Consider the following 288,358-nt stretch of genomic DNA (forward strand, 5'->3'; position numbering starts at 1 on the left):
AACTCAAGGTACTGCTTACAATTTAACGTATTAAAGAAAAAACTGTTTAACCGGATTGAAGTTATGTATTATTATAAATCAGCGCGCGAGGTGCGTACCGTTTCACAATTTGACGATTTCACTTCGATAGATTATAATCTACCGAATAATAATACGTTAAATAGTAAGCAGTACGTTGAGTTCACAATTTTTCGACAGTTTACAATCTCGCGAGATAGATTACAATCTAACGGTTTTTACAATTTTACGTTGACATATATAATATGTGAGAGAGTATGTGTGAATTTTACTAAATTTTTTTTTGTACATCATTACTATAGGAAGCTACTGTTTTATTAAAAACGTCAATATGAGAAAATCAATGATTGTATAAGGAATTTAAAAGGATTTTAGGGTCACTCGGTATATGACCGAGGCTATTTAGTATTTGTTTTTAAATAAGAGGTATAAATGTCTGCAAGAAACTTTTTTTAGACCGCCCATTTACATCTTCATTTATTTATCTTATTTTTCTACTGTTTTGTGGTATTGTGATGTAAAAGTGTTATTATTATTAAAAATTACAGACAACCATCAACGTTAAATCGAAAATTTATCGATATAAGAGAGCCGACAGCGACCTCACAGGAATGAGTCTAGTCTCTCCGTTCTCTTTCTTTATAACCCAATACTCCCTGCCATTGATGAACTTCTTCTTCGATTCTCCTTTGGTTTTTCCGAACAAACACTCGTATGGCGGCGGACGGCTGTCATCAAATATAGCTGGTTCAATCTTTATTTCTCTCTGTTGACAGAACCTTGGACGTATGGCGTCACTTTTGGGGAGAATGAAGCGTTTTAGGGATATCTATAAATACGCAAATATTTATAATTAAGCGTTATTAGTTTCCACCATGCTGCAGAGTCATAGATAACAGTAATCACGTATAAATTGTTAATTATTGCGTTTACTGGAATTATTAGTTAAGATCGCGCATTAGGCTAGCAAAATTCACTATTTCACCCGCTGCAGTGACTAGTAAAACAAACGTATGCCTGAAGTGAGATGAGATAACCGATACAGTGTGTCGCTGAACAAAAAAAAAAATAATCGTCGAATGCATTTTTGTAAATAACAGCTTTAGTGCAATCAGGACATATTCCAAAACTTGCTCAATTTAGGTTCATAAAACGGTAAACTTACTTCTGCAAGGAAGACAGCAACAGCAGCAGCTAATCCCGTCATCAAGATGTAATAAGTCATCAGGAGATCTGTGTTTCTCAACTGCCTGTCTTTTGATTTTAAGTCCAGAGGACAAATCTTAGTATCGGGTAAGTAACGCTGAGAGAGGTGCGAAAGAATTCCCGAATATTTTACGCGCTTTATACTGAAAATTGATTTATAGGACTATATTGGTGAGCAACTTCGTCTTCATAATGGTGAGTTCATAGGAATAATAATAAAACACACCCACACTATGAAACCCTTGTGTTGTGGATGACAATAATTATTCCGTGGTACATAGTGCATGTTTAAATTTTTTTTTATAAAAAGTAATGTTAGATTTACACCTAATGAAACAAAAGTCTTGTGCCTTAAGTATGCCTGAGTACTAATACTTACACCGGATTAAACAGCGATTTCAATTTCGACTTATGTTGGTATGCAAACGCTCTCTTTTTGGTCATGAACACACCAGGTGCAACTACGTACGTGCATCTTTCAGCTTCAGGTACGCCCAGCCTGGTTTTTTGTAAATAGTCGTGGTACATAATGTATTCTAGTGCAGCGCTTGGATGGACTAACACCGCTCCTTCGGATACGTAAGTAAGCAACGAGGAAGTATCTCTGACTGACAGAAAACTACCTTGTCCGGTCGCAACTGTTTTTAGTAGGAAATGTATATCTTCATCCGGCTGAAAGAATAGAAATATTAGGAATCAATGTAAGGTTTTTCTTATATCTTTACAAGTTTTATTAATTCTACAATCAAAACCATAATTAATTTTCAACTTGTTTTATACAACTCTTACAGGGGAGGGGACAGGTAAAGGTAGTTCCCCTCACCGCACGAAACAGCACCGCCGATTTTCTGTGAGAATGTGGTATTTCCCCGGTCGTGCCTGCCCATTTGGGTGAGGCCCGATGGCAACAGCATCGCACCCCTCCTACTCTAAAGTCAATGGAATGTATTTAAAAACAAAATAATACAACTTATTTGTAATAAAAACGGAAACAAGGCTAATACTATTCTTACGTTTTTGATAGCATATTCCACAGGGCCACCTTCTGGAGCAACCCATCGATAGTTTTTCGTATACAAATCCTGAACTGTTTCTATGTCCAAAGTAAATTTCGATAAGGTCAAAAAAGCGGTCAAATTCGCTGTATAGAATGCTGATAATAAAATTATAAACAGCCACCATGTCGCAAATAAAACGCGGGTTGTGTCTGTAATAAATGTTTCATTATGTAAAATATGTATGCTTCAATATTCTACTCTCAACACTTACGATATGAGTTCGATCACGGCTGCTCTTTACGAATTTGGCTTTCCTTGTGCTTAACAATTGCTCAATGAAGGTAAACGTCGCAAGGAAACAAACACAGTATTTACAATTTCCTTAACACTTATGAACATCAAAAAAGAAATACATATGAGTGAGTTCCATGTTCCAATACCAAGTCGGTTAATTTATTCGGTCTCTCCTTAACGAACCTTCTGTCTTAAATTATTACTTAATGAACTATCCTAACAACTTCTTATTCGTCTTCTTACCTTCGTTTTAAATAAATACATTGACTTGGCCATTTGCTTCTTGTAGAAGTTTTGATGATCGGTCAGTCAGTGAGTGAGTGACAAAATTATTTGACTGGTTATAATTCCTAAACTCCTGATTCAAATTGAATTAAAATGGAAATATACCGTGTTTATACAATCCTTGCTTGGTAAAAATTGAGGCTTCTAATTTTATCCACACCTTGGCGTACTGCAATGCCACCAGGTATAACCTAAGGTTTATTCAACATCTAAAATCTCTAATTCACTTTTATGATGTATGACCAGAAAGGTTTCTATAATATTAATTATTGCTTTCAAAGAATAGCAAGACACTCACTTGCAGAAGGAGTCAACGAGGTACCCTGCTTAATAAAAGCTCCATACACGAACCAAAAGCTCGGAGACAGGCGTATATAATCCTCTTCTTCTGGCATTAACTTACTACGAAGCTTTGTTAGCAGTGTCAAGCACGGTCCATATATCATAACTGCTGCCAGGATTAATAACCTAAAGAAAACTATGTACATTGATTTCTATAGATAATTAAGTATTGAAAAAATAAAGCGATGAAGCCTCTGCGTCTGTGTATTTTATTTTTCTTCTAGAACAGTTATTATTACGGTTTCATCATGGCCTTATCTTTTGTAACAAACCTAACCAAAACCTTAGGGATTCTATTAAATGACTTAATAGAAGGTAAAAGAATTATCTTTTGTTTTGGTTAATAATTACAATATTATAAAACTTCCCTAGACTTTAATGGAATGATGTACCGACTCAAAGAATCTTGCTCTTCTTCTTCAACCGACTTGAAGAACATCGTGTGTATTACTTAAAAATCTAAATCTATAGATTCTGCATTAAATCTGTTGTGTAATTTAAAACCTTGAAAGGAGAGGTTAATCATGTAAATTATTATCTTCTCTTACCAAACAGTTTCGTTAAAAGGTGCAAGAAGTCCAGAACCAACCGCCGACTCCTTTGGGCGTTTTAGCATCATCATCCACTTACACTCATCAATTACCGTTGAGAATGATACAAATTGATCTGAGTTTTTCATAATAGGAATAAATGCCGCTGCCAGATCAATACGCTGTGAACATCGTTTTTATTTTAAAAATGTTAACCCTGCTGTTAGCTTTACCAACAGGCCTACTCTGTATAATGTAACCCACTCAATGATTAACAATCCCTAAAAGCTGAAATTCATTCCGTATTAGTGTGTTCTGTTTAAAAATTGGCTTGAAATGAGGTAAATCGCTCTAGATGTTAGAAATAAGCTTTTTACTCGTACTCCACGACCTCACCGCGAGTGTCACTACAAATGAGAAGATTAGGATGCAATGTGGTCGGTCGGTTGGATATAGGAAAGCCGGGTGAAAATCGGGTGTGGCGTCAAGCGCTTCTCTCGAAGCATTTAGCTCCCCGAGAAATTATACGAATGGAAGTCCAGTTTTCTGGTCGATAGGAGCATCAAGGTCGTCATCGACGGAGCATGTTCCAATCTTAACCCCGTGAACGCTTGGTTCCAACAATTCAGTGTCCTATCCCCGACCCTGTCTCTTCTGCATATCAATGATAGCAACATAGCAATATTAATTGCCATGTGAAAAACACCAATGGGGGTTGTGTTAGACGTGCAGGTATTTCTCGAGCAGCTGTCGGTCAGTATCGCAATAAACTTATGTCTATAGTCGAAACTCTGTCACGAGTAGTCTCGGACTAGAGTCGACTAAATCCAATTTAAGCTCAAGAAGTGTCTTCTTTGGGTTAAAGTTTGCGCATATAAAAAGGAACCTTTTTCACTACTCCTTTCCTTTGTTCCTCTCCTTAAAGTCTCAGCCAGCATCGGAATACTGGACGTTGACATATTGAATGACGTTCAGATTTGCGGTCATTTGAAAGGGAAGGCTACATTTGCCTTGGTGTGCTTAGCAAAGCGAGACGTCTTCCTTGTCAAAGAGACACTCCGACCCACCGCTTAGGTGTTCTGTTCCCTTGTTTTCTGTTCTTGTACCTTTCGACGGGAGCACTTGACCATTTTCAACGATGAGCGGTTCGAACCGTCGTCCACCAACCCCTTTCCTAAGGAGTTGATCCCTTGACTTTGCATCTTCTACCGCATTTACCAGGAAGTGTTCAGAGAAGTTTGGATTAATACCTGCGGCTAAGTTTCATCATTGGACGTCAAGGCACAATACGAAATACCACCCATATCACCTCGACATCCGACGCTCCGCAACTGAGCGTATCTTAAGGCAGTTTTTGCCGCGCACCACCACTACGTTCAACCAGCTGCCCACTGAAGTATTTCCGAGCCAATTTGAGGTTCGTTCAAGAAAGAGCGTACCAATTCTTAAAAAGCCGGAACTTGTGAGTCTTCTGACAATGTGAGTGTCCATGGGCGGTGGCATCACTCAACTTCAGGTGAGATACCGTGTTGCCGTACGTTATAAAGTTGTTTTATTCTATTAAAGACTTTGGATTGAAGAAGCCAAATAATGGATTCCAGTGATCTGTCATCGCTTTACAATATTTTCCGTCATTCAATAAAAGAGTGTACCAATTCATAAAAAGCCAGCAACGCACTTGCGAGCCTTCTAGCATTGTGAGTGTCCATAGGCGGCGGCATCACTCAACATCAGATGAGCTACCGTTTTGCTGTACCTATTATAAAATCCCATAGTTTTTCTATTTAAAGACTTACTTTGGATTGAAGAAGCCCAATGAGGGATTCCACTGGTCTGTCATCGCTAAACAACATGTTATTTTCCGGAACGACAACTTCGTAAGTGAAATTGAATTTCTTCTGTAATATATGTACCAAGTCGAATGCTACTCCCCTGCCTATATAATATGTGCCATTTTCAGTCTTTTCTACCCAATTGTCAGGGTGATACTAGAAAAAATACCATTAAATATAGTAATTTGTTTCTACATAGATACTATTTTTTTTCTCGGGAGACTTTTTTAAAACATCGCTGTACTTTCTCAGTAGCTCTTCATAGCGATGCCGACCTTTTTGTATTCTATTTCGATACAATTCTTTCAATATCCGTAGCCCTAATGTTGCAAGTTGTAATGTTGCCTTGGCTAGGTACTATTGCGCGGTACAACATCTCAACATTGAAGTCGGGGTCGTAATAGTCGGTATTGAGAGTACCAGACGTGAGCATGTTTCAATACTTGAAATATTATTTTGCTTGATATTTAAATTGATTGTTGAAAAAAAAATCAGCTTTCAGCTTTTATTAAATGGGCGTCCAGCAAATTACAGTTTTAAATAATAATAACGAATAATATTTGTTCTTTCTATTTTCGATGAGAAATATACCGATAAATCAGATACCTACATTGTACGTTCCAATCCTCAGATGCATGCCATTTACAAAATTTTCCAACTGGTGGCGTACTGGTTTAACATCTGGATCACAAAAAATTCATTTGTTATAGATAAAGAAATAAAAAAAATGCTTATCAAACTATATCCAAGATTTTGTAATTCTGAAAAACCAATGTGAAAAGACAAAGGATATATGAACACACATGAAAATAATGTTTTAACTCAAATGTTATATTGTTAAAATGAGAATTAAATTTTGTAATTGTAAGGTATATGTATTAAATTTTCCGAAAACTGCGAAAGAGAAAACAAAGCTCCTTCGGCAATAACAATTAAAGATGTACTTATGCATTTTAATTGAAAAATAAATATTCTATTAATTAAGAATCGTAATTGTTTTTATGTTCCACTATCTATCATCACTTCTCTTGGATTCATAAGGCTGATTACAATATAATATGATTTTCGCTTTATTTATTTTTTTATTTTTTTTTATATAATAAACGAGGGGGCAAACGAGCTTGCAGGACGACCAAAAAGGGCAGTCTACGCAGCCCATAGACACCCATTTTTAGTGGATGCGTTGCCGGCCTTTGAGGGAAAATTGTTTTTAAAAAAATCACTTAAACTTAGTTCAGTAAATCCACCATTCCTTTCTTTAATTAGATGTTATTTCCAAATAATTGTTAATCTAATATATAAAATTCTCGTGTCGCAGTGTTTGTAGTTAAACTCCTCCGAAACGGCTTGACCGAGTCTCATGAAATTTTGTGTGCATATTGGGTATGTCTGAGAATCGGACAACATCTATTTTTCATCCCCCTAAATGTTAAGGGTAGTCCCCCAATTTTTTTTTTTTATTTTTTAGATTTTTTTTTAATTTTTTTATGATACAGCATTAAAAAATACATACAACCCCTAATTTTCACCCCTCTGCGATCAACCCCTATTTTTTATTATATATGATATACATGGCAAAACGACGTTTGCCGGATCAGCTAGTAATATATATAATAAATTAGTATCGCAATTCAGCAAATAAATTTGCCAACGCTGGCACAAATTGTCACAAATTTTCTTAATTTTTAATTATTATTATGTAGGTTAAGAAGATTTTAAATACTGTATATTTGTGTGATTGAAATAAATATTATATGTAATAAAAATATTACCGTGCAATGGATTATCATTTATACTTCCGCAAAATGTCGCGTTGCACACAGTAGACAAGATAAGTTCTAATCCCGCCATTGCATGTCGTGTACTGATTACTGTAGGGATCCGTACCGGATAATCATAGGGTGTATCTTTTGTTAGTTTAAAATGATAAAAGAAAACCACTGTAATTATTATTTGTTTGCATACGATTGATGTATACCTATGCCCTATATGTGAGGCAATAAGCATGTGTCACAAAAAGGGCCTGATTAACCCTTAAGCTAATTAGGCTGCAGCATCTAGGGGGCGCGGGCGCGCTGAAATCGTATCTTCGCTAGTATATATTTTTTTAATAGAACGGGGGGCAAACGGGCAGGAGGCTCACCTGATGTTAAGTGATACCGCCGCCCATGGACACTCTCAATGCCAGAGGGCTCGCAAGTGCGTTGCCGGCCTTTTAAGAATTGGTACGCTTTTTTCTTGAAGGACCCTAAGTGGATCCCCTGCATATTTCAACTAGACCGAGACAAAACAGATGGAAAATTTTAGTATCCAAATTAGATGAAGAATCGATGGTACTTAAAAATCTGTCAAAAACTCGAAGAAAATTAAAGTAAAGAGACCAAAATATGTTGTGCGTTTGGAACCCCGTGCTCGTAAAGTGTAAAATCGTTAGTACACTGCTACAAGCAAGTTCTGTTGATTTAGCTGACGTTGTTACTCTTTATGAGACATTGCTTATCTTAATACGTTGCGTGACGAAAAAGAGTTTAACAATTTTGAATCAGAGACAATCAAGATATGCGAAGTGACCACATACAAAAAATATGTAAGAAAAAAGAAACAAAAATTTCATTTTTTGAAGTTAAAACGGGGTACATTGAGTTAGAAGGGAGGCGATCTTTTATCGTTTATAATTATTATGCAGCTATTGATTGCCTTAAAGTGCACTTAAAAAACCGGAAAATTATTTATAATACAGTATAACACAACGTTTGGTTTCTTATTAGACCAGTGCAGATAGCCTTTAAAATAAATAAAAAGTGAAAAAAATTACAGTAGGATGAAACCCATTAGAAAAGCAGGGGAATATGATCAAAATGATAGGAAAAATAAATTACGGTCGATCTGAGGTCGGGAAGGGGTAGGGGGGGAGTTTTAAGGGTAAAAAACGGTTTATCTCGATTTCCGGCAAAACTACAAGTCCTATCGAAGAAAGTTAAATGGCAAAGTTGGAGGTAATAAAAAGATCTAAAACTTTTGTATTCACACATTTTTACATCTTTTATCTTCATTTTTACCCTTAAAACTCCCCCCCCCCTGCCCCTTCCCGACCTCAGATCGACCGTAATTTATTTTTCCTTTCATTTTGATCATATTCCCGTGCTTTTCTAATGGGTTTCATCCTACTGGAATTTTTTTAGGTTTCAAAAATTATCGGCACTGGTCTATATGGTAATTGTATGAACTAGACGATGTGAATTTATTAGAAGCAAATCAAAGAAGTTAAAACAACTATATTCCGCTCATTTAGGAGAAACCTTTGCAGAAGAATGCGTCCATTTGGCAGAGTTTTTAAAATCTGACACCGAGGCCGAGCATTATATTTCTGCCAAAACCCCAAAGGGTTTGTTGCAGTTGATAAAAGTTTTAATATTTCATGCATGTTCCCGAATCGGAGATAATATTTTTTTGGACAAAGAGTGTTACCAACTGCAGCGGCGAAAGCTCTTTTTCAGCACTTAAAAGAATAAAAAGTTACTTGCGCTCCACGACCCGCCAGCAAAAACTTGCAGCGCTCTCGCTAAAGTACATAGAAAGTGATTTTTAAAAACTATCAAATTTGGAAAAATTGCGGTAACATTTGCTAACGCTGAAAGAAGAAAAAGGCCTTTTGTATAATAATTAGAAAGAAAGAAACTAAGTCAATAAAAGTAATGCCGCCAAATACGACGTGTATTTCATTTTCTACTTGGTAGCCTATCATCATTTTGGTCGTATAATGCGTGAGGTGATTTGCCTTTGTGGACGGTCAGCTAAAAATGGTTACAAGTCGTGCAACTTAAAGGACAGCTTTCGTTTCGCTTGCAGATCGATCTGTACTTTTATAGATAGTATGAACCATGTTAAAATTTTCACACTAGTAAACAAAGTCAAAACTAATATACCTACTACTTTTTAGACCGACCGTAACACACCAGTCACCTGGCGGGGCGAATCCTGATTAATAGCCTAGAGTGGTCAGAACTCTTGATCAGTCTCTGGTCACACAAGACATAACTATCGTAATGAATTCGTATACAGCAATAAGAGTAACAACTTAAAAGTATAGAATTTTCTTCCAATTTGTTCATAATATATGAAAATTAAACGCGCTTCCATAGTTCCTAATACGCCTACAGAGCGCTTAGGTTTTATGTAACAGTATTCTTACAAATTAAAAATTCAGTACAATAAACCTCATCATTCATTTATACTATAATATTTAATGTTACCGGATCAAGTCACGTACATATTTAATTAAAATCATTGTAAAATAAATGCTGTTTCTACGCGGTAAATTAATAGACTAGTTTAAAGGTGATACATATAAATATTTATTTGCTAGACATGTTGTTAAAATGAAACAGGAATAGTATTTTATATTTTTATTTAGATTGTTCCAAGCATTGTTCACACCAAATATAGTGTGCATTTCTAGGTTAAGTAATCTTAAATAATTTGTGACAATATAAAATATAATCATGTGTTATTTTATAAAATTAATGAATCGTTGATACGATTTTTTTAGACAACAATAATAATTTGGAGAACAGACCTTTCGTATTAAGAAAAAATTATAAACATAGATTATAAACTTTCCTTGCGACCAGGCTAAGGTTTTTCGACCGTACTGTCGATTAACTGTAGCATAACTAAGTAATGTTACACATATTTGTTTCGTTTAAAATGACACCATCATTAATTAATCGAATATTTAAAATGTAAAATAAATATATAGCCGTTTTATATTGTCACAAATTCGAATATTAACAAAAATTGTTTTTTATACTTAAAACATGTGATCGTCTTTATTATAAGAAAATTATTACAACTTCATTAACAAAGATTCGTAAACAAACAATTTTTTAGATATGTTCAATATTTTGTGGTCTTGAACGCCTTATCATTAAAATCAAATGTTATGATAGTGAAGTATTTTATAGGTAAATACCAGAATAAGGCTTTCAAGTTTTATACTTTATTTATACAATTATGCATAATATTTTATAGGTGTGTAGACTCGGCTTGGGCTCGGTCTGTCAAATCGTTTGGTCAAATGTACTATGTATGTTTGAGACAAATGTGAAAATTTTCACAGTTAATAAAAATATATGAATCAAACAATATTTTATTTTATCCTTTGCGATATTATTCTTTTTTCAATTTTTTCATAAATTGCAATTACATAGTTTAATAGCGTCAAGTACTAAATCTTGGAATAATCATTATAAATCTTTGAGGATATTTTTGCCTAAGGAGTAAAATATATACCCAGACTTATATTTTCCAACAAAGACCTGAAATATCCAGACTCTTTGACTCGTTTATCGTAAGGTAAGGGAGGAAACTAACTCTAGCAAAAACATGAAGAACATGTCTCAATATCAAGGTGTGTCTGGCTAAAACATACGCCAACAACTTACATAAAAAATCTAAATCTTCAGAATAAAATGCCACAAACGGCCTACCCTAATAAAATGTGATATAAATATTGGTGTGTCTATGCGTGCGTATAGTGTGTGTGATGAGAGAGTGTGTGACCATTTACTTATTTTGTACATCATTTCTGCCTTTAATTTATTAAAAACGTCAAGATGAGAAAATCGATGATTGTAGAAGGAATTTAAAAGAACTTTTAGAGTCACTCGATAATCAATATATGCTATTTTTTTAAAATAAGAGGTCTGCAAGAAACTGCTTTAAGTCCATTTACATCTTTTATCTTCATTTATTTAATCTTATTTCTCTCCTGTTTTGTGTTATTATGATATAAATAAAGTGTTATTATTCTTAAAAATTACATACTAGCATCGAAAAGCAACGTTAATTCGCAAATTTATCGATATAAGAGAGCTGATGGTGACCTCACAGGAATCAGTCTAGTCTCTCCGTTCTCTTTCTTTATAACCCAATACTCTCTGCCATTGATAAACTTCTTTTTCGATTGTCCTTTTGTTTTTCCGAACAAAGACTCGTATGGCGGCGGACGGTTGTCATCAAATATAGCTGGTTCAATCTTATTTGGTCTCTTTCGGCGGAACCTTGGATGTATGACGTCACTTTTGGGATGAATGTATCGTTTTAGGGATATCTAGAAATACGAAAATATTTTTAAGTAAGCGTTATTAGTTTCCACCATGGCTACAGAGTCATAGATAACAGTAATCACGTATACATTGTTTATTGCATTTGAGCTGGAGGCCCCTACGATTGCCTGGGATTATTAGTTAAGAGCGCGCATTAAGCGGGCCATAGACGGACCGCATGTTGCAGTCAAGACCGACTGCTGTAGAGCTGTCGCGTTAAAGTCGTACACGACTTCAACACTCTCCATTGTAAATGCGGTAGAAGATGCAGAGTGACCCCACATCTCTACGCAACGCCAAAGGATCAAGCCGCTCGGAGAGGTATTAAATTATTATAATATACCATGTTGAATTGCGCAGTGTAAATTTGGCTTCAGTGCATTCAGGACACATTTTAAGACTCGCTCAATTTAGGTTCATAGAACAGTAAACTTACTTCTGCAAGGAAGACAGCAAGAGCAGCAGCTAATCCCGTCATCATGATGTAATATGTCATCAGGAGATCCGTGTTACTCAACTGCCTGTCTTTTGATTGTAAATCCAGAGGGCAGATCTTAGTATCGGGTAAGTTACGCATAGAGAGGTGCGAAAGAATTCCCGAATGTATTACGCTCTTTATACTGAAAAATTGATTTATTGGATATTTTGGTGAGCAACTTCGTCTTACTAGACAACATTGATCTAACTGTATTCCCCTGCACTAGGGAATCCCAGTGTTATGGGTGATTACAATTATTCCGTGGTACTTAGTGCATGTTTATTTGTTTTTTTTTTAAGAAAAACTATTTACGTCTAATAAACGAAAGTCGACCGTCGAAGTTAGACCTTAAGCATACTGTAATATAAGTACGTGAAAGGGTGTGTTACTCTGGATTTTAATTGTCTCTGTCTAGAATTGGCAAAATAGGGGGGGAGGGGGTAATCTACACAAATATTAAGGATCTTAAGAAGTATAGTATAAGAAATATTAAGAAGAATCTGCACAAATGTTTGAGTTTACCAGGCTCCAAAACTACTAACAAGATTTAATGTGACAAGCAACACACACGAAAAGAAAAAATACATCGATTCATTGTGATTGTGATTCGATTTCAATGTGTGAGTGGCAATTGAAAGTAAAACAGTTTTTCTTTCCTTTAACTAAGAATTCTATGCGGCAGGCATAGCACAATGTCTACCAAATACGATGGAAATTAATTATACTTACACCGGATTAAACAGCGATTTCAATTTCGACTTATGTTGGTATGCAAACGCTCTCCTTTTGGTCATGAACACACCAGGTGCAACTACGTACGTGCATCTTTCAGCTTCGGGTACGCCCATCCTGGTTTTTTGTAAATAGTCGTTGTACATAAGGTATTGTAAAGTAACGCTTGGTTGGACTAACACCGCTCCTTCGGATACATAAGTAAGGAACGAGGACGTATCTCTGACTGACAGAAATCTACCTCGTCCAGTCGTAACAGTTTTTAGTAGGAAATTTATTACTTCATCCGGCTGAAAGAATATAAATATTAGAAATAATTGTGAAGTTTTTCTTATATCTCTTCGCCGGTTCTCTATAATTTTCAGTGATACCGCATCCGCATTTATTAATTCTTCTATCAAAACCATAGTTAAATACCTACTGCTACTGGGTCCCTCCCACGCCTTTATAATCGGCTGGTGACTCCGTCGGATCACGCGGTATATGAACCTAATATAGAAATACGACTCGCTCTATATATACCTATTGACAGTACTGGCACTGTTCTTAGCAAACCCATTTAAGCTGATAATGGTACTTCTACAAACAATTATTATAATTACTTCTGGGCTCTTTAGTCCTGTGGTGGTGATACATATTATTTCTTATAAATTTAAGAAGTCATTAAGAGATTTATCCATTCATAAAATTGATCTCAGAAATATGTACAGCACATGCCCAACTTCCAAACTTCGTTAAAGTAAAAAACACACGTATTCAAACACATATTATATGGAAATAATAAATAGTAATAAAAATAATTTCACATCTCTACCTATTGCTTTTTATGAGATAGGCGGCAAACGAGCAGGCCACATTCACAGGCACCTTTCAGGGATTGGTACGCTCTTTTCTTGAAGACCCCTTAGTCAAATATCTCGAACAGCAGCTGGTTTTAAAAAGAGGTAGTGCACGGCAGAATGTGCCTTTAAAAGCACTGTGTTGCGGAAGGCAAGGCATCGAGATGGAAAGGATGGAATTTCGTATTCTGCGTCCGATAAGTCCGATGATGGAATTCAGCCGCAGGTCCCAACAATTCTTCAAAGCACTTCCATGATAAATACGGTAGAAGTTGCTGAGGATCGTGGTAGGCATCCAGATGAAAGGTTAGCAGTCGGTCCAACAGTGAAGGTTTATGACCGTCGACATCTGGGAATTCGTGATAGAGGGCACAATTTGTTTCAGGTTAGGGCAGGGCATGGTCGAAGGTGAAATGATCTTTCCGCATAATCGGTGTGATGGGCGTTAAAATCGCTGCAGTGAGAATATTTTGGAGCAGGGAGTCTGCTTGTTTTTGTATGTGCTCTTCGAGCCGGGTAATTTCAGTATAACCAATATGGGAGCTATACAAACGTAGTATAGCGGATGGTCGTCGCAGTATACGCGCAACCAAAGTTGATTCTTGCCTTCAAGCATCGCGAGATGATAAGAGCAAATATCCTCCCGGACGTATACACACACTCCAGGCCGAGGTACAAACAACGTTTTAATTTGTTTCCAGAGTAGGAGAGGAAGGAGGAGTGACGGATATAAGAGAGGAAAGTTGTTTTACAAACATTTTGCAAAACAAAAAAAATGCGATTAAAAAGAGTGGCGGAGAGTTTATTGCCAGTTCTTCTCTCCCGTTCTACGCCCTTGATTTGAGAACTGGCAGTAAATGTAAGAAGCATTAATATGTATTTCTTTACTGACAAGTCATAAGTGTATTATGTTACCTATATGATTAAATGATTTTTTACTTTTACTTTTTTTTAATAGGAAGGAGCACGCACGAAACGCGAGTACAGATACGAGTACGAATAAGGATAAACCTATTGTGTTAATACTTCACGCCGGTTTTCTGTGAGACAGTGGTATTTCCCCGGTCGAATCTGTCTTTTCAGCTGATCCCGAAGGCAACACTATCCCCCTCTAAAGTAAAACTACATATTTGTAATAACAGTAGAAATAATACTATTATACTTACGTTTTTGACAGCATTTTCTACAGCGCCACCTTCCGGAGCCACCCATCGATAGTTTTTCTTATATAAATCCTGAACTGTTTCTATGTCCAAAGTGAATTTCGATAAAGTCAAAAAAGCGGTCAAATTCGCAGTATAGAATGCTGATAATAAAATTATAAACAGCCACCATGTCGCAAATAAAACGCGGGTTGTGTCTGTAATAAATGTTTCATTATGTAAAATATGCTTCAACATTCTACTCTCAATACCTACTTAACTCATAAAGTTCAAATCTCAGATTTATTCTAACTTTATAAAAAAAGCGCGTTTTCAGTGTTCTTTACTGTGATTTTAAAAAGACGTTCTAATTGGTCAGTTCAATAATTCGTTCGGGATGTTAATTCGTTCCATGGAATGCATTTTAAAGACAACCTACTAATATAATATTTAGGACAATATTGTAATCAACACTATAATAACCATATAACCTTGTGATTTTTTGTTTATTAAATAAAGCATTATTATTACTACAAATAATATTAAAATAATAATATAAATATGCAAATAATAATCATGTTTTTTCTCCTTGGAAATACATGGATCTGGAGTAGTTGTAAACTCCATATTTTAGCTGTAATAACAAAAAAAACATAAATTCACTTTTATACAGTATTTACAATTTCCTTAACCTACATAGTAATAATACAAATAATTAAAAATGAATAAATAGAAAATTAAAACGTATTTTAAAAGTTTGGTCGTTATTGGAATTTCTTCCACGCTTGAACTCAACACAAACGCCCAACTGTAGAATATTGGTAACGTGAACCTGTTAATTTGCTCTGAATTAACGCCCGAACTATAATTTATAAATTTTAATAAAAGTGAATAGATAGATAGATAGTACCGGTGACCGAAGAGCTGGTGCTTTTCTCGCTCATCGAATAAGTATCGCAATACATCGAGGAAATGCTGCCAGTCTTAAAGGTAAACGTACACTGTCCAGGGATCAAACTTTCTCAAATTTGTTTTAATGTTATTTTTCTTTAATATTTTTTATTATTACTTTGTAGGTTAAGAAAATTGTAAATACTGTATATTTGATTGTTATGTTTAGATTTTATCTATAAATAAAAATATAATATGAATAATATTTCGTAACACACTTTCGAGAAACACGATTTTGTATTCTCGCACGATCCAATACTATGAAATTATTTTATAGATAATATCGCTGTAATGATTACGGTGTAAACATAATGGATGCAATGATAAATGATCGAGAACATATAACCTTGTTTTATACTTAGATTTTCACTGTTAAGGGCTACACTACATATTTAATGTAAAAATATTATATCCTATTAAAAACATAACTTGTAAAAAAACAAGTCTCGGTTTAAGTTTTTTGTATGGAGTGTTTAAATTAAACTCTGTTTACAGCTGGGTAACAACTGACTTAAACGGTTTAAAATATGAGCTTATAACTAACACAAAATTAGGGCTTGTGACGCTATAACTAACTTGGCTTAAGAGTTCATAAATCTAAATGACACTAACTATATGTTACCGGACTTTATCGGAAACAAATGTTAAAGTACAATTTATAAGTGTGGCAAAAACTAAAGGTACTATGTACGATGGTTGTTTACATTTGGTTTACGCTTCTAATTATTACCTAAACTATTTATATGTAACTTCACTAAAGTTAGGTTACATAACTCTCGCAACGCAGTTCTTCTATCGTAAAAAGGTGTGAGATCCATGTACTTAATACCAAGTCGGTTAATTTATTCAGTCTCTACTTAAGGAACGTTCTGTCTTAAATTATTACTTAATTAGCTGCCCTAATAACTTCTTATTCGTCTTCTTACTGCCATATCAATATTACAATACTTTTATGATTCTAAATAAATACATTGACTTGGCCATTTGCTTCAATGTCTGCTAGAAGTGCCTTAGAGTTTTGATGATCGGTCAGTCAGTGAGTGAGTGACAAAATTAAGATATTTGACGGGTGGGATTCTTAAACGACTGGTTCAAATTTAATGAAAGATGAAATCTACCGTGCTTATAAAATTGCTTGGTAAACGTTGAGGGTACTTATTTTATCCACAACAAAATTATAGGGGAACAAAAATAGCCTGAGCTGCGTAGATAAAAGGATTTTTTTGCTCCTTTGTCGCTTTTTGCTCGACTAAGCGGGCGCACTGCCGTGCCCTCATGTATGACCTAAGGTTTTATTCAAGATCTAAAAATCAAAAAGGAATCTCACTCAATTCATCTTTATAATAAAACCGAAAACGAAGAAAAGTTAGTAATGTCTTTCTTACCATGCCCTAGGCACGAATGTGATGATAAATTACATGTATCACCTGAAATGTTTCTATAATATTTATTATTGCTTGCTATTGAAATATCCAACTGTCCGTGGTTTATAAAAACATCGGAGATTCATGAGCACCTCAAAATCAGGACTGTCAAAGAGGAGATCAAGACCTGGAGTATGAAATACAGTAAAAGGCTAGAAATGCATCGTAATAAGCTTGCCTCGCAACTAACCATACCGGACCTAATAAATAGGCTTAAAAGGCGACAAATACTAAGTCTTGATAGACACGGTTGAAAGAGAGGAGCAGTCTCGATGGAGATTTTGCTCTGAACGTCTAACAGCTCTCAACACATCTGCTCATAGTCTAGCTGACTGATTGCAACATAAAGACTTATATAAAAAAATAAAAAAATAAATTATTATAGTTAAAGAATAGCAAAACACTTACTTGCAGAAGGAGACAACGAGGTACCCTGCTTAATAAAAGATCCATACACAAACCAAAAGCTCGGAGATAGGCGTATATAATCCTCTTCTTCTGGCATTAACTTACTACGAAGCTTCGTTAGCAGTGTCAAGCACGGTCCATATATCATAACTGCTGCCAGGGTTAATAACCTAAAGAAAACTATGTACATCGATTGCTATAGATAATTAAGTATTAAAAAAATAAACCGAGGAAGCCTCTGCATCTGTACATTTTATTGAAATTTTTTTCTTTTTCTAGAACAGTTATACGGTTTCATCATGGCCTTATCTTTCGGAAGCTACTTAACTAAAACCAGTACTTGATATAAAATTATTTATAAAGAATCACGTGTACAAAGTAAAACTAATATAAATAATTATAATGTTATAGCACTTCTCTACTCTTTAATCGCTTGATGTACCTACTCAAAAGATCAAGCTTACGACGGGAAGCGAAGAACACCGTGGATATTAGTTAGAAATCTTTTAAATTCTATATTAAATTTGTTGAGTAATTTAAAAGCTTGAAATGAGATTATTAATATTATGTAATGATTTACTTCTCTTACCAAACATTTTCGTCAAAGGGTGCAAGAAGTCCAGAACCAGCCGCCGACTCCTTTGGGCGTCTTAGCATCATCATCCAGTTAGACTCATCAATTATCGTTGAGAATGTTACAAATTGATCCGAGTTCTTCATAATTGGAATAAATGCCGCTGCCATATCAATACGCTGTGGACATCAGTTTTGTTTAAAAATGTTAACCCTGCTGTTGGCTTCTTTACCAGCAGGCCTACTCTGTATAAATAACCCAATCACTCAATCATTAACAATTCCTAAAATTTGAATTTCATTTCTGTTTCTTCAAAATCTGTGTTCCATTTAAAATTAGTTTGAAATTAAGTAAATCACTCTTGATTTTAGAAATCAGCCAGCAGGTTGTTTTATTTTTGTTGGTCCGGGGCACGGGACCGTTCACACGTCCTCCACAACCTCTTGTGTGTCACTACAAGTCAGAAGATTGGGATGCGATGCGGTCGGTCAGTTGGATATAGGGAAAGCCTTCAATCGGGTTTGGCATAAAGAGCTTCTCTCGAAGCTTTTAGCTCCCGAGAAATTATACGAATGGATCTCCAGCTTTCTGATCGATCGGAGCATCAAGGTCCTGTCATCAATGGACACGTCTCTGTCCTATCTCCGACCCTGTTTCTTCTGCATATAAATAATATGTTGCAACACAGGATTATTAATTGCTATGTGGACGATATCCGAATAAAATTATGTTTATAGTCGAAACTCTGTTACGTGGAGTCTCCGAAAGGTCGACTAAATCTAGAACAATTTAACCCTAAGAAGAGTCTTCTTTAAAGTTTGCGCCTCAGTCAGCATCAGAATACTGGGCGTTGACATATCGAATGACATTCATTTTGCGGTCATTTAGAAGGGAAGGCTACATTAGCCTCCAAAATCTTCGTGTGCTCATTAAAGCGACACGTCTTCTTCGTCGTCTTCAAAAAGACTTCACTCCGGGCCACCACTTAGGAGTTCTGTTCCCTTGTCGTCTATTCTTGTACCTTGGGGCGGGAGCTCCCCAGTACCAGCTTCTTCCACTTGACCATATTCAACGATGAGCGGGTCGAATCGTCGACGACCAACCCCTTTCCAAACGAATTGATCCCTTGACTTTGCATCTTCGACCGCATTTACCACGGAGAGTATTCAGAGGAGTTTGGATTAATACCTGGGGCTAAGTTTCATCATTGGACGTCAAGGCACAATACGAAATTTCACCCATATCACCGACGTCCGACGTTCCACAACTGAGCGTTTCTTAAGGCAGTTTTTGCCGCACACCACCGCTATGAAGTATTTCCGAGCCAATTTCACTTTCATTCAAGAAAAAAGCGTACCAATTCTTAAAAAGCCGGAACTTGTGAGTCTTCTGACAATGTGAGTGTCATGGGCGGTGGCATCACTCAACTTCAGGTGAGATACCGTGTTGCCATAAAATCGTTTTTTTCTATTAAAGACTTTGGATTGAAGAAGCCAAATAATGGATTCCAGTGGTCTGTCATCGCTTTACAATATTTTCCGTCATTTAATAAAAGAGTGTACCAATTCATAAAAAGCCAGCAACGCACTTGCAAGCCTTCTAACATTGTGAGTGTCCATAGACGGCGGCATCACTCAACATCAGATGAGCTACCGTTTTGCTGTACCTATTATAAAATCCCATAGTTATTCTATTTAAAGACTTACATTTGAGGCAAGTAGCCCAATGAGGGATTCCAGTGGTCTGTCATCGCTGTACAACATGTTCCTTTCCGGAACGACAACTTCGTAAGTGAAATTGAATTTCTTCTGTAATATATGTACCAAGTCGAATGCTGCTCCCCTGCCTATGTATGTGCCATTTTCAGTCCTTTCCGCCCAACTCTCAGGATAATACTAGGAAAAATACCATGAAATATAGTAATTTGTTTCTACATAGATACTATTGTTTTTCTCGGGTGACTTTTTTAAAACTCACAGCCCTGCGATTCTGTAACTCACTTTTCGAACTCACACAACGATGATTTGGCATTCTAATAAACAATAAACTACAAGCTCCCACCTTTTCAGAATGCCAAATCATAAAATGACTGCTTCACGACTGATTTGAGAGCGACCGCCGATGCGAAAACCGCTGTGTGAGTTCGAAAAATGAGTTACAGAATCGCAGGGCTGTACTCGCTCGCTTTGCCAGTGCGGTCTGGCGATAGCGATGCCGATGTTTTTGTGTTCTATTTCGATACAATTCTCTTAATATCCGTAGCGCTTATTTGCAAGTTGTAATGTTGCCTTGGGTAGGTACTATTAGTATAAGTAGGCGCGCTACTAAATCTCAACATTCAAGTCGGGGACGTAATTGTCGCTATTGATAGTTACAGAGTACTAGACGTGAGCACTGAGCATGCAGCTACAAATACTTAACATATTATTTTCTTGATATTTAAGTTGATTGATGACGAAAATAATTTTAGATTAAATTAAAATTGGTAAAAAGGCTTACGAGTAAACACCACAACACAACAAGAGTTTATGCCTATAGGTTATTTTTTGGATTTAAACCAGTTCAAGTTCCATCAAAATAGTTTTATTTTTTTTATGTCATTTGACTAGAATTTTCTATCTTTAGTAGTATTCCACCCTGTTTAATATTTATTAATTAATATAAAAACGAATATTATATCACTATCTGCGAAGGCAATTGAAACGTTATGTAAATAAGTTTACAGATTCGCGTCTCTTTTTCGCGATAGTATAACTTTTTCTACAGCTGTGATACTTTTTGACATTCAACACCTTTTGTCTTCTGTAACCATGACCACGCACGCTGTAAAGCACGCGAAACGTCGGGAAAAATTTAAAATTATGTAAAATAATTATAAGTTTATAATAATATATAGCTTCAATCCTTTAAAAAAAGTGTTTGCTTTAAATGTGTAAAAGTTATGTTAACAAAAGACAATACAACGAATAATATGTTTTTCTTTCTTTTCTTTCTTATTTCGACTAGAAATATACATCTAGATATAAATCAGATACCTACATTGATCGTTCCAATCCTCAGATGCTTGCCATTTACAAAATTTTCCAACTGGTGGCGTACTGGTTTAACATCTGGATCACAAAAATTTCACTTGTTATAGATAAAGAAATAAAAAAAATGCTTATCAAACTTTATCCAAGAATTTGTAATTCTGACAAACCAATATGAAAAGACAAAGGATATATGAAAGCTTTAACACACATGAAAATAATGTTTTTAACTCAAATGTTATATTGTTAAAATCAGAATTAAATTTTGGAATTGTAAGGTATCTGTATTAAATTTTCCGAAAACAGCAAAACAGAAAACAAAGACGGAGCGTCGCAAATAGCAATTAAAGATATATGTATTTTAATTGAACAATAAATCTTCTATTAAGAATCGTTATTGTTTTTATATTATACTATCTTTCATCACTACTTCTCTTGATAAGGTTGATTACAATATATGATTTTGGCTTTACTTACAAAATTATAAAAAAAAAAAAATCAATCTTAGTTCAGTAAAGTTTCTTTCTTTAATTAGACGTTATATTCAAATAATTGTAAATAATGTATAATAAATTAATATAAGTGGAAAAATGTTGCCAGCGTTAAAGGTACACTGCCACAGGGACCAAACTTCTTAATTTTCTATTTATTAATTACTATTATGTAGGTTAAGAATATTGTAAATACTGTATATTTGTGTGTTTGAAATAAATATATATAATAAAAATATTACCGTGCAATGGATTATCATCTATAGTTGCGCAAAATGTCGCGTTGCACACAGTAGAAAAGATAAGTTCTAATCCGGCCATTGCATGTCGTGTACTGATTACCGTAACACAAATATCAAGCGGTGACACAGGGTGGCGTAATGGAGGGTGGACATATAAATATGAAAGCTTTAATGGTAGGCCAATCTCAATAATCGAAAGTATAGTTAATTATGAAACATTTTTATCAAAGTTCTAGAGAATATTTAAGTACGATAGCAAAGCTGTTTGGATTAGGTGAACGTATTCCATAACCAAAGATCAGTGATGGCCTAGTGGCTTCAACGTGCGACCCTCTTCCCTGAGGTCATAGGTTCGAGCCCTGGCTGTGCAGCAATGTACTTTCTTTCTATGTGCACATTTCACATTCGCTCAAACGGGAAACGAAAACATCGTGAAGCTTGACCCAAAGATGGTCTACTTGCCTATTAGAATGACTAATGATCATGAAACAGATACATAAATCTGAGGCCCAGATCTAAACAGGTTGTAGCGCCACTGATTTATTTTTATTGTTATGCAATAGCGAAGAGTTGAAATAACCCTAAATCCATAAGCTGAAAAATATAGAATATCTAGTCCAATTATGAACAGATAAGACACTTAAAAAAAGAACTTCAAAGAGAGTACGTTGTAATTAGCTTTTGTCTATCTTTTGTTAGTTTTAAATGATAAAAGAAAACAACTGTAATTATTATTTGTTTGCATACGCTTGATGTAGACCGACATACCGTATAAGGGAGGCAATAAGCAGTAATGGTTTACGTAAATAACATGATATTTAAGTACAGGGTTACGGATCATTCAGATATTATTAATTGATTCCACGTAAAAGTAAAAATACTATAAATTTACTGTACATACCTACTACAGAATCAGAATATTTTTATACCTTGAATTAATTTTGTCTAAAGCACAAGAGTAATAACAATCCAGTGGCGTTACAACCCTATACCTATGGGTTTTGGGCAGATTTTTTGTTTAAGCTATTGCATAGCTTCAATCGCGGGCCTCGAGCGTGGAGACCGAATCCAGAAATTCCGTAACGAAAAAAACCTTGCGCGTTAGAGCGGGACAGAACGCATACTGCGTATTCACATCTCTCTGACGAGATCGGTGTAGCCGGTGCGCGTTAGAGTAAGACAGACTATATAGGCGAGTTAGTCTAAGTCTGGTAGAGTGGTAGATTGAATTAATTTATCAAAGAAAAAACTTGAATTAATATAAAAAAAAATAATAATAATGCATAAATAAATAATTATAATTGCATAAGTTGAAAAAAAAATGCAATAGCTTTACCGCGGCAGTCCCCGAGTGCCACACGTTTTTTTTTATAGAACAGGGGACAAACAGCGAGGAGGCTCAACTGATGTTAAATGATACCGCCGCCCATGGATACTCTCAATGACAGAGGGTTCACGAGTGCGTTGCGGGCCTTATAAGAATTGGTACGCTCTTTTCTTAAAGGTTCCACATAGCGCTGGTGCGCGGCAAAAACTGCCTTCAAAAATGCTCAGTTGTGGAACGACGGACGTCGAGGTGATACGGGTGGAATTTCGTATTGCATCTTCTTCAATAATTTTGATTTCATAAAGAATTAAGTAATCAGCCTTCTGTATTTGCCACATGTCATTAACGTAGTAGCAAGTGCTAATAGCGCCCATTGGAAGAAAATTATCGAATTTGTGTGCAGTGTACAGTAGTCAATAGTCATTCAAACATTGTTTGCATACGCTTGATGTAGACCGACATACCGTATACCGTATAAGGGAGGAGAATTCCTCATGGATAAGAATTCCACAGTTAATAATATATTGTGATCAATAAATATTATAATTATTTCACGAAATATGAATTACGCAATCGCTCAACCCATTAGCATACGTAACTTATAAATATCGATCTTATTACAATGGAAATTGTTTTTTTTTTTCAATTAAGAATGGCTCAGTTATTTGTGCATCTATCTCATTACTCATTTTACAAACATTAATCCAGTGGCGCTACAATTGTATTTTTTTATTTCATAGATTAGTAGGTGATCAACCTTCTGACAAATATCATTTTGAATTTGAAAAATACCGGTTTCTTCACAATGTTTTTCCTTCACCTACGACTGAGATGAGAGTCGTACGCTGGAGGCCAACACTGCTATAAACAATTTTTCAGGCATGTATGTAACCGAAATACCAGAAACACGTCTTAATGATTTTGAAAAATAAATTTTGGGTATGATTCCCGTATGTCAAACCCGTAGCAACAAAGCGCAAAGCCTTTACTCAGATTATGGCCTTACAGAAATACGTAATATTGCCCTATGTTTTTCTATCTTGTGTACACGCGAGTTTTGATTGTGCTCATTGAATGACAACGGTGTTCTAACCTACGACCTTTGGTTTGGAGGCGCATGCTTTAACCACTACGTTAAAACTGCTCTGATAAGTAATTTGTTAAAATATTATTCTACCTTCAACTACTAATTTGTATCTTTCAGTGATAATATGGTTCAATAGCTATAGCCTATGTATTGCTATTTCTGAATAATGAGACACCTCATTATGAAGAAATAACATTAGGAAAATGATTGCATTAACCTACTTATAAATAAGATTTTACGCAGTTTGATAATATCCTAACCATCAACGAAAATTTATTTTATTGTAGTCTTTTTTTTTTCCTTAGGTAGAAAAATTGTTTGATAGTTACCATTTTCGATATTTTTAGTAATAGGTAATTTTTTTGTCCTCATTAACATAGCGTTAGAATCAACACTAATTTATGCAGGTTTAAAAAAAATTATACGTTGAATGGATGAATGTCGTCATTCGGTTTTTATAGTTGTTTAAAAAGCAGATAATTATAAAGTAAAATACAATGACATCAAATCTAACCCAATCACAACTTGGCTTTTTTCGGTTAAATAACAGTTATTTTTTACTAGTTGAAAGTATTTGTAATGCATATTTGAAATTACCTCAAACCGAATGTACAACAAAAAGTTAAGGGGTTTTTAATTCTTGGTTCTACGGGGAACGTTCTGTAGGAGATGGCATCACTGATCTAACCGCTGACACCGATGAATGTGACATTGACATTTGACATGATGTATACCAATAACCAATTCCCAAAGTTAAACACTAAACAATAGAGGTGTAAAAGTAACGAAAAAAAGCGTACCCGTATGTATTCGTTACTATAACAATTAGTACTCGTTACTATAGTATCGTTACTCGTTACTTCTCTTAAAAAATTCGGATTTACTATTTTGACACTTTTAACCGTGAGCACTTTTAAATGTTAATGTTATATATCAATAACATCGCAATCTATTGCATATGCATCAATTATAATGAAAAAGCAACAAATAGGTATCGAAAATTATTTATTGATAATAATACTTGAATAGCATTCTAACGATAAATCAACATAAAAATATTTTTGCTTAGAATAAAATTAAACATCTGTAAAAAATAAAACTTGGACGACGACGAATTTTCAAATTATACCTACTTCACATAATAAACAAACATCGCTCTTTGTAATGTACGTTTTTAAATTCACCGAATATGCTCGCGCATGCGTAAAACATACGATCAGCAAATGTTTCTATACACACATCAATAGTACTTGCGTAAACTGAAACATGTAGATACTCATACTACGAAAGATGCGAGTAACGAAATGTATTTGTGAGTAACGTTTCGTTACTCGGTACTAGATGGCGTACTCGTTACTCAGTAACGAATACATACGGTTTGCTACAGCTCTACTAAACAAGCGCAAAAAATAAACATACAATTACAACCTACAAATAAAGAAAAAAATACCTAAAATACTCTTTATTATTTATGGGAAAGCTATACTTGTATATTGATCTATAATTGTACTGAATGTTGACAAAATGAAAGAAACCCAAATATCAAACTCTGAAAAAACCTTTCTACAAAAAATTATAGCTGGTGGACACGTGAGTTTATTTTTATAAAAAATGAATTATCAAACATGTATTTATTATTTAATTGATTTGATCACCATGAAACTTAACACTTTTTCAGCGTTTAGATGGGCGAATTTATAGTGAAACTAGAAATCTTCAAATCGCGTTCGGCTCAGATTATGGAAGTTGTATGGTTTCACTAGGAGAAACGAAGTAAGTCCTGTTTTTATGTATATACTATATTTAGTATTTTATAAATCAACCTTTTTGTTACAAGTGCTGACTTTTTATGATTTATAGAGTCTTGGCGCAGGTATCATGTGAAGTGGTTCAACCAAAACAAATTAGGCCAAATGAAGGTATCATATTCATAAACGTGGACATCAGTCCTATGGCTGCACCACAGTTTGAGGCAAACAGACAAACAGATCACACAGTAAATCTCAACAGATTATTAGAAAAGTGTTACAAGGATTCAAAATGTATAGATCTTGAATCTCTATGTATTGTAGTTGAAGAAAAGGTATGTTATACATAATACATTAATTAATTTAAGTATTACAAAAATTATGTAATCACATGTGTATTTAAAAAAATCTATTTAAGGTGTGGTCACTAAGAGTCGATGTTAAAATTTTAAACCATGAAGGAAACTTAATTGAATGTGCCAGTATAGCTACACTAGCTGCATTAGCTCATTTTAAAAGGCCTGATGTAACACGAGTGGGGGACAAAGTTATAATACATTCTATTGCTGAAAAGGATCCTATTCCAACAGTTTTGTACCACTATCCTGTGTGTTTGACTTATGCCATTTTTGGAAGCGAGTTAGTACATTCATGTTATTTAAGTGATACACACTATGACTTTTATATAATAGTAATTCTTATGAGATTTAACTATACATACTTTTTTATATAACAATTTCAGTATTCTTTTATCTGATCCAAGCTACATAGAAGAAGCAGTATGTATGTGTACATTTGAGGAAGGAAGTGCAGGTGGGGGCTTGCTTGTTGTTGGTATGAATCAATATAAGGAGCCCTGTTTATTAGATTTGACAGGAGCTGCCATACACAATGTTAATATAGTACATAAAGCCATACTAAGTGCATCGGAGAAAGGAAAATCTGTTGTTGATGTGTTGAAGAAGGCTATAATCAGTGATGATACATTAAGGTAGAATATTTTATAAGACAACTTCCAACCCACTATGATAGTTCTAACTCGAAGAATTTCATAGTGTTATTAGCTATGTTAAATTAAAATGAGTCCAACAAAAATTATCAGTTAAATAAAAGTAAATACTTGTCTAAGAAACAACTGAATTGATATTAATTTTATATTTAAAAACATTCAACAACCAATGGCTCAAAACACCTGATTTGGGGGGCACATAATAAGGTTGGGATACACTGGTCTAACTTCAACCATTAAAGTCTTGACTTAATTATCTATCAACAATAGATACTTTATTTGAAGGCATATCTACTTTTGGCTCAGTTTAGGGCCAATGCAGATGATAAACACTGCAACTATTTATAATTGCACCTTATTGTAATTTTCTGTTTGTTATTATTGTCAACAATAAAATATTGTTTACAATGTTTAGAGTGGTCCAACCATTTGGCTGAATTTAACTAAGGGAACTTCTAGAAAGGGTGATCTGAATAGATGAAAATGTGTGTTACTGTAGCATAAACTTTTATAAGATTGCTGTGAGTTACACTTTATCCGTTATAAAGCCCAATGAGTATAGGATTCACTAACCACTTCCAGTTGTTACTTATTCCATATTTCGTACTTCTTTTCTTCCCGTTTCCATCTAATTTTAACTCCAACCCCATCAGATTGTTTTGGGTTTCTGCTAGAAGTGGAATAAGATAAAAAGTACTTTCTACAACTATGATATTTAATAAAATAAACTTTTATTTTAACCCTTTTCATATGAGTGAAAATGTACCCTTAGTACTAGAGAAAAATTTAGATGAACAATCATGATAAAATGGAAACAGTGGGACACGGGAAACCAAGCAACAGACGCAATATGGAAATTTACAATTTTTTTTACGATTTCAGTAAAAATAATGAATAAATACACACAATAAATTATAATATTTCTTCTCATATTTTTAATTTAATTCAATGTCATCCAGGTGTTATCAATAATTTAAAAAAACAAATATCCATTCAAAATTCCTTAGGCATTTATAATTATTACAAATACTAACCCAATTTAAATGAGACCCATAATATACATTTACTAAAATTAATAAAAATTGTTCCCAGACTAAAGAGAGTCAAGATTAATTATGCAGATATTATAACAACTGAACACAAGCAATCACTAATCAAAAAGGAGCTAAGCATTTGCCTTAAGAATTATAATGCTAATGATATCAACCCAGAGAGTGATGTGGAAATGGATGATGATGTTCAAATAGTTGAACCTAGCAAATATGATGGTAAATATTTATTTACGCATTGTAATTATAAGCAGTTATTGGTTATCATCAAATAGGCATTCAAAAATTAATACAAATGCCTGCTTAACAATAATGCATCTTCTGTTTAATATTTCATTAAGTATATATACTTTTATACCTGACTAATTTAATAGTAATCTAATACAATCAAACCAGGATTATATCCTGCCATGATATATGGACTTTTAGATGACTACAATTTTGTAAAACCTCCTAGTTGTGGTACAAAATTTTGGTATCTATTTTATTTTAATTTACCAACAATCAAAAGGTTGTAATTATTAATATAAATATTATTTTATTTACACAAATGAGAATGATAAAACATACTAATAAAACTAATTATTTAAACAGACAGCCTATTGAACTTCTATAATTAAAATTTTTCAACTTTTTTCTTTCTAATATAATCTATATATTTCTTGAAAATTACATTTATACCAAATATTTTTTTACAGTTGTCCCAACATTACCCAAGACAGCTGAACTCAAAGTTAAGGCAGAAAAATCAGCATGGATTGAGATATCGTCAGAAGAGGATGATTAAATCAAAATAATTTATACAATTATATGTTATTAAATCTCTTTAACAATACTTACATTAATATTAGCATTGCATTTCCCTTTTTCAATTAACAATCATTGCATTTTAATATAGTGTAGAAAATCTTTTCTACGCTGAATAAATATTATGAGACCACATGAATGAGTACATTTGATAAACAAAACAAGTCATTATGCTTCACTTCAAAGACACTTAAAATTATTAAGTTCATAAGAATTATTATGTACAATTTTATAGAAATAATTAAATGAAGATTGGAAATTAAGGAAGAGAAATTATCTAATCTAATCCTAAATTAAGTCTAAAAGTTCATAAATAATCACTTGAATTTACACAGAGTCAGAATTCATTCCATTTTTGTGATCTAATTTATTACCATTAGTTTTCACCATATAAATGAAATATGTTATAATCTCCTTTTCATTGACTGGTAGAGACTTGAAGTGCTTTTGTATTACCTGTGAACAATGATTTCTATTTAAATCAATAGTATAGTAACCATGACATGGGTTACAATTCAGAGCCAATTTAGGTGCAAACCAACTTCTACTTGCATGTAACATGGTCGTTTGTTTCGACATGTGGGTATAACTTAAGTTATTCAACAACTTACAAAAGTAAAAACACTATTTAAATGCAATTCATAAACTAAATTATCTTATAATGTGTTAAACATTAATTGAGTATTGAAGAATAAACTTAAAAATATGAATGCATGTGTATTGTGCAAACTGGCTCAAAGAGCTAATGTAATTCTAATGAATTTTTATTAAGAAATTAATAGGAACTTGGGAAAAGACAAAGGCTTCAATTATTAGATTCAGTCACAGGCTACTAAAACACCTACATCAAAGTGCTAATTATTGTTGTACTTACATCAGCTAATTGAGACTTATTAAGTCCTGGCCTTGTGGGCACCTTGTAATGCTTCTTGTACCTCCTTAATGTATTCACTTGTAATTGAAACCAGTCTACCTCAGGAGAATCTATTTCTGCCTCATTATCGTCATCCTCCGAGTCTTTGTTCCTTCTCTGCTTGGTGCGAGCACACTGAATCATTGTTTTATGGTAATCACAGATGTATGTGTGCCTAGCCTATAAACATATTGCATAATTAGGACCTCTTAATTATAGTAATTATGAATGAAAATGTAAAATATTTAAATGTAGTTCTAACCTGATGATCAATATTTAGTTTAAGCCTCTTTAGGGCCACAGTCTTTTGTATTCGCTTGCTGTATGACGCGTTGCCAGCAAGTCGCCTACATCGGTCACTGTCATCCACAAGGCAACATATTTGATCAGAATTACCTCTGGAATCTTCTTCTCCTGTACTAAACCCGTTGTTCATTTGATATTCCCGTTGAATCATATATAACAGGTAAATTAACTAACTCTCTGAATTCAACTTCCTTCACAACGCTTTGTTAAACAGTTTACGTATTCAGAAAGATTTTCGATTGAGGTTATGAGATGCAATAACAAAAACCATTTTCGATTAATAACGCGACAAATAACATAATTCGATCTCGAAGAAAGTCAATAAGGACCAACTACTTTAAGAAAGCTTAACCATAAGTTTTTCACTGCACTTTTACCAATTTGGGATGCCCATGGCTCTGTTTTAAATTAAAAATTAAGTCAATTTTTTTACACTTTACATATAGTTTTGAAGTAATATCTTGCATAAACCATTACTATAGCTCATATTTACATAAACAATCACTTTTATTTCAATCTATAACACAAAATGGATGTTTTACCCGACGATCACATTTATTGAAGTATAGTGTATACGTCTAGTCGCTATTACAAACGCAACAGCAATAGCATTTTTTCTTTTTAGCTCACAATCGCAAACACAGTACACACACATTAAAAACAGGATAAACTTCGGAATTTAGGCTGTAACTCGTCGATAAACCGTGTAAATTCGAATGTGTTGTTCTAAACTTCTTTGTGAAATAATCCCCACAAATGTTTCTTCTCGTGTTTGTGTGAGTGCATTTCTATTCCTATGCATCAATACGTACTTATAGTTAAGTATAAACAAAAAATAAAGCCGAAGCTCTCTCTATGATTGGTTGCAAAATGGCGGGATTTTCAATTTACACCAATCAGTTAGTTTTACTAATGACATCGACTATTCATGTTTTCGTTACGATGTACGGCACAAAGTTCCCTACGTAATAAGCGCTGAAATCGTGTGATCGTTTTAAATAATAAATATAAAATTGCAGTCGGTAAGTTAAATAATATTTCAATTTGATATGTGTATTTTTTAATTCAATTAAGGCTTCATGAAATAGTATTTGTACCTTTATCTGTGACTTATGCGATTAGGAGATATAATTTTTGTGAAGATATTTTTAGTTTTACATTCTAATTTTGTAAGCAAATGGCTGCCGAATGCTGCGACGAAGTAGTATTTAGACTTTACAGTTTGCACTATACTTTATATACGTATGTACGTACATAAACGCAAAGATACTACCACCTTAAACCTAGAATAAAACCAATTTTTTAAATAAATGGTAGTTATTTTATTTATATAATTTATCAACCTCAATATACTTTCTTATTGTGAAAAGTTTACTATTATTTACCTCCCTACTTAAAATAATGCCGTAGGTCCGTTTGTTAATGTTTCTTATTTACATTACTTAAAAACACATAATAGATGTTGTGAATCACGTCAACACGTCGTTTTATAAAATAAACATTTGTAAATTGTAATAAGAAACTAAAGTTTTGTAATTTCCGCGACTGCTTCTCAATAAATATGCATATTGATACATTTTTATTGACACCAACTGAGTTCATGAAGCACATTTTTTTATATTTGAAAATCTGTTGTCTCTTATATATTTTTTTAAATATTATTATGTTACTAGTTATTACTACTTTTAAATTACAAACATGGACATTCATTTCGATTTATACAAACTTTTTTAGCAGTACAAAGTTAGCTAAAAAGTATAATAAGGTTAATTTCAATTCAATATTATTGAATCACTGATATACATCTATAAATATCCAATGGGTTGCAATTGTTTTTGTGAATACATTTCAAATGTAATTTATTCTTAAACACTTTAATCACACATGTATAAAAATAAAACAGGTAAAAGTATATTAAAAAATGTAAACAAAGAATCTCTTGAATTCGAGGGCCGGGATGTACTAGGCTATAGGTACCTAATCGTCTTATTGACCGGTTGCTGGACGGGCTCGTTATCTCTTTGGGTATAGGCTGTCCTTTTCTTTGCCGTATCGAATATTTTTGTGACGGCCGCTGCGCGTTGAGGGCGCCACTATATTCTAGTCGTAGCGTCTTGTTACGCGACGTTGCCAACTGTATTGACTTTAGTACGGAGACAAAACGTTACGTGCTCTAAGTGATCAAGGTACATAAAGCCGGCTTTTCGTCGTTATAAACATTGCGAATATCGTGTTATATCAAACTTTAAACTTGTGTGATAATTGGAAAACATGTACCTGGTCAAATTATTGTGAGTCTTTGTTATAAAATTATCGGAACAGTAGAATAAAACCAGTGGTTTCCAGTAATCAAGTGAGCTTTATGTTCAGTGTTAGTGTTATTGTACAAGTATAAGTGTCAATATGGATTGAGAGTTATTCAAAGAAAATAATCGTAAATTTCGAGGATAAAGAAACTGGTTAGCTAAAAGCGGGGATCTTGATATGGGGGATCGGGGAGCGACGGGGGGCGCTTGGGGTGCGCGCGACGATGCCTCGTGGTGGTCAGGAGGCGCAGGTGAAATACAGCACCAACAACAGATTAATGAAGACATAGCAAGAAGTACTGCAGCTGCAACTCAGCAATTATACACATACAAAATGACTGGAGGCTTTTCAAACACTAGCGGAGACAACTCCACCCCTAATTTTGATTATCGATTAATAAATAATTCAAATACACGAGATGAATCGCCACAACAAACATGGTGGTACGCTTCAGGATCAGTTGAAAATCAACAGACCTCATCACCTACGGTAATAATTAGAAGTATCTTTGTATTGATATACCAACACCATTGAAAATAGACATTATTTTATAATACAAAGTATTATTAAATGTAACATTAAGAAATGTTGACTACATTTTTAACTTAAAATAAAAAATTGTCTTAAACACCACGTGTATGCTAGCGATGTACGATTTCTTAATAATATGTGTAATATCACTTTCAATAACTACTTTCAAGGTTAAGGTATTTATAAAGTTCGGAGACTTGATGAGATCAATGACCCTCCTACATAAGTTGAAATAATAGCATTGAAGAAACAATCGCCCTAATTTACTATAATAACTATTCTTAACTAACAAATACATAATGATGTATGACGTCAAATATCTATTAATATTAATTAGAAGAAATATCACATCACATAATCAATAAAAGAGCATCCTATTAAGATTTATAAGCTCAAACAATAGTTAGGGATACAATACGCTGTAGTATTTACGTTTATAATACTGGTTAATTTATTCTGTGCCTCATAAGTATATAAACAGGTTTTAACTTCTACGATAGAGAATTTTATGATTCAGTTAAAATCTTAGGTAAAAGGTAATAAATTCATTTTACTCTATAAATTAAGGTGAAACGTAATTTTTAGGAGTACTATTTTTTTGCCGTACCATTAACAAGTTCCAAATATTTTATTATTTTAGTACTAAATTAATTGGAGGTTAAAAATGAATTGAACATTCCATGAAATAGAATTTTTTTTAAAAATAATTTATAAAGACTAAAATTGGGATTTTCAAAAAGAAAAGGTAAGATTCATGGCGGCGGATTTCCGTGTCTGTTTCATTGGTCACTTGTGTGTGTTTTATTTCAAATTGAGCCACCATGGTTAAAACATTCCATTAAACCAAGAAGTTGAAGACATCCTTTGCATTGCGACCTTGAAATGCTCGGAATCGGCATTTGATAAATTAAATTAATGCGTATATATTAAAGTGAAAGTAGTTTTGAGGGTCGTGTCCTTGACTCGTAATGAACTTATAAGTAATAGGATAGGGCAACACTCGATGGCGAGTACTTGCTATTCTTTGTTAACTATTACATATATTGAAATCTTTACAGTTAATTTTTATATGACAAAAAAATTACTAATTCTATTTAAATGCCCTATGTGGGATGAGTTTTATACATCGCTCAATTATTATAACGAGAATTTATTACTGTCGCCTAATTTCTACTTATTATTTTAATAATTTTAAAGCGATGAGACCGATTGGGTGTGGCCGATTACGTAGGCGGGCTCTGGTTTTTCCGATTATCTTGGTTACATAGTAATAAATGTATATAATAGTCAAAAATGAAACAGTAATTTGACTTGAAACTTACATATGTATTTAACAAAATTATTTAAGTTTTGAGTCCAAAAAATGTATAGTCTAAACACTTATTTAAATTTTTTTGATGTTCTGTAAAATCCTTGTAAATTGTGAGTTTTGACAATGACAATTGAAGTAGACCACTTGAAGTCAAAGGAATAATTACAACAAAAAATGGATCTCTATTATTTAGTGGTAATTTATATACACTATATAAATTGCTTTGAAATAAATGTTTAGTATTAATTATAGTTTTAGAAGCATCTTGGACTTAGATTTATTTATATTGTTTCAGTCTCAAAATCAGTCAACTTCTGATTCTGAACAAAGTAATCAACAAGCAAATGGTATTCCACAAAGCCATCAAGTATTACAACAACAACAACAACAGCAGCAGCAAGCTCAAAAAGATCAGCAAAGTCAAATTCAACAGCAACAAAATCAGTTACAACAACAATTAGAACAACACCAGAACTTACAGCAAGCTATTCAGCAGGCTCAAAATTTACAACAATCATTACATCAGAACCAGCAACAGACATTGCAACAAATGTTGCAACAACAACAATTGCAACAGCTCCAACAACAGCAGCAGCAGCAACAACAACAGCAACAACCACAACAGCAGATAAAAATTGAACAAGCCAACAATCAACAGAACATAATACAAGTGACACAAGCTCAAGCTCAGGCTCTGGTTGCACAAGCTGCATTGCAACAGCAAGTAGTCCAAACATTGCATCAACAGCAGCAAAGCTTACAAGAACATTTACAGGCCGTCCAACAACAACAAATTCAAGCTGCTTTGCAAAGGCAGTCGGCGACTTTGCAGGTAATTTTATAACTATATATGTGAATTCAGAGAACTCAATTCATATAAACACTTTTTATACCATATTATATAATTTTTCATATTAACATATTTCTCTTAATAGTTTGGGGTAAGCTAAGATATTAGGTCTATATGCTGCTATGCAGTAAGGTCTAATATTATTGTTACTTTTACTTTTGCCAGATGATAATATGTTGATTTCATTAATATTAAAAATTCCAACTCTTTACTTTCTCATCTACACAAAAATGATGTCAATATTATATAATTTTAGTAATTGCCAAGCTAAAACTAGTATTAACTAGTGTTGTATGTATACAAGTAGTTTTCTTCAGCTTGGTACTTGATACACATAAGAATTTTTAAGAATCTTAAAATGTTGAATAAATCTCTTTGTATTACAGGAATTGCAGCAACAAGCCCAACAGCAGGCATTGATCTCACAAAATACACCTAAAACCAGAATGCCAAGGTCAAAACCTCCAAACAAGCCAAGGGGAAGGATGACAGCATATGCTTTCTTTGTACAGTCATGCCGTGAGGAACACAAGAAAAAGTATCCTGATGAAAATGTTGTATTTGCCGCATTCTCAAAGAAATGTGCTGAAAGGTGGAGTGTAAGTACTTTTGAAACATAGTGAAGTTCTCTACAGAAAGGAGGCTTGTTCGTTCAATATTGCGCTTGTATTTTAAAGGTTTTGTTATATAATAACTCCTTCGTTTGAATTAACTATATACCAAACGACTACTATTATTACATATATTACATTACATTAAAATGTTTTGCACCAATGTATATATATAATTCAACAAAAGTATATGTTATGAAATGTCATCACAGGCCAAGACATCATAGCGTTAGAAACTTAATAATAATAGAAGTTAGTGGATATACTAAATTTAAGCTTGAACATTGATACCTAGGATGAAATATATTTTTACTTAAAAAACCCAGAGGTTTACAATTCAACATCGGCTTGGAGAGTATGTTCTATATTACAAAGCTGTTGTTCATTTGTTTATTATACTATACAGCATCAAAGAATATATGTGTAGCGACACTTACATTCCGAGGCTACAATTACTGCACCTTGTAACATGCTAAGAAAATAATTTGAACCGCTAAGGATATATACAACTTATCAACCTCAACCCCTAGGGCCTTCGGGCTGATGGGTGCTTAGATAGGCGAAAATTTCTCCCTTAAGATCGAAGGAAGAACCTTCCTTCCTCCACATACCTTTAGTAGTATCTTTAATAAAAGATTTGTATGTATTTATTACCAAGTACTTTAACATGCTCGGGTGCAATACATACTATAAACTAAAACTAACTTACAGACTACCTTAATAAATAATTAAGAGGTGTTAAGCCTACCAACACATTCTATATCAGAATCACAAATAAATCTATAGTAAAATAAGATCAAATCACAATATAGAACAGAAATGTATGAAGCATATGTTTACATGCAAAAAAATCAAAACAAAATTGAGTCACGTGAAAATTCTTCTATTGCCATGAATTATATAATTTGTAGCATGTTTAAAGTTGTTCTCAAAATAATATAAATATTGTGTATATGAAATATTATTATGATCGTAAGAAAATTGTATTACTTTATATTATTCTAGCAACAACAGTGACTGATGATTTTCTTTGTAATTTAAGTAGCAGGGTATGAATTCTGGTAAAACCGATGTCCTAAAGATCAGATCACAGGTCTAGATGAATACTTGTAGACTAACCTTATTCATGAACACACTATAAGTGTCTGAAACTCAAAATTATTTTATTCATATAGGTAAACAAGTACACTTATGAACTTCAACAGAAAAGATGTTGAATTGATACTAAATTTACATTTACTACAGTTATTATAGTTTGCAAGTCAAGGGCGGGAAGGAACTCTCCGCCACTGTTTTTAATCGCCAAGTTTTGAGGCATACAAATTGTTTGAACTGGAGCAAATCAATCCCAAGAATTAGGATCATTTAAATAATCATCGAATATATAAAAAGCTTTATTAATAAGCGAACGTTCCCTAATCATGTTTTGAAAACACTTTTAAGCTTTTTCAATTTCAGTTTGTATGATTTACAGACAATGTCAGAGAAAGAGAAGATGAGGTTCCACGAAATGGCGGACCAAGACAAGAAGAGGTACGACTTAGAGATGAAGGACTACGTACCGCCGAAGTTTACGAAAGTGCGCGGGCGCAAGCGGCAGCAACCGAAGGATCCAAACGCACCGAAGCGATCGCTGTGAGTTATGGTCACGAATCTTGTGAATTTAGATTTAATTTAAAGAGATTTTTATTATGAAAAATTTTAAATGTTATGTAGATATTATTACGTCAAGTACCTAAAATAATTAATATGTCAGACACAGGGAATTTTAGTGTGTGCAATTATTAATTTTTATTATGTGTAATAAGAATGTTCTTTTCTTACAATTTCCGTACTAAAACTTGGCGATTAAAAGGGTTGCCGGAGAGTCCTTCTTCGCCAGATCTTCATGACCTCTCTACGCCCTTGACTTGCGAACTGGTAGTAAATGTAAATTTGGAATCAATTTAACATCTTTTCTGTTGACGGTCGTAAGTAAGTGTACTTAGTTACCTATATGAATAACGTTATTTTGAGTTTGAGTTTGAATAGGTTTCATATAGGATAACTCAAGTATGGCGCGTTTTTAGTATTGAAGCAATCATTACATCAAAATTTAATATAACGTAACGAACACTCGGGCAGAATACGCTACGCACATAGTGAACAAAAGTCGGTGTTAAAACAATAAATGAAACTTGCAGATCTGCGTTCTTCTGGTTCTGCAACGATGAAAGATCGAAGGTCAAGGCCAAAAATCCAGAATACACGATGGGTGACATCGCAAAGGAGCTGGGCCGTCGGTGGGCGGCAGCCGACTCCGATACTAAGACGAAGTATGAATCGTTAAGCGAGACGGACAAGGCCAGATATGATAGGGTGAGTTGGTGGAATAGAAAATTGTGTTTGTATAATATTATGATAGATATGTCGGAGAAATATCGTCCATCTATTGACATTGACATCGTTATTAGTGGGTTAAGTGCTCAAAAAACACGAATAATTATCATACAATTCGGTCCAAATTCTCAACACGTTTCACTGTTTACTCATTCAGAAATGTCTAGCGTTCCTTGTATGCACTCTCAAAAGTCAAGATGGCACCTCGACCTCACTTGAGACATTGGCTCTACTCTTATTGGTCGTAACAATATACGTACTTTTATTCGATAAGTAATGATTCCAAACTATGAAATAATGAAATAAAAACAAATCAAATGAAATTATTATTCGTAATCTCAATGATTAACCAAAACAACATTAAAAATCAGCGGTCATAACATTACCTGACATATAAATTATAATTATATTAAAAGCTAATTAAATATTTAATAGTTAGACTATTTTGTAGATATTATGTCTTCAATAAAACTTTCCGCAGAGTCCGCGATTGTTACTAGTAATTTTTCTTGATTTGGTTATGCACTTTACCCTCAGTATTTCTTTTATGACGTCACAACGTCTAATAAATCGATGAACGCCGGCTGAACGCACGAAAAAAGCATGACGCATTGTCCCGTTACGCTCATTGTACGCTTGCGCCGCATCTATCTCTCTTCCACTTCAGTATGCAATCAGTTCATCAATGTTTTGTTATGACGTTTTCACGTTAATAAACCGACTTTACAGACAACCATTTTTTTTTGTTATTTTATCCTTACTAGCGTTGCCTGGAAGAGCAAATAATTTATGTTACTTATTTTGAAGTTTAAAAAAAATAAAAATTACTACAAAGCACAGTGCTTTTCAAATGTTATATTTTATTATTTTGTTAAAATATATGGTTAAAAGACTTTTTATAATAACGAGTTATCTTTTCACTTGACGGTGTTTAATACGATTCTTTGTCCGTTAAGTTTTAATTCAATTTATAACGTCTCAATACTTTTCAGGAAATGACAGCATACAAAAAGGGTTCACTGGTATTGGGGATTCAGCCGCAGCAGATTATGGTCGAACCGGACGACGAAGAGGTCGAGTACAATGGTGATGATGAGTACAAGTGAATTCAATAAAAGTTAAAAATTCAATTAAATTAAGCGATGAGCCTAATGGCGTTTTGAGTTGAAATTGCAGAAGATAAAAATTGCGCAGATTATTCTACAGTGTAAACGTGTGTTCACATAACAACATCTCTATAACTTCAAATAGGGTTTGACAAAATCAATAAAAAAATTGGACTGTTTGCGTTTGAAAAGATCCAGAACTTAGGAAACTATATTAAGATTATAGCAGGCTTAAACGTCCAAATCTGTGAGAAAATGGAATTTTCTTTTTATGTGCGCAACCTTTTTTTGTCCCCATATTTGTAACATACATAATTTTTAATATTAAAAAATTGAATTGTTCACATAAGAAACTTAAATGATAGGTTTTAGGAAGAAATTACTAACGAAACACAGCAAGTGAATTTTCAAAACATGATTAATTTAATAAATTTTCGACCCTTTTAACAATAAATTTGATACAAAAAAGATAGAGATCCTAGAACTGAGAAAGGAAACAAGGAACAAATTACTTTGTAACCGTCCGTTTGAAAATATCTAAAAAAAAATCTTGATACTCCTGCGCAGCGGTTTTGTTATTAAATATGACAGACAAGTCGAGCGGATTTCTTATGAATTATTGCAATATTTTAGCGACGTCTTTTCGATTGACGTTTTTTTAAAGTTTTGCGGTAGAAGGTCGTTGACTTGGAGTGCTTAGTGTTGCTAGTTCTTGTCGGTGTTGGTAAATTGAAAAATTAGAATAATTAATTTTTTTAAATTAAAATTTGGCGTTTCCAGTTTACACTGTATAGTAAAATAAATTGACGCGTTTTGTTGAGAAAGTAATGGTTGACTTTAAATTATTTCAGATAATTGCTATGTTTGCTAAAAATTTGACTTGAAATTACACAGAACATTCTATTAATTCTGCAATACAGAAGAGGCAGCTATCTTAACTAGTATTGAGTGGCTTTTTGTATTTGTTTTTTTTAATACTTCCTAAAACTGTTCAAACCTGTATTTAACGAAAAAATTACCCTTCAAATTTTTCTTAGTTCTTATTAAATCCAAACAATAGTGAGATCAATTAATTAGGGGTTTGAAAAGTAGAAAAAAAAGTAATTTGAAAATTGGCAAGACTATGATTAATCGATAAAGAACTAAATCTAATTGCACTATTTTAGCTGAAATACTCCTCCATCTCTTTCCGTCAAATTGTCTACTCGCTGCGATGATAAGAGAGACAAAATTAAAACGGTGCAATTAGGTTGTTTATTATAATAATTCTTATCTAATGTAATACCGTAAGAATTTTTATAGGTATTTTCAGAAGTCTGCTGACATTTGAATTTGTTATTTGTCTTTGGTGTTTGATTTGACGTTCAAGTAACAGAATCTCAACTAAATGAAATACAATTTTTTTTTTGAATTAATGCAAAATGTTGAATTTATGAGAGGGTTCACATGTTTATGAACCAGAATTTGTCGACTTTTTTGAGTTTTTCTTGACTCATCTGCCATTAATGTTGTGAATACGTTTAATCGAAGTGGTCTTATTATATAGTCTGTGGGGCAAGATAACGCGAATATTTTTTTAAGCTATTGCATAGCTTCTATCGCGGGCCTTGAGCGTGGAGACCGAATCCAGAAATTTCGTAACGAAATTAACCTTACACACGATGACGTAACGTGACGTCTCACATCGGGTGCAGCCGGTACACGTTAGAGTGAGACAGACTATATAGGCGTGTTAGTCTGAGTCTGGTAGAGTGGTAGATTATGGAATTAATATAAAAGAAAAAACTTGAATTAATATCAGTGAATAAAAATACTGCAGAAATAAATAATTATAATTGCATAAGTTGATAAAAAATGCTATGCAATAGCTTTATCTCGGCAGTCCCCGAGTGCCACACATTTTTTTTTATTTTTACTTTGTTTGTCACGTGTTCTATTTGATTGGTTAAAGTGAAAGGTTTTTTGTTAGGAACTTGCGACATTGAAACACAAAAAGCAGCATCCTTAGTTCATTCCGCGATTAACTGACATACAGATGGGTCACAATTTTTGGCGCTCACATGTCTACTGAAATGTGCAGGTAATTGCGCCGTCTGTCAGTTGTCAATACTTGACAGATGACATTTGACACTTAATATTAATGTCTGTTCTAGTGTTAACGTTTCTTGTTGTGTTCGCCGCGCCAAGTCATGTTTCCCATCTTTATTAAGTTAAACAACACCTGTTGTAACTCCTAGGATCAATAATTGATAACCATTTCTTAATGTTCAACATTTTTACGTCTAAAAATACGTCCGTGATCGTGTCGTTCAAATAGTATTCATATTTCGTTGATCTATTTCTTTGTATATAATTTATGTATAAAATTTGGTTTAAAGTATTAAAGATTGTTTAAATAGCACCTTAAACAACTGTGATATATACGAAAATTACACTTAAGGTTTTGTTTTCGCATTATATTGCCTTGAGACGGAACTATAGCAATAGCTAGTTTTAGATTCGAATAGAGGATTCGAAGTCATTTAATTAAGCTACTGTTAAGCGACGAAATTTATTTTATTAAAACTGTACATAGTGTTTAGTTAAATTATTGGTTTAAGTAGAAATGTTAACCGGCGAACGTTAATTCGAAATATAATTTGAATTTCGAATTAATGGTTTGAGTACCATTTTTCGTGTAGACAAATACTAGGTATATTTTTGCATACAAAAGCCTAGCGGCTTCACATACTTAGTACTTAAATGTGTACATACATTGTCCTAATGTTTTGTTGATCGATTATACGAAGTAAATGAATAATTGTTTTATTTTTATATCCCTTAATTAAATTGTATAAAGGTTTATTACATTTTAACTAGTGATTGTTGTTATAACTGCATGAAATAGGCCACATCGTAAGTCTATATGTTTTAGAAAACTCCAGAGGGGTGATAAAGTATTAACTATTAAGACAATGTTTCTTTTCGTTAGATTCTAAATAATCAACACGTACAAACACGAAACCGTCCGTCGCTCCTTTTCACCAATCAATTTAGCCAAACAAAATTAATCTCACTTGATACATACATGCAGGGGGCAAACGGACAGGAGGCTCGCCTGATGTTGTGATACCGCCGCCCATAGACACTCACATTGCCAGAGGGCTAGTGAAGCGATTTATTATATTTCATCATATCTACTTCACTGATAAAATCTTGACCCACCACACGTTCATCGAATATGTACTTTTATAGAATTCAGCATGTGTGAGTGTGAGCATATTATGTTATTCGCCTACAATTTAACTGGATAGCGGGTCGCGCCTGTCTTAGTATTATTGACGTTGTCCTTACAAATCGCTGTTAAAGTTACCCGTGTCCAGACAAAAATACCTACACGGACGTAGCGGAGTGACGAGTACTTAACAGCAGTTAGATTCAAATTTATTTCACTTAATATGATTTAAAAGATTTTTTTTATGTAAGTGCGATGCCGGGCTTTTAAGAATTGGTACGCTCTTTTCTAGAAAGACCCTAGGGCATAATAATAATTATTATTTATTTATCTGTTCAGATAAAATAATCCATCATTATGTTAGTGTAAACTTACGGACTAGCGTTAGTATATTATTATTAAAAAGCTAAACATAAAAACCCATGAAACATTCTATGCATACACTCGACGATCTGAACCGACAAGTGTACGCACAATAATATAATACATCGGTGGGCAGCTGGTTTAGCCGCAGAAACCTTAAAAAATGGTCTGTTGTCGAAAATTATTGTTTGTGAATGTTACATCGTTTATATTGAATTAATTTGTATCGTTTTCTACATCTTGAAAAGGTATTACCTTTTTAATTAAAAAGGTAAAAATCACAAGCTTCTCGTTCTTATAGCCAGATATACCTAGATGTACAGAAACACATAATAATTTGAAACATTTATTCGTTAAAAATAAATGTTTTGACCAAAAATAGTTATAATATTTGGGATCCTTGTGAGCTCCGACCAGAAATGTATCAAGACATTGTAAAAATCATTATTATTTTTATAATCGCAACACAAAGCACATCGTTTGAAATAAGTGTTTTTAAAGATTCGAGCCAGATAATGTTTAGACTAAAACGCTTTTTTAAACTTTTTGATACTCTGTAAAATCCTTGTAAATTATGGATTTTGACAATGACAAATGAAGTAGACAACTGACCACCCGAAGTCAATAGTCAAAACAATAGTCGATATAATCAGAACAAAATAATAAATATGGATCTTTATTATTTAGTGTTAATTTATAAGTTTTATACATTGTTTCAGTCTCAAAATCAGTCAACTTCTGATTCTGACCAAAGTCACCAACAAGCAAATGATATTCAACAAAACTATCACATATTACAAAAACAGCAGCAGCAAGCTCAAATAGATCAGCAAAATCAAATTCAACAGCAACAAAATCAGTTACAACGACAATTAGAAAAACGCCAGCAATTAAAGCAAGCTATTCAGCAAGCTCAAAAATTACAACATTCATTACATAAGGACCAGCAACAGATATTGCAACAAATATTGCAACAAAACCAACAACAACAACAGCAGCAGCATATAAAAAATAAACAAATCAGCGATAGCAAAACATAATACACAAGCTCAGGTTGCTATTATTATATATTATATAATTTTTCTTTTTAAAAGTTATGTAACTAAAGATTTTTTATATTACATCTTTATACTTCTATGCAGTAAGGTCTAATATTATTGTAACTTTTAGTTTAGCTAGATGTTATGTTAAAGTTAAAGTCCAAGTCTTTACTGCTCATTAGCCGCGTACTGACTGAGCGAGCAGCCTCGCGAAGCAGCCTCGGACGTTTGCTTCGCAACGTTTGCCGCGCGAGGCAGCCTCGGTCTGTAAGTTTTCTAATCCGAGGCTGCCTCGCGCGGCAAGTCCGAGCCATCGTGAGCATCGACGCTCAGTTTAACTTGAAGTCGAATAGAGACCGCGCGTGCCCGTATAGTTTGCCCGAGACCACCATGAGGCCGCACATTCGGAAAGCTGTCGCTACCACTGCCTTTTTAATAATTCTAAGGCTTGCAAAAAAAAGAAAACAGAAAACTAAACGTTTTTGGATTAAACTCTTATACAAAAATAGATTACAGGCTGGGAACAGATTATTTGAAGAGTTGTGCTTCGATGACGAAGAAAAAAATTTCACTCGAATGAGTAAAATCGAATTTGACAATGTGTATTCTCTCATAAACGCCAAAATAAGCAAGAAGGACACAAATTTTCGAGAAGCAATATCCGCTAGGGAAAGATTATTAGTGACGTTGAGATTTTTGGCCACAGGAGATTCTTGTACCAGTCTACAGTATCTATTTCGTATATCAAAACAAAGGATATCGGTTATAGTTCCTGAAGTCTGTGATGCTATAATTGAGGTGTTAAAGGATTATGTTAAGGTAAAATAAAATTACATATTTTTATTATTTTTTTATTAATCTGATTAGAAAATTGGACAAATAATATAAGAAAATTAAACAAACAAATATTTAATGATGAGGAGCTGGAGAAGGAGGAGGGGGAGGCATCGAAATTGGTGAGATAGGAGGCATTGGTGAGGCAGCAGGCATCGGTGAAGTAGAAGGCATCGATGAGGCAGGAGGCATCGGTGAAGTAGGAGGCATCGGTGAAGTAGGAGGCATCGGTGAGGTAGAAGGCATTGGTGAGGCAGCAGGCATCGAATATGTAGATGGCGTCGATGAGGAAGAGGGATGAGACATATATCTTAAATTATCGTGTTCACCATATGATTGAGTATAATAACTATAACCACTGTATGCTCCCATGTCTGCATCAAAGATAATTTTATTTATTGCATTTTTTACGTATGCTAATGTAATTTTATCATACTTTCTCAACTCATTTCCTATATATTGGCCATACACATTATAGGGATCATTTTTTTCTGATATATTATCGCTTGCACACTGTTGTAAGAGTGTTAATGCTTCAGATATGGCGTTATCAGTAAGATCATCACTTTCGTTCATTTTGGATCTCTTTTTAGGTCTAGTTGACTTTTGTTTAGGTCCTTCCGTTGTCGTCGAGTTTGAAGTTTCATTTTTTGTCATCAATGCTATCTATTCAAGCCATACCACGGCGAGGATCAACAAATATAAAAGAAATACGTTCACATTTAGGGAGACATTTCATAACAAACGGAGCAATTTCTTGGCAGAATAATTATCAGTAAATAATAGGTACTCACTTTTTCACCTAAAGTATCTTGTGTATTTCCTGGGTGATTTCTATCTCCTAGAAAACTGAAGGCTTCATAGGCATACCAATTCGAAACATATATTTCACCACGACCTGCAGTATAAAATAAAAAAAAATAATATTAGAAATAATATAAAAACCGATGTAACTTTGAATATAATAAAATGAATGTTGTTAACCCTAATCATAAACATTAAATAATAAATACCTGATCCTGTGATTCGGCTTTTTTTTTCTCTCGACTTTTCCCTCCTGTAAGACCCTAGTAAAGAGTCCATTTTTTTCTTTAATTCAGCTATTGGAAGGTTCATTTCCTGGCTTATTTTTCTCCATGCATCTTCCCTTAGTCCTCTATTTGTGTAATCAGGACATTGCGCATCCCAAAGTCGTCTATATTCACCATATAGTCGTATTAATTTAAGACACTGTTCTTTATCCATGACGCACAACTAACACGCAACGAATAAGCGAGGCAAAACACTACCGTCTTGAGTGAGCGCGGCAAACGTACTGAGGCGCCTTTGAACATCGACAAAAACCGACAACGTTCGGCTCGGGCCGCGGCACGCTCGGGCGAGGCAGCGCGTGCGTTTGCCTCGGGCGAGGCACGTCTTGACCGACCGAGGATTTGCCTCGCGAGGCAGCCTCGCGAGGCTGCTCGCTCAGTCAGTACGCGGCTATTTAGGTACGCAGACTTATCTACACAAAAATGGTGTCAATATTAGGATAATTTAATGTATTGCTAAGCTATAACTATTATTAACTAGTGTTGTGTGATTGTATACATTTGGTTCCTATCAACTTTGTCATTGTGATACACATAACAATTTTAAATATAAAAAAAACCCAAAATGATGAATAAATCTCTTTGTATTACAGGAATTGCACTAACAAGAGCAAAAACAGGTGTTGATCTCACAAAATTCACCTAAGACCAGGATGCAAGTTCAAAACTACCAAACAATCCAAGGGGAAGAATGACAGCATATGCTTTCTTTGTAGAAATGAAGAACTACGTACTGCCGAAATTCACGGAAGTGCGCGGGCTCAAGCGATAACAACACAAGCGATCGCTGTGAGTTATGGTCACGAATCTTGTGAATTTAGAGTTAATTGAAAGAGATTTTTTATAAAATATTTTTATTAATGTTCTTCTCGTCCGTTCTACGCCCTTGATTGGAGAGTAAATGCAAAATTAGAAGCATTTAATATGTATTTCTTTATTGATGTTCATAAGTATCGTAATTATATGAGGTAAATGAATAATGGTTTTATTTTTACAACCCTTAACAAAATTATATAAAGGTTTATTAAATTTTAACTAGTGATTGTTGATATAATAGTTATCAGCTAAACTGATTTTCTAAGTCAAGGCTCAACAAAATGGTCCAGACAAAGAAACACTAAATGGTGAGCACTCAAAACTACATTTGTTCGATATAGGTATATATGTTTTGGAAAACAGAGTGATAATGTATAAAGACAATGTTTAATTTCGTTACATTGTGAATAATAATAAAGAATAGAGACAGAACAGAGTGTCTCTCTTCCTAAAATATGGCGAGGGGGCCGATGGCTGGCCATGCGTCATACTCGTGAACGGGTGCTACTTGTCGTGACTGGTCGTTCTTGAATTCGTGTATGCGATGATGTTAATTATTTTGGCTATGCGTTTGCGTGTTGATCCCTTGTAAGTGCGTGCTCCTTTTTCGCCATGCCTCCTGCTGATAGAGGACAAGTCTTTGTTTTTAATTTATGTTATTATTATTCATTACTTAAGATGTCATGTGGAACATAGTGTAATGGTTGCAACTTGCAGCTCCTTACAAACGTTGTGTAAAAAAAAACATGGCGATTAAAAAGAGAGGCGGAGAGTTTATTGCCAGTTCCGTTCTACGCAATTGATATGAGAACTGGCACTATTAATGTAAAGTTAGAAGCATTTTATATACATTTCTTTTTTTGACGATCATAAGTGTACAATGTCTTACCTATATGATTAAATGATTTTTTAATTTTGAATAACATTAACAGTACAAACCGACCGTCGTGTCTTTCCGTTTCACCAATCAATTCAGCCAAACAAAATTAAACTCAGTCGCCACATATAGATAAATATAGGAAAATTGCATTCAAACTTTGCACAGTTCAGTGGGAATCTTGTGATACTCTGTAATTGGTATTGATTTTTTATATGTTACTTTGCTATGGCTTTAACAGGAAGAGTTCTTTAATAATAAAGCAATTTATTATATTTCATCATATCCACTTCTCAGATATGATTTAATAGGTTTTTCACGTAGCATGGGGCAAACGGACAGGAGGTTCATCTAATAATGCTCATAGATACTTTGCTAGAATGCTCGAAAGTGCTTTGCCGGGCATTTAAGAATTTGTACGTTCTTTTCTTAAAAAACGACCAGTTGTTGAAAATTATTGTTTGTGAATGTCACATCGTTTATATTGATTTAATTTGTATCGTTTTTAAAACATTGAAAAGGTAGTATCTTAAAAAGGTCAAAATCACTTTCTTATACACACACATACACGATGCACAGGAAAAGAAACACATAATAATTTGAAACATCATTTATTTTATAAAAATAAATGTTTTGACGACAAATAGTTATAATATTCGGGGTCCTTATGAGTTCTACTCCCGTCGGAGTTCCGACCGGAAATGTTTCAAGACATTGTAAAAAATTCAGTTTTTACAAAATTACTTTGTATCTTAAAACATTAACAACATTACATTTTCACATCTACATATTCTAATAACGGTCGATCACCTCATTTTAACATTGGCGTTTTATGAAAATAATACTATAAATATATTACATTAAGAAAGCCATTTTATACATGAATGTTATATTTTTAAAAATAAAAAACATATTTCAAATTAAATAATTAGATGTGGATTTTATTTGTTCCAATAATGTGCAATTTTATTTGATACATATTTTTTAAGGTTTCATAACATTAACGTATAAAATGGACGACTAGGCCGGTGAAATTTTAAATTTTGAAATCACTTTAGGCTTTCCACATGATTACGGACTAGGTATATCACATTAATCTCCAGAAATTAAATTTATAATGGTGATCATACACAATCTACATTATTATAATAGATTCTATTTTAAAATAAACTCTATGGACTGTAATCCACGTAATTAAGAAAATTGCCACAGAACATATAATAGAAACGATATTGTCAACGTATGAACTTATACTATGGAAATAAGGATTAAATGTCATAAAACTAATAAGTGTCAGTCACTTTGTATCTAAACGATATAAAAATATGCGAAAATAAATTTTAAAGTACTTATACATAAAGGAACAATTTTTGGAATAAATATTTTTATAGTCGCAACACAAAGGACATCGTTTGAAATAAATATTTTTGCACAAATATAAAAAAAAATATAATTTAATATGGATGCCCTTTTGAAAAATGTCAAATAAAGTGACTAGATACTTTACAGATTACAGTTATACCGTATACACAATGGCTAACGAAGAAAGCTCATTCGATATCTACGTACAAAATCTAAATGCAATAAATATCACGAAATGCAAAATACTAATCATCTCATAGTTTAATCATTATAAAATGGGGCAATTGTTTCCAAGTATATATGTTCTAAAAACAATCATATTTTCAAGTTAAGTTTTATGTAGCAAAGCATTAAACGCGCTATTCTGGTAGTAATTACTGTGAGTTTTTTTTAATTTCGAAACGGATTGTTAACTTTTTGGTGTTTATCAGTAGGTACCCTTAGTGCAAAGTAATATTGGTTTTTGGCAGCTTGACATTTTGACAATTTGTAGTCTGCTATTCGATTGACATATTCTAGCATTTTAGTTTCAAATAAGCCCACGAAGCGCTGTTCTAGTTACACACAAATACGATATATAGCTATATATGGATATATAGCTTCCATTTTACTGAAGGGTTACCGAATCTGTTTCATTTCAGGTTTCTATTACAATATTTTTATTATGGCCTTCAAATTACTTAAAGCAAACGACAAAAATGCAAAGCTCATAAAAGAATCATACCCTGGTAGCAAATTGTTGATCGCCGTATCGCTATGAAGGGTCAGTTTCGTGCGGATCCGGGGGCTGTTGGGGGATATAATTCCATCTCGCCTTGACCTCTGTGGGGGGATTTGTGGGGGAATTCGCAGGATTTGTTGGGGTGACCGCCGCTCGTCTCGCCCTCACGACCGCTAGATGGCGCTGAATGTAGTGTTCGTGGGGCGCGAGGGAGGCGGCGCGGGTGAGACATTCCTCGGCGATAGCGAGCTTTCCTCTTTCAACCGCGACGACGCAGAGATTGTGTAAGGCTTGCACGTTGTCCGGCTCAAGTTCGAGAATGCGGCGGTAGCACTGTTGCAAGTCCAGATATTTTATTAAATAAAATAAAATTAAATATGTTTATTATGGAATATAAGATACAGGTATCACTTATTCCACGTCATTAAAAATCGGTAGGCATCCCTACTCATCGGCACAGAATACAGAGGGTGTAGGCCGAGAGAAAAAGCCGGCGTAAAAAACTTTTGGTACTCTTTTAAAAATCTTATTCTCTTTATATGTACACAGAGTGAGTTCATATGACATTATCTTATGTATTTAATTAATATTTTATTGTTAATATCGACATTATCGTATTGGCGTAGTATATATTTTCGTGCATGATTAAATAATTATTCGACTGTCTTTTGATAATTCAGTTTGGTAAAAAAATTTGTTGTTCAAACAATTATGCTATTAAACAATATCTATTTTGTAATTTACCTTTTTATCTGAAATATAATTGAATGATTCTAAAATGTTCAGAGTACCTACATATTAAATAATAAAAAATTGAAAAATATTTAAGAAAGTATAACATATATTTTTTCATTTTTATTCATTGTTACCCTTATGAGTCGCATTATCCTTAAGAATAAAACCCTATAATAATAAAAAATATTATTGGATACTTACACTTTCCGCTGCATCAAGATCTTTAACAGAATTAATATAAATATCTCCCAAAAGAACGAGCGCCTTCACATGATCTGGGTGATGCCTGACGAGTTGCTTCAGAAACGGCGCGGCTTCTAAAGGCCGACGCCGATCGGCGAGCAACAAGGCGAGGTTAAAGAGCGCGGATCGGAAGTCGGGTTTTAGGTGAACAGCTGCGCGGAACCAGCGTTCGGCGCATTCTGCGTCACCTTCGTCCATACAGACCATGCCTAGGTTGAAATGCACGCGCTCGTTTGTAGCTGAAAGAATCATTGGTGTATCAATATTTATTTAAGTTATACTTCTTTAAGCGCGTTATGAAAAATTGATGAGAGTGAAATTTTACGATGCGCGCGCACCGTGACACAAAATTAACAGAATGAAGTTGCATACTAACGAATTCTTTTTAAACCAGCCGGGCGCCAAGCGTGCGCGAGCGAGATGGGAATAAGACAATCTACAAGTAAAAAGAAATAGAATATGCGTTAAGTTAGCAGCTATGCCAAGAATTTTGAATGACCATAATGACCTTTGTAGTACCTTTTAAAGAAATAAAGGAGTTTTAATTATTTTTTCAAAGAAATTTAGCAAATCTTTTTCACAAAGACCTATTGTTACTTAGTTTAAAGGTTATGAAACATACCTAGTTATTAAATTGAATTAATAATATAATAAAATAATAAATAATAATAAGTATTATTATTAATATTAATTAATAATTGAATAATATACTAAATATTAAATATTAAAAAAAATTAAGAAAGCCAAAGAAGTATAACTTCTTACGCGCGTACATAAGTACACGCACCCTTTTTTTATATAATTAATCATATAATGTAGGTAAACATACTGAAATATGAAAGATATACTCACAATCTTTGTCAAGTAACTTCAGCAAACGTGATCTCGCGAGATGTCTCAAATCGGCGGCGCCAAGTTCTTGAAGCAAGATGGCGGAGTTCAATAACGCTTGTTCGTGTTCCGGCTCCAGTTCCAAGGCCTTGTCGAGGTAGGCCAAGGCTTGGGAAGCTTTGCCTTGTTCTAGGAGGACTACGCCTAACTGGAATTTGTATGAATATATTACTTCTAGGGAAGTTCGTATTATCTAAGTATTTTTGTACTATTACTTTATATTATTCCTCGGCCGGATTCGAACTGCGCCGCTACCCAGTAATTCACAATTACTGTGATACCGATTTTAAAGTTGATTTTTTGTACGAGTTTGCGTCATCCGAAATTACATAGTACTGATGCTATAAATGGTCGCGCCGATAGGTAATCATTATAGATAAAATGTCTATGACAATTATTAATAATATGAAATATATTTTTTTAAGCTCTTCATTTTTTTTAACACATTTTTTTATAGAACAGAGGGCAAACGGGCAAGATGCTCATCTGATGTTATAAGTGATACCTCTCATGGACAATCTCAATGTCAGAAGGAAGTAGAAGGAATTGGTACGCTCAATTCTTGTAGTTCCCTAAGTTGAATTGCTTCGGAAATAATTCAGTGATACCAAGGTGATATGGGAAACACATACATATTTTCCACACACGCAATTAAATTATATTTTCTAAGCAAAATATAAGTATTTCAATGCATTATGTTATATTTTATGGGAATTCAATACTTACATTATAATAAATATCCGGATTCCCGCTATCATACAACAGAGCCCTTTCGTAAACTTCCTGTGCTTCCTTAGTCCTGTTCAGCTTAATCAGTATATCCCCTCTATTTATGTACGCTTGGGTGTAATCGGCTCTCATGCTAATCGCTTGCCTATACAACATATCCGCTTCTTCCAATCGAGTGGCGTTCTTTGATATCAAATTCGCCAGATTCAGGAAGACATTTAGATGATTGGGAGCAATTCTTGCTTGGTACGATTCCCCTGGTTTCGCTTTCGGTAGGAGAGATTTTGCCTGTACGTAAGCATCTTCAGCATCTTGGTACCTTCCGAGGTGGTTGAATGTTCTGCCGACGTTGATGTGGGCTCCGACGTCATCTGGCTGGACGTTGACGGCTGTTTTGAAGAACTCTAACGCTTCCCCATATCTCCCTTCAGCCTCTAAGGCGTGGCCTACGTTGTTGTAAAGCTTTGCGTTGTTACGGTTAACCTGAAAGAGGTCTTCGTAAATAAATTGGTAAGGGGTTGTAAAGTCATCGGTGTTGGGAATTAATTCTTGAATTCCGCAAATAATATCTAACTCAAAATAAATTTATTCATATAGATAACTAAGTACACTTATGAACGTCAACAGAAGTTAAATTGATTCTAAATTTACATTTACTACCAGTTCGCAAGTCAAGGGCGTAGAGCGGGCAAGAACTGGCAAGAAACTCTCCGCCACTCTTTTTAATTGCCATGTTTTGGGTCAAATTGTTTGAACTGGAGCAAATCAATCCCAAGAATTAGGATTTTTTTAAGTAATCGTTAAATTTATAAAAAGCTTTACTGATTAATTTACGTTTAATCAATAAGTGTAAGTATGTTTTGATTTACTTCTAAATTATCTATTTTAACAGATTTAAAGTATAAAAGGCGTTCCACTGTATATATACATATATAAAGGACTTATTCTGTACATATAGCAGTAAGATTAGTAGAAGCAATGGCAATTTGCTATATAAAATGGAAGGTATGAAATTTTAGAAAAAAAATTTGACTTCAATATTAATACATTTTGGAGTCGGTCGTAATTTTTGAACACACCTTCTATTTTTTGAAGGACGTCATGGCAGAGCTACGGAAATTATTTATAACCATGCTTATTCATACCTTAAGGCCAGATGCAAAAATGGTGTATTCAGTCTTCCAATCCCAATTCCGTACGTATGTTTTGGCACTGAAGGCAAGTAAGAGAAATATAAGCGTAGAAGCAGCCAGCATAGCTCTCTTCTTGGCTAGAAGTCTCCATCCGTGCGCGATGATAAGACACCAGCCCATGGAAGGCATATAAAGTACTCGCTCTGCCACCACAAATCCTACTGGGAAGAACAGGTTTGAGGCCGGCAGGAATGGAAGGACCAGTAATGCTAGACCCTGAAAGTAATAATAGACACGATAAAACATTACGTAATACTTATAGGATGAGCGTGAAAGTCATTATTTCTTTAAGAACTATAAAAAGTGATTGGTTTGAAAAAACTATAATACTTAGTGGTAAATAATAATTGATGTATTTAAGCTTTGTTTGAATAAAGATTTATAAATAAATTTATGCGGAGAACAAAGAAATTGGCGCGTACATTATTAAGATGGCAAGTCAAAACGTAAGAAAAAATTTAATTAATTGTGGCAATGGTCGCGTCCGTGGACAATTATTATGAAACACGGAATAGTGAAATCATTATTACATTCAGTTGTCATGTGTATTAATTACTTAAAGCCAAAATTTTGTGACCCAAACTCATATATCTACTAGTACTTTTAATAGAACTTTATTATTATTATTATTATTATGTATATAAACACACTAGCAGCTTAATAAGATGATGCGCGCGTATGTTGAGATTTAAAGGACTTCAAAGATTACGCACATGAGAAGTTCTTTAGGGAATTTGTGTTATGTTGAGTGGTCTTAAGTTTTAAAGAACTACCCCTCAAATGTGTATTTTCACTTAAAATAAAGAGCTTCTCAATTCCTGGAACATTATAGTGGCCAGTGAGGATTTTATAGGTTTTAATAAGATTTCCTCTTAATTTCCTACTTCCTAAATCAGTAAAGTCAAGTGCTTTCAAACGCTCATTATAAGATGTCTTCCTGAGTGACCTGATCATTATGTTTATCTATATGATTAATTTTTTACAAAACATATATTTTTTATAAATATTATAAAGACAAATGTATGCTTTTTAAAACTATAACGTACCATAGATAAAGCCGATGAGCGCGTGCGCAAAGCGTGTATCCCTCCCGCAACTAGTGACGTGCCAAGTGCTAGTGTAGCGATGTTTCTCGGATCCCGCCACGACTTGAGAAGAGTCACTGTACCCATAGTCCAATCGCAGCAGAGTGCTTCAGGTAAGGTCAGTAGCCATGCATTTAACGCTGGTAGATATGCAAATGTCAGATGCCTGGAATGTATAAAGATTTCCTCATTAAATGTTGATGTTTTATAAAAAATAGTGAAGTGTTTGTTTAAAAGTTTTTTTTTTTTCACTTAGGGATGATTAAAAAATTACTTTTTTTACAATTCATTATATAGGTGTCCCAAAAAAGAGTGTCAAGCGGCAGTTCATAGGTAGAGCGCCCTTAGAAAAACCCAAATAACTCGCATATATGTTCTACGATTTTTTGTAGTTTAAGAGTTGTAATTTTTTTCTGTTATTCAGGTAATTTTTGGGTGTAACGTTGAAAATAACGGAGATAAACAATTGTTTCTCTTTTTATTACTTAGCTTAAACACTAGCCTATTTGACATAACACCTACAAATGCAAATATTTTATTCGAAAAAATATTTTTCAGAATATTATTAGAATAGAAAACTAAAATTTAAGGCATTTAAAAATATTAGGAGATATTTTAATTTAAAGGTATTTTAGTTTATAAGCTTTTCATTTCGGAACATTTCATATAGCCTTTTTTAGCTATCTCTCTTGTAACATACCTAAAATATTTTTCAATAGATGAAACCAAAAAAAATCATATTTCGAGTAGGTACATTTAAGCAATCGTGGTTAGCGAGGCATAGTTTAATATTGTTCTTGATCATAGAAAGAGTAAAGGTAATGTTTAGTCTCTAAATTTGATTAAGATACTAGAGTAGTGTTTTTTTATAGAACAGCGGGCAAACGGGCAGGAGGCTCACCTAATACCGCCGCCCATGGACACTCAATGCCAGAGGGCTCACGAGTGCGTTGCCGGCCTTTTAAGAATTGGAACGCTCTCAGTGCTTCCAACAGGGGGGAAATTTGACTGTTATGAAAATCTATTAAATTATTTGACATGTGAATTACTTACTGTGTATCATTAACAATTGACTAGTGATTTGTTTCTAAAACCATTTCTATCATTAGTGTAATTAATTTTTTTGATCTTTTTTGAAGCTATACTAGAGTATCACTATCAATAAACTACCACAAACAATAGAGCCAGAAAATTGAATAAACCACATCATGTCTACAAAGGAATTTATTTTACAGCTTTTCCATATTAATTTAATTTAATTATCGGGCACATAAAAGAATACTCGAAGCTCGGTTTAAATATTTTCCTTTATACGAGGAACGAAATGTCCCAAATATGTATTTCAACGCAGCGATTTTGAAGGTATGTTTGATATAGAGACTTTAATTATACACAGTGAAATTTTTTTAATGGTAGGGAACTATTGTTTTATGTACGATAGCGTATCTTTGAAAATTATGATATATTTTGGATGACTAATGAATGTTCGTAAAGCACTAATATTATTAATGATTACTTACTAACTAATTTATATATCATAACACTATCTCGTCTTGTGTCAAACGTCAAATGGAATTAACTTTTGGAACTAAGTTTAAGTGCGATTGACATTTTAGGATTCGAGTCTTGAAGAGGAAATAAAACACTAAAATTACTAATTAAATTCGTATTTTGTTAATCTACTGTTTGTCTAATTAAGCATAACTAAATATTATTACACATATATTACAAAATATATAGCTTAGAACAGAAGTTCTAGTTTGTAACTTTTAATGCAAAATTAATAAAAAATATTTTTTTAATTTAAAATGTAAACAAATAGTTTGAAAAAGATGTTTACCTAGCTGGTGGAAGAGCAGCACCAGCAGGGTTGTCAAATCTGGTAAAGACAGGTAGTTGAGCACCCATCACGTGAAGCCTGGCTGCTAGCAGTGCGAGTGTCGCAAAGCATACAGTTGTGATTCTTCTAGCAGCTTCGCCGCATGCGCAGCCCCAGCCACCTTTTCCCCAGACCTCCAGCCAATTTTGGCCAGTAGTCGATCGGCGCTGAGAGATTAGCATAGTATATATTATATTGCATAGTAGTAAACTATTGAAGGGAAACGGCAGGAGAACACTAGTCATCGCGACCACCATGCTTTTTTGGTGGTAATGCCATTAAATTGTAGCTTATGTGAAACGTTGATACTTTCAACTCAGCGCCATCTATTAGAATTGTCACTGTCGATAATAAACAAATAATTTACAATAAAATAATAATGCGGGTATAAATTAAGATGTAAGCCATCCTATATTTTAAGTTAGATCAAACTGCACACGGTGTGCAAATTTGATTGATATCAGTTCAGTAGTTTAAGAGTCCATAGCGGACAAACAACGTGACACGTAATTTATATATATTAAGATAAGATATAGCATGGTAAATATCATGGTATATTTACTGAATGAAATAACTTAATATAGATTTATTTTAAGCTATTTCTGTCTCTAATATCATATCGAAGAAAGATAGTTTGGATTGAATAGGCTCCAAATCTGACGGAGCTATTTGAAAAATTCTTTCACCATTAGAATCCTACATTAGCTAAAGCTGGCTATAAAAGGATATTGAATATTTTTTAGGCGTATAATGGTAATGTAACTTGAGGTGTGAAATAATGCCAATAAAATACCTATAACGCATACTGTTATAATATAATGTAATGACACTGTATTATTTTTTGTTAAGTCATATCCCATCGAAACATGAGACTAGAGGAAAAATACTCAGGCTACTTTATCATCAGCCGCGAACACATTTGTTGACTTAAACGTAATAATAATGTAAATATTTTGTGTATCTTATTTCCAATTGATATAAGATATTTTTGTTTTTTTAAACAGCCAATAAGCCAGTTCTAACAGTACAGTCGTTTTATAGAAGATATGCTTTACTGTTGGAGTGTTAGCCTAGTTGGCTTAAGCGTGACTGTGACTCTCATCCCTGAGGTCGTAGGTTCGATCCCCGGCACCAATTGACTTTCTTTCTATGTGCGCATTTAACATTTAACATTCGCTCAAACGGTGCCGTCGATAGTCGACAGTGTACGTCAGGCACAGGAGACTGATCCTGCCTGACCTTGCCTATTAGATTGACAAATGATCATAAAACAGATACAAAAATCTGAGGCCCACACCTAAAAAATTATGCCTTACTGTTATATAACACAACGTCCCAACGTTCGTCAATAATACAGAATGCAATGACGATGAACTGAAGATTCATAACATACCTTCTGTGCTACAAAGAGCTCGTAAACAACACAAACAGCTGTGACAGTGATGCCCTGCTCTTTGCACAGCATTGCCACTCCCACGCACGCCGTACACGCAGCCACATACCGCCAGTCTGTAATTACAATAGATATAGTATAGAGTAGTAATAAAATATTTAATTGTTATGCTAATACAATATTTTTGAAGTGAAACTTCTTTATCGGGGTTGGAAAAAAATTTAGTGTAACATTTTTTCGTTACGCGTCACATATTTCCGTTAGGAGCCATCTTTTTGAAGTGAAACTTCTTTATCGACGTATGGGAGAAATTTTGTAGCAAATCGTCACATTTTTCGGTTACGCGCCATGTTGCTTTTTGAAGTCAAACTTTTTTATCGGAGTTGGAAAAAAATTTACCGTAACATTTTTCGGTTACGCGCCATCTTTTTCATGTCCCTACGACGGTTGATCCGAAGAGATTCGAAGCCATTATAAACAAAAATATATAATAACGATAAAAATAATCGTAATGATTCTATTACAATTAATGAAATTCTGTAATAATCTTACTAAGATTAAGTAATAAGGTAAAATGAAATAATTGTATTTGTTGATAATATAGTTTCTATGATAATAAAATCCTTTTGTTAAACTTTATCTAATTTAACTTTATTTAACCAATTTCTGTAAAGTTGCATATAGTAGATCATTTTTGAAAAATAAGGTCATAAAGAGGTTTCACTTCTTACGTGTGTACACTAAATAGTACACGCACACATTTTTTGAAAAGAAACTTCTTTATCGGGGTTGGAAAAAAATTTAGTGTAACATTTTTCGGTTACGCGTCACATGTTTCGGTTACGCGTCACATTTGACCGTTACGCGCGTCTTTTTCTCGTCCCTACCACGGTTGATTCGAAGAGATTCTAAACCATTAATAACAAAAATTTATAATAACTATAACAATGATACTAAAAATTATATTACAATTTATGAAATTCTGTAATAATCTTAGTGGTAATAAGGTAAAATGAAATAATTGTATTATTTGTATTCAAGTCTGTGATATTAAAAGCCTTTTGTTAAACTTTATCTAATTTAACTTTATTTAACCAATTTCTGTAAAGTTAGGTGCATAATGCATATAGATAATTTTTCGAAAAATAAGGTCATAAAGAAGTTTCACTTCTAACGTGTGTACACTAGTCCACCCCCCCTTTTTTTTTTATTGTAACTCGAACTCCAAATAACTTTATTCATGTAGGTAACCAAGTACACTGTTGGACGTAAACAGAAAAGATGCTAAATTGATTCTAAATTTACATTTTCTACCAGTAAGTAACTCTCCGCCACTCTTTTTAATCGCCAAGTTTTGAGTCATACAAATATTTGAACTGGAGCAAAACAATATCAATGATTAGGATCATTTAAATAATCGTCAAATTTATAAAAAGCTTTATTGATTAATTACGTTTAACGAGAGTTTTGAATTTTATAAGTTAGTTAGTTAGCATAGTTATAATATGTATGACCTATACGTGAACATAATGTTCACTAAGTAAAATTGAATTGAAATACGCTTACATATCACGATACCGTGTAACGCGCTCATAATGTTGTTCCGGCCGGTAATATACAACTTCACTCATAAATTATTATTCTATTTGTTTTAAAATATGTATAAATCATATTCATGCATTTGTCTGAATGGGAATTTGTTAGTCTATAAAATTTAAATTTGGCGCCTTCAGCAATTATAGAATACATCACTTGTTGTCTATGTCATATCTGATATCTATGATTTGCTCTGTGTATAAGTTTACTTCCTTTTTCGCCATTGTCTGGTTAACAATAAAATATAATTAAGACAGTGATTAATAAAATACTCGTTTCATTTAACAGAATTTATTAATCAACAGATCATTTAAAATCTTTATTATAGGTATCTAGATGTTACTGCTGATAATGGTTGTTATTTAAGACTATAAAAAATAATTGACCCGAATCAACAACAATCTCTCGAGGAAACTTTGCGCCAGTATTCATACTGCAACATACATACATTCAACAAAAAGTTCAAAATAAAAAACATATTCTTTTTATACAGCAAACAAAAACACAGCCTTAAATACGATATTTAAATATTAACTACACTTTAAAACTGTGCTAAATTTGTACGTTTTTATAAGGTATTCATTTGTTTTCATGCTCCCCTGAGAACATAAGCTAAGTGGCAAATTGAGTCAGAATAATAAAGGACCTAGGACGGCCCAGATTCAAATGAATAGAGAAAAATATAGTCATTAAAACATTTGGAACAATGAAACTTAAAACAATGAAATTTTTATGAAAAGTAGCAATTTTGCCGTTACGAAAACAATAAGAAAAGTGAGAGAAACTTCCTGTTTAAAATAGGCTTTGGAGTTTGACTCGAGGTCAATAGATGTTTAGTTTTTTGTGACAAGGTCAGCCCACAAATTTCACAATTGACGAATTGACCCGAATATCTTATGAAACTGCCAGATCAATTATCAATTAATCAATTATTTTTACTTTTATAATACACCGCCGAAAGAGCTATAACCCTTATAAGTTTTTATTCCTCAAATAATACCTATTAATTGATTTTTTTTATCTGTATTTTTTATTATTTAATATATATTAATTGTAATTTAAACTTAAAATCTAAAATTAAAAATAATCTAAAAAAAAATTATTCAATTTGAAAATGACAAATAATTTATTTTAACTCTTCACCCAATCAATCACTACTGACGAAACATGAACACAGTTTTTCTCCGAAACTAAATCAAAGCTTGGTAGGAAAAATAGTGGCCGACATCATGGACTTTTTATCACCGAAACTCAATAATAAAAACAATTAAACGGGACAAAATAGTCGCGATATCATTTACAATTTTCGTTCACTATATAAAAGTACAATACAAAAAGTACACTCGAAATTATTTTCCCTACACCAATTTAAACTGTATTTGAACCGAAATTAGATATATAATTGTCTAGTTTGCAAATAATTCCGGTGCAAAGTTCTCAGAGATAGGGCTTATCGCCCACTTAACCGCAGGCTATATTGGAGAACACGACCCAAACGACACAATAAGGAGTTGCCTGTACTTTACGGTAAACGTACCGCTGGGCACATATTGTACGCTTTATAACGCATACAATACTGTTTATTCGGAAAGCTCTTACGTAATTGTTGTATAGGTGATTTAATATTATTATTTATTCAAGCAGTGTTGGCCTACAGTATTATCCATTACAACAAGCGAAAATCTGAAGGTAGTTCGTATACCAAGTCCAGCAAAAAAGGCGACAAGGCCGTACATACGCCTCCATAACTTTATTGTGCATAAAATTAGAAGCAGATTTTTTCCCAAGTAGGGATTGTATAAACACGATATACTTCACATTGAACCAGTAGTTTGAAAATTATAACTAGTCAAATTTCTTAATGTTGACAACATTAAGAAACTCACAACACTTCCTAGTCTCCGTCAGTGGACTGACCAATCATCAAACGCAAAGGCACTTCTAGTAGACATAGAAGCTTCAAAATTAGAATACAAATACTGTTTAGTGTATAAATCAAGTGTGTTATCCTTGTATGTATGTACTCTTTAATTGCTGTATTCATATCATGTGTTGGTATCATCACCGATTATTTTATTTGTATATTTAGTGTAGTTGTGTTTTCTACTCTTACTTAATAAGTAAGAACTTTTTTAACTATCTGCGAAGTAATTTAAGGAAACTTATATAATTAATTGACAAGTTTCCTTATGGAAATTTAATTAGTGCCTTGAGGGTGCCACTGTTTATGAGTATCATTAATACTCGCTCGTACGGTGAAGGAAAACATCATGAGGAATCCGTCTCAAATCCAAAAATCAATGACATGTATCAAGTAGAAGGCTGCTCCATACTTGTCTATGAAATAAAAATTATCAAAGAAACGGAAGCAATCTGAGGCCAAGTTCCAAAAAAGGTAGCGTTACACGTATTATTATTATTCCTACTAATAATGAAGCTGTTGAACTAATATGACGGCGCATTCCCAGCGCCATGTTAAGAAATACTGCAAATATTGGAACGAGATTTGACAGTTGTCAAGTCTGGCGGAGCGTCGTATTGATGGTCAGCGCGGCCATGTTGAATCGTTTGGGAGTTTTTCGAACGTCAACGGCGAGCGCACCACGTCTGCGACGAATCGCTTTTGTTCTAAATAATCTGGTGTCTTTTTGTTACAAAACTAATTGAAAGTACTTGTTTAAGAGATTTCCTAATTAATAGTAAATAGATTTTGAGTTTGGTGACCAACATTAAAATTATTAAGATATGGCTGATTCTAATAATGAAGGGCATCCGCCCATATCAGAAGTGGGATCCCATGCGCTACTGACCGTGCAAAAACAACCACCTGACTAAAATAGCGCCTTGAAGTTGTTAAGTAATATGGAAATTTTACTTACTCGGATGTTAGCGACAACGCAACCACCGGTGGCAACTGCTAACGCCCAGTATATTTCAGTGAAATTTGTAGAGTTTAATCCGGTAGACGCAGACGCGGATATAGAAGGTTGGTCTTAATTACAGAGCTTAAAGTACTGACTAAACATTTAGAGGGCGTAGATTTCTCTAGCTCTTAGCAGTGTACTGAAAGGGCGCGCAGCTTTCTTGAGCAAGTTAAATTTGTATGAGCAGACATGGGAGAATGTAAAACAAAGTTTAATGGCTAGATTTTGTAAACCAAAATTATTTCAAGACTTCTTTGATGAAATATTGCGTTTTCAAATTGGAACAAAAGAAACTGCAGCAGAGTGGCCTGCGCTTATGGAATATGATCGAAACTATACCTAAAACCCGAATGTCAAGATTTTATAACTGGATACGTCATATCGGTCTTATGTCAGAAGGATGATTTGATATGCCGTGAGCTAAACGCATATACTGTCACTATTAAACCTCAGTTGTTTAGAATCTTAAGAGGCATTTCCCTAAAGCGAAGATCGGGTGTTACTGAAATCCAAGAGCCTGATTTCAAGCGACCTAGAATTGTGGACGCAAGATTTCCTGGTAAATATCATTTTTGTGGAATCCTCGGACACCGGCAAGCGTCTTCGAGAAGATTCTTCTTGGATGACTAAGCAGCAAGATCCGTCAACTGCAACACGTGCCCCCGAGAAAACTTCTACCGTAACCTGTTATATATGCGGTCAAGTTGGACACATAGCAACAATTTGTAAAGAAAAGGAAAAAGGTGGTGGATCTACTGCAAGGTAATAGGTCAATATCTGCGAACAGTGGCTGTCGAGGGGCACCTTGAGGATGTCATCTGGTGAGTCAGTCTCCTTTCTTTTTGTTTGATAGCGGATCGTCTTGCTCGTTGATAAAAGAGAGCTATTAAACTAAGTTCCCAAGTACTGTGCGCAATGATCTTGTGTATCTTGCGGGCATTGGTGGTGATGAAATAAAATCTACGTCACAGATTTCGAGTGAGGTTAATTTTGAAAATTTTTTTAAAACTCTTGACATTTCATGTAGTACCAGACTCATGTCTTACGGACCCTGTTATAAAAGGTAGGGACATTTTAGAAAACGGTGTGAGCGTCAAAATTAATAATGATAATTTGAAGTTAATGTTTGTTAGGCCATTGTTACCCAGCCATACTTTACTCGGATAGATACGGATTTGGCAGCTGATGATAGAGATGCCCTTATTAGACTATTGGACAAATATGCTAGCAGTTTCGTATAGTGTTCCCCGTAAACGCGTGAACACAGGAGAGTTAGAAATTGATTGATAGGGGTCTACCCCATAAAAGTGTTCAACGACGCCCATATCCGTAATACTATTATACAGATGCTTACCTCCGAACCAGTTCTGATGATCTTTAACCCGGACTTACCCGTTGAATTGCATTGCGACGCTAGCTCGGAGGGATATGGGGCGATCTTAATACAGAAAAAGAAAGACCTGCCCCATGTTGTAGAATACTTTAGCCGACGAACCTCTGAAGTAGAGTCCCGCTACCACTCATACGAACTGGAAATGCTGGCAGTCGTACGAGCGGTAGAACACTTCCGGCACTATTTATACGGCCGACGTTTCAAGGTTTTCACGGACTGTAACTCATTAAAAGCATCGAAATCTAAAACTGACCTAACCCCACGTGTTCATCGCTGGTGGGCATTTTTACAAGCCTACGATTTCGATATCATATATCGCGAAGGTCGTGGCATGGAACACGCGGATTACCTTTCTAGAAATCCCCTGCCGGACCCCAATAGCTTAATTTCCGAGTCACAAGTCTCTTCAAAACCTACAATTCAGATAGTAAATTTTGTAGAATTACATCAGGGTTGGCTTTCTGTAGAACAGAAACGTGATGCAGAGGTCCAAGACTTGATCAACAAGCACAATAATAACGATTTTCCTGAAACGGTTGGTCAGACATATGACGTTAGGAATGGCATTCTTTATAGGAAGGTTGTAAGAAACAAGATTATATCATGGCTGCCAGTCGTCCCTCGCTCCCTAATATGGACTTTGATTAATCACGTTCATAACGAGTTACAACATCTGGGTGGTGACAAAACACTGGACAAACTGTACGAACAGTACTGGTTCCCTCAGATGTCCAAGTGCGTTAGAAAATTTATTGAGTCTTGCATTGTCTGCAAGGCATCAAAAGGTCCCTCAGGTGCTCAGCCTGTGCAGCTACATTCTATTCCAAAAGCTCCGGTACCGTGGCACACGATTCATATAGACTTCATCGGCAAACTAAGTGGAAAAAGTGACCGTAAGGAATATTGTTCAGTAATTATTGATGCGTTCACTAAATACGTATTATTAGAGCACACCTCATCATTAGACGCAGCTAGTGCGGTTCAAGCCGTTAAAAGTGCCGTTTGCCTTTTTGGAGCACCTAAGCGCATAATAGCTGATCAGGGCAGGTGTTACATTAGCCAGGATTTCAAGAACTTTTGTTCAGAACATAACATTAAGCTGCATTTTATAGCAACTGCCTCCAGCAAGGCAAACGGGCAAGTCGAGCGTGTGATGCGCACTTTGAAAAGTTTGCTAACGATTATCGAAAACGATCCCAATAAAGCGTGGCGTGACGAGTTAGGTAATGTGCAATTAGCGCTTAATAGTACTAGGTCTACAGTCACCAAATTTACGCCAACTGAACTCATGTTCGGTATCCGTTCTCAATCTCTAGGTATGTCGAGAATTAGGTGTTCAAGTCCAGATTCAGAACAAGAATAGCGAATTGACGTAGAGTCAGCTAGGCAAGATGCGTCAAAAGTTGTGAACGCAACCAAACCAAGTTAGATAGGAAGTTTAGGGGTCCTTATGTAATAATCGCAGTATTAGATAATGACCGTTACGAGTTAAAAAACATAACCGGTTCACATCGTACTTTCAAATACGCGCACGAGAACTTGCGTCCAGTACCTCGGGGTCATGACGGGTTAGTTGAAATATCTACTAGTTTGATGACTGAAGAAGAGGCCATGACGGCGCCGAACGATGTTGAACTCGATAATAGTCACCTCGACAGACCGAATGTTTGTGATATATATTGACTGCAGGCTCCGATACACTGTCCGCAGGATCAGACACGCTTACAGCGGAGTCTGATACCCTAAGTAACATTTCAGATCGCGAAATCTTTGAGCATGAGGTCCGAATTCACGCAGAGCAAGACAGTCCGTAACTTATAGGTATGTGTAATCTGTAAGCGCTGAAGTTTACTTAACTATGTTGGCACGATTAGTGAGATGAGTCATTGTTAACGTGGTGTGTGTGTGTGTGTGTGAAGGTGGTCGAAAGGATAATGTCGTCCGGGCCATGCAGCTGATAGCGGCTGGTCGTAGGGACACATTCATCCGGTCCAACCTTAAGTGTTCGTTGGTCGAAAGGATAATGTCGTCCGGGCCACGCAGCTGATAGCGGCTGGTCGAAGGGACACATTCATCCGGTCCAACCGTAAGTGTTCATTGGTCGAAAGGATAATGTCGTCCGGGCCACGCAGCTGATAGCGGCTGGTCGAAGGGACACATTCATCCGGTCCAATCTTAAGTGTTCATTGGTCGAAGGGACAGTGTCGTCCGGTCCATGCACGTGTGGCTGGTCGAAAGGACACACCCGTCCGGTCCAATCTTAAGTGTTAATTGGTCGAAGGGACAGTGTCGTCCGGTCCATGCACGAGTGGCTGGTCGAAAGGACACACTCGTCCGGTCCAAATTGATACTGTGAGTATGTTTGTTAGATAAAGAGTGTAATGTTTGTTAAGTGATTAGAAAAAGGTGCCGTCCGGTCCATGAGTGGTCGAAAGGACACACGCTTTTTTTATTCTGATAGTCATAGTTGTATGACAGTAGCATTACGTCTAGTAGTCATAGCTTGTCAGGTTGGGCGAGCGGGTAGATTTACTGACACCTGTCCGATTGATTGTGTCACTGTTACAGGACTGCAATCTGATGCGCCCGAGGACGGTCGAAAGTTAGTCCGGCCGTGACGGCGCATTCCCAGCGCCATGTTAAGAAATACTGCAAATATTGGAACGAGATTTGACAGTTGTCAAGTCTGGCGGAGCGTCGTATCGATGGTCAGCGCGGCCATGTTGAATCGTCTGCGACGAATCGCTTTTGTTCTAAATAATCTGGTGTCTTTTTGTTACAAAACTAATTGAAAGTACTTGTTTAAGAGATTTCCTAATTAATAGTAAATAGATTTTGAGTTTGGTGACCAACATTAAAATTATTAAGATATGGCTGATTCTAATAATGAAGGGCATCCGCCCATAAATATTTAAATCCCCCGCCTTTCCATAGTTGTTCATTCTATTACGTGTATACTTTGTGGTGTTTTTTTTCCTAAAATAAATTCTCTACCATTCTGTGGTATAACGAGTATTATAAATACATAATGTAATATATCGTATTATAATTATTTCAACTCCTATATTGAATAATAAAGTCATGAGAAGCTTTGAGCGGAAAAAACTTATGACAGAGTAAAATAACTGGTATCTTTATATTCATAGAAGCTTAAAATAAAAGGAAAACTCTAGTGCAAGAGTAAAAAAAACGTGTCGAGTACGTCGTTTTTTGAAAAAGTGGACATCGCATAATAGCCTCCTCATTAAGAGACGGTTGGAGTGGAGATCCTCAAACATTTTATAATGATACTAATATGTGCATTTTCTTACTTTGCTTAAGTTTATACATGTGGTATTCAATGTACTACTTTAAAAAAAAAAAAAAACTATAAATGATTATTTGCGTAAAACATTATAATTAATATTAATTTTATAACGTAATCGTATATTTCAATAATGTAAAATTAAAATACTTTAAATACCAATATGCACGAGACATTATGTGGTAGAATATCCGAACTTTCGATTGTATCGCCATTACATTTCTGTACCAAATTATTGCAAATATTATTATTATTATTATTATATTAAAATATACAATAATTAACATTAATAACTATATAATGTTAATCTAAGCTACCAAATAAGAAAACACTAAAGAGAGAGAGAGTAAGAGAAGCTTTTCCATGCTGTATTTCGATTTTATACGCCGAGGGATTGGATATCACTTTAATTAATTATTAAAATTGCATGAATCGTTAAATCACAGCAATTGATAAATAAACAAACAAATGAATTATTTATTTGCAAAGAAAGTGGTACATTTACAGATACCCGCACAAGCCATAAAAAATTGGCATGCAAACGTCATATTAATTTTCATAATGTTATATAATAAGAACATTAATATAATGTTATAATAATAAGTTGAGTTATTTATAATTGTTATCAAACTTATGGTGTTAATATAATAAGGGCGAGTGAACGCTATGTTCCACGTGTTTTCATTAATCTGGTTTGATTAATTATTTACTGAAATAATTGTATATCAAGTTAATAATGGCATAAATAATTGGTCAGTAATGTATAGCAAATATATAGAGACGAGACAGCGCTGAGTGATTCCCGTGTAAGTATATATAATAGGGAGTAATAAATCACGTTAAGTTTTGACTCCTGGGTATATTTCAGTATGGATAACATTCTGAAACTAAAAACTTATATCCACTAAGTTGGATTAGTTGTTTAATGTCCACTATATTCCTTGTATATTAAAATCTCTTTGAATGTATTACATTATAAGTTACTACTGAATTAGTAAAAAAAGGAAAACTTTCTTAAGTTTAGTATCATTAGCAAGATTATATTATTACTTTAAATTCTTGAGAATTTTTATGGCGTAGAAGTACCTCCGTTGAAAGTGTTTTCGGTAATATATATTTTAAATTAATAAAAGTGTAGTCGATATAATTATCTCCATAGTTTAATGGCGCCATGAATATATAATTTATTATTTAAATTATTCTAGAAATTTAGCGTCACATGTATTTTTAATTCAAATTTAATTGAAAGTTCAACGTACGATTCTCATCCCCGAAGAACCCCGGCTGTGTACCAGTGAACTTTCTGTCCGCTCGAAAGGAAATGAAAACATCGTGAGAGAACCGGCATACCACTCAAATATTCGAATTTAGAATAAACAACGTTAGAAATTGGAGGCCCAAACCGAATCTTCTAGCGCCAGTGGTTTTTTAAATAATTTTAATACATTATTGTAACTTGTTAAATACATATATAAACACAAACATAAATGTTTTCATAATAATATAAAAACTCGCCATAATATAAAAAAAGGATGGAAAACATTTCCTGCAGTAGCTATTCTTTTGTTGGAAAATAAAAATTGCATTTTAATATATTTTAAATTTGGAATGTTATATTAATCAATCGGTCGTATATGATATTTATTTAACGTATTGCGATACACACATTCAATTTATGAACATTAAATAAACCGTTTGGGGTTTTGCTAATGGGTTACCTAAACTATGTGTAGTATTAACGAATTTGAATGCAATATTTTTGTGGGTGACAGTCTAGTGAGACCTGAGGTCGTTAACCCCAGCTGTGCAGAAATGTTTTCTTTCTATAAATGCAATTACTTGCTCGTTCGGAGAAAATAAGTGGCCCGATTGTTTTTGAAATCGAACGCCTTCATACTTAGCCATAAAAATGCCGGAACATAATATTATTTAGTAGCAATCTTTTTATAGTAAAAAGCTTTTTAGTTCAATAAAAAAAAAATGAAAATTAAGGGTTGTATGTATTTTTGTATGCTGTATCATAAAAAAATAAAAACAAAAATTTTGTCTAAAAAAAGATATTTAGGGGTTTTACCCTTAACATTTAGGAGCACGAAAAATAAATGTTGTCCGATTCGCAGACCTAAATGATGCACACAAAATTTCACGAAAATAAGTTGATCCATTTCGGAGGAGTTTAATTACAAACACCTTGACCCGAGAATTATACATATTAGATGTATAATTCTCGTGTCAGGATGTCATGAATTGGATTAAACCAACTACTTACCAGTGCAACGTCTCCTACTAGCTGCCCTCGCGTAACACAACAGTGCCCCAAGAAAGAAGACAGACGACAGCATCTCAGCTCTACCGACTACACCCGTCACCTGAAAATATTAAGATCAATGATTACAGTGCTTTTTTGAAGACGATACAAGTAAAAAATGGCGCTTTTCTTTCATATTTCCTTAAACAAGGTTTATTTATAAAGTTTCAAATAGTTTTAACTAACAAAGTAACAATATATATATTCATTTAGGTATCTTATTGTACTTAATAATAAAGCCCGTTTTATTTCCAATCATCACAAAAACAAATTATATTATACAGCTTAGATTATTTTGTTTCTTTTGCTTGTTATCCTATATCCTATCCTAGCTTCCTTCAGTACCATCGATCGGAACCCCTTCACGGGTAAAGGCCTCCCCCAGCTTTTTCCAACTGACTGTCTATGGCTCTCTTTCTCCATTCGTTTCCTGCTACCGCTTCTATTTCTTCTATCGACCTTTTTTTGGGCGACCTCTTCTCCTTCTTCCTCTTGGTACTTTCCATACAGTTGTCTTTAAGGTCCACCTATTATCTGTGTATCTTGATATATGCCCCTTATTTTACTTATGAACGTCTAATACCTACAAATAAACATTTACTGCCTGTTCCCGAATCAAGGAACGTAGTTTGGACGAAATACTGGCAAGAAACTTTGGGCCACTGTTTTAAATCGACAACTATTTGAATTTATAAGATTATTGTAAGCAGCTGCAACGATTACACTTAGCTCTAAATGGAATAAGATTATATTTAAAACAAAAGTGTAGCCTCTATTCGTATGCATGGCGAAGTAGGTGCACGCACCTACCTTATAGTGAGAACAATTTTTTTCTATATGTCGCAGCCAAATATTTTAATTAGCCGTTCAATTAACAGCCTAGCCTTATTACAAAACGGCGCCGTTTAAGTAGCGGCCTGAAATATGTTCAGCCAGTTGATAAAACAGCTAGGCAAATGAATGTTGACTATTAATTTAAATTTAATTCCACTTTCTGCCATTCTTAAACTCGAAACGAAACTCTTCAAATTCTCTGGCGTCGGCAAACAACAAATTTGATAGTGTTTTCTAAAGTTTCATGAAAAACAACAAGTACAATGGAAGAGTGTAGTGACAATAATAATGTGAATTTGACTCAAGCAATTTAATTTTAAAAGAAATATTTTTTATGTCATATGTGTCATCTTTATTTCTGCCAAATAATGACTCTATCGTACGAATGGTCTAAGCATTAGCCAGCCAGTTTATTAAATGTTGTAACAAACGCTATGGCTCAATATATTTCAGGCCGCTTCTTAAACGGCTTCTTTTAGTTAAAAGGTTAAGCTGTTAATTGAACAGCTGATTAAGCTAGTTGGCTGCGACATATACATTAATTATTTTTCTCATAATGAAAAATGTCTTATAGATGTTTTCCACTCCAGCACATTGTAGAGCTTTATTACACAGCTTTTATACTTTGCTTATTATTTTAAACAAGAAAAATATTTTTAAACTCTTTAACGTAAATAGGATTAAAATATATTTTGTTTATAAACAGTACAACAGAGTGTTTTAAATGTAGCTAAATATATGTTTAATCGGACTAGTGAAAACAGAATAACATCGATATATGATGAATATTTAATGTAGAGCTTTTTGATCAACTAACCACGAATATAGCAGGTTTGCGGTTTTGTTGAAGTACTATATATAAATTTGTGATTGAGTATCGTGTGCTTGTTTGCTTAGAATTAGCCATTTAAGTAACAGTTCATTAATAATAAGTGACTTTTCTCACAAATCAAGCGTGTGCGTTTTCGATTGTGAGTGAATGCGTTTTCTTGACTGCGCTACGACTTAGGAGTAACGCAAAATTTTCAATATTTCAAACTTTTTCAACATTTGCGATAGAATAGAGAACAATAATGAAATGAAGGCATTGGTCGTAGACATTATATCAATCAAGAGTTAATAATAGACCAGTGCAGATAGCCTTTAAAATAAATAAAAAGTGAAAAAAATAATAGTAGGATGAAACCTATTGGAAAGGGAGGATAATATTATAAAAATTAAAGGAAAAATAATTTACGGGCGATCTGAGGTCGGGAAGGGAAGGGGGGGAGGTTTAAGGGTAAAAAACGGTTTATCTCGATTTCCGGCAAAACTAAAAGTCCTATCGAAGAAAGTTAAATGGCAAAGTTGTAGGTAATAAAAAGATCTAAAACTTTTGTATTCACACATTTTTCACATAACCTCAAAATTTATGTGAAAAATTCAAAAAACCAAGTTTTTGGTTTTTTATTTTTTACAAAAATTTATTTTTTCAAACGAAATTTGGTAAAAACTTACCTTTCTATGTCCCAAACACGCTGTAATTTATTTGACTAAAAATATTTATTTTTTCACCTTATTTTGAATTAATTAAAAAAAAACACCCTAATTTTCAATCGAAAATTCACCCGTCAAAATATCAGCTTTTTTCAAAAAGTTGGTGTGCTTTCAGTTCGTTTAAATCTCTACTTTCCTATGGTAAAAATATATATATATATATATTACCATAGTAAATCTTCTAAGAAACTGCAAAAAATCGTATGCAGTAACGCCCAGACCCGTCATCCCCTTTTGGCGAACGCTTCTTTGCATGTAGGGGTTCTTTATAATACAATTCCCAATCTATGGATACTGAGATAGTCAAACTTTCCAGATACAAACTCACATAAAAATTACGCTTGCTGAATGTGATTCCGAACCTACAGAGGCTTTACTACGTATCTAGGCATGACGCTGATGTATCAGAAACTAACTCAGACACAGCGCACGCTTATAACAACTCTTAGATACACTCTCAAATATATGCGCACACACACACATACTTGATGGCTTTGTAGACATATTCGCACCGAATGACGTTACGCTTTACATCAATAAAGCGTAACGTCATTTGTGTGTAAAGCTACTATCATTTTAAAATCTATTGTTGTAAAATGGTATAAAATTGCGACGTTAATTAAGACTTTCAATAACACAAAGAAATTGTGTTCAGTCAAAGGCTTGTTAATAAAAAGCAAAGTGCAATGTTCCTTGTTAGAAATTATCGAGAGAAAATATTGAAAGCGCAGTCTGGGAAAATGGAGGTGACCGCTTAATAGCGAAAAGCTCCGGTCCCTCTGTTAGCGACGTGGACAAAATAAAAGCAAAAATTTAAACTTATACAAAATATGCATAATAGAGCTTAGTGTTTGAGTATGTTAATTTAATTTAAGACTATTTTTTCTTTAATACATTTTTTCATTCATTTATTTATACGTTCTAAAATGTGATTGTGTATGCCTAAAAAATACAAGAAAATATGACACAAATTTAACACACATACATTTCATTAGAACATAAGCAAAAGCTTTCAATATCACATATATATTATGGTTAACATTAATGATCTATGACTTAAGAAAGAAAAAAACTTTACTACACATAGTAAAAAAGAAAGTATAGTAAAAAGAGAAAGTGCACTAGCCCCCACTAAGATTCCCTGTGTAGTGGGCAGCTAGTCTCTTTCATTTGACATATTATTTATTTTAGGTAATTGACTTCATACATTGTACATAACACTTAAAATTTAATAATTAAACTATTGTTGCACAAGAAGAATACTATCAGATTCAGCAAGGGACAGGTTAAGAAGCTGCTTGTTAGTGAACATATAATATATGTACCTATATATAATCGATAGTGAAAATTTCGCTTTTAAGAAAGTGGTTAAATATGCTATATCTACTAAATTCTCAGCTCTTATGTATATCTAAAATTTAAATTATTAATTGATTAAATCACCAAATTGTATTACACTGATTTTTATTTATTAACATTTGTGTGAGAACAAAACATAAAATATTTGTGACTACGTAAATACTATGTTTCTGAATACGGGTTTATACGCCCCTTGCTTTCATTACGCCTAGTCGCATTCTTGCTTATATTACGCCTAGGCTTTGTAACGTGCAATTCATAAGTTAGATTTCAATAAGTATAACTATACATTTATTGGCACGATAAAGCCTAAACATTTATTCTCTCAAAGTGTAGCGCCGTCTAAAGCCAGCGTGAAATAGCAAACATAGTTAGTGCCCGAAGTGCTGTCAGGTCGCCCGAGGCTGTCCCACGACTTCATTACAAACAGTTTTACTTGGAAACAAGTTACACATCACTAAGGAGTTTAACACTAACGTCAACGTTAGATAGGTTTTCTTTTATTAGCTTAGAGTTTATTGGAAATTGATCGAATTTCTATGTTCACTGTTTGTGTTTCTTCATAGCTATATGATTGTTATATGATTAACTATATGATTGTCCTGAAGGCATTTTTTTGTTTCAAGGATCAAAGACAACTAAGTAAGAATGTTATAGAGCTACAAATGATACTTTATTTTGTCTTTGTTATCTGTTATTACTAGCCCATTAGAAATAAGAAATTACAAATCTGCTACTGAAGCCAAAAAAGCCAGCCTACAAACCCTTGACAATAGACTGGCGACACCCTTGACATTTGGTAATAAGAGGGTATTGTTTAGTACGAGAACGATAATTTTATTTAAGACTATTTTTTCTTTCAAGATCATATATGTTATGGTTAACAAAAACTCTATTGAACTCTACGAATAATATACGAATAATTTATTCATGTAGGTAACACAATGTACACTTATAAACGTCAATAAAGAAATACATATTCAAAGCTTCTAGTATTACATTTACTGCCAGTTTTTAAATCAAGTGCGAAGAACGGACGAGAACTGGCAATAAAATCTCCGCAACTCTATTAATCGCCAAGATTTTTGTTTTACAAAATATTTGTAAGGAGCAACCATTACACTATGTTCCACATGAAATCTTAAAGTAATTAGTAATAAAAAACCTAAGTTTTTTCCTCTATCAGCAGTAGGCATGGTAAAATAGGAGCACGCACTTACATTCTCGTTGGAACAACACGCAAATTCATAGTCGAAATAATTAACAACACGAACAATATACGAATTCAAGTCCGACCAGTCACCAAAAGTAGCACCCATTCACGAGTATGACGCATGGTCAGCTATCGGCCCAACCGCCATATTTTAGGGAGACAACCCGACGCATGACTATGACTTAAGAAAGAAAAAAACTATGTTACATCCTGCATTAAAAGAGAAAACGACATTATTAGTGTCGTGGGCAGTTAGTCTCTTCCATTTGACATTAATTATTTTAGGTACTTCACTTAATAAATGTTACATAACACTTACAATTTTATTACATTGAATTAGAAATATGAAATCACCAATCTCCTTCTAGAGTTAAATCCAGCCTTCAATAGCCTTACGTCAATGTGAAAATAAGACAGTTTAGTCTTTTTCGCTTTATTCCATTATTTCTTATACAATAAGGCGAATAGTAATAGTATCCTAATCTATCCAACGTGTATTGATGAAGCCAGCTAAAAGCGAAGAATCGCTGACGCCCTCGGATTAAGCTTATCTAATTATGTCACCTGAGGATCATAGATTTAATAGAATAGATCAATTTATAATTACTATTTATCCAGATTAATCCGTATTTACCTACATATTTGTTGAGCGTGGCCTATTTTACAGTTTATTAAGTACATACCGTTTGACAAGGGCGTGATTCCTTTAGAGAATTGAAGAAACATTTTTGTTATTAATTTGTCAAAATAATTAAAAAATAATAAAAAGAAAATTAAAAAGTTTGGTCCTTGTGGCAGTGTACCTTTAACACTGGCAGTATTTTCTTGCTGTATTGCGATACTTATTCGTTGAGCGAGGCAGGAGGCTCATCTGATGTAAAGTGATACCGCCGCCCATGGACGCTCACACTGCCAAAAGGCTCGTAAGTGCGTTGCAGGCCTTTCAAGAATTGGTACGCACTTTTCTTGAAGGACCCTAAGTCGAATTGGTTCGGAAATACTTCAGTGGGCAGCTAGTTCCATGGTAGTGGTGGGCGGCAAAAACTGCCTTAAAAAACGCTCAGTTGTGGAACGGCGGACGTCGAGGTGTGACGGATGGTATATTGTATATTGCCTTGACGTCCGATATCACCAATTCCGTATAATAGAATGGTATTATACTTCTAATTACTACAGTAGGGATCGCCACCCCTAATCGAAGGAGTTCCGTCATAAATGGTCCAATTAATTAGAAATGTGGGTATCAATAGCCACAAGTCACAGGACAGAGAGTTTATATATAAACTAATTACTTATAGAGATTAGAAATAACATAGCATATGCATAGAGGTTTAATTGTCCGTTGAGTGAACTGACTAAAGGTCTGCTTGCTGCTGTATGTACTCGTATTGCTTTGTATGTGATATAAATGCAAATAGTATTGGAGTATTGGTTGCTTATTTTATTAAGAATATATAATCCTTTATGTTCTACTGTTTTAACGTTATCTCTAAGGTGAATGAATTATGACACAGAGCTACTTTAATTATATTTTTTTTTTTGGTTGAGTAATTTAGGTACTTTTTAATTAATAGAACACAAAAAAGGGTGCGTGTACTTATGTACGCGCGTAAGAAGTTATACTTCTTTGGCATTATTAAAAATAGTTTTTGATGGCATGCAAATAATTAATTAGAATTAAATAATCAAAGAATGGAAAAGGAGTCATTATAGTCGAAAAAGTTCAGTTTACATTTCATTGTGTTAATTTTGTGTCACGGTGCGCGCGCATCGTAAAATTTCACTCTCATCAATTTTTCATAACGCGCCTAAAGAAGTATAACTTGAAAAATAATAACTGACCTTAAAATATAACAACTAAAATATATTATTAAAAAGACTCCCTTTAGGCAAGGTTCCGAACATACTGGCAGCGTTCCCGTAGTTCGTACTTGCGACGAGCCCTTTAGTTTTCCATATTCAAAAAATTTTAATATGACATTCTGGTTCCGAGAATATTCAATAGGTCGACATCGCTTATATTATTTATAGGTAACAGACGTGACAATTAGTTTCAAAAACTCATAAATAAGTCCAGCGTCGCAACCCCATTTTCGTAATTTTATGTAAGTTATAAGCTCTTTTTTAAAGGATTAAAGACTCTTGACACATAGATTCAAACAGTGTTTTATTTATTTGGTCAGCCCTCCAACAATCGCCACCGAACTTAACTCGTGTCGGCACGAGAATTTTATACACATATGTGTTAAAAATGAAATGTTGTCAATTAAAAAGTAAACATTTGCAATCCAGTTATACCCGGCTATCACTCAGTTTAAACAGCCATCGGCTGTGACAAACGACAAAATGTAAATGTCAGACAAAATTGGAAGTGAGTTAAATAGACCCTGAGGGTCGCATGTGGTTTTAAATTTTGGTTAGTTTACATAACCATGTCAATTGGTTTGTTTAATGGTAATAGTTAAAAATGAATAAATAGAAAATTAAAACAAATTTAAAAAGTGGCTGTGTATCTTAAATGTTGCCAACATTTCCTTTTGCGATTGTTATTCGTTTAGGAAAGCACCAGCTCTGGGGTCAACGGTACTATCTAACTCCACTAAAATCTTTAATTAGCGCCTGTGCACTTGAACCCCACGGCCCAAGAGTATCTTTTACCTTTTACTAGAAACTACGGTGGCGTTTCTTCCCAGTTCTTCTCGTCCAACCCTAGATTTGAGAAAAAGCGGGAAACGATGTATTTTTGAAGTTCATAAGTACATTGTATTTCCTATATGAATTATTACATACTGAGTGCGGCTTTGCTTGCTCATATTGCAGAGGTGGCATTTACAAAAACCTTATATTTATTGAATACATTTCTTTATTTAAGATGTTATACGCAAATTTATGATATAATAGGCGTTTCAACTACAGAAACTGTTTTTTTTTAAGTTAAGCATTGTGAATTCTAATGCATTAAAATTATAATATAATATTGTTTATAAGAATTAGGTTATGTTAATGAGACTTTGCTTGCTTAAATGTCTAAGCTTTTCAACGTATTAAAAAAAATTACAAGGAGACCAGAGGAGGCAATGGTCCCAGGTGTTTTGAAACATTAGTAAACAATCTTAGCAACTTACAGCTTCAGTGTGTATTGGGTGCACAGCGAACAAGATGGCCGCCACGAAACTTGCGAATTCTGGCAGAAACATTGCGCATACTCTGAAACAAAGGGGATTTTCATTAGAACTAGGTCATTGCTCTAATTATAGTTTGCTGAAGCCTTGTATTTAATTAGGCGTATTAAAACAAAAACATAGAAATTAAAAAATATGTGCACTAAATTCATATTTATAAAAAGATTTTTAACGTCTTTATATAAGTATGAAATATTAGGGGTTCGGTTATAATACATAATTTTGAAAGAAATAATTTACATAAACCAAAATCAACAAATTTATAATGCGGAGTTACATACAATATTCAAACACTATATATATGTATTTAAATTTAATTTAGACTAATAAATAGAATATTGTATTGATTATTAATACCCGAGGACAGAAGCCACTCAAACTTCACTGAACAACCCGTTGAATTGTTAAACTAGGTTGTCTTAATAAAAAAATTATATATTAAGTATAATTTTAGCTTAAACTTATTATTAATTTTTTATGTAGCACACCTTACACGGATTCTCTCTTATATTGGTGTCTGGAAATATAATTGTCGTAATTAGTATACAAATTATTTCGTTATAGTAAGTTAAAGGTACTAAATAAATTTTACTAAAGGATAATAGAACGTGTGACAAACTAGCTTACTGCCTTACCGGGTCTTTTAAGAATCAGTGTCTTTTTCTGAAGACGAATTATTAAATTTTAAGTTCCATAGTTCGCATTGTTCCCTTTAAATATTCAATCGGCCTATTTGAATGCACTGCATAGAGAAGGAGCGGTTAGGTCAAAGTCATTTTAGATCGTTAAGCCGACGTCCGGTGCCTCTAATCTTACTACCTAAGCACCTTACACGAATGCAATATGCATGTCTTTGTCTATTTTATGTACGGCACCTGTTACTGTTCGATGAAATAGAATTGGCATACAATATTCATGGTGTCAAGGCGTACGATATTTATAAGGAATCGATTTATATGAGCGAAGGGTTACTATGTTGTTGACTTATAATTTTTCACATGTGAGGCCTATACAGACATTTTATATTCTAGAATGTTATTTGCCCCGGTAGGGAAGAAGCTTGGACTTTGAAGGAGGCAACCATTAAGAAACTTGACGCCTTTGAAATGTGGTGTTACCGAAGAATGCTGAGGATAAGCTGGGTCCATAGAGTCACGAACGATGAAGTTCTACGGCGCGTCAAACGATCCCGAGAACTCACGTTGAACATTAAAAAGAAGAAGATAAGTTACTTAGGACATGTGTTTCGACACGAACGGTACCGACTTCTTCAAGTAATCATGATGGGCAAGGTCGAGGGGAAAAGACGCGCTGGCAGAAGGAGGAAGTCGTGGCTCCGCAATATTAGAGAATGGACGGGTGTGGCCAGCGTAGAACAGCTGATGCGCTTGGCGAAAAATAAGAAGGAGTATGACGAGCTGACCGCCAACCTCCAGTAGTGGAGAGGCACTACAAGAAGAAGAAGGGAAGAAGAAGGAAGATTAATTTTTACCCCATAAAATGTGAATCGAATTAATGAGCTACTCAATTCAGACGTGCGTACTTGAAAAGTTTTCTCACCTTGAGTAACAGAGAGGAAGTCTGTGAAGAATGTAATGGTAACTTGTTCAAATCGTCTTCCATACTATATATTTAAAATGTGTGTGACAAATGATAAGATTTTCCTTCCCTCTTTAACAAATAAATACGGTATGTTTAGAACAACGAATTAACCTCAAAATCGTATATAAACATTGACTAAAAGCCTCGTGTGTTATTATAACAAAGCGTTTGAAAGGCAATTTGAAAGTTTTGTGGTTTTCGTCAATGTTCACGATACCCGAGTGCTTTCATTTCAAATAAATACTTTTAATGTATTTATTAGTTCTTGGTTTGACCCAGTTCATAACTTGTTATCATGTAAAAAGAGATTAAAAGTAATTGGGAACTTTCTATTTACATAAATTGTTAGTTTATGAGAAATTGTACATGGTTATACATTTATAACTATCCAAGAGCTCGTATGGTATGAAAGACAATTTAATATGTACATACGGAATTAGTTTTTGAAGTGAAACTTTTTTAGGCGCATGAGGGTAAAATTTTTACGGATGAACCGCAATAATAATAATATTAGAGAGAGAGAGCGATTGTGACCGATTGAGAGAGATTGAGAAGAAGTTACCGTATAGAAATTCTATTTTTAAAATTAAAATTTCGCAACGAGAATTTATGAAATATTAGTATTTTATATTTTATGACAAATAATTTATTGAAATCTCAAATGACGAATTGTTAATTAAAACGTGTTTTTATTATCGAAATTAAATTTATAATTCATTTGATTTAAAACGTTTACATTGATTTTCTTAACCGTACTAGCGTGACTTAAATGCGCAAATAATAATGTCCATTGGGGTACAGCCGGGGAACAAACCTTCGACCTTGATGCAAGGAACGAAGAACGTATCAAATAGCAACTTCTTGTGTCTTTATCCTTATGTGTATCATTTTTGTTTAGCTTATAAGCTCACCCAAAACATGCCACTTTAAATTAAAAAAAAAAAAACTACGACCTTAGGAATGGGAGTACCCACTACTAATATAAAGACAAAACAGATAACAAAAGCAGAAAATTCGTGGTAAATATATCACAAAGTATTGATTGGAATTCTGGGAAGGTGTGATACATACTTACCTTAATAACAATACAAAAAATAGTACAAAAAACTATTGCTTTACAAGCGGAAACGACAGACTGACTTGTATACAAAATTTCATACTTAAAAAACAGCTAATTGTAAATAAACTGAACTATTCTCGAATTCATTTAAACGCTCATCAAAATCGGTCCACCCATTTATTGCATTACTGCTTTGCCCGGAAAGATTGTCATGGTCCTGGCATTGTTATAATAATATCGGCACGATAAACTTCAAAACTTCTAATGGTCAAATTTTCAATTATGCTTAACCTTGATGTTGGTTATTTCGACTTTGTGTTTGCGTGTTGTTCCCACGAGAATGTAAGTGCGTGCTCCTAATTCACCATGCCTCGTGCTGATAGAGGACAAATCTTTGTTTTTAATTTATGTTATTATTATTAATAACTTAAAATGTCACATGGGACATGGTGTAATGGTTGCAGAGTGGCGGAGAGTTTATTGCCAGTTCTTCTCTCCCCTTCTACGCCCTTGATTTGAGAACTGGCAGTAAATGTAAAATTAGAAGCATTAATATGTATTTCTTTGCTGACAAGTCATAAGTGTATATTATGTTACTTATGTGATTAAATGATTTTTTTACTTTACTTTTACATACGTTTAGCTGTCAGTTACGTCTTGTTATACCATTTTTAACAACAGAACAGGATCCTTTGTCCGTCTCCTAGTTATAAGCTACCTCCCTACCAATTTTCAGCTAAATCGGTTCATCTGTTCTTGAGTTATAAATAGTGTAACTAACACGACTTTCTTGTATTTATATAAGATTCCAAATTCTAGATACAAAACTGTCCTTCTTCCCATGAGAGCTCCTGAATAGTATAAACATAACTGTATAAACATGTACAATTTTTCCATAAACTAACAATTTCTGTAAATGGAAATGGTTCCCAACTTTTAATCTTTAAATGTATAAGCTCAAGATTATAATTTGAATTTCGAATGCTTTACATGTCCTAGATAAGCAAAATCAGATCTAAAGTTCGATGTGACAATAAACGTGCAACTTTGTTGACACCTCAGCGCAGGTCCAACACTATCTAATTGAGTCCGTGCACCAACTTCGGTCGGAATTAAGGTTCTCGTTAGTGACTTTTTGTGTTACTGCCAGAATCTCTATCGGAGTTTGCGAAACATTTATACGTCCTCGTAGTTTTCGAGCTTGTATGTAATGAGTTCCTCGATTGGATGCGATACTGGTGTGGGTTTAGTGAAACTTTTGAATGCTCATTGTTTTTATTTGATGGAGTTTGGGTGTTATTAAGGGAAGTTTTTTCGTTTTTATACTGATGGAGGGATTCTCATTTAATTTGTGTTTGTTCGTAGTAAAGTAGTCTGGTCTTCACCAGGGATTCCAATTGGACAAATTTTTAAAAGGCCGGCAACGCACTCGCGAGTAAAAATACAAACTTTTACTACAAAAAAAAACTCTAAATACATCTAGAGTGTCCATGGGCGGCGGACTTACTTAACTATCAGGTGAGCCTCCTGCCCGTTTGCCCCTTGTTCTATAAAAGAAAATACATCCGAATATTTTAGATCTATTTATATTTTACAATGTGAAAAGTTTCACGTTTCAGTGTTTCTATATTCCCAGAAACTTGCATGAAATATTTTATTTGCGAAGTTTCCACTCATACTTTAATATTTTTCGTTTTCACGTGTAACGAAGTATGCTTGCCATCTTTCTCTTTGAACCTGTCTCCAGAATCTTCGTTGCCATGCCAACCATATATCGTGATTAATGAGGAGTGAAACGGTGCGCAACCTCTCTCTTTGGTGCCACTAAAATGAAAGAATACTCGAGTACACTTACAACATACGTCTCATGTTTTTCGTAAGATATTCTGCCTCAATATTAATATGATTATATTCAAATTAATTCTATTTTGGGAGTAGGCGCTTTGTTGTTGCTGTGATTAATTTATTCTCGTATTCGTCCTCTCTTTTACCGTGTTTTATATATGTTTTGAAGTCGTTAATTTAATCACTGCGCTGTCAATTTACAAATATGATAATTATAAGCTTTTTTTTATTATTTAAAACTGAAGTCTGTTTCACAAAGCATTCATAAGAAACAAAGAATTATATTATAATTTATATGAACATTAATGAGTAATTAACATGAAATCATTTACTTACCATTATATCGGGATCTTTCAAATTTAAACAACTGGAGTAGTTTTACGTAGCAATGATTCGATGCTGCTACGAGGTTTTTGTCTACGAAACGTAGGCTATCGTCTCAAAAGCTTCGTAGCAGCATAATCTATTCTCTTCGTAGCAAGTATGGGCTTATTTTGCTCTTCAGACTACCAAAGTACTCTCTATACTATAATATGCTTTGCAATATAATACTAACTTCGCCTAAGTAGATTTCGTGTGCTTGGCAAGATTTGTGGCCTCTTATTTACATTAACCTTTTTGACACTATGGTTGGATTTAAAATCGTACAGTCGTTTTTGAGTTTATGGTATTTATACAGACAGATATACACGGCCTGGAGACATATAATATATATGTTAACGTAAAATTGTAAACACCGTTAGATTGTAATCTATCTCGCGAGATTATAAACTGTCGAAAGATTGTGAACCTCAGCTTACTGCTTACAATTTAACGTATTATTATTCGGTAGATTGTACTACACTAACTTAGTTATCATTCAAACTTCTTTGGTCAATTACAGATTAATTTTACTTTCCAACAATTTCATATAACTACCGAATAATAATACGTTAAATTGTAAGCAGTAAGCCGAGGTTCACAATCTTTCGACAGTTTATAATCTCGCGAGATAGATTACAATCTAACGGTGTTTACAATTTTACGGTGACATATATAAGGATTGGTTAGGCAGGTCTTTCAGGAGCTATATATAAACTAATATATGTACCAATCAGGTTATGATTACCGTGTTTATATGTTAACTAACAGTGCAATTATTCCGTTCTACGTAATAGATTATATATCGCAAGCGATCTATTTGACCACAACTAATCAATCACGTCGATGCGCCCCCTATGTCAATCCTAGCGGATATGTTAATAATGCGACATAGTACTATTGAAATATATATTTTTTAATTATTGTACTTCAAAACGTACTATATAATATATTATTATAGATTATAGATAGTATTATAGATAGATTAGTATGTTCTTAGGATTATGATTTTGATAAATGTTGTAATTTCACCTTTACCCTACGGTTTAATCTTAAAAATGTGAATTGCTTAGTGATATTCGTAGAGTCGACTCCCGACTTTTTTTTTAATTTTTAGGTATGAGGTTGAACACCCTTCTGTGACTGACACATGTCGGTGATTTTTGAGTCTAAGGCAGTGTTTCCTAACTTTTTTTGTGCCATGTCCCACCTAAGCCTTTCTCAAATTCTTATATCCCCTAAACTCATGCATAATTTTTAATATTCATTGATAGTTGTCATAAAGATATTAAGAGAAAATTGTTAACAAAACACAGTAAGTAAATTTTGAAAACATAATAAATAATTTTAATAAATTTTCGAATAGTCCCTGTGGCGCGTGGGTACCACGTTGGGAAACACTAGTCTTAGACAATTTTTCTCTTAATGACTTCATATGAGCGAGTGTTAATTAATTAATTTGCGTGAATAGAAATAAATTAAGGCCAAATCAAGCTCCCTGCTACTTAGATTATTGACAAAAAAATTTTTACGTCGTCATTTTTTTCGCTTCATAGCAGTCATAACATTTGGAATAACGATAATCTTTCGTTTAGTTTCTTTATGAAATCATAATACATTTCACTATTGCTCAATTATTCTTTACACATTCCATTATTTTATTCCGAAAATGATTAACAGAAAGCTTTTATTTAGGTAATACAACTTGCGTAACATAATTAATTATTGTATGTAGCGGGACAAAGGGTCGGAATTAAGGGCATTTATGACGTCTGCGGCGTGTTTCAAGCAATGAAAAACTAATTCAACGTAGTTAAAACTCCCTAGATGGCCGTCAAGCCAGAGGAAAATAGCCCTTATTTCAATTCCGTAAATATTAAATTTACGTGTCAGCTTTTGTCAGGGTTGCTAACACTCTCGTTACATATGTTTATTCAATGTCAGTTGTCAGGTGAAATCCCGATTTCATATCAAAATAATCACTAATAAGAGTATGTTAGTGTGAGTATAATATGACTTTTATATCCAAGTTTTTTTATATGCCCTAACTTATTAAATATTAATTTTAAAAAAATCGTCACACACATCTTATGTCAACATTTACCTTAGGCCTTTTTTAATTATACAATAATTCAGCTATTTGTAAGCATTAAAAGCCAGACACACGCTATCAATCGGCGTTCATGCGTCGGGTTGTCTCTCTCCCTAAAATATGGCGAGGGGGACGATGGCTGGCCATGCGTCATACTCGTGAACGGGTGCTACTTGTGGTGACTGGTCGTACTTAAATTCGTGTATGCGGTGATGTTAGTTATTTTTACTATGTATATTTTGTGTATTGTTCCCACGAGAATGTAAGTGCGTGCTCCTATTTCACCATGCCTCCTGCTGATAGAGGACAAATCTTTGTTTTTAATTAATTTTATTATTATTTATTACTTAAGATGTCATGTGGAACATGGTGTAATGGTTGCAGCTTCTTACAAACGTGTAAAACAAAAAAACTTGGCGATTAAAAAGAGTGGCGGAGAGTTTATTGCCAGTTCTTCTCTTCCGTTCTACGCCCTTGATTTGAGAACTGGCAGTAAATGTATAATAAGAAGAATTTAATGTATATTTCTTTTTTGACGTCCATAAGTGTACATAGTGTTACCTATATGAATAAATGAGTTTTGAATTTTGACTTTTTTGAGAATTCTCAGATTCTAATTTGCTGTTTTCCTTCAATTAATGGCGAGTATAAATATTTGTACACAAAACCTCTGAGTTAAAGTTGAGGCCGAGCTAATTGACTCAACAGGGGAAATTTAAAAAAAAATTTGTATTCGCTTGTGACAACCCTACGGTTTAACTGTAACTGCAACGCGCGGTTTCACAGATTTTTTTTCGGTTCATTAAGTCTCGAATGATCCACCGCTCCTCTTGTTTTGGGTAACAAATTTCCTTATTTGCGCAATCCGAGGGACGGATTTATTTTAAAAAGATAATTTTTGTATAATTTACATTTTTAAGATGCTCTTTTCGTTACTGAACGGAAATGAAAAATCCTTTCAAGTGTAATAATTTTTGAGTGTTGTTAAAAAGGTTTGGAGTTGCCTTTTTTAACAGATTTAGAGAAAATATCAATGTCAAGTAATGATGAATTAGCTTGTAAATTTTCACATCGAATAGATGTTACAAGTTTGATATATTCAAACTCGTGATTCACAGCAGGTAGACTAGTTTCATTGATATTTTTAAGGCAAAAGTATTAGGAAATCGGTGTCTATAATACAACAATGATTGTTCTGCCAAGTATGGTCCATTACGTGAGGCTCAGAGGGGAGAGGAGGGGAGAGGTTACACCACCTGATCGCCACCTCCCCCCTTTAGTAAGATATAAGGGGGGAGGTGTCTATTTAATTTCGCCAAACGCACGAATTAAATGTTGCACAAAGTCTTGCTAATCCGTGGTCCGAACATAAATACAAGTCATTTTGGGGGGGGGGGGGTGTTATTTTAGCCTTAAACGTCACCACCAAGGAGGAGGGGGGGTTAAAAATGCTAAATTACATCAAGTGATTAATGGACGCCACTAAGCTGGGTTCACTCTGAAGAAGGCAAGGCCACTCAATTTAAGTGGTCAAGTCGAATCGTGAGTGAGTTTGACTGAGACTGTTGAATAATCACAATTAATCGAAATGGGTCGTCTTTTGTTTTACATAATTACCTGGCACTTTGGCATTGGTATCTTACTAGAACAATGTACTAAAAGTCTTCTATACGTAACTACGGCTCGCCTATCTGCTTCTTTGAATGGTCCAGTAAATAGGCTATCTCGCTCTAACAACTTGATTACTAACATCGATGAAAATATTGATGTGTTTTACAACGTAACCGTAACCTTGTTTATCATGCTCTTAAGGAGGTTTAAGTTTTTAATTTTTAGTTTTTATTTTGTGTTTGTTTGTTTTAGTTTTTCCTTTGATATATTACTTATGTTCTAATCTAGATGTGTATGTGTGTTAAATTTGTGATGTAATATTTTCTTGTATTATTTTAGGCATACACATTGTTTTAGTACGTATAAATAAATAAATAAATGGCTAAATGGCATGTGTCTCCGGTGATAGAAATTTTTATGTGCGCTTAAAACGAAAAGCTTGCAGTTATGAGGAAAGTTCTACAGGAGGGTGACCACCTATTGTTTATAAACAAAATAAAAATCAAAGAAATATGTAAATCTTATACTTTACCCAAACAACGAAGCGAGACTTTTAAATGTGAAAAAATTCATCACATACAACTCGTATTCTATAAAGTTAGTGAAACGAAAGAAAATAAATTTAAAACTCTTAAGAATGGAGGATAAATGGAGCAGATTAGATTCATATTATATTTTCAATAGGCAAACGGGATCACGAATTTAAAAGAAGCTTAGGAGTTTATGAAGCACTCGTCGTCACATCGATTGTTTGAGAAAAGGTTTTATTTGGACGAGTATCATATATATGCGAAAACGTATCAATAAACCATAATATACATACACTTCATCCGCGTAAAATACAAGTAATGCACTCAACTATGCTAAACTATTTTAATGAAGATCTTAAAATTCTAATAACTTTAATACTTAGCCAGATTTTAATGGATCAAAGTTTTTTGTTGCGTAAAACTAATACCATTTTGAGTAGTTTTAAGGAGCAGGTAGAGAAAAACTTTAAATTCTTTAATTAATCTCTTTAAGAATCCCTCCCCCGTATGCGATAAGATGGTTTTTGGTTCCATGTGGTTCGTATGAACATGCATTATCTGCTAATTCGCCAATGGGTTTTGGCTAACTACAATTTATGAAGATTTAAACATTTTCCACCCTACTAAAGGAAGGAAATATTTTAAGAGGCGGAAATACTGACTTTTTTAAAATATTAAGTTGTAGTTTGTTTAATGTCTATTTTTAAAAATCTATTAATGTACTAATGTTTCACTTAATTGACTTATGTTTTGTTTCGTATATTTTATTTAAGTATGTAATCTGTTTTGGCTTTGTATATTGTCTAAGTTTCTTTTTTAATATAGCTGTAAGATTACTTATAAAAAAAAAAAAAAACGTTTTTAGCCTCTTTTGTTTTCTGATCTTTCACACTCCTTTGGATATTTCGTACAAATATTCATACACAAGGGACTATGTACATGATATAGTTTATATATCAGCAAATATATATAAGTCTGAAATAGATAACAAATTCAACACGATACGGAAACTAACATCGCAGTAATAATGTTTACTTCGTATAAACCGTTAAAATACGAAACGGTTAACCGTTGACCGCACAATTTTGCATATCTAACTAGAAAAGGTTTTCCTTTGTTTACATTTCCTACAATTTCTTTTGTATTGTTAGAAATAGTCGAGCAAAATCTGTTTCGACCAACGTGACCGAAGGAAGATAGTTAATGACAAAGAGCAGATAGTCAACTATTTTTAACCGACTTAAAAGAAGTATTATAGCAGATGATTTTACTTTAGTAGTAGTCTGACTTCCGTAGTTTTTAAATATAGTTAGATCGATAGGTAGGAAAATAGTTTTATAATTTGCTTTTGAACCATGATAAGCAGGGTCGGTAAAATATGTTTTTTATACATGTTGGTAAACAAGACACCTTAATCCAGATGGGACGCGAGTGCGTTGCCGGCCTTTTAAAGTTTTTTTTAGCGCGTGACTGTGTGACGCTGTTGGTCGTTCTAATATCCCGGCTGTGTATCAATGATCTATGTATATGCGCAATTAGTCAGGATCTCCTACCGTGGAGGTAATACCGTGGAATAATAACATATAAATTAATATATAATAACATTGCGAAAAATATGTAATTTTAGGCAATTTAAATGTAAGCTAAAAGGCAAAAAGGCATTAAATTATAAAACCGAAAAGCCAATCGAGTGATCTTTAAAAGGATTAAAGAGGAAAATTGGATGTTGAGCATAAACTCGGGATAAATTCGTGGTGGACATAGCAAGTGGTAATTAGCAGTAACTAAGGGGATCGGACGGTCGCCTGATTAAAACTGGCTTAACTAGAGCACTTTGGCTCTAGAAACAAATAGAAGTAGTACGCGGTAATTATACCTAAAACTTTTGTAATACTGAATCTATTAATTAACAGTTTTAATTGCTCATTAGCAGATATAGGAATGAAAAGGGTTTGAGTTCAAAGAATTTTCTTAAGAAATCATAAATCAGTTTTGTGTGGTATCTTCGACTAGGATGTTGGTTTAATTCATAAAAGACATTGGTTTTTGTGCACGTTTTGCATAATATTAAAGTAGTATAAAGGTAGATGGTACCAGTGCTCCAGAGCTGGTGCTTTCCTCGCTCAACGAATAATGTCCCGAGAATTAAAACAAGAAGCGACAGATCCACAATAGAGAAATGACTGCTGCCTCTGGTTGGTCTCTTGACGTGAGTTCTGATCACTGAGCCAGTATCGCTAAGCGAGAATTATCTTTGATAGCTCTTGTCGGTCAGTGACGAACTAGTGGAGCGAGTCCTCGCCGGCAGTATGAACAGACAGCGATCAACTATTTATATATGCATCTCTTTTGTTTACACGGATTGTATATATATTGTACGTTTCTTGAGCGAGAAAATAGCCGATGTTAGTCGATTCCTCGTCGATGATGGGACAAGTATCGCAATACAGCGAGCAAATGCTGCACGCATAGAAACTTTTTAAAATTGTACTATAAAATTGTATTCTTTAATATCTATTAATCAACTTTTAATTATTATTATTATTGTGTGATAAAGAAGTGAATTAAATATTTATTTAATTTGCAATATAAATGTAGTGTAATAATTATTTTTAATTTCATTATAATAGGTGATTAGCTATCTGTCTAATACATGCTGTATATTTTTGGTCCAACTTTTCATAAAACACGATCCAAATGGGGAGGTACCATCTTGCCGGAAGGTCCGCGAAGGTTTGTGCAAAAAAAAATTGGGTCTGGCCTTTATTACTTAAGGGTATTAAAAAGCTCTACCTAATCTCAGACTTACCGAATACACACAATTTTTTATCGAAATTGGTCAAGCTTAATCTTACCACATGAGAATTATATATATGTTAACGTAAAATTGTAAACACCGTTAGATTGTAATCTATCTCGCGAGATTATAAACTATCGAAAGATTGTGAACCTCACCGTACTGCTTACAATTTAACGTATTATTATTCGGTAGATTGTACTACACTAACTTAGTTATCATTCAAACTTCTTTGGTCAATTACAGATTAATTTTACTTTCCAACAATTTCATATAACTACCGAATAATAGTACGTTAATTTGTAAGCAGTTCGTTGAGGTTCACAATCTTTCGACAGTTTACAATCTCGACAATTTTACGGTGACATATATAAATACATTTTTACACTGGACATTGAAATAGTGTTGCCCTATATTAAACACAAACCTATTAACTATTCGAAGTTCCAAGTGGGTTCAATAACGCCATTGATTTATTGACTCCTAACAATTAAAAGTTCCCGAAATCAATCTATAATTAAGGGTTAACGACGCAGCTGTGATTGGACTTTAATATTAATTAATTTTAACTTACGCAAATATGAGAGGCATCTATCGAGCAACTTGGACGGTTGCTGAAATTTCCATTAAATAGTTATTAATTTTCCGATTTCAAGGGTTCATGCTGAAATATAGATTTTGATTCAATTACTTTCAATATTCAGGTCCTTCTTGTGTTATAACGATTTATGGTTCAATTGTTTATTTAAAATCTTTTTAAGACGTTTTAGTAACAATGTTTTAACTAGCTGATCCGGCAAACGTTATTTTGCCATGTATATTATTTCTAGGAAAATTTCTTTAGTTCAATAAAAATAAACTAATTCATATTACTATCTACTATAATAAAAAATAGGGGTTGATCGTAGAAGGTTGAACTTTTAGGGTTGATGATGATATTGTTAGAATATGTATTTTACGCAACCAATTTTTAATCCAAATTATGTCACGAGAGGTCCTTTAATTATTTATATATTTTTGCACCAAATGAACGTATCGTACTTGTTTTAATCTCAGCATAAATTGTATTAATGAAATATTCCTTTTATTACAACATACACGTACATTATAACAGATATTATTAAAGACTTCGAGCCACCTGAGATATAGAAGCGAACAGAATATATTTGAATATTTACCTGTAGTATAGTAGAGATACGAGTGCGTGCAAAAGCAGGTTGACGAGATGGTAGCCAGCTGGCTGCAGACCATGGATAGCGTAGTTCCATCTGAATGTCAACACCGTCAGGGGACGGTACGACTTGTGTGATTGTTCCTGGAAAGAAAACGGGAATTTTAGTCATACATTTGGTAAAAGTATAACAAGTGTTTTTAAGGATACGAAATATAGGTATACTGTTTATTTATTATATATATAACTAAATATATAGTCAAGTACATAGTTTCCTTTGGTAAGTAAATATGTGCTTAAGAAACAACAGTAAGTTTGTTAGTACTCCTCGGTGCCTTATTTTAATTGGTTTTTGTACTAATTAAACAAAAGGTACCGTACCGTAACAAATAAATCAAACAGTCAACAATTTTAAGAAAATTATTTAGTCTTAACTTAGTTGAGAATCTCCTTGATAAGTATCTTAGAACCGTAACAATATTATGCAAACCATAGATCGATAGACTCCTATTCATCGTTCTAAAAATAATACAAAACGCATGCAACAGAAGGCAGACGGGCAGGACGCTCACCTGATGTTACGTGATACCGCCGCCCATGGACATACACATTGCCAGATGACTCGCAAGTGCGTTACCGGCCTTTTAAGTATAAAGGACCTAAGTCGAATTGGTTCGGAAATACATCAGTGGGCAGCTGGTTCCACATAGTGGTGGTACGCGGTACTGCCTTAAGAAACGCTCAGTTCTGGAACGACGGACCTCAAGGTGATACGGATGGTATTTTGTATTCTGCCTTGACGTCCGATGATGATTATATTATACCCACAACAAAGGAATGTCTCAAGTGTGGGGCGTCCGCGCAAAATATGATGTTTTTTATTCATACAAACTCTATAGAAAAATTCTAAACAAAAGTTGATACTATATCAATGCTTATTCGAACTGCACGTAGCAAAGTATGAAAGGATAAATCAACTTTACGTACGTACAAAAATGTCGGTGCCACATAAACTTGATTCATAGGGTACAAAATTAGCTAGAGTTATGTAGCTTCTTTAAATGAAATTCCATGTCGGGTAATAGCTGGGGTCATTTGTCATTTAAAAATATAACTTTTGAAACGAAGGGTTTATATAGACACATTTTGTGACGGGTCCTGTGTTTTTTGGATATTTAACAAAAGAGGTCCAGAAATTTTAGAAAATTACTGTGAATGGCAGAGTGGAGGGCACTAGATCTCGAGCCTTATTCCATGCTCGCTATCAAGTAAAGGTTTCTTGCAGGTCATAACCATACCCAGCACTGAGGCATACTTAAGATAGGAGGTAGTTGAGGAAATTGTGCAGCGACCTTCAGAAATGATTGATTGAAATGAAGAAGTGTTGCCTGCTTGAGCAGTGTTATCCTAGTGGCTTTAGCGTGCGACTCTAATCTCTGAGGTCGTAGTTTCGATCGCTGGCTGTGCCCCAATGGAATTTCTGTCTATGTGTGCATCTAACACTCGCTTATACGGTGAAGGAAAACATCGTAATGAAACCGACATGTCACAAACAGAAGGCTGATATAGGCTATCGATATATTGCTTATGAAATAAAAATCATCATATATTATTATTATTATATAATTATTCATAAAGATAACACAATGTACATGATTCTAAACTTACATTTACTGTCTGTTCTCAAATCAAGAACCTGAAAGGATAAACTTGCCAGAAAATCTCTGCAAGAATCTGCAACCTGCCAACAACAGCATACTGCTATAGAGCCAAGTTATAACATTATGATGCATTAGTTTTACTTGTTTTTATGTACTTTGTTCATACATTATAATTATAAACAAAGGTTCATTTAACATTCCATTTATCTGTATTCATTGAAAACAGTTTTGATAAAATAATTTAATGTTTTATTTTGGTTTAATTATGTACATCGATGCATACCGCATCTAAACTGAATAATATCACACAGAAATCCCCTGTCCCTGGACAGAGTATGCTGAACTACGCGTTGATAGACTAGAATACACGCCGAATTGTTCCCTCTTGTTTTTTGAAACCGTCAATTTATTTCGTATTTTGTTTGAACCTGAAAACACATTTCTGTAACATTCAAAACTTTTCACTTAAAAACAATACAAGAATTTACAAACTAGTAGAACGCGTGGAGTTATATAAGCGACCTGTTTAAAGTAAGTTTCATGTTATATATTATTTTAATCATTATATATACTTATTTTTTATTATGTTTATTCACGCCTATTCCTATTGTATATCATATAAAGTACTGTTGTGCGAAGATAAAACGCGATTAATTATCACAAATAGCTTTTTGTCAGCCTTGCATATAATTTTAAATAGTGTAGGCAACGCACTTTCCTATGCTGTAATTTTGAATTATTTTTAACGTTTTCTACTTCTAAGTAATCTAAAACATTAATTCAGCAGTGGAAATGACACTAATTCAAACCGATGGCGGAGTGTATGCTTGAGCAATGCTCATCCGTTGGGAGAAAATAAGTAGGTTGGAATATTACGCTAAAATAATTTGGTATTACAAAATTATTTGGAGCGGTTTTTAGTCTAATTATTTAATTAAATATTTAAAAAAAAATACAAGTTAAATACAATATTAAAATAAATAATACAGAGAAGATCACCGTTACGAACTTTTTATAAGACGGAGATAGGTTTATAGATTAAAAAAAGTCATAGGAACGGTAGTCACCAGTAACTGACAGTTAACAATATGAATATTGTCTAACGAAAGGAAGGCCGCGACAGGGTCCGATTGTTGACAAAGCAGTAAACGAGAAACTGAACAATGAACTAGTAAGCACGACCTGAATATTACGAAAAAGGGGACTTGCAGATAAATTATTAAAAATGGTGAAACTACCATTAAGAAACGCAACAACCAGTGCCTACGAATTTGTGATAAATAAGTGTCGTGATGTCTCGTGTTCTCGTTCCCAGACCGATCCCCAAATTTACAGAGTCGAACAGCAGTAGGAACGAGTTTCACATGGTTCCTTTAATATTGATAGTCTTTAAGTTTCAAAGGTTTAAAGTGCTTATAATAATGACTATGATATCACTATAAATATCGGACTACTCAAGTCGTTGATATATAGATCTAGAAATATTGGCAAATCAAATAAACCACAATTGACTTTGATGTTGTTGAATTATAAGCTCTGACAATGGCAGTTAATTGCTCCGACATATATAATAGATGATATAGTATGTATGTATTTTTATTATCCATCTAAATCTTTATAAAGGGTAGAAGAAACTAATTAACATAACGTTTATAACGTAAGATATAGTTTGAAAATTAATAAAACACAGTTTTAAAGCAGTAAAACAGTTTTCCATTAAGAGATTTCTGTATCTGTTTGGTTGATAAAGCGAATGCACGAATGTTAAACATTAAATAGAAAAATAGTTCGGGGTTAGAACCCACGATTCCAGGGTCAGAATCGTGCTTGGGTAGAATGCCTAGCGAACCCTGAGGGCCCATCTTACGGCGTGTGAAGGGCTGAGGTGTTTTTAGTGGGTGGGGTCTCGCTACCCCTCTGAATAGCAGAGGGATTTGAGTGTAGACCCAGCCCCACAGTCCCCGCGTCAAGCTCGACATCCTTGATGGAGGCCTGCGTAAGCGCATTTCCACCTCATAAAAAAAAAGGTTTAAATCGTTAGTCTTACTTAGTCTTACACCCCTCATCTATTTTTTTCAATAAAGCAGGAGTACATGTACCGAGATAGCTTTAAATCAAATACTATTTAATTCTTACTATATTTAAGGATAAATTGGAATTATATTTTTTGAAAGAGATGTAGATTATTTTCTACGGAATATTATAAATTCTTAGAAGTAGAAAATGACTTAACATATTTAAAAGTAATCCCTCAAACTGGGTGTCTTTAACTGTTCTAAGTTTAAATAAGTTATTTCTTAGTGGGTTAGTTTTGAACATAACTTCAAAATCTTGTTAAAAGTTTTGTGTTTTAAACGTTGTAACTATTGACCAAACTTTCGGAAGTCGGTTTAGGAGTTTTCGTAATGTTTTAACATTGCCATAATTTAACATAGCTGAATAGTTACGAAGTAAAAATTACGAATCTACAAATTGATATATTGGAAAACTATTTTTTTTGATGTTGTCAGTTAATTTTTATCGTTATTATTAACGTTATTTGTTACTTAATTGCTAAATATTTATAAATTGCTTAACTAAAGTGGCTTTATCTAATATATAAAATTCTCGTGTCGCGGTGTTTGTGGTTAAACTCCTCCGAAACGGCGTGACCGATTCTCATGAAATTTTGTGTGCATTTTGGGTAGGTCTGACAATCGGACTACATCTATTTTTCATCCCCCTAAATGTTAAGGGTAGTCCACCCCTAAATATATTTTTTTTGTTTTTATTTTTTTATGATACAGCATTAAAAAATACATACAACCCCTAACTTTCACTCCTCTACGATCAACCCCTATTTTTTATTTGCCGTTTGCCCGGTCAGCTAGTTATTATTATAATATTTAGTAGTAGTACTTTGTAAATAGTTCCATAATATTAAAAAATTACAAAACAATTGGGTGTTAATTCTGTTATTATACACTAAGTCTACGTAAGTAATTGTTATTTCCATTACTTCGGCAGTATGGACTTCTTTTGGGTAAAGGACTCCTCCTAAACTTTCCATTTGGATCTTTGCCTCCTACATCCAATGCTCTCCAGAACCTTTGACAATAACGCCCATCGATTTTGTGGTCTTCATAACATAAACTTAACTTCTGAAGCAAATGGCGCAATCTATGCTTATTACCTGACTTGACTGATATCGACGTTGTCTATTTCTAATGATTGTAAAGACCAATACAAAAATCAGTAACGCTACAACCTCTTTTGGTCTGGGCCTCAGATTTCTGAATCTGTTTCATGATCATTTTTCAATCTAATAGGCAAGTAGATCAGCCTCCTGTGCCTGACACACGGCGTCGACTTTTTTGGGTCTAAGACGTGTCGGTTTTCTCACGATGTTTTCCTTCACCGTTCGAGCTAATGTTAAATGCGCACATAGACTGAAAGTCCATAGGTTTACAGCCGGGGATCGAACCTACGACCTCAGGGATGAGAGTCGCACGCTGAAGCCACTAGGCCAACACTGCTTTCAGACCAATACAAGGCTATTCAATGTTGCCAATTGTAAACATTATTTTTGCGAGTTACATAGTAATGATACAAGCGGTCAAAATATCCAGTCTAAAAGTCAGCAACGCACTTACGAGCCTTCGGGCAATGTGAGTGTCCATGGGCGGCGTTATTACTTCACATCAGATGAGCCTCCTGCCTGTTTTTCCTACATAAAAAAAACCTAAAAATACACAGCGTCAAAAGTCAGTTATATTGGCAATGCAACACACAAGTCTAAAGTAATCATTTAAGATGTATTTAACGTTGTAAAGTCAAAAGCTTTAGATTTAGAAGGTAAATGGAGCTTTCTAAATCTCTTTCGCATGTCGGCGTTCACGTCAGTCTGCCTAAAGTGCACTGTTTGCCTGGCAGTGTTTATTGCTGAAGTTATATTTCATGCTCATCTCATGTAGAATCTAATTTTGGCAACATTCAGGCTCCGTGTTAAAAGTGACAGCTTACTGTGAGATACTGTTGGATGTTTTAATGCAACTTTTTAAACTTTAATTCTACTGTTTTCATCAGTATCAGGATAAAAGTTGAACTAATGACTGTTTATATTTAATCAGAGGAGCTTTGTGCGGGCTTTAGCTTGTACCTCTTATTCCTGAGGACGTAGGTTCAAACCCCGGGTCTGCACCAACTAACTTTCTGTCCACGAAAACTCGATGGCGTGTGTCACGCTGATAACTTATTTACCAATTAGAACAATCAAGTGATCACGAAACAGATACACAAATTGAGGCCCAGACCTAAAGGTTTGTAGCGCCACTTGTTAGTATTTAACTTTGTTAAATATTATGACTTTCATAAAAATAGATATAATAGATAAATTCTTTAATTGGTAAAAACCATACCGTATACTGATCGTGCTGAGAATCGATCAATGATTGTAGGGATAGCCAAAATAATCTTATTTTATGCATTTTATTACAATTTATATTCAAAAATAACTCCAAGATACGCTCTTCAATATATTGTCCATTCAAATATTATATTCTGGAAATCAACAAAATAAAATGGAACCAGCTGCCCACTGAAGTTATTCCGAACCAATTCGGTCCTTCAAGAAAAGAGCATACCGATTCTTAAAAAGCCGGCAACGCACTCGCGAGTCCTCTGGCATTGAGAGTGACCATGGGCAATAGTATCATTTAACATCAGTGTCCTGCCCGTTTGTCCCGTTCTATAAAAACAAATATTATAACTTGTCATTTAAATCGATATATGTATAATGTCTGTTAAACAGTACTCATACTTCTATTTCGTAAAAAAAATATTTAAAAAAAGAACAGATTTATTACACTGTTTTAAAGTATGCTCTATGCTTGAAGAGCTTTGTGATGTTGAAGTTTCGAAGCTAAACCAGTGTGAACTCGATAGCGTCTGCATATAATATTTTTAACTTACACCTCTCGCTTGAAGAAATTGAATTTCGATCAGTGAGAAAAGCGAACTCGGTAAGGGAAAGTATTACGTTGTGACAATTTTTTTTATTGACCAAGTTCAACATGGTTCGGAAAGAGGAGAGCAGAATAACATGAGAAGCCTAAGAATAGATCAGCCTTCTGTTTGACAAACGTCTTCTTTTTGTAAGGTCCTTGGTGAACCTTACGTATCAATATAATTAATGGAGGGACAAGTAGAAACCTGAGGCGGAAGTCTCAACTTTTGGATGAACCACGCGCACATTCCAACTTGGTTAGCAAAGCACCACTCACGCGAGCAATACATATAATAAATAGAATTTCTGTTAAGGTAGACCTATTTGTTTGTACACTGGCTGAGTTCACAAGAGTTGCTTCCTATATTATTAGTTATAAGATTTAGGTATATAATTTTTTTTTAATGTTTTTTATCTAGGTTAATTGGTGTGGGTATAATTATTGTGTCGTTCTATCGAATTAGTAATTACTGTAAAGATAGAATAATGATATGGAATAAAAAAAATAAAAAAAACAAAAATAAGCAATTTAATCTCAATTTAACGAACAACATAAAAATGTACCTATAACAATTCTAAATATCCTTTGCAAATTGATACATTAATTTATATTATTAATTATTATCTATTAGAAGTTTTTATGAATATCCATTACTGTGCATTGTTTTATTATTGTACATTGTGTCTGACCGTGATCATCAAACCTCAATGGAGCTTGAGTGAGGTTTCTAATGTTTAGATATGTGAAGTGACGTATTCTTGACATCTTACGTCATGTGCCAAACTTGCCTATTATATTGTGAACAAACGATAAAACAAATGAGCGACAGCAAACGTTAAGATTATAGTCTAAAGTTAAATTCGTTCAATTCCTTGAAAATACTGTTAAGGTATGTTTGAGTTGACTGTGATTGATCAACAACATCTCTTATCCAATTAGAGACACGCCAAACCAACCGCCTTTTTGTTTGACCAATCACAAACAAACGACACGCGCTAATGTGACGCCATACTTAATTATTGTTGTAAAAGAAGGCTTTTTTACTAATTCGATTTTAAATGTGATTCTAGCTTTTTAGTAAATTATAAAAGAATATATGAACTTTCTTAAATGACCTACATTTTATTATTTATGAAAGGACTTGCCACTCTTGTGAGTTAGGGTAAAAATAAACAGATTCCTCCAAAATACCTTGTTTAATACATCGCTTGGGCGGTATTTATAGGTTGCTTGGAACTCAAAATAAACCCTAACAAGCACGATTTTCAATGTAACATGATGAAATTATCTACAATTGGCCTATAACAACTTGTCTCCTTTGATACTAAATCCTACGCTTTACGATTTCAGAAAACACGTGATTTATGTAGACCCTAGATATAATCGTGGTGTCATAAAGTTTTATAAAATAATTTATTTGTCACACGCTTTATCTACGTTGAGATAACTGAGGGTTTAATATATTATTTATGGGTGAAAAATTTAACCTTTTAAAGCGACGATAAATTGCGAAGAATTTTCAACTTGATAGAGTTTTATTTCTGAGCTTAAAATTTAATGTACGGGAAAAGTGGTTTGTCATATTTCACATACTCTTCACTGCTCACACAGTATTAGATCACGCACTGTATTAACATTGTATTAATGGGAAAACACATAGTTATAGGTTCTTGTATTTAAAAAATATTTGAATTAAATAAAATTCTTCATTAACGGATATTAATCAAATTTAAAAAATCCCAGAGGCACTAGTCATGACCTAAGATTTCTGTCTTTGTTACGTGATTATTTACTTTTATAGTATACAGAATTCCGGTACACGCCGTCGACTTTTTGGTTCTAAGGCATGCCAAATTCCTCAATGTTTTGCCTTCGAAACTAGAATCTTCTAGCGCTTTCTGTCCTGTCACCTCCCGCCATTTACTGGCCTTCAGCTGCAGCAGGTTGTCTCCTACGATCCAGCAGTACTCAGATAGACCTCCTTCACCGTCCGATATTAGCTCATGCGCTCAAGGTGCTCCAGCTAACGTGATCCATGGGCCGTATCGTCTATAATGTTGGGTTGGACTACCAACTCTTCTATTTCAACATTTATACGGACTATCCATGACCGTCCTCCATCCTTGTCAGCCCCAGGATTTTACGCAGTATTTTGCGTTTCGCCATCAGTAACTTATGCTCCTCAGTCACATTTAGCGTTCGAGCCTCACAGCCATACATTAAGATTTGTGCTACGTATTGCTTTACGCTGTCGCCAGTAAATTAATTTCCATATCATTGCGAAGTACGTTTGTGATCGACCTCACGTCTATGCATCCAATAATGAAAGCCAGTCCAATGGATCGCAATTATTTTCACGACAATTCTAATTCAGTGTATAAAAAATTCAAAACACATTTAGTTTTTGTTTGATACCGAATTTTACAAAAACACACAAAACCATATCCCCGATATTGCAACTGCATTTAGCACTAAAATACTTGAAATTGCAATTCATTCCTGTTTCGATAACTGCCGAATAAAAGGAAAATGTCATGAATAAAATTTTAGTCACACAGATTTAACGTTTACTACAATTAACGAAGTTGGGTTTGAAAGCCAATTTTCGAAAACATCATTCGTTGTATCCATTAAGACAAAAAATGTTTAGCGATACTAATGCCAATGTACTGAAATGGAATGGAATCTCGATGTTGGGCTGAAAGGCTTTGACTGCTAAGCTAGGGCGGTTTTGCCGAGCGTAGCTTGGCCGGAATAGCCCATTCCGCGACTAGAGCAAGGGCGTCTCCTGCGAGGCTCGGACCTCGGATTGGGCCGGCGCGAGGTGGTCAATCGCCTAAAGTTAATACATCGGTATATGGTGCACAATATTGGTGTGAGCGAAGTAAGAAGTAAAGGACCCCGCCTTATTCAATAATATATTTAAATAGAAGCATGCAACGTGCATACATCGTGAGGCCAAAATGTACGGCATGGTTGAGCTCAAAAGCCTGATCGTCTATAGAGAAAACGCAGACGTTCAGTTAATAATCACTTCTTAAATGCTTGTCATTAAAGAAATATTGTAACTGTTGTATTATAGGACATTGTACAAAAAAGCTGTAAAACAAAAAATAAACTTTATTTATGATAAAATTTATAGCAGCAAATTCATTAAGAAGTCCCTTTTAAACATAAGGAAAATATTTAGAGTCAAACATTTAAAGTCTCTAAATGCGCGTAATAAATTAGTTTTTCTCAGGTAAAGATGTTTTATTAAACATATATAAATATACTTAAAACATTCATAACAAAGTTGCTTAATTTATTTAGTTTAAATGTTTTGGGAACACATAATATGAATATCACGTGGTGAAGTCACCATATATGGTAAAGTTTCTCTGTATTCCAACTGTATAATTTTTTTTCCAAGATCGAATTCAGACATTTTCACGAAAGTGAACTGAGCCACAGCTTTTAACAAATTTTCGGAGCTTTCATATAAAATGGGTTGACGTAAGTCCGTGCAATATCAAAGCAAAATAAAATATGCGAGCTTTTCAACTCGGGCGTGACCAATAGAATTTCGTGAGCTTTGTTCTTAAAATGTGGCTACAATCAATATTGCTTGTAATGGAACCCCTTGTTTGTTATTCAGTCTCGTGTTTAAATAATTATTAAAAACTCAACAAACTCAAAATATCTTTATTCATGTAGTTAAACAAGTACACTTAAGAACGTCAAAAAAGAAGTTAAATTAGTTGTAAATTTACATTGACTACCAGCTTTCGCAAGTCAAGGGCGTGGAGTGGGCAAGAAGAACTGGCAAGACACTTTCCACTCTTTTTAATCGCTTTTGGGTCATACAAATTGTTTCGATAAGCACTTGATTTAGATCAGTGCCAGTGCTAGTATAGAAAAAGAAAGAAGAAATGCCTCCAGAGGGTAGAGTACAACATTATGATGTTTTATAAATGGTTATAAGCCTGTATAGGTTTTAATATAACAGTGATAGCCCCTGAGAATAGTGATGACGTTAGAGGTGTTCGGTAGGTGTCCCAACATTCGATTGGTCACGTAGCATTGTGACAATTTTGTGATATTCCCAGCATCGGGGATTCTACGAAAATTGGGTCGTTTTATTGATAACCAAGTAAATTGGATCCTTTTTCATAATAGCTAAAATTTCTGATAATACCAAAGTTAAACTTTTGCACGTCACAACAAGGGGGTGGTTTTTTATTTGTGGTTCGATGTTAATGATGGACTAAACAAAAAAAGCTAGTTCGATTTTCAAATACAAAACAATTATAAGAACAGACTTTTTCACAAGATATCATACATATGTAAAGTCATTTTGGGATACAGTTTGTAGGTAGGTATAACGCCGCATTACAGATTTTTTTTTTGTTTGCTAAAATTTAGTGATAATAGATTATAGGTGTTTTGTTTATTTACAGGTACGTATAATAGTACTGTAATATCTCCAAGGTGTTATTAGATAAAGTAAGTCGTATTTCTTTTGAATTATTATTTTAAAACTTTTAAAACTTAATACGGGATTTCCGATCAGTAATGATTTGTGAAGACAAATAATATAAACGTAACATCCTCTTTATATAAAGTTAATTAAAAATAAGCAATGCAGAAATTGCCTAACATTTTTAATTAATTACGGCTTATAACCGTTACATATTATACAATTATTCTCATAAAAAAGTACAATTAAAAACAGTACACACATTATACACAAACATAATTATAAAACCGTTTTTAAAAGAATTCAGCAAACACGCTGCCAATCATATTAAAATGGTTTTTTCAAATAACATTAAAAATCTGTTCAGAGAGGCTTTTTGCGGAAAGAAAAATAATTCCTACTTCTTATGGACTTTGATGGATGATCTAAATGAATTCAATTTAGGTTTTTGTGAAATCACAAATGCATTATCGTCGTCTTATTCTCTACTTAAAGGCATTTTTAAATTAATGAGATTATGGAGATTGTGATTATATGTAATTTATTAAAGATTTGGTAATGGCATTGATGGCAGGAACGAATTAGTGATATTTCTTTATAAGTGACCGTTCAAGTATTACTTAAGCAGATTTAACGCAATTTATCCCCCCCCCCCCCCTACTCTTCCACTCCCCCAATAGTACATAAACGTATTAAATTTTTGTAGGATTCCTAGAAAATGCATTTAGTTTTTAAGCATAGACAACCATGAGCGTTTTTTAAGGCAGTTTGTGCCGCACACCACCACTTTGTGGAACCAGCTGCCCACTGAAGTATTTCCGAACCAATTCGACTTAGGGTCCATCAAGAAAAGAGCGTACCAATTCTTAAAAGGCCGGCAACGCACTCGCGAGCACTCTGGCATTGAGAGTGTTCATGGGCGGCGGTATCACTTAACATCAGGTGAGCTCCTGCCCGTTTGCCCCTTGTTCTATAAAAACAAAAATTCCCGACATGTTTTGGGACGAAAGGTAAGGGTACCACGTACTGGATTACAGCTGGAGTTGAAACGTACTACACGGTTTGAATCTTTAAAGCTATTCGCGGTAACAACATATACGTAAGGGACCCTTACTACCGTATATGTTGTCATAAAAACAGTACATGTCATAAAAGTGCCGTTATGGTATGAGGTATATATGAGGCGCTTAGGGTAATTCAAGTTTGTATTGGATTTCACGTACGGAAGTAATACTGAGAGCTAAGTCTCTCGTACCTAATCCAGAAATTTAATTACATGCAAACAATAGTACATGCTTTTTTAGTATAGTAGTTATTCTAAGAGTACATTGTCTTCACATATAATTATTTAACAAATGTAAAAAAATATTGTAAACCTATTTTAAAAGAGTAAGTGTGGAGTTTCTTGCCCATTCTTCTCCACACGAAACTACCTTTTGGAAGGGGCAACTAGAATCTTCTTTGTATTTTGTTTGACGTTCAAAAGTGCCACTTTAGGAGGTCTAATTGAAATAAATGTTTTGACTTTGAATAGATTCCGTAAATAAAATAAATAAAAAAGTCCACAGAATATAAACGTTTTGGTAAAGGATTTTGCGTCATACGTCACAGCTTAACCGAGAGTTCTCAAAATGAATATTCAGATTGAAACCTTTAACAGTGGCTATTAATTTTAGTTTATTCCGTCACCGCTCCAGGCACGTAGGTGATTGATCGTGGCCTGCTGTTTAGTGATTGACGCTTTTGTTCTGGCTTTTAAAACGTAATCTGTAACTAAACGGTAGTGTATAGGTTGATATGCGATTAATTGGTTTCAATTATTTTGTATGAAAATTTGGGAACGGTGAAATTTTATATACAAAATACGCTGACATCGATTTTTACGCTTAATGGAACATTTTTATGGTTCACAGATTAAAACTATCTCCTAACTCCTAATAAAAATCCATCAATAACAATTTTAAATGGTTTTTATTATGACATAAACAAAGGTTTTTGTGCAACTACGAATTACAATACACCGACAATCAAATAAATATGTATGTATTTGAAACTTATACAAAATCGAAAGAAAAGAATTCAAAAGTCGGCAGATAAAAGCGGTATTCCATGAATATCTTGCAAATATAAAATTAGTATTAAAATATGCTTATTTCATTCCACGTCTGCAAGCTTAGCTAATTGAAACAGGTTATTAGGACCCGACCATGCCTTATTCCCGCCATAATTCATTTGCATATAAATGAAATGTTGCCCAATTTCTTTGCCAGCTAAGTTTCATAGTGGAATTGGCCGGAAGCAATACTAAGCTTATAACATGCTTTATTTATTTAATAAACTTCACCACATCCTATATCTATCTTTATATATATAATTCTTCTGTGAGTGTGTATGTCACTGAACTTCTCTCAAACGACTGGACCGATTTTGATGAAATTTTTTGTGTGTGTTCAAGGGGATCTGGGAATGGTTTAGATTCACAAATCAGCCCGCCAGATGGCGCTGCAGTCGGTACTTTCATACTTTGCTTTACTAATTGCTTGAAATATCATGCAGGACAACGTCTGTCGGGTCTACTAGTATTTTATAAATATTAAATTCTAGTGTACCATACTCCTCGGAAACGGCTTGACCGATTTTTATTTAATATTATATGCATATTCAGAAGGTCTGAGAATCGGCTACTATAAAATAAAAAAATAAAATTAGGGGTTAATAATATTTTTTTATTATTAACCCCTAATTTTCACCCCTCTAGGATCAACGCCTACTTTATATTATTGTAGATGGTTATTTTTATTGAACTAAAAAAATGTTTCCTAGAAGTAATATACATGGCAAAACAACGTTTGTTGGGTCAGCTAGTTTTACATAAGAAAGAGTCTAATACTTACAGTCTCTAATAAGGGAACACAGTTCTTGTGCTTAATTTTTTTTCAGTTGCCACTGTTTAGCACTTAGAACTAACGAGCTAAACAATTCACTAATTCAAATGGTTTTGTCCTTCTCAGTCTTATCACAAGGGCCGTGGTGTCAATAAGTTGAATAGCTTCAACATTCACGTGTTGATGGAGCCTTTGTAGGTTCCAGCTTTTTGATTATTCAGACAACGTTCTCGACATTGAGGTATCATTAGGTTTACATAAAATAATTAATATGAGTCTGATTAACCGTCAAATTGAGTAAGAAATTTAGCTGTGTTGCTTTTTTATTCGATAATGCATATAAAATTGTTGACCCATTCAGTTCACATACATGTATAATGTTAGAATAAACTCATAAAGACTCATTTTCACATAATTTGAGGGTGGACATTAACCAGACAATAATGTTAGCGAAGTGAGATCGCCGCTCGTAAAACCATTAGCGCTCCGATAGTGACCGCGCCCAACGATTTATATCAAAGAAAAATATGTTGCAGGAGTAAATTGTTTTTGGCGTCCTACTTCGCCTATCAACCTAAACTTTGTTTCCTGGCCATTAGGGCGCAGCTATTTCAATATTAACAGAACAGTGAAATCTATCCTTCAAAAAGCATATTTCTAGGAAACATATTGTTTTCAAAAGTGCTAATTGTAATGACAATTAGAAATAAAAATGTGTTTATTGATTTGACAACAATTAATTATAATGTGTAATAAACCAAGACTTCGAAGATAAATAAGTTGTACATAAAGATATCGTAACTTTACAGATAATCTAAATATACAGTATGTACCATATTGACCAAATGGCGCATGGAGTGCAATGGATTTGATCAGTTTTTAATTGCAAGTAGTCAGTGCAGAAAGAGAACCAGCAAGTTGGTTATAATTCTTATATTTTACGCGTTAGTTCATTTATATGCAAATATAAACTTTTATTTTACACGCTTTATATTAGCTTCACCTGTATGTATGTATGTATGTAACCGACTCCTTCGGACTCGATTTTGACCCACTTTTAACGGACAGATTTAATTCAAACTTTGCGCACCTGTCAAAGATCGATGACAATGCAATAATCCGAAAAAAAAATGAAAAAAATTTAACTAAAAAATAAATAATAGTTTAAAAAAACTAAAAAACACGCTTTTAAAGCACATCAAACTAAAGAGTGAAAAATAATTCCTAATTTAGGCTGAAAATGGTAATGAACAAAAAATACTGGTATTATTGTGAAAAAGCGTGGGGCGCTCTGTGCCATATTTTTCGTCTATCGAGCAACCCACGCTTTTTTAAAACTATTATTTATTTTAAGTATTAATGTTTATATAATGACGTAGTATTGTCAACATAACAAAAAAGGTATTATAGCAGTACCTCGTCTTCCATGTTCTCCGCACTATGCGATGATGAAAATCTCGCCTTCAATTTTTTTTATAGTATGGGGTCAACGGGCTGGAGGCTCGTCCAATGTTAAATGATACCGCCGCCGCTCATAGACACTCTCAATTCCAAAGAGCTCGCGAGTGGGTTGCCGGCTTTTAAGGAATTAGTACGCTCTTTTTTTGACCCTAATTGGTTCGGATATACCTTATAGTTCGGAAATACCCTCAGTTGTTGAAAAATAGATAGCAGTTATGTTAAGATCTCATCCATATTTAAAATACTGAATAAATTTAAACAAAATAAATTTATTTTGTTTTCAAGTTGAATTCTCAATTTCTAATCCAAATGGGGCTCGCCTAGGGCAAAGTACCCTGATACAGGCGTGTCTCGCAAGTTCTGGGTACTTCTAAACGCCCCAAGCCAATTCAGAGTTTTGCACAACTTCGCAATCGCTACATAGAATGGTAATTTACTGCGTGGATTTACTTTATGTAACGATATTTATTCGATTGATTTCTAGTATAAAGTAAATGTCGCCAGCCACTGTTTTTTTAAATGTTTTTTTTAACTAATTATAGTGAATACATTCTAACATTATAAATGCTTCCTACTACAAGTATATAAATATGTCTAAAAGAAAATACAATTCTAAATATTGTACCAAAACATCCATTTTTATTATATATCTTTATAATAAAAATGGCACTAAAATATTTAAGGTCTGGGCCAAAAATAAATGTACTAACATATACAATTTTACTAAATATAACTTATTACGAGTATAAAACAATTCCAAATCCTGTAACAGTATAAAAAAAATTGTGAAAAGGCTCGTAATATTTTAGCAAAAGCGACAAGAATATCCGTAGCAATAAGCTGTTATATCTGCGGGGCGGACGTTAGACCGCGTAAGGAATTTCCCGTAAAAATATGTGGAAAATATTCCAAAAAGTAATTCCCAAGTCCGGTGGATTTGTTTCTGCAAAATCACTTAATAATGCGGGCGGGAACCGGGAAGTAGGTAAGGGTCGGGTCGGGATGTCCTTTCACGACTTAATTCAGAAAAACCGTGAGATTGCCGGATCTTTATGTACTGTTTGCGAATCCGACCGTCAATGTTTCAACCCTTCTAGTGTCTATAATATAAAATGTTATTCCGGGACCGAGCGGAAGTGACGTATTAGCGACGGCGTTTCTTTTGATCCCTTGGACCGTTTCTTATGTCCTGTATGGAGATGGAACATTATATAGCGCAGCGTCGGATTCAAAGGTCGAAGGGTGTTCGTCGTTGTTTATTAAGTAATCTTGTTATTCGTCAATGCGGCACGTTGCTATAAGGAGCTTGCATATATCATTATTCCGAAACGGAAAGCTCTGTCACCAATTCAAAAGATTTTTGAAGCTGTTAATACTAATACTTGTTTTAGGCAAAAATATTTCAACCAGAAAGAATAATTTTATTTGAATTCATACTCAGGATGAATGCTTAGTTATTGCGTCAAAGTTCTTTATAATGTTTATTGCTATAAATTTTGCATTAATTTCGAACGCTACCTTTTTAGGTCTGGGCCTCAGATTTCTGTATCTGTTTCATGATCATTTGTCAATCTAATAGGCAAGTAGGTTAACTTCCTGTGCCTACACGCCGTCGACTTTTTGGGTCTAAGGCTAGCCCGTTTCTCACGATGTTTTCCTTCACCGTTCGAGCGAATGTTAAATGCGCACATCGAATGAAAGTCCATTGGTACACAGCAGGAAATGGAACCTACGACCTCAGAGATAAAAGTCAAACGCTTAAGCCACTAGGCTAACACGGCTACTTTAATTATAATAACTTAACTAACACTATTGTTAAAAATGGTTGTCCCAAATCTAATTTAATAAACCTGCCATAAAAGTGAGTGAAAATAGAAATTGCACTGAGCAAAATGGAAACTGTCAAATGTGATTTTAGTTAAAAATGTGTCTATAAATTGTACCGAAATCCCGTAACAAGACTGTAACAAATATATTTATGTCGTGGATAATGACAGAGAAATATAGCGGGTTGACCGGTCAGCTATGTTACGGAACGTACAGAATTGATCGAGCTCAACCCTTTAGTTATATTTAGGGTACGTGGAACAATAGCATTTAAAATTGCATATAAAACCATATTTAAACTCTACAAAAGTTATGAATCGCCTAACAACAACGGTTTTAATTAAAGAAATAAAAATGTGTTTATTAATATAAACCATTAAATATAATGTGTAGGATTAAACCATTTTAAGAAAAAAAAATACCTGTGTCAGGGTTCCCAGGTCTTCAATAACAAACTAAATAGTGAATCGGATAACAATTATTTTTTCAACTACAATTTTTAAGTGTTTACAACACGCGTGAGTGCATGAGTGAGTGTAAGGGTGCATGTGAGTTAATGAGTTAGTTAGTGTAATTTGTAACTACCTACATGTTAGGTCTCAGTAGCATCTCCAACTATAGGAAAGGTGTGTTTCATAAGTCAGTTTTTTCTATTTTGGACGGTGAGAGGGTAGATATTCAGCAGCTTGTTCTAAACAATTTAATAATGTTTTTAAGCTATTGCATAGATTTTATCGCGGGCTTTGAGCGCGGCGACCGAATCAAGAAATTCCGTAACGAAATAAACCTAACAAAAGATGACTAAATATAGGTGCGGCCAATACGCGTTACAGCGGGACAGAACGCATACTGCGTCTCACATCGGTTTAGCGTGATCGGATAGGCGTGTTAATCTGAGTCTGGTAGAGCGGTAGATTGAATTAATATAAAAAAAAAAAAAATACTGCAAAAAATAAATAAATAATTATAATGCATAAATTTATATAAAATGCTATGCAATAGCTTTACCGCGGCAGTCCCCGAGTGCCACACGTATTTTTTTGTCGCTACACGTCTTGAGTTATTTTAGTTTTTTGGGTTCTATATAATAAATACATGGTTGATTTAATACATTATGTACTTAGTCAATAGGACATGGAGTAGGGATAATTGTGTCTATTTTTACTTTTGTTATTATTTTATGTGAGCCAAAAGTTATATAAAATGTGTAAAAAGTATGAATTACAAAGTGGTATAACTTTCAACAAACGCAAACAGAATTGGCAACAAAAAGAGCCAGTAAAAATGTGCAAATACCTTTCAAATTGTTCGAATTACAACAGCAGGAAAAATCCATTTTCTAAGTCGCAAAACTGAAACTCGCTGACAAAACCGTCGTAGCGCTCCGCCCGCCATGATTACAAAGTTTGGAATGCCCAAAGATTTTTTAATGAATATTAATTCCCCAGTAAAACAAACTTTACTCTCAGCCACGAATCGGTAATTGCTTCGTTTTTCGTTTAACTTGAATTTCTGAATCTTCGAAAAGGCTTTCATTGTGTCAAGTGAATAGTATATCACTGCCCTAAACCTCTTATAACTTTTATCGGGAAATTCCATTTTCCCGATCTTGAATCTTAAATGATTCCAAGATAATATTCAATTGCAGCAAGATAACTTGAGTGGTATACTCGAATGAAAATACTACACATGACATATGCCAACAAAATTATTCAGCGGGAATATAACACAACAACTATGTGGATTTTGGCCTTAGATTGTATTTATTTGATATTTTTCCTTTATAGCATAGTAGGTGATTCTCCCCTCCCTCACCCTGACACACGTAGGTACATTTTGGGCCTTATGCCAGTTTCCGCAGGATGTTTTCTTTCATTATAAAAGCAAATATTAATTAGACAGACAAACCTGTCTTAAGACTTCGTCGTTATTTTCGTTGTTTAATATTTTCCCCTATAATATACATCCGGCGATTCCCTACTATGAAGGTGGTTTTTCTCTCTCTTCAGTCGGTAACTCATGTAGCGCCGTGGTCAGTAAGAAAACATATGGAGCGGAAAATCTGTTTCCAACGGTTTTTGTCAAGCGCCTCTCTTATGACAGTGTATAGTTGTGAGGAAGAGTCTTTCACTTGATCCGTTCATCTGGTTGGTGAACGGCCACGTGATCTTTTGCTTTTTGTATTACCAAACATGGTCAGTTTCTCCAAGTTTTCATCGTCTCTGCGCATTGTATGGCCGAAATAAGATACAGGTCGCTGTCGGCATATGGTAGAAAGGCGAGTCCGCATGCGGAGTTGAAAATAGTAAAAACATTATTTGTATTTCTTAAATATTAATTCATAAGAATCTTATCTCATCCCGACGCTGCATTTTGTAAACTTCTGCGTCTAGTCTTCGAGTTAATCCCAAAACTTTGATAGCGAACATTGTCCACTTTAAAATGAGAAAATTCTCAAGCTTTAAAATTACCACCTCATCCGAACGCTTTAACTTTTGCATATCAACGATGTCTTCACAGGGAACATTCAACTTGATTAAAAACAAGTTTATATTATAAATTATTAAGTTAGGTGAATTTTAAAAAAAAAACGACACCCTTAAGTATGATATGGTAATCATTTTGTTTTTTATTACAGCTATTGATGCTGTATTTGTACGATATTTAGACAATGTTTCTACAAGAATATTTGTATCATATTTTAGCTATCATAAGCCTCTTGTAACTCACATGTCTACTGAACTCCAACCAATGGTCGTGTCCATTTCTTTAATTATGTTGAACTATTTTTTTTGTGATATTCAAATATACTTTATTTAATGCGGTATAATAAAATTTTAATGTATTTAATACTTTTTCTATTATTAGTGTCGTTTTTTCTATAAACGTAGAATAAAATTTTTAAAAAGATTTTTATCTTATTACGCCAAAGAAGTATAACTTATGTACACGCGTTAGAAGTACGAAAGCTTCCACTACGTTTATATGTAATGCTCTATGCTTTTTGTTCTAAGACTGGATTCTCTTTTTCCAAAGTCCCAGGTCCATTGATTACTTTCCTTTATATGTAAGATGGTGCATAAGCGTTCCTGTACCTGATATAAATCATCGTTTTATAGGTCTAATGTGTTGTGTTATTCAAGAGAATAGCCACGGCTCAAACCCAAGACCTCCTGATAGTAAGTCAAGAACAGGGGGCAAGAGACCAGGAGGCTCATCTGATCTGCCATGATATCCATGGAAACTGCCAGAAGGAAGTTTTAAAAATTGGTACAATCTTTTTTGAAGAACCCTAAGTCGAATTGGTTCAGAAATACATAGTGCCGAAAAACTGCCTTAAAAAACACTTACTTGTGGAACGAGGGACTTCGAGGTGATACGGATAAAATTAATTAACATTTCAATTTATAATTTCATTTTTTTTCTAAAACAATTGAGGATATATGGAACTGAGTAGATCGATGATATATTTCATATCCAAGAAACTATCTCGTCGCATTGCGGGTAAAACGGCGCGGGTTTTTAATTGCGTGTTATTCAAGATAATAGGAGCGGCTATGACGCGGCGACATATTGAGAGAGACCATCAATCGAAGTATAAAAGAGAAAACATAAGTTAAGCCAACGCTGAAAATACATCGTAAACTTGCGGTTTTAGTGCATAAATATTAGTGGTAGGTACCTTAAATACCTTGCGGTAAAAAACCGCAGGGTACCCTTTAAGACTAAGTTTGCCTACACATTTTAAAGTTACATGTTTCGGTGAGTGCTTTTGCATGCTTTTCCCCATTCGAGTTCGCTACATCATTATTAACGTCATCATAATTAATGTATGGGATATCTGTATTTAATTGGAAGATACATTCGACCCTTAATTAGAATTTTGTGTTTTATGTTCGGAAAATGTTGTGTAGAAGTTAATATTATAAAAAGCTTTGTCTGTTTAAACTAATTAAAAACATAGAAAATATGTGGCTCTTAGTTCACCCAAATATTTATATCGTAAGCACCAAGCTTTCGACTAACCAATTTATTCTACTTGGCTAAGATGTTAATGCTATGTAAAGAAACCTAACGATAATTTATTTTACTAAATTGTTTGACGCGCTGCAACAAGTCCGTCAGTCAGTGTTGGCAGAGACGAGAAAGACATGCATGCATAGTATAAAAATAATATTTAAAATTAAAACCGATAAAAGCATATTATGTAAAAGTTATTTGAGACTTTAATACTCTTGGATATCAAGTAGTCAAGATATCTCAAATGACGTTCGACTTGCTGTGCATAGTGGGATGCTTACGTACTGTAGTGAATGTTGGGTGTGGCAGAGAAAAATATGAAACAAGAATAAATGCTGTTGCTGAGTATTAAGCAGTATGTGTGAGTAGTGTGGTATTAAAGAGGACGTAATGACAAGGATGCAAAAGGGAATGCGTAGGTTGTTTGACCATGGAGAAATGAAGAATGAGAAGGGGCTTCTGAGTCGGATATTACAAGGCAACTGAGGCGAGGTCAGGTCGTATACACCAGGACAAATCGAGGACGAACTAAAGAAACGACCAGTCAAAAGTACCCATAACCAACGAGTATGCGTGGTGAATGTCATGAAAGTGTATGAAACGAGAGAGGTAGTCAGGACAGCAGAAAGTGGAGATACCTGGTCACTACCTACACCTTTGGAGAAAGGCGCGAGTGTATAGATAGATTTTTTTTTTGTTATAAAACAAGCAGGGCAGGAGGCTCACCTGATGTTAAGTGATACCGCCATCCATGGACACTCTTAATGCCAGAGGGCTCGCGAGTGCGTTGCCGGACTTTTAAGAAATGGTGCGCTGTTTTTTTGAAGGACCCTAAGTTTAATTGGCTGGGAAATACTTCAGTGGTCATACTGGTTCCTCATAGTGGTGGTGCGCGGTAGAAACTACCTTAAAAAACGCTCAGTTGTGGAACGACGGACATCGAGGAGATACGATGCGATGATCAAACTCAGCTGAAGCTCAGATTAATAAATCCGAGCAACTCATTAATAATTTGTTAATAAAGTGCTTTATTTGATTTAATGTAAGAAAAAAGAATTTTTGATAAGTTCGGGTCCGCAGTAAAAGCAATCCTATAAAATATAAATAGTCAATTATAAATGTATTGTGTTGTTTTTTAGTGTCAAATCATTAAGTCGCCTCTTCATTGTTCTTTGTTGTATGAATTTTAAATTCAATCTCTGAGCCTTAACAAAGAGGAGAATAAATTAATAATTTCGTTTATTAACGCGTACACTTTGAAAATATAGTTAACTTATTGAATCGCTTGAATTTTTTTGAACCTTACAAGCGTGTTAAACTGAATAATATTTTATAGAACAATGTTGGATGTGCTCAAACGTGACTCTCAATTCTGAAGCCGTTCGTTCGGATTACGGCTGTGCCCCAATAGAATTTTCTTTTCGCAATTAACACTTGTTCAGTGAAGGCATACGTGTAATGGCAGGTTATAAACAACAACATGTGTCAGGCACAGACTGATCACCTGCTTCTATAAGAATATTATCAAAGAATCTATAACCAGGATATTATTGTTATAATTAATAACTTTTTGTGTGCATAATTGAGCTGTTATTTAGGCAAATACAAAATTATAATTGCACTTCGTTATTATTTTCATCAAATTTTGTTTCGTATGGCAACATGGAATCAGCCATAAACTAATCAAAATTGTTCCCTTTGGAGTAGAGTCTTGGGCCGTGGGGTTCAAGTGCATAGGCGTTAATTACAGAATTTAGGTTGGCGCCTGGTAGATAGGACCTACCGGTGACCCCAGAGCTGGTGTTTTCCTCGCTCAACGTATAAGTATCGCAATACAGCGAGGAAATGCTGCCAGCGTGAAAGGTAGACTGCCATTGGAACCAAACTTTTTAAATTTGTTTTCATTTTCTTTTTATTATTTTTTATTATTACCATGTAAGTTAAGAAAATTGTAAATAATTTATATTTGATTGATTTTTTGTATGATTAACGAAATAACATAATGTATATAACATTATGTTCTTTCGGTAAAATATACTACTTGAATCAATATTTATTTATTTTACTATGTATCGAATTTTTTTTAACAGTTACTTTCGTTTACTGCAAAATATGTCCAACTGTGATTCGCGACAAGAAACATTTTTGCAATTCAAAGTAGTTTCGTATTGTTTTAGTTCCCAAAGCTTTCATTTCGGAATCTGATCGCAAAACACGTTATGCTAAATAGCTTCTAGCGAATTTTTGTTGTTTATAGAATTTTTAATCTGTACATAAAAAATAAACCCGAAACGGTTTTATATGAAAAACTTGCGCAGCGATTATTGATATATTTATCAAAACAAAGCTGTAAACAGCGAGTGATTCTCAAAAGTCCATAATATTTTTTTTTTGTAGAACAGAGGGCAAACGGGCAGGAGGCTCACCTGATGTTAAGTGATACCGCCGCCCGTGGACACTCTCAATGCCAAAGGGCTCGCGAGTATGTTGCCGGCCTTTTAAGAATTGGTACGCTCTTTTCTTGAAGGACCCTAAGTCGAATTGGTTCGGAAATACTTCAGTGGGCAGCTGGTTCCACATAGTGGTGGTGCGCGGCAAAAACGGTCTAGAAAAACGCTCAGTTATGGAACGGCGGACGTCGAGGTGATACGGGTGGAATTTCGTATTCTGCCTCGACGTCCGATGATGAAACTCAACTATAGCTCTCATAAGCTGTTAATTATTATTACCCCTCCACTATGTAGAGCCAGTCGAAGTATTTCCGAACCAAATCGACTTACAATCATTTTCAGACACAGTTCAGTAATTTTTGGGATATTTACGCATTTCCAGAGAACGTATATACACCTGTATAATTAATTGTTTTCTCCAAATCACTATTATAATTATTACGTACAATTTTTAATGAAGTACATTAATTAATTATTGTATACCGTTATTTCTTTCCTATTAAATAAAATTTACTGCGTTATATATTAATTTATTACGAAAGCCAATTTAAAGAGCGATAAAGGGATAATAACATTAATTTAAAAAATGTTCGGTATTTGAATGTAGCAAACGAAACGTGGAGCGGGCTATTTCTGAGTTCGCGTGGAAATTTGAAAAATATCAACGGGTCAGAAATGGGATTTCGACGTTCTGTCGCGTTTGAAAATCGAATAAAAATAGACTCGCTAATAAAAGTTGTAGCGGACAATTGCGGTTTCCCCAAAAATATTTTATGGGTAACCTGTAACTACAAAATGATAAGTATGGAATAAAATGGTGATAGTCAATAAAAATAGTAATCGTGCTTTGTTTCACGTTCTTCACATCAACACCAACTATGCAACTAAGTTTTGTGTCATGCAGTCCTGACATACTTACTTATTTTAGCCTTGACTTTTTTAAGCTATCGTGGAATATTCTTAAAAGGAATATTACGAATATCCATAGCGCTTAATCACCTACATACATCTCTTGAGAACACTCTCAGGTACATACCCTCACTTTGACACCTTCACACAACACAGCCGAATTATGTAGTTAATTCCTAAATCCTTCACCGTTCGTGCAAATGTTAACATCGTGAGGAAACCGACATGACTTAGACCCAAAAAGTCGACAGCGTGTGTCAGGCACTGGAGGCTGATCACCAACTTGCCTATTAGATTTAAAAAATGATTATGAAACAGATTCAGAAATCTGAGGCCAACACCTAAAGAGGTTGTAGCGCCACTGATTTATTTATTTATTTTAATTGCATGTTTAATGCATCCCATATATATTATTTATCTGTCCTGTGGTGGACTGTCGGTTAGGCATGATGAAGCCTGAATCTAAGCAATAGTTACAATCTTAGGCCCAAGGGTTGTAGGAACATTATTTATTTTACATTATATTGATATAGTAGCAACCCACGTCATATTGGAAAAGATAGTCTTACGAAAATAAATGATTTATAGCCTGGATTCAATGATCCTTGTTATTTCGACTCCCACAGTTCTCTATTTAGGTGTCTACTTTTGAATGTCATAATAATTTGTCTTTATTCACGCGCGTAAATAATAAAATAATTTATTATACAATTATGTTAATGACACTGGAAGGAACTAGCGTTTTAGATACAGGCTAGGCCTAGTTTAAACGCTAGTGCTCACAGAATTATTTTATGTACGAGGTTAACCAAAATGAATAGTGAGACCATAACGATTCGTTGACTATTGTATGTTTATATTCTTTAGAATGTAAGTACAAAACGTAATTGTTTTTCCGTGAAATAAAGTGAATTTTTTATACAAAAATGTTTGTATTTTAACTATCTGTTTACTACTAGACTTTATGTAAATTAAGTGTTTGATTATTTTCCTTATATATGTATTTTTATATTAAGTAGTTTAGTATTTTATTGTTAATTATCATATTATTTATGTCGTTGCCTGCAAGAAACTGGTTTTAGCAGTAAGACTGCCTATCCTTTGTCTTCATTTATTAACTCTTTTTTTTCTGCTGTTTTATGTTCTTGAGATGTAAATAAAGTGTTCCTATTAATATTATCTGAATGTCATAACAATATTGAGGCAAAATACATAAATTTCGTGAGAAATTAATATTTTTAATGAATTTTAATGTAAAATAATATTTTTGTTCCAGCGTAAAGTCGTGGAGACTAGCAAAATATCGCTTTTACTTGGTAATTTTCAGACCGTTGAAATTTTTCTTCCGTCCGTGATTACGCTGTCTTTGAGAAATCGTTTTAGTTCAAATGTAATTAGCTAGAGTTAACTCTGGTGCCAGTTGCCACATTAATTTTTCTCGTAAACGAGTATTAAAAATCAGAATTTTGCAGGACTTTTTATTTAATTGAAAAACTTTTTTCGGATCGTTTAAGGATTTATATATAGGACTAAAATTGGGCTAGCTGATGGCGACGTGTATCTCGTTCGTATATAATATTAAATTTCTCATGTAAATAAAAAATAATTTTTGTAATGAGTAATAAAGTTCTTTAAACATTATTTATTTTGTGACACATTAACAGTAGTAATGGTATACTACTAAGAAAATTGCAATAATAACACAAAAACGCACGCAAACGAATATTCAACTTTTTTAAAGAAATGTTAGGTTCTTAGTTAAAATTTAAATGAAGAAAAAAAAAACGCAGAGTTTAGAATATAAAACAAAAAACTAAACTAATTGTGATTGGACGTCTCTCGACACCCGACGCGATCCGTCGATTTGTCCATAGTCTAAACTTGCCATCGTCTCTGCCTCACGTCTTTTACGTTTTGATAAAAATAAGCCTAATAAAATAATAATTTTTAAGCCTTGTCGGTAAACAGAAATTATTAAATTAAGATCCTATTACTATATTATTACTGGTCCTATTACTACTAGGATATATTACTTTTTTATTCCTCTTCCCTAACACGGAAAAGAACATGAATTTCCTCCCTTTGGACTTAGGCCTTGTTCGCTTGCACGAACCGCCAACTCGAGACGATTTTGGCCAACTTAGGTTATCTTATAGATTGTTAAAAAAGCGTGATGAACTGGTTGCTCCTTCCCTTTACCTTCTTCCTTCCTTCTTTATACTAAGGGCTCAAACACTTTTTCGTGCACGGCTCGTGTTCACACTAGAAATCAGTCAGGCGCCGAGTGCAAACGGTTAGGTACAGTCTTGGAATTAATTTGAAATTTCACATCGCAGGCTACTTTTATTACTGTATTTTACGTTTATTTTCTCTACTCTATAAGATCTTCCGCGGCAAAAGGAAATGTATGTGTAGTTTATATATAAATCCTAATTCCCTTATAGCATCGTCAAGACATTTCAGGCAAATTGTATTTACTGAGATTTCGAATTCAATCAAATAAGCCTGGATTGAATTGCGTATAAATGTATATCAAGTATGTATGTCTTTGCGGAGAATTAAGTAAAGATGTACATATTTTTATTTAGCCTCATCGTCTTGTTTATTAGTCAATGATTTAAAAACCAAAAATTCTGCAAAAATAACGTAAATATGTGCTAAGCTGATGATGGTTGGATGTTTTTAGAAGTTACGTCATATACGCGAACATTATACACTATTCTAAACTTACAAACCCAAAACTGAGGTTGATCAACTAAATTTCTCCCATATCTCCAAGAAGGGTTATTGATATTATTTTTGTACTAATCTTTTTAATGTATTTAATTTTTTTGTATTTTGTTCCCTGTGGAGGAGACTCTTGGGCCATGGGGTTCAAGTACACAGGGGCTTATTATAGATTTAAGTTGGCGCCTAATAGATAGTACCGGTGACCCCAGAGCTGGCCCTTTCCTGGTTCAACGAATAAATATCGCAGTACAGCGAGGAAATGCTGCCAGCGTTAACGGTACACTGCCACAGAGACCAAACTTATTAAATTTGTTTTGATTCAATTTTTAATATTTTTTAATATTACTTGCTTTACTGAAAATTGTTAATACTGTATACTTGATTGTAAATAAATGTTAATTTCTAACGACATAAAAATATTGTTTGGCAATCGAATCTCTCTGTAAGTGTATGTCGATTAGAGAATTATCACTAAATAAATTCAAAGCCCTCGTTAAACGAAAATTAATCAACAAAGCTTTTTATAAATTTGAGGACTACTTAAATGATCCTAATCCTTGGGATTGAATTGGTCCAGTTCAAACAATTTGTATGACAATACTTGGCGATTAAAAAGAGTGGCGGAAAGTTTCTTGCCAGTTCTTCTTACCCGCTCTACGCCCTTGACTTGCGAACTGGTAGTAAATGTAAATTTACGATTAATTTAACTTGACGATTCAAAAGTGTACTTGTTTACCCACTTGAATAAAGATATTTTGAGTTTGAGTTTGAGTTTGAAATATCATGTATATATAGCAAAAGTTTCAGCGTACAAATCTTAAATGAAATAAAATCGAGCGTTGCAAATGCGATTTGTTTGACATTTTATTGATTACGAAACCGAAAATCCATGTTAAATATGTAAATTCAGTTAAATTACATCGTTCCGGCTAGTCGGCTTTACTCTGGGGGCCACGTAAATACGTTACGAACAGTAATGAGATGACAGCAGTATTAACCTTAGGGATTAGCTGTTTTAGCGTATTTAATATGACTAGACATAGTCGTAAATGCGTAGAGTTATTTATAATCCACAACTATATATAAAGACAATATGTAAAAAGCCGTTGAGATGTGGACATCGTACAACAGCAGATTCTATCAAATGGACAGAGATTACAAATTATTAGGTTCTTAAGCGAAGACGCATAGTAGAACTTGTCGGTACCTTCAACCAAAGGGGAGTCTCCTACGAGTATCTTGGCCACATCCCCCATAACGAGGATTATCAACTTTTGCAGGCCATCATGAAAAATAGCTGGTAAACAACCCTAGTAGGCGCAAAATATCATGGCTACGGAACATGCAAGAATGGAGGTGGTTCTAGTCAAGTCAAGTGTACATTGGCAATAAACAAAAAGAGATTTCGGTTTAACAGTTACGTCCTTGGTTTTGCGCTTAAATTTCTGTATCTCTTTCGTGATAGTTTAGTCAAGTCAAGTGTACATTAGCAATAAACAAAAAGAGATTTCGGTTTCACAGTTGCGTCCTTGGTTTTGCGCTTAGATTTTTGTATCTCTTTCGTGATAGTTTTAATAGAAATATAGCCTTCTCTGTCCCATATATGTAAGGATTTTTGGGTCTGAGAACACTTTCCTCGCGACGATTCACAGTACAAGCGAGTTTTGATCGCGCCAGTCCATTGGTGTCCGTCACTTGAAGGCTTTGACAGCACGCAGATTCCTGTATATTTAAGAATAATGATGTTCATAATGCAGGTGATTTTGCACTATGGATATTCTTAATACTTCTTTTAAGCATATTTCGCGATAGCTTAAACAAGTCAAGGCTTAAATATTATTATTATTAATTATGTTGGATTGTCTGGAAGAAACTGCCGCCCATTTACATCCTTTGTCTTAATTGTGTCGCACACCTATATATCCGTTTTGAGCTAAAAAAAGCCTTAAATAAGGTCCAAACATATATTTAAGAGTCAAAATTTGGTATTCCAATACCTTTAGAATAGCTGTTTGAAGTGATTCTTTGATTGAAAGAAAATAATTGATTGGAATTGACATAAGGGCAAATATAATATTATATCTATGTTATTTGTAATTGTTACATTTAAACTAATGTACGTTGACCCAACCGCAAGCTATCGACTTACCGTCAAGTTGACCAACTTTCCCGAGATTTATTACATTAGTAGCCATTACTATGTTTAGGGGATATTTAACCTAATATAATCTACAAACCACAGATCACAGTGAGCCAACCCTATTTTAAGTATATTGTTAAAACTTATTGCAAGAATCCTCGAAAATGCATTTCGTTTTCAAGCGTAGACAACGTGTGGGTAATATGTGTAAAAAAGAAAATAATTACTGTTGACGTAATCACCAAATAAGAAAATCGAAGACCCCCCCCCCATCACCCCTATAGTGCGCCTTGTGGCTAAAGTAATATTCTTTATTATTTTTCGTGCCTTAAACAATGTCATACTATCACAATTTTTACAATTCTAGGTTTATACAATTTGTAACGAAATTATTTTAAGTAATTGTTGCTTAACTAATGGTTAGGTTGACCCAACCGCACGCTATCGACTTGCCGTCGATTCAACTTTCCAAAGATTTATTGCATTTAGGGCCATTACCCACTAATTATGTTGAGGGGTTTTTATTCGAACACTCCTTGTGATTTTATTGGGGCGTGGAAGGGTACGTAATTGTTTCGATGGATTGTACAATTAATGAAACTAACACGGGGTTGGAAACATTCTAGTAGATAAAAATTGCGATATAATTGGTCTTTAAAGAACCTTAATATACTTTATTAGTTATCATAACAATCAAATATACGATATTTAAAAATTTTAACTTAAATAAGTAATAATAAAAAAAAAAGTTTGGATTGATTATTTAAATACTAATTGGTTTAATAGTTTTTTTGACTGGTCAGCAAAAACCAATCACGATTCAAAGATGTTTTTGTTCAATTCAAAGATTGTTTGGTTAGCTGAAACAGTATCGTATTGAACAAAAGCTATTGAAATCGCAGGACACCGATACATATAAATGGAAACACGACTGTCAACTTATACTATTAGGTGGGCTGATAAATTAAAAAAAAGCGTTAATTTTATGTTTACGATACGTGTAATATATTTTAAAACTTTCTTTATACCTGTGAACGAGCGTCTCAGAAATCATTTCTATTCATTCACCTGGACTTTTGTAAAAATATTGTACATAGTCTTATTTTAATATTTGCAACTAATATTTTTATTTTGAATATCTTATTTACTAATAAATTGATTAAACTATGTACACATTTAAATTTTCTCTCTAAGTGAATGTACCAGTAATTATTTGAGAAATAAAGTTTCATTGAACGGAACATACACTGTAGATAAATTATATTATATATGATGAAGTGTACTTCCATAAATAAATAAAAGCTAATTATACACAGAAAAGAGCGTATCAATTCTTAAAAGGCCGGCAACGCACTCGAGAACCCTCTGGTATTGACAGTGCCATAGGCGGTAACACTTTACATCATGTGAGCCTCGTTGCCCCCTGTTCTATTAAAAATAAAACATACACATTTACATTACTTTCAGATATGTGCTGATTAATTATAAAGACTAATAATTACGCTATTCATTTGTGTTTAACACGACACCATAGATACTAAACCACGAAGGTTTTACACGTAACGAAACTTTTCTTACCCATTTATCTGAAGAAATAATTATAACTTGTAACTACTGTGACAGTCTCTTGAATGGCGCTTGTCTTATGCCAACCCTGTAATGATGTTTTCAAAAATAGCCCCAAATATATGTTTAAATTACGAAATAAGGTGTAGAATCGCTTGCATTAAAACTTGAAGGGGCCATCCAAACTTATTTGCCAAGCACAGGCTAAGATTAATAATGAAGCTATAAACTCCCACTGTAATTAAGTTAAATGGTTAAAACTCAAGCATTTCCAGTTATTTTTTATATTTCCCTCCTGTGTTATGAATGCTAATGTCTTGACTTACAAATGAGATTCCTGTTATTTGAAACGTGAAGATTACCTGTAACAAGAAACAAGAATATGAATTTATTATATACAAGATATCTGATACAAAAACGCGAGACAGATCTTTCAAATTCCTATGATTTGTTTAGGTCCTTATATTCTATATATAACGTTGTGGCTCTATTTTGATATAATATGTTGATTCTATACAGAGAATTGTCTGGTCGTTAGGTATTATTTTAGTTAGGAATTGCTAATTTGGGATTAATTACACTTTAGTGAGTTCTTTGCTTTGATTATCATAGTATAAAGGACATGCGTGTTTTATAAACCAATAGTTTAATTTATTAAGTTGGTGATTATATTTGACAATACTACTAAGTTACTGTGTCGGCCTAGTGGCTTCAGCGTGCGACCTCATCCCTGAGGTCGTAGGTTCGATCCCCGCCTGTATACTCATGCACTTTCTGTCTATGTGCGTATTTAAAATTTGCTGAAACGGTAAAGGAAAACCTCGTGAGGAAACCGACTTGCCTTAGACCCAAAAAGTCGATGGCGTGCACAGGAGGCTGATCACCTACTTGCCTATTAGATTAACAAATGATTATGAAACAGATACAGAAATCTGAGGCCCTGACCATAAGAGGTTGATGATTTATTTTTCGTCGTAGCAGTACATTTTATTTTACGACATAAATATTCTACAATAACAAAAAACTACACCAACGGTGACAATCCTAAAAGCAACAATCCAATGTAAAAATAAACTCTCGATTTTATGTAAACGATGTTTCGCAACTGTCAGCGGTTAAGCAATAACTTAGTTGGGAGTATTATGAGGCGGGTGTCGGATACTCGGGTGAGCCGACCCTACAGATTTATGCTTCACTAACGTGCCCAAAAATAATTGGATCGCGACCGAAAAATAAATTGGCGTGCCCCTCGCCCGGCTCAACTAGAAATGCCCTAACGATTTGTTATTGAGAATTGTAAAATTACCATAAACCCGTGATCTATTGTGATGTCAAAGATAACGAGATAAACATGCTTCGTTGTAGTATGTACCATTTTTACACGCTTTATATTAGCTTCACCTGTAATATTCTTCATGTGTAACCGACTCCTTCGGACTCGATTTTGACCCACTTTAAACGGACAGATTTAATTCAAACTTTGTACACTTATAAAGAATCAGCGACAATATAATAATTTCATAGGTTTATCTCGAAAAAACAATGAATTTTTTTAAAGTCCACAAAGCAATACGGTTAAATTGAGACAACACGTATTGCTGCTAGGACTAAAAAGTGGAAAATAAATATAGTTTAAAAAAACTAAAAAACACGCTTTTAAAGCACATCAAACTAAAAAGTGAAAAATAATTCCTAATTTAGGCTGAAAATGGTAATGGTCACTTTTTAGTTTGATGTACTTTAAAAGCGTGTTTTTTAGTTTTTTTAAACTATATTTATTAACGAAGTAGTTTTTGATAGTTTACGTTAGTTAATGATTCAATAGTACAAATCATATTACCTTTTCGTCGGCCCTGTAATATGAGTAATATTTGCAAACGAATGTTCAATTTTTCTATAACATTTAACAGCCCTTTGTTTTATAAAAATCTACAGCTCAGTTCTTTGAAAGTATTAATTCATTATTGCGTTATCTCTATATATACATAGCGCATCCTTTCTTAGGTTGTATTGATGCTAAAAATGTATGAAATTCAATTTGGATTTCAAACCTGCCAAACTACCTGCGACTTGGCATTTATAATTTAGATAGAGAGAAGATTGAAACGGACAAACCCATTTGAATTAGTGAATTTGAGTTAGTGGCAAGTCAAAAATAGAACAGAAGAACATAATGTCTTAATAGAGACTGAAAGTAATTTTATTGGACACTTTCTTATGTTAAATATCCTTATCAGCAAATTAGGTTAGACTTAAAATACTTATTAGCTTAAGTTAGACGTAATGGTCCATGTAGTGAAGAGACTGTGTAATAAAAAAGTATACACACACGTAAAAGCAAGGCATAAAATAATAAACTTAATGACTGAATCTTTTAGATGAATCTGTGTCGACTCACGAAGGATCATTCACTCAAAAGGTATTAAATAAACATACAAAGTTATCTGTCAAATAGATGATATCAAAGGACATTTTGATGTGTTGTCCCAATTCTTTATCAACGTGATCAGTTTTATTTTATTAATTTTTGCTCTCAAACATCAATGAGTTACAAGGAGGACAAATAGATACTTATACAAATATATTATACTCGTAGATAGTATACATGTGAAAATAAAATGAGAACTTAAGAAGGTGCAGCGCTAACCATGCAACTTCCTCACAATCGCGCAGCCCGCAATATCGGAGCACACAACTCACGAAGGGACTTTTGCTATTGAAAGGCATAGTTCCACCAAGCGTCCTCGAATATTGGGTTTAAGATAGCTTTTATTTAGAATAAATCTAGCAATGATACTGCTATGTTTTGTTAAAATAATCCATACACAGTTGACTTAGTACAAACAAATATAACTTTAGGCAATGAAGTATAAATAAATAAATAAACTTTCAAGATAGATATAGATACCCGCGCGAAAGGCCGCTGTAAAATGCGAATAAAGTAGCGGATCATAGTGATAGTAAACAAAACTTGATACACATGTGAGTGTAACTGTATTACGGGGTAAGCTTTCAAGGTAAAAAGCACTCGTCTTATCAGGTAAATAAATAAGCGGCAACGAAATTTGTTGTTACAAGTACAGTAATTGAAATGGTACTTAGAGATCCAATTGGCTTAGTTAACCTTATTTATCCGCCGTTTCATTAGATAAGGCAGCGCAAAGGCAACTTTCAGAGATTATGTAATAGGAGAATACGTAGTCATTTGTTTTATTAGAATGGTAACATTCAATAATATCATTGACATCTTACATATATTGTAGTTTAGTTTTAAATTTATACAGCAACAATGTCAATTATATGTAGAAATAGCGACTAGTCCAACACGACTTTTTTTCTACATTTTGGAAATAAATATAACCCGTTACTCAGCGATAAATTTAAAGGGTTTCCTTCAAATAGAATTGATATCGGTTTAGTAGTTTTAGAGTTATTTAGTTAAAAATATTTCCTGTTTGTGATATTAGAATGAACACTCTTAGTGTTAGTTTTAATTAAAAAGAGTACGTTTTGTAAAATACTGTGTTGCATGACCTAGTTCGACATATAAAGTTCCTATTTAAAAATGTAATTCTTACATTGCGGGCATCCACCCCATACAAGTTTATTCAACCAAGTGAAAACACAATTAAAACGTTGTTCCCCTCACATCGGGGAATAACTAAGAGCAATTCTGTGTTGACCTTAATAAACTTGATATTATATCTAATTTATATTACAATAAAGTCTAATTTGCATTGATATGTAATAAAATTTAAGGGACATCGAAAAATAGATGCCAAAGCCATTACTATGGAAATTTTGATTAACGTCATTTTGTAGTGATTTAGTTACATTATTCAATATTGCATTTAATCGCTATTATCGGATTAGATGGTGTTAACATATTAATTAAATGAAGGCCAACGAAAATTAGTCTAAATGTCGGTATACAAGTTTTTAATTTATTTATCGAGTTGTAACAACCGTGGTACCGTTTCAATGTCATTTAAGAACTTATTTGTCTTCCTTGAAACGTAACGAGTTTTACGAGTACGAATTGTTCATTGATTTTCCGAGCCGGTAAAAATATATTTCACGAAATATTTAGAATGTTTTATAAGTAGGACCAACAGTTAAAGACTGTGTTAATTCGGTTCCCGAAGTAAATTAAACCAATTATTACATCATAATTGATAAGCTTAATTATAGAGACACTGCAATATGGAAATAATGTCTAAATGAAAACACTAAGCTAATGATCGTTAACATTAAGGTCTCGAAATTTTTAGAACGCCCTTGGGATGATTTGAAAGAAAATGTGCTTTAACAGCGACATCTGGCGACACAAAAGTAATTTACGATGTTAATAACATTGCATATTACTTAGGGTAGGTATAACTGTTGATGAAACTTGTATATATTAATCTTGGACTACAATTAAACAGGACACACACGACACTATATTAATTAAGCCCGTTTTATTTCCGATCATGACAAAAACAAATTATAACATACACCTTAGATTATTTTAAATTTTTATACATTTGTTTTTTGCTTGTTATCCTATATCCTAGCTTCCTTTAGTACCGTCTATCGGAACCCCTTCACGGTTAAAGGCCTCCACCAGCTTTTTCCAACTCACTCTGTCTATGGCTCTCTTTCCCCATTCGTTTCCTGCTACCGCATATATTTCTTCTATCCACCTTTTTTTTGGGCGACCTCTTCTTCTTCTTCTTCTTGGTTCTTTCCATATAGTTGTCTTTAAAGTCCACTTATTATCTGTGTATATATAGCAAGATAGCACGACACTATAAAGGAATAATTTATTATGAAAATTATATTTTTCTTGATAGACTATATTTGGTACATACCAAAAATAGGTGTGTAAATGTCAATTTGATAATACAGCATAATCTTAAAAGTTTTATTTCTATAAATGTTAGATTATTACAATATTCTTAACACATTGTAATAATGTGTGAAATTGTTGCTGCACTTCAAAGATTGTTGCATTTATCTATCCACATCACAATAATTATAATTAGAGTGTGTTTTAATAAGATATTGCAATTCGAAGACTAAATTATTGTAACACTCATAAACAAGATCAAAGTACCAACCACTGTATTATTTAAAGTCTACTTCGACGCTTTTGATTTCAAAATCCGTTTTTTTAAGGCTATGAATATTTCAGTTTTTTATGATGGTTATGTTTTATAAATAGGAATCACAATGCTTTTAGGCTTAATAATTCGTAAAGAGTAAAATAAAGAAATCAGTGGCGCTACAACCTTTTTAGGTCTGGGTTTCACATGTCTATATCTGGCAAGGCAAGCCGATTTCTTCATGGTGTTTTACTTCACCGTTAGAGCGAATGTTAAATGCGCACATAGAAAAAGGGGTCCATTTTTATTTGATTATTTAATTCGTAAAAAGTGATACATTTACTGTACGTCGAATCTTATTAGGATAAACACCTGTAAAACATAATTCGCGTTTTGAAAAGTTTCATCATCGGACGTCGAGGCAGATACGAAATTCCACAAGTATCACCTCGACGTCCATCGTTCCACAGCTAAGTTATTGACGTGATAACGTCTTATAATTCGATGGAGCCGGGTGCACGCACGAAAAAACATGACACATGCGGCGTTACCTCGCTCTGAGGCGTTCCATTTAAGGCTTGAAGTGCAAGCGAGAGCGCGATACGAGCGACAAAGAGGCACAATCGGCTTCCGTAACTTGATCAATTCAATTGTGACTTACATTTACCTCCTTCTCTATATCCATACAAAATATCTATCAAACAAATAAAATTAAAATTTCCATCTTCAGTATTTTTCCATTCATTTCATCAGTATTTTCTTATGACGTTGTCACGTTCAACTATCGTCAATAAACCGACTTTACAGACAACCGATTTTTTAAGACAGTTTTGCCACGCACGAAATGTTTTCGAACCAATTTGACTTAGAGTCAAGAAAAGTCCGCCAGTTGCTCTCCTTTTTATTTAATTATGTCAATTGTACTATATTAATGTATATGCAACGAAGTGTTAATAAATAAATAAATAAAAGAGCGTCACGTCAGCGGCAATGTAGTCACGAGCTCTCTGGCATTGAGTGACCATGGGCGGCACTATTACTTAACTGTTCTATAAAAAATTGTAATTTCACTAAATACAAAATGTATGTAAAGGGACTTCTATTAATAATATATTTTAGTTATTACATATATTATATATACAATTACAATTCAAAAGTCTAATGTCAAATGTATTTTCACTCAAGTATTGTTCCGCCAAAAAAAAACTAAATCAGTGCTTTTGCGTTAACTCCACGGTCGTTACTAAGCCGGAGCAACATTAATAATACTGAATAAATAGCCGCACAATACCTCCAAATACAATGTCGTACATATGAAGTATAAGCTTATTATCGTTAATCAACTGAAATCAAAGCAAATTGCACACACGGTATGTACGTATCAATACATTTAGTCCGCAAACATTTCAACCAAGAGCACACACCATATTAGCATTGCTATGCGTCTACATCCAATACAATCCAATTTGGCTAAAAGCAAGCCTGCATGCCGACTGTAAATTGTAAATTCATATTTATGGAGATATGACATGGCCATTCAATTCCATATAAACGTCTAATTCGGTTTGACTAAGTGAATAACAGTGCATATTTGAAGATGTACAGTGCGCTGTATTTTGTTATTTTAGTATCTCTGGGTTTAAGTTGATTTATGCAAACAGTTAGAGCTCCATACGCGGGTATTATCTTTTGAAGTTATACTTCTTTAGGCGCGTTATGAAAAATTGATGAGAGTGAAATTTTACGATGCGCGCGCACCGTGACACAAAATTAACAGAATGAAGTTGCCCACGGAAGATGCTACGGCATTGGACATAATTTAAAAACAATATTCGAATAATAATAGAATTTATGTTACACTTAATGTAAGAGACTAATAATAAATATTTATTTATGTTTTATTTAAAATGTTTCCGATTTTTTTTCAGTTTGATTAGCGTTTGTAACTTCCGAAACAGAATTTGGAATTTAAACCAAATTTTCTCTGGAGAATTCACTAATTCTAAGTATTTATGTCAACTGTGGACCTGTTTTTGAGGTTTGGAAACTGGTGACACCAGTACAGTAGAACCGCGAGTTTTCCTACCATGATTCGTTCTAAATCAGCAACTTGAAGACTTTTAACGTAACCTTTAATTATTTGGTAACTCTCATATTTTGGAATTAAAGCCTGTTTGTACTTACTGCCTTACATAATTTAGTTGGAAAGAGCAAAATTACGTTTCGCCTTTCGTGCATCCGAATATCGAGCTTTGACCCCGGGGGTCATAATTAATTCAATGCGGGAAATAGAGCAGACCAGATGCCATATTCAATTTTATTCTTTTCCTCATTTGATGTTAAGTCGATTTGACAGCAATGGTATATTATACTTTTGACAAACAATTTTGTTCTTTTGTTCTTTTAACGGAGTTTACAAAAATGTGAAACTATACGATTTAACTTAAACAAAAACCTTCTTACAAATTTCTTGTGTAAACACAATAATAATAATAATAATAATATGATTGGACAATCCACACCAATTGACCTAGTCCCATGCTAAGCTGGTGAAGCTTGTGTTATGGGTACTAGGCAACATACATATTATAGATTGATAGACATATAAATACATATTTAAACACCCAAGACCTAAGCACAACACAAAATGCTCATCACATCGATGTCTTGTCTCAGCCGGGGATCGAACCCGGGACCCATGGATTCGCAGTCAGGGGTACTAACCACTAGACCAATGAGCCGTCATTGCTCACAGATGTTTATATATCTGTCCTAAAGAGTATATTTTTACATTATTGCTGATCACGTAATACGAATAAATAAGCTTCTATAACATCAAGTTTAAACTGTATTTCTAAAGAAACAAATAATAATTTACTAGGAAATGTATAAAGTTGTATGTTCCAAATATTCATCAATGTAAAAGACAAGACTTTTAAATAGAATGGTTATTATAAACTACGGAAAACACTAACATGTCATAACATTATCAGGTCAATATATTCTTGAAGCCTTGTTGTATGTACAAAAAAGTATAAACGATTTTAAAACAAATGGTGGCTTTCACCAGTAATAATCGAAACAGAACCAACTTAAGCATACGACCAACCAGGCTCCAGAAGATAAACCACTCCTTATATGGAAATTGTATTCGTTTATACAACAAACTCCCAAGCGAAATTAAAGAATTAATGATTAACAATTGAAGTCAATTATCACTGAATAAATTCAAAGCTCTCGTTAAACGTAAATAAATCAATAAAGCTTTTTATAAATTTGACGAATATTTAAATAATCCTAATCCTTGGTATTGATTTGCTCCAGTTCAAACAATTTGTATGACTCGAGTTATTTTAAGTTAGAAATTAATTTAACATATTTTCTGTTGCCGTTCATAAGTGTACTAGTTTACCTCTATGAATAAAATTTTTTTGAGTTGGAGTTTAACGCTGCTAACTGTCGAAATCAATGAAGTCCCACGGTAAAAATCAGCATTTTTAACAGCCTATTATGGTCATTTATATTCATTGTTCAAAAATTAAACGTATTTACCCAGGATGCTTACTTGGTCCGTTACTTTATAATACGTTCGAAAATGATCTGATTTCCTATGGTCAAACGAAATAAGCCAGTTTCCGTTCCAGGGATTTTGTAGTAGCGTTAAAATTAAGTCCGACATATATGTGACATAGTGACAAGGGTCCGGCATTGTGTTGCTTCGTGTTAAATATATATTACATACAATTATGTAGACGGAACGAAGGCCTTCAAATATTAACATTGTTAAAGTTACGTCAATGTTTTCAGGAATAACTAAAATAATAATAGAAGCATTATTCGGTGTTGTAAAACTCAAATCGTACTCTTTGGGGTATGGGAAAGATATATATCGACAAGTAGATTAGTTTTCCAATAAATTAGCCTAGAAATTTTATTGTTGATTGAACCCTGTACTTTCAAATTAAATAAATGAACCTTACGTTTGATCGTTGAGCCAAGATAGAGTTTTACAGCCAAGACAAGTTTCTCAAGTAGGTAAACTAGAAAAACTATGTAGTTATTTTTGTTATTTTTTGTACATTAAATTTATCTTTGACATAATTAGCTAGATCATAAAATAAATTTTATTACATTTAATAGAAAACAATTGAACGAAATAAAAACGATGAATTTATTTCTTGAAATGAAACATAGAGGTTGTGAACAGTCTAGACGATATGTCTAGCTTACACCCATTTTTAACACATTATTGCATTTGACGTAACTGTAATAATAATAAATTAAAATACGTACTTACATATTATTAATATATGTATGTACGTGTATTAAAACAATTGTACTATTCACAATTTTATTGATTTATCTAATATTCAATGGCAATTGCAATGAATTAATGTCGCCTACATCTAGGAGTTGTTAATGGCGTATTTCGCGTTTGTTTTATTTTGGGACAGGAGGCAAACAAGCAGGCGGGTCACTTTGAATAAAGTGATAACCGCTGCCAATGGACATATCTGACGCCAGGGGCTAGCGAATGTGTTGCCGACCTTTCAGTCAATAGTGGCCAAGTGAAAGACCACCCACCTTGAAGGCTTATAAGTCGTTTTGGTTTGGAAATACTTCTACTGGCAGCTGGTTCGACAACTCGTGCTTTTTGGTGGCAAATAGAAGTACCAAATAGATTTTAGATACCGTAGCATTAATCTCTTAGTACTCTCTTTCTGTATATTGGGTAGATATAGTGTAATTAAAAAAAAATATGCATCTTACAATATTTGTATGTTTTTTAAATAATTACTATTCAATACATAAATGTTTGCATATAAATAGAGTCATAACGCTAGAAAGTGCTAATGATTGCTGATAAATGATGACATTAAGTTAAAAAAACCTGCATGAGCAGTTTCAGATTAAATTTGAAATAAACATTTCACCAGGTTAAAACGTACATAGGTACTCTGTCGTCGCTATATTTAAACTGTGTTGAGATACTAAAACAACATTACTCAACTTTATTTTATATTACTTGATTAAATATGACGTTATTTTTAGCTGTCAGTACGGAATTTTCACTTCAACGATCACTAAGAACGCCATACTTTCAAGTCAATGTTAGCCTAAGACTTACTAAAAAGCCTTTGAACAGCTGCTCTCAAAATTAAAATAAATAACGTATTTCAGCAGCCGGCTCTCAGTATTTTCTTTAATAAATATTACTAAGAAAATATTTTGGTAACTTTAAAGCTAAATGGACGGCCTCATTTAAGTATAAGGAATTTTATCACAGCCAAAGTGTTCTGTACTTTTAGCTGGGAATTTCATCAGGTGGCTAGCCATATTATGAAGTAATTAATTCTAGTCAAGTATATTACGAGCCTAAATAAAACTTATTGATTTAATAGAACATAAAGCAAGCACGTATTATCTTTTGTTCCTGTGACTTGTACCTGATGGAGATCAAAGACACTCTATTGTTTGAAGACCGAATACTCCAGTCGGGGCAGACCGATTTTTGGGCTTGATTATGATAATTTTCGCTACTCAAATTGCGCGAAGCGATTATATGATAAGATTTGAGCTGCTCTCAAAATTAAACTAAATAACGTATTACAGCAGCCGGCTCTCAGTATTTTCTTTAATAAATATTACTAAGAAAATATTTTGGTAACTTTAAAGCTAAATGGACGGCCTCATTTCAGTATAAGGAATTTTATCACAGCCAAAGAGTTTTGTACTTTTAGCTGGGAATTTCATCAGATGGCTAGCCATATTATGAAGTAATTAATTCTAGTCAAGTATATTACGAGCCTAAATAAAACTTATTGATTTAATAGAACATAAAGCAAGCCCGTATTATCTTTTGTTCCTGTGACGTGTACCTGATTGAAATCCAAGAGTCTATTGTGTAAAGACCGAATACTCCAATCGGGGCACACAGATTTTTTGGCTCGATTATGACAATATTCGCAACTAATTTCGCGAAGCGATTATATGCTAAGCCAATTCAACGAACATTTGTTTAAATAATTAAAAAAATGTTTTAAAAATTATTTTTAACTAGCTGGCCTGGCGAACATCGTACCGCCTAACAGTCGATTCTTTTTTTTTAAATATTTATTCTGCTATTCGGGACACCGGTCTAGCTAGTAAGATAAAAAAGAAAGTTGATAAGACAACAAATACATTATGTCAAAAAATAAAAATTTACCTTCCCGGAACCCCTCCACTGACACTTGAACTTTATGATATGGTATTAAAGTTCAAATTGACTTTTAAGTATTATTACGAATCTTTTGTATGGGAATATAGAAAAGTGTTGTTTTTAGACTTTTTCACTCAATTTTTTTTATTTTTCTCTACGTAAGAACCATCCTTGTACTTCAAGGAATATTATAAAAAAAAATCAGACAAATCGGTCAAGCCGTTTTCATGTTATGTCGTCACAACGGAAAACGGGTTTCATTTTTATGTATATAGATGGCAAAAGGTAATACTTATACCGGCTCCTCCAATCTCAGTTTTGGGTTGCAATAAAATTAAAAAGACGAAACCCTAATTAATCGTGAATGTAATTAAATGTTTTACGCAAAACCGGTGAGGGTTTTGCAACTGACAACATTAATTAAGAATCTGCTAAAGGCTATAAAGGTTTTAGAAATGACAGTTTTTAGATTTTAGCCTAATTAGAATGAATGAGACCTCTTGCAGTCGAAACTAGCAAATTAGATTTTTAACCTTATAACCTTAAGAGACTTTAATTCTATAATATTCCATTAAGACAAATATTAAAGAGATAGATTTGCGTTTTTGTAACGACTAACAAAAAATTCTTCTATCGTTAAGATTCAACATTATTCTTCAGTAATATAGGTCTCTATCTATCTATTAATGTTTAAATATAAAAAAATCGTATTTTATTTTAACGGTTTTATTGTATTGTGTTTAAAATAAAGAATAAACTGACGTAGACAATGTACTAAAAGCTTAAAAAAAATAGGTACCTGTCATCACACTAACAATAGGACATTGATGAGATAAAAAAGTCGTTGGGTGCGTAAAATTTCTATCAACTGATATAATAAATGCTACGCAGGTTATGCCTATGCAATCCGCCATTTTGTAGCGTCAGCCATCTTGGATACCGAATATATTGAATTATATTGTCATCAGAACTAAAGTTTACCAAATTCAGATAAATCCGTCAACAGTAACCAAACATGCCTTAATACAACCGTATAAAAATTTCCAGCCGTTCGAAGCAGGGACAGGCCGCTAGTACTGTATACGTATAGAGGAGATAGAATAGTGAGGTTTTTATCTCATTTTAAGCCTATCTCAACCGGGCATGTATTCGACATCGACCACTGGATTTTTCTGTGTGCAATTTTATACACTTACTAATGTGTGGGTAATGTGTGTAAAAAAAGTAAATAATTACTGTTGACGTAATCACCTAATAAGAAAAATCAAAGACCCCCTCGCCCCTATAGTGCTTACGTAATAGCAATAAGGGCAGGTTTGGCCTAGTGGCCTGAGCTTGCGACTCTCCTCCCTGAGGTCGTAACTTCCCCCAGGTGTGCGTATAATTTTCTGTCTACAAGCGTATGTAACAGTACCGTGTACTCGTTTGCGAACACAAACATCATGACGAAACCGACATGCCTTAGACCCGAAAAGACGGCATCTTTCAGGCTCAGAAAAGCCCTGACGCTAAGGGTTGTAACGCTATTTTTCTATAAAGGTTTTTCCTTTTTTCCCGTTTTAGCTATAGTAACAAAACTTAAACCAGATTAAGACCGATTCACAGAGATAACAAGGCGCGGCGATGTTCGATATTTGAATTTTAATATAGGCTACGATTTCTCAAAGAATACCTAATTATGCCGGAGGTATGACTTTCAATTCTCAGATCTTACGATTTTAAGGAGCGTAGCGGTTTCGCAATCTTCATTTTGGCATACATCCAAAGTCTTACTAATGGGGTCACAAGCAAAGCTGAACGAATGACTTATAAGGCATCTTATTTCTGAACAAGGTGAAGCAAAATGTAGAATAATGTCTTTGATAATTATCAGTGTAGTGTAAGAAGGTTACGTTTGTATATAGTGTTTATTGAAGTGAACATTTCTTTAGCGGCGTTGCACACTTTTTTTGGAATGGGTAAAACATGTTAAACTCGCGTCAGGACAAATTCGTAAGACGGATGTTTTTTTAAAGGATAATGAACCTTCGTGCTATATAGTTACGGATTTAATTCATGTCTCTTTTCTCAAATACATTGATGCATGTGGAATTGGACCAAAAGTCAATACATCAAGGTTTAATTTTGCGAAACGTCTAAACCTTTATTATTAACGATTTGGTTTTTTTTCTAGTAGGGTTTACGTCTGCAAGTAAATATATAACTTGATAACAGTATATTGGCTTGTAAAGTTATCTAAAATGGTAGATAGTACCGGTGACCGCAGCTGGTGCTTTCCTCGTTTAATGAATAAGAATCAAAACGAGGAAATGCTGCCAGCATTACTACACTGTACCAAACTTTTTAAATTTAATTTATTTTTCTTTTTATAAATTTTAATATATTATTATTACTACGTAAGTATAACAAATATATGTTTATTTTTTAATATTGAAATAGTAAAAAGATATACGATTATAAAATAGAATCTATTCGTTCACCCTAAACTTATTAAAAAAATCGAAATTGGTCTCACGAAAGTACTCTTTCTATTTTTATGAATCTATATTAAGATTCCAAATTCAAAAAATGAAATGCAAAGTACTTACAACAGAACTTGAAAAATCTGACCAAATAGTGAAGTTACGACGTACGAATTCATCTTACGTGTGCACTCGAAAAGTTCTTTGTTGAAGCTGAAGATGTGAAAGTTTTGGTATTATTCCGGCGAATTCAAACGAGGCTCTGCTCTGTATAATGCGGCTTTGTTATTCCCAACGTCCAGATGACGGCCAACCGCTACAAAGGCTTTCGATAGACCGCATTCGATAATTACCATCGCTGAAATACGTCAACGTTGATCTGAGATGTATTTAATTAAATCAACATATTATTTGGTGTATGCCAAATGCAAATATTTATATTCTATCGCCGAATGATTGGAATCAAATCATTCTCGAATGAGGGACTCGTAGGCACTTTGTTGTAATATAATGCAGTTATTATACTACTCTTGTTTGGTTTGAATTTCTGGGGAATATTGTTTTGAATTGGACAATATATTATTTCTATCACACTGGCTGAGTACACAAGAGCTGCTTGTTATGTTTTTAGTTATAATATCTAGGTATATATATAGTGTAGGTTATATTATGTATTTCTATTGTATTAGAAGTAACTGTTAAGACAGAATATATGGAAAAAAATAAACACATTATTTTGTTTGTTTGACTTAATGTTACTTATATGACAAGTTTTGCTAATAGCACATCATTTTAATCATTTGAAATGCTTATAGAGAACACACGCGGAAAGCATAGTTTAAGTAGCTATCCTATCACTATTCTTTATTTTTATAGTATGTTAATAAAATACTATTGAGTTCAAAATTAGATTATAAAGACACGTAAAATAGACTCCGTGAATACTATATATTTTCATTTTTAATTACTACAGTTACTAAACTCTAGACTATTCACAAACTTTGTCTCATTTCAAGAAATAATTTAATCTATTAAATATATTAAAAGTTCTTTTATGTTCTAGCTAATGATGTCAAAGATAAATATAATGTACAGAAAAGAACAAAATCAGAGTAACAACATACTTTTATTAATATCTTCAAATAGTTCTACCAAATCGAACCTATAGTGTATGGTCAACTACCCAGCCATTGAGTTAACTCTTGTTCTAAATTCTATCAGAATAGAACACACAAAACAAAAAAAAAATGTCTTTATATGGCGCTACATAATAAAATATTTTAATTGATATTACTTCACTTTATTATTCCTTGTCTAGAATTTACAATAATAATCTAGTAAGGTGGGTGAAGTGGAAGAAAGTTTTAGATAAAATCTCGCGACATGCTAGTGGATTATTACGTGTACTTATAATTTTATGTGCCCGGAAAGCTTCTATCGCTTTAGGTAAATTAAGTAGCAAAGCTTTGCGGTCGTGCTTAATTTTTATTGCATTTTTACATGGAAGAAATCTTGCACGATATAACACATAACTACAGATTAAGTTCACAGGTAAATAAGTTAATTTGACGTGTAATCTATAATAATATTATAAAGTTTGTTTTATTTAATATAATTACGCTGTGACCGAGTTTTAGAGTAACCGCAGGGTGAAGCCAGTTATTTAATGTTGATTTAGTTAAATATTAGATAATTCTACGTGTTAATGAACGTAAATTGCAAATGTTTTCATTATAACTAACTAACATTTAAGAAAAGTTTAAAGAGAGCATTGGATTATTTTTCAAAGATTATGTTTGGTAAATGTTTTCGATAAATTGAAATAAACTTACAATTAGTTTATTTCCGTTACCATACTCGTACAAACTGATGATTATCAATACATAATCTTGTCTTAAAATTACGGTAGTAAGCTTACATAAATCGTATTCAAATCGCTTTCCATCCAAAGAAATGTAAATCGAAATCCTGTCACATACAATCTTTTTAGCTGTCGAGAGGCCGCCAAAAATAATTTTACAAGTTTTCATTTTCCGGACAAAAGAGATGGATGAATGTGTCATCCCTCAAAATTACTTTTGTTACGAAATTGCTTCTTTTTATGCTTAAAGCTCGTGAATATATATTTAAATAGCAATGAACGTTAGTAAAGATTTACTGGCAGCTTGAAATACATGTTCTAGGCTAGACCATCCATCCCAGAATAGACCTTTGAGGATTTACGATGTGAAAAGATACACTTGAACGTTTCTTGTATTCTATATTTATTCAAGATTTACTAGTTATATGTCTTAAGAAATAACTAATGGACCATAAAGATACGACTACAAATTTTGTATTTTTATGTATCGGCAAATTGTAGTTGAAACTCTGGAGTGTGAATTGATTTTAGCTTGTTTTTATTTTCAAATACTGTAATTGCTATTATTTGATTGAAGGGATTTTAAGTGTTTCCAGCAATACTACTAATCTACGGATCGTATTTATAGTTCCTGATGAAGTTTATTGTCGAGATTTACTTAAAAAAACGATATGAACGTACTTAACCAAAATTTAAACACTTATAAAATTTATTATTAGGGTTGTCTGCAAAGTATCGCTTATAAGGCCGCCCGTTGCACAATCTTTTTAAGTTTGTTATTTAATTCTTGTGCAATAAATTGTAAAAAAAATAATGATTACTTATTATTGTATAATTTTTTAATTTTGGTTATTTAAGTTGCGTGAGAAGTTGACACCGGAACTTATAAAATATAAATGATTAGGGTTGTCTGGAGGAGATCGCTTATAAAGTGGCCCGTTGCACCATGTCTTTTTAAGTTTATTAACGTGTAACTAACTAGTTATTGCTATTTTATTGGGAGTCGCCAAACTTAACCTGAACGTTGAACTAAAAATATCAAAATTTAATTTCACAATCGAAGCTCGTTTCTTTGGTCATTCGTGGCCGATGCCTTTTATGTGCCTCAACTTGAAGTCTATATTGTGCAGCATTTGTACGAAATGAGCGCATCTGCACTGTCTGAACTATTTCAAGATATAAAATGAAATTGTTGCGGTGGATCGTGCAATATTGTGTTCTATTTTTCTGTTCATGTCACGGCTACAGCCTACGGGCTTCAATAAAAGAGCCTGAAGGAAATAGTATATAGAATCCAATAGCAATAACGTTCATAGAACATGTATAGTTTTATTATGAAGTCGTGGAAGCTATAGATTTTTTTTTAATCATAGACATATATATATATATATAACATTTATTACTAACAAAACACACACACAATAATCAGTCAATCAATAACAATAGGCAGAGAAAAAAATAAAAAAGAATGAGAAATAATATTTTTCTTTCTTTTAAAGAAGAAGGTACGTTCTAAGTGTGTAATGCGTGTGTGCTGTGGCACAGCAGCTAGTTTGCGCCTCAGTCGCAAAAAAGAAATAGAATGTAAACATTCTAAGTAGAAAAAAAGAATATTAGTAAAAGTTAGTAGTATAAGTAATGAAGTCTTGTATAAAAGTGTATATACGTAGATAATAAAAAAAGGAATAATTGTTAAGAAATAGTTAAATAAATATTTTTGGGTGAATAAAACACTAGATTTTGTAAGATTTTTGTTGAACAACATTTATTTTTTATAACATAATCAAAGTGGCGTTTGTGTTTTGGATGAGCTTATAAGCTAAACAATAATGTCACACAGAACGATAAAGACGCAAGGAAATGGCTATTTGATACTTTTTTCTTTGCATCTTTGTAGCTTGTTACATGGACAAAAGTTCTTAATTTTAAATTGTTACAATACAAGTTTTTAAAATCATAAGGTGGGAACTGACCAAAGTTACGAGGTGTAATGTAGCATTCGCATCGAGCGTGTTTACGCATCGAACATGTTACGCTGTGTTCTCAGGCGTATGAGGTGGTTTGTTATTGATTGCAATATTAAAAACCAAATGATTACTGGACAGTATAAAAACTTTGTACGCAGATCTCGATTTTGAAGAACTGTTGAATTTGGACCAAAAGTACTTAAAAAAGACACAATTTATAGAAAATCATAATCATGATCACTCGCGACGTGCGACGCGTAATTACTGAACCGCGTAACAGTCAAAGGATTCGCCAAAAAACCGACAGCCGGGTGGAGCACTCAAAGCGAGCAACGAGCGGCTCGTTGCTCGCTGGTTTCCCCGTAACACGACGTACTGTCTGCACGAATGCTCGCTGTGTAACATTAAGGTGGGAACTGACCAACGTTACGAGGTGTAATGTAACATGTAATGTAATGTTACATAGCGAACATTCGTGCAGTCAGTACGTCGTGTTACGGGGAAACACGACGTAACACGACGTACTGACTGCACGAATGCTCGCTGTGTAACATTACATTACATGTTACATTACACCTCGTAACGTTGGTCAGTTCCCACCTTTACATTACATGTTACATTACACTTCGTAACGTTGGTCAGTTCCCACCTTTACAAATTATATAAAGCCAGTGATGACATTAATTTAACAAATGTTAGATGTCTATATAACAGCTGTTCTCTATCTAAGATGTCTAGATTTCGTGATGATTTGTTTTTCGTAATAGGCAACGAGGTTAATTTAGGACATGACGCTATTCTCACGACGTGTTCTTTCGCACATTGACACAGACAGAAAGTAAATTGGTGTACTGGTGCAAGGATACAAGCTGGAGTACGAACCTTCCACTACGACAAAGGTCGCACGCTCCTCCTCAATCTCTTTTGTAATCCTAATACCCCCCAAACAAAGGAAGTAGGAAGTAGGGCAGAGTGCTAAAACACAGCCTATATAGGTAGTCTATATTAAATTATTGAAAAGCGACTTGGTGTATTACTTTTGGAAAAAATGTACCGTACAATAAATGATTGTTTGCGAGACACTGTTGTTGACATCGAACACACATCACATAAGAATTGACTTTGACTAACAATGTAAAATGTCAAATTCCTTAATAATAAGGTCTTAAGGAATGCGCGTCATTGTGTGTGGCAAAATATGCGAACTTACGATTGTACCTTACACATTTTTGTAACATATTCTTGCAATAAATAAATTATTATAAAATAATTGTTAATTAACTGCCTATCAACATATCGAATTCACAAGCTTTTATTATATAATACATAATTGCCCAGCCAGACGTGAACGCCCACGTTCATCGTACTGGACGGAAACAGTACAATTAAACACCTACAGAAAAATGTATTACGTAGGAAACAAAAATAAAAGAAAATACAGGCATACAATTGTTACTTGAAGATGTCGGCTTTATTAACAGAATGATTATAGACCTAAGTGAAAATTATTAGGTACTTCTAAGATTAGAATCTTTAGGTTACATTATTTAAGTATTTGTACGAGTCATTAAATTAAAATAAACCTACAAAAGCGATTGATAATAATAGTCTTCCGTCAGATTGAGTCAACCCGATCCTATACAGGCTGTATGTGGTAATCATTCTAAAATGTATGTAGGTACCCAATCAAAAGGATATTTAAGATAATTATAGAACAAATACATAGTCAACATAAAATGTTGAACGTATGTAACGTTGAACATTTTAGGCAACCCTTGCCGTTTTAGACAAAGGTCTCGTCAAAATCCGTCCAACCTATTAGCTATGCACGTTTTTGATGAGTTCATAGTTTTTAATAATCTACTCTGAGGTAATTACTGTTGTGATATACTTCCTATTATGACGGAATTCTGAGACGTACGGGAAATTTCTTATTTATGACCTATATGTGTAAAAAAAATAGTAAAGTCTTAGGATTTCTATCAAAAATGCTTTAAAAGGCAACCCTTGTTTTATAGACAAAGGTATCCTTAAAATCTCTCCATCATATTAGCTATGTATATTTTTAAAGAGCTGGTTTAGTTCTGAGCAGTGTTGTCTTAGTGGTTTCCGCGTGCGACTCATCCCTGAGGTCATAAGTTCGATCCCCGTCTGTGGACCAATAGACTTACTTTCTCTTGCGAATTTAACAATAGCTCGAATTAAAACACCGTGAGGAAATCGGCTTGCCTTAGACCCAAAAAGATAACGGCGTGTGTCACACAGGAAGAGGCTGAACAGTGAACACGTATTTGGTTGACTGACAAATCATTAAACTTTTAGTGTTTAGTTTTTTTAATAAGCTACTCTGATTTAATAATGTAAATCTGTTGGAAAATGCTAAAAAAATTTAATAAAAAAAAACCTTAATAATTTTAAAGGCAACCCTTGCCGTCTTAGACGAAGGTCTCAAAAGCTATGCACGTTTTTGATGATCTAGTTTATTTTTTTAATAAGCTACTCTGATGTAATTACTGTTGTAAAACGTTTCCTTCTATGACGGAATTTCAACACGTACGGGAAATTTCGGCGAACACATTAAGGCGTCGTCACTCTCGCTTAATGTAGATAAAACATTAATATGTATGAGCTCAGCTTGTTTGCGGTTAGGGCTTAGATTTTGAGACACGATGAATAAAGAACAAAGTGCTAGTTAAGCATTGCGTGACGTAACGATGCTATCGAACATCCGATCCTTCAGCTTGTTATCACAGAACTTGCTTCAAGCCAGGAAATACATGGTTCTGCCGAGGTAATTGTTGGTGCATATTTTATAGTGATAATGGTGTATTGACCACAGCTTATCGGGACGTCAAGAGGTACAGGGCCGTGGTTTTAATATTAATGGAAATCAGGTACGGGCTTTATTGCTTATTTGATGTATTTTAAACCGCATTTTATAATGCTTTTAAATATACGTCGCAGTGGGGGATAAAATTGACGTAACGACTCATTATGATTTTTAGGTGGTTACGAGTGGGATATACATGAAACCGGAGATGATGAGGTCAGGTCGCTTGGGCCTTGGACATACATGGATATATGTAGTATTCAGAATGAACTAGAGAAAGGACAGGTCAAAAGTACCCAAAAGAGACGAGCGTGCATGGTGAGTGCCATGGAAGTGTATAAAGCGAGAGAGAGAGGTATGTCAGGTATGTACTGCAGCATGTAGAGATTTTTATTTATTTTTTATTTTATTTATTTATGAAAACACTCTTGACCTAATAGGCGACCCTAAATTGACAAAAGTGAATAAAATTTATGGACGAAACAAAAAATAAAAACCAAAAAAAGGCGTGATAAAGGCGTGAGTGTATATATTTTTTTAATGGTCAAAGAGCGCATAATTGCCCTCCTCCCTCCAAAATACGAAGGACAACCAAAAAATAGAAATACTGCTTATAATATATAGAAATAATAAGTGCTTAACATCGCGCACTAGATATATTTAATACTAGTAGAACAGAGCTCCATTTTTCGATTTTCAATAAAACATGTTTTCTTTGGAACTCACTCCACAGAGATACAGATAAGGATGTTCTACAACAGTAATGAAAAAAAAAGAGTCTTATAGTAATAGTGTCCGAGTGGATATTTAAAAATCGAACGCTTTAAATTTTATTCGCTATCGAGATTCAATTTGTGCGTTCCCATTTTTAACTGGTCGTTAGTAGGCCCTTCGCAGGGAATAGGACACCAAATGAGGCCTTACGTCCATTTTGACGGTAAATTGAATACGAATAGCGAAGAATCTCGTTTAAAACCCTCGGCAAATAGCAAATTGTAAATAGGTAGGGACGTGGAAAACGTTCCGACCTTTTGCCTCTTCAGAAAATTAAACTTAGCGACTAGTTTTATTTTACATTTCTTAGTAGTCGTCATGACCTATTTCCAAGTGTTTATTTAATGTGAAGTCAAAAAGAGGTAAATTTAGTGGTTTTTAGATGCATTCCGCATACTGTACGTCATGTAATTTATAATTGTTGGGTCAACATTTCACATATATATAATTGAAATGACGACTCATTGGTCTAGTGGTTAGTACCCCTGACTTCGAATCCATGGGTCCCGGGTTCGATCCCCGGCCGAGACGAACATCGATGTGATGAGAATTTGGTGTTGCTTAGGTCTTGGGTGTTTAAATATGTATTTATATGTCTATCTATCTATAATATGTATGTATATCCGTTGCCTAGTACCCATAACACAAGCTTCACCAGCTTAGCATGGGACTAGGTCAATTGGTGTGAATTGTCTTTAAAAAAAAAAAAAGAAATATGGGGTACAGAATGCAAAAACAATTCTAACATACAAACACTACAAAATAAATTAATAAAAGCACTATTTCGATACAATTTTTTAACACAGACTCATAAAATCTACCAAGAAACCAATATTATGACGATTAAACAACTTGTTTATAGCACCTGTAACTTAATTTAAAAAAAAAATTATAACACTCTCTATAGTAGCTTATCATTAAAAAAAAATGAAACACACCACTATATAATACCGATACCGCGTACAAATTATTTAAAGAAGTCTATTAAGTATGAGGGTGTGCAATTATTTAATCAATTACCGTCTAAAATTCGTAATATTAGCGCGTTTAACCAATTCAAAAGGGCATTAAAGATACATATCAGAATGAGCGTAGTAGACTAAAATTGGGACGGCTGATGGCAACGTGTATTTCGTTCGTATATTAAGTTTCTCGTGTAAATAAAATACATTCCCTTTTGTAATGAGAAATAAAGTTCTTTAAACATTAGATCCGCAGTAGGGCAAACATTGAGGACGGACGTTTGGATCCCAACATTACTTTCTATATGCGCAATTGACCCTGGTTGATACAGCGAAGAAAAACAAAAGAAACTCGCACTTTACGCCTAAAATCGAGGACGTGTCAAGCATCAATTGTGAAAAAATCTTAGTTAAGGATGCTTGATGGTACATTCGCAATGACGACCTCCATTCTTAATGTAAAGGATGTCGCCACAATAATCAAAAAGATACAATATCAATTACAATACATGTACATACAATTCACCAACACGTGAATGTCGAGGCTATTCAACTTTTTGACACCACGGGCCTAGTGAGAAGATTGAAAAAGACAAAATCATTGGAATTAGTGAATTAGTGTGAGTGTATGTGGCTAAAGTGCTAAACAGTGGTAAGAGGAAAAAAAATACACTAGAACAGAGTATCTTCCCAAAAAGTGATTTGAGAATCGGGACTTGAAGTGTATTGGACACTTTCTTATGTCAAATATCGTATTTAGTAAATTAGTTTAGTTTTAAATTACTTATTAGTCTTTTTTTAGACTGATCTCTTTCTGCAGAGACAGTACAAAAAATATGAAGAAATTTGAGAATTTTAAAGATATGAGATGTTCCGTTTTACGTTTGCAACAGACGAATCTACTTTAAAATTTATTGGATTCCTACGTATGCTGAAGTTGACTTCAATTTAATTTTCGTTTTTCACGGACCGGAAATTCCTAACCAGTTTTAAACATTTTCCAATACTCATTCGATTGCGAGCTATTTTTAGTATACGTTTGGTTAATTACGATTGAACATAGCTAATTATCGTGAAATTGCGTTGAAATAAATGAATGGCTTGCTAATCCGATTTATGTACTAATATAATTAATAATTATAGGATAAAATACATGAAATTGTCATCAATATTGAGCACTTTTTAAAATAGTATATTGATAATATGATTAGCATTTTTTTATGTAACAGGAGGCAAACGGGCCTGATATTAAGTGGACATGGACATGCCCATTGCCGGAAGGCTCGCAAGTGCGTTGCCGGCCTTTTTGTACAAGTTGGTACGCTCTTTTCTTGATGGACCCTAAGAATTGGTTCGGAAATACCAGTGGGCAGGTGGTTCCACATAGTGGTGGCGCGGTAAAAACTGTCGAGGTGATCCGGATAGTATTTTGTATTCTGTCTTGACGTCCGATGATGAAATTCAGCTGCAGGTATATAGTATATATTATTATTATAAATAACAAGGTATATAATTTTATTTGATATTATACATAACACGCCTCACGCATAACGCCTATTAATGAAAAGGCCTTTGTCTGCCCTACACAAAATATATTTCTTCACCAGAAGAAAGTCCCTTTGTGTCTTAAAATAGACATTAGTATTTTATTTGTGCTGAAAATACCCGAAGATGTTTTATAGAACAGAGATTGTATGTTATTATTAGCAGGATTGTTTAAATAATATTTACACTTCCCGTGAGTTACACGTGTATAAAATATACAATATTTTTATTGTAACGTAATTAAATGCATGTAATAGAGAAATATACTCCTCGTAGTAATTATACTTATATTTCGTCAATTTTATAAACGTCGGATAAATTTAAAATTATGTCAAATAGTTGTAAATTTATAATAATAATACATAACTTTAATCCGGTAAAAAGCGTTTTTCTTTAAATATACTTATATTTTTATTTCAACTTTTTTAATAACTCTTCACTATTCTCTTTTACAAAGACTCTTTTGTCACATTTAAATTGGTCGCACTGGAAACTGTTATACATCACACGGCTAAATAAACTACACTGTAATAGTTCGAAAAACATATTTTTTCGCAAAATTCTTTGAAATTAATTCGACGCCTATTATTTATGATTTAGGTAAAATTATTGTAAATTTTATATATAAAATCCAGCTAGACAATTGCCTAACAAAACAGGCGAATATCGTGCATTGTAATACAAATCTTAATTAATTATTAAATAAAAAACACGACACGATAATTCAATAATAAAATAACTACGCTAACTCCAAAAAAATGCGCATAGGCATCTTCTGGACAGGCGAGCACATAGGCCGCATCTCACTGATTGTGGGCAACCGTCTATCTAGTACTGTATAGAAAAACAAAGATATATAGGTATATGAAGTAATAATGAATAACTCCTTCCAAACGGGTATAGAAAAGTTGGAATACCTAATTTAAATTGTAGAGATTACAAAAACATGCTAAAAATATATAAAAGTACTTGACATCATTTTATTCATGATCTAATTCTTTTATTATCCGTTTAGTCGAATACAAATCTTTAATTAATAGTTTCATCAAAGAATCCAATTGAAGCTAAACAATATCATTAGTATTTTTTCAATTGAATTTTTTATTAGACAACTAATTAGTTGAAATTATTGTATAATTGGGTTGTAACTATCCGATCTTTGATTAATAAAAATATTATTAGTGTACGAAAATATAAATATCAGGTCTGCGACAGATCTAAGAGTGACTCAAAAATTTTATTGACACCAGACACTATAACATATCATTGAAACTACAACGAGTTTTAATGCGGTTTTCACGGGTAGACAGAGATTTAATTACCATATTATATACACAACTATGTTACAAACACCTATTTGATTTTAATGATCTTACCTTCCAACTGGAATTATTTATCAATTATTAAAAGCTTATAATTACAGTATATTTTTTTTTAAAGACAATTCACACCAATTGACAGAGTCCCATGCTAAGCTGGTGAAGCTTGTGTTATGGGTACTAGGCAACGGATATACATACATATTATAGATAGATAGACATATAAATACATATTTAAACACCCAAGACCTAAGCACAACACCAAATGCTCATCACATCGATGTTCGTCTCAGCCGGGGATCGAACCCGGGACCCATGGATTCGCAGTAAGGGGTAATAACCACTAGACCAATGAGTCGTCTATGTATATGTTACGGTCTCTGTGTAAGCTCTCTTTTCTAAAATATATTGACAATTTTGGTAAACATAAATGTTACAAAAAATAAAAATACCTTAATAAAATATATAAAATAAATTTAAAATACTAAGTAGTCATTTTTTTCTTATTGTTTAGAAAGAAATACCAGCAAAACAGCGGATTAGGTATGAGAATTGATCAGCTCACTACTACAATATATATTCGTATATCAAAAGCTAAGTCGCTTCTTTTAAAAAGTCCGTGGGGCCATTAATAAAGCCATTTATTAATTGCTATTTTATTTTTACGAACGGTTTGTAAACGGTTGTGCAGTTGTACTAACGAATCAAAATATATTCGATGCCTTTACACATAAACTTTTCGCTGAAATAGTTTCAGTCTAATGGGGCATGGGTCAGACCACGAAATAAATAAGGCTGGAAAGGTTTGGTCGAGTTATGTGGATATCAGGAACAATTTTATATTACACAATGTATCTCACGGCATGCTTTTGGAATACTTTTGAAGTATGTAACGTTTTCCCTTTCATTGTTATCTATCACTCTTAGGCAGACTCACCGTTTAAGGCCACCTCTATGTGAAACCAGCTACCTACTGAAGTATATCCGAACCAATTCGACTTAGGGTCGATTCGACCAAACAAGAGTAAATCTTAATCTTAGAATAAATCGTCAGTTAATCGAGAGTAAATCAATTTTACGTTTTACCAACTACAAATTCTAAGAATAGTGGGCTTATTCGGGAATTGCTACTGTACCGCCGTTTCGCACGGAATAACAGCTATTCCTAGAATAATTTAATGGCGTCAGTCAGTCCAATCAGCTGATTTCTGTCATTTCACAAATATGTATTCTGTGTTTTAATTTCAAGTCAACGCAACGCACTAAATTAATAGTCTAGCATTGTATAATGAAACGTTTAAACAATTTATTATTTATTTATTTGTTTTTAGATTTTTTATTTTCTATAATATTAGAATGAAATTCAACTGGGCTCAACAGAAGTTCCTTTTTAGACGAAAGCCTCAAACAAACAATAAATAAAAACTTTTTGCTGTCGTTTGACACCTGTTAAAAGCTACTTTTTCACACTATAATACGGCAAAATCGAGTTGACATGATGTATGCTCTTACACTGTCCCGTTGTAGAACAACATTTATTTGCCGAGTTTTATTTTCGTTCACCATTCTCTTGCTATTCGCGTATTGTTATTCCTAGCACAATTATACTATCGATTACGTGGACAAACGACTAAGGATTTACTCGAGATTAAAATCATGGAATAGATTATTCTTGGTATAGTTACTCGTGTATAAATTGAAGTTTGGTCGAATCGACCCTTAGGGTAGTTGAAGAAAAGAGCGTACCGATTCTTAAAAGAACGGTACTTGTAAGCCCTCTGGCAATGTGAGTGTCTATGGGCGACGCTTTCACTTAACATCAGGTGCCATCTGACCAATTGCCGTGTTATATTTAAAAAAAAGACGAGAGATTTTGTATGGAAAATATTAATAAGAAAACAGCGTACCCATTCTTAGGCAACGCACTTGTGCGCCTTCTGGTAATGTGAGAGTCCATGGGCGGGCAGTATCACTTAATATCAGATGAGTCTCCTACCCGTTTGGCTCATGTTATGCTATATTATTCATATTTAAGTGACCGAACAATACTTGCTTCCCAGGGAATCGAACCCAAAACGTCCGGTTAAACGTTACAACTAAGCTTCGAAGGTGTATATTTTTAAAATTTTTAGTAATTTTTGATATGTTGGATTTTAAGACAAAAGCTTTAAATATACAAATATTATTGTGACTGTGAACTTTAGCGCAATAAATTGTCGATATCCGATGGCATGTCATGTTAAATTAGTTTTGGACTCGGGGGCTTTAGACATGATCTATGTGAATTGTATCAAAAACGCTACATTATTTTATATAAAAATACTGCTGGAATTAATGAATGTATATTTTAGTAATAGGGAAGTTTAGTAATCTGAAGAGATTGCTTTTCTGTTTAGTTTGAATATTCGAATTAAAAAATTCCTTTTGGTGATTATGAGGACATAGCATAGGACAATCATAGAGCCTGGACAAAATCAAATTGGTTGCTGATTTTTTGCTTTAACATATTTTTGTTATTATTATTATTATTATTTTTTAATTTATAATGCTACAAATGTAATTTTTTTTTTTTTTGTATCTCACACACTGTTTTGTTGTGTTTTTTTAATATTTTTATTACTCTTTAATGTTAATATTCTACGGTTTCGATATTTGTAAATATGTGAGGAACATGTATACTAACTTTTTTAGTATAGTAGTTTATTCTAAGAATACATTGTCTTCACATATAAATTATTTAACAAATGTAACAAAATATTGTAAACCTATTTTAAAAGAGTAAGTGTGGAGTTTCTTTCCCATTCTTCTCCACACGAAACTACCTTTTAGAAGGGACAACTAGAATCTTCTTTATATTTTCTTTTTTGACGTTCAAAAGTGCCATTTAAATGGTCTAATTGAAATAAATGATTTGACTTTTGACTTTTGAGATATATTTGGGTTTAGATTCGTTAAATAAATTTTATTTATGCTTACCAAAATTGTCATATATTTTAGAAAAGATAGCTATAACGTATACAGTACATATAGTATTATGTATGATGAGGTAACTTAATAAATAAATAATTCCAGTTGGAAGGTATGATCATTAAAATCAAATAGGTGTCATGTAACATAGTTGTGTATTCCTGTCCTGTCGTATCAATGGTGACAAAGGCAGAACTTGCATATTGCGAACTAAGTTGAGCTCGCTTACACCTAAAATTAACACCTTTACCTCCGCTATAAGTTTTAATTAAAATGAAACTTACCAAACGACGTTAACGAAGACCATCAAAGTACTCACTATGAAGGGATATTGGTCATTATTTTGTGTAATATTTGAGTAAAATGTACGTAAATAACGAAACTGATGATACTAAAAACAGTAAGTATATACTTGTAGTTGTAGGTTCGATTCCTGATTTTCCAATCAATGGCCTTTATATGTGCGCATTTAACATTCGCTCGAACGGTGAAGGATAACATCGTAAGGAAACTGGCTTCCCTTAGACAAAAAAAGTCAACGGCGTGTGTATCACAGGAGGCTGTTTACCTACCTGCATATTAGATTGATAAATGATCATGAAACAGGTCTAATCTGAGGCCCAGACCTAAAAAGGTTGTAGCGCCACTGTTTTTTTATATATACTTGGTGCTATTGAAGTTAGCTATAATAGTAATATAGAAAGATTTTTGAAATTAAGTAGCGACACATACAATTTGCGCTTACAAATCACTTCGATGACGTCATATCCTGAAAGGCACAAACGAAGCTATAACCGGTAAGCATATATTTATTTATCGACATCTCGACATTAGTTAGAGCCTTCGGGTCGGACAGTCTGTGATGAGACTGGTCGAGGATCGTCCCTATAGGTTGGAGAAGTACAACTTTCCTCCAATGTTAAAACAAAACGCAACTACCAAAAGTCAATCAACTATAATTAAGTGATTGGTTTATTGTCCTAAATCCACTAGGTGGGGCAGAGAACGTCTATAGTACTCCGTCATAGCAACATGATATTGAGACTATATATAATATATATCGGTCGAAGGTTTACTAATAACTATGGGCACAGTTAACTCGCTGGTTTTGGAAAATATCGTGAGAAACGTGCCTTAGACCCAAAAAGTCGACGGTGTGTATCAGGCACAGAACCTACTTGTCTATTAAGAGAAATAAAAGATCACGAAACAGATACAGAAACCTGAGGCCCAGAGACCTTTTGATATCCGAGATTTTTTTAGATCCAATTTGACTTAGGGTCCTAAGAAAAGAGCGTACCAATTCTTAAAAAGAAGGCAACGCGAGGCAATGTGAGTGTCTATGGGCGGAATCACTTAACATCAGGTGAGCCTCCTGCCCGTTTGCCTCCTGTTATATCAAAAAAAGATGGAAATGCGCATCACGAACTTTGCAGATAGTTCCAAAAATTACACGATTTAAATATGACAGTACTTTTATATGCAAATATAAAAGAGCATTTTATTTTGCGTTTTAGTTAGCATAAAACTGATGTCGACTCATTTCACAGTATTACGTAAGTTTGCGACAATAACCTGCTCTTATTACAGGATAAGTATTATCTGGAGAACAATGGTAGCGGGGAATGTTGAAATGCAAAACAATCGCGTGCCAACTCCCCTTTTTCGGATGCTATCAGACGTTTCAAGTGTCGTGGCGTGTCGTTGACGCTTTTGTGGTTTGACCATTGCACACGGTGAAGTACACGTATGTATGAAAATGCAGTGAGAATTCCCTTTGCGAATCTCAAGTTATTTTCATACGAATCTTGGTTATATCGTTAGCGGAAAGATAAATATGATCTAAGAATTTGGAGCTTCTTCCATGTCATTATATATTGTATGTTTCTCTCTTTCGAATTCTTCGCGATTTTAACGGATTCAACAGTACTTTTTCGGAGCTGGATATTCGGTAGTGGGCTGATTGGTTTTAAAGAAGGCATTTTTAAGCCTATCTCGAACCTAATCTGCTGTTTTGCTGGTCTTTTTTTCTTCTGCTTAACAAAAATTTCTGGTATTTTTATTATATTTTTTGTTTTAAAGTAAAACATACAATACAATTTAAATATGTATTTTAATTGTATTTAAAAAAAAAAATTGTAACATTTATGTTTGCCTAAATTGAGTAACATATACCGTACATTTAGTACTAATGTATGATGTGGTGAACTTTATTAAGTAAATAAATATATTAAAGTGACGAGAAAACATGAAAATATATCTTTTTTGTATCCAAGCAATTATGTTAAACGGAGAATTAAGAATATCCATAGCGCAGGTATAGATGGGCATAGATGATATATGATAAATCCTGCATCATGAGCATACCCCACATACACACCTTCATGTACATACCCACACCACCAAACATCACAGACAAATTAGGTATTACTTAATAAAATGTATTCAATATTTTTTGTTGTTTTTTTCCTTTTATAAATGATATGTATTCCTATCTATATCTTTAGTATGATTGTTTTTTATTATGTATCATTTATTTTAACTGTAGGATTTCGAAATAAACAAATTGTGGCTGCTTTAGCAGATCATGGTTCAATTCAGGTGATATTTGTGTGAAAGCTGTGTGAATATTTGTTTAAATTCAAACAGATAGTAATCACACAAGTATTGTAGGAATAAATTATCAGATTTAAGAAAATAAGTTCTGATTAAAATATTACAGATAAAATAAGAAAGATATTTTAGCGTTGTTTAAAATGGAATTAGGTCGATAGCTTTTAGTTGCAGTTACTTGAAGGTTTCTGTTCAACGTCTGAAAGTCGAGAATTTAAAACTATGCAAAGTTATCTGGAGTTTTTCTTACATCGCGTTGCAGAGAATGTTTAATAAAATATTGATATTACGTGTTTTAAATGCGATTATAAAAAAGGCTTTTAGCATAATTTATGCGTTGACCATAAATGACACTAATATATCCATGAACAACCCAATTTGTTAATCCGAATAAAAATAAAGGAACGTTACTTAAAAGGCAGGCAAAGCAGTCGCGAATCTTATCACATTGTATATGTCCATTAGCAACTGCTACTAATACTTTAGTCGTAGAGACTCAGACCTCCTATATAATAATAATCCATTGGCCCTATATTGGCAGCCCGATAGCTGCAGATTGCATTCTTTTGTTGCATTTGCATTGTTCTTTTAAAACAGATATATTTTTTGGGTTTACATACATGCCGGTTTCCTCACGATGTTTGCCTTCACCGTAGGAGCAATTTATTTATTTATTTATTAACAGCTCAATGGCCAAACTTAGACTAAAAACAATAAAATACAATTAAGATTTACAAAATTTACAGTACAGAGTAGCATTACCCTCTTATCCCCTCCAGGTACACTCTGAAACCACAGTATACCACTCCCATAAGCTTCCCAAACAGGTCGCTCTCCGGTGAAGAGTCGAGAAACCCATTAAGCAGTGAGAGTAACCGGGGAATGGGCGCTTGTTGTCGCTGGACAGTGCGAGCCGAACGCACAGCGAAAAGGTTATGTTTCCGGCAGCGGCAATATTTGTCCGGAACGTATAGCCTCATGATCTCTCCCAGCAAGTATGCGCTTTCCGTTTCATTCTTAATTACACTCAAACCAAACCTGACCACCGAGAAATCCCTACGAAGCTCTAATGAATTATACCCTAACACCCCCATCAAGAACTTAGTAGGGTAGAGGTAAGGAAAGAAATTGTACCTTCTTTTATACAGATTTCTCAGGAACTTCTTTTGAACTCGTTCAATCATATCCCCATAATACCTTTCATAAGGGGACCATATGATGCAATGCGCAAAGACAAATCCAATGGTGCTCAGCCGTTCACGCGCACGACCTGTCTTCATACTAGAGCTATGAAAATAAAATAAAAATGTGGCCAAAACCTTTAGCCAAACACGTCAATATGTTATGATATAAAATCCCAAACATAACAGATACATCACGTACATCACATTCAGACGATTCACAAATAGTTCCTGCAGAATTCTACGAATAAAATTTCTAACCTAACTCCATTGTGTAATATCTACGTGCAACCGACCGGATTTCTCGTACTATAGCTGGTGCGATAAAAATAAACTGCGACTGGTTGGTTTATTCGTGCACGCTTTATGCACGTTTGTAGCGACCGTATTTTAAAGCTATTTAGCCCGGCTCTTTAAATGCAATCACACCTGAGTATGTGAAACAAAAGACGAATACAATGTCTGATGGTGAACATGCGAACAAACTTACGCAGAACAAACAGAGTTGCGTACCTGGGCCACGTGTTGCTACCAACTCCTTCAATGAATCATAATGGGTAAACTCCTTGTTGGTAGAAGGAAAAATTATAGCCTCATAAGGGTAGGGAGTGGATGGAGCGACTGAGGAAAAGTTGCTGTATTTGGCACAGGACAAGCCACGCTTTACGAGACTGACGACCTCCATGGAGTGGCACCAAAAGAATATGCGTGCTTTCTATTTGGTAGCATCTCCGATTAACATCAGAGCCCGTACTCAGTAACTTCTAATAGCTTCCGGCGTTTATGTCTGCAAGTCCGGAGTACCTTGGGATCGCATAGAATTATAACTTTTGATCGGGATCTATCGGTACCGTTATGAAGGAACATGGTAAGGGCCCAGGTGGCGACATCTAGACATAAACAAAAGACACGGACTTACTACACTATTTTTATAACAATTGAAACGCGCTATCTTTCGTTTTTAATTAATCAAATGGTTCTATATTGAACGCCATTTTAACTTAATATTTCTGTCCCCAAGTGTTTTGAATATAATAGAACCAATATGTCACTTATGGTAAGCAAAAAATTATATAAAATATTGTGATGGACCCCTTTTTAAATTATCAGAAATACTTTCCAACAAATGAATATCAAATATCATGTTTTTCCACACGTAGGTAAATAAATGGCAATGCAAATTAGTAGTCTATAATAGAGGATTATGTGGTAAGCCTGTGAATACATTATACAAATTTGGTATCGACTTCAAACTATCAAGTCTCATAGGAGGTGTTAAGTTTAATACAAAAGATAATTCCTTTGAACAGAGGTAACACCCAACGGTCATATCCACTTTCGGACTTAATTTGTGCTATTTGAATAAAATTATGTTTATTGTAACGCAAGTAATAGTTGGGTCTTTATCCCCAAAAGATATGAAGATTACAATAATCTCTCGTCGCTAGGAATGATCCTATTTATAACGTACGTCCTACAATTAATGCTTTCGACTAATTTACGTATAAGAAAGAAATAACTTTTATAGTATTCAATTTAGCAATTTCATTGAAACAAATGATAATAGTCTACTACTTAAAGATAGACTATTGTTTGTATTTAATGCTGCGAACTTCGTTTCTAAATTTTTTTTTACTTAGCCTTTCTTTTTCAATAGCTACCTACATACCAAAAGATGGAACATTTTGCGATCCCATATAGACGCTTTTCCGGAATAAGAATTATATATAATCATAACATTATAATAATTTAATCAATGACACGAAGAAAAAAAATAATAATAAAAAAATATCTTTCAAATTTTTCTCTCCATTAAAACCTTCCAAGAATAAAAGCCGTCTTCAAGTTTTGCGCTTAGCAAAATATTTTAATTGTTTATCACAAGAACTACAGATTCTGGATTGAAAAATAATACAGTTATGATAATAAAGTAAACGAGTTATACTTTAGTTTTTAATTAAGAGTAGAGTTATTAATTTACAACAAAGGAGTTTAAATAAAAGTTAATCTACGATCATGATAGGCAGACAATACCTTAGATAGAATTCTTTATTCTTAGCAAAATTTCGATAACCATCTATCAAGCTTGCGAATTATCTCAAAGTTACGAAGATTCGCATAATATTACTCGGCAGAAAAGTTACGGTCAATTTGCGAGCTCGACGTTTTTATACCTCCAAGTTAAATGGATGGGAACTAGTTCGTAACGAGATTTTCTTGAGGTATCAATGTCTACGAATTCAACACTTAAGGATACCAATCCAATAAGGTTTTAACGTTTACGTTCCATTACTAAGTGTTTCCTAAGACACTTATTGTCGTGCACCACCACTATACGGAACTGCGTGTATTGTCAATCAATACGAGATGCTATCAAGGAGAGAGGTTGCCGTCCAAAACAATATTACCGTATTTAATAAATTTAAAAGGACATAAAAGACACATTCATGGTAGGATTTATTCGTTGCAATGTGTATTTAAAAACACTGGCCGAAAATAATACATGCAAAAATAAACCTACGCTATCGAACGAGGAAGACAAATAAAATGATGGGAAGATGATATAAGTTAAACAGCTGGCCTTATAAGCTCTTAGAGGCCTATGTCCAAGGACAAGCTGTAAAATAGAAATTAACCGGCTCATATATATAATAATTGTTTATAGAACTTCATTTTTTCTGTACTAAGATAAGTGTTTTACAGTAATAAAGGCTATTATTATTACTATCGAAGTATTAAACAAACCATATAGTTTTTATTTGAGAATCAATATTATTGATACTGTATTGAGTGTCGGCGAAGATTGTTGGAAAGACTTCCCGCTTTGATTCAAGTAATTTCCTCAGTGAAACAGCATTACCGTACCTCTGTTTACCGTATTTTATTTACTTTAGATCTGTGTGCAGTGTTTCGTCTAAGAGTGCTTTTGTAAAATATCGTTGTTCTGCTTTCTATTTATGTTCCACGTTAGCTGATTTTTGATAAAAAAATCTATATCTAATATATAAAATTCTCGTGTCGCGGTGTTTGTGGTTAAACTCCTCCGAAACGGCTCGACTGATTCTCATGAAATTTTGTGTGCATATTGGGTATGTTGGAGAATCGGACAACATCTATTTTTCATCCCCCTAAATATTAAGGGTAGTCCACCCCTAAATTTTTTTTATAAAATTTAGATACAAAATTTATTATTTATTTTTTTATGATACAGCATTAAAAAATACATATAACGCCTAATTTTCACCCCTCTATGATCAACCCCTATTTTTTATTATAAATGATATACATGGCAAAACGACGTTTGCCGGATCAGCTAGTATATATTATATTAAAGAAATAATTATATTTCTAGTGTAAATAAAGTTAAATTAGTACTCATTACGGAAAATATTAACACGTATAGTTTCCAAACACATGAAAACAAATTGATAACGATTGAAGGATTAACACTATTAATATCGATATTAAAATAACGCGATGTTAATAGGATTAATTTATATGATGAATTTTTCTCAATACTTTATATCAAATAATGAGCCGATATTATTATGTTTTATAGTATAATTAGGTATCTAGTGTAAAGATTCAATAAACTCAGTGGTTCATAAAGAGTTACCGGGTAATTATAATTCACGGATATTTAAGAAGATTTAAAAACAGTTCTTAGTACTTCAGGCATAAAACTTCGTGATTGATTTGCACTAACCTATAGTTTTATAATTAAAATATACTTACAATTAAAGAGAATTTATTTAAAGATGCATTTGAGAATATAATAATTTTAAACATCTTTTATAGCATATTTGAAGATTGTTCTTAATCAAGCACTTCTTAAAACATCGTATAAGATCCAGACTCTAAACCTGTATCCCAACCTTTTTTGTGCCATGCTCCACCTTAACCTTTCTAGAATTCATATGTAACATACATAATGATTTATATTAAAAATTTATTGTTCACTTAGGAGATTTAAATGGTATGTTTTAGGAAGACATCACTAGGAAATTATTAACGAAACACAGTAGGTAAAGTTTCAAAACATATAATGAAAAACTGAAATTCAAATCAAATAATTTTAATAAATTTTCAAATTTCCCCTTAATAAACAAGGGGCATGGGAACAACTGGTCTAAACTAACGTGAAGTATAATTCCTCCAATCCAATAGGACTGTATTCTGCGGTAAGATTAAGGGTATTACATTAATCTAAATAAAATGAATACAGTCTTAATAAAAACGGTCCGTTAAACAATCGATGAAGTAAGTATATTTTTCAAGAGACAAAACTGATCAATACAGTAAATGATAACGAGAAATTGTTATTTTTTTACAATACAATTACAAAATCGCAAAGTACGTTGCTAGGCGCTAAACTCGATGGCGGTTGTAGTATTTTTTATTTATTATTTGAACTCTGAGAAGGTATTTAAGGTGAGAAAAACTGGAAATATATTTAAAAAAATAGTGTTTTTTAGTACTTAGGTTTTTAGGTTCCGGAAATGCGAACAGTTTCTATGTATGCTACTAAAAAGTGTAAATATGTTGGTATGTTAGATACTAAAATCCATAACGCGAAACGAAGTTCGAGTGGGCAGCTAGGGTAAAAACTAGTTCAATAGCAATCAATAGTCAAATATATAATAAGCGGTTAGACAATTAATGTGCGTGTTGGCCGCAATTTTCCACACTTTTGGTTCTTAATAGATGGCTTCCCTTGACATAAGCCATTTATATTGAATAATGTATGATTACTTTCTATAAAATGACATAGGTTATCGATACACCTATATGGATACGATGAAACTTTTTTATTACTACTAATCGTTCGTTCATTTCAGCCTATTGACGTCCACTGCTGGACAGGTCTTCTCCCGTAAACTTCCAGTACGACCCATTCCCCGCGCTTGGCATCCAAAACATGGTACACAAGCTCCGCGTTGCTTAAGTAGCTATGGAGACAACTATAATCGGTGTTTTTCTGCCCGATTGAATTAGAAATCCGTAGAACTGCTTTAATGGCAATGGGGCAAGAAGTCCTGGAATGGAGGCCGAGAACCAGTCGGCGAAGCGCACCCCACTAAGTGGACAGATGACCTAGTGAGGGTGGAGGGAAAGCGTTAAATGCAAAGCACGGGAATTACTAATCAATATTCTATAAATAAAGCGATGTGTGTAGATATTAGATATAAAACAAATGAATAAAACAAAATTCGCCTATTTGAAAGCAATATGGCTTTCTTTGCCTCACTAGTGTGGCTTTGACATCCAATATTCTATGTACCCTGAACAATACGTTCTACATTTGGTTATAAGTTACGTATTTTCTCTGTATCACCTCGACGTCCGTCGTTCCACAGCGCGTTCCACAGCGCTGAGCGTGTTCAGGCAGCGCACCACTATGTTGAACCAGCTGCCCACTGAAGTATTTCCGAACCAATTCGATTTAGGGTCCTTCAAGAAAGGAGCGTACCAATTCTTAAGGCACTTGCGAGCCCTTTGACAATGTGTGTCTTTGGGATCACTTAACATTATGTACCAGTTACCGTTTGTCCACAGTTATATAAAAAACGGGAGATTTTGTATGGAAAATATGAGTTCCATGGTAAATCGTTCAAGATTGTGTTAAGACATTAGAGATAACGTTTCAGAAAATGTTTAAACTACACAGACATAAATTGTGAAGCTAAAAGAATTAGAAATCTCGCTACCTTTAAAGATACGTATGAATTTATGAATGGATTTTATTAGAACTTTCAATATATGAACGCAATTTGCGGACATAACTTAGAGACAATTTTCTTTTAGTAAATGTCGATTTTGAATTCAAGTCTTGGCTTAGAGAGAATTGAATTCAGTCTTATTAGATTTGATTCTTTATTGGTCTGACTTGCCTAGGTTTTATGTGGGACATTTGCTTAGTAACATTTCTGGGAAGTTAGTAGGGCGTAATTAAGATTGTTTCATTACTTTCAATACTTGTGGGTAGAAATAGCGTTTTATTGTAAAGCTTTAGTATTAACCGCCAAGCAGATGGTGGCTATGTGGTGGGTATGTCAAATGATAATTTTATTATTATATCTACAATGTCTAAAGATCGCACTTATGAGGCAAAAGGCAAACATATTTCTTTGTTTGTTTCAGTGACCATTTTTGTATATATATATACAATATTATAAAATAAAGGCCGGCAACGCACTTGCGATCCCTCTGGCAATGTGAGTGTCTATGGGCGGAGGTATGTCTTAACATTAGGTGAGCTTGCTCCTGGTTTGCCCTCGTTATAATTTTTAGTTTTTATTTTGTGTTTGTTTGTTTTATTTTTTCCTTTGATAGATTACTTGTGTTCTAATATATTGATATGTATGCATACACATTGTTTTAGAATGTCTAAATAAATAAATAAAGTTACATAAAAAATTACAAGTCAAGTCAACAATACAAATCAAAATTGTTTCGGATATCAAACGCAACGACCTTAAACACTTGAAAACTAAAACCTGAGGTAATAAAAGGCAATACCTAAAATCTCCTCGTATTTGTTCGCCATTACAAAAACAAAACCTTTCATTCAATCAACTAGAAACCTCATACATAACCTACAATTATCTTAACAAGCATTTCTCTAAGTAACGTTTGCCCTTAAGAATAAAGGGCACGAATACTAAACCGTAATGAAGGTATGGGCCTTTCTAAGGAGCCTAATGGTGACGATGATGGCTGTATAAAATCTAATAGAAGCCTTCGTATATTTAGGTCGGGTTCGCATGAATTAGTGACGTGTAGGGGTCGAATCATAACACCCTGTGCCTTTAAATAGACCCGTATTTATCTCGCATATTCCAAGGGTCGTCTTGTCATACATATCTGAGGTATTCAGCGAATTATTATTAAACGTCAGAGATTCGAGGAGATTCCGAAACTTCTATTCATAGACATAGTGAAATGTATTTATTTGAAAAGGTTTGATAGCGGGTATTACATAAATGTTAGATCTTGAAACAAAGAAAAAGAACTAATAGAACACCTCGCCTCCACGGTTTTGTGTTCAATAACTGTGACCATAAAATTACGATAATACTATCACATTAAATAAAAATAAATAAATAAAAAAATCATTTAACCACATAGGTAACATAATGTACATTGTACACTTATGACTTGTCAGTAAAGAAATACATATTAATGCTTCTAATTTTACATTTACTGCCAGTTCTCAAATCAAGGGCGTAGAACGGGAGAGAAGAACTGGCAATAAACTCTCCGCCACTTTTTTTTATCGCCATTTTTTTGTTTTACAAAATGTTTGTAAGGAGGCTGCAACCATTACACCATGTCCCATGTGACATTTTAAGTAATTAATAATAATAACATAAATTAAAAACAAAGATTTGTCCTCTATCAGCAGGAGGCATGGTGAAATAGGAGCACGCACTTACATTCTCGTGGGAACAACACGCAAACACATAGTCGAAATAACCAACATCACCGCATACACGAATTCAAGGACCAGTCACCACAAGCAGCACCCGTTCACGAGTATGACGCATGGCCAGCCATCGGCGCCCTCGCCATATTTTAGGGAGAGAGACAAAAAAGATAAGTGATTGTGCTGAAACTACATATATTATTAATAGTGATAGATTTCTTAATGAGCTACGGAAGACGACAAACGTCTATCAAAAGTCGTAAGGTGAGTCGAAATTAATAAAAAAAAAATTTATATTAGTGGGGCATAAGGTACTCCAGTGTGTCATATAAGCCGTGTGTGGTTTTGGGACTTACAAACTTTATTGTATAAATTGAATATTTAAAAAAAATTAACGTCTAATTGTAAAAAAATGCTTTTAATATGATTACTGGCCTGCGATTAGTCGCGGATTTATCCCCACAAGAATCTCACGGCCCATAAGTGATGGTATAATCATTGTCAATGAATGTATGAAAGAGTTTTCTGTTCCTCTATAAAACATACATTCTCTATGTATGTTGTATAGAGGAACAGAAAAGGTACAATAAACAGAAAAAAGACATAGTATTGTCTTTGATTGACATAACCTTTACACATTTAAAGAAAAAACTTTTGAATCGGATTAAAGTTATGTATTTTTATAAATTTACAACTATTTGACATAATTTTAAATTTATCCGACGTTTCGCGTGCTTTACAGCGTGCGTGGTCACGGTGACTGAAGACACAAGGTGTTGGATGTCAAAAAGTATCACAGCTGTAGAGAAAGTTGCATTATCTGTATTTATTTCCCCGGAGTTGGTATCGACTAAAATATGGAGGGTTTTGGCAAAAATGGCTCACGGTGTCCTCTATTTTCGCGGATTGTTTTTCTTTTTGAGATTTTAATTTGGATATTATAGATGATAGAAAAAAGACATTTATAAGGATAGACCAGATTAAGGAAACAGCAGGTACATGGCAGGATTAGGAGGCTAATTTTTAATTTAATTAATAATCAAAATTAAGGGAATTAATAGATGGTAAAAATATAAATGTATTTAAATGTAAAGTATCTGAAATAAAAGGCTACTATTATTTACTATAGAGTCTAGAAGGAACTAGAAACACATTGATGTTGATCGGTAGTTAATAGTTTTATGTCTAAACTAAAAGCTTCTTGTTTCAAACTGAAGGTGTTTAATAATATTCAAGTTTCAAACTCTTAAGTATTTAAAAGCGACAACAATAACTAAGTGGAATTCTCAAAATGTAGGAAATGCTCAGTTCGGAGGAAAACTAGCGTCAAGAGTGGAATTAAATTAAAATGTTTAGAAAAACGACCTAAGGGGCGGTTCCTTGTTGGCAGCTTCTGTTAGTCGAGTTTAATGAGAGAGCACCAAGGCTGTATTGTCCCGGCGCGGCCACTGCCTCAACTTAATTACGTCAGCAAGTGTACAATTCTTTATATTACACAAAAGCTAAAGTTGTTGGATATTGTGTAACTTTGTGAAATGGCCTAGAATATTCACTTGGGGCTTGGGAATTTTTCTATTACCACAATTAACACTGCTTCATACGGTGAGGTCAAAACAACCTACAAGCCTATATTGTCAAAAATTATTTAGATTTTGACATACAAAGTTAAGGACCTATCTGGTCGCCAAACTCCTAAAAAGTACATTGTTTCTTTCCATTTTTCATCGTCGTTTCTTGAAGCAGAGGAGAAGTAAAAAATATATGGTGGAGTTGAGTAGTTTACGTAACCATTTTGAAAGATCGATACACGATTTTAACAACTTCGCTCGATAGAAAAAAAATCCAAACATAGCCAATTTTTAACACTTTGAATTCATTTTATGACGAAAATGTATACAGAACATGAATTTGAATTTTTTTTCAGAATAAAAATTGATAAAATTACATCAATTTAATGTTTTACATAACTAATTGTTATTACGGGCCGACGCGCCTCAGTGCTCCAGCTCTCCACTGCGCACCGCAGTCCACCCCGAGACATTGAGGCAGCAGTGCTGAGACAGGGCCTTAAGATAGATAAATATTTTTTGAATGTTGCCCTTAGGAAGGAATTCGTATAACAGTGTTCAATATCTATTGAGTACATATTAAAATTGTCATACATCTAAATAGTTATGAAATGAGTCTACTATTTTAATCAATAAAATTATGATCTCGATATAAGGTAATCAATCAGATCAAAATAGAGCCTATTTGTTAAACAAAAACCACAGTAATGATACTGTTATTATGATAACGATCCCGTAATCCCGCATTCAAATAAAGCAATTTGCGTTTCATCATTAAAATACGAGGTCATTCACCGCAGCCTCTAACCACAGACGCTAAATGCAATAGATCCGCTTTAATACCTGTGGAGCAGGATTTCTATACATAGATTTCATTTAAAATAAAGTTTTATTGAACGAATTTTTAGTTATGTTATTAAAGTTATAAGTGTTAAAGTTATAAGTGTCCTAACCTTTGCGCGATCACATGTAAATTTGTGTCTGTGCTATAATCGCGGAGTTTACCGCAATTAAATTTATTCAAATTTTAAATCAGTCTAGACGTTTCGGTTTCGATAAGATTGTAAAATGTTGTTGTAGTAGGGTAGGTTGTATTAATGACGAATTAAATCTTTAAATACAACGTTTAAACGGTTTGTTTGTCTTAAGTAACGCTTTACTAAATTAATAATTATGTAATAACTTGCTATGTCAGTTCAACTACGTCATTTTGCAGTGTGATTTTATAGTCGATGTTTTTCAATATGAACCTTTGTATAAAAATAAACTTTTCATCTAAAAAATATTGAAACTGTTTAATATATTCATTGTTCATTCATGTTAAACTTCGACTAAAGGATGCGAAATGTTATACAAAGTCGTGGCAATAAATTTACAATGTCGGTAAAAAGTTATCCATGGATGCTTTTTGTTGCCAAGACGGCCAGACATGGTTTTGTGAAGCATAGATAATATACTCTGTGGTATAGAATCTTGGCATTGGCAAGTATAAAATGTTAATCTATAAATGTTCCTAGTGATTAAGAACTGGTTTAATCTTTATTAGGATAAAAATAGTTGTATTATTTTATTTAAGCACCCGTTACTATTATGTGTTTATTATAAATTATAATCTATCAATAAGTATCTTAAACACGTTACGTTTTGCTATAGATCTATAGAACATGGAAAGAATTTCGCTATTATAATATTAAACAAAATATACAATGTCTATGTTTAACTAAACAAAAACTTAAACCTAAACCTAACTAAAATAAAACTTAAACGCTTAAAACACATAGATAAACGTTGTTATATTAAATAAAATGGTTTATTTTAATGTAAACAACAAGATAAAGGTAACAATTTGAATTTAGAATTCTCTGAAAGTTAAAGAGCAGTGTGTCAATAGCACTTCTACTAATTGTCTAGTTACATTCATCATAGTGACAAGTTATGCAAACAGTATGTTGTGTTTATCCAAACTCGCGAACTAATTACACCCTCCGTCTAACACGTCAGGGAATAATGAACTTATCCGAGATACGATAACAAGTAACAAATCTTAGTACAAACAATTTAATGAATTTATGAAAGGCACTTGGTTCATTATACGGCACCAATTTAATTATCTATGCGGACTTGAAAGTTTAATATTTTCTTTAATTAATTCATTTATAATATTACATCTTATAAGAGCAGTGTTGGCTTAGTGGCTTCAGCGTGCGGCTCTCAACCCTGAGGTCGTAGGTTCAACCCCCGGCTGTATACTAATGGACTATATAAACGGTGAAAGATAACATCGTGAAGAAACCGGCTTGCCTTAGACCCAGAAAGTCGACGGCGTGTGTCAGGCACAGGAGGCACCTACTTGCCTATAAGATTGACAAATGATTATGAAACATACAGAAATTTGAGGCCCAGACCTAAAAAGGCTGTAGCGCCATTGTTTTTTATATTACAACATATACGTATATAGTTGTTAGCCGTATTGGTAAAGTTTCTGTGTCGTGCGATTACGACTGTTCAAAAATTAATTGGTCCCACCAAATATAATATAGCCATTAGTGTATACCGTTTCTGTATAAGAACAGTCTGGTTCTATCGAAGAAATAACTGCTTCGTGTTAAAGGAATCTTAAAAAGATCAATGAAGATGTGCTTGATGATAAATTATTATTAATCGTAATCAAATCTTTACCCAAATTAGGTAATTGGTTTTTAATAAACATACATACATATATATATAAACAGTGTTTACGGCCTTTGGAAGTTAAAGCCGAAAGGACAATTTTTTGGTTCGAAATCCTGCAAACGGAACACGAGGACATCAATCAAGTAAAACAAAGGGGACGTGACCGACATATGGCTATATATTCGTTTCTTTCGAGATTCGCCATATTTGATAAGAATATTTATCGAAATGATCATTTAATACCTTTCAGATAAAAACAGTAATGCATTATGTATCGAAGTGTCAAAGTCAAAGGACTGGGAGGGAATTTTGGTAATAGAGTCCAGAAAGGTTACAAATGTTTGGTTTCGTCGATATAATGTGTTAAATCAATAGAGGCAACGGAATTTCTGTCAAAATTAATTCAACCACAATTTGCGTCTGTTATCTATACAGCATTTCGTCAGAATAAATATTGCTAGCCGGAAAGTACAGATTTATTGAAAATCAATTTTTTATAGGCATTTATATACATATAAATAAATTAGGTGACTATTTACTTGACTTGTTTTTATACAATATAAAAGTTTTAGTAACTTTTTTGTAGGTATTTTAAGCTCTACAACTCTATGTCTCATCGTTATAAGACAGCGTTCGTAAGAAACGTTTCGACCGCTTTTGCAAATCCGACTACCACGAAAGGCTTTTAAGTTATCGCGTAATATAGCATATGACACGCAATAACGTGGCTTTCTATTGGTATTTATCGTTAGATCCATATATTACCCCCTACAATCTCGAATACTTTACTTCAATAATATAAACAATAGATACATATAATAAATAGAGTTTCAATCGGGGTAGACCTAGCTGCTTGCTATATTATTAGTTATAAGATCTAGCATTAAAAAAAATGTGTGTGTACTTATGTACACGCGTTAGAGGTTATCCTTGTTTGGCGTAACAAGATAAAAATCTTTTCAAAAATTTCTACGTTTGTAGAAAAAATTTACTCTCATAATTTTTACCTAACGGGCAAAAGTATAACTTCAAAAAAACTAAAATGTTGATTATAGCTAACTTCAGGGTGTCAATTTTTTGTAGGATAATATCATTGTGTCGTTCTATCGCATTATTAGTAACTGTTAAGATAGAATAATGATGTGGAAATAAATAAATATTATTATAGCCAAGACACGGAGTGGACGAATCGTCACATAAACTCGGAAATACACTCAGAAATAGGGACAGAGGTTATGTTCTCGGTTTCTGAAATTTAGCAAGTATCTTGTCGCATACTGTCCTCGCTGTAGCCATTAATCATGTTGGCAAAAAAGCGATGAGTGATGGGGCGGTTGAGTTATTAAACAAGAAATATGGAATTCAGTTCAAACATCTTTTTATACATTAATATAATTCACAAAAACTCTCAAAGAAATAATATAGAAACCATAATTACTTAATGTCGCTTTTAATATTTTTAAGTATAACATTAGAAAGATTAAATTGCGTTTATTTATATACTCTAACGAGTACGACTGGTATGTGGTTTCGCGGAAGAATAGTTTTTTATTTTTTATTTTTATTTAATAGGGGGGCAAACGAGATTGCGGGACACCAAAAAGGGCAGTCTTCGCAGCTCATAGACACCTATTTTTTGTGGGTGCGTTGCCGGCCTTTAATTATTTTTAATGTTTATTTTTATTACCAAAAATCTATAATTTAATTATGACGTCATAGTTGTTACTGTGATGCCGTGTATCATATATCATATACGCGATAAACTCAAACACTAGTTTTTTTTTGTGTACTTGGAAACGATTTATAAGAACCGAAGAAAGTCTGATAAAATTCTTTAATTAAAGTAATTTGTCTCTTTCTCACAAATTGTGTTTACACTATGATGGAAAGAGACTGATGAGGACTAGGTTAAAATGGTGCAATTGGACTAAGGCATTAATTTGATGTGTTAAGTCTGTATTTATTTTAATTCAATATGATTACTAAGTGTATTATGATAATATGATACTAGACTGAAAATATCGTTAAGCGAAACCCATATTGGAAATTACTTTTATCATTTTCCCAAATCTTTAGTTGACATATTTACAATAGATTATTGAGAAGGGTAACTCAAACATTAAGATTTGAAACATCGAAATTGGCTTTTTATTCAGCATTTACATAGAAAGCAAAGATGGAAATGGGCAGATCGTGAAGGCTGGGTATTTTGTTTATTAAATTGATAATTTCAGAGTAAAAAAGTTGCATAGTGAATAATAATTGCCAATAACATTTTGAAAGCGGTGGAAAAAAACTAGTTGTTAAGAAATAGAAACATATGGACGATTTACGCGCAAGAGGGGAGACAAGGTGTGCTACCACCGTCCGTCTTGGCCTTCCTGTATGTTTCCCTTATTATACATATTATTTTTATGTTACAGGAGGCAGACGAGCAGGAGGCTCATCTGAAGTTAAGTGATACCGCCGCCCATGGACACTCGCACTGCCAGAAGGCTCGCAAACGCGCTGCCGGACTTTTTAGAATTGGTACTTACTCTCTTTTCTTTAAGGACCCTACATCGAAATTCGGAAATACTTCAGTGGGCAGCTGGTTCCACATAGTGATGGTGTGCGGCAGAAATTGCCTTAAGAAACGCTCAATTGTGGAACGACGGACGTCAACGTGATCCTGATAGTATTTTGTATTCTGCCTTGATGTCCGATGACGAAACTTTGTTTAACAGTAAATATTTGAAATAATCTATCGAAAAACTAAACTTACTTGAATTACCTAGTAACATTGTCTAAAGTATCTATTATTATACATGTACCCTCTCAAAATGCGTGGTCAAATTACTGATCGAGGATCATTTATCGATGACTTTTACTTTCCAAGAACATATAAACATACATAGGAAAAGCACAGTTGCTTGGAAGCCTGAGTAGATAAACATTTGAATAAATATTCAATTCCTGTATTCAATAGCAAACTGATAACCTCCTTTTTCTGAAATCGGTTCAATATCACGACTGTACGTTTTTTTTTTATTGTATTCACAGCTAACTTCATTCGTGTTTTGATATACACCATAGAGATTTGTACTGGGTTTGATTTTCGACGGAAACAATATTTACCTTTACATTGATAATACCTGAAGTACTTTAATAGCCGTAGAGGACTACTTACAGGAAGTAATCGCGAAAAAGGTTTAACATATATTTATTATTAAATCCTCTATATAGGGTCTGAAATCGGGAGCAATTTCCCTGAAAGCTTCGAACCATCATTTATTTTCAATCGCATAAATGAGAACAATTTATTGGAACTGTTCGTGAAAATGCACTCGAGTTAACTATACTTTTATCTTTTTATATTGAAGTCATTTTAATGTGATGCAAAAAATGTTACAGTACTAGCATACCCGACAGACGTAGTCCTGTATGAGTACAGTACGTCTTGTATAGAAATATTATTTATTTATTTCGTAATCCTACAATTAACAAAAATCTTAAGATATATAAATTACGCGTCACATGGTTTATCCGCTATAGACTCCTAAACTACCGAACCGATTTTAATCAAAATTGCACACCGTGTGCAGTTTGATCTAACTTAAAAGACAGGCTAGATTACATCTCAATTTATAGCCGCAATATTATTTCATTGGAAATTATTTGTTTATTATTTGATAGTCACAATTCTAATAGATGGCGCCTGTGGTGAAAGTACTAACGTTTCACATATGCTACAATTTAATGGCATAACCATCAAAAAAGCATGGTGGTCTCCATGACTGGTGTTCTCCTGCCGTTTCCCTTGAATAGTTTACTACTATGTAATATATAACAAAAACCTTAGCCACAGCAACGCTTAGGCGGTCTGCTAGTTATATATAAAAACAAACAATTATACTGAAAAAATAGCCAAAAATAGAATACATAATATTTACCTACAAAAAGGTTCAATAAGTACAAAAGGGAACAAACAATAAAAATTATTCAATACATTTAACTAAGTGATACCTAATTTGTCTGTGTTGTGTGAGGTTGTAAAAGTGAGGGTAAGTACGTGAAGGTATGTATGTGGGGTATGCTCATGATGCAGATGATCTTTGAAACAATATCTCATTGTATATCTAAACAAATCTCAAATCCACTTTAACGTGTTTAGGAGGTTTAATTACAAACACGCATATCTATATAATCAAAAGAACTTAGAGAGCTTTTTTTAAATAAACACGTTATACAAATTCGTTCGATTTAACAGAAACGAGCAATTAAGTATGTGGTCAAATTAATATTTTAAGGGTAATCTGGGTCGCGAAGCCAGGAAATTATGTAGGGACGTCAAAGCTAAAACCTCGGTTAGGTAAATATTTGCATGCCACAAACGGCTCGGGTTTAGACAAAGAGGATGTTGTTCTCACAAGAAACAAAAGACAAAACGTCGCAAATGGAAACGCCGAGATGGAAGGGCTCGTACTCTCTTCTGTGCACTTCATATATTGGCTGTGTCAAAAACATTCTTGGCTAGATGGTAAGAGCATAGATAATAAATATAAAGCTGAGTTGCGCATAGGTTTATACAATGTATGTGGCCAAAATACCTATTTTTAGTTCACGCCATATTAATAACGGAATTTTAAACACATTGGGTTTAGATTATTGTTCCGGATATGATTGTACCTCACGGGTTAAATAGAAAATCCACTTGATTTTTTATGAGGAATTTAATAACACGCACAGAAGATATATAAGTGTACAACACAAATATGTATCGGTACATATGTTTGCGAGCCCTAATATAGAACAACCGTGTTTTTGTTTGTTTCAATCATTAATTGCGAATAATATATTCTTTTGCGAAGGCACAAGGCAGGCTTCATATATCATACGATATATGAAGAATTTTAACGGCAAAGAATTAGTATATTAAAATAATAATAACTTCGAAAAAATACAAATTTTATAAATCTATGTGATAAAGTTCAACGAAGGCTTAAAATTATTGAAATCAAAACAATTGAGGACAAATTTTACACATTCTTACATCGTTTCGGAGTACAATTTGAGAATTCCGAAACGTTGAATACCGGATTTTAACAGCTTATATACCAAATTAATTAAAAGGATCCATTTCGTTCATACTGATATTAATTTGTTATTATGAAAATAATTTAAAGCACCTTTGAAATCTGGCCCATTTCTGACATTTTTGATTTTATATCTGACATCTTGTCTTATTAATGTCCAATGACATTTATAATAAAGTTGATATTTTATCTAAAAGCTAGTAAAAGAGAAGCAAAGACACTACTTAGAGATAAACTACTATACGCATATTTACAACTGATTAAGCTATTATGTCTAAATCGTATATTAAAACCAAACATAACAATCAAATATTAAAAAATTAATACAGAGAAAATTAAAACAAATTAAGACAGAATTACCTCGCTGTATTGCGGTACTAACTACCAGACGCCAACTTAAATCTATAATTTACTATTTAAATTTCAGTATAATTTTTGTACGACAATTATTTTTGCGTCTGTTTTATAGATAGGTACTTTGTCACTAAATCGAAAAGGTGTGAGGTTGAATCGGTAAATGTTATATGTTCTCTTCTTTGTCACTCTCAGTGAGACATACTCCACACAGCAAATACTCTTCAGCACTTTTAAAACACATTCAAATGACAATAATTATTCTTTAAGCTTTCCAAAAGTACATACCATCACAGCTTTAAACGCTTGGCCAAGCCACGGTCTTAATAATAATATAATGTCAAGTTACTTAAAGTAATATTAAATTCTCAAGTTCCAACACACTCTTACCGTTAAACTCGGATAGTTTTTGTGTAACCAGTAAGTTAAGCGCGGTCTTTGTTCCCGGGAATAAATTTACATCTTAACAAACGCGATGGAGCTTTTTGTTGTAAGCTTCTAATACGTCCTTAATATGAAATGGGTGTTTTTAATGATATATAAATGTCGCTTAATTGAAGCTTAAAGCTCTCTTTGAATAGGAAAAGCAATATATTATTAGATATAGTCAATCGACTATTATTTCATGGTGGTATTTGAACGCGATTCTTTTGTAGAGAAAACGACACACACAATAAAAAAATCAATGTAAATTGAACACACAAGTCTTCAAGCGTCTTCACCAGGTTTAAATAATCATAAGTTTTATTAAAAATATTTTAGCAACCCGTATTTCGATTGACCGATTAATGGATTGCGAAAAACTTTCTAAATAAATGCATCTTAATCCTATATGAACCCTGTATGTTTTTAAAATAAAGCTAGCTTATATAAGTACCAACTAGTTTTGTTACGAAAGCTATTTCGTTCTAAATTGCCTCCTCCAAAGCAAATTTTAAGTTTCAAACCATTCGGGTCACATCCTAAAGTACCTTACATACTCGTCAACAATCCCATTATTCAAAAGAGCTTCACCAATTCTTTTATTATTCGATTTCCATATATTGAAAAGTGCACGTTCGCTGCAGTTTTATTACATCAACATTCATTCCAAGTTATAAGAGTCGATAGTTTTATTTTGTGATTTACTTTCATTTAATTCCGCCGCTCACTTTTTATTAATAAAAAAAATCAGTGGCGCTACCTCTTTAGGTCTGGGCCTCAGATTTCAATCTAATAGGCAAGTAGGTGATCAGCCTTCTGGGCATGACACACGCCGTCGACTGTCGGGTCTGAGGCAGGCCGGTTTTCTCACTATGTTTTCCTTCACTGTTCGAGCGAATGTTAAATGCGCACATAGAAAGAAAGTCCATTGGTGCACAGCCGGGGTTCGAAACTACGACCTCAGGGTTGAGAGTCGCAGGGTGAAGCCACTAGGCCAACACTGCTGTTTCATTAATAGCTCCTAATAAATTAAGAACAGATTACTATGTAAGTCCCAAAAGCAACATTTTAAACATAGATTGAAATTTCCACATATGTGAACAATGAACTAATTAATAACAATACATTACTGTACCTCCAAATAATATTCTGTATTGTTTATAAAGGTAACATAACAAAGATAATATTTGCATAGTAAACAAGGTGAAAGGACCACTTAAGAGGGTCTCAGCATCGTATCTTAGGAGATAATTATGATAATACTGTTTTCTATAAAAATTTCATAGCTTGTAATTATTTGTAAATATTCTTGTTTTAGTATAATAATATGGAAACGATACAAAATCGCCTATTGATTAGAATGGACATTCGATTATCGATAATTTAACTAAGAAAGTTTTAGCAAAGACTTTCTTACTTAAATTTCTGTGGCTTGTTTCTGTCAATTGTGATGACAGATAATGTTATTTAGAGTGATTAAAACCCATGTATAATATAGAAACGATACAAAATCGCCTCATTATTAGATAGAACATTCGATTTTCGAATATTTAAGAAAAATTTTTTAGCAAAGACTTTTTTACTTAACTTGCTATGGGTGGTATTATCTGTGACAATTTCTGCCAATTGTGATTACAGATAATGTTATTTAGAGTGATTAAAACCTATGTATAATATAGAAACGATACAAAATCGCCTCATTATTAGATAGAACATTCGATTTTCGAATATTTAAGAAAATTTTTTTAGCAAAGACTTTTTTACTTAACTTGCTATGGGTGGTATTATCTGTGACAATTTCTGCCAATTGTGATTACAGATAATGTTATTTAGAGTGATTCAAACCTATTTTCAATATAAAAACTCAACTCTTTATTAGACTGTACATTCGATTTTCGAAAAATCTATCTTCTATACGTTAAGAAAAGTATTACGTTATAACATCTGGGGTATCATCATAAAAGATATCTTCGTTTTAACCCTCGAAGATAATCAATTGTCTTGCCGACAAGCGAAACGGTCATTGAAATAGATGTGATAATAGAAGCGACCCTTAACCCATTTCTAAGAAGACAATTGCTTCGAAAACGTTATGCTTGAATGGCTTGGTACCGAGGGACATTTATACATTGAATATATCTAGATATTGTAGAAAAATGGTAAGGAAAGAGGTCATTAACCTTTGGCTACTATTGGAATATCATTGATGAATTAAGTTCAAGTAAATAAATATTTTTATGTTAATTGAGAGCTGAGTTATAAAAATATTTCATTGTATACGAAATTTCCGTGAGCAGAGTTGCCCTAGTGACTTGCCCTCATCCTTGAGGTCGTAGGTTTGATACCTGGCTGTATATTAATGTACTTCTTATTGTGTTTTTTATTATATTATTTTTATAACTCTTTAATGTAAAGTACATTGTCTTCACATATAATTTGTCAACAAAATATTGTAAACCTATTTTAAAAGAGTAAGTGTGGAGTTTCTTGCCCATTCTTCTCCACACGAAACTACCTTTTGGAAGGGGCAACTAGAATCTTCTTTATATTTTATTTGATGTTCAAAGGTACCATTTTAGGTAGTCTAATTGAAATAAATGATTTGACTTGACTTTCTTTCTGATATAACTGACAAGAGGTTTATCACCTACTGGCCGATTAGATTAACAAATGATCATGAAACAGAAATCAAAGGCCCAGACCTGAAAAGGTTGTTGTGTCACCGATTTATGTATTTATACGCAATTTACGCAAGTTCTTAATAATTTATCTTCAGTGGTATCTAGATCGCAGAATTTAGAATTTCGATATAAATATAACAAAGAAATGGAGGACTAGAGGCAAAAAGCAGGTCACTTTGAATAAAGTAATAACCGCCTCATGGACAATACTGGGAGCTAGCGGGAGTGTGACAAATTTAAGGGAATAAAAAACTGTTTCTATATAATATCTAAAATACGAGTCGTACTTGCTGTGACTAGTCAAATAGTTAAGTTTTTTTTTTTATAGAACAGGGGGCAAACGGGCAGGATTCTCACCTGATGTTAAGTGATACCGCCGCCCATGGGCACTCTCAATGCCAGAGGGCTCGCGAGTGCGTTGCCGGCCTTTTAAAAATTGGTGCGCTCTATTCTTGAAGGACCCTAAGTCGAATTGGTTCGGAAATAATTCAGTGGGCAGCTGGTTCCACAAAGTGGTGGTGCGCGGCAAAAACATTAAAATCAAGAGGTAGTCGATAAATATTTATACAATTTCGAATCGATATGAATATAATATCAAAAGACGAAGCGATAATCAAAGTGAGTCCGAACAATTTCATCTAAACCCCTGAGAATTTTCTATGAAAAGTTTCGACTATGGTATTAATTGATTGCAATCTTGTAAAAAGTCCATCAGCCATCTAAGGCTTTGAGGTCGAAAGAAATTCCTCTCATAAATATTCATGTCAATTTGAAGCCCAAAAGTCACCGTTGAGTCTATTTCCGATAAAGTGTCGGCGTCTACGTCGACCCTTAATGGTGATTTTATCTCACCTGGGGCTTTATTCTTGTGCATAGATATTTAAATCACAACTAAGTGGGTCACTCTGTGTAAATGTCATACATTATTGTTAGAACAGCTAACGGGCTAACGGGCAGGGGGCTCGCGAGTGCGATGCCGGCCTTTTTAGAATCGGTACGCTCTTTTCTTGACCCTAAGTCGAATTGGTTTGGAAATACTTCAGTGGGCAGCTGGTTCCACATAGGTGCGCGGTAACAACTACCTTAAAAAACGCTTAGTTGTGGAACGACGGACGTCGAGTAACGAGTTGATACGGGCGGAATTTCGTATTCTGCCTCGACGTCCGATGATGAAACTCAGCTGCTGGTATAAGTCCGAACAACTCTTCTGAAAACTTTCCGTTTCTCCATCTCCATTTTTTTTTTTTTATGATTGGACAATTCACACCAATTGACCTAGACCCATGTTAAGCTGGTGAAGCTTGTGTTATGGGTACTAGGCAACGGATATACATACATATTGTAGATAGATAGACATATAAATACATATTTAAACACCCAAGATCTAAGCACAACACCAAATGCTCATCACATCGATGTTTGTCTCAGCCGGGGATCGAACCCGGGACCCATGGATTCGCAGTCAGGGGTACTAACCACTAGACCAATAAGCCGTCAATTATACACAAGTTTTTTACAATATTTGTTTTTATATACAGCCCGTTCTGTTTATACTTTTAACGTCCAAATTCTAAGTTCAAGCATTCGTAAACCATACGAGTCGTAACTTTTCTATAGCGCAAAAGTAAAATACTTTAAATGCTAACGAAATTATGTTATAGTAACAGTGAAGTATAGAAACCCTTCCGTTATACTATGTTAATAAAATAATTAACAATCGCAATACATGTACATATATATTATCATACATTAAATTACCTCAGATAGCAAGCTCTCTAAAGTTTTAATACAGAAGTCCCAAATATTAATTGAGGTGTTACATTTAAGCAAAAGTTCTCAACTTCCCCATTACTCCTTCGTATAGCACAATGTATGAATCCGTCTTCAAACTTGCTACAATTTTGATATGAGTTTGCAAGAGTATCTTCCGTATTAAATAATAAAGTACCTGTGCCGCTATTGTGTAACTTGCAAAAGCAATCCTGATAGCTTTTTGACGCCTTTCGTTTTGGTTCTATCAAAATTCGTAGCGCGGATGGTAACCTTGTACGCTTTAATTAAAAAGCTCTTTTTTCTCGTCTTATAGTAGCGCTTATAGGTGTTATCTGTGTCATCTTATATCCGCATACTTTCCGAAAAAGGTGAACAAATGTCATAAAATAAAAGATGTAATTAAATTATATATAAATATATTTTAAGTAATTTATAATTTAGTTTGTTATGGAGAAGCTAGGAACCCTGACACAGGTATATTTTTTATTTAAAAGGGTTCCCAAGTCTTACACATTGTAATGCATATGTACTTAACATAAATAAACACATTTTTTTTATTTATTTACACTTTTATATTTCCTCTAATTATAGCGATAGTGGACTACGCCTATGTCCTAGTATTTCTGTCTAACTGTGAGTTGGTTAAAGTATTGCGTAACCGCGTGTTTTAAACACACTTAGGGTGAGTGATTGAGCGTACATGACAAAAACCTAATGGATTTTAATAGACAGTCATAGTTCTCGCTAAGTTGACTCTAAAACATAGGGCACCCTTAGAAACGAGGGTTTCAGTATAGCAGTTTATGTTTAGATACAAAATATATGGGACGTTAATTTTGTACACACGCCATATTTCGTATAATAAAAAACATTTGAACTTAGGTCTTTTAAATTAAGAACGAATAATGATTAAAGTATCCTTTTAACAATTGAATACTCAATTATGTATCAATTATAACAACATTTATGCTTTGCTTATTAAAAAGTAAAGTCCGTTTCATTCTCCAATTTCAAAAGCTAATGAATCAATTATATTAATTAAAGTCATTTATGAGGCGTCGTGAACGAGAGGTGTTTTATGACTTTGATTAAATGGATAGCTTTTACTCTGAATCATATTTCTCTTAATTGTAATTGTTTTTGTTATATTTGTATTGCTATTCTATGTAAAACAGGATACTTCACGAAACTTATATTATAATTTTACTATTGATCCTGTATTATTTTTCGTTAGTATGGCATCTGTTTTTTAGAGTTTTGTTCTAAAGACACGTTTTCCACGACAGCTTTAAAAGCAAGTGTTAATGGAGCACAGCCGGGTATTAAACGCACGATCTCTGGGTTGAGAATCGCATGTCACTGGGCGATACTTTTCTCTTCACCTCTTCACAGGCAATTTAAATAATTAAGAAGGAAATAAGCGTCTTTGCAACAGATGAATAATGATACTATGAATCAAAATTTTGGTATTGTAAACTAGAAATAGCACTGAAATTCAAAAGCACCAAACAATCTCGGAGTTGACTTTAAAACCACTTAGAACAAATAGGTACATTTCAATTCAAAGTTATTTAGAAGAATGTATTGAAATACGTTCAAAGTATTTTAATATTCAGAAAATCAAGTCTAGAAGCCAGCAAATTACCGTCGCCGGTCGTGTTGACCTGATTCCACGACCCCGCTCTAAGCCAAAGGTAATCACGAGTACTTCGTATATAATCCGCCCACAGATTACGATGGGATAAATATTCTGGAATATTCTGGAAATCTCCAGCAATCGATTTGTTTTAATAAGATAAGTATGATCGTTATACTATTCGAAAATGTCACTCACAAAAGGTCTTAAACATCTAAGCAAAAGCTACAACAGTCGAAGTTGACGTCTTGTTATTAGAAATCTTGAATTAAGATTTTAGATGAAGCCCCTTGTCGTAAAATAATTTGTATATAATTGTAGTTGTTTTAAAAAACCTTTAATATTCTTGTACTGTTTGAATTCCAACTTCAGTGCTAATATTTTCCACCACAATATATATAATTCTAGATAAAATCTGAATCTTGAATAAATAAACAAAACCCAAAAACTATAAATAATAATATAATTTTTATTTTTCATGTATCCTTTAGAAGTTTAGTTTGTTTTTTGTTCCTGATTAGTTTTTTTTGCACTTTCTTATCTAATTTAATACATTTTTTTACTTTTCTCACAGTGGTTGCCTGCAAGAGATCGCTCGAAAGCGATAAGGCCGCCAGTTGCCCTCCTTTACATTTAAGTATGTTAAATTTTTATATTGTAATGCAACGAAGTGTCAATAAATAAATAAATAATAATAATATGATACGATTTGTTTTTCACGCGATATATGTTCGTGTTAATAAATTTACAGTATTGCAATGCAAATCATCGAGACAATGGTAGTCGATTAATGCTGACATCAACAATTACAACACATAGCAAAATACGGGATAATTATAGAGCAGTATATTCCGGAAGCTATGTTATACGTCAGTATAACAATATGTTCCATGGGAAACTATATTGTTTAAACAATAAGTCAACGGGACTTTAGGCACGTCTAGAAAGGCACTGATCTAAGCACTGGGGAATGATAATTTCTCTTTTTACGCGCGTAGGTGAACTTATTAAGTACCGCAAAGTATGCTATAGAAAGACCTGTACCATATCATGGCACCTATATCGCTGAGTCTTCCATACAACGTGATATAGTGAGTGTAGTATGTAAGCACCCAATTTATTTATTTATTTATACATTCTAAAACAATGTGTTTGCCTAAAAAATACTAGAAATTATGACATCACTAATTTAACACACACATCCACATTAATTACATTAGAACATAAACAATCTATCAAAGGAAAAAAAACTTTTTCGCTGGTTATCTGAGTAGCAGAGAACCTGAAATGTGACGAGCCATTCCTCCCTTGAGAGCGGATTTATTATTTATTAGAGCTTTATTAATGAATCCATACAAAAATTGGTTACTAAACATTTTCTATGGGTAAAAGTCTCGTCCATATTTTTACATTTCTCTTTCTCTGATTTTTCTCAACACGTTAATATATAATTGTCTTGTTTTGATGATTTTTAGTTGAAAGTGAATAATTTTAATTATTGTGACGTGATGCGCCTTTTTTATTTTTGTCGTGTTCTTCATGGAGGGTCCAATACATATGAAAAACGAAGAACGGTGGTCGCGTTCCCTATGGGGACCAGACGGATTCGGGAGTATTTTATTTTCAGTTGCTAGATTCTCATGGTCCTGACGTTGAATTTTCTCTGAAGCAAATTATATTAAAGATTTTTTTATTTACTTGGGAGTTATGTCTTCCTTATGTTGCTGTTTATTTTCAAATGACAATTTGGATTATAAGGATAGGGATGCGCAAATGAAATACCACAATAAGATTACTACTATATAATTGTTTATGGGCAATTCAATTTAACTTCCTTAATCATTCGAATTCAGTCAGCGTCAATAGAATCGAACTATAGACGCTAAATCTATAGACAGCCGCTCTGAGGTGCGTCAAGTCTAGATTCGATTGTCCCCGTTAAGTGATTACAGTAGGTATGTAACAAAGCCGTGTTAATCGCCTGTGCCCATTACTGCAAATCCGTACCGACTGAACAATGAGCTGGTCTGCCACACAATTCCGATAGGCTTCACTTTGTGATGTTTGACTTTGAACGTGTATTCTGTTTTGTGAACGCGAGTTATAGATAAGAGGTCTCGGAATTCATGATTAAATTACCAATGCAATTGCGTATCAAACCCTTTTGGAGGCTGATGTATTTCCTAATCAACTCCTTCGGGTCCTTCAAGAAACGAGCGTACCAATTCTTAATAAGCCGGCAACGCACTGGCGATCCTTCTGGCATTGTGTCTATAGGCGGCGGTATCATCTAACACCAACAAGCACCTGCCCGTTTGCTCCCCTGTTCTATAAAATAAAATTGATAGTGGTGGAAAAAAAACTAGACAAAGTTGTCAAGAAGTGGAAAAATATGGACGCTTTATGCGCAATGAGGGATGACAAGGGGTGCTATCATCGTCTTTCCTGTATGTTGCCTTTATTATATATATGACTTTGTTTCACAGTAAGTCAATGTGTAATCTATGGGCGGTAACATTGAACATCAGCTGAGCCTCCGTTATATGAAATAAAAATAAATAAAGAGCCTCTAGTCTATCTATTGGAGCAACATATTTTTATGGATCTCTCCTTACATTTCAAAGATCAATTTTCTATAGAAACCTCAGTATCTTCATGTTTTACTTCATCGTAAAAACGTATTAATTACGCTCATAAAAAGATTATATCATATTGTAGGGTTTAGAAAACATTTGCAAGTAGAAGAATGGAGTCGAGAATTTCACGAAAATCATAGACCACAAAAACACCACTTACACTAGAACATAATACTTTTTGAGAATAAATAAAAAACGATGGCGAATCGTCTTCCGTAGACGGCGTAGCGCTACTGCAAATGCTACGCTTTCCTAGTACACTTTTTCTACGTGAAATATGGCAGCGATATTGCTACGAGCAAAATGTTTGTAGCACGAGGGTTTTTACTGGAAAGAATATGTTTCCTATATTTTATAGGAATAATAACATTAAGAAAGCAGTTTTGACCAAAGCTTGAGCGCCTCTCAACCCTGGAATCGTGCGTTTAAATGGCTTTAATGGATTATTTATTTATCACCTACGGTGAAGGAAAACATGGTGAGGAAACCGGCATGCTTTAGACCCAAAAGTCGACATGTGTCAGGCAAAAAAGGGTTATCTACTTGTCTATAAAGGAAAAAAACACGAAACGACTACAGAAATCTGAGGCCCAGACCTAGAACGTTGTAGCGCCATTGATTTTTTTTGACTATCACTAAGTGATCTAATAAGTGACTTAACAACCTCATAAGGGGTCGTTGAAGTATTACGTAAGCAGATTTACTGCAATGTATCCCCCCCCCCCATCTTGTCAGCAAAAATAAGTAAAGCTCTCAAAAATAATAGTAGATAAACGTATTAATTTTCTGTAGTAATCCTCGAATATTCATTTCGTTTTCAAGCATAGACAATGTGTGGGTAAAATAAGGAATACCAAAGATCTCCCCCCATATAGTGCTTACGTACTACTCGAACGGCCTCTTACGCGTTTACTACATATGTATTAATTGAAGCGTAAAATAATTTTATTTAGCAAATTCGAAACGTAAAATTAATTACGACGTTAAGTTTTCAGCAAAAACAAACGCAGTGGAAAGGAATAGGCAACGCCTCGGGCTCTTCGCTCAGATATGAAAATTTGAAGAATGTATACAAACGCTTTGAAATGTTTGTGAATTTATAAAAGCATTTAGAAATTTTCACTTTGAAATTTTATGTGTAACATACCAAATTAATAAGCATGAATGATTAACCTCCAAATTATTTCTTAATATATTAAGTAATGTTTTGAATTTTGAATGAAATTTTAAGATTTTACTAACTAAAATTTTCTTTCAATATTTATGAAGATGTCAAGTAATTAGCATTAGTTAAGTATTTGAAAAGGATTTTAAATTTAAGCAAAATGTATACATTGAAATGCTTAGAGATAAATTTATTTAAAAATTAATTAAAAAGCAAGCAACAATTTTTTTTACTATTTATTTAAATAAGTCCGCCTAATATTAAAGCGCCCTCAGTTATTGACAATCAGCATTTACCTAGCTTAAAGCTTTTTGTTGAAGAACAAAAGTGATACCACTCATGCCATGCCACACTCAACGTGTTACCAATCTTAACCAAAACTATGATTTTTAAGATAAAAAAAATATATGGATTAATTACATATGCAAAAATCCAGTCTTGTGTTGATTTATTATGAATTCACATTTAATTGAATTAATCTTTCAACAGGAATCATTTAAGTAATTCTTCGTATGTCACAAGTTTTATATATAAATGAATGGCTAATTTCTATGATGTCCTAATTATTCACCAACATATATATAATAACAATTAATTAAGCTGTTGTATATCAAATATAATACAAAAGGCACACAACCATTCATTAACCGATGATCAATATATTTGTATAATTAAATTTGGTTTGTATTTGATGTAATTACTGCAACTGGACAATATTTGTTTAACTCATTAAGTAAATTATTTAATATTGGACCATTGTTAAAATCATATGTATATTATAAATATTAACAAGCTCTTAAACGTTGCTACCCTGCAAATATTTAATTTAACCGGTAAAACATATTTCTATCCAGAAATTTCCTCAATCAGTTCATCCCTAATCAACCCTTTAAATTATAAAATCAAGTGTAAAAATTTAATATTGCTGTAAGTTAGGATTTGCGTTGATAAAGCGTTATCGTTATAGAGTTACAGACCACACTTTGTTTTGTGTAGTAAAACAAAGAAAGAAATTATGTTAATTTATTTAAACAGCTCACAAAAAATATTAACTTCGTATCATTCTCGAACAGGCATCAGAATGGCAGAGGGAGATTTATCTTACCTTTGTTGATTTCGAAAAAGCTTTCGATACGCTGAGATGGAGCAGCATATGGTCGCGACTCTCTAACATTGGTGTCCCGCCAAAGATAATTAACCTAATAAAGGCCAGCTATCGGAACTATTCTTGTAGAGTGACTCACGACGGCCTCGTTTCAGACGATATTCAAGTGCATGCGGGCGTCCGTCAAGGCTGCTTACTCTCGCCACTACTTTTCCTGGTTGTTCTCGACGGGATTATGCATCGCACACATCAGAACAAGCGCCGCGGAATAGAGTGGGGATTAACCAACATCTTGGAAGATTTGGATTATGCCGATGACCTATGTCTGTTAAGTCACACGCACCGCGACATGCAATCTAAGTTGGACGACCTGGAACGCGAGGCGGGAATTGCGGGACCCAAAATCAACACCCGGAAAACGAAAGAAATGCGTGTTGGAGTTGAGAACCGCACCCCATTGCGGATGGGTGTAGAGGACGTAGAAAGCGTTCAAAAGTTTGTTTACCTCGGAAGCGTCGTGTCTGAAACTGGAGGTACAGAAGAGGACATCACTTCACGCATTGCCAAGGCCCGAGCAACCTTTGCACAACTTCGGCCTGTATGGCAGTCACGGATGTTGACGCGTCGAATCAAGTTTAAAATATTCGGATCCAACGTCAAGTCTGTGCTGCTCTATGGGTGTGAAACGTGGAAGGTCACCAAAGACATCTCGCACCGACTCCAAGTCTTCGTCAACCGCTGTCTTCGCCGTATTCTGGGCATCTACTGGCCTGAAAAAATCTCTAACGAGCAACTTTGGGAGCGCTGCCGAGAAACCCCGATCAGCCAGCAGATCAAACGACGCAAGTGGAATTGGATAGGCCATACACTCCGAAGGGATCCCAATCATATTCCCAAGCAGGCGCTTGATTGGAACCCGCAAGGAAAGCGGAAACGTGGCCGTCCCAAGCAAACCTGGCGCCGTACAGTCGCAGACGAGGCAAAGAGAGCCGGAAAGACTTGGAGTGAGGTAAAATACGAGGCTCAAGACAGAACGCGATGGAGACTCACTGTGGACGCCCTCTGCCCCAACTAGGGGTTATAGGACATTAAGTCAAAGTCAAGACAAATACCTGCGGGTGAACTCCAGTCGAACGTCGCGGCAGAAGCAACATTTCATCCACTTATTCTCGACGCCTGGCGCTCCACAACACGTGTTCTTGTTAAGGCAATTTCTGCCTGACCAACGTTCTACGCTTTTGATTTATAATTTTAAATTTAGAATAATCTATATATATAAAAATGACGTTTTCCGTTGTCACGACATAACATGAAAACGGCTTGACCGATTTGTCTGATTTTTGTTTATAATATACCTTGAAGTACGAGGAATGGTTCTTACGGAGAAAAATTTAAAAAAAATTGAATGAAAAAGTCTAAAAACAACACTTTTCTATATTCCCATACAAAATATTAGTATACTTAAAAGTCAATTTGAACTTTAATACCATATCATAAAGTTCAAATGTTAGTGGAGGGGTTCCGGAAAGGTAAATTTTTATTTTTTGACATAATGTATTTGTTGTCTTATCAATTTTTTTTTTATCTTACTAGCTAGACCAGTGTCCCGAATAGCAGAATAAGTATTTTAAACAAATAAAGAATCGACAGTTAGGCAGTACGATGTTCGCCAGGCCAGCTAGTTGTTTATATTGACGTTCAAAAGCCCACATTACGTTACCTATAAGTGACGTTTAGATATATTAGTCCCAAAAGTCAACATGTCAACAATCCAGATCACTTACATGCGTACAAGGGTAGCTACAACCCCTATATATTTCACTACTAACAAAAATTTAATTCCATTGTAGTTACCGTCGTTTTAATACCTCCCGTGATCTATCACTGAAGGCGTGTCTACAGGAATTATTGAACGTTAATCTAATGCGCACGCAATTTCATTCCATTTTGACGTAAATTACAATTTACCTACCCTCATCCTAATTGATGTTAACAACGAAATTAAACCAATTTAACTTCATTATAGTGTCATTGTATTTCACTATTCATTAATAGGATATTGCTTAATTATAGCTGGGAAATGAGCGACAATACGTATGGTGAATAAACGATGCGGTTGCAACAGCAAGGATTACGTTTTAAAATAATCATTAAAATATCAGTGAGCTGGATTTAGCGGAAACAGTGAAATTGGATTATTGAAAAATGTCAATCGAACGTGGTCATCATAAAGTGTAATTTTACAATTTTAAATATGAGAGATATTTATCTTTATTGTCAGTTTATATCCAAATAAGAACGTAGGTATTTGATTAGTCAATCCGTTCCCATCAATCAAAAAAAAAAAAAAACGGCGATTAAATAGAGTGGCGGAGAGTTTATTGCCAGTTCTTCTCTTCCGTTCTACGCCCTTGATTTGAGAACTGGCAGTAAATGTAAAATTAGAAGCATTAATATTTATTTCTTTAATGACGAATCACAAGTGTACATTGTGTTACCTACGTGAATAAATGATTTTTGAATTTTGAATTTTTAGTTCAGTCGAACAAGAGGCTTAATGTATTTATTTATTAACACTTCGTTGCAGAAACATAATAAAATTGACAATTAAAGAGTTTTAGTTCTAAAATTGCATAGAAAACTGTCGATCAAACAAACTTGGGTATAGAAATATCTAAGTTAAAGGATGGGTGATTGTTGCCTATCGACAAAAAACGAACAAGACATTTCGATAAAGTTTCTTACTTAAGAATAGCTGTAAATAATTACTTTTATCACTATGTGAATCACAGTAGTATGTTTTATAATATGTATTCTTAAGATACGCTATTGTTGATTAAGAGACATTAGAATGAACCGAAAAGGACTTGGATGGTATTCAATTTGTCCTAATAAACGTTTTTATTGAAATTATTTTATCCAAATCCATTTTGAACGCTTTCCAGACAGGAAAATAAATCCTTCATTGTTGCTTTTGTAGACTCAAATCATGTGAATACGGACATGAAGGGAAAAAAGGGAAATTCGAATATTCTATCGGATTACAGCGGGGTTTGATTAATGCGTAGCTCTACACGTTGGATTTTACGAGCTCAAATAGCGACGGACTAACAGAGGAGATCCGGAAACCGCTAGTTTACTTTACACGCAAGAGAACCGGAAATACTTTTTTTAAACAAAGGAATGTGTTGTTTTGCCAGTTCACTGGTGATTACGTGTAGTTTCGCTATTTAAATGACTTTCTATTGAAAATGTTTCATATTATGACGGAAAGTATTATTTAATTATGTTCTTTGGTATACGAATGTTGTTCTAATTTTACAATTTAATATTAGATTACGGTTCAAACTGATGCTAATATTCCAACCAACTAGCTCTTAAAAGCAAATATTTTAAGGTCAAAATTCTGAATATAACAAAACATTTTGCACTTTAGTGGCCATTAGTTGAAAATTAGGCGAATTTTCGTAACATTTGTGTATCGCAAATATACAGCAAATTTCAAACGGTACGTTCCACTGGTTCATTATACATTCAGGCTTACGTTAAATTTGTTTCGAGGACAAACGAGATAGATTATACGTATCTTGGCTCCTAACCGCCGAACTCTCGCGCTATCAATAAAGCTTTTGGGCTAGAGTAATAGAGTTTCCCGTAACACTCTATCTTTAGGATTACTAGCTGACAATGAATCGGGTCGTGTAAGATTCGGATTTCGATCTTTAGTGTAATTTGCTTATGGTAATCCCAGGAATAAATTTAGAAATTAATCTTACGGCTTTAAGACATGGATCAAAACGTCTTGATAATCTGTAGATTTTGTATTGTCAAATAATTCGTTCCACCCACGAGAATGTAAGTGTGTGATCCTATTCCACCATGCCTCTTACTCATAGAGAACAAATCTTTGTTTTTAATTTATTTTATCTATTATTTAAAATGTCACGTGGAACATGGTGTAATGGCTACAGCTCCTTACAAACGTTGTGTAAAACAAAAAACTTGGCGACTAAAAAGAGTGGTGGAGAGTTTATTGCCAGTTTCTACTCTTCCGTTCTACGCCCTTGATTAGAGAACTGGGAGTAAATGTAAAATTTGTAGCATTTAATATACATATGTATATGTGTATTTTTTTTGACGTTCATAAGTGTACATTGTGTTACCTATATGAATAAATGATTTTTGACTTTGACTCCCTTTTCATTATAAAAGACCTGCAATATTTAAAGGGATAATACTGGAGTTACAGTATACAGATAGTAAATGTAAATTTACGATTAATTTAACTTGACGATTCAAAAGTGTACTTGGTTACCCACTTGAATAAAGATATTTTGAGTTTGAGTTTGAGTTTGAATATTGCAGTTATCATATGACAGAAAAGTCAGCCAGTATATATTGAACCACAAAGAGTATAAAGTCTTATATAGCTTAGGTTCATGTAATGTCTCTATTGAGCTGAACGTTTATTAAGCTTTCTTTGTACTAAAGCTATGAAGGTATTAAAATGAAGGGTATCTTTGACTTAGGAATTTTTTTCATTATTAGGTATTATCGTAATATATCTTAGACATTAATATGTTATATATATGTGTATATGTAGAATAAAATCCAGTTTTATAGCTATTAGCCCTAAATTTGAGCAGTGTTGGCCTAGTGGCTTCTTGACCTAAGGTCATAGATTCGATCCCCGACTGTGCACCAATGGACTTTCTTTCTATGTGCGCATTTAACATTTGCTCGAACGGTGAAGGAAAACATCGTGAGGAAACCGACGTGTCTTAGACCCAAAAAGTCGACGGCGTGTGGCACTGGAGGCTGATCACCTACTTGCCTATTAGATTAAAAAATGATCATGAAAGAGTTTCAGAAATTTGAGGCCAAGATCTAAAGAGGTTGTAGCGCCACTGACTTTTAATAGACCTAAATGATTGTGACCCATGGAAAATAATGGCTGATTATAATAAATTTATTATTGAAATCTAAAAGCTCGTTTAATAAACTTAAACAATTCTAAATCAAAAGCTGCAAAACAAATGGAAGTAAAGCTCAGAACTCCTGAATAATATTACTTAGGTATAGAAGTTACTCGAAGTTGGTCGAATACGATTTATTGTAAAGGCAGTGCCTCTGAGGCCACGGTAAACACATTTGGCCTTCCGTTAGAGACGTGATAAACTTTGTTGACAATGACTGATGCAGCGACATGACGGCAAATGTACAATTTTCTCACTTTGAAACGCAATTTGGTTTACACAAAATTCTTCGTATTGTGCGAACTTTGTTAATGTTTCATATGTTTCTTTCTTTCATGCTTTTTGATTCTTTGTAGTCAGTTGTATTAAATATTTAAAAGCACTCAATCATAGACGACGCAGCAGACGTCCTGTACACAAATGGAAGAAAAATTCTTTTGTAAACGATGGAGTTGAGGATTTGAAACACACACAGATTTATATATATATTTATATATTATATATGTAAGGAAAACATAATATATTTTCCTATACAAACTCTTGTCTATATTATATTTTATATAAACTCTTTTGTAATGTTGTATTTGCCGTGTGATCGACGATGTTTAATTTATGTCACTTGACATAATATATTATGTAAGATATTTTAATTTTTTCAATATATTGTTTTACTTTATAAAACCTAGAATATAGGCTTTAAATGTTTTTTCTTTTGTATTCACAGAGAAACGCAGTTGCGCCTTATTTATTCCCAGTATAAGCGATTGATACTATTATATATATATATATGTAGATATTCAGTGTAGTATTTATTTATTAAACCCACATTGATCACCAATATAACTTACCATACATGAAAAATTAATGGGACGTACCTGTAACAAAAACAATAAAATATTTAATAGAGGCATGTTTTTATTAGTACCTTTGCAATTAACAGTTGCTTTAACATTAAGCATCATGAGAAAACCGGCATGTCTTGTCTAAAATCGACATGTGTCAGGCCATCTCATTCTTCTGTGCCTGACAAGGGGCCGTTCAAGTATTACGTAAGCAAACTTATTGCAATTTATCCCCTGTTGACGTAATCACCTAATAAAAAAATCAAATCCCCCCCCAATAGTGCTTACGTCATACTTGAAAGGCCCCATAGACATAAAAATAAAAATTATCAAAGAGACGGATGCAATCTACGGCCATAGGGTACAACCCCACTACTGGATTATTATTGCTCAATTTATAACGCAATAAGCGGACCCGTCACGATCCGAACGTCTTAAATACAAACAATTCAAATCAATAAAAAATCAACACCATTGAACACACAACATTTAATCAAAATAAGTCCAAAGGTTTAATTACGCACAGAAGATTTATATATAAATATATGTTTTATATGTAATATAAAGATATGCCTAAGAGCAACTGATTTTACCTATACCAGTTACGCAAATCATCTTTTATACATCAATATACATTAAACTAAAGAGAGTTTATATACATAACGATATACATAGAAATTGCGGAATATAAATAGATGGGCTGTTTATAAAACACAATTGCTAAGGGTGAAGTAATGAAAGCAGAGATCGGGAGATTTTGGTACTTTGTAATTGCTCAGTCGACCGTTCATATGTATGGCGATTGAATATTTGAATGGATAGCTTTGAATTCACGGCAACAAGATTATTTTAATATAGACATCTGACCTTTAGTGCTTGTTCACGTTTGAAAGGGCGGTAGCGGCGGCGGGTGCGGGCGCGGAGTTTTACTTAGACCGCACGTGCGTTTCGTATGTGAACACTTGGATATTACGCCATATGTTTGATGCGTGACCGCGCCCGCCACTGCGCCCGCGAGTCAACGTGAACAAGCACTTAGAGTTGGTAAGAGAAGAAGTTTTGGTCTAGTGGCTTCAATGTGCGACATTCTTCCCTGTGCTCGTAGCTCGGATCCCCAGCTGCGTACCAATGGACTTTATGTCTATGTGTGCATGTAACACTCGCTTGTATGGTAAAGGAAATACAAAAATCAACTACATTTGTCAGACAGAATTCGACTTAGGGTCCTTCAAGAGAGAGCCAATTTTGAAAAGGCCGGCAACGCACTCGCGAACCCTCTGGCATTGAGAGTGTCCATGGCCGGCGGTATCACTTAACATCAGATGAGCCTCCTGACTGTTTGCCGCCTGTGCTATAAAAAAAGCAGAAAGCTAATCTACTTGTTTATGAAATAAAAATGTTGTAGCACTGGATTATTATTATTCTTAACAGAAAAACATTATTTCATGTACAAAGTCTGCAATTTCATTATACTCTAGTTTTCATATAAAAAGAGGGACAATGTTCATGTAAAAACAATATGCAGATGTAAGCAATTTCATTTGAGGCTTTTGCCTGTCTGGTACAGAGGTGAATCTAGTGTGTGAAAGCTATTTTAAAGTAATATTAAATTTTGTATAATGTATTAAAAATTGGTTTGAAACAGAACATACTTGAATGTACACTTATGAACATCAAAATTTGGGGAATAGAACGCAGAAGAGCTAAAAATAAACTCTCCGAAACTGAGCACCTGCAACCTCTTAATCATGAGGAGTATCACAGGGTATAGCAGTTTATTATTGTTAGCAAGTAATTAATAAATAAATAAGTAAGCCGGCCGTTACACTTCTTAGCTAGGCGCGGTGAATTAGAAATATGGACTTCCATTACTGTGGTAACGCAAACATAATAATGAATATATAGTATTAATTATGGTAAATAAAGGTTAGGCAGTTATCGAGTGATACAACAAAAGATAAAGTTATGCTTGTCGTTAGAATACATTTCTTACAACACATTTCAGATTTTACAAAAAAAAAGGTTCTTCAATTCGACCGTATATTTCTTATGTGTGTTCAAAACTTTGTCATTTATAAACCGATTTTGATGTTTTTTTTGTTGGATAGGAGATATCCTAGGGTACCATGATAAGGATCTGATGATGGTCACTCACAAAATCGAAGGGAACCTTCGAAAATCTGTTCAAAATTACAAAGTGATTCCTTCGAAATTCGGTTTTCTTTAGTTCTTTAGTTAAAAATTATTGATATTCAAGTCGCACTAAGTAAGTATCATATTTGACTGTTTTGACTACGTACTAGAAGTACATATATTGGTAATATAATATGTACTTAATATAAGCTAATATTAACAAAAATATAAAGTTTTATTTAATACTTAACTATAGTTCTGCGAAATATTAATGTAAGTTTTTTTTATAGAACTGTGGGCAAACGGGCAGGAGGCTCATCAGATGTTAAGTGACACCGCCGCCCATGTCTCTCTCAATGCCAGAAGGCTCACGAGTGCGTTGCCGGCCTTTTAAGAATTGGTACGCTCTTTTCTTGAAGGACCCTAAGTTGAATTGGTTCGGAAATACTTCTATTTGTTGAATTTGTATTACAAAAATATATGACGCTAGTAGGTCGCAATTTGTCACAATAACTCGAAGATGCAGCGGTGATGCAGGGACGCGTAAACTATCTTGGCACATCGCCTCAGCCATGCTGCCTCCTATTAAGTGCCAACAACCTCTCCGTTATAGCAGTTTATACTAGATTTTATGATCTTTAGAAAATAGGGGCCGACTTTATCATCCTAAAATTTTCCCGTAAATTTATATATGCATTTTATTTTTGCTGCACACTCATATCATTTTAAACATTGTATTTTTATCTATACTAATATTAATCAGTATTATTATGGATAATCAAACGGCGACGGAGGTGCTTGATTGAAAGATAAGTAAGTGGAAGCGTGGACATCCCAAAAAAACATGACGTATACGTCATATTTTTTGTATACGTATATATGACAGATATGGCGAAGAGGGCCAGAAAGACTTGAACTGAACGCGATGGAGTAGTGCTTTGCCCCATTCAGGGATCATACGATATTAAGAAGTGTCATCATGCGACTTTACCTGTGTGCATTCAGGCCTATCACTCTTGTAAAATCATGTAATATAATTAATTTATAAAGTTAGTCAATCATATGTGACAATTACTCGAAATTGTAAGGTTGTTGGTTGTTATTGATAAGTTCAGAGGTTTTCGTTATTATTATTATTTCTTTATTTATTTTCTTAATTAAACTTCTTTTGGCGCGTTAGGGAAAAATGTTGAGAGTAAATTTTTACGGTGCACGCGCACACCGTCACAAAAGACCGACACCCTGAAGTTAGCATATTTATTTTAAAATAAAAAATGTCAATTTGCTTAATTACTTATGTAGAAATAATTTTTTAATTAACTTTATTTAACTAGAAAATGCGTTATAATAAAACTTTCAATGTATTAAATACCTTTCTTCTATTGTTAGTGTCGTTTTTTCTAGAAACGTTAGAATAAGGCGAAAGATAAATAATTTAAAAAGGTTTTATGTTGTTACGCCAAGGAAGTATAACTTCTAACGCGTGTACATACAAAAGTACACAAATGTTTTTTTTTGGTTTTTTATTGTGGTATCTTATTTAATTTTTCCCCTGCTAGCTTTCTTATGTTCTAATATAATTGATGTGTATGTGTGTAAAATTTCTGACGACACATTTTCTTGTTTAATTTTATGCATACACGTTGTTTTAGAACTTATAAAAAAATATTCCTTAACACGTTATTAGGCTCTCAATTACCTTGGTTGGAACCATTAACAAGTTGACCAAACGAATCAAAATAATACATGTGTTAAAATCAATACTATATTTCAATAAACAAAAGAACTTCCATTTATGAATAAGGCAAGCAAAAAAGCAACGCTATAAATCTAAATGTAAACAAAGTCTGCAATAAAACGTATGCACGTTTAAACAATAACTGGTAGCAAACAGTACCCGAGATCGAACAGAACAATAGTATACCATGTTTGAACAAAGTGAATTAATACCAATGTCAGTTTCAGTGAGTTTTTTGAGCGCTTTCATGTATTCATTACCTCTATAATCTCTGGTTTTGTAAAGGTTTTGTTATCTCTGGTTTTATTGGTGACTTGCTGAACTTTGGCGTTGACTTCGAATGCTGTATGCATACGAACCGTCGTGTTACAAATTGCAATCCCGTTAAACTGATAGAGATTTTTTTTTAAAGTGCGTCAGTAAATTAATTTCATCAGAAGGACATATATAATTATGAACGATACGATTCATAGAAGTATGAAATACAAAGGGTACCCGTATTTGAATATTTTTAGGTAATAATTAAAGAAATAAGAATTAACAAAAGAGCAACATAGTGTTGCCCCAATAAGGCTTAAGGCGTGGGACTTTTAACCTTAGGGTCGTGCGTAGTATAATGGCTACACTAATGGATGTTTCATTCTATTTGCGCAATTAATACTTGTTCTTACAGTAAAGGCAACATAGAATGGCCTGTGTTACACCCAAATATCGAGACGTGTGAAGCACAAATCATCGAAGATACCTATTCACTCTATCATTATTATATATATATGAACAACACACAATTTTTTGCACGTGTTTTTAATATATAAGTTTACGGTATAAGTTTTTTTATTCAGTTGGGATCTGGTAGTTAGTACCGGTGACTCCAGAGCTGGTGCTTTCTTGGCTCAACGATTAAGTATCGCAATACAACGAGGAAATGCTGCCAGCGTTAAAGGTACACTGCCACAGGGACCAAACTTTTTAAATTTCTTTTAATTATTTTTATTATTACTTTGTAGGTTAAAAAAATTGTGAATCTATCTATTCTAAAAAACATTACACAATTATGGTGGATTAAAAAATCTAATAAAATAATGTATTAAAGTTTAAGGTTGATTCAAATAAAATATACTTTTATACCGAAAATCTAACTTGAAGCAAGATTGATTCAAAAATCATCGAAACAATAATAAGTAATTAAAATAAACAAGTAAGTTAGACGATAAGTATCAAAACACTAAAAAAAAACGTCGATAAGAATCGTTAAACTGGAATTACAAAGCCTGAAATCACTTCGAACACTAACCTATCATTTGCAACCGTTTCATTAAAAGCAGGCTTTCGGTGTGCTATTTCAGCTATTTCGGAATCCGAATGACATATGTCAGAGCCATTTATCAGCCTTATATCGTAACGATCAATATCAGTTCAAAAACCAGATCCGATTTCCACGTTGATTTATTAAAAAAAAACAAGTAACATAAATTATTAGAGATGCAACCGGCGGTTATCGATAAGCGATGTCTTCCAGGCAACCCGAATAAGGAAAATTAAAGACTTAAAATCTACCAAACTTTATCTAAAATAAAATAAACTAACACTGAATCCTACGGTACATGAATCACAATTCACAATGCAATACAAAATAAGAAAATACATGAATTACAAAAGTCTCAATTGAGTAGGATAGGATATGGTTAAGTAGATTTACAAGTCTTTGATATTTGATTTCCGTAATGTAAATATTGTAACAAAGTAGTATTGTTCTTAATTTAAAATGCAGCTTTTAATGGTTTAATGGCTGGCTGTGAACCAATGAGCTTCTGTCTCTGCGTAACACTCGCTCGAAAGAAAATGTCGTGAGGAAATCGGCATACCTTAGAGTCAAATAGGTGACGGCGTGTATCAGGCACAGAAAGCTGACCTATTTGCCTATAAGAAAAACCACCAATTATCACGAGACCAGACAGAAATCTAAGGTCCAGACCTAATAGTTTGTAGCACGGTTTTTTTTATTGCATCTTATGAAACCTAACCTAACACCGGTGTCTACAAATGAACATATTTTATTGGTGCCATAACGTTATACAAATTGTCCCTATTAAGTAGAGGTATAAATCAAAATTCCGCAACTAATTTTCTTTTTGAAAACCATCATAAATTGTTAAGGGTGCCCGCGCCCGCCCCTCGAATTATTTAACAAATCTATTTTTTTCGGTATATTTAATCCCCAGACTAAATCATTGCATTTAATCTTTATCCGTCATGCAAATAAAGTATCCTCTATTAAGTTAAAGCTTGTGTTGCACTGGGAATAAAGGTTTTTATTTACGTGTTAAAAGAACGTCATCAATAATTTATAATACATAAAACCTCTTTAGTGCTCTTTGAATCTTTGTATGGCCGGTAATGTTTTCTTTTTAATTTAATTTTGGAACGTTTCTCGTAAATTGCGTTCACTAGCGCGGGAAACACTAGTCACCATCTGTCATCCATACTTTGTCTCGTTGCATTTATGCACACAAATGGAAAAGCTAAGGCTATTTGTAATCCAAATTAATCCAGTACTTACGTACAACAAGCACAGCTCCATTCGTTACAATTTCCCGTACAAGTCGTACACAAACTACGTTTCCGTAAACAGCAATTTTGCCCGTTAATTTGCAGTGTGCATTAGGAACGTTATCTGCCGGGTGTCCGGGTTGTCCCGGGACCTCGTAGCCGTCTCCGGGACAAACAAACTAAGACATAAATCAACGTCAGCATACCACTTTATCTCGCCTTCGAGCTTTGCCTCCGGACGCGGGAGCGATCCTTTAATGTGTTTGTTCTGTGTTGGAAAACTTTTGATAACTGGACTATCAGGGCACAGTTGGACAATTTTTGCGATAAAAATGAAACGACTATTCACATTGCGTCACTGAAAATGAGTTTGTTCATTCTGACGTTTTTGTGAAGTAGCTTTATTTACGAAAAAAAACTTTCTTATGCTTTTTAAATTTTGAATACTTTTATAGCGATTTAACAGTTCACTGGCTAGATTTCATAACTGTTTCGATCGTCACAATTTACACAGCAACGGAGAAGTATCTTCAAAAATTTGGCTTTTAGTTTACCATCGATTAACATAAATGTCAAATCAACACCGTCACACCGTATCGTTTTCACCGTCAACAACGTAAAGATACGACTAAAGGACTGGCTTCTGAGCATACCTTGCGCAGTGTTAGAGATGCTTTTGAGACCTAGTATGTAGTTACACACTTTTTTCATTCACTCACTGACTCACTCACTAGTCACTCACTTACACATTTGCACCCAAACACTCATTCATGCACTCAGGCGTGTTGATAACAGTTGAAAAGTAAATAAAATAAAATAAAAGAAGTCATTAAATTATATACATATAAGGAAGTTTTATAAGGATTATTTTTCCGACCCAAATGTCGGCCAATAGAATTGCACCATGAGACGAAATGTACAGTTAACAAATAAGAATTCCATAATGAATAAAACAACTACTTAATACTTTTCTTGAAGCAACGACCAGAGAAAATTTTCACAAAAAATTTTCAGTATAATACCATGTAGGTTGTACCACGTGACGTCGAATGGTGCAATTCTATTGGCCGACATTAGGGTCGGAAAAATAATCCTTATAAAACTTCCTTATATGTATATATATATTACATATGAATATTTTAAGGAATTTATACTAAAGTTTCTTATGGAAGAGCTGGGAACCCTGACACAGGTATTTCTTACTTAAAAAGGTTACCAAATCTAACATATTGGAATGCATCTGTACTTAAAATGAATAAACAGATTTTTATTTAAATTTTATATTATAACATTTTTTAATAATAATAACACTATTTACATCACAAAATAAGAAAAGACAGAGGATCTAAATTCAAGTCTTACTGCTAATAGTAGTTTCCATACAATCCAGACGTTAATAATAATCTAAACAAAAAAATACAATACAATACAAGACAAAACTTAAACCTGCACTAAACTATGTAATAATAAGTGCATGATCGGGGTAACATTCAACAGGTAAAAATAACAAAAGGTTATCAGTACAATGCTATTAGTTATTTCTTAGATGTATATTTAGTCTGCGAGGTTTGCACAGCAGGCAAAGCCGTACCTAAGTACAAGTGCCACACCTAAAAACATTAATTGAAATTAACAACCGAAATTTTAATCGAACAGTGTCGTTAAATTTCATGGAGCTTTTAAAAGCTTTTATATTGTATTTAATCAGGCGCATTTATTAAACATATTGTTATGGGTAAAATCCGCACAATATTTAAAACGCGTATGTCAAATATTTACCAGCTAAATGATTGCCGTGTTGCAAGCGGTCGGCAATTTGTTGTTGACAACAATTACATCGACGACACGTTGAGTCGAGCACGAAATTGTTAGCAAACTTTTCGGAAAGTTCATAAATTATCGAAAATATGACTAAACGACAAAAAGTTTAATCTTGTGAAACATTGTTTCGTCCGTCATACTTTTTTATAATTTAAAATTTAAAGAAACAAATATAAACCCTGAACATCACTACATAGTATAAAGAAAGTCGCTTTCTCTGTCCCTATATCCCTATGTATGCTTAGATCCTTAAACTACGCAACGGATTTTGGTGCGGTTTTCTTAAATAGGTAGTGATTTAAGGAAGGTTATTTATTATAACATCCATTAAATAGTGGAGAAATACTGTTATTTTTGAGGTTTCTATGTAAATAATTACATTTTTCCGCTTACAAAGCTAAAGCTTCCGCTTAAAATTAAGACGCCTCCGCGTGCTACAGAAGTACTTCTAGAATTTTCGTGTAGGATTATTCTTAGAATTGATTTGAGACGTACTTTGATAGACTTATAAATTCTGGATATTACCCTTGATATAAAATATAATGGTAAATAGTATTAAGTCTCTTATTACGTTACATTGCACGAGACAATATGTCAACAATATAATTTATTTGCTTTACATAGTGTTGTTGCCATGTCATGAATACGTAGTCTAAAATTACGCAACAGATTTGAATTCCCTTAAAAAACAATTGTTATAATAAATTAAGATTTATTTACGTATTAAAAACACAACATATAGCATTCTGTATGAATATTTCTTTTAGATTTTGATCAATATCAAAGCCGAAAGCTAGTTCTTAAAATATTTATTATTCAAAGAGCTATTTATTAAAATAAATTAGCTATTTCGACCTTTAGCTGTGTCCACGCAATATCATAAATTACCCAGGTCGTGTTCAACGAAATTCTTGAAAAGGTCGTGAAAAATAGTTCACGTGAGCCTCTCGTCACGCAAAGCCAGAATCTCATATGTTATTTAATAACATCATCATGACTCATATTTATATTATTAGTTTTGTTGGGGTTTAAAACATTCCTTTTCCTTTCTTTGTAATCCAAACTTTCCTTAATTTCTAATCCTAGAGTTAGTGGAACTAAAAGTCTTCTATACACACCTACGGCTCGCTTATCTGCTATTTTTAATGGTACAGTGAATAGAGGCTATCTCATCCTTACAACTTGATTACTAACATTGATGAGATTATTGATATATTTTACAACAATCTTCCAACTTACCGTAACTTTGTTTATCATGCTCTTAATAAGGTTTAAGTTTCCATTTAGTTTTAGTTATTAATGTTTTTAGTGTATGATAATAATGTAGGCAGATAATAATAATAATAAATATGTATTCTGACACGAAATAAAGACAATAAACTCGACGGAAATATTTCAGACATACCCTGATTGCACTACTAGTCAGATATCGGAGCGAAATTTATTAAATGACATATTATGCGTCCTGTAGAGGAAACAAGAAGATTTAAGAAACAATTCCAACAAACTGTAATTGGGCAAATAATCTCTACTTCAACTCTACTCTACTTTCGCGTCATCAGACTACATTTTACGTCGGTTTGACCGATCAAAAATCTATGGCTACCAATCGTATTTTAATAAAAAAGTCTATAGTCACAGATGCAGCAATATTTTTAAATCTAAATACTTATAGATATTTTAAGCTTCAAAGATTTATTTTAGTTAAGATCCTTTGAATCTTTGTAAGATGTGATTGGAGAGAAAGGGAAAAACGAGGGTAGCACCCTAGGCAAATGGAGATGTCAGTCAAGGACGTAATCAATACTTCAACAAAGCTTTGCACTTACGCCAGCGTATTCGTTAATTTTTCCACATATATGTTAGGGGATTATTGTTTTCTCTCAGCTGGGAGCTATTAGATTCCATAAAAGGATTTGTGGAATAGGGTTTTGGTGAATAGCTAAGGGGAAAATGCACTATGTCTGAGTGTGTGATATACATTGTTTTGAGTGCCGAATAGCGTATTACATATATACTAAAGCAGGTATAGTTTGTTTGAAGTCAATTAATAATAGGCTCACAATTCCAAAGGTATTTGATTGATAACATGAAAGTTTTGCTATTTTAAATAGAGCTAATTTAAAAGGGTTTGGCGATGGTAGTGATAATACTGAGTACTATTGTGCTTTATTAAAAAACAAAATATGTTGACAAACATTCCTCCGCAATCATTTACGCAAGTATTTTTAAATTTAGAATACACATCTCTGGGTTAACCGTATCACTTTTGTATAGTAATATTAACATTAAACGCTGGTAAAAAGCCTTCTTTTCCATGACCTGAAAATATAGGGAAATATGGTAGCGTCAAAATGAAGGGAATGAAACTTCAGCTGAAACTCCAAATTAAGTTTTAAGAACTACGAGTATCAAATATTTAAATACTTTTTGTTACTTGTAGGAGACTTATATTCGTGTTATTTCATATATATATACTAGCATACTCGGCCAATCGTTGCCGTGGCTAAGGTTTTTGCTATATTACATAGCAGTAAACTATTAAAGGGAAACAGTAGGAGAACACCAGTCACGGGGACCACCATGCTTTTTTACACAGATGCCATTAAATTGTAGCTTATGTGAAACGTTGGTACTTTCAACACAGCGCCAATTGCAATAAAATAATATTGCGGATATAAATTAAGATGTAAGCTATCCTATCTTTTAAGTTAGATCAAACTGCACACGGTGTGCAAATTTAAGTGAAATCGGTTAAGTAGTTTAGGAGTCCATAGGAGGATAAACAACGTGACACGTAATTTATATATTTAGATATATTTATTAATACAATTACTTACTGTTCATTCCTTGTTACGTGTATATTGTAATGGCATTAAATAAAGCGTATATTAAAATACATTTGAACAGTGTGTAAAGAATGAGGAATTCTCAATTAACATTTTATATACGAGGCGTGTGACCAGTGGTTACACGAAACGCCGCATAAAATTGGGAATTTGAGTGGATGTAATTGTCTACCGAAATGTTCATTTCGATCTGATATTTCATGCACTGGCTTATATTTCATGCAAGTGTTCTTCTGAATATTTATTGCTCATTGTATTTTGTCATGATTATAAAACGAATTTTGTTTTTTTTTTACTATATATTCAAAATGATTCTCACTTGGAATGACCTAGTGGGTACAAAGAGAATAATAAATAATAATCGGTAGAGTAATTTTTTTCACAGTGGGGTCCGAAATAAACAAAAAGTTATGATTTGAAAAAATGTTACATCGTATAACTTAATATTATCTCAATACACGCAATAAACAACTATAAATAGTATCTCTAACGCAAGAACTCATCGGTACCAATCTAGTGGATATTATGAGAAAGATACAGGATGTAGGATATTTTCGAATTTTAAGAAGGGTTAGTAAAAAAAATTTTCATATAAATACCAAAATAAATCATAACTCTGCAGGGGTTGACCTTAGAGACCTCCCGTAGAACAATTTTTTGCCGCTGATGACCTCATCTATCCCCTATTTGCGTTTGATCCACGACTTTTTGGCCACCCTGTATATATATATATCAGATTTTTAATGTAGGGAAAGTTACAAACAAATATTAATAGGACACCTAATATTTGGTAGAAACAATCAATAGTTTTTTGATATTTAAATTACTATATTTTTCTTTTTTTAATTTTAATTGTACATACATATTTTATGGACTTCGATTCAAAAAACCGATAGGCAAGTCTGAGATTGTCGGAGATGGCGTTCTCTTGTCTCGGAGGGCAAGACTTACTTTGGGTCGTAAGTATATTTATGAAAGATTTGATCCAGATGATCCAGGACGGATTTTTTGGATTGGAACTGATTGCTTCGATTTAATGTAGTTTATTTTTATAAATAGCTCCCATTGAGTAATAGTTCTCAATACAAGACTTCCCCTTGTGTATTCCGATTTCTGAAACACATATTGTTACTTGAATCATAAAAAGGTACACAAGTAGCAATACATCAAAACACGAATAACCCCTTTTAACTTTCAAAATAAACGATGTATGAGCTAAATGCAACAACGTGGAAAGCTTAAACAAAAATGCTAAACTGACGCCTAAACAAGAATGCAACGAAAAACAGTTGACAGTGATGGATGCCGTTTGCAAACTTGCAAACACTAACTGGATTTTTGAGCAGAGGGAAAATTGGATAACGTACGTTGTTGGCCTAAAAGTTACTTGTAATCAAACAGTACATACACAGATTATAATGCGCTAGCTAGTGAAGTTTTGTGTCAATTGTCAGATTTCGTTTTTCTTTTTAATTCGCTTTGATGTACAATTTTAAATATAGAATGAGGGCTTAATTTTTGTGCACCACCGGAGGAACCTGTCCATTGAGTTATTTCAGAAGCAATTAGGGTCCTTCATAAGCAGACGCTGTTTTAAAAGGCGGCAATGCACTCGCGAGCCTGCCACTGTGAGTGTCCATGAGCGGCGGTATTACTTTACATGAGGTGAGCGAGTCCATTTTCCTCGTTCTATAAAAAAAATGTATTGGTTTTTTGAGGGAATCGCTTCACGTTGATGCTCATATTGCCAAACTTTTTTTAGTATAGGAATAATCTCACTAAATACTGTTTTATTTATATTATTGGATTTTTTTTTATGTTACACGAGGCAAACGGGAAGGACGCTCACTGACGTGTGAAATGTGTGTGTGCAATGATACCGACCATGGACACACTGCCAGAAGAATCGCAAGCGCGCCGCCGCATACTTTTAAGAATTGGTGCGCTGTTTTCTTAAAGTCGAATTGGGCGGAAATACTTTAGTGGGCAGCTGGTTCCACTTAGTGGTGGTGCTCGGCAAAAATTGCCTTAAGACACGCTCAGTTCTGGATGGACGGACGTCGAGGTGATACGGACGGTGTTTTGTATTCTCCCTTGACGTCCGATGATGAACCTCAGTCGAAGGTATTACTTCGAACAACTCGAAATTTTAGTAGTATAGCGTAACCCAGGTGGTGTGTAATTTTATTCACTGGCAATATTTTGAAAATCGTTTGAGTAATTTACGTGTACGCGGTACGTATACGAACAAATAAGTAGAGCTCTTGATAACTAGTATAAAAAACCCTGCATTGAATTTTCAAGTGTAATTGTTTTTAAATAAAGTAATATTCATTATACAGTCTTATTTCATTGACTCTTGGCACATAATTTAAAAATCTTTGATGTTTCTGGATAATTATATCCTTGTCAAAAATGAAACTTCGCAAACCTCTGAAGTACCGAGAAATTCTTGAACACTTCAGTGTAAAAATTCTTGGAGCGGTTAAATTCGTCTTGTTTTTGGGATCATTATTTTTTGCTATTATAAAACCACATCAAACAAGAGACGGCAAAGTAATTTGTGAACTCCACCCTCGCTCGCTTCAGGCAGAACACATTTAAATGAAAGAAGAAACGATTATTTTCATTATACTTTCCATTACTAAACATGGAATCGTTACCAAACTTTACGAGTTAATTGAATTATTAATAATTCTACACAGTCTTTTTACCAACAAAATTTAAACAAACTTAATGAAATGTGTTTCATATTATTCAATTCTCTTTTTATGATTGCAATATTAATAAATTCTTTAAAAAAAATTATACTTTCATTTCCATCTAAAAAATTATACTAAAACTATGTGTAAGCTATATTATATTTACACATATAAATTACGCGTCACGTTGTTTGTCCGCTATGGACTCCTAAACTACCGAACCGATATCAATCAAATTTGCACACCGTGTGTAGTTTGATCCAACTTAAAAGATAGGATAGCTTACATCTCAATTTATACCCGCAATGTAATTTTATTGCAAATTATTTGTTTATTATTTAAAAGTCACAATTCTAACAGATGGCGCTGTGTTGAAAGTACCAACGTTTCACATAAGCTACAATTTAACGCCATAACCACCAAAAAGCATGGTGGTCCCCATGACTATACTACTATGTAATATAACAAAAACCTTAGCCAATAGCCACAGCAACGCTTTAACCGAGTCTGCTAGTAAACTATATAATACACGCTTAAGACATATTCCTACATATAAATTGATCTAAAATTTCGTTCTAAAAATCATCAGAAATCCACGAAAGCGAAAAATAGCACACCATGTTTAACTCAGCCACGAAGGTTATTGGCGACTACTAAACTGTACGTATCAAACTCCTTATAGCTCCATCGCTATCAAGTTGCTGTGAACTATTCGGGAGTAGCTAATATATATATATATATAGAATTCGTAGAGAGGTTTCTGAGATACAAATTCCTAACTAACCAAGTATGGAAGTTGAAGGATTTCACAGTCCACGAATCTCACTGAAGTTTCGAGATCTTATTAATGTAAGAGACGTTTTACGGATGCTTTTAAGCATTTATGTGCCTTTAAGTAATAAAAGTACATTTATGTAGATTTTTTTTATATCTAACGTATTACACTTATGAGTGGTATACATTATACATATACATTTCGGAGCGTTTCATCAGATTCTCTACGTGTAAACATACATTACAAATACTTTTATAATTTATTATATACGCGTTAAGCAATAAAAAATATATGTATCTATTTATTTAATAATTTAAATTATATTAAACAAAAAGCAATTATAACAAAGATATAGCCAAATATGGAAAAACGTTCAAATATAAAGTATTAACAATTTTCTTAACCTACATAGTAATAATATAAATAATGAAAAATTAATAAAAACAAAATTAAAACAAAATTAAAACAAATTTAAAAAGTTTTTCATTATTTTTTATTCCTTTTTGATTGTTATGTTTAGGTTTTAATAAACGATTTCGGCACCAAAAGGTTACTAATCGAAACTAAGTAATCCATAATTCGGGTGTGTGTGAACGTGACATAAATATTATATATATATAGATATATAACAGAATATTGTTTTACTGAGATCTACACTTATCAGACACGAAATATTTTGTCTACGATAAAATATTAAATGAATAAATTAAAATATTCGTGAGCCGTTTCTATAAATAAAAACCATAAAAATAAATACTTTCTACCTGTAATGCCGCTTAAAACGTTTTGTTTAGTTAATGGAAAATTTTGTTCCAAAAACCTGTATTAGATTGAAGTTATACCGAATAAGAATTTAGCCAAGTCTCAAAAAAACAGGTTTTGACAACACTAATTAGTGCAGCGATGATACGCTGGATTCCAATAAACCTGGTTAATACAGAAATGCTTTAGATTAACATTAATTGTGTCATTATGGATTTAATTCAATTTAGTAATCTGTTTCACAATGCCTCACAGACCTAGTTTCAGATAATCAATCTTGATTTTGCTGTCGTCGAGTTTTATTCCAATATTGAAACTTTTTAAGGGTCGGCGAAAATTTATCTGCAGATATCGTTTTCCTTGATGACGAAATTTTATTACACTAATTTAACTGGACGTTTCTATGTTATGTGGTGATGAAAAAGAGACTGGTGTTTTATACAAGGGTTATAAAGTCGTATTAAAAAATGTTTTTTTAGGGATATTATTTGAAGACTAGATCACTTTCCAATTTCACCTTTATCTGTTAATGGTGGCAGGTGGCAAATAAATGTGTACAACACATTTATTTACGTAAAATCTCTAAAATATTAAAACATATTGCGCAGGGTTTGTTGAAATAATGACATGTATTTTTTTTAATGAAAACTCCTGTTACTTATAGCTTCCTTGTATCTCGTGAAATGTATTCACTTTTATGCTTATTCCTTTAAAATATATTTCCTATTTAAAAATATATTTGTAACATACGAATTTATACTATTTTTTTAAGTTTCAGTAGAACTGACGTTTTTTATCTGTCGCATAAGTTTTTGTACGAAAAATGTATTCCCGTAGTTAAACAGAAATAATTATAATTTTCAGTTTTAAAAGGAGTAAGTCAAGAAAATCTCAGCTCATCTCAGCCTTCTGTGTGAAGAATCTAAGGATTTAGGTCACAAGTCACGGGTGTGTTGTGTTGATGTATGTTGTTGGCCTTATATTAAAGACTGCGAGTAAAAGTTTTTTGTATAAGATAAAAATTAAACGTACCTTATGAATAGGAGTTCCCCAAAAGTCGTTAAGGAATATATTTGAGATCGGCGTCTGAGGTCTCAAGTCTCTGTTTTCTTTAATGGCACTTATATCATCAAATACAAAACCACAGTACAAAGAATTGTGGTAGACTAATATGCAAGCTAACACAAGGATAGCTCCTAGGCCCCGTCTCGGAGGTTCTGGTAATTCTTCAACAATTGGTGGTGATACAGTCGATCTTCGCTTACTACGACCAGTCCTTGTTTTTACCGCCGAAACTACTCCACCGAACCGACATACCCCACCAACGCGGTCCATTTTTACTCAAAATAAGTAGAACATATTTAATAACACATCACTTTTCATATAATCCCAGCAAAGCCCATTGACGCTAGGAGTCTCTTATCACCTGGGATAACATTCAGTAAAACCACGTTCACGAACAAGAAACCTAACTGAGAATTTTGCCACACGATTCCGAGTATAATGACCCTCTAAATACGATACAGCCACTACCGATATACAAAACGTGATGCTATTTTGTTTGTTTACGCCACACTGGGCCACATGTCACTTTTTTATAACGTAATCGTTTAATTTGACATTTATGTTTTATGTTTGACGCAAGAAACGCAGTCACACCCGCTCGCGATGCGGGTTCGCCGAGGACTGCCGAAGAGCGCCGAGCGAATGCCGCGTTGAGTCACGTGACCAGTCATTTTACTGCGGGTCGTTTTAAGATCGCGCATGCGTCTGTTTTAATTGGCGGCAAAATAAATATTAAAAGCGTTTCCAATATTGCTTAAAAATATTATTATTAGTAGCGTAATACGAACAAGTTTTAATTGGTACATTCGCATTGTACACAAACGGTAGTATTGTATAGAAATCTCACTTTGAAGTAGGAATCAATGTTTATTTTTTCTAGTAATTTTTATTGTGTCCGAATCGTATAAAGAAAATGGAAAGTTTATAAGATACAATATCAATCGGATCCTTGACCTCTTCTCGGCGCATGCCTGGGGTTGAATGAGTAGTGGGGTGAATGTTGATGACGACAGTTTGGCTACGTTTTGGGGTGAGAGGATAAAAAGATGTGCGTATAGGGAGTCTCATTGTTTCCTTATACACTCGCATTATTACGTATCGTTTTTTGTTTAATGCTGCATGAGATATATCGTTCACTTATTTTGCTTTTAGGACTTTTTCTTCCTTTCACATTTCATTTATTATTAAATGAATATATTTTGCGTTCCCCGTTGGGTGAGTAATTATTTAAATTAAATTGTGTATTATTTTTTTGGTAAAATAAACAAGTTTTCAATGTCATATACAATACATAATTTAAAATAAAATGTATGTTAATAGTGAAACTAATATTAACTAAGCCTTTATTAGCGAGAACTAGAATAGCACTATAGTATATTCTTATTAATAATAATCGATATGTTTTGATCAAACATTGGACTTTTGACAATAACTTACACAGCGAAATACTTTGCTTATGAAAATTATAAGCGGAATTCGTTAACAATTATTTTGTACACATAATTTATCTCCATAATTGAATAAATACAGCATATTAGAAGCTTGTATTATCACAATTTTTATTTAGCATCAAGGTATGTAGCTGGCACTTGTTTTTTGTTAATGTCCTCTATTATATATGGCGTAAGGTTTAAGTATTTAAATATACAGTCAAAACCGTTTACGAGGACATCGTTTAGAACAACATACCGGTTATATTGACCAAAATCAAAGGTGACGGCGGAATTCTATTGTATTAGTTTAATAACGTCATCGGCTGTTACGACTATCGCTTTAAACGACCAAATATTCCATTTTTGATGTCGTTATAACAGATTTTGACTGTACAGACACCAAGGTAATTTTATAAAAGCGTATTTTTTAAATAAATGAATAGGGTTTGTATGGCATATAGTTTGTTACGTAATTATTAACTGAACAAGAGGAATGGTTCCGATTTTATAAAATCGAATCTCCTTCGGTTAACAATAAATTACGTCGATTCAAACCAAGGATAGGCAGTCCAAGAGTTTTTAGGCAAGGACCATCACATGCAGGATCCTCGGGGAACGATAACACTGAAAAACTGGGGACGTTGTGATTGATGAGGAGCCGGCTTTATAAAACCAATGACTCTCAGGTACTTTTTTAGATTCGCTGGAGTTTAGATTTAATTTCTTCCTGCAATACACAACGATAAGATTCAGAGCCGTGACTTAACGTATGACAATCATATGTCATATAATATCTTAATATATATAAATTACGTGTCACGTTGTTTGTCCGCGATGGGCTCCTAAACTACCAAACCGATATCAATCAAATTTGCACACCGTGTGTAGTTTGATCCAACTTAAAAGATAGGATAGCTTACATCTCAATTTATACCCTATTTAATTGCGAAATATTTGTTTATTATTTAATAGTCACAATTCTAGCAGATGGCGCTGTGTTGAAAGTACCAACGTTTCACATAAGCTACAATTTAATGGCATAACCACCAAAGAAGCATGGTGGTCCCCATGGCTGGTGTTCTCCTACCGTTTCCCTTCAATAGTTTGTAATATAACAAAAACCTTAGCCACAGCAACGCTTGGCCGGTCTGCTAGTGTAATTATATGTATACGGGAGTCGTACTTATTTTCTCGACAGCATCTCACAATTTAAGGCAATTTTTGATATATGTATTTCTTGTTCAGGTTCGATTACCAGGTTTTATTTCAGTTTGTAAAGTAACTTTTTAACAACGGATTAAAACATGGTAGGTACTTATTATTAAAACGGCGACTGAGTATGGTGAGATAATTAAGTTTTTTAGTGGCTACCGCGTCCGATCCGAATCCATAAGGTCCCCGACTGTGCACAAATGGACTTTATATGTGCGCATCTCACACTCACTCGTACTATAAAGGAAATCATCGTCAGAAAATCGGCATGTCTCAATTCAACGACGTATGTCAGACAGAAGGCAGATCACCTACTTGTCTTAATAAAAAAGATTAAAATACGTGTGCAATCTAATCTTAATACTTAAATTCTCGTATCATCAAACATACAACCCTTAATTTCATTTTTCAATTTCAACCCTTCACCACCCTGTATATATATATATATATTTGCTGGATGGATAGTACAAGGACGGAAGTCTACTAATTCTGTACTCCAGTATCGTTTTCACACATTTGAAAACGTTAATAAACTTTTGTAGGGGTTTATCTATACCACACATTTTGTATTGCGACAGTGTAGCGTAAAATTGGTAGCGCCGGTCGTTCTTCCCGCGCGCAATAAAATATAAGCTACTGATTACGTTTAATTTCCTACACACTCCTAAGTAAGTGACCACAACTCCACGCATACCTAAACTCTTAAACGTAAATATGTGGTTTTCTGTGCGTTCCAATTCATTCTTTATTAAAGCCATGATGCCAACGTCAAAAACTATCGAAGGTTCTAGAAAACCGTTCTTGAGCTGAGTTCTTAAAACCCCACCTACAGGTATCATTATGATCCTCACTTATTTCTCTGAAGTCAGTGGGTCGATAAGGCACGAATCGACCAACTTAATAAGACCTCCCCCATTTCCCGGATACCTTTTATTCGATGATAGCAGCGAGGAAATCGCATGTATAGTAGGAGTCAACTTAAAGTGGATCATAATAATTCAGGGCAATTTGCCTGTGGGAAGGGGGTAGTCGGACAAATCTAGATATTTGAGAGTCATTCTATTATATTGCTCCCGTCTGATTTTGTGGTTCCGAAAAGTTTTAGTCGCTGTGACATATCTTTAATCTTCGTCAATTTAAGATTAAAGTATAGTTATCGATTAATACAAGTAGAAGTTATAGAAGTTGAATGTAGATACTGCAATGATTTATAGTGAAATGTTTCGGCTAAAAATGTTCGGGCAGCTTGACTAACTTTACGCTGTGATATCGCCCCTCTTGGACACGGCGAAAAAGCCTTTTGGCACGTTGACTATTCATCATGAAATCAATTCATACACGACATTCAAACATGCGCTATAAAGAACTATCAATGAAGTTACATCTATATATACATCTAAGAATTTGTTATAAGTGCCGGAAATAAAATTATCTTTAAGTTCCATGAAGTCTTAAAAGAATCGCAACTATCTAGCAAACTTGGAGGTGGTAAATCAAAACTTTACCATTAAAGCGTGAGACATTTCGGGATCAACCAACTCAAGTTCACTTCTTCACTCAACTTTATTGTCTTCGAAGTTTTATCACTCTAAGCCACACTTGTACTTGCACGTGACTTGCCCGTAAGTCAATAGAACCGAAGTGCTCTGAGCAGGTTTAGCGTGGGTTTGCGTGCTATTCTGAACCTGGAATAACTGGTATCAATGCCAGTAGGCGATGGAAACCAGCATTTGAAACTCGCGTTGGACAGAATAATCACCTACTGATACTCTTTTGATTAAATAATCTAAAAAAAATAATGTGTGCGTGTACTAGGTGAACACACGTAAGAAGTGAAACTTCTTTATGACCTTATTTTTCGAAAAATGATCTACTATATGCAACTTTACAGAAATTGGTTAAATAAAGTTAAATTAGATAAAGTTTAACAAAAGGCTTTTATTATCATAGACATGAATAGAAATACAATTATTTCATTTTAACTTATTACTGTACTACTATGTAGTACTAAGATTATTCCAGAATTTCATTAATTGTAATAGAATTATTAGTATTACTATCATTGTTATCGTTATTATATATTTTTGTTACTAATGGCTTCGAATCTCTTCGGATCAACCGTGGTAGGGACAAGAAAAAGATGGCGCGTAACCGAAAAATGTGACAAATGTGTGTAAATTTTTTTCCAACGCCGATAAAGAAGTTTGACTTCAAAAAGCAACATGGCGCGTAACCTGCTACAAAATTTCTCCCATACGTCGATAAAGAAGTTTCACTTCAAAAGATGGCGCGTAACGGACAAATGTGACGCGTAACGAAAAAATGTTACACTAAATTTTTTTCCAACCCCGATAAAGAAGTTTCACTTCAAAAAATCGAACACAAATATCTACACTAATATTATAAAGAGGAAAACTTTGTTTGTTTGTTTGATTGTAATGAATAGGCTCATAAACTACTGGACCGATTTTAAAAATTCTTTCACCATTCGAAAGCTACATTATCCACGAGTAATATAGGCTATATTTAATTTTGAACAAAATAGGGTTCCGTAAGATATTACGGTTTTTCGGACACAAGGTGTAAAAAATCAACCAAAAAAGTTACTTATTTTGCGTACCCTGCCTAAACTATTAAAGATAGAACCATAAAATGTTCTAAGTAATTGTAGATCTTATAAATATCTACAAAAAAGTCCGCGACACACTATACCTATCTATGTCAAGTGAGGCACAATAACCATAAATGATATAATGACATGGCAAAACGGCGTTTGCCGGATCAGCTAGTATACAATATTCTTAATCTTCATAGTAATGTAATGAATAAGAATAGCAATACTGCAAAGAATCAAGATTTCAAAGAACTGCTACGGAAACCAAACTTTTTAAATTCGTTTTAATTTTCTATTTAGCCATCGTAAAGAATAATTATCAGCGTCTGAAACAGTGTTTACCAACGTGGGCCTCACGCCTCACAGGGGGGATTTTTTTTTGTTAAGGGGGCTATTCGAATTTTTTATATTATTACTTGTAATTTCAGTTCATCATTAAGTTTTAAAATCTACTATGTTTCGTTAACAATTTCCAAGTAATATCTTCCTTACACCTATTATTGAAGTTTCTTATGTGAGCTATTCAATTTTAGATATTAACAGTTATTTATGTTATAAGAATTATTTAGGTAGGTACATGGCACAAAATAGGTTGGGAAAAACTTGTCTGATATGTCTGTACAACCGCACTTGGACGTCTTTGGCTGCTTCGTGCAAACTACCTCGAACTGTAATCTAGGAATTTCGTTATTAACGTCGCTCTTGAGAGGTTCTACCAGAATATGAAAATACGAAATCCTTATAACGTCGCTGTAGAATGTCCAGAGAACCAAACATTAGAGGAAACGAAAAAAATTATTAATTTCGTCAATGTTCGTTAAAATATTATTATGTGTATTTGTCCATAGTTTTGGACTTACCTATTCATTAATAACATAAATAAGTCCTTACTTAATGATTATATCAGTTAAATGACATAAGAGTCTAAGAATAAAAAATTTTTTTTTTTTGACATACGAGGTTATCATTCTACAGTGACGATAAGACAAATAATTAAAAGTGTATAGATCTTTGATGTTCATACAATACATCCATATCACCATCCTATAGCGTACCATCGAAGCTATATGCCGAGGCGATTATTATTTAGGAACCTTGTTTTTTTTTATGAGGTGAAAATGCGCTTACGCAGGCCCGCATCAAGGATGTCGAGCTTGACGCGGGGACTGTGGGGCTGGGTCTACACTCAAATCCCTCTGCTATTCAGAGGGGTAGCGAGACACCACCCACTAAAAACACCTCAGCCCTTCACACGCCCTTAATATGGGCCCTCGGGGTTCGCTAGGCATTCTACCTAATTAGCCACAATTAAGTCAGATTAATTTCAATGACTTGTAAACCTTTCCGCGAGACAAGTGTTTGAAATTGCTTCAAGTTTGATGTATTTGCTCGCTTCTCTAGAGATAAATTTGTTCGAAAACTTGCTGAATGTGAAAAGTTTGAAGCGCACTTCAATCCATTACACGAGTGAAATATTTCTTTGTTTTCTGCCTTCTCTGTGGGAAGTCGCGACCTTACAAATCACAAGTTTATCATTAGAGAGTTTGACGTCACAGGAGTCGGGAGTCAAAACTTTATCGACGATACTCGGTGTATTTAACGCCCAACATTTATAAATACTTTATGCCCATAAGGGCATAGAGTCTTTATGTATAAACATAAAGACTAAATTATATTAATTAAGTGTTTTTAATTATATCCATCTGTCGCTTTCTGTCAAGTTGTGTTTGAGATATGGCGAAGAGAGTGCAAATAACACTTAATTAATTTAATGAGGGAATATTAATGTTTAAAATTTAAAAAATTAAATCATATAATATAACCAATTTTTTTTTATTCATACAACACCAGAGTCCGTTAAGATTAGCAATATTATTACTATATATAATGTAATAATATTGCTAATATATAATATATGTACTAGCTATCCTATAGCCCGGCAAACGTTTGTTTTGCTAAGTATGTATATTATTTCTAGGAAAGATTTTTTTTAGTTCAATAAAAATAACTATCTACAATAATAAAAAAATAGGGGTTGTATGTATTTTTGAATGCTGTATCATAAAAAAAAAGATTTTTTTTCTAAAAAATAAAATTTTGTCGTGGACACCCCTTATTACTGAAAATATATTTAAAATTAGTCCAGCCGTTTAGGAGGAGTTGTATAAACACAAGCGCTGAGGATTTTTATACATAAAGATATATTTCAATTCTACCACATTTAATTTTGTCTCGTCGCTTACATAACTTTTAATAGGTTGAATGAAAATATCACAATTATTTAAAAAAAACTGTAACTGAATATTTATTTATTTATTTATTTATTATTATAGAAATACATACATTATCCTTACAGCCTATGCCAATACGATAATGTCGTGAAACATTATCGTATTGCCGTAGACAATATGTAGTATTCTATATTGATACTATAGTAAGAACCAGTCCCGGGCCACATAAAAATATAAATTGCATTGACTTAGAAGTATTCTACTAAACTATCCTTAGGGTCTATCATAATTTAAAATTCCTCGAAACAGTTACATCTTTTCACAGATTTTCGTTATTGAAAAAACTAGAACTACAAACCCTTCTTTTTGGCCTCAGACACCTGTGCTAGCACATATACTATGTTATCACGAAACCTATTAATAATATCAACACAGTTGGGGTCTAAGGCATTTCAGAATCGCCACGATGTTTTCCTTTACAGTGAATGCACGTTTTAATTACTCACAATGAAAGAAAATACTTAGTGCTCAAGCCCCATGTTTAAGACACTAAGTCCTTATTTAGCGGCGTTATTTAGAGAGATAGAATTCTAGATTTATCTTCCATTAAACAAATATCATGTAATCGCTTCTCAATATAGCGAATCAAGGCTATCGTATATGAATACGCTCCTATCAATCTTGTCTGTTTAATAGAAAATGATATGTTTGAAACGTAATATTGCGGTTTATTAAGCTGTCCATCAATCACATTGGCGTAAGATACAGTGTGTTGGTGACAGACTGAAAAAGATGGTTTACGCTTTAATATAAAAATTCCTTGGGGAAATGTTCTTGGATTGAACGGTGAAAATTAGATAGATGTATAGGGTACAAAAACCTTCTTTTACTCTGTTTAATCTGTTTTTATTTTTTACTCTTAACACTTCAGTAAGTAAAGGAATTCGTACCGCGGTGTGGCCCTTGAGGCACCAAGGTTGCCTCTTAGAGATTTTTTGGTGTTTTCCTACTTACTTTATTTATATTTTTTAAGCAATAATAAAACATTATTATTACATTTATTATTGCTTAAGTTTATTTTCTTTAATAACCTTTAAGAAAATAACCTACCACAGCTTGGCAATGAATTTTCTAGCAAAACGTTGCAGTGGGAGCGGTTAGTAACAATTGCTCACGGTAAGATTCAGACTCGAGTCTTAAGTATAAGAATATATTTTTGATATACAGTCATTTGTGGAAGGGCTAAAAAGATACTCGAAAAATTCAGTCGGTAAGATAATTTTAAACGTATTTATCGACCGTTTAAAGCGTGTATTATAATCAACCGGACCGTGTATTCAATTTATCTTTTATTAGACATTATAGCCCATTTTTAGTAATTGGCGTAACGTGTGAACCCCTGCTCTTCAGGTCTACCAATCGAATATATTATTTAGTTAGTCGTTGGTAATCATTATGACAATATAGAAAACATATTGATAAGGAAGATCAGTTCCTGTTCAGCGTGTTAATAATAATTGTTTTCGTTGAATTAACTAGACATATTTCTGGAGGCAAAAATGATAATACAGTTTTATTCTTATGTACTTTAGTTTAGGAATGAGATTCAGTTCTGCAATGGCATGGTGTTGAATGATTGTGATGTTATATAATATACTATATTTATGTCAATAATACTACATATTATACCTTAAGAAATTGAATAAACTCTAGGTTCACGATAGTTTTAAATAAACATACATTGTAAACTCTTTATAACGTATTTCGTTATAACAATATCCTCTCTATAACGTAAAGATGAGTAAATTTCTTTGGTTTAACCCAATAGCCATATATTACTTTATCCCTCCCTATAAAAAAAAACTCTCTATAACGAATAAAAACTCTCGGTCCCTTGAAATTCGTTATAAAGAGTTTACACTGTAATTGTGTTGTAAAATTTATTATTATTGATAACATCGAAGTCAAATTAGTTCAAAACAGTTACATTGTTTATTTGATTTGCCAATACTAATAAATCTGCAAATTAATAGACTTTTTGATAGTCTGTAGTAATATGTTGATATATCCATAAATTACTTTTATTAATAATAATGACGATGGAGTCATTACTATTACCGACCATTGAACATTCGTTAATTTATAGATCTATTTAATTTAAATATTTCATACTCCTAAAGCTAATTAAATTATGACTAATTATTAATTCATCTTTAACATACCTTTGTAAGTCAGGTCTACGCTTTGACATCATATACGTATAAAAACTGTAATTTAATAAAATCTCTTTGTTTTTTGGACAATTCACACCAATTAACCTAGTCCCATGCTAAGCTGGTGAAGCTTGTGTTATGGGTACTAGGCAACGGATATACATACATATTATAGATAGATAGACATATAAATACATATTTAAACACCCAAGACCTAAGCACAACACCAAATGCATCGATCGAAACGAAACATCGATGTTTGTCTCAGCCGGGGATCGAACCCGGGACCCATGGATTCGCAGTCAGGGGTACTAACTACTAGACCAATGAGCCGTCAAAATGAAACACAAAGTGGAAATTTCTAAATCATAGTAAAATATTTACCTAAACCCAGCATTATTTTCCATCTAACGCACCCAAACAATCCGATGGGCCCATCCAATATATTCAGCCAAAATAGTTGAAGACTCCTAGCGGTAAAGTTTTGATTTAGTGCCTATAGCTGTCCCGCTTGCGAACCCTCTTTAAAGTTTTAGTCCAGTAATAGAATAAAACTGTTCGAACAATGGTTTTGCTGGAGCATTCATATTCAGCAAGGCATTATAGAAATGTTTTAACATTGCTGGCAGTGTTGCCAACGTTCGACCTAATGTTATTCGTATGAATATTCTAAAGCAAATTGGACGCTGACCGTGCAACTTGGTAGACCTACATGTTGAACTCAGCAGTTTTAACCAGGTTGTTTATACCTGAATTCGATTTATCGGCTTAAGAAGGATAAAGGAGTTAGTACCTTGTTATTGTGGTTTTAGAACGACGAAAGCAGTGTTGGCCTAGTGACTTCAGCGTGCGACTCTCATACCTGAGGTCGTAGGTTCGATCCCCGGCTGTGCACCAATGGAATTTCTTTCTATGTGCGCATTGAACATGTGCTCGAACGGTGAAGGAAAACATCGTGAGGAAACCGACATGTCTTAGACCCAAAAAGTTGACGGTGTGTGTCAGGCACTGGGGGCTGATTTTTTTTTTTATTTTTTTTTATTTATTTATTTATTTATTGGAAACTAAACAGAAACATCACTATATAGAAAAAATAAAAATAAGTGTAAACATAAAATAAAGAGACATATTGGACATATCCTCGAAAAAAGTTTCACTAATAGATCACCTACTTGTCTATTAGATTTAAAAAATGATCATGAAACAGATTCAGAAATCTGAGGCCAAGACCTAAAGAGGTTGTAGCGCCACTGATTTATTTATTTATTTATATTAGAACGACGACTTTCGTGAGACGTTTTAGCGCCGGTCAAACGTATTTTTTAATTACAACTTACAGAGTGTTACTGCTTAAACACAATCAAAGTTTCCCGCCTCTTCAAATATTTCCTCATATCCTCTTTACTGAGGTGTAAAATATCAATATCCTCATAATTAGTTTCATAGATAAAACCCAAAACATTGGCGAATTATGCAGGTAATTCGAGACAGTACGAGGCACATGGAACAATTGTGTATCTTATCGCATAAGGTGGAGAGATTCTAAGAGAAATTAACGACAGCAAATAGGGGCTATCTATCAGCCTTTAAAGAATTGCGTGCAAACATAATTTTATATATTTTCGATAGCTTTCTTATATATTTTACAGTATGGAGACCAGATAAAACTTCACACGCTTCTGCTATAAGCAAAATAAAGGCTTTTTATGCAATTTATGCTTTTAAATGACTTGCATAACTGCTTGACAAATCCTAGTTGCTTATACGGTTTGCACTATTCATTTTCATCTCATAATATTCCAAGGTACTTGTTATTTTGGTTTTAGAACGGCGACTTTCGTCAGACGTCTTAGCGCCGGTCAAACGTTAATAATTAATAATGTAATTATCAATAGAGACTATTAGGACTACTGTTGACACAAGTTGAGATCATTACGCTGGCCTGCTTTCAATTTGATTATAGTAAGAAATATTAGGACAGTTAAATTTTTGGTAGATGGGAACACGGACAAGCCGCCCACCTGATACCGTGTGATGGCTTGTATTGATCGACTATGAAATGTCATGATACCACTTTTAGCATACTACGTAATAGATTTATTTTAGGCGTAATGTTTGATAGTGGAACTTGAATTCGTGTGTTTTTGGGTATACATTAATTAATTCTATCGTGATACAACGTTTCTTGTGGTTGATCCCACAACAATGTATGTGAGTGCTCATTTTGTCACCCATTGCTAATAGAGGTTAAATGGTTTTATTATTTATTTATTTATCACTAGCTGACCTGGCTAACTTCGTTCCGCCTTAATAATAATATCGTTGTTACTTTAGTTAACTTATTTTAGGATTTCATTAAGGTGATAACTTTTTTTGCAAATAGAGAAATGTTTTATTGCTTGCCATTGCAAAAGAAGAATGGCAGTTTTACACATTAGGCCTCTTCTCTCTATCGCCAATATTGCGATACTGCATGTTAAAGCACTTTCTGCTTTACAACATTTTTTGATGAGGTAACACATGTTTTCGATCAAGTTCAGCCTGGTTATGCATCTCCTCATTTACCTCAAGTTCGGAATTTCTTGAAGTGACACGAATTCGACGTAAAATGATGCGTAGTTTTGTCAACAAATGTCACCACATGCCGTGTGCATTCGTAAAATTAATTAATTTATTTATTGTTATTCGATAACTTATCCGATATTTTATTACTTATTCTGCTATTCGGAGTGGAGAAAAATCCATCAAAAAAGACATAACTAACATCGGTCCAGCCGATCTCGAGTTATAAGTGTTGTAACAAACACGACTTTCTTTTATATATATAGATTATGATAACGAACATAATGTAATGGTTGTAAGTTGCAGAGATTTTGTAGAACAAAATACTTCGCTATTTAAAAGAGTGACGCAGAGTTTATCGCCAGTTCTATTCGTCAGTTCTACGCACTTTCAGAACTGACAATTAATCTGTACTTAATTATCGGGCGTCAAGACTGAATGCAAAGTTTCACCTGTTCCGCCTTAACGTCTGGTGACAGATCAGACACGACAGCGCTTAAGCGCGCACCACAAATATTATGAAACCAGCTACCATTCCAGTTATTTCCATCAAGAAAAGAGCTACGCTACGTTACCGCCCGGCGACGCACTTAAAAACCTCCTTGTGTATGGTGTCCATGGGCGGCGGTAAACAGGTAACTTTTAGTGACCTTTTTGCCTCCGGTTCCATAAATTTTAGTATGTAACGTGTCGATCGCGTGATTGGTAAATCAGTTGACGTTTGTGTCCCTCGATGCGCAAACTTTCCGCCACTCCCTTGTTTAATGCTCAAGATGTTTGCCGGTATCTGTACCCCTAATGTAAAATGTTATCTTAGTTATAAGCTTAATGCTCATGTTTTAAACAATTAAAGCCAGTTGTTACCCTCAAACAAACTCTTTAATTTAACATGCACAACAACCGGCACCGAACTAGCGTTTATTTTTTATTATAATATACTCGTACATATTGACGTTCAAAAGTGTACATTAGGTTACCTTTACGATTAAATTATATTTTTATGAACTGTTTTAACAATTTTGTCTAGAAAGTTTAGTCTAGTTTCAAACGATTTTGTTAAAAATATTCACAAAAAGTTTCACCTGTAAACAGATTACATTGCTCAAGAACAAATGCGATTAGTTTGAAAAATGTGTAGCAATAAGAGAATGGGGAAGTTGAAAGTGACATCGCACCATTAAACAAGTCTCGCGGCTACCATTGCTCGCGCTAAAGCCAATGAATCAAAACTTTTCAACAGAGAAAATGGAATTTCTTTACGGGCTACAAATAGTGCGGTATGTTTTAATTTTTCTTGTACTATCGATATGTTATTTATCCGTTCCTAGGCAAATTCTTATATTTATGTTGCGTATTAAAAATCATTGGCGTTACAACCTTTTTAGGTGTTCGCCTCAGATTTCTGAATCTGTTTCATGATCATTTTTAAATGTAATAGGCAAGTCTACCTCACGATGTTTTCCTTCAACGTTCGAGCAAATGTTAAATGCACACATAGAAAGAAAGTCATTGGTGCACAGCCGGGGATCGAACCTACAACCTCAGGTATGAGAGTCGCACGCTGAAGCCGCGAGTAGTAGAAGTACTAGAAGAAGAAGTACTAGAAGAAGTAGTAGAAGAAGAATATAATTATTTATACTAAAATACTAAGTTTAAGGAATTAAATGTCATGACACTATCTGGTCAATATATTCTGTTCCTATGTAAACCTTGTTCTATGTACAAAAAAATATAAACGATTTTAAAACAAATGGTGACTTTACCTGGCGACACCATTATAATACTCGAAACAGAAAAAATCTAAGCGTACGTCCAACTAGGCTGCAGAAGATAAAACTGTTTTTATATGGAAATTGTATTCGTTTTTACAACAAACTCCCAAGCGAAATTAGAGAATTATCAGGAAATAAATTCAAAACTCTCGTTAAACGTAAATTAATCAATAAAGCTTTCTATAAATTTGACGATTATTTAAATGATCCTAATCCTTGGGATTGATTTGCTTCAGTTCAAACAATTTGTATTCATATTGACAATTTGTATGACTCAAAACTTGGCGATTAAAAAGAGTGGCGGAGAGTTTCTTACCAGTTGCCCGTGCTACAAACTTGCGAACTGGTAGTAAATGTAAATTTAGAATCAATTTAATATCTTTTCTGTTGACGTTCATAAGTGTACTTGGTTACCTTTATGAATAAAGTTATTTTGAGTTTGAATTTTTGAAAGTATCCGCATGCTCGAGTATACACGAGTGTAGATCATATTACATTGATTAAACAGAAACATCGTCATAATTAGTGTGTTGAATCGTCATAAATCGTATATATATATATATGTCTAAGTCTCGTATCTGAATATCACTCTAAGTTTGAAAACGATTTTACTTTATTTAATATAATTAAATTATTTTATTTAATTATTTTTATCGTGTTTGTTATGTTTGCCTATGAGTGCTTGTCTTATTAAATATTGTATTTTATTGTTCCTGTACCTATGTATGCCGAGCGTTGGCAAGATTTTGTAAATAAATAAAGTCAACTCAAGACTATTCTGAAATTAATATTAAACTAACAAACTTAATTATTTAATTAATTATAATAGCCCGAACGCATAAACAACTAAAGCAGCGTTTGCATTTATAACTTCTATCTTAAACATCTTAATTAGCAGCTTGATATTGAAGATAAATAAACAAATATTTGTTGCTTCTTTTTCGTCTGAAAAGTTGAGACTTGCGAAGTGCAAGTTTTAACGAGGTACTATTGACTTGACGCTTCACGTACACTCCTACCTACTGGATAATCCTTAGCCAGCTTTTATTTTCAATTTTTTAAATATGTTATGCATTTTTAGATTAATTGCTCTCTTGAATCACATTAGTAATAAGATTAATATAATATTTCAATCCAGCAACAATGAAATTGGTTAGAATTAAACAATAAAATCACAAAGGTAATTGTGTACTGTAATTAAAAGGCGTTATTTTAATTACATTTATAAAGTCGTCATAGATATTCAAAAATAAACGTCGATATGGTGTTGCCATTACTTTTTGCAGAAAAAGTGTAAATAACAAAAATCCACAGAATACTTTATAAATCATTTCTAACCATTGATAAGTAGCAAGATTACAATTTTAAGCTCTCATGTTTTTTTTTATACTACACTCTATTATACGTGATTCTATAAATTGTTACATTTTAAATTTGGAACGCCCTTATGTCAATTCCTCGACTTAATCTGTGATACAGGTAAACCAAAGTCTATTGAAAGCTTCGATAGTGTGTTCTAAGTCAATGTCCCATAGTAATATGAACTAATAGCCAATACGAAGTAATAGTCTATAAGCCATTACTGCTAAACGTGAGTATTACGACGTAGTTAAGTGAATATAAGTTACCTATTGATTCTATTTGCGGTGAGGTAATTGTTATATGTATATAATTAATACTTATTCCATGTTAATAGGTTACAAAAGAATATCTAATATTGTCTATGTAACACTACTATTTATAGAATGAAGTATTTTTGAAGGTTTTTGAAGTGAAAACTTCTTTAGCGGCTTTGTACACTTTTTTTGGAATGGGTAAAAATTTTTAAACTCGCGGCAGGACACGTGACCTGATCGAAAATTCGTAAGACGGATGGAGAGTAGACAGCTCGCGCGGCGTATTTAATGTAATATAAATTGTCATGTACTATAGCGTAATAAATAAATATTGTATTCTACCACATAAATGATACTACTTTTATACTGATGATTAAAGCAATTCGTGCAAGATTATTCCCTAACCATTCCAAAATATCAAAAATGCACAACGTTAAAATTCAAGTTTTCACTTTTGCCGGCACTCCCGGTGTGCAACCCGTATTTTTTTTTATTATTTTATTACAAGAATATTTGTACCGAAACAATTTAATATGTTTCCTTGATGAAGCACGTAACGCAATTATACATGAAGGTTTAATTTTATCGAAATCGTACAGCGCCAAATACATGAGACAATACAGAATGATTGATATAAATGCACTAGAAAAGTTATGAGCAATCTTATCTTATAACAAAACATAACTTGCAACAAATAATTTAAAACCATAGACGCTAGCGTGACGTCGACGAAATTAATTTTGATATTAAATGCATTTTAGCGTTCAAATTTACGGGACACATAGATTACATTCTTTCATAACCTTTTAGTTAGGGACGAGATATAATAATAAAACAATTCGGGTCGTACGTAAAGAGGGTTGAAAGGGCCGGTAGCTTAATTAAATACAACGCTCAACAATTTCATTCGCCATTTCAATGTTAATAAAATCGACGGGTAACATGGTATTTTATGATATACTCTGTGATTTAACTTTGCGAGCACGTAATCAAACGTATTTCTGAATCGCCCACTCTTAATTTGAATGTATTTATAACGTTGCTCAATTTTAATAATCCGTTAAATTAAATTTCGAATTAGGAATATATATATTCTTTATATTATCTACATTTGGTGGTTTTTGTTTTTGTATTTTTGTTGAATCTGTATTTGTGTTGTTTTATGCAGCATGTTCAATGTCAACTGTCACTGGTGACAGTAAGTGACTGGAACGATGGCGCCAATTTGGTTGATGACGTAACACGCTCGAATTCAATTTTTGTCTTTTCTTGCTTGTGTAAAAACTTTTCAAACTAGTGTGTTGTTATAAGACCATACATTTAACTTTTTAATTTAATATTTTGCTACAATCTAAATCAACCAAAATGAAGACATACACATATTTGGTTATACCCTACATTTTTCAAAACATAATATATAACTATTATTTTCCGCAGTTAAATGCCACGGATTCAAGGCCCTGGAATCTAGCTGTTCTTTAAAAATTATGTGCATTATATATTTTAGCATGATTTGCAAACCGACATAAGAGAAATGAAAAAAAACAACTATCAGGTTTGAAGTGCATTAATGAAAGTGTTTTATTTTCCAGGAATGACAATGGCTGTTCTTTTGACACACGAGACAGTCACAACACCAAATATATTTATGTGGAGATTATCCGCTTATAATATAATCAATAAACGCGCGTCGACAGGATTTTCACATAAACATACGAGACCCCTGTTCAATATACGCGAACTTGACAAAAAGATAACACATAGACGAGTATTGGCGGTAAAATATGGTATTTTGTTGAAGAAAATATTATGTTAAGCTCGTGAGTTGGCGGCTGTATAAACCTCTAAAGTCCCATTTATTATGCTTAACATGTTAAGACAAACAGACTGACGAATTGGTGCTTATTGTACGACGAAATCAACCATTTATAACGCCTATGTAGTCGACTTTTGACACGTTACCTTACGTTCCATGTTTGCTCTAATTTATTCCCAGGCGTAGGTTGAAGATGTAATCTTTATATATTCGACAGAATTTACTGGTATTTAATTTTTTTAGGCCTATTTTCCGATGATGTAATAACTAATAAACGTGACTAAATAAAAGGCATTTGGAGTAAATAAAACTGAAACATTTCGCTTTTAAAGTTCGCAAAATTCTAGAAGTATTTCTATATTAGTCGGTTTACATTTTCTCCACGAATAACTTTTAACAAAATTGGACTGTATTTATAATAGTTATTTAACTTTATAACTGTATAATTGTGTGTGTTTCGGAGAAAATTATTTGTCTTCGTCGAGTTCTGAAAGTCGTAATTCCTTTGTCAAGATTCTCCATAAAATAAATGTTATTTTTAAGTTGTGACTTTCTAATAATAGCAGTAGCCTAGTTAGTGGCTTCAGCGTGCGACCTTCATTCCTGAAGTTGTGGTTCGATCCCCGGATGTGTACCTGTCTTTTGACTTTTTTTTATAGCTCTGGCACGATTTGCACATTAGCCAGCGTCAAGTATAGGATTTTTTATAATTCGTGCTTGTCTTTAGAAATTCGATCGTGTCCTTCATGTACGGATTAGGCACTCGCCCGGTACCGCACAACCCTCCCATAGGCCGAGAACAAATTTAAATTAAATTAAAACTTGCCCTCGAACCGGGAATCGAACCCGGTACCCCTCACCTAGCTGCCACTTAATAAGACCGCTAGGCTATGAGGCCCCTTAATTGACTTTCTGTCTATTGCGCATTTAACACTCGCTGGTACAGTGAAGGAAAACACCGTGAGGTAAGCGTCATGTCTTAAACCCAAAAAGTCCCCGGCGTGTGTCTGGTACTGACAAGGGCACTTACATAAAAATCTAAGGCCCAGACGGAACCTAAAAGAAACCGCCACTGTTGTGACTTTGTCATATTTGATTATGACGTATCTCGTGGGTCTATATCTTGACCTGGGTAGAGTCAGGACGATATTTACATTAAATTTCCGTTACGATTACTCCAGTGAATAGTCTCGACAAATGGTAATGGTAGGGAGGAGTCGCGATCGATTGACCCGTTGGTCTTACCAAATTAAGACAATTGTGGATCTTAAAATCCCTAATGCACTAAGACACGCTGATGATAGAGGCAGCGGTTAGTGCTTTTTAAGACAGACAGTTCAGTGTTGACCGTTCTTTTACACCAAAGGAAATCAGTACAAGTTAGTAGAAACTTACTTAAACGACAGTATATAAATTTATTACTGCTAGTGGTATAAGCGTTAGTGTATTAAAACAAACTCACTATTTTATATTCTCTATTTATTTATATTATCAGCCACCAATTAACTTATTTATGTTAAAACAATAATGTTAAATATATAAACTGTACTCGAAAACTTTGATGGCCACATGAAGAATAATGAATGATAAAACTAAAAAGCTTTCGGCCAATATTAAACATTTATTTTACTACGTCAGAATTAGTACACGAAATAAAATAAAAGGTAATACACTGTTGTACCTACAATCTACAAATACTGCGCTGATGAACTCTGAAACATGCTAACAAAGTTATTTAGACCGCTTCTTCTTCTTATAGTGCCATCTCCTTGTGAAGGTTGGCGATCATCATGGCTAATTTGATTTTGGATGCCGCGCTTCTAAACAATGACTTGGCGCTTTGACCAAACCATTGTCTTTAGTTTTTCAACTAGGACGTGCATCTGCGGCCAGGTCTCCTTCTACCTGTTATTTAGACCGCTATGGATATATAATACTTCTGGACCTTAGCCATTGGGGCCTAACGGACAGTCTGCGGTTAGACTACAAAGCCTTTTGGCAATGTCAGTGTCCATGGGCGGAGTTAACATCAGGTGAGCCTCCTGCCCGTTTGCGTCCTATTACATAAAAAAAAAGACTGGTCGAAGATCCCTTTAGGTCGGAGAACGATACTGATACATTATTATACCCCGCATTATTTAAAGGTAAAATTTACTGGTTTTAGACATATGTTCACAGGCGCTAATTAAAGATTTAAGTTGGTGCCTAGATAGTAGCGGGGACCCCAGAGTTGGTGCTTTGCTCTCTCAACAAGAGATTATCGCAATATATTAAGGAAATACTGCCAGCGTTAAACACTGCCACAGTTTTAAATTTGTTTTAATTTTCTTTTTATTCTTTTTCAATTATTATTACTACTATGTTGGTTAAGAGCTGTATATTCGTGTGTTGGAAATAAATTTTAAGTTCACAATTATTAATTTACCATTTGTAATTTCCCTTTTTCCCCTCCTATTGTCTATGACCGGAACCACATGGCTCGTTTTATAATTGGATTGTCGTATCTGCATTTTCCGGAACCGAACAAAAGTTTTTCTGCTTCTTTTTATTTAAAACATGACAATGGTATTTAAGTTGAAAATAACTTCTATTGGGACTTAAATTTGCTAATATCTTTTTTTTTCTATTGTTTTATTGTAAGCTTGGTACATTATGAGTTTTGAGATTCTAACGAAGAATATACATTTTGCTTTTGTATGCTAGTTTAATAGGTTGATAATGAGTGCGACCCATTATACGACTATCAAGGCAAATAAAATACTCATTAATTTATTAATGATTTCAATACATAAAACACGATTTTTATGTATATATATTTGATTATTTTGTAGGTTTTTCAAAAGTAACTGTGTCGCTCATACAATCTTCTAACGGTAATAATAATACTGATTGATTTTTTTATTATAGTTTTCGTATAATAAAATATAATTTAAATCTCAAAGTATAAACTTTTATTAAAATTACATATTGTTGCTTTTTTCCATAATAAGAAGTATATTTTATATTTATCTAATTTTTCCTTCGATAAAACTTTCCTTTGATTTTTACTTAACTTTTGATTTAAAAGGAATAAAAAAATTACTCGAATTGGTCCAGGCGTCTAAGAAATAGCATAACAACATATTTAGCGATTAATTTTTATTTATAAAGATTCTTTAACAATAAAATCCATTTGAACCATTAATACTTTAGTATAGTAAAACTTACAGCCTGAGCCCATACATTAGCGTTAATAAATAGTGTATCGAAAGGTTTTCTTTCACCCATTAGTGGTACATTGAACTTTTATTTATCGTTCACATTATGCCGTAAGTGCAATAAGACTTCATTAGTTCGAAAGGACGGTATAAATTTCAATTGACTCTTTCAATATACTTAGGATTCGTTTCGTTAGGTTTACGCAACATTCGATTTAGTCTTGGTCAGAATGAATAGAATTACCCTATTAATTCTTAGATGTTAATAAGAGTGTAAGTTAAAATAGCGTATTTATTTATAAGTTCTAACAAAACGTGTATGCATAAAATAATACAAGAAAATATACCATCACTAATTTTACACACATGTAACACATACATTATATACGAACATAAGCAAGCTAGCAAGGGAAACAATTAAAAAGCAACCACAAAAAAAAACAAAAAAATAATAATAAAAAATAGAAACTTAAACCTCATTAATAGCATGATAAACAAAGTTACGGTAAGTTGGAAGATTGTCGTAAAATATATCAACGTAAAATAAGAACTTTGACAACAAAACAATTTGTTTTAGATTTATTATATATTTTTTCATAGGAATTATACCTACAATAAAATCAGTGCACTACAGTCGATTAATCTAAGGCAATCGCAAACATCAACTAGTCCTCATGTTAAATATAGTTAGTCACTAAAGTATTTCCGAAGCAATTGGACTTTGGGTCCTTCAAGAAAAGAGCGTACCAATTCTTAAAAGGCCGGCAACGCACTCGCGAACCCTCTGGCATTGATAGTGTCACTTTACATCAGGTGAGCCTCTTGCCCGTTTGTATCCTGTTCTAGAAAAAAAAATTGTTCTGGATTTTTTGTTAGAATGGCTTTATAAGGGTATTCACTCTTGTTTATAATGATCAATATATCTTAAATATTTAATACATATTAGACTTACGTGTGGTTTGATAATTTTTTTAGTAATGTATGTCAAATTGTGTCTGTTTTTTCCTAACTACTCTTCACTGTGATGTTTGTTTTAATGTGTGTTCCGTTTTGATATCAAGTAAATAAATATGCCATCAAAACATAATTTGTGTAAAATACCAAGTACCACAGTCAGTCATCGTTCCAGCCGTTCACGCGTGATGCCGTGACCAAGGGAAATAGGGATTCATTTATATATATATATATATAATAGATGTCAATGTTCTTATTATGAAAATTAATTTGACATTTGCATGCCTATTTTTATACGGCGGATTGTGCGCATTTTTATAATTTTCTTTGGAAATACTCGTATACGATTTATTGTTATTATTATCTGTGTGATAATGGGTCACGAAAAAGTCCCGCAATAAAATACCTATACAACAAAATACTCTATTAAAACTATTGCCATAGTATATTTAAAAAAAATACTCTACACATCTCTTCGTCTATGAATTAGATTATTATTAGTCTATTATCCGACAAATTAAAAAATACGATGTCTTCAACAGTTGTTTGCATATTTTTCGAAATAATTTTATTCCATTACACGCTTTTTGATTCGATGCCATGCAATTTATGTGTCTAAAAGATTCATCCCGATTTTCCGATAACGAAGCAAAAATTTAACTAGCGTGAAACTGTTCGCGCTACAGTTCTTTGATACTGTTAACAATTTACCTATAAAAATACTATTGTACCACAAATAACCTGTCGGTGGCCTTTGATACACAATTTTATATTAAATCAAGCCCTGAGTACATACCTCGTTTCAATATATTCTTAATGAAAGGCACACAATTGTCAGTCGTAAGGATATGGAGATAATTTGTTTGGAAACAATAATCTAGGTTAGACTGATAATATACAATTAATACTTTGCCTTTACAATCGGTCACAATACGCACAAATACTCACTAACAATATAAAATCGAGGACGTAACTAATAATAAATATAATTGGCAAAAAAGTAATCAAAGTAAACAAGTGAATCCAATGTGACGATCACCCTCATCAAAATTTATGAAATTAAAATGTGTATTTCGAACAACAATATATGTATATTTAGACAAATAATAGGTCATTATGATATCTACTTTCCTATGTGCAATAAACGCTTTATCGTATGATTAATTTATTGTAAGGTTACTCGCATATATTGTAGGGAGAGTGGAATGTTTTAGATAATATAACAATATGTTAGGCATAGAAGGCACTTCAAGGTTTGAGACCAACACTCAGAGTTGTACTGCTACAGGCTACTGAATTATTCCTTTTAGAAGAATTTCTAATATATAAAATTCTCGTGTCACAATGTTCGTTCCCATACTCCTCCGAAACGGCTCGATGCATATTCAGTAAGTCTGAGAATCGGCTACTATCAATTCTTTAAACCCCTAAGTGATAAGGGGTATCCACCCCAAAATAATCTAAAGTAAAACCTATTTTTGTGTTGTATTTATCTTTATTATTGTATTAAAAATAAATTCAATTTGATTTCTAGTATTAGCAGTAACATTTATTAATTACACTGACATTTCAACAAATCAAGTTACGAAGTTTCTAACTCGGTTCTCAAGTTAAACCAACGATTACGAAAACTAACTGTGCTGTGGTATTAAATCTTAGTTTTTCTATAAGAAATTCTGTTTTTCAAGAGGTAAAGAAAGCTGTGTAAATATAATGAATAACAAAACAGTGTACAACCTTTTCTATAAGCAGATGATCCACCTTCTGTGCCTGATGCACGCCGTTGACTTTTTGGGTCTAAAGCATGTTGGTAGCTACAAAAACATAGGCAAGTAAAAATATCATAAAGTAAAATGAAGTGAAAATATTAATACATCCTCACATTGACAACACACATTGACAATTGACCATACTACGCCCTAAAACAATTTATTTCGTTAATATATATTTCGTTTCTCGCAGACTACTAAACCTTAATTAAGACATTTTCTCCTAACAATTACAGGTAATAAGTTTAGTACACGGCTCAGCGCCGCTTCAACTTGTAATTACTAAGAACGTCACTGTTGCACTGTCTTAAACCGTCTTAGTGAGATCGTGCTTAAATTTACTCATTATAAACTAAATGCACATTATTCACGTTCTAGACACGTAATTTTATACGGCGCGTTGTAATTAAGGGTTAAGCTGCGAGCGTTTGACGGCTTCTAAATTAATGATAAATTAATTGTTTTCAGATTTAGAATGTTGTGTTACGATATTTTAATTTCTATCAATTGTTTTAATTCTTTCTGCAGTGACTGGAATTCAATTGTGTAATGCCTGTAGTTTGATTTGTTTCGCTGCCTTTTTTGTTGTAAACAATATCTCTGCTTAGTCAATAGAACAAAAAGCGCATAGAAACAGTATGTATTATGAGCACACATACTAATGCGAAAGTAACTCTGTCTGTCTTTTACGCCTAAGCCACGGAACTAGGATGAAAAAGGGCTTTGTACGAAAGTTGAATGCTAGTAGCCGTGCAGACATTTTTTAAGAGTCAATTAAGAACCAAATGCCTGTGTTAATTTATTTATTGTATTTATTTATTTAATTATTGCATTTTAGGAAGATTTACAGTATTTTAACAGAAGGTAAATTATGATTACAATAAAATAAAGTCAGTACTAATTACAAATCTCCACCTATAGATAATCCATAAATACCTTAAGGAGATAGGAGGAATAAAATTAACATTTATGAATTTATAATACTAAGAAACAATTAAAGAACTTTAGTAAATAAAAAATTAAAAAAATTAAGTATGACTATACTAATGGAAATAGCTGGATGTGTAACTTGTGTATGTATTTTTCTATTAAGTGTTGTTTTAATTTTAGAATGGTATTTTAATTATTTTAAATGTTTATCTTTCGTCTGGGTTGTATCTTAATTACTGTTAACAGACCGGCTACGTACATTATTATCTACTTTTATTTTTACGAGTTTTGTGATATCAATAAATCAAGTTTTTTCATTATTAAAAATAAAAGACAGGCGTTTGGCTGAAACAGGTGATGGGGCACACCTGAACAGGCTATGTTAGTAAAGCTTAGGTTTCCTAGAAAAGCGGTGCCGTTAACTAACGTCCGTCATTTTACGGTTGTTAATAACGGCCGTCTTTACTTTTAAACATAATGCAAAAAAACAATCATTTTCGCTCGTCCAAGTCACGTTTCCATTCATTGTATTAATTAAATATAGGCACCGCTACACGCAAAAAACGTTGAACTACTGTTTATCACCGCTATGACGGCCGTCATGCAAATGACAGCACCGCTATTTGACGTTACGTTGACACTCAACGATCTCTAGAAAACCTACTCCGATGTTATTTATAGACAACATATGGGTGACGTCACCCAACGTTACATTACGGCCGTTAGATAACGGCACCGCTTTTCTAGGAAACCGTCAGGCGCCTTTTATAAAATTCTTTATTATTTGTGATATTTTAATTCAGATATAGATATCTATCTAATTCTTTTATTTTGTAATTAAAGAAAATTCTGAACTCCTACATATCCATCACATTAAAGTGACGATGGCAAAAACCTAAATGAAAAATATCAACTAGGACAATAACATCTTACATATACTCTCGCTTATTGAATAAGAACAGCTAGGGCGATATATGCAAGAAAGTGTATCTGTGAGTACAGTACATAATGGCTCATTGTATAGCCGTCTATCAAGCAAATTTACCATCAGTTGCGGTCCGCAACATTATAGCTACATGCTTGGTTGCAGGCTGCTACCTAATTTCCTGAGCTACACATAATTGCTATGCGAAGTAAATTTACCGTCAAAGCTATTCAAGAATGTTGGAAACACCTCGAAACAATCAAATTGAGTTATTATTAGGGTGGAAAGATTAGCATTTATTATGTGAATTATGGCAATATAAAATATGTAATAATAATAATAATCAGTGGCGCTACAACCTCTTTAGGTCTTGGCCTCAGATTCTGAATCTGTTTTATGACCACTTTTAAATCTAATAGGCAAGTAGGTGATCAGCCTCCAGTGCTTGACACACGCCGTCGACTTTTTAAGTCTAAGACATGTCGGTTTCCTCACGATGTTTTCCTTAACCGTTGGAGCAAATGTTAAATGCGCACATGGAAATAAAATCCATTGGTGCACAGCCGGGGATCGAACCTACGACCTCAGGGATGAGAGTCGCAAGCTGAAGACACTAGGCCAACACTGCTCTCAACAATATAAAATATATAGGGTTGATTTATATTGGTTCATATTATCTTTCAGTTTGAAACATAACAACTGATTATCGAACTACATACATTTAAATATAATAAGTAAACGGAAAACGCTTTAATATTGATATATCTGATGGTATGTTTCACATTTGTGATTAAATATTTTGCTTTAGCCAATTCAACGACGAAGAAGATGCAGAGAGAAATAGTTGAGTTTGATTTCTTGCGCTGGCATTTTTTTTGTAATGATAAAACAATATCTCTGCCTAGTTAATATTACATTATAATGTGAAAGTAACTCTGTATAGTTTTTACGCTTTTACGCCTAAGCCACTGAAGAGATTTTAATAGCATGAATCTTTGTACGAAAGTTCGTCATAGTCGAAAATTAAAATTTCTGCCCAAACTACGCCACGCAGCAAAATTACGGCCAAAATCTATTTAAATACAAACGTGTATGTAAATGTCAATTTATTTACTTTATACAATGAAGTAAACTCTTACAAGTATTTACATGTAAGAAAGACATTTACGAGCATCTTATTAAACAATCCGAACCTTCCTAATAAATAAAGGCACCGCACACATCAAGCTGTTACAATCCTCACCGCAGGCGACGATCACATCCAGTGGATTTATCACTTCCCCTACATTGCACATTGTATATACCAAGTAATTACTTCTTATTGTTAACCATTAGTGTTACCACAGTTTCTACGAATTTTGTCTTACATAAGTAAGAAATCTAAATAAGTCACTTTTCTGAAAGATTATTTCATGTGACAAAAATAGATACAATACGCCTATATAATTTACCAAAGATAATATATTTTAGGTAGCTACTTTTTAAGGTGCTCTTTGACTTTTCAAAGAACGAGAAAAAGAGTTAAAAGAGAGAGGCTTAAATAGACAGTGAAATAAAAGATTAAGTTTTATAAGCCGAATGTAATGTCATCCAACGAGAATGTAAATGCGTGCTCCTATTTCACCATGCCTCCTGCTGATAGAGGACAACAGCTCTTTGTTTTTAATTTATGTTATTATTATTAATTACTTAAGATGTCAGGTGGAACCTGGTTTAATAGTTGCAGCTCCTTACAAACGTTGTGTAAAAAAAAACCTGGCGATTAAAAAGAGTGGCGGAGAGTTTATTGCCAGTTCTTCTCTTCCGTTCTACGCCCTTAATTTGAGAACTGGCACTAAATGTAAAATTAGAAGCATTTATATGTATTTCTTTACAGACAAGTCATAAGTGTACAAAGTGTGTTACCTATATGATTAAATGATTTTTGATTTTTGAATTTTGAATGAAGGGGCACATATAGTGACAAATGAGTGCGCTAGACCAGAGCCTTTTTTGGAGTACATACAGTTTCTTTGCTGGTAATAGATTAAGACATAAATTGTTGATAAGGATATGCGAATCACTGGAAATGCCTTCATCGACAAAGTTAGCAATTCTTTAATCGTACAATATAGCAAAGAGTTCTTCATTGAGAAAATGTTTCTTGTTAAGTTTACTGAAGACTTCTTTTTAAGCGTTTGATCGAATTTCTACAAGTTTCTTTCATCTTAAGGATTTAATAGAATTTCAACTAGCTATTAGGATTATTTCTAAAGACTGTTATAGTAAAAACATTTAAGAAAATATCTTAAAATTTTTATTTCATAAAATGAAGAGCGTGTAACATCTGGTTTTTACTTATTTGACAAACTTTTTATTATATTTGACGTTTATTTTTACTATGTTTTTGTTTCCTAAATAGACATAAAAAATTTGGTACGTTTTTATTAATATTAATAAAGACATCTTAACAGAACAAAACAATTTTTTTATACGCTTTATATTAGCTTCACCTGTATGTATGTATGTATGTATGTAACCGACTCCTTCGGACTCGATTTTGACCCACTTTAAAAGGACAGATTTTATTCAAATTTTGCGCACCTGTCAAAGATCGATGACAATGCAATAATGTAAAAAACTAAAAAACACGCTTTTAAAGCACATCAAACTAAAAAGTGAAAAATAATTCCTAATTTAGGCTGAAAATGGTAATGAACAAAAAATACTGGTATTATTGTGAAAAAGCGTGGGGCGCTCTGTGCCATATTTTTCGTCTATAGAGCAACCCACGCTTTTTCACAATAATACCAGTATTTTTTGTTCATTACCATTTTCAGCCTAAATTAGGAATTATTTATATCACATCTTGTTCTCTTATGTATAAGTATCACAACTTATTCCGTCATATTCACTGTCAAATAGTCAAACTAAATGTGAAATAGCGTATTTAATCACAGATAGAAGTTTCTAGACATTCAGTTTTTTCGAAAACGTTTACCTTGACGTGAAAAGTATTAGGAGTAACAAAGTTGGTGGGCAGCAAACAATTAGAGGAAGTTAGGATCGGGGCTCAACGGATTTGTTTGTTCTGAGTCGTTGTTTGTTGCCTATAAACATTGCTCCACAGGATATTAGCCCTTGTCCGGAAGTGTGGACAGCATTTCGACGTTTTCATGAACAATTGTAGCCTTTTCTGTATTTTTCACTAGTCATAATACAAATGGAAATATTTTGGTCGTCATAATGGGATTAAAAGTCTGATATAGATTTGTTAGAGTTTTCAAGTGACTTCATAAAAAGTGAAGGAGGTCGTTATCAATGTTTTTTGAAGTGAAACTTCTTTATCGACGTATGGGAGAAATTTTGTAGCAAATCGTCACGTTTTTCGGTTACGCGCCATGTTGCTTTTTGAAGTCAAACTTCTTTATCGGCTTCTTTATAGTAATAATTCTATTACAATTAACGAAGTTCTGTAATGCCTGTAATGAAATAATTGTATTTGTATTCATGTCTATGATAATAAAAGCCTTTTGTTAAACTTTATCTAATTTAACTTTATTTAACCAATTTCTGTAAAGTTGCATATAGTAGATCATTTTTTGTATAAAACAGGGGGCAAACGGGCAGGAGGCTCACCTGATGTTATTTTGTTTATAGTTTGCTTATCTTGCCAAAGCTGCGCACAAATTATTTAAAGAGGTCTATTAGGTATGAGGGTGTGCAATTGTTTAATCAGTTGCCGTCTAAGGTTCGTGACATTAACGTGTTTAATCAATTCAAAAGGGCATTAAAGATACACATCAGAATGAGCCCATTAGACCAAAATTGGGCTAGCTGATGGCGACGTGTATCTCGTTCGTATATAATATTAAATTTATCATGTAAATAAAAAATAATGTTTGTAATGAGAAATAAAGTTCTTTAAACATTATGTTAAGTGATACCGCTGCCAATGGACACTCTCAATGCCAGAGGGCTCGCTAGTGCGTTGCCGGCCTTTTAAGAATTGAATTTTTTCAATTTAACGTGTATTTTTTTTGTACTCCGTCATCCGTGATTTGGAACTCCAACGAATTATATGATATTTATAGCTCGTTCATAAATAAATAAATTATCGTTTAAAACATTTAATTGTCTTGGTGACAAGACCAATCAATAGAAATAAGAGAAATTGTTATTTAATACTTTTTTAGAGCATTTTAAAGTTTGTTCAACTTATATCTTCAGTTATAAATAAAACATAAAAATAACATATAAGATATTATACATTTTTAAAGATATAAAAACAAAATCAGCCTTTTAAGACTGTTTCGTTTCACAGTACTTATTAATGGTTTAGTTTTAATTTTTCTATAGTATAAGCAGTACTAAGACTGATGACGTTATTAGGAATTCTTTTTAGCATAAAATCAACGTCAATAACAAAAAATTCATATACATTTCCCCTTTTAATCTAGCTAGGATTGAGTACAATTAGAGAAGCAAATGAAGCGATAACATACTTGTCTTTTCACCGAACCGTCAAATATATCAAGAGCTCTTTAAATAGGAAGACGTTGGTATACCTTTTCATTTTATTTGCCATGTCTAAGATTGAGGGATCAATTTATATCGGTCTTGTAGTTGTGCGATCTATGAGGGGCCTCGTTATGCTGGTTCAATGCATCTGTATAAATTCATACAGGCAACGGGCGCCTTCCGTCCCGACGCTGGTTGTTATGTCAAGGAAATGGACTGCTGTGTAGAGCGGAACCGTCAAAAGTGAAGAATCAGTGTTCACGGTTAACATTGTTTTTATTCCACGAGCAAACTGTATTGATGCATTGCACGATAGTCTTTTGTTCGGTGTGTTTTAACATCCGTACGGTGGTTTTATTTTTTCATACAGTTTGGAATTCTATTTTTAAATTGAATTTTGGAAAGAGAATCGTCTAGCTTTCAGTCAGTCCAATAGACGACTGGTAATGGATTGCTCCGTTTATACGAGTAAAATAAAGTAAGATTTTTTGTTATATTGCTTTTCGTGACACACGTCGGACCGTATTGTATTGTCAAATTAACACTGGACGCCCCGAGAAAACACAGTCGAATGAAATCGTCTCTTACGAACGCTGCCTTAAGGAGAGAGTTTTAGGGCATTGACATTATATGTGTACTTTATGGAATATATAAAAACAAGGCGGCGTCTCTTAACTTAAAAAATACTGCACAGAATTTATTGCAGTTTTCACCAATATCTAGACTGATTCATGAGGAAGGTATATAATTGTTCAAGTTTTACGAGTCACGGGTGCTTGCTCGAAGCCGGGATATCTCGCTAGTATGTGATAGGTTTACTATGATTATTAATCTATACGCTTTAGTCAAGTCAAGTCAAAATCATTTATTCATATGATATAGGTAACACAATGTACACTTATGAACGTCAAAAAAATATATACGTCAAATATACATTTACTGCCAGTTCTCAAATCAAGGCCGTAGAACGGAATAGAAGAACTGGCAATAAACTCTCCGCCACTCTTTTTAATCGCCGAGTTTTTTGTTTTACACATTTGTAAGGAGCAGCATCCATTACACCATGTTCCACATGACATTTTAAGTAATAAATAATAATAAAATAAATTAAAATCAAAGATTTGTCCTCTATCAGAAGGAGGCATGGTGAAAAGCTAACTCAGAACTGATAGCATTGATTACTGATTGTAAAACGAATGCAGATACACCCCAAAGATCTTTCTATTTCACTACCCCCTACCCCCTTATACCCTACTCCTATAAACTTACAAAACCAAACTAATATAGGAATTATCAGCTCAACAAAGCCGCGACTTGCATAAATATAAAGTATCCATACATGTTCGAATGGAAACTCATTTCCGATAGTGCGAGCTACCTTATTGATAACGTTAGTTTTAATTGTTCAATGAAATTTGATAACAGACATTCCGCTCATACTAAATGTGGCAAATGTTTCATATGCGATATTGGTGTAATATTTTACATTTCAATGCGATACAGTTGTATAATGTTTAAGTGATTGATATTTTTGATTACCTCCAGCCCGTTTAATCGTCTACTGGCTTTTGGTAATCCAATTTATTGCGTCCAATCAACGATATAAAGCCACTGGCTACATGTATGTAGTCGAAACTAAGATAAGCTGGTAGGACGTTTTTCTCCACTGGAACAAAGAATCTACCGGTTCTCAATCACACGACCATGGCCGAAATATAAATTTTAATTATAGTTTTTCTGTTGTATCTGTATATTTGTGAACGACTTGTGTTTGTTGACGGACTTATCAAAGTCAAAGTCAAATCATTTATTTCAATTAGACCATCTAAAATGGCACTTTTGAACGTCAAAAAAAAAAATATAAAGAAGATTCCAGTTGCCCCTTCCAAAAGGTAGTTTCGTGTGGAGAAGAATGTGCAAGAAACTCCACACTTACTCTTTTAATATCCAACTTCTTCTTACAAAAAGTCGCGTGATTGCCGTGGTGCTGTCGTGTGCCGCGATATATCAAGCTACACGACTGCGAGGAAGTTGCATGGATGATTGATCTTAGCGCAGCGACTTGGGGGGGTGATTGTCATTAGTCAGCAGCATCAGTAGTTCAAAACGCGTTGACACGCGACATGTTGCGTTATTACGACCAATCACAAACGAGCGCAACGTTTTATCTTTCTTCTTTTGTTTTACATTCTCACCTCTCTTGGTTCGTTAATTCTGTTATTCTATATTTATGTCTTTTGTCTTACTTATTAATGTCAATAAATGTGTCATTTTTGACAGTAAGAATACAATATTATAAAATTATGAGAAAAATATACGTTAACTGCTAAATCTTTCTTGGTTTAATGTATTTAATTAAATTACCGTTTGAGGGTGATGTAATCTTTTATGATAACAGGAGTACTTAGTTGTGAATTAAGAGTTAACAAGAGGTTAGGATATTTAACCTAAAATGAAAAAAAACATAGATTAATCACAACCTAAAAATATTAGTAGGTATATGCTTGGCGTTATTATAGTAAAAACATTTTCAAACAATAAGATGAGAGTACCAATAAAATACGATTGGGTGTTTAGAAATTTAATCAATACACTTATTATAAAACGGTGGATAATTAAAATGCGATAAGTCACGTCTAAATATAATCTTAGCCTATATTTTTATTAAATTTAATTAATTTTTATAAGCTATCGCTTCTTCCTCCTCTTTCTTCACTGCTTGAATAAGGACGAGAGACATCACAGAGTTAACGATCTGAAATAAATAAGTGTTAATTATCTACTATTGAAACTCATAAATCAAATTGAGGCGTTTTCTCTAGTAGACTCTTTCAATTATCAAATAAGTTTTTTCCTGCTACAATTGTACAATTGGGTTTATATTGTTGACAGCTTCCATATTTCTTTGGCACTTATTTGTTATGTATATGTTGACGTAAAATTGTAAACACCGTTAGATTGTAATCTATCTCGCGAGATTATAAACTGTCGAAACTGTGAACCTCAGCGTACTGCTTACAATTTAACGTATTATTATTCGGTAGATTGTACTACACTAACTTAGTTATCATTCAAACTTCTTTGGTCAATTACAGATTAATTTTACTTCCAGACAATTTCATATAACTACCGAATAATAATACCTTAAATTGTAAGCAGTTCGTTGAGGTTCACAATCTTTCGACAGTTTACAATCTCGCGAGATATATTGCAATCTAACGGTGTTTACAATTTTACGGTGACATATACATGCCGTAGAGTGACCTACTACGATTAGACCAAAATATTTTTTTTTTATTAAATAATATTTTTAATAAAAAAAGGCGATAACATAGATAAGGCGTGAAACAAACAACTGCACATGGTTGCAGTTCCTCACAAAACAAAAAACTTGGCGATTAAAAAGAATTGCGGAGAGTTTATTGCCAGTTCTTCTCTTTAGTTCTACGCCCTTGATTTGAGAACTGGCAGTAAATGTAAAATTAATAATCAATAATTAGCATTTAATAAATATTTCTTTTTTGACGTTCATAAGTGTACATTGTATTGCCTATATGAATAAATTACATTGGAAGGTTGTAGTTTCAAGTCCCTTAATCAAACTCAAACTCAAAATAACTTTACTCATATAGCTAAACAAGTACACTTATGAACGTCAGAAACTAAGTTAAGAAGTTAATGGTATAGACTATACATATTTTTGAAGTAAAACTTCTTTATCGGCGTTGGAAAAAAATTTACACACATTTGTCACATTTTTCGGTTACGCGCCATCTTTTTCTTGTCCCTACCACGGTTGATCCGAAGAGATTCGAAGCCATTAGTAACAAAAATATATAATAACGATAACAATGATAGTAATACTAATAATTCTATTACAATTAATGAAATTCTGTAATAATCTTAGTACTACATAGTAGTACAGTAATAAGTTAAAATGAAATAATTGTATTTGTAGTCATGTCTATGATAATAAAAGCCTTTTGTTAAACTTTATCCAATTTAACTTTATTTAACCAATTTCTGTAAAGTTGCATATAGTAGATCATTCTTCGAAAAATAAGGTCATAAAGAAGTTTCACTTCTTACGTGTGTACACCTAGTACACGCACACATTTTTATTTATTTAAAAAGCATTTATATGCCTACCGGTAAAAAGCATTGTTTTACCGAAAACCCGGATATTGACATCCGGCGGAAAACCCACGTTTAAATTGTTCTAATGGATAATGAAGATTTCTAAGACTTACACAAATCATACAAGAGGCAAGAACAATGCCAGCTAGCCAACCGGTTCTTCCTTCCAAGTACCAAGTGAGCTCATCAACACATCCATGGAAGTAGGCATTTCCGGTCACAGAGTCACGGCACTCAGAGGGCAGAGGCTTGTTCAGGTTGAGGTAGTCCATGGGACCATCAGCACCGCAACAACCAATCTGACAAAAATAAATATTTATTTATTTACACTTTGTTCGTTAGGGATATAAAAATTTAACAAAATTACACGTAAAGGAAAGGCAACTGGCGGCCTTATCGCTTTCGAGCGATCTCTTCCAGGCAGCCACTGTGAGAAAAGAAAAAAAAGAAAATGGATTAAATTACATGAGGTAGGCAAAAAGTGCAAAAATACATGTATTACATATACTTGTAAAGAAAAAGAAACTAAAAAGGAACAAAAAAAACAAACTAAACTAATAAAAATTAACTATTATTCTTATTCTCTCTCACTCTTTTTTGTGAGGGTTGCTATTGTTAGCTTTTAATATTTATTTAATTAAATTCTAATTAATTCTTCTCCTTTTTATGAACCATATTCTTAAGAATCTTGCTACAATTGCGCACGTACAACTGCCCTAAATGGGAGTCGAGTCGGAGTAGAGAATAGATTATAAAAGAGATTGTAAGTTGTAACACATGCGCGCGGGCAATATTCCTTTGGTCAAGTTTGAAGTTACACAGTTTACGTAAAATCAGTGAAGTGAATTATAGTGAATCAAGTCATCGAGTGTTTAATTTGCTACCCTAAGAAACCCCTACACCCTAAATCAACTAGCCCTTACACTATGTTATTAAACACACGAGCAGCGCAGCATAAGCGCAGAACATCATAATTTGTTTCCGCTACTTTTCTTTTTTTATAGAAAAGGGGGTAAACTGGAGACTCACATAATGTTCAGGGACACGACCAACCACGTCACTTAACATCACCTGAAACTCACACTACTTGCCGGTCTTTTAAGATCTGTCTTTACTCTCTTCTCTTGAAGGAGCCTAATATAAATCTATCTTTTAATATTAAAACACATGTTGCGACACAATCACGGTTTTAGATTTATCTTTGCTTTCTAGAAATTCCACGCTAAAACAGAAAAATCGGTTCAGAAACTTAACGTATGTAGAGTGTATCCATTTGAAAGATAACAAAACACAATTGGCCTAGTTCAATAAATTTTAGAAAGCCTACGTCATTAGATTAGTGCACTACGAAATGACGACCCCCGGGCCTCTTTCGAAGTCAACCGTCCATTTAGCAAATATGCTCTGGGAGCTAGAACTTTTTGCTACCAGATTGGCCTCTTCATCTGATAGATTCTCTGATTGGACTAGTTCGTAGAATGAAAGCATTTGATTGCCTGCTTGCCAATCAGTTGCATTGTTCTCTATACGTTAGACCAATTTTTGTGTTATATTATTTTTCAGACCCTCCCACCGCGGAACTATGTAGTTCCGCGGGGTCCAGCCTTGTCGTGGCGGGAGGGCTCAGTACCGGCGGCACGGGGCGTACGCCTGAATGTGCTGCTGGAAAGCAAATGGGACCACCACGACGTTATTAGCCGCTCCCGACAGGTTCTCATTAGAAGAACCACGCGAGATGCGGCCGGGTAGAGGGCGCTTTAGCTGTCCGGGCGTTTTCGGCGCTTTGTGTTTTGTCTTGTTCGTGTCTCAATGTGCTCCCTGCTCCTCAACAGGCTGGTTTGTGGAGCGTTGTGTGCGTGCTCGTTATTTGTATTTCCCGCTTCCCTTTATCCGGCAACGGTGTGTACTTGTATTGGTGTTATTTGTATCTGTGTTTCCTCCTCCCTTGAATGGGCTGGCGGAGAGTGGTGTTTTACGTCCGTCTGTATAATGTTCTTGTGCTGCTTCGTTGCATGCGAAGCCAAGGTGGAGGACAAACGATTATTCATACTGTGCGTCCTATGCGCGGCTGACCCTTCCACGGCCTACATTGGTCTGCCGTACCCGCGCTTTTATTATTACTACAACGTGTATCTCTATGTATACTTTGTCCGTATACAGGTCACCTGAATCCCAAGTTTTGGTTCCCGGCGATGGGATGCATGACCGGGGGGTTTAAACCCGGTCACTAGGGCACCAAAGAGGGGAGCTACCCCTCCTTAAAAATTAAAAGCACCTCAAAGCATGGAAAGTAACGGAAAAGTAAAGACTACCCCAGGAGGGTCAAATCCCTCCCATGACCAAGTGGTCATGGCATCCGGTCCGCATCGTATTCTGGGGGCGGACCACGACCATGCGATAGATCCCAAAAACTCACGACCTGGCAATAATACGGAAATAATGAACAAGCTTACGGACTGTAGCGGGCGGTTGGATGAGTGCTCAGGCGCTTTTGCAACACCTTCTACACAAGGAGAGATCGCAATAAGGGAAAGCAATGAGATCGTCCAGCGCACTTCATGTCCATCACCGGTGCGAAGTGCAACTTGGACCTTCGCCATGGCTGACAATATGAGCTCAGACTCAACAAGCTCCATGTTAAGCATAAGCTCGACACAAAATCAACAGAGTCCTCGAGGACTAGGTGAGGCTCCTTGCACCCCAGGGGAGAAGTCGCGCTTCTGGCGACCCCGAAAGAGAACGAGACAGGATGACGAGGAGAGTAGCTGCAGCGACACCCCTATCCTTTCGCACGAACGCACGAAAGCGGGATACCAAAGAGCCCGGAGAGTAGAGAGAGAAAGTGAAGCCGAGGCGGAACTCGCGGCTCTTAACGAGAAACCCACTGAGACAGGTACGGTTGGAAACGCCAGAAGACGCATCGAAGAAAACCTGGCTGCCGTAGAAAAAGTGGCCAGGTGTTCTATGAACCTAAAAGGTACCTTTGTAGCCGCTCTTAAAAAGGCAGTTGTAGCAATCAGAACGGATGCTGATAATCTGGCCGTGCAAACGCTGTCGGATGAAACTCGAGCTCTGCAGCTAGAAAATGAACGCCTCCGTGCACAACTTAATTTACTACAAGGCGAAATGCGCGAGCTGAGGTCGATCTTGCAAGCTCCGAAGGACCACCCAGCTGTCAATGTAGACGAACTGGAGGCTCGGATCCTCCGACAGGTAGGTGAGCATATCAATGCGCAATTTAAGGATCTCGGGTCAAGGCCCAACTTGGAGACGCCAGCCCTTCCCCTTCCGACTGAGAGTAAAAAGAGCAAAAAAGGTAAGGCGAAACCACCTTCCAAATCACCGATGTCAGCTGCAGCTTCGAAAACAAAACGGGGAAAGGCAACCGTGCAGACGCTTGCCGTTGGAAATAATGAGCAAAACCGTTTGGCAAACGCGCCGAGGATGGAAGTGTTTGAAAGAAATACACCTGTCTCCTCTCCCGCTAGTGCCATTGCATTGCCACACTCCTGGCCCTCGCTGACCACCACCAATGAAGAAAATTGGACGATGGTTACTAAAAAAAGGCAAAAGGCGGCAAAGGCGACGCAAAAAAATGTGAGAGCTCCAAAGTCGGCAACATCGAAGGCTGAAAAGCCCCCACCCAGGACACTGCCCAAGCTAAAGGCACCTCGTACCGCTGCAATTGTGCTCACTTTGTCTAAAGACGCTGAAGCTAAGGGTGTTACCTACGCCGCTGCCCTAAAAGAAGCACGGGCTAAAATAGATCTGAAGGAGGCTGGAATTGAGGGCGTTAAGTTTCGCCGAGCGGCAACAGGAGCCACGATAATTCAGATCCCCGGAGCCGGCAGTGGGGAAAAAGCCGATACCTTAGCCAACCGACTCAAAACAGTACTGAGTGACAGCGGAATCAAGATTACACGGCCCGTCCGATGCGCCGATGTCCGCATCTCTGGCCTGGACGACTCTATTACAGCGGATGAATTGCGCGAGGCGATTGCGGCGAAGGGAGAGTGCCCGGCTGATCAAATAAGGATCAGCCGTATACGACAAGATAAATCGGGTCTTGGCGCAGCGTGGGCTAACTGCCCCGTAACGGCCGCCAAAAAACTCTTAGCGGGGCGTTTCTTTGTCGGATGGGTTGCGGCAAATATTAGTGTTGCAAAGCCAAGAGAGCTACGGTGTTTTCGCTGCTTACAAATCGGGCACGTAGCTAGCCGCTGCATGTCCGATACTGATCGTAGCCAACTGTGTTTTCGCTGTGGTCAAGCCGGTCACAGGGCAGCCTCCTGCAGTGAAAAACCCAAGTGCCTACTCTGCGACGAGGCCGGTAGGAAAGCGGATCACAGGCTAGGTGGCAACAGCTGCACAGCTCCCAGTGTGAGGGTACCCAGGCGCCGCTCGTCACCTAAAAAAAAGACGCCCGCAAAGTCTCCGCGCAACAATGCGCGTATGGAGGTCATAGAAACCGCAGCAAATTAACATGGCCCTACGGTTTCTTCAGAGCAACCTAAACCACTGCGCTGCTGCACAAGACCTACTGTACCAGAGTCTAGCGCAGTGGAATATCAACGTTGGTATAATTTCCGAGCCCTACTCAATACCCGAAAAAGCGAACTGGGTTGGCGACCTCGACGGTCTGGCCGCAATTATCGTTACACCGGCAGATGGCTCGCCCTGCATTGGTCCAGTTCGAAAAGGCCACGGCTATGTGGCAGCAAAGTTGGGTAGCAAAATGTGTATCGCGAGTACCTACTTCTCCCCCAATCGCTCGCTGGCTGAATTTGAGGCCTTCCTAAACGAACTGGGAAGCCTGGTGCAATGGAGCCATCCGAGACATTTAGTCATCGCTGGGGATCTGAATGCAAAGTCTGTGGCCTGGGGTTCACAGGTGTCCAGCCCACGAGGAAAAGCGTTGGTGGACTGGGCAGCAGCGCATTGTTTGGTAGTGGCTAACAGGGGCTCTGAAGCTACGTGTGTTCGAACAAACGGAGAATCTATTGTGGATGTGACTTTCACGAGCCCCCATCTTTCGTGCCGTGTTCAGGACTGGGAGGTCCTGACGGGGGTTGAGACGCTTTCGGACCACCGGTATATCCGCTTCCGCACTCTCTCTCCGTCGGCCAATCCTAGCTCGGACCCGTCAGAACTGGGCCCAAAATGGGCACTTGGGAGTCTTAACAAGGAACAGGCGGAATTGGCTACGATTGTGCAGGCCTGGTGCCCGATCCCAGCCTCCGTAGATCCAGAGGAAGAGGCAGAGTGGTTTCGTGGCGCAATGACTTGCATCGCGGATGCTGCAATGCAAAGAAGACGCCCTGGAGCTCACCGGACCAGTGTATTCTGGTGGTCGGCAGAACTCGCCCAGTTGCGGATTGCTTGTGTAGCAGCTCGTCGAGGCTACACCAGGACTCGCAGAAGGCGACCAATTCGCATAGAAGAGGAAAAACAAGCATATAGCGTATACCGAGATGCAAAACTGGCGCTGCGAATAGGTATCGCCGAAGCAAAAAAGAAAGCATGGCAAGAACTGCTTGACACCCTGGAGCGGGATCCCTGGGGACGCCCGTATCAGATTGTCACAAACAAGCTGCGCTCGTGGGCCCCGCCACTCACGAAAAACATGGAGCCGGAACTGCTCAGCACAGTGGTTGCGGAACTTTTTCCTGAACGCGACGCCCTGAGCTCCCCACATGAGACGACCACGGAACACAGTGTCACAGTGTCTGAAGTATCTCCTTCGGAGCTGAAGACAGCAATAACACGCATGACCACTAAAAAAACTGCACCTGGTCCCGATGGCATGCACGGACGAGTGTTAGCTCTGGCCCTCGACGCTGGTCTTGACATGCGCTTTCGAGGCCTACTCACGAAATGTCTTAGAAATGGCCTCTTTCCGTCGACATGGAAGACTGGGTTGCTAGTTCTTCTAAAAAAAGGTGGAAAACCTACAGAGTCACCATCAGCGTATCGACCTATAGTTCTCCTAGATGAAGCCGGCAAGCTCTTCGAGCGTATTATTGCCGGTCGGATTTACAATCATTTGGAAACTATAGGACCAAACATACATGAGGCTCAATTTGGCTTCCGGAAACATAGGTCAACGATCGACGCAATTGCGCGCCTGCGAAGCGTCTGCGAGGAGCAGGTGTCACGGGGCAGAGTGGTTTTCGCGGTATCGTTAGACATCGCGAACGCTTTCAATTCCTTGCCATGGGACTGTATCGCGGACGGCCTTCGCCACCACGGCTTACCGGCCTATATAAGAAAATGTGTAGCATCGTACCTCAACGGCCGCCGTGTTATCTTCCCGAAACAAAATGGCATAGGGAGTCACCTCATCAAGTGCGGCGTCCCACAAGGCTCGGTTCTTGGCCCCCTTCTTTGGAACATAGGTTACGACAGGGTGCTGCGAGCGAAACTAGTCCCTGGAGTGTCAACTATATGCTATGCAGACGACACCCTCGTGGTTGCTATTGGAGAAGATTTTAAGGAAGCGCGCCTCCGAGCGACAGCTGGAGTAGCTCGGGTGGTTTCTGAAATCAAGAAGCTCGGCCTTGTTGTCGCCCTTCAGAAATCAGAAGCTATATGCTTCTACGGCCACAGAAAAGCTCCACCTCAAGACGTAGACATCATCGTCGGCGGAGTAGCTATCCGGGTCGGTACTACGCTCAAATACCTTGGGCTGATTCTTGACCCACGGTGGACTTTCAGACCACACTTCGTGGCACTTGCCCCTAAGCTCACCGCCACCGCAAACATGCTCTCGCGCATAATGCCAAACCTCGGCGGGCCGAGTGGGGGCTGTCGCCTCTTATACGCAAATGCGATCCGGGCAAAAGCACTGTACGGGTGTCCCATATGGGCCGACAAACTGACCGGGTACAATCGCACAATACTCAGGCAGTCGCAGCGAGTGGTCGCTGCCAGGGTTGCGAGGGCGTACCGCACTGTGTCTTATGACGCAGTGTGTGTTATAGCCGGTACCGCGCCATGGCATCTCGATGCGGCTGCTTTTAGCGAAGTATATTGGAGGAGGGCCGAAGCTCGGGAAAAAGGGGATAACCCCACACTGGAACAATTAAACGCGTGGCGAGCCTTAGAAGACCAGGAATTGTTAGTAGAGTGGAAAAGAGAGCTGGCGGATGCGAGTGCCGGTAAATATACTACCGAAGCCCTCAGACCTTTGCTTCAACTTTGGGTAAAGAGGCGCTGGGGTCACCTCAGCTATCGACTTGTGCAGATGCTGTCCGGACACGGATGTTTTGGTAGCTATCTGCACAAAGTAGTAGGGTGTGAGGAGTTACCAACCTGTCACCACTGTGTCGGAGACAGCCGGGACGACGCCCTGCATACACTTAGGGACTGCCCAGCATGGGAAGCGGAAAGGAGACCTTTGTTAGATGCCCTCCAGGGCGAGGACGCAATTCTGCCAAACGTAGTGAAAGCCATATTGAGCGCAGGAAATGACGGCTCGTGGAAAATCTTCTACAATTTCTGCGAGTCGGTCATGAAAGTCAAAGAAGAAGCGGGAAGAACCAGGGAGCTTTGTCCCGGAACCCGTCCGCGGCGGCGAAAGAAACCGCAGGCCCGTCAAATCCTCGCCACCTAAAGAGTGCCCAAGCGGGGAAGCAGGGGTCCATGCGTTCAAAAGAAGGGATGGTGATCCATCCCTGCAAGCACTGGACCCGATCTCCCCTAGCTATTCCTAAAAGCGTATGGCCCGATCTGTGAAGGATACTTGCTGTGTCAAGTATCTTCACAAATCAACAATGGGCGGGGAGAGGCGGACACAACCGCCGCATCGCATGTCGGGAAGCGGATAAGGCTCTGCTGTTACCGCATCCCTCCTAAGGCGATTGTTGGTGGCGCCTTGGGGTTTTAGTGGGTATGCACATTCGCGAGTCCCACATAACCCTCCCGCACTAAGCAGTCGCACCGCGGTGGGGTATGCGCAATGCATTTCCCCAAGTAAAAAAAAAAAAAAAAAAAAAATTTTTGTGTTACATCTTAATTAATATTCGATTTTAAACCTCTTATAAATGGTATCGCTAGCTTTGTTAGTAATACTTGATAACCGAAAAATTTTTACTATAAAAATATTAGATTAATTATGACGTACTGTTGACGTACGTTTTTATATAATCTAGATATATAAAACAAAGTCGTGTTAGTTACTTATAACTCAAGATCGGCTGGACCGATATTAGTCATCTCTTTTTTGGTGGATTCTTCTCCGCTCCGAATAGCAGAATAAGTAATAAAATATCGGATAAGTTATCGAAAAAAAAATTACGAATGCAAACAGCATGTGGTGCCATCTGTTAAATAATGACATAATTACGCATATAAAAGAAACCTACCACTTTGTTCTTGCGCCGGGTAACAAAACAAAAATGTTGTATATCAGAAAGTGCTTTAACATGCAGTATCGCAATATCTAGAGAGAAAAGGCCTAATGTGTAAAACTGCCATTCTTTTATCGCAATGGCGAGCAATAAAACATTTCTGTATTTGCAAATAAGTTGTATTAATGTTATTACCTTAATGAAATCCTAAATTAAGTTTAGCTAAAGTTAACACGATATTATTAGACTGTTACGCGGAACGAAATTCGCCGGGTCAGCTAGTTTTTGATTCAAGTGTGTGTGTTAAGTGATATGTGGCCTATTGGAGTGCCTGACCAGCGATACCTATATTATAAGTGTATATTTCGTTACCTATATGAATAAATGATCGCCATGTAATATTAATACTTACTCCTTCTTGTACCATCCTTAAAATTTCTCGGCTGCCCTCATGCATTGGATTATTAATGAGTCGAACAAGCACATCTTTGATAATGGGCTGGATGCTAGAGTCGTAAGTTGAGAAGTCCAGTAGAACACAGGCTCCAACGAGGCCGAAGACAAACAGACCTATTTGTGAAGCTATATACTAGAAAACAAAATTGAGATATTAAGCTTGTGTCGAAAATAGATTTATTTTTAAATGATTTTTGTAACTGAATATTTATAGTTTATGGACATTTATTTTACTCAAATACGAGTATCATAATGAAATGAAAATATATTTTTCTTAACTGTCTGAAGCTTTTTTTTGATAAACTTTTTGATAATTCTGTAAAATGAATCGCAATAAAAAATGAATCGCAAATTATGTTGCTAAGCGCAAAACTCAAAGACGTCTGGATCAATTCGAGTATTCCTTGAACTCTAAGGGAGAGTAGAGAGAAAAATTGGAAAAATTGCATGAAAAACGCTATGGGGTAGCATAGTAAAATTTTCCAAAAAAAAATCGTATTAAGGCGAAATGAAGTTCGCGGGGGCAGCTTGTTTATAATATTTTTTTTAAAAGACAATTCACACCAATTGACCTAGTCCCATGCTAAGCTGGTGAAGCTTGTGTTATGGGTACTAGGCAACGGATATATATACATATTATAGATAGATAGACATATAAATACATATTTAAACACCCAAGACCTAAGCACAACACCAAATGCTCATCACATCGATGTCCGTCTCAGCCAGGGATCGAACCCGGGACCCATGGATTCGCAGTCAGGGGTACTAACCACTAGACCAATGAGTCGTCATATACATATAGGTATATGATAATTAAAATTAAACGTGTAACTTACCATATAAAGCAATTTAATATTTTCCATCAAAGCTGATCCACATCCAAGGAAAGCAACGACCATGATACCAAGAGTTCCGATAAGTATAATGTAGATACCGATGAAGAACTTCTGTAACTCTAGTATCTTCATCCATTCGTTGAATCCTGGCTCCACACATATCCACAAACATAGTGCGAAGATAGATAAGCCGAAAAGCTGGAACATTTTTTTTTAATTACTAGTGATCTACCGACCTTATAGTAGAAGAGAGAATTGTATAGCATTATGAATAAAAATCAGTCTAAGAAATCTCTCAGTTTAAAAGCTTTTAAAGGATAAAGGAGTATGATCTGGAATATTTCAATACAAATTTCATAATATGTAGTCAACATTATGTTGCTAGTTAATGTTTTTGGGTGTGCAAATTATTATTATCATTTAAATATCAGTTATAAAAAAGTAACTATACACTATCTTAAAAACATTTTTGAACATTACAAATATAATGTATAAATATATGCAGCTACCTCGGACAAAGAAATTAGTCTAGCAATTCAAAGGGGGAACGCTGCCACTATCTTCGGAACCTTGCCTAAAGGGACTCCTTTTAATGATATATTTTAGTTTATGTTAAGTTTAGTTATTTATTTCAATGTTTATTATTTTATATATAGATAATACTATATTTATACTATATATTACTAAGCTATCTTTTCTAAAATATATGACAATTTTGGCAAACGAAAAATGTATAAAACAAAAACTACATATTCCTCTTCAACCAATGGGTACTTAAGACGTAAGCAAGATATTCTATGGAAAAAGTTGAGCATACTATTTGATAAATCGACTTCGTTGCAAGTTAGCCAATTTTGCTGATCCACGTAAAAGATAAAACTACGAATGGGGAAAACACTATAGATATGAGGGGATCTAAAAGTTTTATAATCTCATTAATGCTACGAGCGAGGGCCTTTATTTGTGTAAACAGGTAGGTATGCGATTATAACTTTTATAGAGCAATAAACTTTAATTGCTCTACCCCAGTTGCATACATTTTTAGAAAAGAATACAGTGTACATTTTATAATAATAATAATCAGTGGCGCTACCACCTTTTTAGGGTCTTATCTAATAGGCAAGTATGTGATGAGCCTCATGTGCCTGATGCACGCCGTCGACTTTTTGGATCTAAGGTAAGCCGGTTTCCTCACGATGTTTTCACTCATCATATTTATTTTTTTTAGTTTTTCCTCTTTAACTAGGGTTGCCTGGAAGAGATCGCTTATTAGCGATAAGGCCGCGCGTTGTATCTCTTATATTTTTTATGTATTGTGTTATTTGTGTTTCTTTTATTTTTATTGCAACAAAGTGTAACTAAATAAATAAAAATAAATAAATGCGCAGATAGAAAGAAATTTCATTGGTGCACAGCCGGGGCTCGAACCTATGACCTCAGGGATGAGAATTGCACGCTGAAGCAACACTGCTCTTTTATAAGGCATAGTTTAATTTTAAAATATATCACGCTAAAAGAAATATTGTTACCCGATTCGTCCATAGAAAAAGAACGTGGATTTCATATGATTTACACGTCAGAACCCGAGCGAGTAATCGCCGCGTCTTTGAGTAATCAAGCCAAATAGGAATTAGGTCGCGGCTCCTATCGCCTCTGCGTTATCTTCGGAACAAAAAAGGGCCTTATCTACGCATCATTATACTTTGTCTGCAAAAACCTTTGTCGAGACAACAACTCTGTTCGCAATCCATTAGGGCCAAGCCAAATGACGCGGAAAGTTGACTCGTACGTTTGTACGGTTTGCTGGAAAAATCATATAATACTCGGGTTTGTACCGCCATTAATGCTCGAATACACTCGCTGATACACGCTTTCACGATGATAAATGGCGCAATCTGTGAACGAAGCTGGACTAACTAATAAATTTGAAATAAAGAAAAATTGGAGCTATCGAAATTGGCTTCGCTGTACCGTGTTCAGCTTGTTTATGCCTTGCGTTTATTACGAGCAATCATCTTCGATAGAAATTAACCGTCCGATTTGGATCTATAATTATGCATGTTTTTCTCGGTAAAAACCTTGTTTGCAAAACATTTACGTTCGTTGCAAATCGATTTGATTTACGTAAACAAAAGCATTACCAAATGACTATTAAATATTCGCAAGTCTCTTATGTATTTCGTTTTGCTCTCTTCGAGCCAAAAGACAGACTTTTTTGTGATGTTAAAAATTTATGGCGTCGTAAAAACTCGCAGTGAGACCGTCTACTATGCCAGCGGCGTCTCTTAAGCCCGAATATGACATTACAATGTAGATACGTGAATATTTTCAACGTTAAATTTTATAACACAGTATATATCAGGAACTGGGGGATTGTCGTAAAATGCTAGTTATTCTGCAACTATTCATTGTGTCACCGTTTTGTGGAGATTATAAGCATTAAGTGGCTTCGAGCCGTATAAACGTCAGGACCGTTTTCGTTGTATATCTCGGAATACCTGCAGAGCTGGAATAATAAAGAGTTTTACAACGCTTCAAAATGGGACTTTTTCTCGCAATTCAACCGCAACGTGCACTTAAGGGATTTGAATATCTTATGTGGAAGACGATTTTATCTATTCTACGCAACACCGGGGACCCGGTACGTGCCGAATTTAAGATTTAAAACAATCGTTTATTTCTGACAATATTTTATTGTGCTTCCGATACATAAGATTGTCACTACTGCCGTAGCCTTTTTGAACTTTATAGAATACGATTAAAAGGCCTTTAACGCACTAGCAAAACCATTGGCATTGAGAGTGTCCATGGGCGGCGGTCATCACTTAACATCACGTGAGCCTCCTGCCTGTTTGTCCTGTTATTTCGTAACTCTTTAAATAAATATTTTTATTGCAAAATTTAAATTTTTACGTAGAGAGCGCAAAAAAAACTTACACGTTATTATTCATTTTCAAATCAATAAAAAAAACCATTGTTTTAATAAACCTTGCGAAAATTAGAACAGGTATTAAATCGCATTTAAGAATGATATTTAATTGTGTTGTACCTAGGTAACACTGAAAATGTTTAGAAAATGAAAAACGGCTTAATATAGAAAGTTGCCAATACTTTTATTGTTTTTCGAAGTTATCTCCGTTCTTCTCTACACATCGTCGCATTCGATGGAACCACTGTGAAAAGCAGTGGGCCCATTCTCCCTTATTATTCTATGGGTCTATGGGTCTCTTCTATGCATTTTCGTAAGCTTTCACCGCATCTTCAGGGCTCGTAAAGCGAATACCTCGAATTTTATTTTATTAGAAATGTTTCTAAGTGGCCAGTTCTAAACATTTTCAGTGTTACCCTCGAACTTGTGTATACCAACTCTTAATCATTCTCTATGGCGGGGTTAAACTATTTTGAAATAATTCTGTAGTCAATTCACTAACGAAGATTAATTAAAAGTGAAGCGCATGGAAACACGTTACGCTTTAGTCGGGTTCAATTATGGCGGTTAAGTTTGATTGAGTAACATTAAAGGCTGGCGGTTTCTAAGACGTTTGCTATTCAATTTTGGAATACTCTATTGATTTGTATAAATCAATTCATTTACTAAACGTATAACTTTAGACAAATCGAATTTGACTTATGAACGTCAACGCGCTTCTATAGGTAAACTGTAGGGTGTGATTAAGGAACGATGATTTAGCCCTTATTGACGGCTGTTGACGATTTTAGATTTTTTTATTTATTTCGTAATCTAATAATGTATCACTAAAAATATAGCCAAAGATGGAATATATAACATTTACAAAAAGGTTCAAACGTTTACAAAAACAATAAAATTTATTCAATACATTTAATTAAGTAATACCTAATTTGGCTGTGTTGTGTGATGGTGTAAAAGTGAGGGTATGCTCATGATACAGGAGATTTTGCGCTATGGATTTTCTTAATACATCATTTTAAACATATTTCGCAATAGCTTAAACAAGTCAAGGCTTAAATATTGCTCGTTGTATGTCCGGGCTGCGCGATACAAAACTGAGTTTTTTGAGTGTTCATATGAGGAACATGAAACAAAACACGACTACGAATCTTGTAGACAGGAACATGGAAGGGCAATTTTTCTAGAAGTGAGCTGCAATTAGCAATTAGATTAGCGCCTAGATGTTCTGAATACCCTTAATGTTACCTTTAAACATTAACGGCCTTGTTATGAAACGTGGACTAAGTACGGCAATTGTTACAAGGTTCGTTACATTAATTTCATACCGAAATAGAATCGTAACCATGGTAACAAAATCGGTACTCTAATCCACACTTACCATCATACCACATTCACAAACAATGTTATGCTTCATTACAATATAGGTCAAATGTCACCTCTACAAACTTGCTATCACCAAGTAGTATACACTATAATTTTTTTGCCAGGAGATACGTCATTTGATTATATATTTTACATTGCCTTTCATCAAGCTAATCAAGCTTTTCAAACAACACTCATCTAGAAGCAAGCCTGTTTTTGACAACCCCAGGGAACGGACCACAACCACACAAATCAAAAGTACAGAAAAAGTATATCCACAGACTAATTAAAAGATTGCCCTATGACATATTCAAAAATAATTCTCACGATTTGGCTTGACTAACTTACTTTCAAAATAAGTTAGGACATACGACGTTAGATAGAAAAATTCAAACGTAGAACAATTGAAACGAAGTCGATTTAATATGCCCCATTTACGGCTACAACGCAGCACCATTCATCTTGGCACAAATCCAAAAGGCAATTATTGAAAGCGACTAGGATACAGCGATTATTTCTCATTTGCACTGCACCTTAACGAGTGCAAGTTTGAATGATACTTGACAGTTGACGTTTAGGGTTTTTGGCGTCGGTTCCACTTTCCAATTTGCAGAGCGGCTGCCCGATTTGTGCCAGCTCCGATAAATAAATGTAGCGTGTGATTTTTCAAAATAACTCGAGTCGAAAATTATATTTAAAATGCTAATTTTGTGCATACATCCCTGACAGTTATCCTGGCGTTTAACTTAATCATGAAGTCGATTTTCTACATATTTTTCTACATAACTATATACATGGTGTCTACTTGCTTATAAAGTAGATTGGTGGATGAAACAGATTCAGGAGTGTCTGATACGAGTCCTATTATTATCATTACGTAAATTTTTTGTGAAGATAGAGAGATATAATAAGAAGGTAATTCACATTATAACTGGCACATTTTCTTGAACAAATTGTATATCAAAGCCTTAAAATGGATTTGGCATTGGTAAGCTTAAATTGCTGTAATATTATGTTTGAACTATACAAACTTGTAGAGTATTTTTTAATACCAACACAATTTTAATATACTAAAATATTAATCAAATTTGTTGTATTTGATACATTAAATTCAGTGCTTTTTCATCATCCTATTACTAGCACTAAAAATTAAGATCTAGCAGAGTATAGTGTCTATTTGTTATTTTTATTTATTTATTTATTACAGAAATACATACATTATACGATAATGTCGAGAAACATTAAATAAAATATAATAAAGTACATATATAATACTAAACACATAATATACACAATATCGCTACTGTGAATTCACTCTGCGAACATATAAATATGTCGATAGTGTCGGAGACAGCATTCAGTAGGCGCAACGTCTTTGATAACGGGGATCTGTGCAACAGACTGGTTCTTGATCTTGGTATCGCAAATAACCTAGGCCTTCGCCGTCGCACATATCCCATAGGTACTAAGAAACCCAGTTCTTGGAGTACACTTGGGTTGACACACCCCTCAAGACTTTCAGTACGTAGTAGGCCAACTGTAAGTCTGGTTTCCATATAAAGTACGACATTAATATACCTAAGAATAAGAATGAGCATGTATCATACGATTACCACAGCACTTAATTAATTTACATAAATGCCTCTAATGTAATAATGAACAATATGTTTCACGCAATAAATATGCATTACAATTTAATTCAGAGCAATCCTATACATAACCCCACAATGGGGATGTGATGTTTAATTTTGCTAATTAACTCGGCTTAATAACCGCCTGTATCGAGCGGGAAGTTATGTGGAGTGCGAGGATTTAGTGCCGACACCACGTGTTACTAATGCCTTGGAATGAATAGATACGGGTGGAAATTTTTATCGGGATCTTTACGTTTATTTACCACAAACTATTAGAAATGTATATAACTACTTATGTGTAGATATTGTAGGAACGTTTTGTCACTTAATAGTGACATGAACGCGACGAGAAAATAGTTTTTAATCAAAGCCGTATTGTCTGAAATATTAACCAAAATAATAAAATACAAAGACTACCTAACCGTTTTGATATATAATATTATGTTATACTAGATACTCATAGTCTTTTATAATTATGAGAAATAATACTAAAAGGAATCATCAAGGAATCCATATCCCCAAATGGTTCAAAAGCATAGCACAGATATAATATTTATTATATTTTAAATCTAAACAATGTCACACACAATATACAGATTAAGAGGATATCAAAGAACTAAAACTTAAACGCCTAAAATATGTAAGCGTATTTTTCAGACCAACTTGAAATAACTTAGGTTACCCTTTTGTGTACAAAATTACCGTCAGCCGCCTTAATTTTCTTGTCCACATAAAAATGTATCTTTTTTGTTATTTTTCGTAAAAGTAGCTTTAACTCTGTGCTTCATTACAGTAAAAATATGAAAATATGATCGTAAAAAATAACGAAACACAATCAACATTTACATTATAACTTAAGTATTCATTTATCTCTTTCTGACTAATTGTATTCCTGCTTTGATGGAAAGAGACGAAATAGAGTACTGGAAACCGTCTAATTACACTCAATATATATTAGTGTTGGCCTAGTGGAGTACGACTCTCATCTCTGAGGTCGATGGCGTGTTTCAGGCACAGGAGGCTGATCACCTACTTGCCTCTTAGATTGACAGATGTTCATGACACAGATACTGAAATCTGAGACAGCTCCAGACCTAACAAGGTTGCAGCGGCACTAGTTGTTTTTAATATTAGTATTAATAATTCACTAAACGATTCAATAACGCAAACTAGATAGAAAGCATAGAAACTTATTGTAATATATATAATATAATGTATAACTTTAAAAAATAAAGGAACTTAGAATTTGTATGTAAAACAACTTCTTGTTGTTAAGAGCTATCGTAGTAAAATTTTAATATACATTGTAACAAAGATTATTACATACATTGAAAGAAAAAACGTGTGTATGTACTTATTGTACACGCTTTAGAAGTTATACTTCTTTGGTGTGATAATTTTCGTTCGTTTTCGTTTCCCTCTTCAAATTGCATTTTTCTTGTCCATTTTAGTGGTCACTTCCAATCGAAAGGATATAATATGTACTAATGATGATATTTTTTATCTCATTGGAACAGGTCTTGTCGTATAGAAATCATTATTTTGATTTTTTGTTGTTTGCGCTTTGTAAAAATTTATTCTCATAATTTTTCCCAAACTCGCCAAAAGAAGTATAACTTCAAAAATTATACATTTCCCTAAGAAAATTGTAATATATTTACAGTTTCTATCTATAGACGCACACGTCACTTACTCACTCTACCGAAAGTGTAGACAGAGAAGTCCGGACATACCTGAGGAAGCGAGAGCTTCATCCACTTACATGACCTTCACCATGCATGCTTGTCTTTACAAGGAATAAACCTATGAATCTACACATGACACATAAATGAATACCTTGTTTAACTTATGACTCAAACAATGGATAAAATATACTTAGAAAACAAGTATAATCTAACTGATAACGAGCCGTATTTCAGAGCGTTGAATAGAGATAGCAATATTTACACAAATGTGAGAAAGGGATGCTACTAGCTACGTGAATATTATTGCAATTTTAGTACATATTGCTTTGTACAGGTAAGAACTATTCTTAACATATAACACGACCTTACCAAAGAATATAGACGAAGTAAAATAAAGGATATAATTAAGGTATTTATAAAATGACTCATAGTCCTTAAGCCTCGACTTAAAAAACATCCGTATAAGGTTGTCTCATTTTTATATTTGATAAATTAGGTGAGAATGATAAGGACAAAACATTCATTAGATACAGGACTTTGTGTTCAAAATAGAATCTTTAGTATTTAGACCAATTAGTATTAGTATCTGACAACACTAAACAGTTTCTGGGATTTGTAGCCACAATAATCGTATTAAATAAAACAGATATTCGCAGAAATACAATTTTCCGATTCGTTACAACTGAAGTGAGTAACAAATGTTGAACCGTGAGAACGTGCCTCTAATTCAAAGTAAACAGCTCAGTTCAAACTCACCCACAATACGACGTTGAAGCAAAACAACGTGTACTTGATGCAATATATTTGTGACTCCAATTTTCCAACTATTGGCCCTTGGCCATCTCTGCTTAAACCTGCCATGACCACTTGCACACACGCTCGATTTGGTACTGGCTTATCAGATAATAAAGCTAGGTTATCTGTGGAAAGATAACGGACACCGATTGCCACACCTATAATATAATATAAATACTGTTTTATTAGATCCCAATATCAAAGAGCATATAGCTAGTTAGTAATGTGACAAATATGCCAATGAAAAATGAAAATATACCACTGTAAAATGCTAAGTTCTTATTTGTGTAAAGGTGGGTTGTTGGGAGGTCCTTAACAACTGGTTAATTAGATAATTATATAAGTAACATATTACTTCCTTGTATGTATTTTTTAGCTAAAGCAATAATCAATATGTAGTTTACAACAAATAAGAAATTTATTTGTGGCTTATAAAATCAGTTATGAGGTTGCACATATTTATTGTAAAATATTACTTATTATGTTTTATTTATTTTAAAAAGTTTGCCAACGGGCATTACAATGAAATCTTACATCTAACATAAACAGAAAAATAAACGAATTGTACACCCTTTAACAGGTACAGCCTGCTATATACTTAATAAGTATTATTGACAGAATTCTTAAAAAATTTAGAACGCGTGAAATATAAATGTTAAGTTATTGCAAATTTTTGAAAAATATTACTCTGTGAAACTGTGCGTACGCGAGTTTTAAATGATTTCTAAATAGAAGACTTTAATACATCACTAAGCCAAAGCTTGTTCTATTATAAATATAAGTATAATAAGTAAAAAGTTATGTTACTTAGCTTAAATAATAAAAAGCGTTAAAATATTGTGTTGAAATATAGGTATTAAAACACTGTTTGATTCATCGCTTTAGTGCTAAAAACGTTTATATTATCAACAAAGAGATTCGAATTTGAAATAAACAATAGAACGCGTTGAACGGAAACGCATTTTAATTAATGAAAATAAAATTGATATTGCACCGGAAAGAGTATCGGGTATAAAATATTCAAGCTGTTGGCCTATTTCTGTGGCCTTGTCACCTCCGCTGTAAATTCACAGCTGAACGGTCTCGTGTTTTCACTTCGGTTTCAACTCGAAGTGAAACTAAGGTTCCCGCGCATGTTTTTACTCTCACAGGACTTTTAAAATATTGTCGTTTTTAATATGTGCGATGTGTCGGAGATTTCATGTGCAGAATTGGAGCAAGTATCTAAGGCTTTCAGAGACTTTCTTTATACAGATTGACAAATAGATTTCAATTAAATGTAATATAATAGCTAATCATTAACGCCTATAGTGCATTAAACTATCATAATGTCATCATTTAAGAGTCAATTGTGACTGAAACGTTGGACATGTTTTACTTATTTTTTAGTGCCTCTCTATTGCTGGATGTTGGCCGTCAGTATCTTGAAGCGTGTCTTGTCCTGTGCCAGATGCAACAACTCCTCCGCAATTCCATACCCGTCTACTCCCTAACGTTGCAAAGCCATGATTTCTTCCTTCTACCAACACGCCGTTTACCCTGGATTTCACCCATTATAATTAATTGAAGGAGGTGGTAGCGGTCATGACGCAACACGTGGCCCAGGTACGCATTTTTTTTTATAGAACGGGGGGCAAACGGGCAGGAGGCTCACCTGATGTTAAGTGATACCGCCGCCCATGAACACTCTCAATGCATGGGCTCGCGAGTGCGTTGCCGGCTTTTTAAGAATTGGTACGCTTTTTTCTGTTGTTTAATGTTCTGAAAAAGTTTTTTCGACATTCCAACTCGTTTCAGAACCTTCTGGATCCAGCTAATACGAAGCATGCGACGATAGCACCACATCTCAAATGCTTGCAAGCGCCAGCGGGTATCTTCTTTTATTGTCCAAGCTTCACAGCCGTATTGAACAATTGGCCATATATATTGATGTACTTGCAGCTATCAAATTGCTATTAAAATTCAGTTAAACTATTTCCAAATCAATAAAGCTTAGGATCCTTCAAGAAAAGGTATTAACTCTGAAAAGGTCGACAGCGCACTTGAGTCTTTTTGGTAAAGGCGGTGTTACTTATAAGAGATACTTGATAAAAACTCTTGTAACTTTTATTGCTTTGGATTATAGCCTTGAGCCGAGAAGTATACGTGCTAATTGAATAAAAGGATCCTTGTAGAACGATGACCCAAAAATGGGGTTCTGATACAAGTATAACGAACCCATAATAAGTACGTTTTATAATGTATTGAAGTGTTTTAAGAGTATTTTTTTTAATGTAGCATAAGGGCGTAGGCATGGACTTATGAACCGAAGCCAAACGAGGCAACGGGTTGCTTAGAGTTAAGTTCTTACCGACCTCCATGGACACAGGCCACGTTAGAAAGCTTGCAACTGCTTTGGCAGCATTAAAGGTATGCTCTTCTCTATAATTGCAATCTATAATTTAAAATGTAGGGAATCTCTTAGAGATAAATTCAAGGAAATTAATATACTTACCTTTCCCTCGCAATATATTTATGAAAATATTATGTATGTATACAAAAATAGTGATAAGTTTACTAGAATAGAACATACACACAATGTTAATACACGGAACAAACGCAGGCTGCAATTTCCCCGTACTAGACTATCTAAAGTTAGTAATTCTTTTTTGGGGAAAGGGATACTCTTCTTTAATAATTCCCAGAGGCTCTTTTATCTCTGCCTTTCAATAAATTTAAGAAATGTATTAAAGAAAAGCTGTGTAAAAAGGCTTACTATAAAGTCGACGATTATCTAGTTGATAAAAGGGCCTGGGACTAGTGCTAGACAGGCTACCTCTAATTAATTTGTGATATTTGTTTTAAAATAAGTGTTGTTTGATGATTTGATATTTTAAAAGAGTACCGAGAGTTTTTTACGCCGGCTTTTTCTCTCGGCCTACACCCTCTGTCTTCTTTGCCGATGAGTAGGGATGCCTTCAAATTTAATGACGTGGAATAAGTGATACATGTATCTTATGTTCCATAATAAACATATTTTATTATCTATGCGTATTCTACAAAGTGTACTATGAAGAGTGTTCTAAAATTGTTTGGGTTGATCCCTTCTGCCTTGTTTCAACACAGTACGGGCCGTATTAATTCAAAATTTCATCACCATCACCTTGATATCTTGACCTTCCACGGACCGCTTCTCAATACATTTTCTTTTGCGAACTAGCCAACTAACAGTGGGAGTTTCCTGGGAGATACAACCTTCAATTGTTTAAAGAAAGAGTACACTCCTCCCTCAAAGGCCGGTAACGCACCCACTAAGTTGGCTATCCATGGGCTGCAATGATTGCCTTTTTTGGCCCGTTGGCTCGATTGCACCCTCTTATTACATAAAACTAAAAAAAGTGTCTTTAAAAGCGCTCAAATTACATTCAAATTCGTTTGGGTCAGTGATTGTCATAAATTTTCTTAGGCTGAGGCCTAAGAAAATTTTGAGGTGAGGTTTACATTGCTTCTTTAAAATGCGCAAGCGACTATTTTTCATAATTAAACGTAGCTCGTATTAAAGCGATTTTGGTAAGACTAGCTCATATATCACGTGTATTCTACCCGATAAAACGTGTACGAAATCCAATACGCGGATTGGGGTAGTTGGGGCAATGGCGGTCCGCAAGCTGTAAACATAAATAAGGAAGATGGACGACGTTTTAGAATAACCCCACGCACGAATGCCACTCGTAAATTCTACTCTTGATATAACATCAATTTGGAAAATTCGTAACGGTTTTACTTCAGTATTTTGAGTCAAATATTTAAGCCTTTAATTTTCACTGGATTAAAGTGTGCGTAAACTTGTGTGTTTGTGTAAACTTATAAATTACATCATATTTAACTATTATTTCACACATTGGTTCTAGTGTAAATAAATAAAATAAACAAAAAGGTTACTCGAATTGTAAACCTCCTTCGATTTTTCACTTACACTTATGCTGATTTGTGTGGTGTTTGCAATATATTTATAACCGAACTATAACATTAAATTATATATAATTAATCATAAATATTTGAAGGTCAGTTTAGCTTGGAACATCATGGAAGGACCAGTTTCAATCCTCTGATACACTAGAATGACTTATCTTTTCACGTTAAGGCTTTAACCGTATTGCTATTTATGCATGCATTAGTTTAAATAAATAAATCCTTTATTTTCCTTGAAAGTAGTACATAATAAGATGGATAAATCAAAACAAAACTGAACAATCTAATTAGCATGCTAATGTCTAAATATAATTTAAAGCGCTAGTTATTCTTAACAAATGTGCAATGATAAAGAATCACAACTGCATTTTATTATTATTTTAAGAACAATTTGTTTGAAATATGTTAAAGGTACTACTTAAGGTAAAAAAAATGTGTGCGTGTACTAGGTGTACACACGTAAGAAGTGAAACTTCTTTATGACCTTATTTTTCGAAAAATGATCTACTATATGCAACTTTACAGAAATTGGTTAAATAGAGTTAAATTCTAAAAACTTACTTTATCTATAAAGTTTAACAAAAGGCTTTTATTATCATAGACATGAATACAAATACAATTATTTCATTTTAACTTATTACTGTACTACTATGTAGTACTAAGATTATTACAGAATTTCATTAATTGTAATATAATTATTAATATTACTATCATTGTTATCGTTATTATTTACTTTTGTTACTAATGGCTTCGAATCTCTTCCGATCAACCGTGGTAGGGACAAGAAAAAGATGGCGCGTAACCGAAAAATGTGACAAATGTGTGTAAATTTTTTTCCAACGCCGATAAAGAAGTTTGACTTCAAAAAGCAACATGGCGCGTAACCTGCTACAAAATTTCTCCCATACGTCGATAAAGAAGTTTCACTTCAAAAGATGGCGCGTAACGGAAAAATGTGACGCGTAACGAAAAAATGTTACACAAAATTTTTTTCCAACCCCGATAAAGAAGTTTCACTTCAATGACAAAAAGGTAAATAACTGCATGCAATTTAATCACCTGTAATGTTATTATTGGATTATCTGTGTGAAGCCGAAGATATTAAAATATATGAATATTCGATTCGCGGTTGTATTTTTAATTATTAATGTAACAATTTTCACATAAAATTAATTTAAAATGTAATTACTTTTATAATTAGGTTGTCCAATAACGATTAACTGTGTGCCGATAGGATTATGACGGAAGGATAACTTTAAATCATGAATATAAAAAATATGACCTTATATCGTTTTTAACTTTATCTGCATTCAATTTTGCTGATGCAGCTCAAATTATACCCATTACAACAGAATACTATAAGTAGTACGCGGTAATGTTATCGCTCTCTATGTTGTTTTAATTTGTAAATATAATATAAAGTATTTAATTACCGGTACTACCATCGCAGAGAAATCAGTCACCCACGTAGCCCTTGTGTGGCTGACTCTTCCCAACAGAAATCCTCGGAGCAGTGAGGTCGCTTCGTGAAGTCTGCGAAGTGTTCAGGAATCTTCTGAGTTTCTGGAAGCAGCTGGGCTGGCTTAATTCGCCAGGAATTACGTACAACGGAACAAATGAACAAATGCTGAAATTGAGTCCAAACTACATACCGGTACTACCAACATATTTCTCATCAATTATAATTTTTGTGTGTTCAAAAGTAATCTCTCTGATGACCTCAAACATGAGGCATTTATCTACGCAGCCGACACTATTCCATATAAATTTCTCTTTCTTTTGCGAACTAGCGACTTCCAGTGGGGTCTTCCCTGGGAGATACGACCTCCAAAGTGTTTAAAGAATGAGTATACCCCCCCTTAAAGCAACGCACCCACTAAAATGGGTTTCCATGGCGCAGCCGATGAATTGGATAGTTCTTTTGCGATCCATTGGCTCGTTAGCCTTTAAAAACAATAACTATAAGTAAAAGTGGCGTTTTCATACCGTTTATTCGGCAAGTCTATATTGTGCTATCTGTTATACGAATCGATTGTTCGCTGACCGGAAAATCTGGCACCTGCAGCTTTCACGATTATTAACAATAAAGTCGCTAGCTGGGGCGAGTAATGGCAAATATAATTAAATTATTTATTAATTTTATGACTTTCATGGAATTCGACATTCACTTATAACACACTGGTAAATATTAACTGAAATATTCTTAATGAATAGCTTTACGAATCATTCATGTGTATTTTTGTTTTATACATATTTTAGAAATTGTTTAATTGAAAATTGTCCACTGTCAAGTGAACTGTGAAATGTGTATTTAAATTTATATGGAATTTCAGAAGTAAGTGCTTAGTATATGAAGTGTATGTATTAGGTAGCTGCACTTAATATCTGTGAGGGTGAGACATAACAACCTAACAACCCTGCGGATCCTTAAGCCCTACAGATGTACCCTACCACATAAATAGTGATTATTATATAAATATGTAAAAAAGGAAGGTATGTCTATCAGGAGACCTAAGGTAACAGATGGAGCCGAACGGGTAGGATCAGAGGTTTAAGGTACATCAAGGCTATAGGGCAGACCCACCACTATAGTTAAGGGCTTGAAGGAACCTTCGCCACTTTGAGATAAAGCGAGATATGAATAATACAGAGAAAATACATATCTGATTTATTGTTATGAAACAACATCTTAAATACTACTTACACCTATGCACACATATATAAAATTACTCTCGTGAGTTGGTGTATCGCCCACCTTTAGCTATTAAAATTTGGTACACCCACGTGGACCAAGTCAGACCAACTGTCAATGTTCAAGTGAAATCTGTGTGAGTTAAGACTGTCGAATTAGACTTCCACGACGACACTTTGTTCATGTGTTTATGTAAAGAAAAGGTTATTATTGAACTTATAATAATAATAATAATAATCTTTATTTTCTTCTCTCACATACATAAGGTTTTTATTATTAAACTAAGATTATAACATTAGGAAGTGTATGTGAGAGACTGGTCTCTGTAACAGGAGACCTGAGTGACAGATAACCAGCCTCTCCACCACCGGACCGGAACGCGTACAATCGTGTCATTGTCAAAGGTTACAATAGAAGAAAATAAGTATTAAGTGCTAAAGAAAACATTGCAAAAGGAGTTTTAAAAATAAATTTGGTGTGTGTTTGTGTGTGTGTATGTGTGTGTGTGTGTATGTGTGTGTGTATGTGTGTGTGTGTCTCTCTCTCTAAGTGTGTATATGCGTGCGTGGGTGTGTGTATGTGTGTGGGGGAGTGGGTGAGTTACAGAATGACAGTTATTAGATAGAGTTTATAAACTGAGGCCTGGAATTTTCAAAATTTATTAAATGAATTAATTTGTTTTTCATTGAGAAACTTTTCAACATTAATCGTGTGAATTAAAACTGTCCAATTAGACTTCTTGGACGATGACTTATTATTTTTATTATAATAATAATTTAAAACAACTATTAATGTCGTAATCCTTGTATCTTTCTTCTTTATTATAGCTACTAGTATGTTTGTCGTTTTCCGGATTTATAAATTTTGTGCTGTCATGTTTTGTTTTGCTTTGCTCTGTATCATATTTTTTATCAGTGAAACTGTTTTAACCATTTATATTGTATATAGATGTATCTGTTTTGTTTCCCAAATAAATAAATGACACTTTGTTCACGTGTAAAGAAAATATTTCGTTTGAAGCATATGTTTAAGCTGATTAACAGAGGGTTGAAATATGCATCAGATTATTCTTAATCCCTAAAATTTTCGTTGGAAAATGACAAAGCTGATGTTTGGCTTCGTCAAAGCCAAAGAAAACACCTTTAATAAGGCTTGTCGTTGCACTCTCACTGAAAATTAATCTGCAAGAAGCCATTGCGGTGAATCCGTGACTATTTACAAAACTGGGAGCATATTCCCCTTCTCATTTTCACGGAAAGGTGCAGGGTTGTCAGTTAGTTTATTTAGATTTATATGTGTGCAGCGACGTGTTTAGTGGCCATATTTTTCCTGCTGTCAACGGTATTCTACATAGTTTGAAATTATTATTTCCGCGCAATATTCTCAAATATTCCTTGATATTGTTTAATGTTTTGAAATACACCCACACACATACACATAATTTACACATACACACATACCCCATGTGGTTTCCTCTAGGCTCTATATATTGTAATGTATTGTATTGTATAAGATCTTCTGTCGATCCGAAGTGGTGAAGGCCTGATGACCTGTAACACAGGTACTCTTACCTTTAGCAGGCATCAGTCTCACACAGACTAGCTTTTTCCATAAACAGAAGTAAGAATAGAACTGTCACTTGCTTATGTCCTAAGTTTAAGTTTTTGTGAGAAAATAAATAAATAAATGTTTTGAAATATTAAACGTATATTTCAATAACTCTATACTATGATTATGTGTGTAAAAATAAAAGGAAACCAAATGTATATCATATACGAAAAATTAAAGTTAACTAAACTAAATAACTAAATATACGCGAGTATTTCATATTTTCATTGCTATATGACAATTCCTACCTTAGTAATTATTAATTATTCTTTTATTTCAACCATGCATCGCACCATCTATCTTTGAGCTAGGTCTGGACATCCTTAGTTGCTCCCCTCACACTTTAAAATCGATTTTTGTTGAATTTTTTGTAATTTAAATTTGTTTTGATTGATAATTGTATGATCTCTAAATGTATTTCATGATTGCCTTTAAGTGCTTGTCACATTAAAAATTGTATTTTGTGTTTGTTTTTACCAATGTATCAGTTGTTGTCGCAGTTTTGCCGAGCGTTGGCAAGCTTTACCAATAAAAAAATCACTCTTTGACAGTTTTCTTTGCTGTGCTTTAGTCAGCGTTTCTTGAGAAGTACCTACATCTGACGTATTAAAACCGAACAGCCAGCCCTACAGGTATTTTCGCGAAGACTCGTAGACATGAGTAAATAATTTCCCTGATTACCGTGCCACGTCTCCGTGCAATAAGACGGGTCGACCTCGACAAAAATATTAAACCCGACATCTTCGTGTTGCTTGAGCAAATTGATTTTCTCAACGTATTTCAGAATGCACTTGTATTAAATTGTCGTCTTGGCACCGAATTGGAGTCTTAATTTTTTACGATTGAATTTTAACTCTGCTTTTATTTTTACATTAATATTTATTAAACATCGTCTGTGGACTCGTAAATGTGCATTTTCAGTGTAATTGAATTCTTTCTTTGTTACACTGTATACTTGCAATTTTAATTTGTTGTATAAACTATTCAATTTATATTTGTATTTAAGGTTTTGTTTCTTGGCTGTGAGCCCGAACCAATATGGTTTAAACAATGATTGTAGTATATCCTTTACTGCTTTGACACGAACTAAAGATATTTCTGAAACTTAAGTAACTTTTATAAGGCAAGTAGGTAATGGAACTCCCAATCTGAAACAATATTTTATCAGGAATCAAAGTTAGTATCTCCCCTACCGTGAGCTTAAACAACTAAAAATTATTGTGACTACACACGTATACAAATTTATATTAGCATGCTTAAAAGTTGAAACATATATTATGAGGACCCTATCTACATAACTTGATGAGAAAATAGTGTGTATATATGCGCATTTTTTATGAGACTAGACAATTTTTGACATTATTTTTCCCACATTTCACGTGAGTTTTTTGTATGGTTAAACTCCTAAGCACTCAATATTTTTTCTAATTTAGGTTTTTCCCCTTGTACCTAAAATGTTTAGGCCTAACGAGTAAGAGTTGATGCACACAAAGAAAGAACAATCCATTAGTGCTCAGCCAGGGTTTTTTCTTCGCCACAAAGCTTACCATAGTGAAAGATTATTTTATACATAATCCAGCCATTTATAGAAGATAATTATTTATCTACGAGCTGATATGGGACAGTGTATTATATTATATTTAGTTACCCACTCCAATTAAAAAAAATATAAATATGTATGTCGTATGTGACTCCAACCTAAGCATCATTTATAATTATATAGACAAACAATAAAACCTTTTTTATAACTCTTTTCGCCATTCATATAAATAGTAACCTGTTGGTGGTTGTAAGTAGTAATTGTCCAATTATAAAAAAAAAATCCAAAAAAAGGTTACAAATAATTATTGGATGCTGAAATCTATATTTAAGTATAAATGTACATCTATGGATGTATATATCAGATATACATACATCATACATCTATGTATGTATATCTAATATATACATCCATAGATGTACAAACAAGTGGTTTCCCAATAAATACCTTATAGATAGAGGAGCTCAATATTTTTTCATAATTAAAAATGGAATAAAAAATTATGAACGCGATTAAAAACAAACTCTTATATAATGGTAAACACTTTAAATCGCACAACTTCAAGCGTCACCCTCCTATTTATTTAACACTTTGTGCTATTCAATAGCTTTTCTGTTCAATAATGATGCTTAACTTTAAGTATGAATTGCTATATTAATATTATAATGATTAAACCAATTTTAATTGTGTTTTAAGTTACTTTAATAAGGCATAAGCCGATTGTTTTATTAAGTTTTAAGGCAAATATAGTTTCAGCCGGTGTGGACCAACCCAAAATATTTTTAATTTAAATAAAAATATGGTAGGAATACAGAATTAAGGGCTTATTCAAAGCCTAGCTTAAGGATTAAGGATATTATGTTTATTTGTGTTGTAAACTTTTCGTAGACATGAATTGCTACGCGTTACGCCAGTCTATTTTCGGAAATAGTGGCTTCAGCGTGCGACTCCCATCCCTGAGGTCGTAAATTCGATCCCTGGCTGTGCACCAATATACTTTCTTTCTTTGAATGCATTTAACATTCACTCGAACGGTAAAGGAAAACATCGTGAGGAAACTGGCTTGCCTTAGACCCAAAAAGTCGACGGCGTGTGTCAAGCACAGGAGGCCTATTAGTTTGACAAATGATCATGAAACAGATACAGAAATCTGAGGCCCAGACCTAAAAAGTCTCTAGCGCCACTGATTTATATATTTTCAAATAAAACTTAGCAATTTGTTCATATATAGATGAAATAATGCAATAAACGGTAATAGATTAGACGATATATGAATTATTAAATTACTTCTCCTAAGGTTAGATAATTAATGATTTTATAAATATGACCAACAATCAGTAACTAGCACAAACCATTATAAAGCAGAAAACTGATTTTATTTCATTCCGAGTCACAAATCCAATTAGAATTTTATAGCATGAAATTTTACTTTTAAAAACAGCGCGCTAGAGTACGCCGTAGTAATTAAAAAGAAAGCTTAGCATAAAGTATGGCAATTGCTCATTGTCAGAGGTCGACTTAAGAATTTTTACTTCTAAAATATTCACTTTGGCTAATTAGAAGTTAATTTAAGGAAGTTTTTAATAATTTATGTAATTTTTAACCAAGTTAATGTGCAGTCTTGGAGTTAAAATGTGGTGTTTTTAACTGTTTCTTTTAGTATTTGGTAAGTCTATTTAAGATTTAAAAATTAAACCCGTTTTCCGTTATCACGACATAACATGAAAACGGCTTCACCGATTTGTCTGATTTTTTTTTGTTGTGTTTGTAATTGTCAGGAGAATGTTCTTATAAAAGAAAAAAAGAAAAAAATTGCGCGGAAAATTAGAAAATTTAATAATACTTAACCACCATACAATTCGAACTTTTTGATGTAACCTTATGGCGTTTGACGTCTTAGTTATGCTCTTGTTCTTCCAGGTCGTGTCTACTGATATCTATCGGACATTAATTAAGTGTAGTGCAATAACTACATTTTGATCTGTAAACAAAATTTAAGTAAATATTTCGAAAGTGGTCCATGCTTACGACATTTGTTGAAACACTAGCCCATCATGGCTCTTTTGACGACTGATTGGTCTAGTGGTTAGTACCCCTGACTGCGAATCCATGGGTCCCGGGTTCGATCCCCGGCTGAGACGAACATCGATGTCATGAGCATTTGGTGTTGTGCTTAGGTCTTGGGTGTTTAAATATGTATTTATACATCTATCTATCTATAATATGTATGTATATCCGTTGCCTAGTACCTATAACTAGGGAATGCAATCCCGACTCGAGATCGTAAATTCGAGATCCCGCGGGTTTAAAAATATCAATCCAGCGGGATCCCGAGATTTTCGGGATCTCGTCCAGTTTAAAAAAAATTTAATTTTACATGACTAAAACGATGAAAACTGCTTCTTTGTGATAATGACGTTAATTATTTGAAAGAAAACCAAGGCTAAATTAATAATTAACAGTTTTACTAACATAAACATAATCAAAACAAAAGTAGATATAGTTTAAGGAGATTAAAAAGTAGTTAATTTTGAAAGTTACTTCTTTAAAAAAAGTGTATCAAGAATGCTATCTGATAACCGGCATCTAATGTTCGTTGCGATGTCCAGCTGCTGAGAATGCTCTCTCCAACTCATCACTGGTTGGCAACAGCGTGAATAAGCAATTTTATTATGTAAACTGCAAAAATCGCCCCCTTGTTGCTCCACACTCAAATAAATCAATTTCTTTTTTTATTACTGACCCTAATATGTCTATGTTGCTTGGCAATTGGAAAGTCTCGTTACCTTTCCATTGCTCCAAATCATCTTGAAAATTTTCGGATTTTTCATCGAAGAGATCAACTTTTCTGACAGAGTAGTTTTTAGGTCTTCTAGCTTTCGAATCATTAAACGCAACGTATGTTCTGCACTAACTAAATCAGTATCTCCCAATCCCGACAATCTCGAACGGGATCTCGTCATATTGTGCTTCGGGATTGATCCCGAAAAATTACACGGGATCTCGCGAGATCAGGATCCCGCGGGATCGGGATTGCATTCCCTACCTATAACACAAGCTTCACCAGCTTAGCATGGGACTAGGTCAATCGGTGTGAATTGTCTTTAAAAAAAAAAAAAAGAGTAATCCGTATTTTAATAACCCAGACCTTAAATGCTTCCTGTCTTCGTATTAAAGGCCTATAGAAAGTAATTATTCTGACCAACACAATGCATATTACAAAGGAAACCTTTTTGGATCACACACACAGGCATATTATATTAAATTAAATGAACGTAGACAGAAGAAATTGTTGCCTTAATACAATCAGAGCTTGCCGGAGATGGGGAGGCAAAACGAATACGTTTCTAAAGGTGGTCAGCCACGCGTGACAGTGGGCTAAGATATAAGCGGAAGCGGGTGTTATAATATATTTAAAATCTTAATGCTATCAAAAAGACGACACATTTGCTAAAAAAACTGCGGTTTGGTTACTGAGAGTATTAACTAGATACCGAGTTTATTTATAATAATGTAAAAAATGTTAAAGTCGCGTCAGGACACGTGACCTGATCGAAAATTCGTAAGACGGAGAATACATTGTCATGTTTGTGTACGATAGCGCAATAAATAAATATTGTATTCTACCAAACAAATGATACTTTATTGCTGATAATTAAAGCAATTCGTGCAAAATTATTCCCTAACCATTCCAAAATATCAAAAATGCACAACGTTAATATTAAATTTTTCACTTCTGCCGGCACTCCCGGAGTGCAACCCGTCGTTTTTTTTTAAATTTTACGTGTCCTAATATATAACCTTGGTTTTTGTACATATTTAGTATACAACAGAACCTTTGTTCATACTGAATTTGTAACAACAGTGTAGGCGAGCATATCTCAAAATCGATCATACTAAACCGATATTGATTACTGGGACTGTTCTCTAAATCGACACCTTATATAAATAAAAAAGATTTCTACCAAGATATGACTCAAAGACAGCCTAAAAATACGTCTTAATTTTCATTTTAAACTGTTCCCGACAATTTGTAACGCTAACATCATGGTCTCAAAATATTTGGTCAGAGTAACTCGTTTATTACATTTCCTGCGACGTAACATCGCAATTAAATTGTGCTCTCCACCTGAACTCAAATTCTCTTACGTACAGTGTTCAAACCATGCTTTTATGAAACCAAACATGAGTGTCATATATTTTTATTTCAAGTATTTTGCAACAATAATCGTAATATTTCAGCCATAATGAATTTAATCCTTCCTCAGGAATTACAGTTGAGTTTATCGCGTTCAGACAGTCAAACGCGCCCGTGGGATTTGCCTTTAATTATATGAAAATAGAAATAAATAAAAATCAAACATTTCTTCAAATAATATTTAATAGAGTTATTTGCTCACAATATGGCTTGGGGCAGATTCATTTCAAAAATTCAAATTCAAAATTCTTTTTTTTTTAGCTATATACAATAGAATTCAGATAGAGGCCTCCCTAGTAAGTCGGAGACTTTGACAGGGTGTCAGTGGGTCATTTGTGTGTCTACAGTGTATTTTTTTTGTTAGTATCAGCCTTATGAAAAATCTATATGAGATGAAAATATCAATCACAATATACTTCAATTTACTTCTTTTTTTCTTTTTTTTTTTTAAAGACAATTCACACCAATTGACCTAGTCCCATGCTAAGCTGGTGAAGCTTGTGTTATGGGTACTAGGCAACAGATATACATACATATTATAGATAGATAGACATATAAATACATATTTAAACACCCAAGACCTAAGCACAACACCAAATACTCATCACATCGATATTCGTCTCAGCCGGGGATCGAACCCGGGACCCATGGATTCGCAGTCAGGGGTACTAACCACTAGACCAATGAGTCGTCAATTTTGCAACAATAATCGTAATATTTCAGCCAATGAACATAGCCATAGTGAATTTAATCCTTCCTCAGGAATTACAGTTGAGTTTATCGCGTTCAGACAGATAGACGCGCCCGTGGGATTTTCCTTTAATTATATGAAAATAGAAATAAAAACAAAAATTTCTTCAAATAATATTTAATAGAGTTATTTGCTCGCAATGGGGTCTCAGTATTTGTGTGTCTATAGTGTTATTTTTTATGTTAGTATCAGCCTCATGAAAAAGCTATATGAGATGAAACACAATCACAATATACTTCAATATACTTTTACTAAATTCAAAAATAGAACACGATTATTTAGAGGCTTTCGTAAACACAAAAGCTGTAGTAGGTATAAATTATACAGTAAATTGGATCTGGCATTTACCCAAGAGAGTAAAGTTTGATTGAAGCAATATCAGCCTTGTTTAAATAATATTGTTCAATATCGTAATCTTATAACAGGTATTTCAGAGAATATCATATTAAATTTACAGTATAATAGAAACCACTTTTAAGGCTTAATGGTTGACAAAGCAAATAAATTACTAGTCCTTGGTTTCGATCCATACAGTTGTTTTGGGTATGTAGCAAATCACCACATTATAGATTTAATACTGAGTGACTTAATATGAATGTAATATGAATATGAAATATGAATGTAAATATGAATGTAAAAAAAAGGTTACTACTTGGCTGAAGACGTTGAGTTATGATGAAACAGAAGATTTAATAACTGTTATTCTGTAACGCACCCACTCCCCCACACATATACACACACCCACGCACGCACACACACACTTAGAGAGATAGAGACACACACACATACACACACACACAAACACACACCAAATTTATTTTTAAGACTCCGTTTGCAATGTTTTCTTTTAGCACTTAATACTTATTTTCTTCTATTGTATCTTATGAGTCATAAGTTATGACAATGACATGATTGTACGTGTTCCGGTCCGGTGGTGGAGAGGCTGGCTATCTGTCACTCAGGTCTCCTGTTCACCAGTCACTAGTCTCTCACATACACTTCCTAATGTTATCATCTTAGTTTAATCATAATAACCTTGTATGTATATGTGAGAGAAGAAAATAAAGATTATTATTATTATTACTTAAAACATAAACAATAGAATGTAACTATATGTGATGATGATAAAAAAATGTATTTCGTTATCATAGTAAACAAAAGAGCATCTTATATTTTACTATTTTTAAATCTCCTGAAGCTTTCAACGCTTTGAATCCTTCCTAGACATCCATTAAGTGTTTGTGTATGAAATCGAAGTTTTTCATTAATATTCTATTCATATTCAAATCAGAAATCGTTATGAAGGCTGTTATGCGAATCACGCTTCGAAGCTTTTCGAAACCATAGCACGAAGCAAAGACACTGAAACTCGTGATTGCGTATTATCAATGTTAAATATAAGTTTATGATAATGGTTTATGAATATTCGCGAATGAGGGCTCATTATTTTGTTTTGATATTGAGACGAGCTTTGACTTAATAAAACCTTTCCTGAAATGATATGATGTATTCCATCTTTGGATATATTGTTAGTGTAATGGTTTGTTTTTATATATAATATTTGTTAGCTGTAGGATTACGAAATAAATATATATCTACGTACAGTAGAAAGTCAGACAATTATTCTATAGTAAAGCTATCATCAAATGTTAACGAAAAACAATTCGCTAAATATTAGTAAGCATCAAAAATGTTTTACATGCCGTTTCCACTTATTTTTAAGAGGTAGGTAGATTATCAACTATAAACCGGTGCGCACGTTTCTGTAAATAGATTCCTTTCTATGTGTTTAATTTTGAACTTGAGAGAACATCATAAGAAAACTGACACATCTTAAAATATATCTACGTAATGGTCATCCACGGAAAATCACATTCATCCTATTAGGCCTTCACGAAATCTTATATCATCATCAGGTCCAGGATGTCATTATGCTCAATACACCAAAAAATAAATATCAAACACCAAAGTTATCACACTCTAAAATAGAAATGTTACCTATTCATGAATAAATGAGATTATAAACATCAATTATCACCAATTCAAATGCATTTCACAACATTTTACATTTCAATATGCCAATTAATTCGCACGCGAATTTCATGTGAGCGTGTTGACTAGCTAATAGAGATTCAAATGAATACGAAATAATACATTTTATTTCTTGAAAATAAGAGAACATTTTTGAAAAACCTTTACATCTGTGTGTTAGACAGAGCAGCCATAAATATTTGAACTGGAGCAAATCAATCCCAAGGATTAGGATCATTTAAATAATTGTTGAATTTATAAACAAGCTTTATTGATTAATTTACGATTAACGAGAGTTTTGAATTTATTCAGTGATAATTCACAAATTTCGCTTGGAAGTTTTTTGTAAAAACGAATACAATAATAATAATAATTTATATATTTTTCTCACAAAAACTTAGGACATAAAAAAGTGACAGTAATATACTATTATAAATAAATAATTGTCTTACTTCTGTTTAGGGAAAAAGATAGTTTGTGTGAGACTGATGCCTGCTAAAGGTAAGAGAACCTACAATTCCAATTAAGGAGGAATACAATTTCCATATAAGGAGTGGTTTATTTTCTGGAGCCTGGTCGTACACTTAGATTTGTTCCGCTTCGAAAATACGACAACGTAGACGTAAGACTAACGTGTACTAACACTAATTCACTAGTTCAAATGGTTTTGTCCTTTTCAGTCTTCTCACTAAGCCCGTGGTGTGAAGGAGTTGAATAGCCTTGACATTCACGTGATGGTGGAGCCTATTTTCGAGGGCTCCAGCAGCATATTTTATTATTTGTGCCGACGTCCTCTACATTAATAATACGTTCATATAAACTTAAAAATTTAATGAAACGCTAGTCCGGCTATTACTTCTAACTAGACGTCTTCTCTAAAACACCTCGAAGTTTTCTCAAAGCATAGCTAAGATTCTAGACGTTTGTCGAATTTAAACCGGTGTTTGTAATCTATGACCAACTTGTCCAAACTTGTGATAAATGTCTCGAAGGACATAAATTAATATAGTTTTCATTTTGTTCTATTCTCTATATTAAATGTTGAATGAGAAATTAAATGAAAATGTTTATATATAGCTTAATATTTTTTATATTCTTACTCCTTCATAGGAAGGAAACAAAATGTTAAAATAAACAGTTTTTCTTTAAACATATTTTATTTAAAATTTTAAATGAAAAAATAAAAAAATCACCTAAGAATACAATGTAATAATAAAATCAGTTGACTGAGCCAAACTTTTATTAAAGTTAAAAAAAACCTGTAGAGTAGCTGATCAATGTTTGGCTAGTGGCTTAAGCGTGCGACTCTCATCCCTAAGGTCGTGGGTTCGAACTTCGTGTGTGCACCAATGGACTTTCTGTCTCTCTGCCCATTTAACACGCTCATACATTGAAGGAAAACGTCGTGAGAAAATCGGCATGTCTCAATTTAAAAAAAAGCACACATGTTAGAAGAGAAACTTCTTTGGCAAACTAATTTTTAACTCTTGTTTATATTTCTAGAAATCTATAACTTTAGATTACCAAGACTTAGAGGGAGGGGAAAAGGTAGATATATTAGGAATTTAATGAATTTAATAATTGTCATTAAAATATTATATTTAATTTTAAAGTGAAACTTTTATTACATCGTCTCAAACTTTTTCGTCTGCGTGTTGCATGTCGCGTGACGGTCGGCCGCGGAGTAGGGATAAAGTGAAAGGCGCTCGTCATAGCAGCCAAGGCTAAAATGGCGGTACCTATAGTTCGCAGCGGCTGACCGTGTAGTGTATAGCCTATTATTTAATATGTGTATATAATTTAAATAATTGTTAAGTATTATGTATGTCGTACTCTCTAAGACACAGAGTTCAATAAAAATATTAGTTGGAGACTTAGTCTACTTTTATAATTTCCCATTATCATTCCAATTATAAAATTAAGATTAATAAAGTGATTTTTATACTTTGAAATTTCACATCAAAAACGACATGTGTTTTACTTGCGTATGAAATAAAAATGCGCGAAGAAACGGATGCAATCTGAGATTTGTAGGGCCACTGAATTAATATTATTGTAGTACAAAACGTCCATTGTATTGTATCCATCTCTTATAATAATAAAATAAAATCCAATTAAAAGTAAACCTCTATTTTCATTGATCGAATAAATGTCGACAGCAATAAGCATAAATCGATAAAAACGTCTAACGATGTTGTATCTTAGAATGCAGCGAGATAAAGTATTGTCTGAGGGTTATTTTCCCGATCTCTGCATTATTAAAGGTTGTATAACTCGACAAAGGAAACAAATCCGTAAGTCTTTGTTCGTATTTGTGGCCGTTAAACATGAAATACGACGTAGAGTTCGTATTTGTATGCGAAGCTAGTCTTAGAAGCTCGTTTATCAATATCCCGACGGATCTGAGACAGAAAAACAATGTCAGGACTCGAGATCTACGGAGCCGAATTGTGTTATTCACATATGTTTGGTACGCGTGTCACACTCTACATAATAAGAAAATTACCCTTGAATCACTCGACTTGGCTCTTCTGCAAACGATTACGGAAAAACGAAATGTTCTTAATAATTTTCTTACGTTTTCATATTTATTGTGAAATAACGTTTATTTCAAATGCATTTGCAGCTTGCTCTTTACAGATTGGTTGACTCTAGACAATTTAATGAAAAATTGAATTTCTTCAAATTATTACGTTTATTTCTTGAGGGACCAAAATTGTTCTAAAGACAAGAACAAGTGGCTAGTATGTTCAACAGGAGATCATGAGATCGTTTAATTCCCGGGAGGAGCAACAAGTACAATGTATAAAAAACAATTGAAATTTAAAAAATAGCAACGAAATCGGTCAGTTCTATTCGGTACCTACTTTCCCAATACACCGGAAATTTATACAAAGGAAACACAAATTATGTGGAGCAGTGTTGGCCTAGTGGCTTCAGCGTGCGACCCTCATCCCTGAGGTCGTAGGTTCGATCCTCGGCTGTGCACCAATGGACTTTCTTTCTATGTGTGCATTTAAAATTCGCTCGAACGGTGAAGGAAAACATCGTGAGGAAACCGGCTTGCCTTAGACCCAAAAAGTCGACGGCGTGTGTCAAACACAGGAGGCTGATCACCAATTTGCCTATTAGATTAACAAATGATCATGAAACAGATACAGAAATCTAAGGCCCAGACCTAAAAAAGTTGTAGCGCCATTGATTTATTTTAAATTTAAAGACAAATTACAATAATATAGTTTAATATTTACCCAACAACAGAATATTTTACTAAATTTATGATTATTAAAATGTACAAATAACATGTCTCTAACAGCTTTGTTTTCACGTTAATGTTTTGAAACATTTATAAAATAATTGAACCATTTTCCAAGCCGTGAATAGTTGTGTTAAGTTGGCAAGAATCGGGTTTCATTAATCTCTATTGTCGCTGCCAGACGAATCATAATACAATAATATAGTAAAAGACAGTTTTGGTTAAGATCGTTTGATGTTATTAGAATATTAAAATAATGTTTGTGCTTCATTCAAATAAAGAATAGTACCAGTTTTTGTGTTGAATTTTTATACATATCTTCTAGACGACATTAATTTTACGAATCGTGTTATACCAACGATCATACATATAACGGCAACATCAACTTTTACTGTCACCAAAAGTGCCAGTGCGATAATAAAGGACGGTATGTAAAAGGTATCTCAAGGTCAGAACTTATAAAACAAAACACAGTAGCTGAAATTACAATGTTGGCTCAGGGCCGTAGCTGGCAAGACGCAGACGGCTTATATAATAAAATTTGTATCGTATTGTTGTTGTAAGAAATTATTGGTTTACTCTTTTCATAACAGCGTAAATACAATTTGATAGAAAGAGACGTAAGCTTAAAAGTTTTAGACTGATTTTGTATGGATAAAGGAGTTATAATAATGTATTTTTGTTCGTAATATAATAAACATTAACATGCTTAACTATGAGAATCTTGACGCGAGAGAAGTTTTAAGCCAACTTGACTTGTTAATTTTTGTCACTTTTAGGGTCTGTTTCACAATGTATGGATAAAGTACCAAATAGCTATGCAACACATAATTTATTTGGAAGATAAATTGTGCTATTTGACACTTCATCGGAATCATACTTATGATAGACTTTATGTGACGAATAGCGCTATCTGACAGTCGTGAAACGCAACAATAGTGTTTACCCTACCAATAAGTAATAAATAGCTAATTTGGAACTTATGTAGAACTTATCCGTACATTGTGAAACAGGCCCTTAATAATGTATAATTGTGAGGTTAAAAGTCTTTTTCATATATAATTAATATGATATTTCTGTTAATCGGACAAAGTAGATACTCAAATTAATTCCATGTTCCAAGACGCGGTCAATGGTCATCTCATCAGCAAAGTTTGCAGCCTACCTTACTACTTACGTTAAATTCGACCCTGGCTCTACTCCGTGTTGGCTTCCTCGAAGCTGTAATTTCGCCCTGAGCCCGCAGATGCGGCTTTAAGGTACGAACTAGTTAATCCGATAATGTTGAAGCTATCTCTCGCAATAACATTTTAGTTTCGATTTTACTGACTATAGAAGTAGTACTTAAGTTAAAACGTGCCTTGTGGTAAATGTTTTGATAAGGAGAATTAGTAATCTCTGTATCTTATATAGAATTGAAGTGACAGTAATAAAATCATTTCAAATATGACATTTGTCTATAAATAAGGTATGCCTTTCAGAGAAGCGGAGCATTGTAGGGACGTGTTACTTGAGTGAGTTGTCAAAGTTATGTAATATTTATGCTATTATATATTTTTATATATTATTATTATATATATTTTTTATAGAAAAGGGGGCAATCGGACAGGAGACTCACCTGATGTTAAGTGCCCATGGACACTCTCAATGCCAGAGGGCTTGCGAGTGCGTTGCCGGCCTTTTAAGAATTGTTACGCTCTTTTCTTGAAGGACCCTAAGTCGAATTGGCTCGGAAATATATATTTATTTTATCCAATTTAGATTTGTATTAAGGATCAAATTTGGATTAATGTATATTAAATAAAAAAATACTGTTATTTTTTTTGAAAAAATATCGTAAACATTATTAACTTTTTACTCGTATTAGGAATTAAGTTTTGCGGTAAATAACAGCTTTTTGACCTTTAAATTATACGACCTCTAAAGTTGTATTTCAACGAAACAAAATTCTTTTCAGCTCCTTGTATGAATTACGTAAACCAAAATTATCAAACGGAACTTCTAAACTCCTGTGAAATTTTTCATCAGCAATTTTCCAGCTGTACCCATTCTCTTTTGACGCGTATTTTTCATGCCCTTGTCAACGTAAAGACACCAAGTTCGTGTTTACATAAAGAATCCGCAGAGAATACTCAACGCACAAAGGGAGATGTGATTGATGAAAAATCTGCTCTTATTTTCAATGGGAAAAGTGTGTTATTGTGAGATTGGTTTGTTTAATATTCACTGTATGGATTATATTTTTTTTGTATATATGAAGTGAAAAGTTGGTGTCTATTTTTGATACACGTGTGTTTATTATATGAAATGTTTGATTCTAGAATAAATAAATATAATTGTAACATTAAGGTTTTCAAAATTATACTAATTAAAACTGATTTTCTTTCTGTCTTACCAAGTTTAGAAGTTATTAGTTGTCTTAATTCATAGGATTTCATACATTTTTTATTTGTATTATAAATTTCGGAGTCTTGCAATTCAAATCTTTCTTTTTTACTAAGTTCTTTAATTAGGGTTGCCTGGAACCGATAGCTTAGTAGTGGTAAGCGTTTCGCCATTTTTTCTTTTTTTTTAAGTTAATTGTTTAAATTTTAATTTAGTTCTTTTGTAAAAGTGTAAATAAAAATAAAAGACTTAAATTCCACTATACCCAGAGAAAATCCTAATAACTTTAAACCATAATATACAACGAACAAAAGCTTACATAAGGCTGTGCGAAACTAGGATAGTGTTTTAAGCTGTCTTGTGTACTGAAAGTTAATTAAGCTAATTATTCCTATCTTAGTCCGAAGGGATACCATCTCTTCATCCCCGTCCATCCAATTTCATTACAGGACCTCTTGGGACAACGGTCAGTGTCGCTTCACATACCATTTCGTCTCTTTGCCTAATACCTATTTATCTAATTGCTTATTTTACGTTAAGAAAATATCTTTAGTAATAACTTTTTAAAATTATATAGGCAGAGGTTTATTGAAAATATAGCGCGTATATTTTAATATATAATTCAAATTTCGAAAGCCGAGAATCAAATTATTTATTTATTATAACGCGAAGAAAAAGCTTATACTTAAATTATAAGTGTCGTTGGTAGAATTGTATTCAAATGTAACAGTTTGAAATGAGTATATAATACAATAAATAGGTATTAATAGTAATACAATAATTGAGTCACTAATTAACGTACGCTATACGTACGTTACTCAATCTAAAACAGTATTATTTATGACTGACTGACTGATTTATTTTACCAGACATTCATTTTTCCATTAAAAGTTAAAATTAAATAGCTTTTTTAAATGTTGCCCGTTACATGAAAAATCTGCAGCACTATAATAAATCAACTCTAAGATTGTATCTGTGTAAGGTGGAACAAGTAATAAATACAGTGCTCTTAGCTGACAGAGGCAGAGCGCTGGCGGGTTACGTAATGCAGAAAATCCCCAAAACACAATACCGACTGAGATTTTGTTAGATTTTCTTGTATAAGCTAGACTTTCAAGCAGCAATGTACTCGCCTGCTAAGTATTAGAAGCTATTGAAATGTTTCTATTTTCAAATTACGTAAAACATCCTTTTTTTAAAAATATACTAGTTATTATCGTCATTGATTCTTTGTAAGACTATGATTTTAAATATATCAAACTCTTGTTATATACAACTTTTACCTGAATACAAAAATAAGGTTTTTTTTGTATTCTATATTACTTTAGTGTTTATACTATTTTAGTGTAATAACTTTGATGTGTCTATGTTTATTTGTGAGAATGCACAATGGCTCCCAAACGAATGAACACGATTATGATATGGTTTTGTGTTCGGAAATGGACGTGATTGAGTTGTGTCTTAGCTTTTATTATTGAACCGGGGGCAAACGCAGGAGGCTCATCTGATTTTAAGTGATACCGCCGCCCATGGACAGTCTCAATGCCAGAGGGCTCGCGAGTGCGTTGCCGGCTTTTAAGAATTGTACGCTCTTCTTGAAGGACCCTAAGTGGAATTTAAATTTTTTTTTTTAAATTCTTGGTCATCAGCAATATTTGACATATAGTTCAATAAAACGTAGACAATTTCGATAAATTATTTTTGATACAAAATAAATTCAATTATAATAAGTTGTTAGTATCAAGCAATTAGAGCTTTTTATTTTCCTTTCGGGAGCTTTACAACGGAAAGTTTGTGTAAAAATTGGCCTGTCCCTTGTTTTGTTTCCTATTACGAGCTTGAGGGAATAAATTTAGTGTTTTATGGTGGGGCGTGTTTGTCAGTTGTAGTTTTTATGAGTATTACCCCAAAGGCGCGTTATCTAGTTGTTTATTGAGATAGGAACAAGACGAAATTTTGTAAATCGCCTGTATTAGGCAAGTGTGAAATAATAAAGTTGCTCGTAAAGTCGCTCGTTTCGCAAGCTTTTTACATTATTGCCAAATCATTGATTTTTTTGTGATTGCTTTTTTTTAAGGGGTACTGCCCTGCGATTCTGTAACTCATTTTTCGAACTCACACACCGGTTTTCGCATCGGCGGTCGCTCTGAAATCAGTCGTGAAGCAGTCATTTTATGATTTGTCATTCTGAAAAGGTGGGAGCTTGTAGTTTATTGTTTATGTGATGTATATATTGTCGAAAAGTGAGTTACAGAATCGCAGGGCTGATATTATTTGGCTTTATCGATGGTATCCTTATTACTTTATCTAATAACTACATATCAGTGAGACTATATTCTTTTGTATAAGCAAAAGATTGTGAAATATGGTTGTTTCGGCAACGGCAATCGCCGGGAACTGAACCAAGGGTTACAAACGTATCATCCATGTGCGTTAACCACCAAGCCACAGAGGCGATTCCTTCTTTTAATAGTCTCTCTAGGATGTAATTTTAATTCAACCTAAAATTTGCCATTTAAATAAAGTAATTATCATAAATTAAACGTAAATCTTAAATGTATTGAAACCGTTCTAATTTCAGCAAAGACGGGGACCTCATCAATTCCCAGGTGATTTGAATGAAGCACTTTCTTATTCAATGTATTTCCTTAAATAACAGCATCTATTAATTATCGACAGCGTCGACATTACCGAGAAAGGCTGCTTACAAATTGATTTATTCTCGCGCCAATGCAACTTTATCGAGTTCTCTTTAAATACAATATTATATTAAAACTTTATAAGACCTCTATATGCACACATAAAAATATATTTAACGGGGTCTTTGCTGTTGGTTAAAAATAATCATTTGATGTTTTACTGTATAGATGTGGCTACTTCATGAAAAGACAAAATATGTAAAACCAATGACAAAAAATTGCCCGTACACGCTATTTCTAGTCTACAGACATGTGACATGTCTTTTCGTTGGACTAATGCTTATCAAACAAAACACCATTGCTTGCCATATATTAAAATTCTAAAGGTGATTTAGTAATAATTCCAATTCGACTTAGGGTCCTTCAAGAAAGAAGCGTATCAATTCTTAAAAGGCCGGCGACGCACTCGCGAGCCCTCTGGCATTGAGAGTGTCCATAGGCGGCGGTATCACTTAACATCAGGTGAGCCTCCTGCCCGTTTGCCCCCTGTTCTATATAAAAAAAAAACACTGATTTTATAAAGAAGGAGTCATATACATCCATATATTATATGCTTCATATGGTGTACTAAATATTAAAACTCATCTGTACTGAACGATAAAAAATACTCTTAATTATTTGTTACTTTTACCAAAAAGAAATGGCGAAAGTCCATCGTCGTGCTGCGAGTTTTAAATTTTACATATCTTTTTCATATAGAAATCAGTCGAATAGAAACCTTTTTAACTAAAGAACAGTCTCTTCCCATCACAGCGAAAACACAATTTACAGACAGTAAAGGTACTTTAGGTAAAGAGATGGAGATAAAATAGTGCGATTAAACTTTTTAAGTTTGTATGAATAAAGAGGTTTATCTGGATTTGATAAGTACGATTCATACAACCTGTAATAGTTATTTTCAATCCAGCAACAATGAAATTGACTAGAATTAAACAATAAAATCTCAAAGGCACGCCTATAATTAAATTTATTAAGTCTGTCTTTTATTACATTCATCAAGTCGTCATAGATATTCAAATAGAAGGAAAGAGGCATACAAGGCGATTTGGTGTTGCCATTCATTTTTACAAAAAAAGTTTAAATAACAAAAATCCACAGGTAAGCTTCCTGTAACTTTTCGTACTCCATAATTTCATTGCGACATTACAGATACGGATACGGGGAACTACTAATCCTTCTTAATTAACATGCCATTTTATTATTAGTAATTACGTCAATCGTTAAAATTTGTATTGATTTTACACAGATCTGTAAGTCTTAAACGATAATCGAATGGCGAAGTTTTGGACGAAACCAACGTCGTATTAAAGCCTATTATTACCAAAGCACTACGGATCCGAATAGTTCGAATATTGCGGATGGATTTTGTTTTGGAAACATACATAATATGAAGAAATTGCAAAATGATGATATCGTTATATTTCCGATAAAAATATGCGAAAACCGATACCTATTATAAAAATTTAAAAAAAAGCTGATAACCTGGGAATTGGTACTTTAAAATATTATAGATACAGAAAACATTACGTAAACCTCCACAAAAACTATACATATAAAGTAATTCTATTTACATAGACCGGTCAATATTGTTTGCCGGAGAGACTCCACGTCTCCATCATGATAAAGTCAGAAAGCCGACGTTGACAATTGAAATTTCGTCGAGTTTGCTTTTAGATCGTATTTGCAGAGACGCGATTTGTGGCCCAGGAAGGGATTAATTTGTACCCAACGAATCAAGTATAGAGTTTTAGCTTTTCATACAATCAAGACTATTTTTAAATGAGCACACTTGTATTCATAGCATAGAAATATATCGTCATATAATTATATATATTTACTAGCACTTCTGAGAAATGAGAAAAAAAAAACACAATTCATGTAAGTTTAATTTTGCAATACTTGTGGAAAAAATAATGAAAAATTAAAAAAAACAAAAAAAAATAGTAAAAAATATCCTTGATGCAGATTATATATCATGCTAAAATTTCAGCTCGATCTTTTTAAGTTTTCGTGCAGAACTTTTTGAGTTTTTGAACCGTACACAATCCAACATAACATTTTTATATCTATATATATAAAAATGAAACCCGTTTTCCGTTGTCACGACATCACATGAAAACGGCTCGACCGATTTCTCTGATTTTTTTTTGTTGCGTTTGTAATTGTCAGGAGAAGGTTCTTATAAAAGAAAAAAAAAAAAACTTTGCGCGGAAATTTAGAAAATTCAAGAATACTTAACCACCATACAATTCGAACTTTTTGGTGTAACCTTATGGCGTTTGACATAACACAACATTGACAGAATGCATGCTGCAAATATCGTCAGAGGATGTAAGAAAAATGAATATCGTTCGAAATAAATGCTTCGATCGGAGTTATTATATTGATAATATAATAATATGCGAGCCAGAAAAACAAACAAAGAATGTTGTATAACATAAAGCATTAGAATAATAAACACTTTGTTTCTGAAATATTTTTTAATTCATTATACCATATATTTGAAATCAATATTCATAGTTAAGACAGGACAACGTCTGTCGGGTCCGCTAGTAATATATAGATTGTTAGTTATGGATATAAAAAGTTACTAATAAGTTGTATATGTCGGTGACATCGTCGAACGTCACATCACCACAATGTACCACTGAATACTCAATCAGAACTATCCTGCGTTATCCTAGACGCACTGTCCAAAGTCAAGATGGCGCCTCACTCGAGGCATTTTATTCGGTAATGATTCTAAATTATGAAACAATTACACTATAACAAAACAAATCGAATTAAATTAAATTAAGATTCTTAAAAGTTATACAAGGAATCTTAATTACTAACCAAAGTAACAATAATCAACGGTCAATTGACTCAATCAGAACATTTCGTGATTCCCCGACATATATGAAAGCAGTGCAAGAAAAAACTTTAATAAACTGTTGTTGAATGTTTAATTAAAAGCCAGCTAGCCACGACATGTTAGCGTTATGTAAAATAGATGCAAATATTTATTTTTGTTTACGTAAATACTAAGTTTGAATAGAACCTTTTAATAGAAAATTTTATTGTAAGTGTATTTTATTTAAAGACAAATATTGAACTGTACTACTAATCTGACTATTTTTGATGCTTTCGTAATCACGTGACCTAATACAGTTAGTTAAATCGTTCTATGTGTATCTCATATGTATCTTAATCAGTTTTAGATACGTACTGACGTCATTACTCGGGCTGAGTAACGTCACGGAATTGCATTCCATCATACAGGACGAAGGTCATATTATAGACCTTATTTTTTACTTATACAATTTAAAAAAATACTAAATTTAAATGTATTCAGTTTCTGGTTCTTAAATCAATGACCTAGAGCGAGAAGAACTGGCAAGAAACTCTACGCTACTTTTTTCAATTGCCAAACACTTTACAAAATGCAGCAGAAACCCCGCTTGACAGGAAATCCATGAATCATAGTAAGGAAAATTTATTTTTGCGTCTCATTAGCATGCCGAAGTGGGAGCACTCACTTACATTAAGAATAATAGAGCCACTTTAATTCCATACTGTTCAAAGAAATACATATCAAATAGGTCTTACTTTTGTTATTATACTCTTAGTCTAGGTTAGTTTTTGTTATTTCCGTTACTGTGTCTTCTGCACTTTCCATTTGGATCTATTGCTAGCTTACTCCATCAATTTCTCCCCAGAAACCTTAACTATGTCGTCAGCCTATCACTTTTGTGGTCTTCCCACGTTTCGTTTTCCTGGAGGTGCAGCGGGGCTTCCACCTTTTATCTGTAAACCTTGCAATACATACATTGATAATAATAATAAAGCCCTATTAATTTGTTATCCTATATCTTAGCTACCTAGCTAGCTATCGGAACCCCATCACGGGTAAAGGCCTCCTCCAGCTTTTTCCAACTGACTCTGCCTATGGCTTTCTTTCTCCATTCGCTTTCTGCTACCGCTTCTTTTTCTTCTATCCATCTTTTATCGGGGCGCCCCCTTCTCCTTCTTCAATACTTACATTATGAGAACAAAACACAGGTCTGCTTGGAACTCACGCTGCGATCTGAGTGCCGTGTGAGCTAAATCCACTTTTTTTTAAAGACAATTCACACTAATTGACCTAGACCCATGCTAAGCTGGTGAAGCTTGTGTTATGGGTACTAGGCAACGGATATACATACATATTATAGATATATAGACATACTAGTAGACTCGGCCAAGCGTTGCTGTGGCTAAGGTTTTTGTTACAGATGTTAAATAGTATCTTATGTGAAACGTTGGTACTTTCAACACAGCGCGGCGCCATCTGTTAGAATTGTGATTTGTGACTGTCAAATAATAACAGACAAATAATTAGCAATAAATTAAAATTGCGACTATAATTTGAGATTTAAACTATCCTATCTCTCAAGTTGGATCGAACTGCACATGGTGTGCAAATTTGATTGATATCGGTTCGGTAGTTTAGGAGTCCATTGAGGACAAACATTGTGACACGAGATTTATATATATTAAGATAAATACTTATTTAAAGACCTAAGCACAACACCAAATGCTCATCACATCGATGTTCGTCTCAGCCGGGGATCGAACCCGGGACCCATGGATTCGCAGTCAGGGGTACTAACCACTAGACCAATGAGTTGTCAGATTTAAAACCCTGTACTCCAACCCCGCATCAGAGAAGCCCTCAAATGCTACCGCGACCTCAGTTATATAGCCGTAGGGCGTGGGCAGTGTTACAATATCAAGGATAACAAGGAAACACTTGAAAATCAGTTGTTTGTTTTTTAATAATCCTTTTCTTTACAAAAATTTTACGGAGAAGCCCTAGGCAAGGCCTCGTAAAGCTTTTCTTTGTTTTTGAAGTCAAAGTTTCCCTGTTTTTGGTAACATAATTACGTATAGCGGATATTTCAGGAATTTTCATATTTCTTATAACAACAGTATAAAGGCACTTTTGTTGTATTTTCCATTACAAATGTAAAGTAAGGAATAATTAAAAATAATTTTGATAACATAATTGATGTCAAATAAAGATATTTATTTTAATTATTACTGTTTTCTTAATTGCTGTGTAATTACTACAATGTTGCTTCTAATAACATATACTCGTAGTTTTCATTTTACAATCGTTATCAAAAATACAATTTTATTTATTTATCTCCAGAGAACATTGAAAAAATAAATATTATTGTTGCTCACAAAATCTAAGGTCACAAGGAAAGTCCAAAATCCCTAAAGCTTCGTAGTAAGGTTCGATGTTCGGGAAAACAAAAGTAGTTTTGGATTGATAACTTAAAGCTGCTTAGAAAAGCAATAAAGGAACAGACTCATAAATATGTTTGTCCCATTGGAGGATATGAGTACTTAGCGTACTACATTCACGTATGAAATTGAGCCTTTTCTTTTTGATGTGAAACATCTATAGCCGCACGTAAAACCGATTTCTGGCGTGGCGACGCATGTCGTGGGGACGCGTCGCCACGCTATATCATGGTATATATAAAATATGTTTAATATGGAAAATAAGATACATGTATCACTTATACAGTCTATATGCAGTAGTGTGTACGGTGTGTGTATTTCGAAGTCACTGATTAAACGAATTAAGTAGTCACGGTTTGAAATTAATTCGTAAATGTTTGTATTTAATGAAAATAAATGTTTATTCAATAAATAGGCATCGTTATCTGGAAAATTTCGTAATATTTTATTTTATCATTATGATTTTCTGCATATTACTTTTACAAAATAATGTGATGTTTCACATCTGCCAGGCGTCCCGTGACGTCTCACATTTTTTAATTGATATTTCTCATAACATTATTATTAGCCATGTTCGCAATTAAATAATTTAATTTAAAAATCGAACGTTTTGTACTATATTAAATCTCAATACGAAATAATGAAATCAGTACATAAATTTTACAACCTCAGAGTACTCGAGGGCTGACTGTTACGTCTCCGTCGGGTATTAAATGAAATTCGGGCTTCATCATTTTATTGTTAGTGTTTATTCATTGCTTTCTATTTGTGCTTTGGGAAGTCGGTGGTATTTTCGATTTTATTACAACTGTATTGACCTTTTTTGTCAATCATGGATTTGTTAGCGTATGAATTTATTTTTGGCTTTATACGGACCTTAGAACATTTATTTATAATGCTTAGATATACCTAACAGCTTATTAAAGTATACATAAATTAATTCGCAATTAGAGGATTGTATATTTTTTCTAGTACAGCAAACGGGCAGGAGGCTCACCTCATGTTAAGTGATACCGCCGCCCATGGACACTCTCAATGCCAGAGGGCTCGCGAGTGTGTTGCGGGCCTTTTAAGAATTGGTACGCTCTTTTCTTGAAGGACCCTAAGTCGAATTGGTTCGGAAATACTTCAGTGGGCAGCTGGTTCCACATAGTGGTGGTGCTCGGCAAAAACTGCCTTGAAAAACGCTCAGTTGTGGAACGGCGGACGTCGAGGTGATACGGGTGGAATTTCGTATTCTGCCTCGACGTCCGATGATGAAACTCAAAAAAATTGTGACCATCGTGTAAGCGTTATATATTTACAATTTTATTTTTAAAGCTATTAACCTGATATAAACAATTACGGCCTCAAATTGGTGTGCACTTTGAATTTTGAACTCTAACACAAAATCCCTTTTCCCTGTGACCTTACCGCTTTAGGTAGACCCTTTTTAACCCCATCGCACATCGGACGGATGGAGTTAAATCATATACCTATAACTATTGCTTATTGTCCCTATATATGACTTACACTAGTGGCGTAGTACCCGCTCCATCCAATGAAACTTGGCGCTTTCAATAGCAAGCGTTAATTGCAAGAATGAAATCCACAGGCACAGAACCCACAACCTCAGGGTTTAGAACCATGCGCTTACTACAAACGCACATAACAAGTGGTTACTATAATATACATAAAAAATGTATCTTCCTTCTTCTCAAAATGCATAAAATAAAATAAATCAGTGGCGCTACAACCTCTTTAGGTCTTGGTCTCAGATTTCTGAATCTTTTTCATGATTTTTAAATCTAATAGGCAAGTAGGTGATCAGCCTCCAGTGCCTGACATACGCCGTCGACTTTTTGGGTCTAAGACATGTCGGTTTCCTCGCGATTTTTTCCTTCACCGTTCGAGCAAATGTTAAATGCGCACATAGAAAGTAAGTGCATTGGAGCACAGCCGGGGATCGAACCTACGACCTCAGGTATGAGAGTCGCACGCTGAAGCCACTAGGCCAACACTGCTCA

The 288,358-nt window shown here is 34.1% G+C and overlaps 7 protein-coding genes across 11 annotated transcripts; 2 read left to right on the forward strand and 5 right to left on the reverse strand.

The window, feature by feature from the left end:
• Positions 1-432: 432 nt before the first annotated feature.
• Positions 433-7,356, reverse strand: LOC125058036 (glutamate receptor ionotropic, delta-2-like). The gene is made up of 9 exons (XM_047662041.1): positions 7,278-7,356; positions 6,116-6,186; positions 5,470-5,661; positions 3,692-3,855; positions 3,100-3,269; positions 2,238-2,431; positions 1,652-1,896; positions 1,184-1,367; positions 433-847 (listed from the first exon to the last, which is right to left on the reverse strand). The coding sequence occupies exons 1-9, from the start codon at positions 7,354-7,356 to the stop codon at positions 593-595; spliced, it is 1,554 nt and encodes a 517-aa protein (XP_047517997.1). The 3' UTR covers positions 433-592.
• Positions 7,357-11,130: 3,774 nt separating this feature from the next.
• Positions 11,131-28,192, reverse strand: LOC125058034 (glutamate receptor ionotropic, delta-2-like). 4 transcript variants are annotated; one of them, XM_047662036.1, is made up of 9 exons: positions 27,667-28,192; positions 21,200-21,270; positions 19,867-20,055; positions 18,176-18,339; positions 17,587-17,756; positions 14,828-15,021; positions 12,820-13,112; positions 12,049-12,232; positions 11,131-11,617 (listed from the first exon to the last, which is right to left on the reverse strand). In XM_047662036.1, exons 3-9 carry the CDS (start codon positions 19,921-19,923, stop codon positions 11,363-11,365), a joined length of 1,317 nt encoding a protein of 438 aa, XP_047517992.1. In that variant the 5' UTR covers positions 19,924-20,055; positions 21,200-21,270; positions 27,667-28,192; the 3' UTR covers positions 11,131-11,362. The 4 variants fall into 4 exon arrangements, with proteins under 4 accessions (XP_047517992.1, XP_047517990.1, XP_047517993.1 ...); XM_047662034.1 differs by lacking the exon at positions 27,667-28,192 and adding an exon at positions 21,923-22,317; XM_047662037.1 differs by lacking the exon at positions 21,200-21,270.
• On the forward strand, positions 25,734-28,977 carry LOC125058037 (exosome complex component RRP45). Its single transcript, XM_047662042.1, has 7 exons — positions 25,734-25,926; positions 26,015-26,109; positions 26,197-26,419; positions 26,503-26,723; positions 26,827-27,075; positions 28,186-28,361; positions 28,841-28,977. Exons 1-7 carry the CDS (start codon positions 25,861-25,863, stop codon positions 28,927-28,929), a joined length of 1,119 nt encoding a protein of 372 aa, XP_047517998.1. The 5' UTR covers positions 25,734-25,860; the 3' UTR covers positions 28,930-28,977.
• Positions 28,939-30,952, reverse strand: LOC125058038 (histone deacetylase complex subunit SAP30 homolog). Its single transcript, XM_047662043.1, has 3 exons — positions 30,125-30,952; positions 29,824-30,042; positions 28,939-29,405 (listed from the first exon to the last, which is right to left on the reverse strand). The coding sequence occupies exons 1-3, from the start codon at positions 30,317-30,319 to the stop codon at positions 29,277-29,279; spliced, it is 543 nt and encodes a 180-aa protein (XP_047517999.1). The 5' UTR covers positions 30,320-30,952; the 3' UTR covers positions 28,939-29,276.
• Positions 30,953-32,317: 1,365 nt separating this feature from the next.
• Positions 32,318-39,476, forward strand: LOC125058035 (high mobility group protein DSP1-like). 2 transcript variants are annotated; one of them, XM_047662039.1, is made up of 6 exons: positions 32,318-32,964; positions 34,614-35,150; positions 35,555-35,767; positions 37,254-37,414; positions 37,963-38,137; positions 39,151-39,476. In XM_047662039.1, exons 1-6 carry the CDS (start codon positions 32,653-32,655, stop codon positions 39,262-39,264), a joined length of 1,512 nt encoding a protein of 503 aa, XP_047517995.1. In that variant the 5' UTR covers positions 32,318-32,652; the 3' UTR covers positions 39,265-39,476. The 2 variants fall into 2 exon arrangements, with proteins under 2 accessions (XP_047517995.1, XP_047517996.1); XM_047662040.1 differs by lacking the exon at positions 32,318-32,964 and adding an exon at positions 34,424-34,513.
• Positions 39,477-48,094: 8,618 nt separating this feature from the next.
• On the reverse strand, positions 48,095-204,685 carry LOC125057702 (protein O-mannosyl-transferase Tmtc3). The gene is made up of 12 exons (XM_047661528.1): positions 204,006-204,685; positions 90,455-90,591; positions 77,323-77,404; positions 69,217-69,316; positions 57,731-57,846; positions 56,299-56,504; positions 54,420-54,624; positions 53,326-53,589; positions 52,178-52,663; positions 51,413-51,599; positions 50,519-50,799; positions 48,095-49,915 (listed from the first exon to the last, which is right to left on the reverse strand). The coding sequence occupies exons 1-12, from the start codon at positions 204,306-204,308 to the stop codon at positions 49,616-49,618; spliced, it is 2,667 nt and encodes an 888-aa protein (XP_047517484.1). The 5' UTR covers positions 204,309-204,685; the 3' UTR covers positions 48,095-49,615.
• Positions 204,686-236,347: 31,662 nt separating this feature from the next.
• LOC125057957 (tetraspanin-2A) lies at positions 236,348-256,083 on the reverse strand. The gene is made up of 5 exons (XM_047661927.1): positions 255,932-256,083; positions 247,563-247,760; positions 246,680-246,856; positions 238,033-238,218; positions 236,348-236,537 (listed from the first exon to the last, which is right to left on the reverse strand). The coding sequence occupies exons 1-5, from the start codon at positions 256,034-256,036 to the stop codon at positions 236,457-236,459; spliced, it is 747 nt and encodes a 248-aa protein (XP_047517883.1). The 5' UTR covers positions 256,037-256,083; the 3' UTR covers positions 236,348-236,456.
• Between the last annotated feature and the right edge of the window lie 32,275 nt (positions 256,084-288,358).

This window comes from Pieris napi, chromosome 17, assembly GCF_905475465.1.
Source record: "Pieris napi chromosome 17, ilPieNapi1.2, whole genome shotgun sequence".
In the NCBI taxonomy this organism is placed as follows: domain Eukaryota; kingdom Metazoa; phylum Arthropoda; class Insecta; order Lepidoptera; family Pieridae; genus Pieris; species Pieris napi.

What these genes read in the sequence shown, in the direction of transcription:
- LOC125058036 (XM_047662041.1), bottom strand. Translation starts at nt 7,356, where the DNA reads ATGGCGGGATTAGAACTTATCTTGTCTACTGTGTGCAACGCGACATTT. An exon ending in TGAGGATTGGAACGTACAAT is followed by an intron (nt 5,662 to 6,115) that starts GTAGGTATCTGA and finishes TATTTTTTCTAG; the next exon opens with TATCACCCTGACAATTGGGT. An exon ending in CTCGTTGACTCCTTCTGCAA is followed by an intron (nt 2,432 to 3,099) that starts GTGAGTGTCTTG and finishes CATTTATTACAG; the next exon opens with ACACAACCCGCGTTTTATTT.
- LOC125058034 (XM_047662034.1), bottom strand. Translation starts at nt 22,001, where the DNA reads ATGGCCGGATTAGAACTTATCTTTTCTACTGTGTGCAACGCGACATTT. An exon ending in CTCGTTGTCTCCTTCTGCAA is followed by an intron (nt 15,022 to 17,586) that starts GTAAGTGTTTTG and finishes CATTTATTACAG; the next exon opens with ACACAACCCGCGTTTTATTT. An exon ending in TAGAAAATGCTGTCAAAAAC is followed by an intron (nt 13,113 to 14,827) that starts GTAAGTATAATA and finishes ATATTCTTTCAG; the next exon opens with CCGGATGAAGTAATAAATTT.
- LOC125058037 (XM_047662042.1), top strand. Translation starts at nt 25,861, where the DNA reads ATGAAAGAAACCCAAATATCAAACTCTGAAAAAACCTTTCTACAAAAA. An exon ending in GTATTGTAGTTGAAGAAAAG is followed by an intron (nt 26,420 to 26,502) that starts GTATGTTATACA and finishes AATCTATTTAAG; the next exon opens with GTGTGGTCACTAAGAGTCGA. An exon ending in ATCAGTGATGATACATTAAG is followed by an intron (nt 27,076 to 28,185) that starts GTAGAATATTTT and finishes AATTGTTCCCAG; the next exon opens with ACTAAAGAGAGTCAAGATTA.
- LOC125058038 (XM_047662043.1), bottom strand. Translation starts at nt 30,319, where the DNA reads ATGATTCAACGGGAATATCAAATGAACAACGGGTTTAGTACAGGAGAA. An exon ending in AACTAAATATTGATCATCAG is followed by an intron (nt 30,043 to 30,124) that starts GTTAGAACTACA and finishes ATATGTTTATAG; the next exon opens with GCTAGGCACACATACATCTG. An exon ending in ATAAGTCTCAATTAGCTGAT is followed by an intron (nt 29,406 to 29,823) that starts GTAAGTACAACA and finishes CATTGTTCACAG; the next exon opens with GTAATACAAAAGCACTTCAA.
- LOC125058035 (XM_047662039.1), top strand. Translation starts at nt 32,653, where the DNA reads ATGGGGGATCGGGGAGCGACGGGGGGCGCTTGGGGTGCGCGCGACGAT. An exon ending in AATGTGCTGAAAGGTGGAGT is followed by an intron (nt 35,768 to 37,253) that starts GTAAGTACTTTT and finishes TATGATTTACAG; the next exon opens with ACAATGTCAGAGAAAGAGAA. An exon ending in ACAAGGCCAGATATGATAGG is followed by an intron (nt 38,138 to 39,150) that starts GTGAGTTGGTGG and finishes AATACTTTTCAG; the next exon opens with GAAATGACAGCATACAAAAA.
- LOC125057702 (XM_047661528.1), bottom strand. Translation starts at nt 204,308, where the DNA reads ATGGACCGCGTTGGTGGGGTATGTCGGTTCGGTGGAGTAGTTTCGGCG. An exon ending in GGGGAACTCCTATTCATAAG is followed by an intron (nt 90,592 to 204,005) that starts GTACGTTTAATT and finishes TTTTCTTTCCAG; the next exon opens with GAACAATCACACAAGTCGTA. An exon ending in GCTCATCGGCTTTATCTATG is followed by an intron (nt 53,590 to 54,419) that starts GTACGTTATAGT and finishes TATTACTTTCAG; the next exon opens with GGTCTAGCATTACTGGTCCT.
- LOC125057957 (XM_047661927.1), bottom strand. Translation starts at nt 256,036, where the DNA reads ATGGCAGGTTTAAGCAGAGATGGCCAAGGGCCAATAGTTGGAAAATTG. An exon ending in GCTTCAACGTCGTATTGTGG is followed by an intron (nt 247,761 to 255,931) that starts GTGAGTTTGAAC and finishes AAAATGTTCCAG; the next exon opens with CTTTTCGGCTTATCTATCTT. An exon ending in TAAGGATGGTACAAGAAGGA is followed by an intron (nt 238,219 to 246,679) that starts GTAAGTATTAAT and finishes TATTTTTGTCAG; the next exon opens with ATTGGTTGTTGCGGTGCTGA.